Source organism: Phocoena phocoena, chromosome 3, assembly GCF_963924675.1.
Source record: "Phocoena phocoena chromosome 3, mPhoPho1.1, whole genome shotgun sequence".
Lineage (NCBI taxonomy): Eukaryota > Metazoa > Chordata > Mammalia > Artiodactyla > Phocoenidae > Phocoena > Phocoena phocoena.
In genome coordinates this window covers 125480591-125768948 of record NC_089221.1, presented here as the reverse complement: position 1 = coordinate 125768948, position 288358 = coordinate 125480591, and the positions used below count along the sequence as shown (strand labels likewise).

Below are 288358 nucleotides of genomic sequence, written 5' to 3'. Positions count from 1 at the left end.
AGAAGAGGAAGGATGTGAGAAGAAACCAGGAGATGAAAATAAAGATGGCAAAAACTTGAGCAAAGGCGGAAGCTATAAGAGAGAAGACAGAGCTTGTTAAAGCAGTTTCTGGGGCCTGTTTTCTATTTAGAGTGTACATGGGTGTGTATCTCTGCTGATGCGGCCCTTTTTGACAGTCCAGTGGATTAACAGGGTTGTGAATCATTCCACCTTGGAATTGGAGTGCTCTTAAGGATTGCCTAGCTCAGAAGGGCCCCCACTTCAGCAGAAGGCCCTCAGAGGCAGCCACAGACACAGGGAGGTGGGTGGAGGTCCTGGGTTCCCACTCCAACCAGAGCTGCTCCCCTTGTAGTTGCCTTTTTATATCCTGCCTCTGCATACAATTAGATTTGTGCAAATCTTCCATCGCTAAAAAGATACCCATTAAAAAGATATTCCAACCCTCTCACAGTAGGAATGGGGAAACTGAGGAAAAATGAGGAAGAAAGTTGAGAAATGTCGCAAAGATCATTGGAGGGATGTGTCAGAAGCCAGGGCTTCTGACTCTCAATCTTTCTTATGGCTTTTTATTCTTATGTTTTAGTTGAGACTGAACAGAAGAGGAACAGGCCTGCAGGCAAGCTTAAATTTCAGTGGCTTAAGTTGTAAAGGAATGTTCCTAGGGAAAAAATACTAGACTCACAAAGACCAAAAAGGAGGAAAAACAAATTAGATTGACAGAATGACAGAGGAGAGTAGACAAAGGAGGAAAGTTAAGCCTAAATATGTTTGAGGATGAAATGGACCATAAAGTGGAAACTTACAGAACTGGACAGCAGGGATTAAAATATATATTAGCTGGTGCAACCAACAAATATGTTTTGATTACCCGCTGTGGGCCAGACACTTTTTATAGCCGTTACAGTGATGAATAAATGAGCTGCAATTCCTGTCCTCAGTGGATTTGCTGTCTAGTGTACAGTTTGGCAGTTTGCACAAAACAGGACCATGGATTCATTTATACAAGCTCTCATTTGACATACCCTCATGACGTACTAATTATTTGCAAAGAGCTGCACAGCCTACTGTGCTGTTTGGCATAAAAAAGATGTTGGCCTCAGCCTTTTTAAAGCCCCTACTCAAGAATGAAACTAGCCTTCAAGGGCAGCTGTTGAGGGGGAGAGACGTAAGGCATTGCTTACTGGTTATGGTTACAGGAAAGTGGAGGAGAGGCTGGGTAAACAGAGCAGCCAGGGGAGCAAAGCAGAGTGTTGCTAAGAGGAAAGGGAAGGAGGGACAACAGAGGCTCCTGCCTGACAGTGGAGCTGACATGCTGTGATGTGCTAAGTGGGTGAAGGAGCCAGTTGGTGACCACCCAGCTCAGAGGATGCAGTATAGACTCTCAGACCCTTAGAATCCTAGAGCCACCCATCTCTCTCTGCGTAGTGGAGGAACCTGAGGCCTGCAGGTGGGAAGGAGCTTGCTCTGTCACACAGCAAGTCGGAGGCCGTGCTGGGAGCAGAACCCAGGATTTTTCTTATTGCTCCATCCTTCCCTGCTAAGAGACTATCACAGAGCTTAAATGCAGTGTATTTTGGAGTCACATAGACCGGGGTCTGCATCCTAGTTCTTCCACTTGTTGCTGGCTTTGTGATCTTAATAACTTTCTTTCTTAGCCTCTATTCCTTCATCTGTACGGTGGTACTGTGGTGGCTTATCTCCAACACAGTCATCATTGACTCCTTCCCTCCCGTATGCACATGCCATTGCCCCATCAAAAGATGGGCTTTATTCTTCCACCCCCTTGAATCTGGTCTGACTATGACTGCTGTGACCAATGGATACAACAGAAGTGACACTGTGGCATTTTGGGTGCTAGTCCTTATGAAGACTGGCAACCTCTGCCTATCTACCTGAATAACTTGCTCTGGAGGAAGACGTCTGCTATATAACTACCCAGAGACCTCATGTGAAGAGGCAACCCAAACTAGCCACGAGGTGGAGAAGCCCCTTGGAAAGAGATGCCCCCTGCTCTTCCAGCCACTCTAAATAGCTCAGCCCCAGCCACCATCTGGCTGAAAATGCACGACGAGCCCCAAGCAAACTCCACCCAGCTGAGCCCCTTTCACAATCAAGAGACAGGATAATGAAATGATTGTTGTTAAAGCCACTGAGTTTGGCAGGTGTTTGTTACACAGCAGTGGTAAAGGGAGCATGTACCTTCTGAGGCTATTGTGTAGACTCACGAGACAATTATTTAGAACAGGGCCTGGGACATGTGAAACTGAATAAATGATAGCTCTTTATTTTAACTAAAAGCAAATAACAAATCCTAAACACTCCCATCAGTCTCTTATGGAAAGTGTGTCTGTGGCACCCCTAATGGATACATTTGCAGACTGCACAGAACAAGCCTCAGGATAGCCTCCCAAGTCCCTCGTGGGGTGCTCCCACCACACTGGCCTTCTCAGTCCTTCCTGTGAGTCAGGTATTTGCACATGCTGTTCCTGATGCCTAAAAGCCTTTCCTTCCCCCTGTTTACATCATTAGTGCTCACTCATCTCTTAGCTCTCAGATGAATCATCATTTCCTATGGAAGTATAGGTCCCCACCTCTGGGACACACCCTCAGAGCACTATACCCCTCTCCTTCCCATCACTTATCTCAGTTTTGCACCTTTGCATTTGTTTTTGAGATTATTCAATCCGTATCTTTCCAGAAGACTCCCTCGGGGTAAGTACAACATCAGTTTTATTTGCTTTTGCTTATCACTATCGCCCCAAAACTCAGCACCAGCTGGAACCCTGCCACATGTAGATGCTCAATAAATATTTTTGCCAGCAAGCCAGCCAACTCCTGTTTCCTTTGTGCCTTTTCTTCAGGCTAAGCATCCCCAGTCCCTTCAAGGTATAGGACTTGGTTCTGACTTTATTCCTCCTCTCTTCTCTTGACCTCTGGTCCAGACTACTGAGCCCACATGCCCTTCCCTCCCTGCTACCTTCTTGGCTCTGACCTCAAACCCTGTAATGGGTGGCTTGTTTAGTCTTTTTGCTATTTTGGGAGGAGGGCTCTCTAATGCTAAGTGGTTCCTCCTCTCCAGTTGTCTGTTATCAAACAAGGCACTTCCTTTCTCAAACTTGAACAGTGGGTCCCCAGGGCTCTAGGCAAAGCTGTGACATTGGTACCCCTCTTGGGCTCCTGGCCCCTCCTTACATCATCAGTTCTCCCAGCACTCCCCCACCGCCCCGCTTCCCTCTTCACTGCCCCAGTTAAGGCACCAATCATTCCTCACCTGGAATATTATCTTTCCGCTACCTCTAGTTTCTTCCCACTTCAATCTCTCCTTCATACCAGATGCCTCAGAAATTTTCTCAGGAATTTTCTGCTCCTGTTACTTCCCTGCCTAAGACCTTCAATGAACACACCCCTACCCTCTTTGCCTTTAGCAGAGGTTGCATATTGATAGCTATAGGCCACGTTTGGCCTACAGATGTCTTCGGTTTGGCTTAGAGAGAGTTAAAACATTAATCAGGCACTAACATTTAAAAATTGGGGACTTTCACATATTTATATGCTCAGCTTGTCTTAGAAATATAAGCGATCCAGCCACACTGGAAAAATGGAAGAATGAGTTGGGGCTAAGTAGCCCTTGGAGCACATGGTCTTGAGTTTGCCACAGCCTGCACCGCTCCGCAGCAGTCCTCACCTTTCAGGCCAGCGTTCAGCTGCCATTTACATTGAACTTGCAGTGGTGCGTCTCAGGTGTTTCACTTGATATCCCACCTTCCTGTTTTCTGTAGGCCCTTGCGTTGCCACCTGGTCCTGGCTTATAAGAATTCTCAATTTCTGAATCTGTTAAGAAGTAGAAAAGAAGGAAAAGAATAAAGAACATTGTCACCAGTCAGACCCTAGTAGTCCAGTAGCATTTGTAATTCACAGAGGAATCTTAATTTTGTGTATGTGGCGGTGAAATTGTAGTTAATTTTTATTTTCTTCTCTGTGCTTTCCTATAGTTACCAAATTTTCTGCACTAAACATGCATCGTTTTTTGCAAAGCTAGAATTAAGTAGGGGATATACCTACAGAATTTCAGCTATGTCTATAAAATCTAGAGTACTTAGCTCTGCTTTATATAGTTATACTATTGGCTTTGTTATCTAAGTAGATCACTTCTTATCACATGATACTTTTTAGTCCATAAATTAAACTAAATTTAAATCGCCTTTTACTTCTTACAGTTTTACTTTTTTTGGGTAATTGTTTTATTGAAGTAAAAAGCATACATGTAAGTGTAAAAATCTTAAGCATATACTTAGTACATTTTTATAAATGCACTTTAATGCTTCATTTATTTTATTAAATGAATACACTTTTGTAAACAGCACCCAGAATGAGTAGGCACTTCCACACATATTAGCTCATTTGATCCTTATGATGTTGAGATGCAGGCAGAATTGCAGTCAAGGAAAATAAGGCTCATAGGAGGCAAAAATAAATACCTTGCCTTAGGTCTCCTGCCTGGCACGTGGTTGTGCTGAGACTTGAACTGAGTCTTCTACAGCATGGTTGGACTCCCAACAAGGCCACAGGGGGCAGAGAGCAAGGCCAGGCCAAGGGGACTGGAGAAAATATTGTTACTGTACATCAGACACACGGTAGATTTAGGCCATGTGTGCACACGAAACATTTTTTCTTTTCACTTGCCTCCTCCCGCTTGCTCCTGCCTCCCCTGACCCCCCCACCCTCTGCAGTTCAGTTATTCGGTCACTTAACTAAATGTGAAACATTACCCTTAATGGCTATTTTGGGATTGGTTTGTCTGAGACAGTCACCATATTGGAGAAACGCAGCCCTAGCTTCCTTCCTCTGCCTTCTTTGGAGCATGTAAACAGTAGCTGCAGAATGGGAAGAAGGAAATGTCTTATTTATATGATGGCTAAAGCCTGAGATTGGATCCTCTAGAGTGACATCATCATTCAGAAATCCCTAGCAACTCCCTGGTGCTTCTGCAGTCAAATTCCTGCTCATACATAGAAAGGCCCTAAGAAATCATCTAGTTCTTCTCCCCTGCCACGGATGGGGAAATTGAAGCTCAGAGGAGGGAAGCTCCTTGCCCAAGGACATAGTCAACCTGTGACAGAGCCAGGGTTTGAAACTCACTGGCAGGAATCTTTCATAATTATGTGAAATATATATACCTTTGTATCAGATTCTTGGTTTGTGCTAGTTATGTGTCCATTGCCTCTCAGCTTGTATCCCACCTTCCTATCCCTGCTCTGTGATTCTGGGGTTGGGAGTCTGCAAACTATTGTACATTGCCTAGACTTCCATGCTGGGTATCTTGAGGTTTCCCTCTGACAGTAGAGGACAGACATGGCTCCATCTCCAGCAACCTTCAGCACACCCTGAATCACCTATGGTGTTCTCCAAATCAGAGGTCTAAGCTACAGCCATGTGGTTTCTGCCTGTCTGAGATCTAAGCTTCAGCCATACCTGACACCCTCCTCTAACTCTTAGTTTTTGGTAACATTTCCATTTCCCTTCTATTCCCTCAGTCCTAGGAGTGGGAGCTGCTTCCTGTAGTCACTCATACCTGGATTTTCTCAGCATTCTCTGTTTGCCTTCCCTTCCTTCCAACAACTGTGTAACTAAGTCCCTGTATTAAATACCTTTTATTGGAAATAATTAGCATGGATACTGATCTTCAAACTAAACTCCGACTGATAACGCTGCTTAACAAAATTTTGCTTTCTAAGTTTTTTCTAAAAATTTTGCTTTCTACTTTTTTCTCCCTCTAACCATCCATAGAAACAAAATAGGTGATGCCAGAATCTGGAAAGAGATGTTAGCATTCATTAATTCAACAAACGTTTACTTAGAATCCATCTGGGTTCTGAGACATAATTTTAGGGAATCTTTGTTGAAAAGGTATTTGAAGTCTTGTGGGGAGACAAGCAGTAAACAGGCAAGTATGGTGCCAAGTGATAAGGGTTGTGGGAGGTGTAAGCACAGGGACACTAGAAGATATGAAAAAGGCTCTAATCTAATTGGTGGGTTTGCGAAATGTTAGGGAGGAATTATCCAAGAAAGCAATATCTAACTGAAACTTGAGGGATGAGTAAGAGTTTGCCAAACAAATTGGTGACTGTTAGTTTGTTGGAAGAGATACTATGGGCAAAGATGGTAAGACAACACGTCAGGGCCTGTTATCAGTCCCAGCACAGCAGAGTGGGTTAAGAACATGGACCTCAAAAACCAGACCTTGGTTTAAATCTAAACTCTACCATTTGCAGAGGTGTTGCTTTACATCTCTGGCTCTGTCTCGCTCACCTGTAAGTCAGGGATAAAATAAAACCTATCTAGTAGCATTGCTGTGAACCTTAAATTGATAATTCAGTCAAAGTACTTTGAGCAGGGGGCCTGGCACAAGATAAATTGCCCATAAATATTGGATATTGCTGTTCTTTCATGAGAACCACGAGTGGGCATTATATCTGTCCTAACTTCTAGTGGCTGAAATCATTATTTTTTTTTTTTAACATCTTTATTGGAGTATAATTGCTTTACACTGTTGTGTTAGTTTCTGCTGTATAACAAAGTGAATCAACTATATGCATACATATATCCCCATGTCCCCTCCCTCTTGTGTCTCCCTTCCACCCCTACTTATGCCATCCCTCTAGGTGGTTGCAAAGCACCAAGCTGATCTCCCTGTGCTATGCAGCTGCTTCCAACTAGCTATCTATTTTACATTTGGTAGTGTATATATGTCAGTGTTACTCTATCACTTCATCTCAGCTTACCCTTCCCCCTCCCCATGTCCTCAAGTCCATTCTCTACATCTGTGTCTTTATTCTTGTCCTGCCCCTAGGTTCATCAGAACCATTTTTTTTTTTTTAGATTCCATATGTATGTGTTAGCATACGGTATTTGTCTTTCTCTTTCTGACTTACTTTGTATGACAGACTCTAGGTCCATACACCTCACTACAAATAACTCAATTTTGTTTCCTTTTATGGCTGAGTAATATTCCATTGTATATATGTGCCACATCTTCTTTATCCATTCATCTGTCGATGGACACTTAGGTTGCTTCCATGTCCTGGCTATTGTAAATAATGCTGCAATGAGCATTGTGCTACATGACTCTTCTTGAATTATGGTTTTCTCGGGGTATATGCCCAGTAGTGGGATTGCTGGGTCATATGGTAATTCAATTTTTAGTTTTTTAAGGAACCTCCATACTGTTCTCCATAGTGGCTGTATCAATTTACATTCCCACCAGCAGTGCAAGAGGGTTCCCCTTTCTCCACACCCTCTCCAGCATTTATTGTTTGTAGATTTTCTGATGATAGCCATTCTGACCAGCGTGAGGTGATACCTCATTGTAGTTTTGATTTGCATTTCTCTAATGATTAGTGGTGTTGAGCATCCTTTCAGGTGTTTGTTGGCAATCTGTACATCTTCTTTGGAGAAATGTCTATTTAGGTCTTCTGCCCATTTTTGGACTCAGTTTGTTTTTTTGATATTGAGCTGCATGAGCTGCTTATATATTTTGGAGATTAATCCTTTGTCAGTTACTTCATTTGCAATATATTCTCCCATTCTGAGGGTCGTCTTTTCATCTTTTTTATGGTTTCCTTTGCTGTGCAAAAGCTTTGAAGTTTCATTAGGTCCCATTTGTGTATTTTTGTTTTTATTTCCATTTCTCCTGGAGGTGGGTGAAAAAGGATCTTGCAGTGATTTACGTCAAAGAGTGTTCTTCCTATGTTTTCCTCTAAGAGTTTTATAGTGTCTGGCCTTACATTTTGGTCTTTAATCCATTTTGAGTTTATTTTTGTGTGTGGTGTTAGGGAGTGTTCTACTTTCATTCTTTTACATGTAGCTGTCCAGTTTTCCCAGCACCACTTATAGAGGAGGTTGTCTTTTCTCCATTGTATATTCTTGCCTCCTTTATCAAAGATAAGGTGGCCATATGTGTGTGTGAGTTTATCTCTGGGCTTTCTATCCTGTTCCATTGATCTATATTTCTGTTTTTGTGCCAGTACCATACTGTCTTGATTACTGTAGCTTTGTAGTATAGTCTGAAGTCAGGGAGCCTGATTCCTCCAGCTCCATTTTTTGTTCTCAAGATTGCTTTGGCTGTTCGGGGTCTTTTGTGTTTCCATACAAATTGTGAAATTTTTTGTTCTAGTTCTGTGAAAAATGCCAGTGGTAGTTTGATAGAGATTGCATTGAATCTGTAGATTGCTTTGGGTAGTAGAGTCATTTTCACAATGTTGATTCTTCCAATCCAAGAACGTGGTACATCTCTCCATCTATTTGTATCATCTTTAAGTTCTTTCATCAGTGTCTTATAATTTTCTGCATGCAGGCCTTTTGTCTCCTTAGGTAGGTTTATTCCTAGATATTTTATTCTTTTTATTGCAATGGTAAATGGGAGTGTTTTCTTAATTTCACTTTCAGATTTTTCATCATTAGTGTATAGGAATGCCAGAGATTTCTGTGCATTAATTTTGTATCCTGCTACTTTCCCAAATTCATTGACTAGCTCTAGCAGTTTTCTGGTAGCATCTTTAGGATTCTCTATGTATAGTATCATGTCATCTGCAAAGAGTGACAGCTTTACTTCTTCTTTTCCAATTTGGATTCCTTTTATTTCTTTTTCTTCTCTAACTGCTGTGGCTAAAACTTCCAAAACTATGTTGAATAAGAGTGGTGAACCTTGTCTTATTCCTGATCTTAGTGGAAATGGTTTCAGTTTTTCACCATTGAGGACAATGTTGGCTGTGGGTTTGTCATATATGGCCTTTATTATGTTGAGGAAAGTTTCCTCTATGCCTACTTTCTGCAAGGTTTTTATCATAAAGCGGTGTTGAATTTTGTCGAAAGCTTTCTCTGCATCTGTTGAGATGATCATATGGTTTTTCTCCTTCAATTTGTTAATATGGTGTATCACATTGATTGATTTGCGTATATTGAAGTATCCTTACATTCCTGGGATAAACCCCACTTGATCATGGTGTATGATCCTTTTAATGTGCTGTTGGATTCTGTTTGCTAGTATTTTGTTGAGGAGATTTGCATCTTTGTTTATCAGTGATATTGGCCTGTAGTTTTCTTTCTTTGTGACATCTTTGTCTGGTTTTCATATCAGGGTGATGATGGCCTCGTAGAATGAGTTTGGGAGTGTTCCTCCCTCTGCTATATTTTGGAAGAGTTTGAGAAGGATAGGTGTTAGCTCTTCTCTAAATGTTGGATAGAATTTGCCCGTGAAGCCATCTGGTCCTGGCCTTTTATTTGTTGGAATATTTTTAATCACAGTTTCAATTTCAGTGCTTGTGATTGGTCTGTTCATATTTTCTATTTCTTCCTGATTCATCTTGGCAGGTTGTGCATTTCTAAGAATTTGTCCATTTCTTCCAGGTTGTCCATTTTATTGGCATAGAATTGCTTATAGTAATCTTCATGATCTTTTCTATTTCTGCAGTGTCAGTTGTTACTTCTCCTTTTTCATTTCTAATTCTGTTGATTTGAGTCTTCTCCCATTTTGTCTTGATGAGTCTCGCTAATGGTTTATCAATTTTGTTTATCTTCTCAAAGAACCAACTTTTAGTTTTATTGATCTTTGCTATCGTTGCCTTCATTTCTTTTTCATTTATTTCTGATCTGATCTTTATAATTTCTTTCCGTCTGCTAAATTTGGGTTTTTTTTGTTCTTTCTCTAATTGCTTTAGATGCAAGGTTAGGTTGTTTAACCGAGATGTTTCTTGTTTCTTAAGGTAGGATTGTATTCCTATAAACTTCCCTCTTAGAACTGCTTTTGCTGCATCCCATAGGTTTTGGGTCATTGTGTCTCCATTGTCATTTGTTTCTAGGTATTTTTGGATTTTCTCTTTGATTTCTTCAGTGATCACTTCGTTATTAAGTAGTGTATTGTTTAGCTTCCATGTGTTTGTATTTTTTACAGATCTTTCCTGTAATTCATATCTTGTCTCATAGCGTTGTGGTCAGAAGAGATACTTGATACAATTTCAATTTTCTTAAATTTACCAAGGCTTGATTTGTGGACCCAAGATATGATCTATCCTGGAGAATGTTCCATGAGCACTTGAGAAAAATGTGTATTCTGTTGTCTTTGGATGGAATGTCCTATAAATATCAATTAAGTCCATCTTCTTTAATGTATCATTTAAAGCTTGTGTTTCCTTATTTATTTTCATTTTGGATGATCTGTCAGTTGGTGAAAGTGGGGTATTAAAGTCCTCTACTATGAATGTGTTACTGTCGATTTCCCCTTTTATGGTTGTTAGTATTTGCCTTATGCATTGAGGTGCTCCTATGTTGGCTGCATAAAGATTTACAACTGTTATATCTTCTTCTTGGATCGATCCCTTGATCATTATGTAGTGTCCTTCTTTGTCTCTTGTAATAGTCTTTATTTTAACATCTATTTTGTCTGATATGAGAATTGCTACTCCAGCTTTCTTTTGATTTCCATTTGCATGGAATATCTTTTTCTATCCCCTAACTTTCAGTCTGAATGTGTCCCTAGGTCTGAAGTGGGTCTCTTGTAGACAGCATATATATGGGTCTTGTTTTTGTATCCATTCAGCCAGTCTGTGTCTTTTGGTGGGAGCATTTAATCCATTTACATTTAGCGTAATTATTGATACGTATGTTCCTATTCCCATTTTCTTAATTGTTTTGGGTTAGTTATTGTAGGTCTTTTCCTTCTCTTGTGTTTCCTGCCTAGAGAAGTTCCTTTAGCATTTGTTGTAAAGCTGGTTTGGTGGTGCTGAACTCTCTCAGCTTTTGCTTGTCTGTGAAGGTTTTAATTTCTCCATCATATCTGAATGAGATCCTTGCTGGGTAGAGTAATCTTGGTTGTAGGTTTTTCTCCTTCATCACTTTAAATATACCCTGCCACTCCCTTCTGGCTTGCAGAGTTTCTGCTGAAAGATCATCTGTTAACCTTATGGGGATTCCCTTGTGTGTTATTTTTCCCTTGCTGCTTTTAATATGTTTTCTTTTTTTTTTTTTTTTTTTTTTGCGGTACGTGGGCCTCTCACTGTTGTGGCCTCTCCCATTGCAGAGCACAGGCTCCGGACGTGCAGGCCCAGTGGCCATGGCTCATGGGCCTAGCTGCTCCGCAGCATGTGGGATCTTCCCAGACCGGGGCACGGACCCGTGTCCCCTGCATCGGCAGGTGGACTCTCAACCACTGTGCCACCAGGGAAGCTGCTAATATGTTTTCTTTGTATTTTATTTTTGATAGTTTGATTAATATGTGTCTTGGCGTGTTTCTCCTTGGATTTATCCTGTATGGGACTCTGTGCTTCCTGGACTTGATTAACTATTTCCTTTCCCATATTAGGGAAGTTTTCAACTATAATCTCTTCAAATATTTTCTTAGTCCCTTTCTTGTTCTATTCTTCTTCTGGGACCCCTATAATTCGAATGTTGGTGTGTTTAATGTTGTCCCAGAGGTCTCTGAGACTGTTCTCAGTTCTTTTCATTCTTTTTTCTTTATTCTGCTCTGCAGTAGTTATTTCCACTATTTTATCTTCCAGGTCACTTATCCGTTCTTCTGCCACAGTTATTCTGCTATTGATCCCTTCTAGAGTAGTTTTAATTTCATTTATTGCATTGTTCATCATTGCTTGTTTCACCTTTAGTTCTTCTAGTTCCTTGTTAAATGTTTCTTGCATTTTCTCTATTCTATTTCCAAGATTTTGGATCATCTTTACTATCATTATTCTGAATTCTTTCTCAGGTAGACTGCCTATTTCCTCTTCATTTGTTAGGTCTGGTAGGTTTTTATCTTGCTCCTTCATCTGCTGTGTGTTTTTTTGTCTTCTCATTTTGTTTATCTTACTGTGTTTGGGGTCTCCTTTTTGCAGGCTGCAGGCTTGTAGTTCCCGTTGTTTTTGGTGTGTGTCCCCAGTGGCTAAAGTTGGTTCAGTGGGTTGTGTAGGCTTCCTGGTGGAGGGGACTAGTGCCTGTGTTCTTGGTGGTTGAGGCTGGATCTTGTTTTTCTGGTGGGCAGGTCCATATCTGGTGGTGTGTTTTGGGGTGTCTGTGGACTTATTATGATTTTAGGCAGCCTCTCTGCTAATGGGTGGGTTTGTGTTCCTGTCTTGCTAGTTGTTTGGCATAGGGTGTCCAGCACTGTAGCTTGCTGGTTGTTGAGTGAAGCTGGGTGTTGGTGTTGAGATGGAGATCTCTGGGAGATTTTCACCATTTGATATTACGTGGAGCTGGGAGGTCTCTTGTGGACCAGTGTCCTGAAGTTGGGTCTCCCACCTCAGAGGCACAGCACTGACTCCTGGCTGGAGCGCCAAGAGCCTTTCATCCACACAGCTCAGAATAAAAGGGAGAAAAAGAAGAGAGAGAGAGAGAGAGAGAGAGAGAGAGAGAGAGAGAGACAAAGAGAGAGAAAGGAAGAAAAGAGGATAAAATAAAATAAAGTAAAATGAAATAAAGTTATTAAAATAAAAAATAATTAAGAAAAAGTTTTTTTAAAAGAAAACGAACAAAAAATGGATGGACATAACCCTGGGACAAATGGTGAAAGCAAAGCTATACAGACAAAATCTCCCACAGAAGCATACACATAGACTCTCACAAAAAGAGGAAAATGGGAAAAAATAATATATCTTGCTCTCAAAGTCCACCTCCTCAATTTGGGATGATTCGTTATCTATTCTGGTATTCCACCGATGCAGGGTACATCAAGTTGATTGTGGAGATTTAATCCGCTGCTCCTGAGGCTGCCGGGAGAAATTTCCCTTTCTCTTCTTTGTTCGCACAGCTCCTGGGGCTCAGCTTTGGATCTGGCCCCGCCTCTGCGTGTAGGTCGCCTGAGGGCATCTGTTCTTCGCTGACAGGATGGGGTTAAAGGAGCAGCTGCTTCTGGGGCTCTGGCTCACTCAGACTGGGGGGAGGGAGGGGTGAGGATGCGGGGCGAGCCTGCGGAGGCAGAGGCCAGCGGCACGTTGCACCAGCCTGAGGCTGCCATGCCAGGGAAGTTGTCCCTGGATCACGGGACCCTGGCAGTGGCGGGCTGCACAGGCTCCTGGGAGGGGAGGTGTGGATAGTGACCTGTGCTCGCACACAGGCTTCTTGGTGGCGGCAGCAGCGGCCTTAGCGTCGCATGCCCATCTCTGGGGACTGCACTGATAGACGCAGCTCGCGCCCGTCTCTGGACTTCCTTTAAGCAGCGCTCTTAATCCCCTCTCCTCGCGCACCAGGAAACAAAGAGGGAAGAAAAAGTCTCTTGCCTCTTTGGCAGGTCCAGACTTTTTCCCGGACTCCCTCCCGGCCAGCCGTGGTGCACTAACCCCTTCAGGCCGTGTTCAGGCCACCAGTCGTCTCCCTGCACTCCTTCCGAAGACGGAGCCTCAGCTCCCAGACCCTGCCCGCCCCGGCGGGTGAGCAGACAAGCCTCTCGGGCTGGTGAGTGCTGGTCGGCACTGATCCTCTGTGCAGGAATCTCTCCGCTTTGCCCTCCGCACTCCTGTTGCTGTGCTCTCCTCTGTGGCTCCGAAGCTTCCCCCCTCCGCCAGCCACAGTCTCCGCCCTCGAAGGGGCTTCCTAGTGTGTGGAAACCTTTCCTCCTTCACAGCTCCCTCCCACTGGTGCCGGTCCCATCCCTATTCTTTTGTCTCTGTTTATTCTTTTTTGTTTTGCCCTACCCAGGTATGTGGGGGAGTTTCTTGCCTTTTGGGAGGTGTGAGGTCTTCTGCGAGCATTCAGTGGGTGTTCTGTAGGAGTTGTTCCACCTGTAGATGTATTTCTGATGTATCTCAACCGCAACGACATGGTCTTGCTTCACCCGGTTCTTCCTGTGCTGCTCCCACGAGCACAGCTGGTGGGCCCAGGGCCTGATGTGCCTGCAGAACTAGCGCGGGGGCTGCCTCAACTTCTAAGACATCAGGAAGCCAGTCAGTGACGAGTGGAAGAGCGGCCTCAAGGCCATGAAGTGTGCCTTGTTCCTGGAGAAGCGCATGACCTGGAGCCTGCTCCACCTGCCTCTATGTCTTTTAATTGAAACTTTTTCAAGTATTTTCAAGAATATGAAGTTTTATAAGATTGTCTTATAAAATTTTTTAGATAGAAGTCTTCACGTAGGATTAAAAACTTGCAATTACGGAGAAACATAAAGCGTTAACAGAAGCAGGTGTCTTCAAGGCTGTGCTTCCAGGCTTAAGGATCTTGGTAGGGGCCTTAAGCCCACTTGCTTTTAGCATAGTCGTTGTACTTAGTATGTCAGAGCTGTTTTTCTTTCGCCTGTTGCCACTATCTTTCCCCAGTTGTTGATACAACTGTGGGTGTTTCTATAGTGAAGTCAGTCTCTGGGTTAAATCTCTCGCTGCCACCTTGGTTGCCACCAGTCATCCCCACGTGCCCCACTGCAGCAGCAGGAGCAGCAGCAGCAGCAGCCGTGTGGCCATCGCCTCCTGCCTCCTCTTGGGATCATTTCTCATTTAAATTTTAAGCTGTTGATGACAGCAAAGTACTAGGAGATATGTTAATGTATGATGGAAAAAAAGGGGAAAGGGTTCCCCTGCATGGGAGGGAGATACGCGTATGGAAAGAACTAGTCCCTTCCTCATTAAATCTGATTTTACTCATCTGTAGAGTGGAAGGCTGAGCTCCATAATCTCTATGATACTGTCTGTCTGGCATCTGATGATTCATCCCCTGAAAATAGAATGAAGTTAAAATGGTTCATGCTGAGTATGAGTTTAGAAGTTGAAGGAAGGTAATCTTGTGTGTCAACCTCTTTTTTTACCCCCCTAACAATAGTGGATTGCTTTGAAATTCATTTCTTTCTTAATGAATAGGTCAACACATGTCTATTATATGCTGGACCCTGTGATGAACCTGGGAATGGCTTTGTCTATGAGAATCTGAATGGAGGGGTTTTCCCAACTTCCTTCAGGTCAAGGGTGCTCCTGGGCCAAATGCTCTGTAGATCACTGTGTTAGTTTCCCTGGGCTGTCATAAACAGGGTGGCTTAAAATAACAAAAATTCAGTGTCTCACAGTCTGGAGGCTAGAAGTCCAAGATCAAAATGCCAGTGGGTTAATTCCTTCTGAGGACTTTGAGGGAGAATCTGCTTCTCTCTCCTCTCAGCTTGGTGGTTTTCCAGCAGTCTTTGGCATTCCTTGGCTTATAGATACTTCACCCCGATCTCTGCCTTCATCATCATATGATGTTCCCCCTGCGTGTCTGTTCCTGTGTCCAAATTTCATTTTTCATAAGGATGCCAGTCCTACTGGATTAGGATATACCTCATTACCTTAACTTGCTCATTGGCAAAGACCCTGTTTCCAGATAAGGTCACATTCACAGCTACTGCGGGTTAGGACTTCAACTTCTTTTGTTGGGGACACAATTCAAACCATAACAAGCACCCTTCCAGCCTTAAATAGCAACCCTGAGCCTTCCCTACAGAGAGTCCAAAATGTGTTCTCTTGGCTTTGACTTCCCATGGAATTAGGCTCAGAGCTCCTGAATACCATGAGACCATTAGTACAACCCAAGATTCCATTTGTGTTTCTGGCAGTCACCTCCCATCATGGGCTCATTAAGCTTGTGGTCAATTAAAAGGCCCAGATTTCTTTCATATTAGTTGACAAACCAGTTCATCATACCCAGTGCTTGAACAGCTGATTTATGAAACTAAGTACCAAACTTTACACAGATTCCTAAACAATTAAATTTTGAATGGCTCAAGTTGGTATCATGAGAACTTAAGTTATTAACAACTTTAGGTCCAGAAATAATTTCTTTAGTTGCCATTTCTCCATGACCCCAGGATCCAGTTAGAGGGCTATTTTGTTCAAGCAATTGGTCCCATTAGTCACAGGCCTGTAGCTCCTTGTAAGCATTCTATCCCAGCACTGGAGACTTACTTGTAAGGTCTCCTCAGGCACTGGTGCTGGAGGTCCCCAGATATGGCTGGAATGAGGGTGAGGTGAGTGAGGCACTTGCCTCAGGCACAAATTAATGCAAATATATCCATGATGAGCAAAATACACAAATTTTAAATAAGGACCAGAATTAGAGTGAGGTGAGTGAGGTGAATCATGCAAAAGCAGGGTTAGATACTATCTTTATTTAGAATTTAAATATTTTGTTCATTATGGATGTTTTGTCTTCTGATTTTTAAAAATATTGTGTGAAAGTATTAGCTTAGCATCCCTTTAAAATTTGCATTTTAGGTAAGTGCCTCACTCAACACACCCTGGTCCTGGCTTTTGTCCAGGTGTGGATTCTTGTGGGTCAGAGTGGAGTCTGAGATCAGCCTCATAACTGGAAGTCAGGATACCTGGGTCTCATCGAGTTCTACTATTAATTACCTGTGTATTATTGAGTAAGTTACTTTCCCTTGGTGCGTCTCAGTTTCTCCAAATGCTAAATTATGTGGATAGAATATGATTTTAAGATACAAACTAATCACAAGATTCTGTGATGCTAACCAGAGTTCTGACTGGGGGTTGGGAGACTCCCCTCTTTGAGCCTATCTGTGCTATTCACTGACTCTGTGACTTTGGGCAAGTGACTTCCCAGTTAAGACAGACAGACTTTCTCCTCTCCACTAGCTAGGGTGCAATTGAAATGATCTGCAAGGCTCTTTTGAGTTCTGTACTTCTCTGATCCTTTTTCTGTTTAAATGTAAACAAGAATATCCAAACACCATAAAGTACTGGCAACTAGGAACCAGTTGCAAGCAACTATATTTTATCAAAGGGACTTTCTTAAGAGCAAAGTTAGTTATTTGGCAAGATGTCAGGAAGCCTTCTCTACAGGGAAAGAGAATTCAGTGTCAAACAGGCAATATCTAAGTATTGTTTAATTTTGAAACACCCTCATTAGAAACTTGAGTTAGCGTGTTTTGCTGTTGAAGACGAAAGTACGGATCAGGGTACTGTATTTTTCATTGACATGTTGACATTTCATCCAGTGATGTGGAGAGGGCCCTCATGGAAGCTCAGTGTGAGTGTAACCTTGAGAAAGGCTCATGACTTGTGTGGAATTCTTTTTCCACAGAAAATGATAGGGACAACAAGACCTGCTCGTGGGGTTGCTGCAGAAATCAAGTAAGGTCTGAGTATAGATGGAAGTGCAGTTTAAGCTAAAGAGTTCACGTAAGTTATGAAATCTCATTCAAAATTACCAGAGGGCAATTTGAAAATGCATATCAAAGACATTTAAAATGACTCAGTAATTCAGCCTCCAGGTATTATGTCTGGGGAACTAATAAAGAATACAGACAAAGATGTAGTTGCTGTGCATTTATTGCAGCACCTTTATAATGGAAACACACTAGCAAAAATGAGCTTTCTGGAATAATAATAGAAGATTGGTTGAACATGTTGTAATAGCTCCATTTGGCGGAATGTGTTGAAAATGACTTCGTAGAAGCATATTTATTGACATACATAGATGTTCAGAACATATTGTTGAGTGAAAATTACAAAGTAGTATATATAGTGTAAGCCTATTTTTGTAAAAATAGGCATGGGTTATCTCTGGGTGGTGATATGATAAGCTTTATCCCTCCCCCCTTTTTTTGGTTTTATCTAAGTTTCCTGATTTTTCTACAGTGAATATATATGACATAAAATTTTTAAAGGCTTTCTTAAAAACAGAGATACATTCAAGAGATTGTTCTGGAAATAGTGTTGATCACATGTTAAAAAAATTAAAAAATATCAGAGATTTTTATGATTTTTTTTTAGGAAATGTTAGCGTGGGATCTTGATCTAGAAAATTATATTCATTTTGCCCAAATTTTCCTGCTGTATATTCTTTTGCTGAGTCCTCTGCATATACTTATTCACTGATTCATTCACTGATTCATTCATTCATCTTGCCAACACGTGTTGAACACTTATCATGTCCTGGACAGTAGGCTAAATACTACAATCAGTGCTGCAATATGGTTGCATAATGATTGATTGGCCCCCTTGTTCTATTCTGTCTCAGTTTCCTCAACAGAAACTTCAGCCATCTCCAGAGCTCCTAGAGTTGGCATCACCATTCATTCCACTCCATATCAGTTGTGTCATAGTTGCTGCTGATGACTACCTCTAGCTCCCCAACACCCTCTCCTCCCTAATGCCACTCCCATCAAGTTCCTGATTTAATTCCTTCCTCTTTACTTTCACAACCATATCTTGATGCAAGCACTGTACATTTCCTTCTCCAGGTCATCTAATCTAGCAACCTCCAAGCTTTTTGTGATCAGACATACGTCCTTAACCATAACATTTTTGACCACCCAAACGCAATGTATATATTTATAAATCATATGTGCCACTTTCAATCCATTTAGTAAGTATTCATTTCTTCATGATTTTTTGAAACAATATAAACAGGTATGATATTTTCTTCCCATGCTCCAGTGGATCATCTTGTAAACTCCCTGGAATGTTTGGAGACCTTTGCTCTACCTATAGTTCTAAACAGGACACAAAAAGTGACCTTCTTATGTTTTTATTTGTTATAAACTTAGTTACGAACTTTGGTAAGTTTACACTGGCCTCATATTAACCCAAAATGCCTGATCCCTGGATTCAAGGGCTATTACTCATTACATCCCTCCAAATAGGTCTTAGCTGGTTTTAAGCTGAAGTTGTTACACTGGGGTTTCTCAAGGTGTGTTTTATGTGAAGAGTCCTGCAGTTGAATAAGGTTGAGGAGCCCTGCCAACTTCAGCCCTGTTGGAATCTACTTGCAAATGACCACCCTGAAGGTTCAGAGAAGGCCCTAGTAGAGAGGGAAAAGGAACATTTTCTAGGCTGACTCGACTCTTTATTGTGTAACATTTATTCACACACCTTGAAACTACTGTTAGCATAAGATTCTTTGGGAAATACTAAGTTACACAGCTTACTGACTTCTGCCTACATCACCACGTATATATTTGCCATCACCAAGAATGGCTTCCTCCTTCTTATGTCTTTTCCTCACTAGGATCCATGTTCATCCCTTAATGAAATCATCCCAGATGGACCATGACAAGCCACAAAACTTTATTTAAGAAATCACCTAGTCTTTCATGGACAGCCCTGTATAACAATCAGTTATACATTAGTCTTTTAGAAGTACAGATTGTATATGTTATTTCTCTGCTCAGAATCCTTCAGTGGTTTCCCAAAACATGCAGAAGAAAATACAGCTTCCCTAGAGCCCCATGATCTGCCCCATCTGCTTCTCCAACCTGATTTTCATCCCCTTCTTACATCTTTCCAGTCACACTGGCTTTCCTTCAACCGTGCCAGCTTACTCTTGTTTTGGGATCTTTGCACTTGCTCTCCCTTTCACCTGGGATGCTCTCAGTCCAGAACCCATGTGGATCACTCCCTCTCTTTGCTTAGGATTCTCTCACAGATCACCTTCACAGTGAGGTCATCCTGGACCTATGCACCTCAAGCCCCACTCCCCGCATGGGCTACTTTCTGACCCCATGCTCTGCTGCTTTTTCTTCATAGTCTTACTATTACCTCCCTTATGCCATACAATCATTAGTTTATTTATTTCTTGTCTTTATCTCCCACAAGAATGTAAGGCCCAAAAGGGAAGGGAATTTGGTTGCCTTCTTCATCACTCTATCCCCAGAGCCTGGAAGAATGGTTGGCACATAGTAGGAGTTCAAGAAATATTTGTGGAATAAGTGAATAAATAAAAATGCTTAGTCAAGGTTAAAATTCTGGTTGTTTGCATGATTTAGTGAAATAACTGGGCCTCTATTTATGTTTCTCTCCCATAGGGCTGTTTTAATAAATGGGACTGACTGACTATTTTTATTATTATACTCAGCTCAGTAACCCAACTACTAGACTATAAATTTGAGAAGAAAGGAATAGTATTTTATTTATCATTCCATAGCCCACTGACACAAGCACAGGACCTTAAGAATAAAAGGCACTGAAACTTGATTCCTTCTAGTTCTGATTAGCACAACTCGCTAAAACTCTGAGATACGTAGCTTTCTTTAGAGTATTTCAGTTTGACAGTAATGAAAGCTTTATTATGTTTTTTATTATTTTTCAAGGCGAAATGCAATTTTAACCTTCAGCATGCCAACTTTGTTCTTTATGAAGAATCTATACAGTCTGAATGGCTCCTAAATACAGTTGTAGGTGTTCTTTGTTGTTTGTATTGAATTTTAGGCATTTTCTGATTCGCAGGCAGTGGGTTAAAGGTACTGAGGCTGGAAAACCTTGGACTACACATTCACTTGACTTCCTTCGAAAAAAAAAGGAGATGAGAGGCCTTAATAAACATTGAGTTGAATTCGTTGGTAAACAGAAATGTGCCCAGCTCTAATATTCATTTCTGGTATGGCAGTGGGCAAGTCACTTGACCACTTTTGCAAAACGGGTATAATGATAGTACTTGCTGCATATGGCTATTATGAAAATTAAATGAACAATGCATGTAAGGTGTTGGGCACATAGATATTATTCTTTCATTTTATTGTTTTTCCTGCACTGACTCCATTGCCTAGCACATAATAAGGATGGAGAAAACGTTAGCTAATATAATTATTAACTCAGATACCTCCTTTTTCCTAAAGTTTGCAGACTGATCCTTTACCAAGCAATCGATGCATATTTTCAGAGGTTTTTCCTGTATTTGGTACTCTACAAGGCATTGTAAGAGGGTATGTATACATATGAGATATGTACTTGAGATGATTGTAAGTCAGGGAGAAAGCATAAATGTATAATATCATTTGAAAACTGGGAAGACTTGAAAATGGACTGTAAATGCTGAGACGCCTGGATAAGTTATGCTCTGAAGGATAAATACTACCTGACATACAGGGAGAGGAAAGGGCTCTCCAACGATGGAGAACATAGAGAGGAAAGGGGCAAGATCCAAAAGGGAGAGGTGTGGTGACAAAGGAAGAGGGATTGATAGCCAGGAGGATAGTGAGACAAGCAAGGAGAGATAAAGCCAGGGAGGCAGTATGGGAAGAATCATGGGTCTTGGTGACTATGAATGATTAAAGTAGAGGCAAAGGAAGAAGACGGACTATCAGGTTTTCAGCTTGGGCTACCAGAAGGGGTGGTGCTGTCTGTAACTAGATGGGGGTCCAAGAGGAGGAGTGAGTGTAGGGTAGAAGAGGAAGTAAATGGCACTGTGAAGACGGAGAGTAGCTCTGAGATTAAGTTCCTAGGGAAGGTTGGAAGGAATGAGGAAATGGAGGATTTGGCTTAAGGAAAAAAAGAGATGTTTCCCAGAGATTGGAGGAGGGATGGGGGGAAGGTAATACCAGTGATTAAATCAGATGTGCATAAAAGTACATTGATAATAGGTATCATGTAACATGCCCTTGTCAAGTATTATCTCATTTAATGCTCATGGTGGTTCTATGAGACAAATTCTTTGAGGATTACATAAAGGCCAAGTAATAAAGGTTGTTTGTCCAGGGTCACACAAAACCTAAGAGCAGAGATCAGATTTAGATTCAGAGTCAGACTCTAGAATCCACTCCCCAAACCTTTTGCTGCCAGTTGTCCAAGGACAGGGAGGGCTATGATGCATGCAGGAGTGAGGCTGGGGTTAACTCAGGAGTAAGTGATAAGCTGAGAGAAAAACTGGGAAGTGGCGTTGGAGAGAAAGGAGAGGCCAGAGTCCTGCGGGGTGAGTTGAGGATTGAAGGAAAGAAGTCATCCAGAAAAATCACTGTGGGAAAATATGTTGGGTAGAAAAATGAGAAGGAAAAAGGAGGCCTGACTCAGAACAGCATGGGGATCTGTTCACAGTGGGGCAGAGAAAGTCATTTGAGGTGAAGCCTGGAGACACATGGAAGGCTTTCGTCCTCATCACCAGGGCAGCCTTTTAGAGTTCAGGGAAGGAGTTTTCAGTATCTCTCCTGTAGGCTGAACATTGCTCTTTCCTGAGTGGGTAACTCTGAGATCTGGATCTGCTTAGGGTGCAGTGAAGTTGTGGCTCTCTGTGGGTCTGAGAGGCAGAACAGACCAAGATTCAAACTCAGCTCCTCCACCACTGGCTGTAGAGCCAGGGGCCAGGAATCCTTGTGCCTTGGTTTCCGTAACTACCCAGCACCCACTTCAGAAGAGTGTTGTTAGAATTAAGTAACGTTTCTAACATAGGCTGTTGTAACTTCCCTAATGTATACATTACATCCTGAGAACTATAAATGGCTATACCAAATAAAGGGAAAAAAAGATTCAAACCATGGCTATTGGTTATTGGTTTAAAGAGAATTATGTTCCAAAAACTCTATATAAGCTGTTGAACTTTAGGCATTATGCAGATATTATATATCACTATTATTACTTGCTGTAAGCCAAGTAATGATTTTTTTTCTAGACCCAGCTCATTGGGTTAGCCTTTTGCTTGTCCTTTTGCCATCTCTCTCATTCTGTTATTCACTTTTCACTGAATGACACCAGTTTACACAAAGTACTTTTCACTTATATTATCTCATTTCATTTTTAAAGCAAACCTATCAAGTAGATGCATTTATTACTCCCATCTTATAGATGAGGAAGACTGAGGCCCACATACAGAAGGTGACTTCCTCAAGGCCCCATGAATTTTCTACCTCCAAAATCTTTTTTTTTTTTAATGTGAAAACTACTCTGCCAACACCCCTCAAAAAACGGCTGTGTTGATAAAATAAGAGACGTGATTATGCCTTGACCACATAAAAAGTGCTATAGTAGGTTGTGGGGTTTGGGAAGCAAGGATGGAGGACAGAGGAAACCAGGATGACTTGGCTTGGAATCCTGGCTCTGCCTACTTGGGCAAGTCACCTAACCTCTTTGAAATTCCATTTCCAGTTACTTTTCATCTCTAATCCCTTAGCTTCTGAAAACATATAATAATCATTTTTACTAATGGAGTTGTTATGAGGATTAAAAGGCATAGTGCATCTGAGATTGATCCTAGCCTAAAATACACTGAGTTAATTATGAATTCCTTCATCTTTTATTTCATACAGTCTCTCATTGGTCCACAAACCACCTATTTATCTTTAATGCAAGGAGGGCCCCTCCCTTGCCAGCTTCTCATAGATGTAGTAAAATCCCCTAAAGATTTTAGGAGCTTGGTCTAGTGGTTAGAAAGCAGAGTCTGAGTCACAAAGTCTGTTTCCAAAGTGAGTCACTTTGTAGCTAGCGTTTTGCCTCAGCAAGAGTCAGCTGGGGAAGAAGGGAGACCCATCAGTGGAGTAGGGGTTAAGGATGGGACTTCTGCTTTCCATGGAGAGCAGCTCTGTGAAGACCAAGTGGTGTTTTACTGGATGAATTATTTCAGTTTATCATTGCTTCCATTGTTTACATGCTACCAGCTCCTTTCTTTTTACTCCTCAAAAACTTGCTCTTGGAAACATCAGTTGTACTTGCTGTGTGCCCCTGGCCAGGTCTCTTCCCCTCTCTGTGCCTCATTCTCATCTGTTAAGTGATGGGATTGTGTCTGACATCCTTAAGGTTCATTCTTCTTTGGCATTCAGACCCTCTGGGATGGGGAATGGAGACTCAGGTGTGTTCTTTCTGTGCCAAGGAAAAGAACATGACATGATCATCACACCCAGCTTTTCCTGGTCCCTGACACATCATCCTGTAATTTTTGACTGGCTCCCAGGGCACCTCATGCCAGAGAGTTATTTTCCATCCTCCCTACAGCTCTGCCATTCTCCTGGCATGAGGAAAATGGTGCTGGTGCTAGAGAGATTTAGAATTTTCAGGGGAACAAAATACCCCAAGGGCTGCTTGCTTCTTTAAGCCCCCAGGTGATGGCTCAGGAGCCAGAGGGATGGCTTCAGCCTGAAACAAAACCATTCATCAGGGGTCATTTCCCATTTATGGCTGGTTGTTGTGGTTACCAAACAGATGGACATATATGGAATTGTATTTTCCCCTCTCTCAAGTTTTTAATAGTGAGGTGGGGCCATTGTAGGATTAGCTTAGAGCTGTGAGTCACTGGGTACAGGGCATGTTCCTATTTGTCTTAGCATTTTATTATTATTATTGAAGTGTGTGAGGCCCTGTGGATACTGAGCCCTAGCTCCACCACTTCTTCTCCTCCAGATGGCCTCCGTGTTCCCATATGCATCACGAGCATGATGAGGAGCAGCTACGTAGACATTCAGTAATGAAAGACATGCCTGTTGAAGTTAGGCCAGATTTCTGCATACCCGACCAGTTTGCAGGCTTATAATAGTTGAAAAGATTGGAGAATTTTCAGAAGGGGGAAAATGGAGAGAACATTGAATTGGGAACCAGGAGTTTAAGCTCAATTATTAACCATTATATAAATTTGGGTCAATGATTTCACTACTTGAAGAGAGCAGGGTGATGGGGAGAGATAAAGAAAATAAAGTTCATCCAGTTTGCCAGAACCAATTAATTGGTAGTTGCTGTCTGATGTGGCATGCTGAGAATTATGGGGCATGATTTGGGCTCCAGGGAAGAAGACCCTCTAGGAAAGTGACAGCACTGGGACTCTGTGTGCAGAGCTGGGTTCAATTAGCAATGTCCACCACTGGCTCTAGGGGCAAGAGTGTCAGGGGGTGTCAGCCATTCAGGTATTAGATGATCTCTAAAGTCCCGTTTAGCTCCAAACATTTCATAATTAGAAATTAAAGAAATAAACTTGTCCCAAATCTGTCACCACTTCAATTTTGTCAGTGGGACTTGATCACCAGGGTATCTAATTGTCAAATATAGCTATATTCCTGGAAAAGTGAATGTTTCTGGGACTTTTGTTACATGCACAGCACACATTAGATCTGAATAAGATTCCAGTTAAGAACTATAAGGACTTCAAGTCATCATAAAAGAGATGTCCTCTACAATTTTCAAGGGTACTGAACGTAGGATGGATGAACAGCATGTGCAGTTTTAGAAACAAGTGTGTTCCTAATACTTACTGCTTTCATATTATAAACTTCAGAACACAACCTCCCCACCTCCGTTTCCCCGAAACCCCTTTCAAATCTTGACTCATGTATGGGGCATGTGTTTAGAAGGCATAAGAAATATTGCCAGTCATAAAGCTGAGGCAGCTTTTTGAGAAGAGTAAACGATGTTTGGATGCAGAGAAGGGTTGCTGGAGTGACAGAAAGTGAGGTAGGAGTCTTTGGTAAACACAAGCTCTAATACACCAACTAAATTTTTGGGCTGCTAAAAAGCTGAGCTAATCTTCGGCTAAATTAATAGACGTACAATAAGTGTAAAATTTCTCCATACTGTAACCTAGCAGATCTACATATGGGCAATTATATGCTTGTCTGAGCATCACGTGATCAGGATGGCGAGATATTTGGAACCACGTGTGATTGTGCACGATAGGAAAGTCAGGGAGAAGAGAACTGGGGAACCAGAGTTTTATTAGGGTTCCCTCTGGGTGTCTCCCATCTCAGCTGTCACCGCTCAGCCCCATTTCCTCCTTCTACAGTTGGGATTCCTCCACAGTGACATAGGCCGGGTTTTCTGGGAAAACAGACTGTAAGATGGAGATCTGTTTGGAGAGTTATTCAGAACATCAGCTGTGGAGAAGTGAAGGAAGTGGGGTGGGGTCGAGGGAAAAGTTAGGCTGCAGTGCTCTCACAACAATGGCCTTAGCCCACCCACCACGTGGGGGTCTGGAGCTGGGAGAGCTCTTCAGAATTGTCCTGGATGGAGGCACAGGAGCCAGGTGTTTCTACTCTATATTAGCCAGTCCCTGGATGTGGGCTGTCTGCACCTGGAGAGGGCATAATCATGCTCAAGACAGTCCCCTTAGCTCAGAGGAAAGACTCAGCTGTGAGCCTCCAGCAAGCAAAACTCATGGCATTTGGGGGAGTAAATGCAATGTATCAATCCTGAGTCTGGTGGCACGTCTGGTGGCACGTCTGGTGGCCCATCACAGCATCCACTGCAATGAGGCCAAAGACATGGCTACCAGTAGCCCTAGATCTGTACTTTCCTAGCCCTATGACTTCAGAGAAAAAAGAGTCTCAATTCTGGCTTTAGTTTTTAAAAGTCTTGGAGAAGACTGGGTTGGCTTGGGGCACGAACTCTGGCCAGATGTTGAGGAATTATGATTGACTGATTTTGAATGTGGTTGACCATTGTGGCAAAGTGGATGAAACTGGTTAGCAGAAGAAAGAGTGATAGCAGTACTGTGGGGAGCAGCCAGCTTTTGTCATGTTACCTGTCCTGAGAATGAGGGAGCTCATTGGCTCCTGCATAGCATTAGAAGGCAAAAAGAGAGTGAGTTCAGCTCCATGGAAAGTTAATTCTCTTTTAGTAATTAAAAATGCTTTCTAGGGAATTCCGTGGCTGTACAGTGGTTAAGACTCCATGCTTTCACTGCCAAGGGCCCAGGTTCAATCCCTGGTCAGGGAACTAAGATTCCACAAGCTGTGCAGCATGGCCAAAAAAAAAGCTTTCTGTGGGGAAGAAACTCCATAACTAGAAACATTCCGGCAAAGGCTATATGCCTCTCTTTCCAGTACTCCGTAGAGAGATTTTCTATATTTGGATCACATCAGAATTAAATGAAGAATTTTAAAACGATACTGATTGCTGGGCTCTGTTATGAGAAGTTCTGATTCAGTAGGTCCAGGGTGAAGAGTCCATTCCAGGACTCTTGTATGTTTCAAAATCCTCTTATTTGATTCTTATAAGCTACCAGGTTTGGAAATCCCAGAATATGAAGCAGATATTAACAAAACTGCTCTGTTGAATTGTTTGAAGCACCAGAGGGAAGTATAGGAGGCAGGTAGAGACAAAGGAACTGAGTTTGCTTGTCCACCCTGTCACCCCGTTCTCATAAAGGTGATATCTAAGCCATCTATATGGGACAGAATTTAAAATCCACTATACTAAAATTTTAGACTATCTACTAGCTCTAAAAACTCATTGACCCCATGGATATTCCAGGTAAAATAAAGCAATAACTGTGTTCATTGTTCTTTACTGTTTTGGATAATTTTGGGCATTTCTGAACTGAGACTTACTTGGTGAAAAGAGGTTTATTAGATCTATCTTATTTGTAAATGTTTCCTCAGACTTGCATAAGGCACAACTAATTGTGGGCCCAGGAGTAAAGAAAGAAAAGCGAGTTACCTTTGGAAACTTTAGAATTATGACCGGTCTCTTCTGATTCAGCAGAGGAGATAATTTGGGAGTGATCGAAGATATTTTTCCTTCTTTAAAAAAAATGCATGCTTGCATAATACTATGAGGCAATTAAAAAAAAAAAACTCTTTTGAAACTATTAAGCTGTTAACCCCTTGTCTTTGATATCTTCCTGTCATTATCAAGGTGCAAACAGATTTTATGCAGCTCTACATGGGTTTATGCAATCTGTTGTTTTATTTTTTCCAGTTGGCATTATTTTATATATGCATCTTTATGGCTCTTGTAGTTCTTTCTTTTATGGCTACGTAGTATTTCATTGCCTTAATATGCCATGGTAGACTTTTATCTTACTGTAATTTAGGGTATTTGGGTAGTTTCATTTTGTCAGTATACATTTGGGTGGTTTCCATTTTGTCACAGTGCATTGCGTTGCCATGTACCATCTGGTACCCGTCCTCACCTGTAACTGCCCCACTTGCAGAATTCCTAACTTTGAAGCTCCTTTCCCTGACTACAAATTCTCTCTGGTCACTATTGTCATGTAAGGTTTTTAGCTTTAGTACATAAGGATTGCTCAAGAAATATCAGCTATTATGATAATGACTGTGATGATAATCATCTTTATTGAATTCAGGGTCAGTGTCTTACTCATCGTTACCCAATTCACTACCCAAGAGTGTCTGACGCACAGACATCATCCCATCACAAAGTTATTTGCTCAATGAATGGATGATTTTAATATTATTTTTATCAAATGTTCTTTCTCATGTTAAATAATAATCCATTTTACCTTTTTAAATATAAAAATATCACAGTGAATTCCTGGAGGACAGAAAACATATCTTATTTTTCCTTTTATTCCCAATACCAGTCTGATTTCTGTCAAAATTTGATAGGGAATTTGATCAAAACTCTTTTTGATGGTTTCTGCTTTCCTTTACTGTGTTAGTTTTCTTTGAATTTTTCCAGTTTTGTTATGATAGGATAAACTATATTTAATCACAGATAATGAGAATAATTTTCTTACTATATGGATGAATTTTATTTGCACAGATTCAGTTTAGAATAGTCTCATAATAAAACTAATTGCTTATAACAATTTTCTTGTTATTTATGAACAGGGAGTTTTCTAAATGAAAATTTGAAAGAAAAATTTCCTTAACACCAATTATCTTTTTGTAATAACATTAAGAGTTCTTTAAAAAATTTTCCAATTTTCTCTTGGTTTTTTAGTAAGTTTACACCTCTTTATTTCTTTCTGGTCACTTTTGGTCATTTTTAGTTTTGTAAAGGCTCAACCATGTCACTGTAAGTTCAAATATATTAGCATGACACTGTGAATAATACAAACACTAACTTCTTAAGGCACTTTTCCTTTAATAATTAATTTCCTTAATAATTAAGGAAATAAGTAAAGTAGTAATGCATGCATATATTTAAATAATTCAATATATAGTTTTTAATGAAAAATAACCATTCTCTGCCCTACATATTCATATCTTAGCTCCAATTCCCAGAGCCAACCACTTTCAACTCTTCTAACTGTAACCTCTATTATCTACTTCAGTATTTCTGCATAACCTACTTATGCTGCCATTAGTTTTTCAGGTAATCTACATGTGTCTTAGTTCTGCTCTATTCTCACTCTCAGAAATCCTGGGACCCCAATTCCTGGGTGGTTGGTTCTGCAGCTGCCCCCTCCTTCCAAGATTTTGTGGGCATCCCATGTTGGAGACTGTCTTCTCTTCTTTTTGACTTACTACTTTAAAAAAATATCTTGTCTTATCTATTTAGTAGGTGTCAGGAGGATATAGAGATAAAGCATATTCACCACTTGCCATGCTTAACTACTAGTCTCTAATAACTTTTTAATGAATCCAGTTAATTAATCATGATAAATAAACTAATTTCCGTGCTCAAAATTCAGAAGGTATAAAAAGGTTTAGAGTGAAAACACTCCTTTTACCATGGCCCCTGGCCGAACAGTTCTCTGCAACTAATGTCAGTGGTTTCTTGGACAGCCTTCCAGAGATACATTATGCATGTATGTGCAAATATATGAATGTTATTTAGTCCCTCTAGACACAGAATTCTGCACACTGCTTTGTTCCCCTCACTTAGCAATACATCTTGGAGAACATTTTTTATCTTTATATAAAGAGTTTATTTTTTAGTGGCTACATAATATACCATGATTTATTTAAGCAGTTCCCTGTTAATGTTCACTCATATATTTTCTAATATTTTGCTCTCATGACCAGTGCTGCAGTAATTAACCTTGTTTTTTTGTCATTTTGTAAGTCTGTTAATTGATTTGTAGGATAAATTCCCAGAAGTGCAGTTGCTGGGTCAAAAGTACACCGATTTGTCATTTTGTTAGTCTGTTAAATTACCCTCCAGATAAGTTGTATAACTCACATTGTTCATTTTGGCAAAGTTTTGACGTGTATTTTTCTCATTACGAGTAACGTGGGTCATCTTTTCATATAATCAAAGCCACTTGAATTTCCTTTTCTGTGAATATTTCATCTATTCTTTCTTTGCCCACTTTTGTAATGAGTGTTGTCCTTTATCATTTTTCAGAGGCTCTTTATATGTTAAGGAAACAACATGTGGTTGATCATATGAGTTGCATTTTTCCCAGTGTGTCATTTGTCTTTTAATTTTGCTCATAGCTTATTTTGCTGTGTAGACATTTTAAATTTTTATGTAGTCAAACATCAAACCAAATTAATCAAACATCAAACCAGAGAGGATTTTTTACAGGCCTTGAAACCCAGTGGAATTTGCCTCTTGGGTTTCAGACTCACTTGGGACCAGAGACCACTTTATTCCTTCCCATTTCCCCCAGTGGGAATGGGAATGTCTATCCTATCCCCGTCCCTGCATTTTGGATCCAAGCATATAACCTATGTTCTAGTTTCACAAGACCACAGATAGAGAGAAATTTTGTCCCTGGATGGATGAAACCCAGAATCTCATTCAGGCTTGATTTGAATAATTTAGATCATGAGGTTTGGGACTTTTTGAATTGATGAGATTTGAGACTTAGAGTTGATGCTAGAATTGATTAAGACTTTAGGTGATGTTGGGGTGGAATGAATGTATCTTGCATGTGTGATGCACATGAATTTTGAGGGGCCAGAGGATAGACTGTGGTGGGTTGAATAGTGTCTCCCCCAAATTCATGTCCACCTGCAACCTCAGAATATGACCTTATTTGGAATAAAGATCTTTTAAGATGTAATTAAGGTGAAGGTTGAAATGAGATCGTACTGGATTAAGGTAAGCCCAAAGTCCAATGAGAGTTTCCTTATAAGAGACAGAAAAGGAGACACAGAGAAGAAAGTGATGTGAAGATGGAGGGAGAACTTGGAGTGATGCATTTATAAGTCATGGGACACCACAGATTGCTGACAATCACCAGCAGCTAGGAACGAGGTGTGAAACACTGCCCTTAGACCCCAGAAGAAATCAACCCTGCCAACACCTTGGTATTTTAGACTTCTGGCCTCCTGAACTGTGAGAGAATAAAGTTCTGTTACTTTAAGCCACCCAGTTTGTGGTAACTTGTTATGACAGCCCAAGGAAATGAATAAACACTAACCTGGAGTATAGGAAAAGGCAGAGAGCTGGCAGTGTGTGGGAATACTGAGGGATGATGGTTAAAATCATGGCAATTTATAGGTTCACTCATTTGACAAATATTTACCCCCCGAAACATCTGAACTCCTCTTTGGTGCATATCTTGTATATACTGGGATGAATCAGATATATTTATTACAATATGCTCACACCCTGGGATGCCTAGGTTGAGAAGGGCAAAAAGATGAGATGGTGAATCTTAGGAAATACCATAAGTAGAGCAAGCCTGAGGGAAGAGTTGAGGAAGGAAACAGAGAAGTGGTTGGGGACACAGATGGAAGACTGTGAAGGAGCTTTATCACTGAGGTCAAGAGGGGAATGGTTGGTGGTGGAAACTGCTGAGGGGGCCATTTGAGTTGGGAAGCCTTTTGAGGTTGGGTTGAGTTGGGAAGCCGTTGAGGTCACAGATGACTTATAAGAATGGTGAGAGCCTTGAGAATCAGAGTTAATGTGTTAAGGTACCATTTTTTCAGAATTTCAGAACTAATATCTTCCTCACAGGTTGCCTTTTATTATCTGTCAATTCATCCCTCGCAAAACATGGGCCAATACTGCACCAGGTACAGGTGTACAATGAGGAACAAGAGGGCATGGTCCCTGCCCTCTTGGAGATTAAAGTGCATTCAAAGAAACAATATTAACCGATACAATTATGGAAAGTATTATTTTATTTCACCTGCAACAAGTGTTATGAAGGAAAGTGCATTGGGAACATATGAAAGGCCAATCTTATCTAATTTTCTGGGAGAACTGAATGAAGTAGCTTGTCATGAGAGCATGCGGCATATCTTATGCTTAATATGTACCAACTGATGCTAAAAGAAGTCTTTTTGCTTTAAAGCTGAAGAAACTTAGGCCCAGAAAAGTTCGATGACTTGCAGTGTGTTGTTAGAAAAGCCAGGATTATAATTTAAATCTTAGTCCTCTTTCGTGTTCTTCTCTAAACTATACTAACTCCCATAATCACACAAACACACGCACACGCAAGTACGAATCTCTACCTATATCTATATCCACATCTATATCTATTTCTGTATACACATATATGATGTATCACTTATATTATTAAAAAGTATATTTTATGAAATATGAGTCAGTTTAAATTTTGGATTGCACCCATACATGAAGAAAACATTGTATATAATCCTGTCTCTTTACCTATATTGTCATTGGCCACCCAGGTTCTTTCTAGAAATGGATGATTTATACATCATTAATTATGGAGTGGTTATTTTATCTGTGGCCTGGGGATTCTCAGCTCCTGAGCCTTTAGGAAATACTCCAGTGATGCTGTTACCTTTGTTGGGGGTATCTGTGTCCCAGGCTTCCCTGCAGGGCTGGAGAGGATTTTCATGGTGAGAAAATTTTATTTACTTGCACAGCCCTCACCCCTGGTGACTCTCATGGCTCCATTGCCAGGATGTCAGTTATGACGCTCTCTGCAGGCCAGCCAGGGGCTCCTCATACTCAGTGAAGAGGTCTGCTCTCTAGCATTTACAGCCTCTCCTCTGAGTTGGGGCCACTCAGGAAATCCATGTTTACGTGTACAGGCAGTGCCTTCTCTTCACTGTAATGCTGTTCTGGAAAAAGCAGTTGAAAAGCAGATTGCCAAACAGCAGGTTTAATTTTCCCAATAATGTTATCATTGGTTCTTTGTTGGTAACCAAGGATTCTGCATCAAACCAGTCAAGAGGAGGACCAAAAGTAGGTCTGAAAAGCAAAGGTACAGCTATCAACCACCATTAAAATTTGAGGTTAATACGTTATGCTTACTTCTAAATCTGGAAAAACAATCATAAATAGATTGTGTCCATTGATTATTGCAAGGGGCATCTTATGCCGTAAATAATACATGCAGGACATGAAATTTAACCTATGTCATTAGGCTGACAGTATTTTTCTTACTGTGGAAAGGGAGAAAGCAAATGAATTTTGGGACCAGGTGCATCAAGTGTGAATCTTGGCTTTATTACTTCTAGCTAGATCACTTAAGAAAGTTAAATCTCTTCTGAGACTTTTTTTCTTCCTCTGTAAACTGGGAATGATTTCTACACTAAGGGCATATTATGAAGATTTAAAGAAAGTAAAGAATGTAAAATATCTAGCACAGTGCCTAAGTATTGTTTTTTGTTGTTTTTTTTTTTTTGTGGTACGCGGGCCTCTCACCGCTGTGGCCTCTCCCGTTACGGAGCGCAGGCTCCTGACGCGCAGGCTCAGCGGCCATGGCTCACGGGCCCAGCCGCTCCGCGGCATGTGGGATCTTCCCGGACCGGGGCACAAACCCATGTCCCCTGCATCGGCAGGCGGACTCTCAACCACTGCGCCACCAGGGAAGCCCCTAAGTATTGTTGACATTCAACAAATATTAATTTTCTTAACTCTGCATTTTCCCTTAATTTTTCAAATGTAGAATGTCTGGAGGATGGTTTGAATGAGTCAGATCTCTGACAAAAACTACTTTGATAATTTTGAATGTCTTGTGGGAAGAATATTTTTAAAAGTACTAAGCTAGTTTTTTTTTTTTTATCTCAAGTTACCCCTAACAGTTTCTACAGTTTTTATAGCCCATGGTTAAATAATACATAATCTGATAGGAAAACACTGTTAATTTGCAAAAAGAAAAAAAAAAAACATGAGAGGGAAAAATATTTTTTGAATCTGGATTTTACATGTAAAGAGCCAAGCCAGAAAAGTCCCAGCAAAGATTATTTATCGACCATGGATTAGAAGGATGGAAGTAAGAAATAAGAGCAACTCCTGCCATACCAGGGCAGGGGTGGGAGGCATGTGGAAATACCCCAAAAGGTTTAGGAGATAGCAGGTAATAGATGCTAGCAAGTGGCATGGGAAGGATGTAACTTCATATTTGGCAAGGTGCATAGCATTTATGTCCATGTGGCAGGACAGTGTAGAGAAGCAATGCCAAAGGGAGATGCCTGGGTGAGTGGGGTGGGTGCGGGAGGAACCCTGATCACTTCAGCTTGGTGAGAGTTTCCTGGGGCCCCAGAGAGAAGTGTGAAAGAGCTGAGTGTTTTGACAGACCAGAGGGACTGTGGTTGGGCTGAGAAGGTCCTAGACTACAGACATCTTATGATCAGAGTCCATAGTCAATGGACATCAATAGTGGAGGCCAGTGCCATGACCTCAAATCCAGTTTGGGGAATCATATCCAGCTGATACCAGTGGAGGGTGCCCAGAGTCTGGAGCTAAGAAGGTCAGTTAGGTTCTGGATTCCAGCCTCCAGATTTGATATTCCTCACTCCCTAACCCAAAGATGCCATGCTTGGGAGCTACCCCGCTTTCTCCCAGATGCCACTGCAGGACAGAAGGGGAGTGGAGAACCCTGAGTGGGGTAGAATAGTCCTGATACGGAAATTGAAATATGCATTGCTTCAACTTATACCTTGGTGGTAAAAAAAAAACTCCTAAGTTTAAAAAAAAAATTAAATTTCTGAAAAAAGTTTTTTGGAGGGGAGGAGCATTTAGAAAGAAAATTAAATTCTGTTAGAAAAATAGGGAATTCCCTGGTGGTCCAGTGGTTAAGACTCCAAGCTTCCACTGCAGCGGGTACGTGTTTGATCCCTGGTCGGGGAACTAAGATCCCACACACTGCACAGTGTGGCCAAAAAAAATCCATTCCTGGCCATTTGATTTTTTGAGTATAATTTTTATACCTGCTCCAAGCATAGGACTTCATTCCTCCTAAGCTGATCAGCAAGAGGAGGATATCCAAACCCTTCATGAGTATAGTGCATAGCATCTTTTAGTATGAATGCCTGTTTACTTGCCTGTCTCCCCCACTAACACGAAGGAACCTGAGGCCGTAACTGTATGCTGTTCACTTTCCCCAGTTTGGATAGGACTTGGCATATGGCAGGTGCTCAATAAATATTTAGAGAATCATTTAATGTCACTGGCTTTATGGCTGACGCATGAGATAGATGTGCCTTTTAAAAATAACTGGTAGGAATCTTTTGCATGACCAAACTGTACACAAATGCATCTATAAACATATATTAAAATTGAACCAGTCTCACATTAGGAAGGCTGAATTGAATGGAGCAAAGTGACCATCTTGTGTAAACAATGAAGTTCCTAGAAATCACAGTGCTTTTTACAGAACAAGACTGCATATTACTATGTTAAATTTAAAATTAAAAAAAGCATTCAAGCTGTGCTAAATCAGATGTCATCTTATACTTGATTCTAGTATAGACCAGAATTGTAGGAAACAACAAGTATAAAATAACTAATAAAATTCAGAAAGTTCTGTTTACTAAATATAAGTGCTTTGCAAAGTACAGTAGGCAAACTAGTGGTGGAATATGGATAATTTTAGAGGCACATAGATGAACATCTTAATAGTTATTTGTGTGTTTTAATGAGTATTAGAAAAAATATGACCAGCACAAAAGCCCCATGATATCACAAATCTTATTGCTTTGGGTGAAGCTAAAGTACATATCTGAGTATAAGAGGTGTGTTGATTTGAAGAACAATGTGAAGTAAAGAGTAGCACAGGAGGTACAGTTTTGGCAGAAAGCACAAAGGAGGCACTGAGATCACAGAGGTTTGGCATGCCCAACATTAACTGTTTTTATTAAAAAAACTTCAATTATTTCCCAGTTGGTTTATTTTGAAGTGGATTAGACAGAGTGGATGGATTGCCTGCTTTGTAGTTTCCTGGTTCTCATCAGGGGGTAATTTCCCCTGATGGAGCAAGTCAGGGGGCTAGAATCCTCATCTCTTACATGCAGAGGTTGGACTGAGCCAACAGTTTCGAGACTATATCCCTTAAAACTAGGGTTCCATACTTCCTGATTTGCCCAGGGCAGTCTCAGTTTACATTGGTTGTCACAGCATAGTTATTAATGGAGTCTCTTTTCATGCTCAAGTGTCCCGATTTGGCAATATATCATATGGCGCCTTTACTTGGAGCCAACTCAAAGCACTCCAAGCAGTGGGGTACAGGGCTGGGCATTAAGGAACATGAGCAGGCATTGCTCAGGAGCCCCTATTTCACATGGAGCAGTTATACTTTTATATGGTAGGGTTTTGCATAAGATCTCATTTGGGGGCCAAAAGAGGATTATAAAAATAACAAAAACAAAAACTAAAACTGCTTCACAAAATGAACTTCAAGTTCCTTTCTCTCTCCAGCTCGGTTTGACTGAATTCAGTGTACTCAGTCCCTGTGGGGCTGTCTGGAGATCTGAAAGTGAATGAGAGTGCAGTGATTTGCATCACTGTGTGCAAAGTCTCAGGAAACAGCAGGCGAACTTTCCAGTCCACTGTCAAGGAGGAGAAATAGCAGAGCATTGTAGTGTTGGCTTTTCTCTCCTAATCGCACTTCTTTTGATTCTAGGTGTCGCCAGCACCAATAGACTGAAGACGTCTGCAGAACATCAGGGTTCTTCCTTCACAGTTAAAACTCAGGTAACATGGCTTTGTGAGATTAAGATAATCTTAATCTCAGGACTGCTTTGATATTTCACATCTCTTTTTAAACATCAGTATATAAAGCTGTATTTCATAGGCCACAGGGGATAAAAATAGGGTCATGACAACACAAGGCAATGTGTCTCTGGCTCTGCCTTCTCTATGGAAACATCAGTTGCTCTCAGTTTTTTTCTGTACAGTTTTAGGAGTCCCCAAGAGGTGTCTCCCATGTAATTCAGAGACTGGCTCTCCAATTGGCCAAATGGGGTCTGCCATTTCTCTTGTTGTGTTGATGTCTGGTTGCTACTGTCCTTGCTGGTGGCAGCTATGCTACCAAGAGGGCCGGGGTGGAAAGAGCATCAGCATATGATATCAGATTCTGCTCACACAGAGTCATCATACACAAGTACAGAACTTGGGCTCTGGCTTCAGGTTGCCTAGAACAAAATCCTAGCTTTGCCAGTTGGTAGTTATCCAGCTCCTCAGACATCAGTTTCCATGGGGGAGACAATGATACCTGCTTGACTGGGCTGTTTAAGAGAGACGATTGTGTAGAGTTTAGTACTTTGCCTTCATTAAATGTTAGTTATTTCTCTTATTACTACTATTGTTTTGAGTCACTCCGTCCACCCTTCTCTGGATCACTTAGAATACTTTTTAGTGTCTCATGTAAATAAGTTTCTGACAGACCTGCCGCATAGTTCTTTCCCTTGACTCCTAAAGAAAACACAGCTTAGGCTTAAGCTGTGTGTCTGCAAATAATTGATTAAATTCCAATCATTTAGAAGTTGAGCTAAGTATTTAAAAAGGTACTTTATTACATTTATTATATAAATTAACTTGTTTATATTATTAAACAGATGATACAAGCACATGATATATTTAGGCAATACAAAAACATTTCCAATGAAAAATGTACCTCCTCCTCTCTCTATATCCTCAGCCTCACTGCCTTGAGGCAACTGACTTCAGCAGTTTCTTGCCTGTTCTCCCAGAAGATTTTATGCACATACGCTGATGTACATGTGTAATTGGAACAGGTCTGGGTTTGCTTCATCATTTTAGTGTAATAAATGTCTCAGTTGCCAAGTACGAAGATTGATAGTAAATGAAATCTGTCATGCTTGAGGGATTTGCCTTCCTTAGGGTAGTGTAAGACTCTTAGGAGGTTAAAGGCTATGGGAAGTGAGGAAAGCTGGGTCCTAATAACAGTGCCGGCGCCCACCATTATGACTCCTGCTGTGGCTGCTCCATGCTGTTGGCCATTACTGGTCCTCCAGATGGGCTCGGAGGTGGCTGTCATACCCTTTCTCTGCACTGAGCCAGGCTCAGCTACAGAGACCTTCCCTGCTTCTCTCAGGAACATATGGCTTAGGGTCTATGATCCATAGATATTTAGCAGTCAGTATTCCAGAAAGTTATCTGTAAAAACTTGTGAACCGCTACAATATTACTTAATCTCAGATAAGCTATCTCTCAGTTGGAGCTTTCCTTCTCTTTAAGGCAAAGCCTGAGCTTCCATCCCTTCTGGAAACACTCAGAAGTATCCCCTACATGCCTAGAAAGGGCTGGTGGGATTTGTCTTCCCTAATCCAACAACTTTTGATTTTGGCTGTAAAACCAAGAGCTCCTGACAATCCTGTAGAGCAAGAGTGCCATAAAATCCTGTCTGTGAGAAGAAAGATGTATTAGGAGCAAGGAATACAAACACAGAGACAGTTATTCCCTTCAAGTAGTTTACTGTCTAGAGTAGAAGAAAGACAAATGAAAGATTTTAAACAGTGTGCAAAGCATCAGCGTAAAAGGATGAACAGATACAACGAAACAGTGGAGATCTCTAAATTAGATTTGGGGAACATCCTGGAAGCTTCGTGGAAGAAGTGATGCATAGGTGCAAAATTTTTAAAACATCGTTTAAAAATAAGGCATTTTTGTGTAGCATGAAATGTTCAGACATCAGTTCTATAAACTTGAGCTGGAATTCTGGGCTGTACCATTTGTCAGTTGTGTGACACTGGGCAGGTGATACACACATTCTTTTAAAGTTTTGTTTCATCATCTATAAAATAGTGATGAAAATAGTACTGATTTCATTCTGTTATTGTGAAAATTAAATAACATAAAGCACATACAGTTCTTAATCTAGTGTCTGGAACATATTTATTATTCAGTAAATAACTATTCGTTATTACTTTTATTGTTATTATTTCACACATTAATCAGTATGTGATCTAATCAGGTTTTCTAAATATTTGGCCTTCTCTGTATTTTTAGAAATATTACAGAAACGCTTCATTCTTTTATCAGAGGAGATTTTGGGGTAGAGGTCACAAAATGCACTTGGGTGTATGAGGAATCTACGAGAAGGTGCCAGAGAGGAGGCTGTGTGGGACCCTGGGTGAATGCCAATCAATCGGGATTTTAATCTGGAAACCTCCCTGTAATTTGGAAATGACTCTGGAAGCCAAGGTGGGAAGGGGTGGGGCTGCTCTGGGATTTCAGCATCCCTAACTACTTCAAATCTCTTCCCAGCTTGAGTGCATTGCAACATCAACAATGAGGCAGGCGCCTACCCCACCTTCTCTGGACTATCTTCTCCATCTCCAGAAAAACACAAACAGAATGGAAGGAAGGAAAAGGCACAATGAGCAAAACATTAGGAAACACTTTCCTTTTAGAGTTTCTGGCAGCGAGCAAACTTTTCTGTTTTGGGGTACAGTTATTTGGACATTTAAAATATCATAGGGTCATAGAAGGAAAGCTTTATGGAGATCTGACAAGACTAGTCCATCTGTCGATTTTATAGATGAGAAAACTGAGACCCAGACAAGTCCACAGAGGAAATGAAAAGAATCAAAGTTGATGAGATCTGGAATCAATTATCTGAGGGGTTTCTAGAGGGAAATAGCAAAAGGCTGACTGAGGACCAATGGGTGGTAATGTCAGGGGACACATTTTGTTCAATAAAGAAGGTTAATAACTTTCAAAGCTGCTCAGAGATAAAAAAAAGGATACCCTGGGAGGCTAGGCCACCACCTAATAGGAGTGTTTCAAAAGTTGTAGGGTGGAAGTGGTGAAGAGAGAAGAGGAATAGTGGGTCTGATGACCCTCTAAGAATCCTTTCAACTCTGAGCTTCTAATGTGTTTAAAAGCAGCCAAAGAACGTTAGGATCCTTTTTACTTGGTGATCCAGTAATTTACATTTCAGTAAATTCAGTACATTTCAGGTACTTTCAGTAAATACAAATAAACTTACCTGTATTTCTGGCTAACCCATGTTCTAGAGGTGGGAAATAGTAAAGAAGGGCATTTGGAGTTGAAACACTTATTGTCTGTAAGCTTTTAGGAAAATCCCTGGCATAGTCTCTGTGTCCTCATCTGGAAAACAGGCAGTTGTGTTGACTGAATAACACAGCATATGTGAAAACGCTTTGCTAAATTGCTGAAATGATTAGTAATATTAAAGATGGAAAATAGCAGTGAAATATAGGACCACACAGGTTAAGACTTCTGTGTGCTGAAACTATTTATAAATATAATGATTTTCTTTCATAGCTAATTCAGGGCATAGCTGAAATTTCACATGATTCATGTCTTTTGTGTGTGTACAAACCAGAGATAATCCCCAGGTTTCCAGGTGAGAAGTTTTCTCTAGCTGGGAGGGAGCTAGGCAAGTAGGTCACCTTACAAGAGAGGAACCCTTGTAATCAGCTCCAGGATGACCAAAGTTTGTTGTGGCAGAAACTTCTTTAAAGTCTTTATAGTTAAGTTGGAATTTAGATTATCTTGTCCAACAGTCTGGAGCAAACACCCTAGCTCCACCACTTATTAGTTAGGATAACCTTGGCCAAGTTATTTCAACTCTTTGAAAGTAGGTATCCTCATTAGTAAAACATAATGGTTGTAGAATAGTGCCTGGAACATAGTAAAGTTTTAATAATTATAAGTGGTTGTTATTATTGTTGTTGTTTATTTTATTATTAGAAGTTAGTGCCCAGAAAGAAGTCAGGACTTGTCCAGGGCCACACAGTGAGGTGTACACTATGAATAGAATCCATTTTTTTCCCTTGCAGATTATTTCTTTTTTCAGTACAGCCCCTTTGCTTTCTAGCTAGCAATCTGTGTTCATAGATTCAGCTTGTAGAGGCCATTAAGCTACTGATCAAATTCCACAGCCCTAACCCAATTTCTACCAGCTTCCACTTGTACATCAACAGTCTCAAATCCTACTCAGACTTGTCAGTGCAGCTTAAGTCCGGCCACCTCCATGAAACCTTCCAGTATGTGGCCCAGAGAAATATTGACAACCCCCTACTTGGAAGCAGTGATCTTAAAGCAAGTCCAAGTCCTTTTGCAAGACCTGTCACTTCCCCTCTCTGGACTTTTATTTCCCCAGTTGTAAAATGAGAAGGATGTAAAAGAGTCAATAAACAGTTGATTGCTGACTGGGGGCTGGGCAATGTGCTAGACAACAGAACAAAAGATGATTTAGACCAGCTCCCTGTCCCCAAAGATTTTATAGTTTACTGCAAGAGACAGGAGAGGAAATGTGAGGTTATATGGACCGTTATAAAAGTCTCTGCTCCCCAAGCAGTAGACTCTTAACAGAGATTTGAATAAGTAGGTGGGGAAAAATGAATGTACCAAGAGTGTGGGGAGTTAGAAAAAGTGGTATTCAATTTAGGTCTTCTTAACAGGGAAGGAAAGAGGAAAGGAAAGAAGGGTAAACAGCATCTACAAAGGCTCAGAGGTATCAAGGAGTAAAATAAACTGGTTAATTATGGCAAAAAGTTTTGTGTGCTGGGGAAAATTTAGGGAGGGCAGTGATGGCAACAGAGGAAGTAGAGGAAGATGAAATTGAAACTGGTCTCTTGTCTCCCTCATTAGACTATTGGCGAGGGGAGGACAGAGATCTCAGTCACCACTCCTTCCTTTTTTGTTTTGTTTTGTTTTGTTTTTTTCCAGCAAATAGGATGTGAACAAAAACATTTGGTGAAAAAACCAAAGGAAAGAATCATATGCCATGAGAATTATATGCCATGCTATGGCATTTGGACTTTCTCTTGTCCAAACAGGGGCCCTGAGAGTTGTTAAACAGAAATAACATAATTAGATTGGGTCTGTGGAAAAGATGGGTAGAGGACAAAGCGGGGTAGAGGACAAATAAGAAAAGATTGAGACTGGAAGTAGGACAATGTGTCAGGAGACTATTTCGCTCATTTGGGAGAAGGATAAGGCTCTGAAATCAGTGGAGGTAGATGAAGAGAGGAAATTTTAAAAAAAAAGAATTGCTGGGACCTGGGAGCTCGCTGGTTGTGGAGAGTGAAGCAGGCACGAAGCCTCAGGAATTATTGAGATTTCTTTCATTGGAAGTTGGTGAATGGTATTCTGTTTGGCCTTTTGGGTAAAAGTTACTAGTGAGTCATCTAGGAAAATGTGGCCTCGTAGGCAGTTGATATCTAAGTCCCTTCCAGGTCTCACATTCCAACCTGTTCTACCTAATTTCAACTTTGCACTGCCATCTTTCTAGTAAATGTTAATAATGCATCTCGCCTGGACTACTGCAGCAGTCTCCCAGCTGTTTCACCCACATTAATTCCATTCTCCGTGCAGCGGCCAGAATACTTCTGAAACAAAAATATGATCATTTTTTCTTTCCTTAAAGCACTTCAGTGGCTCCTCATTACAATGTATCACTCACAATGTCCTAGATACAATCAAAATTACTAACATACAAAGAGCAGGAAACTGTTGACTCCTACTTGAGAAAAAAGGCAATCAAAGGAGACTGACTTTGAGATAACCCAAATGTTGGACTTGGCAGACAAAATTTTAAAGCAGCTATTATAACCATGCTCAGAGATGCAAAGTTAAATAATTATTGTAATTAATAGACAAATAAGAAATCTCAAAAAAAAATACTATAAAAACTGAAAATTCTAGAGCAGAAAAATGCAGTATCTGAAATAAAACATTTATGAATTGACTTAACAGTGATGAGAGATGACAGAAGGAAGAGTCAATGAACTTGAAGACAGAGCAATAGAAATAATTCAATCTGAAAAAAGAGAAAAAGACTAAAAATAATTTAATACAACCTTTGCAACTTTTAGGGATCATATTGAAAAGATGAATATATAAGTGGAATCCCAGAAGGAAAGGATTGAGAGAATAGAACAGAAAAAATCTTTGAAGAAATAAATGTACAGATAAATTTACAGATTCCAGAAGAACAGTAATCCCAAATAGAATAAATACAAATAAGACCATATCTAGGTACATCGTAGTCAAACTGCTGAAAACAAGAGATAAAATCTTGAAATCTGCCTGAGAAAAGTGGCACATTCCATAAGGGAATAACACTACATATCATCTCTGACTTCTTATTAGTAATGATGGATTCCAGAAGAGAGTGGAACTACATGTGAAAGTGCTGAAAGCAAGGGGAGGGGGGGTGGGGGAAACAGACAAACTTCTCAACTTGGAATCCTACATCACTAAAAACATCCTGCAAGAATTAAGGTGAGGGCTTCCCTGGTGGCGCAGTGGTTGAGAGTCTGCCTGCCAGTGCAGGGGACACGGGTTCATGCCCCGGTCCGGGAAGATCCCACATGCCGCGGAGTGGCTGGGCCCATGAGCCATGGCCGCTGGGCCTGCAGGTCCAGAGCCTGTGCTCCGCAACGGGAGAGGCCACAACAGTGAGAGGCCCGCGTACCGCAAAAAAAAAAAAAAAAAAAAAAAAAGAATTAAGTTGAAATAAAGATGTTTTCAGATAGAAGAAAACTAGAGAATTTATCACCAGCAGACCTACACTTCAAGGAAAACCAAAAGATGTTTTCCAGGCTAAAGGGAAATCATACCAGACTGAAACATGGTTCTTGCAGTAATAAAAGAAAATATCAGAAATGATAAACATGCGGGTAAATATTTTTTTAAAAAGTAATTTTTCTTCTTAACTTCCTTAAAATACATATGACTATTTAAAGCAAATATTGTAACTTTGAATTGTGGAGTTGCTAACATTTATATATGTAAAAACTATAATAACTATAGCATAAAGGACAGTGTTGGGGGTGGGTAAATAAATGTATATGGTTACAAGTTTCTTTCATTTAACATAAAGTAACACAATATTAACTCTAAGCAGACTGAAATGTTAAAAATATATGTTGCAACCCCCTAGAGCTACCACTTGAATAATGAAAATAAAATAATAATAATGCAAAGGCATATAGCTAAGAAGCCAATAGATAAAATGGAATTCTAAAAAAAAAAAAAATTAAATTATCCCTAAGAAAATCAGGAAGGGAAAAACAGAAGAACAAAAGACAAATGAAACAAATAGAAACTAAATAGTAAAACAGAAGGCCTAAATCTCCATTAGCATGTTGACTCCATAAAGACAAAGACCGTATTCATTTTTGTTCATGATTTATCTGAATGAGTAGGTGAGGGAGTGAGTGAATAAACGTATGCTCTGGGCAACAGCTCCTCCAGTCCTGGGGTCTCCTTGATGACTTCTTGTGATAAACAGGACATATTATACATTTGTTGATGTTCTGCTCGCCAGAAAGTTTTCAACAATTTGGGTTTGTAATTCTTTGGGTAACTCCTTGAAATGTATGGAAAGACATGGGAAAGTTGAATTGGATAATCCTTTATGTTGAAATTCTACAAATCCACTTGTCAAGAAAATCAGTCCCATTTCTCTACATGGAAACCTGGCTGTGGACAGAGTGTTGCCTAAGGAGGCCCCCCAGGATTTGGTGGGTTACTTTGGCTTTTACTGTGAGACATGACTGTTGAAAACTAATAACAAATAATTTGATTATATGATTGATTTTGATTTGGAGGGGATTCCAGCTGTAGGGAAAAGTAGAAAGTCTCGAGTCACGTTCAAGTATTTCATGGAGTGAGAATGAGAGGCAGAGGATTCCTCTGAGGACCAAAATAGTCTAAATTTTTCTGAAATGATGTTTAAATATTGATACTTGGAGACTTTTTTTTTTAGTACCCCAAGGACCTCTTCTTTGGAAGATAACTCCTAACTGATGAGTTCCCACTGAGGATACAGTTTTCCTATCAAAAGTGAGGGGTGGACTGAATGACTAATACATTTAGCAACTATTTGTCAAATATTGATTGTGACCACTCAAGATTTTAATTTTTTCTCAGCTGAAAAAAATTATGCTTAATGGGGGAACTCACTTTAACAGAAGCCAGATATAGTATAAAGAGAGCAGATTTGGAATGGGGGGATGGTCCTCACTCACCAGTTATTTTTATGATGTCTGCTTTCTCAAAGGAATTTTAGGATTCCGTGGGAGACCTGAGGTCAGAAAACCTCACTTTCACTCCCACTCTGCCACTTAGCAGCAGGTTACCCTAAAACAAACCACATGACTTCTCTGAGCCTCAGTTTCCTCCTCTGTAAAATGGAGAAGTAATAACATCTTTTCTACAGACCTAGGATGAAATGAGAAAATAGATGTGAAACAGTGGAGTGCTGGATGAGTATGAGAATAATCACAACCAAGAAGAAAAATTTTATATTTTTTTCTTTATGAAAAAAATTACATTTTAAATTTGTTTGCCTTTTTACTTTTATGGGACTTGAGACAATACTAAATACCTTGCATGTTCACTTTGATGTCTTCTGTAATGCTTTTATTAGTAATAGTGCCATGTTAAACAGCAAACCAGTCAGTAATATACCCAAACACACAGGCAACTAAATATACAATAAAGGGAGTATTTAAAATCAATAGAAAAAGAAGGATTATTCAGTGAACAGTTTGGGGAGGCATAAAGTTCAATTCTTACCCTTATAAATTCTATGAGAATACAAAATTTAAATGTAGAAATGAAATCATAAAAGTACTAAAAGAAAATATTGATATATATTTTAAAAAATCTTGCTTGGAGTGAGGAAATTCTTTCAAAGCAAGACACAGAAACCTAGCAGCTATAAAATGTGTGATTCATTTACCCATATAAATGCCTGCTAGGCAGAAAAATAAATTGCAACACATAAGAAAGATGGTATGCTATTTTTTTCTGTTAAAGAGCTATAACAAGTTTGGAAGAAAAACAATGAAACTGGTTAAATGATATGAACAGGAAATCCACAGCAAATAAATAAAATGACTTCTAAATTTATGAATGTGTTCAACCTCATTCATAATTAAAGAAATGTAAATGAAAACATTGAAATGCCATTTTGCCACTCATAAGGTTAACAGACACTGAAAAGAATGGCAGTATAGCAGAGATTCATCTTCATAAGCTGTGTGTGTGAGAGTACAGTTCGGTGCAGCTTCTTTGAACAACAGTTTGGCAAAATCTGCCAAACTTCTAAATGCCCTTCCTTTGGACAGCAAAGATGTACATACATGATCATTTATTATAATAGTTTTTTTTGTAGTAGCAAGAAGCTGAAAAAAAAAAACCTTTGTTGTTCATTAGTAGAAAACTATTAAAAATTTATGGAACATCTGTATAGTAGAAAAACATGACACCATAAAGAAAGAATGAAGTAGAACTTTATTATAGCTCTAAGGTATGTTGTTACGTGATTAGAGCAAAATCCTAAACAGCAGGTATGGTATGTGCCCTTTGGGTTATAAAGAAAAAAAAATTTTTTTTTGCATATTTATATTAGTAGTCCCAAAGGAATTAAAAGGCAACTGCTAAACAAATGTTCTTTAAATGGATTAATTCACTTGCTTTAATCCATGACATAATAGGCTCTGGCTGCCTGTGAGGAAGCCATACCTTTCAAGGCTGGAATCTCCTCTCAGCATTCCTCTTCATTAATTTTTAATGTGCTCAGAAGAAACATTCATACACACACACACACACACACATGTGCATGTGTGTATATATGACCCTTTAAATAATGAATAAGGAATAAAGGAAGGAAGGAAGGAGGGAAGGAAGGGAGGGAGGGAGAGAGGAAGGGACTTGGTCTAGCAACATACATGGTTAGAACCTTAAGATACCAGATGTAATTATGCCCAAGGAAAAACTTTTGACTCAAAACTTAAAGTTTTTGAAAAATTTTTAAGCAGAGATTGATAACAGTTAAGACCAAATAGAAATAAAAAGTGTGCCTCATGCGTTTATTTTATTTAACACTTTGTTTCTCAAGAACATTTATTTCCTTTTTAATGGTTATGACATTTTAGTAAACTCTATAAAACATGTTATTCTCATTCTTGGTTACCTACACCTTTAGGAACTCTCTCCATCTGGACAATGAAATTGAAGGTACTGCATCACCACTTACCTTGCTCATGGATAAAATACCCAAGAGAAATCCTGAGAATATTTTGGGCAGAGCTTTCCGTGGAAACAATTAGATAACATTAGCAGGCAGCACACAATTTGAAAACTATCAAGTATGGAAATATAGACAATTTTCAGTAGGTGTTATGAGTAGTAGGAATGGAGTTGGGATCGCTGTGGGCTGGAATCATTGGCTGGGTTTTCATAGAGGATTTGGCAATGAAAATAGGACTTGGAGTAGTTGGGAGGAATTTATAGAGAAAAATAACAATGGAAAGGTGGGTCAGGAGCACCAGCAAAGACAGAAGAAAGGCACAGGATGTGCTTGAGACCCAATAAGAGAATTCAAATGACTGGAGTACAGACTGTGAGTGAGGAAGGCAAAGCAGATATGATAGGCCAGGCTCAGGACTTGCATGCTGAGGAGAGATGTAGCCATGTGGAAGCTATTGGAAGTTCTTGTGTCTAGGACTGACATGAAGAAAGTGTGTAAGGAAGATTAGCTGTATGATGGGTAGATTAAGAAATGGAGGGACCAGAGGCAGGAAGAACTATTGCAAGGGTCTTGTAGGGCTACGACCACAAGGAGAGGGCCAGGAGTAGGCAGGTAGTTCTGGAATAGACACTACCACTATGATTTTCAAGCTTGGGATGCTGACCAAGCCCTGCAAAGGAAAAAACATTTTTTATGGTTCCCAGTGTTGACATGTTTCTTTTAGTATAATGTTATCTACATGTACACAAACATAAACGTAGGAATACCTTGTTCATTTTATAGCTTGTATACAACTAAAATGACAAAAATAAAGTTATAAACTAAATGCAAATAAAATGACAAAGTAACTACAATTTAAGTGGACAAATTTAATTACGTATGAAAGATAGTCCTGCTTGGCTGAAAGGAATTCTCTGCTTACCCCTGCTCTGACACGGTCCTTTGGAGTTTGATTTGTCTGTACTTACTTAAGCCTCAGATCTGCCATCACAGGTTTTCTATTTGCATTGTTGCAAAACTTTTGTTCCATGAAGTTCTGTGATGTCATTTGGCTTTCACTTGCTGTGAAGACATCACTTATTCATTAAGACTTCTTTTTTTTTTTTTTTTTATTACCCACGACAGCTAAGAAGTATTACTTGAGGCCAATGCCAATTTGCTTATAAACACAAGAAATACAGGCACTTAAATCTCATAAATAGTAGTGCAGGTGACCCAAGTATTAAAAGTGTTTGAATGGTTATAAAAGTCAAAGGAAAATTATAATATTATCATAGGATACCCAAGAATTTGTGGATCTCTGAGACTCCACTGAGAAGTAGAATACCTATAGAAAGGTTTCCTGGGCTTACAGCTTCTTTCTAAGGGAGCTGCCTTTTCTAAGCCTCTGCTACTTAAGTGACCATGTCCTGTGCCTTATCACCCATTGGCCTTTCCCCACCCCCACCCTCTCTGGCCACTGTGGGTTGGGTCAGGAAGGGAGGGTGCACTTGAGCCAACGATATGCAATCCACTGGCTAGTCAGTAGCCAGAAATTTTTAGACAGTAAAAAGAGAGTTGGCTGTATTTCGTCTCTCTCACTTCTCTCTCCCAAATATGGAGAGAAGTTGCCAATTGACAACACATATGAATGCAGAAAGGTGATGTCAAATGGGGGCTAGAGACCTATGTTGCCCATGAGCAAAGTGAAGTTATGGGGAAATGGACACTGAGCATTCTGAATCACTCCTCAGTTGCAAGTATCAACAGATCCAGCACAAGTTATGTTAATCAAAGGAAATGTCATTGCTCCAAGATGGGCAGGTCGATCATTTCACCTGGACCAAGTTTCTCTCCTTCCAGTGGTTCTACTTTCCTCTATGATTGCTTCATTTCCAGATACCACATGATGGTAAGAAGGAAAGTGGACACACCTCTCCACCAAACAATAAAAGTCTTCTTGTATCTCGTTAACTCTGACCAAGTCTATAGGCCCATCCCTGAAGAAATTTGTGGGACCTCAAAAGTCTAATACTGTTATTCACGTGCCCCATCCTGAGCGTGATAAATGGTGGTGTCAGATCTTCTTAAAGTACATGGACTGAAAACGGGAGTGTGTTCCCCAGAGGAGGACTAGGACAAGGATGGAGGGATGTTTGGCAGCATCATTACTTATCCACTACACATCTTTTCTCTGCACCCAGTTTCTTTGTAAAATGATAATAGTAATCCTGCTCTGCGCACCACTCAAGGTAGTTGTGAAAATGAAATGAGGCAGTGGGTATAAACACATTTCTAAACTATATAATACATACAATATGAAATAATATTGTTTCAGGGGCTTGCTATCCCCCCTTGTCAGGTACACAAGAGCATCATCGAGCTGCATGGGCACTTTTCACCCTACTGACTGCAGCTTCAAGTTTCCTGGGACCAGTTCCTCTTGCAGGATTCAAGGGTATTCCCCTTAGTTTATTTTGGGCAGCACATGTGGTTCACAAAATGCAAATATTGCTATTTTAATGGCAGCTGCTAGAGGTTTACGGAGTCATTAATTTTAATAGTCTGAAGGCTTTCTCATTATCCAAAGTCTTTCGCTTCACAGTTAGAAGGCATGTACAACTTGCATATTTACTGGAATCTGGACTGGCAGAGAACGATTATAGCTCAAAAGAGGAGGGGCACTCTAAGAAAGCTGACAGTTTCTGCATGTTAAAGGCTTCCTTGATTTTGAAATGTATGTGATTCAAAGAGCCAAAGAACACTATACTTTTTGCATGTCTTCTTTTGGACAGTGCACAGTTTGATGCAAGAGTTGTTAGGGTAGATTGGTGTTTAAATAAGCAACCCCTCAGGAGGGAGGGTCAGTGGTGAGAGGGGCAACAGACTTGGAGCCCAGAAAAAACTCTCATGTGGCAAAAATAATAGTTAATCAATAGGGCCTACTTGCTGGGTTTCTTTGATGTGAAAACTGAGCCCAGATATGCCTGAAAGAAGCTGGAAACTAAGGCATAGATGGAGCAATTCTGATTGGACTTTGTGTGCTAAATTGGAAAAATGTAGGTGAACTTCTTGGATTTATGTCACTGTGTTGAATACAAATCCCATCCTCAATACCAGGAAAGTTCAATATTCACTTTTGGCTGTATTTTCTGTATAACCTGTGTCAATGTAAGGGTTGTGGAATTTGTTATTAGATAACATTTGGAGGAAGATGGCTTGGAAATACAGCAATTACTGTACAGTCTGCAGGCCACTCTGGCAGAGAGTGCCTTTGTGTGAATAGCAAAATGGCATCTGCTCCAAAGGAACCAAGAACAGGAAAGCTCTTTCTCCTCTGGGCTAACACAGTGCTTTACCAAGGCCCATGGCTGGCCCTGGCAGCCCTCTTGGCTGGGGTCCTGTGTGCAGGCACAAGGGTATACACACTCCCAGGGAGAAAACCTGGCAAGGTATGTATCCTAGTTTGCTTGAATTAGGGGGAATAGGAGGGACAAAAGAGTCATATTTGTTGTTTTAATCAGCATTTTGGGGGCATCTCCTTGAAGCAGAGTTTCTTAAGGAGGGGACTTAATAAGAATTTACTGAAGATACATTTTTAAATTTGGGTGCATAATTCTCAACCCAAGAAATTCCTATTTAGGATGTCTGGGTTAAGGGCTAGACATGTGCATCTTGAAAATACTTTCTGGAATATGCTGATGCTCAGTCCTGATGTCATCAGTTATTTTCCTTTGGGGTTCACTGGATGTTCTCTTTCCCTTCCTCACTGAGTTCAGTGGCTCCTTGATATGTGGCCAGATATATCCTTGTGAGAAACCACTACTCCCCACTTAGGGCTTCACTATGATGTCATTCCTGCCTCTTCTGAATTCCTTCAGCACTTTGTGTTGCTCACACAATACTTATCTCCATGTTCTGTATTGGAGTTATTTATGAACGTGTCTTATCTCCTAGCACACAAGTCCCAAAAAGGCTGAGACTCTGTGACACCCAGAGGTCACCCACTGGGGCCCTTGGATTGCATCCTGTCTGTAGATATGTTTTCCTTGGCTGAGAGTATTTAAAACTTTTTTGAATTACTTGCCAGCTTTTAAATCATAGAGGTATTCCTCCCACCCCTGACTTTCCCCCTAAATATAATGACCATTGTGCAATGAGTTTTCTGTTGAAATATCTGAAGTCCTGTCAACACAGGCCCCACATTCCTGCATTGCTGCTATTGACTAGAGCTAAGTTTCCCATTTCAAATGGGGATTGCACTCTCCAGTTCACTACAGTCCCCACCACTCCCTATTGTCTTACACTAGACTGCTTCTTTCATTAACCTTTCTCTCCTGGCACCTGTTAGGCATTTGAATTTGTAACCCCATTAAGCATTTTTGATTTCTTCACAGTATCTGACTTTTTTAGGTGCTTCATAAATATTTGTCAAATGGCAAAATGAAAGTCTAAACTGCTCCAGGGGTATGGGTGCTTAAGTGGACTTTTTTCTCTAAGCTGCCAGATAGGAGTTCATAAGAAGAACAAAAGAGTATATTATATTAGATTTTGTATTGTGGTTTTCCCCAGTCAAGAATTATGAGCTTGTTCCTCATTTTCAGGAGCTTTATCTAAATCTCTTTACTTACCAGTTGCCAGGTAGCTAAGCAGTCCTCCTCAAGCTAGAGGAAATTGATACTAAACATGGGAATTTGAGTGAGCAGGTTGTTCTCACCCAGTCTCTCCCTGAATTTTTCTGTGTTAACCTGCTATTTGTCAGGGCTTTCAAAATTGGCTTTATGTAAATCTCCACTGGAAAGCCCCTTGGGCTGAGCAATTCTTGTCTAGGAATATCCTTTTTTATGGCTGCCAGGATCATCATCATGGTTTTTAGGAGATATAAATGGAATAGTGCTTTCAGTGCTGATTTCTGAAGTAGCAATCTCACCTCCTTAGCTCTCTAATTAAAATTTCTCAATGTCCTCCATTCCCACATCCTATATAGGATGTGAACCACTTGACAAAATTTTAGGAGGCATGTGAGAATTTTATTGGTCTTGTGCTCAATTTTCTGGTTACCGGTTCTTAATGGCAAATGATACTGTCTTTCTGTATATAGTACTGACAATATTATTAAGCTTTCCTTTAAAATATTTTACATAAAAGTTAAGTTTATTGAAAGAAAAATAAGGAAGTAACAGTTCTGTTGGAATGAGGCTGTGGCAGAAATGCAAAGTTTGCTATGGGTATGACACATGTTTGGGAAAGACTAAATTTAAGATAAAAGTCTGAGGCCCTCTGCAAACAGGCCTCAGCTCCCACCAATGTCTTTCCCCCTTTTCCACTGTACATCCTAATGTAACAGGAACATTTTACTGTTCCTCAAATATCCTGGGAGGTTTCCCCACCTTTCAGAAATGGTTTCACAACGGTTAAATGTCTTCTTCCTGGAGAGCTTTGGGTATTCTCTCTGCTAAAAGGATCCTCTGGGCCCCCACTCCCACCTTACCATCTTGTTCCTATGACTAATGGTTCTCATCCTTCATTTGCAGCTACAATGTATCGTCCTCCAGAGTCCTCGCTGGACCACCCTATATAATATAGGCCTTGCCTCCTGTTTCCTTCACAGCATCCTACCTTTTTCCTTCCCAGTTCTTCCAACAAACTGTATTTTTTAAAAAAATCTATTTCCTCTCTTGATTATTAAATGTCTCTCTCACTGCATTGTGAGTTCCTTGAGGACAGGGCCCTTGTATCCTGTTCACTGCTGCATCCCTAATGGCCAGGAGAGTGCCAGGCACACATAGTTGCTCAGTAGATATTTGACGAATGAGTGAATGTTCTTCCTGCCTTTGTACCTTGGTGAATTCCTTCTTATCTTCAAGGTCCATCCAACCCATGAACTACTCACCTGAGGACTTCCTGCACCTTCCTCAACCAAGACCGAATAGTCTCTCTCCTGTCTGGGTCCACAGGCATCATCTCCACATGACCATTATAGTATCAAATACATTGTATTATAGCCAAGTACATATAATCAAATACATTGTATTATACAGGTCTATTTATCCAAAAAGACTGTGTGCTTCTTGAATACACAACGCCTCCACCCTGGCCCCGCCATCTAGTATTCATCCTCTATTTCTAACCACGATGCTACTCACACCAAGGGAAACCATCTCCTTCTAATGACTTTGTATCCAGAGCTGACTGGGGTGGGAAGTGAGGAGGGACAGCAAAGACAATGAGAAAACATTCTTGGTATTTATGGGATGTTCAAGCTAAGTATGCATGGCTTGTGGAGGTGCCCATAAAACTATCTTAATAAAAGATGTTATTTCTTTAGAGAATTGTTTGGCTTAAGGTAAATCCTCCCACTCAGAAATCTCCAATGTGATGTTGTTTCCATCTGCAGAAAAAAACTGAACTTTGCCAACTAGTGGTAGAAATCATGAACTGCAGACATACATTCATTATTCATTTATTCTTTCTCCCATTCAGCGTCTATTTATTGACCACTTAGTATGTGCCAATAATTGATGCAGAGAAGTCTCTGTCCTTATTTAGTTATTCATATATTGATCACTTTCTATGGGTGGTGAATCATGTTGTTTGGAGCTTTAGTGTCTACAGGTTTAGATAAACAGACCCAAGCGAAGCCAGGTCTATTGGTGCAAAGGCCAAACACTGGCATCTTGGGGCTCATGCAAGTTGATTTTTAAAAATATAAACAAGTTGGAGAGACTTACACACACACACACACACACACACACACACACACACACACACACAGACAGACTACATGGACTTCTGGCTTCTCTGGCAAACAGTGCCCTGCATTCTTGCATTTCAACAGTTGGCTGGAGCTGAGAAGAAGCTTGTCCTTCTAGCTGGGGTGACTCTGTCAGCCCCGCATCAACTGTCTTGTCCACTTACTCATTTGCGTGTGATCTCTTTTTGGACATATCCAGACACTTGGATTTTGATTCTCTACCTTTATTCTTAAAGAAGGACATCTCCAAATCTCTCCAGTACTTCCAAGAAGGCCCCTCTTTCCAGTAAGGGCAATTATAACTGCACAATTATCAGTAATATGCTTCTTGATGACCCCTAGATTAAGGGCCATTTACTCCTCTGTGTTTCTGTCCTTAAGAAAAACCTCTTTGCTCAAATCCCGCCCCCTCCCCCCATACTTGTTTATTTCCCTTTCCTACCTTGCTTGGTGAGATAGAAGATTCTTATGGAGATGTTGAGTATTTCTCCCACTTATTTGTTCAACAGAGACTTAATGAACATCTCCTAAGGGCTAGGGCCTCTGGTTCATATGGGAGATGTAGCTGAGTATGCAACACACATACCCTCAATGGGGCTGGCTGTGTGGCCATCATAAAAGGTCTGTAATGCCATGGGAAAGTATACAAGGAATGCATAAAAGGAACGCTGGACTTAATATAGGGGTAGAAATGGATCGAAAAGTGTCCCTAGAGAAAGTAACATTGAAGCTCAACCCTCAGGATCAACAGGAATTAGCCAAGGGGGGATAAAACCTGCACAGATGCCCAGATTCAAGAACACTGTTGAGTGTGGAGAGAGAAAGTCAGTAGTGCCTGTGAACTCTTTGCAGAAGCACAGACTTCATTCTACAGGTGATGGGGAGCAAGAAGAACCCACAGTCAGCGGGTAAATGTAAATATTCACATCTTCGTTTTCAGAAGATCCCTCCACCCAGAAGTCCATTTTAAGAAATTTGGCTGAGAGCTAGGGCTGCTGGTTCCTTTGAACACCTAGTTCAGTTCTGTATGGGACAGTTTTGTGGTGAAGGACTCGGGAAGAAGCACCTTTGGCATCCTGAAGGCACGGTGCTGATGGCTATTGTCCCATCCCTCTAGCAGTTTTTGTTTTGCCCTTTAAATTCTTGTTTTTCTGTCTCCACTTTCCTGGGAGTTCTCTCTGTTTTCTCCGTAGTTCCTCGTCACTTTCCATGTAATTCAGGCATCTTCCTGGAGCTGCTGTGGGTTTGCGGTTGCCTAGAGAACCACAGCAACAAGGCCCTGAACTCCCCACCCACCCCAGGGAGCCCTTATATCAAAAAGTTAGCTTCAAAGCCTAGTTGGAAGTAGTCGATATGAAGCAAAAAGTCAACAAACATTTCCCTGGAGTCTTGGCACCAGAAGGTCTTTTTCTTTTTCCTTTTGCTCAATTCCCAGCTGGTTAGCAGCCTGAACTTCTGCCTACTCATCCGATCCCCATGGCAGCTACCAACTGGGCTGTAGTAGTGCCTGTTGTGGTAGGATGTGATCCTCCCCCCATCCAGGAGCCCTTTCCTTTTCAGACAGCAGGCCAGTCTCCTTTCAAAATGAACTGGTTTAGGTGCCTAACACACCCACATTCTGGTTTGAGCTGCTGTGATTGCTGGCTGTGTCATCTCAGGAAACTTATTCCACCACCTTGGGCTCGGGTTTCCTTGTCTGTAAAATGGAAATGATAGCCCCTGTTCTGCCTACTTCACAGGGTTATTTTGGAGAGGAGAAAATGACTCTACAGATTATTCAACCATTTACAAAACAGTTATTGATTACTCAGCCATGTGCCAGCTGTTGGGGGATGAAAGCCCTTGTTAAACTGTAGCGTGCTACACAAATATGACATTCTCAGGTGCAAATAATTCACTGCCGACTGGGTCAAATTGGGTGTGTTTGTTCTGCTTCCCTCACCTGTCTTGCCTCCAGGTAGAAGCAACCACTAGCTACCTGAGTACTGCCCGCCCATACGCATTCAAGGCAAAGCTTTAGTAAGAGAGTAATAAATAGAAGATACCAGCTAGCAATCGAAAGATCTATGGTGGCTGGGTTGTGTTTGGAAGCTTAATTAAGTCCTGCACCAGATGCTGTAAGAGGATGGTCAGCCATATTTTCTCTATTGCTCCAGCATTGAGAAGAAGGGCCCAAACAATGGACAAAGAGGAGTTAGTCCCTTATTCCAAAAAGAGTTTTCAACAGTTGGGGCCAGGACATCCCTCTCCCCACAAATCCTCAGGGCTTCCTAAAAGTCAAAACTGGCCTTACCACCGTGGGCCTTTCAGCTTCCTCCATCCTCTCCTCCAGGCTACATCATAGAAGTCTAGGAGAGGAGAGGAAAGGAGAGTCATTACAGGGTCATCTTTGTTGGGAGTGAAGTGCTCATGAGAAGGTGTGTAAGGGTTAGGGTCCCAGTGGGAAACAGATGGAACCTCACATTAGAACAATCTAGGGAACGTTTATCTACAGAGAGGAATCACAGAGGCTGGTCAAGCAGGGGTAGTAGCAGCAGAGCTCTCACCACTTCTAGGCACAAAGAAATGAGGGGAAGGAACTGAAACCAGAACCCAGATGGAGAGAACCCTCTTTAGACCAATCAGAAATCTTTTTCAGTGGTTGGCCAGGGTATTGATGAGCCCTATATAAAAGTGACAAGAGTATTGGAGAGAAAGGTGAAAACATGAGAGCTATTTGGAAGGCAGACTTCACGAGGCTTGCAGATGGAATGGATCGTGAAGGAAGAAGGAGAGCGAGGAAAGGGAAACTTACAGGTTTCAGGCTTGGGCAACTGGGTGATTGATGGTGCTGTTAATTCTAATTGGGAATGCAGGATGGAGGTTGGGAGGGTTGGAGGGTCTATGTTCAGTCTGGAACCTGAAGGTTGAGATGACTGTAAAGCATCTAGATGGAGGTGTCCAGTATTCAGTTGGATATGGCATCTGAGGCTCAGAAAAGAGACCCCAGCGAGAAATACAAAATTATACTATATGTGAACAATTATAATTCCATCTATTAAAGGCTGCTATGTAACATGTACATGAGGCTGTGAAATCTAATGCTTCATAGGTGAAGAAATCAGTCCTTGGCAGTTTGAAAAATTTTTTTTGCTACCACCCTGGAATTACAGCCACACCTGGAAAAGATAATACCATTATGCTGGCCCGTGCTAATTACTGTCCACAAAATAGCCATTTTGCGGTAGAGGAAATTGAGGCCCAGAGAGATGAAGTATAGTAGTTAGAATTATTATTCTTGCAAGTGACCAAAATCTCAGTTTAAACCAGCTTAAATGAACAAAGAAATTTATTGGCTCAGATCCAGGGGTGCTTTTTGGCTTCAGGCACAGTTTGATCCAGAGGCTCAGAAAATGTCATTAAGGCACAGTGTCTGTACTTTTCTATTTGTTCTGTTTTTCTTCATGCATTTGTTGACTTCATTCGGACTGGCTCAGATTCATGAAAGCAAGATGGCTACAGCAGCTCCAAGCCTCACATGCGCATGCCTTTAAATCTAGTGAACAGATACCAAACTTTTCTCTCACAGAAGCCCTTTTACAGGTGTCAAGTCTTCTCATTGCTCCAGTCAGGTCCTGTTCTTAGCCCTGATCCATCACTGTGGCCAGAGGGTTAGGATGTGCCAATTGGATTGAGACAGTAGAGCTTACTTGAGAACTGGAAGGAGTGTCAGTCCCACATAAACATTAGGATTTCATAATAGAAGAGGGGTGTATCCACAAGTGAAAAACAGTGCGGTCACCTGAGAAGAGATGCTGGAGAGGGGAATAAACAATAACCATGGGAAGAAGGGACCTGTTTGAGGTCACCCAGCTTGTCAGCATCAAATCTAGAGCTCAGGTATTCACCCCATCTTACTTTCTTCAAACCCTACTGCCTCCTGAAAGCTTTGTTTCCACCAGTGTTCCTAGAGACTTAAGGTGGTCAGAGGCCTGGAATGGGTTAATAAGAAAAGTAGTAGTACTAAAAAAAAGCATTAGAGAAGTCACAAGTCCTTCAGGATCTTCCTCTGGTCCAGGGTCACAAATTGGCCAAAGTTGTCTCCAGAGTAACAAAAGGAAAGGCACTGCCCCAAGTGGGCAGGCAGGAAAACAAGCTGGTCAGAAAAGCTGCTGCTGACCACTGCCCCAGCCCACACTCCCTCAGCCCGGAAGAAGTCAGACCATAAGCAGCCAGGGAACTTTCAAGACCTACAAAGAACCGGTTAGGACTCGGTTAGAACCAGTCCACAGTGGTTTCTGCAAGCATCTCCAGTTCATTATTCACTGTCAAGTTATTCCATGTGACTTTATCACTCTTTTCTCTCTGTCTTTTCCAGCCTCAAAAAGTTTTGCTGGTTCTGGTTATTTTTAGCTCAGTATGGCCCTTGGGGATCATCAAATCCAACTCTCTGGTTTTGCAGAAGAGAGAAATGAGACTCAGTGTTTCTAAGTGAGTTATTAAGGCCACACACTTCCTATCAGAGCTGGTCACCCTACTTGGGTCTCCGGGCTTCCAGCCCATGGATTCCATGGCACCTGGCTGCTTCCAACCACCTGTTTGTGGTCTCAGCAAGGTGACCAGCTGGGCTCTGCCTTATTAAAGAGCCAAATGTGGTCCCAGCACTGACAGACACAGGTCATTCTTATCTTAGAAACAGGGTGGATTCCCAAGGAAGATTTGCAAGTCGATTTTTGAGAGTTTAGGAACAGTTCCCGTAGAAAAAATGTTTTGTTTTATTAGGTTCTCAGTCTCACAAAGCCCACTGGACCTGAGATACCATAGACCAATAGTGAAAATTAGTTAATCCCTGTTTCTACTCTTAAGGGGTGGATACTAAACTTCACTTTGGGACTTCTTTACAGAAAAGCTTTAGGGGCCTCCACAGGATGCTTTTCTTTGGCATTTTGTTTGCAGCCTGGGGCCCACTTAATTTCTTTGCTCTTGAATGATGGCTTCTTTTTTTTCAGGGCTGGCTTCAAGGGTTTGCAGTCTGTGTAGTTAGTTGTCCAGGGACCCACACTCAGCATGTCCTGTGTTTAGTTTAATGCTCTGTTGTGACTATCTTGAAATTCTTAATAATTTTATCTTTGAACTTGTGTTTTGTAAGTAAAGTCCAATGGGACAATGGAGCATTCATGTGAGCAGAGGAGATGCATATGTAATATACATGTCCACTGCTGTTCCTCACAGACCCATTTGCATACAGCATTCACAATGTCCCATGAACATGGAATTCAGCTACACCCATGATGCATGGAAGTTCAGTGAAACTCACGTGAGTACCAGGCAAGTGTGTTATAGGTACCACTGAGAGGCCATGCTTCTGTTCAAGTCAGAACTTGCTCTGAAAACAGAAGGAAGACAGTAGCATCCTAAGAAACATGAGTGACCAAGGGTCCCCCCATCATATCCTTTCTTATTCATGTTACTTCTGTGTATTAGACAATACTTAGGGTGAAAATTAGGACACAGGAAGAAAGTATGTTTCTTTCCTATAGTTCCTTTCTTTTCAGTCCTTCCTTATAGGTAAGGTGAAGGTAGGCAGTGTTGGTAGAATGTACAGGTAACAAGAAGTGAAATAAAAGTTGAGTTAGTACTTTTGTAGCATTTCCATTGTTCTGGTAAGAAGGAAATATATATACATGTGTGAACTACAAAATACGTATTCAGCATATGAATTTGGGGGGACACAGTTCAGCCCATTACAAGGGCTTTTACACTATTTCTTTTTTTTTTTTTTTTTTTCGGTACACAGGCCTCTCACTGTTGTGGCCTCTCCCATTGCGGAGCAGAGGCTCCGGACGCGCAGGCCCAGCGGCCATGGCTCATGGGCCCAGCTGCTCCGTGGTATGTGGGATCTTCCCGGACCGGGGCACGAACCCGTGTCCCCTGCATCGGCAGGCGGACTCTCAACCACTGCGCCACCAGGGAAGCCCTACACTATTTCTTTTTATAATAACCTTGAGGGAGCAGCCAGTACACTTATTTTGTAAATCCATTCATTCACTAATTCAACAAATACTTAGGGGACTTACCAATTGCCAAGCACCAGCTAGCTGCTAATGATATAATGACCAAGAAGACAGGCAGGTTCCTGCTCTTGTGGAAATTAGGCTGTAGTGGGAGACAGGCAAAAAACAATTAAGCAAATAAAACAATTACAGACAGTGGTAAGTACAAGTAAGATCCTGCACACAGTGCAGTGATAGAAAATAAAGTGGGTTAGATTTTTGATAGGGTCATCAGGGAGGGCCTCTCTGAGAAGGTGACAGTTAACCACGTTTAAGCACTGAGGATTCCTTAATGCAAATGAGCTCAATAGAAGAAAGAGTCAGCAGGGGAAACAGTGAGTGTAAAGTCCCATAGGTGGGAAAGAGCTTAATATGTTCTAGGTATTGACAAAACGCCGGTGTGTGGGAGCATAGTGTGTGATGTGGTGGTGCAGTGAGATGGCAGGAGCAGGAAGAGGCAGGGCTCTGGCAGCCTTGGTTTAGGGCTTTAGGATTGATTCTGAATGCAGTGGGAAGTCACAGAAGGGTTGCTGGCAGGACAGTGGCCTGGTCTGCCCTGCAGTGTAGAGGATGACTTGGTGGTGGACAGGAGTGGGAGGTAGAGAAACTGAGTCCCGGAGGTGTTCAGTGACTGCCATTCACACCACTTCTAAAAGGCAGGGCCGGGCAGGTAGACACTGAAAGCTGGGATGTGCTTTCATGGAGGAAACATGGAGGAGGGTGCCCTCTGCTGTTCCAAGTATTCTTTAACCTTCCTTTGAAGGCAGGTCTTCTAGGAAGTGAAGAAAGGAACCTCCCAGCTCTTGATTGTGAAATTCTCCAATCACATTTCCAAAATAGACATATCAACATTTTGAAGTGAAGAAAAAGAGGGGGTGAAGACCTTACCAACCAGAATGTGCAACCTTTTCAGTAAAGCTGGGTTGGAAATGGAATAAGCTGGCCCTTTTATTTTTAGGAGTAATTAGTCATGTTACTTTTTTTTTAAATTGTACATGCTCATTACAAAAAAAAAAATCAGGCAATACACAAGCATAAAAAAGTAGAAAATTACTCCAGATCTTACCACTCAGATGTAACAAGTAATAACATTCAATGAACATTATTTTAGTCATGTGCATGCATATAGATATACAGGTTGGATAAAAATGTCCTCTATAAAGATCCCTCTACAGTTAAAACAATTAATATAGCAATTTGAAAGACACAGTCGTTTTTTTGTTACATATTTCAGTTGTAGTTATATGGATATATTTATGGATATATTTATATAGATATATAGATATATATATAAATATATATATCTATATATTTATATAGATATATCTGCAAACATTTTTTTGCAAAGGATCACAACCATTCTGCTCTGCCATTATAGCAAGAAAGCGGTCAGAGACAATACTTAATGACTGAGCGTGACAGTGCTCCAATAAATCTTTATTTACAAAAGCAGGTGGTGGGCTGGGTTTGGCCCGAGGCTGTAGTTGGCTAAACCCCTACTGCTAAAGAGAAGAGAATTACTGTGCTTATTTTCCTTCCACCTCACTTTTCCAGATTTTGCTTATAATATTTTCACTTTGTTAAGGCTCTGATATGTATATTCTTCTTTGCTTCCTTCATGTCCACACACGATTAGCTTTAGCTGTGAAATTAAGTAAACTTGATGTTTACCTTAGTCCATTTGGACTGTTACAACAAAAACACCCAAAGCTGGCTTATAAACGACAAGTATTTATTTCTAAGAGTTCTGGAGGCTATGAAGTTCAAGATGCTGACCTCAGTAGATTTGGTGTCTAATGAGGGCCCACTTCCTAGATGGTCATCTTTTTGCTGTATCCACACATAGTGGAAGGCGTAAGGGATCCCTCTGGGCTCTCTTTTATAAGGGCATTAATCCCATTCATGAGAGCACCACCCTCATGGCCTAATCACCTCCCAAAGGCCTTACCTTCTACTACCATCACCTTGGGCATTAGGATTTCAACATATGAATTTTGGGTGGACACAAGTATTCAGACTATAGCAGCATTTCACAGTACTTCTCTTTTTCATCGTTTTTTCACTCATGAGTTCTTTATTTTATTTTTATTTATTTATTTTTTTAAAACCCATGAAATATTAAGGGATAAATTTAATAAACTATACAATACACACAATGAATATCACAAAACATTGCTAAGTGAAATCAATCCTTAAATAACTGAAAGAATATAGCATGTTTGAGATTTAGAATACCCAATGTCTTTTTTTTTGAATTTTATTTTATTTATTTTTTTATACAGCAGGTTCTTATTAGTCATGTATTTTATACACATCAGTGTATACATGTCAATCCCAATCTCCCAGTTCATCACACCACCACCCCAACCCCCTGCCGCTTTCCCCCCTTGATGTCCATACGTTTGTTCTTTATTATTGAGTTCTTCATTATTATGAGTTCTTTATTATTGTTCGACTCTTGTTCAGCTGGGATTACAGTTGATTCTTGAACAATGTGGAGGTAAGGGGCACTGACCCCTGTGCAGTTGAAAATCCTTGTATAACTTTTGACTCCCCCCAAACTTAACTACTAATAGCCTACTGTTGACTGGAAGACTTACTGGTAATATAAGTAGTTGATTAACACGTTTTGTATGTCATATGTATTATATACTATATATATTCTTACAATAAAGTAAGCTAGGGAAAAGAAAATGTTATTAAGAAAATCGTAAGGAAGAGAAAATACATTTACTGTACTGTACTGTATTTATCAGTACTGTATTTACCATAAGTTTCCATCATCTGTTTACAAGATGAATTGTCTGTCAGTACCTACATTAATATTGTCTTATATGATACAAAACACTGTAGATGTTATACGTAATACTAAGACTAGACATCAAAAATGAAAAGATAATGTGCAAAAGCAATTCATATTTATTTACAAGTATAACAATCCGTGCATTGATAACAAAGAAGTAGCAATATAATTGCTTTATGGTAGCCTAGCTTATACACTAATTTATAATGTTGTTATAAAATTTTTATCGCATACAGTATTCCAGTCATATGCATAATACAGTATTGGAAACATTGTTAACCTTTTTTTAAAAAAACACTTACCTGGGATGGTAGACCAATACGCAGTTTCTCCACTTATGGGAGAAAGAGGGGCAAACTGTACAGTAATGTAATTCTTTGAAAGCAAAGTTATAAGACAGTAAGAAAACTAACATACTATTAATTTTATATTAAATATGCCTGTATAAAGATAGACTAGTATCTGCATATATTTTATGCATTCATGACATAACATTTCTTAATTGTTTTGATATTTCTAGAATACACAGTTTGTGACTATTTTTTTCAGATTTCCACAAAATTTTCCAGTGCATTTATAGAAAAAAATCTGCATGTTAAGTGAACCCCTGCAGTTCAAACTTGTATTGTTTAAGGGTCAACTGTATTTGTCAAATAGCTTTGCTTAGTTTGTTTTGTTTTAAAACGAGTTCATGGGTATTATATTTCCTGAACTCTTTCATATCAGAAATTATCTGTCTTTTATTCCCATACTTGGTAACACCCTGACTTGGTCTAATATTCTTGGGCACACTGCTCTCAGAAGTTTGTAGTCATTGCTCCACTGTCTCTGGGCATTGGAGTTGAAATGGAGGAGCCTTGAAACCCACCTGACTTCTTCCCCTCATGTGGCTGACTTGCCTTTATCTCCCTGAATGCCTGAAAGATTTTTTTCCCTTAACATTGAATAGTTTAACCAGGAAAGATCTCAATTTTGATCATTCTCTATCAAATTTTCTTAACCTAAGGTGTGCCCTTCTTATCTGTGAATACAGTTCTTCCTTTCAGGAAATTCTTCCTAGGTTATGTCTTTGAATTCATTTTTGTTTTTCTTTATACTCTAAGGATGTAATGTCTCCATGTTGGATGATTTTTTCTCTATATATCTTCTTTCATCTGTGCTTTAGTCACACTGTCTTTTCACTCTGCAGTTTCGATGATTATCCCCAGCCGCTTCTCTGTGATGTTTTCAACCCCACTTTTCTCTCTTTTGCCATTTATAACTTATTAAATCCGTAACAACGTTGTTTCATTTCTCTGTTTTTTTCTTAGCTCTACAATCACTTCTTTCATCTTAGTCAACTGTTTTATGATTTTTCTTTGAGGTCTTGTCTTATTGAATTTGTATCTAAATGAATTCTTCTCTATAATGAAGCATTGAAAGGGAATCAGCGTTTCTCCTTTGGGTTTTATTTTCTTCCTGAGGGTTTTTGTTTGTTTGTTTTATCTTTGTCTTGCCTGATATATTACTCATTTTCATTGTAGTAGATTTGTATAATTTCTGTACTACTTCTTTTCATTTTGCTCGCGTTTAACAATGAGTAACTTTGCCTTTAGCTTCTCTGAAGTGGTGTAGATGGATTCTCCTGAACACCTTTCCCACTTTAACTGGGACCAACTTGTCTACCCTGCATCACAGGATTGTTTAAGAGCTGAGTGCAGCTTTCTATTTACTTTTCAATTGACAACATCATTTTGAATTCCCAGTATTTTGTTGACTAACTCTGTTTTGGGAGATGGGTGTGACCTTAAGAGTTGTCCTCAGTCACATTGGAGTCTCTTTTCTTTTCATGGCTACCAAACCTAAAAGATAGTGGTTCAGGTGCTACTCTTTTCCTCTCTGGTTGCTGCTGATTAATTATTGGCCTCAAAGAAATAACAGCTTCATCAGATGTGGGAAGAAGTTTCTGTGATCTTGTTTTACTCTGCTATCTTTACGTGGAATTTGGGTGTTGAAGAAAGAGCCAAGTAAAGTTTTGGAAGGATTGAGTTATGAAATGGACTAGATGAATGGTTTTTTTTTTTTCAGACTTCAAGAAAGACTAGATGAATTTTAAAGTCGCATTTAGTTACGTCTTCTGAGACATGACTAATATAACAGTTGAGGTCATGCAACCACTAAAAATTGTCAGGGGCTTCCCTGGTGGCACAGTGGTTGAGAGTCCGCCTGCCGATGCAGGGGACACGGGTTCGTGCCCCGGTCTGGGAAGATCCCATGTGCTGCGGAGCGGCTGGGCCCGTGAGCCATGGCCGCTGAGCCTGCGCGTCCAGATCCTGTGCTCCGCGATGGGAGAGGCCACAGCAGTGAGAGGCCCGCGTACCACACACACACACACACACATAGAAAAATTCTCAGGAAGTGCAAAAACAATTTAATGATGAGGCATTGCAAGTTTTAGACCGCTAGAGGGCAGGACTTGGCCACAATTTGAAGTAGTTCCATAATACAATAACTATTGTCAAAAATATTATACTGGATTTCATTTAAACTATTGTAAAAAGTGCAAAAAGGAAAAACAGTGAGGGGCATGGAGCTAGAATTATCTGGGAGACAAGAGCTACTCACTGGTAAGATGGATCCCATGTTTCTTTCTCTGGGCATCTAAATCCAACCCCACTTAAGAGCTCATTTCTGTCAATCCCCCCAGTCTTCTATGTTTGCAAACTATTAAACCACACCCCAGTTCTCAGTCAACTGTGCTGTTTTCCAGCTAGAGTGCAGAAAGGTGAAATGACTTGCCCAGAGTTACAGCCACCTACCTTGTAAATGATAAAGACCTGAAATGGAGCACCCCTGTATTCTGGGCTCCTGGGCTTTCTACGGGTTTCTCCAGTAGAACAAGCTCTTGCTTCTGACACTCTGTGTTCAGGATTGCAGCCTAAAGAGAACCAATGCCAGCAAGAAATAAATCAAAGTCCTCCCTTCAGCCCTAGTTGTCTGCAGCTCCCTGTGGCATTCTGCGTTGTTACTCCTGACTGAGTCTTTTGTGGCCCAAGGATAAGCCTCTGTACAACAAAGATGATGGAAACCTGCCTTTGCTGGCAGCAGCGTAACATTTGTTTCTTCGACTAGATCTTATTGTTGTAAGTACCATTTGCCAATATGAACTTTCGGCTTCTTGCTCACCAAATTCCTCCTTATATCAATTGCAATGCTTCAACAGGGAATTTAAGGCTCAGTTTTTCCTTCTTGGGCTGCATTCTTAGCCTCAAGTCTTTAGTGAAATGTTTAATCATGTACATTTAAGATAAATGTCCACTCATCATTGTACTCAGGGAAGCTCTGAACCCACAAAATCACTCAAACCCTGCCAAAGATTTCAGGTTGGGGTATAAAGTACTCTGTCATAACAGAAATTGGGAGTATCTTCAACAGGACTGCATCCTTACAGAGAAGAGGCATTTTATTTATTTACTTTTTATGTAGATTTTATTTGGTCTGTCTCAGAAAATCATGTTGTTTTCCTTGGGAAATACGTTGGCTTAAATACTGTCGTTAGGTTTTCACAAAACCAGATCCCTCCCAACAGGAAGCAGGTAGGTTTGATCTTTCCTTCATGATGAGGTGTAAGCATGAGCTATAGCTGGTGTGGTGCAGTTCATTGTGGGTTAAAGTGTCCAGTACTCCCTCCCCAGCACCTCCCTCCTATCTTTTACGCTGGAAAAAGATGCAGAGAATTACGCTTTCTACCACTGGAGTTACTTTGTTTGGACTCCAGCATGGGGGCAATGATATATGCTTATTGTTATTTTCCATGGTGAAGAAATGAATAGAGCCTCGGATTAGGGTGGGGGATGACTCCGCTTCCTCCTTTCTCTGGGGCTGAAGGGAGTAAAAGCTTGGACTCGGGGCAAAAGAGAAAAACAACAAAGCTCTCTTGGAGGAGGTGACCCAGTCCTTGAATTATACCTCTGTGTAGTGGGGAAGGAAACCAGTTTCAGACCTATAGATCCTAGGAGCTGTGCTGCTTGTATCGAGTTCAAAAATTTCTTTTTCCTTGCATTATTCTCAAGATTTCAATAGTATTTTATCACTCATGTGCTGGATTATGGAGAATTAGGACAGGGCTTGTACCCTCCTGGTGTGGGCCATACCAAGACAGGGGGCATGTCCTTCAGGCTGTACCCTTTAACAAAGTCTTGTAGTGAGAGCCTGTAAAACAACGGTGAGATGGTGAGAGGTGACCAGCAGAGGGGTGCACAGCGGTGGTCCATAGTGAGAGATGGTAAATGATGATCAAAGTGGATTTGTTACAATGTGGAATTATGCCCTGAGGATTCTCAGGAATAATAAGGAGAAGCCCCCCCAATAAATATGGATATTTCATAATAAATAAATAAAATATAGGATAGGGTCCAGCAAAATTAGTTGGATATTAAGCAGAAGGGCCTCCCTTGAACACTAAAGAAACTTGAGAAATTGGGGGTACCTATTGTTAGGGCTTTCTTGTTCGATTGTCTGCAACTTTCCATTTCCTAAAATAAACTCAAATGAAGAAGGCTGGGACAGAGCTTCCCTGGTGGTACAGTGGTTAACAATCCACCTGTCAATGCCGGGGACATGGGTTCGATCCCTGGCCCGGGAAGATCCCACATGCCACGGAGCAACTAAGCCCATGTGCCACAACTACTGAGCCTGCGCTCTAGAGCCCATGTGACATAACTACTGAAGCCCGTGTGCCTAGAGCCTGTGCTCCGCAACAAGAGAAGCCACCGCAATGAGAAGCCCGCACACCACAACGAAGAGTAGCTCCCGCTCACTGCAACTAGAGAAAGCCCATGCACAGCAACGAAGACCCAATACAGCCAAAAATAAAAACAAATAAATAAATTAATTAAAAGAAAAAGAAGAAGGCTGGGATCACCTTTATGGAGAAGTTCAAAGAAGAAAATGTATATTATCTTATGATCAATGTCTGGCCGGAGGGTACCTAAGGGAAAAACAGAGTGGAGTTCATTGCTAAGCAAACATACAGTTTAGCCCTAGAGGGAAATGCAAGATAAACTTTACAATGCCAAGAACAAGAACGTTAAAACTAGGAGCATATCTGCAGAGAATGGAGCCATGTAGGTAGTGCAAAGAGCAGCCTATTTACTTACTTTATGGTTCTAAAAGGTGATGGGAAAATCCTGTGTCTTAAATAGGAGTGAGTTTGGTATTACAGAGAGTTATAGATCTATGGAGTGAAATGAGAATCTCAGTAAAGATGCGGCTAGGTGTAACAATGTATCCTATGTTTAAGTAAAGTATTCCATAGAAGGAAGATTGGAAAGATTGATGAATAATAAGTGATATTGGGAATAATTGGAGAACAATTTGGGGAAAAAATTATCTTAGAATGATACCTTATACCATGATATACTGGAAAATTGTTAAAATCATCTAGAATCTATTCCTCCTTCCTATGATAATAAACCTTAACTTTGCTTGGGGGAATAACCTCTTCTTTTGCATGTGCACTGTGGGTGGGACTATAAATCAAGGTTCATTGCCTTTTTCTGGTCAAGGGGTGGCTGTCACCCAAGTCAGAACAATCAGAGTCTGTCTCAAGAAACTGTGAACAGAGCAAAGGGGGAATATGTATTGAGTACCTACTGTGTGCCAGGTGGAGGTCCCTGCCCCCATGGAGCTTACGTTCTGGTGGGTGAGGAAGGGGGCAGAGGACCGTAAGTGCCCTTTCCTTTTGCTGCCATATTCCTTTTATGTCTGATGAGTGGTTTCTCCTGCCAAGATCCCCAGAGCTGCCTGGTTATTCCCTCTCCAAGCCAAGCTCATCAGCTTTCACTTCAATTCTGTAAATTCTCCCCAATCTTTCCAATAAATTCCTTTTTGGCTTAAATTATTCTGAGTCAATTTATTGCCTGCGAACATAAATGAAAAATAAATTTCATATGATTTAAATAAGTGATTTTCAAGCTTCAGGTGCAGAAGAATCACATAGAGGGTGGTCAAAAATACACATTTCTATGATCCTTCTAGAGAAATTTTGATTAATTAGGTTTGTCATGGATATTAGCGATGGGCATTAAAATAAACAAGCAAACAAAGGAGGTAATCTGGTGCAGATGATTCTCAGACCACCCTTTGAGAACCGTTAGGTTTAAGAGTCAATTATGGGCCTCCCTTGTGGCACAGTGGTTAAGAATCCGCCTGCCAATGCAGGGGACACGGGTTCGAGCCCTGGTCCTGGAAGATCCCACTACTGAGCCTGCGAGCCACAACTACTGAGCCCATGCACCACAACTACTGAAGCCCACACAGCTAGAGTCCGTGCTCTGCAACAAGAGAAGCCACTGCAAGGAGAAGCTCACGCACCACAATGAAGAGTATACCCTGCTCGCTGCAACTAGAGGAAGCCCGCATGCAGCAACGAAGACCCAATGCAGCCAAAAATAAATAAATTAAAAAAAAATTTTTTTTAATAAAATTTAAAAATTAAATTAATGACGACAAAAGATTCAAAGAAATGCCAATAATGCACTGGCTAGGGTAGGCTGCAATTGTCAGTCTCCTGCCCCACTGGTGGCAGTTTAATTGGGATTGAGGAAACTCTTGGAAAGCTATATTCCCAGAAATGACCAAGGTGTTCTTCTCTATTTTTGAGGTCCATGAAACCTTTAATATAAGACTTCTGCTTTTAGAATTTATTGCTATAAAGGAATAAGTCCCAGCTCATCCCAAAGTCCAGCTCCTTCAGTCCTTCTGGCCTAAGGCTTGTTGTCTGTTAAAGACATAAGGGCCCAAGTTCCAACACTGCTTTATGCTAGGGCTGCCAGATTTAGCAACAATTAATAATAATAAAATATAGAACATGCATTTAAATATTATGCAGGATATACTTAATACCAAAAAATTATTCATTGTTTATCTGAAATTCAAATTTAACTGGACACCCTGTATTTTATCTGACAGCTTTACCCTAAGCATACATATCCCATCCTTTCTCTCCTATGAAGCTTGCAAAAAGACCCCCATTGAACAGTCCAGGAAAACCTCCAGCTCCAGGCATTAGTGGTACCTTAGATGCTTGATTTCTTAGAACCATAGAGCAAGGGCATGACATTTTTCAAACTTTCAAATCTACTAACTCAACCAGGGACCTTTAATTCAGAAGCTAGGGTCACTTTTAGCGGGGTGCCTTGACTCTTGACCCTCAGACTCTTGACCCTCATATAGCCAACAGTGACCCTGGGAGTAGGTGGATTCTTGACCAGCCAGAGATCAGTCCAGAGGAAGACTCAGTCACCTTCTTCAAACTTTGCATTCCTTGTGTGTAAAGGAGTGTGAATAATACTATCTCCCTTCAGTGAAAATAAGAATATATATTTTCTTTTTTTGTGTTTGTCTGCAGAAACTAAGAAACCAGACAGATAAACGAGACAAATCAAAGTGGTTACCTATAAGGGGTGAGAGTGGGAATGGGATAGACGGCGATAAAGATGGGGGGTACTTCTCAGGTACAGCTTTTTGTATCATTTTAGTTAGGAGCCATGTGAGTGAATTATACACTTGAATAACCTCCCTTGCGAGGCTGTTCTGAGGATAAAATGTGGTCATGCAGGTACAGTGCCCAGCACACTCAGGGGTACTTGTAAAATGGTGCTAACATTATTTCCACCACAGCACCTTGAACCTGTAGGGGACCTGTTCCTTGTCTGGCACCTAATGGCGCATACACTAAGCAGTGACAAAAATCATCAACTTTGTTCTCAGGGAGCTCTTCTAATATTTATTTAAACCCTAAAGTTTGTGGTGACTCTTGCTTCCATGACTTCAGCATTCTTTCCTTCCTGCCTTCCTCCACCCATGTCTAGTCCAATTTGGTACTTCATGATTTCATTCTGGCTCACTACTACCCACCCCTTTTCCTTCCACCAGTTAAATGCTACCTCTTCTTGGACAGTGCAACCAGTAACTTGTTATGTCTTAGATGAAGCAACTCTAAAAGCAGGTGTCAAGAACTGTACCAAGGAAAGAGTTGGCTCTGAGTGGATGTGGTCATGTGGGAAAGCAATGAAGTGAGGAGATTTAGGAGGCATTTGATTAATACCAGTAATTTAGAGATTCATTTGCCATTACTGGATTCCAGAAACCCTTCAGGCTGACTTCATCCAGTTTCTGGGAGTGTCTCTCTGGGTCAGGATTTTTTTTTTTTTTTTTTTTTGCAGTACGCAGGCCTCTCACTGTTGTGGCCTCTCCCATTGCGGAGCACAGGCTCCGGACGCGCAGGCTCAGTGGCCATGGCTCACGGGCCCAGCCGCTCCATGGCATGTGGGATCTTCCCGGACCCGGGCACGAACCCGTGTCCCCTGCATCAGCAGGCGGACTCTCAGCCACTGCGCCACCAGGGAAGCCCCTGGGTCAGGATTTATTTGTGATAAGATTCACTTTCCAGCAATGAAAACAGAAGAAAGGAAGAACAATAGAAAAACTTGTATTCCAGATTTATGAGAGGTGGCTGGGAAAGGAAAGAGGTAAAGACTGAGGGGCTTTAGGGCAGGAGGTGTGGAAAATTCCTGGTGTGAGTAGCCCAGCCTCAGCATTCAAGATGGGGATACACATCTTCACTGTGCTGTTGCCATTTGTTTAATGGGTGATCCAAGTTCTTTCTGAACCTGTAAAATGAGGACACCAGAAGGCCCTGCATATCCTTGGCCAATCATGGAACCTCAAATGAGTCTACTTCATTTACTGTGAATTTGTCTTAGCAAGAGCTACTCCTAGGAGTTAAATGAAATCATGAGCCAGTGATTGGGACTCTAGATTCAGAAAGCCGGGGTTATAATCCCACTTCTGCCACTTGCTATCTTTGTGACCTGGGGACAAGGTATTCAATCAGTTATTTTTTCCAGTTTCTTTATGTAAGAAACAGGAATAAAATGTATTGAGCACATACAGTTGTTGTAAGGACAAATAAAATGATCTATGTAAAACATGGAGAACAATACTTGGTAGAAAATAAGTGTCCAGTGAGTGTTTCATGGAGCAGTGATGGTAATATTAGTAGTGAAAGGTAATGCATATAAAGATGGGTGCAAAGCCTGGCACATAGTAAGTCTTCCGTATGTGGTATCTGTTATTACTCCGGCTTCTCCTACCTTCAGGATCTCCTCACAACTGTGTCTGCCCCCAAGTTCTTCTCCAGCTCTAGCCCTTCCCTGAAACAGGAACTCCATCCCTACGAGCAGGTGTGGACTGAGAGTAGTTTGGTGCCCTGTGGTAAGGGGAGTGATGCAAATGGGCATTTCTTGTTTATCATGGCTATGATTTTCAAGTCCTAAGGACTGTACTTGTGCCTGGTTTTCTGAGGTTATTACTGTATCTCTGCCACATCCAGAACCTGGCAGTGAGTTCCAATCTGTCCAGTAAACTGATTCCTCCTTCCTTTGGCTTGTTTAACCCTACTCGGGTCCTATTTCAAAGCTACCTGGGACTGTGATACTACCACTCACATGATGCAGAATATTCTCTGGGCATTGACACTTGCTACAGTGCTCAGCTCTCTGTATGAGCTGCCTTGGATATCCAAGCCTGCTGAGGCTAGGTGGAACTGTCTATAAGCCTGCTGCCCTCCTTTGGGGGACCAACTGCTTATTTAGCCTAGGATGCTCCTCTTGAGCTCTTTGTCTTATGTTTCCTGTCTTCCTGGTCCCAGTTCAAAAATGTTCATGAAACTTTCAATCATGGGGTTCTACTACCCCTTGTTGAACTCGAGAAGCATATTATAACTTCAAAAATAAGTCTCTGTGTTGTAGAAAAGGAGCATATGTCAAAGATACGGCAGGAAAGGTCTTGGGTCAGAATTTCCTCTGAAGCTCAATAATGTAGAGGTATCTGGAGAAATAGACGTACATTTTTGTTCACTCCATTTTTCTTTTAAAAACATTTTTGGTAAGTATGTGCCGGCACCTAGCAAAATCTTGGGACTTCTCTCTGTCACAGTTTTTGTCTGTTTCTTTTGTTTGTTTGTTTTTTTACTTTTCTTGGGAAAAAATGCAGCAAGCTTAACTATCAATGGAAAGCCTTAGGACGTGGCATTTATTAAACAAATGTTGAAAACTAGTGCAAGTTATATTCATGATACTACTATATTATGTTTCAGCAAGAAATGTTGCTTGCTAATTCATCCTCCAAGTGACATTTTAGAAGGTTTCATTGAATTGAGGCATTAAATTAGGATCTGGACATGAAACCTCTGAAAGTTTTGGCTTCTGAGTGAGGAATGTAACACTTAGAATACAAATTTGATTTTATACCCTGAAATCACTCTATCTTTAGTTTGTGCATGAATACATTTTTGAATTGCTCAAGACTTTCATTGCTAGATATGGAAAAACTGACTATAATAAAAACTGGGTTATTTGGGTTAGAGCTATTATCTCTATTTAGGTATATGTTTGAAAATTATTAGCATAAAAAGTTAAACATGCATATTGCACAATGCCGTGAGTGATTCAGATTAATATTGCTCTTCTCTGCTCTCAACGAACATGCAGTTTGGTGAGGAGAGAAGCTAGGAATAAGACAATTATACTAATTCATGCAATTTGCGTTACCTACTAAAATAAGACACTTTTCAATAAGTAATGGAGATACAGAAATGAACAAAATAAAGTATCTACCTTTACAGAGTTTATATTATTACTTAATAGGATCTTACTTAATAGAATTTTGAATTACAGGTTTCAGAGGAAGACAATTTTTTTTTTCCACCTGCGAACTGGTGGTTGAGAAAGACTTTTTTTTTTTTTTTTTTGCGGTACGCGGGCCCCTCACTGTTGTGGCCTCTCCCGTTGCGGAGCACAGGCTCCGGACGCGCAGGCTCAGCGGCCATGGCTCACGGACCCAGCCGCTCTGCGGCATGTGGGATCTTCCCGGACCGGGGCACGAACCCGTGTCCCCTGCATCAGCAGGCGGACTCTCAACCACTGCGCCACCAGGGAAGCCCAGTTGAGAAAGATTTTGACATATGGTGTGGAAAGGTTCAAGACTTAAGGAGGAGTCTTAACAAAGGCACAATGGTGTAGATATGCAAGATGTACCCAGAAAGTTTGGCTATAGTAAAAATTTTACTGCAATAATAAGTGGAAGCATGGACAGATTATGAAGGAACACACTTCTAATTTTCCTTTCTATAATGTTAAATCTAATATTTTAAACAAATCACTGAGCATAGGCAACTCCTACATATAAGTTTTAAGGAACCCAAGGATCAAAATTTGGAAACATTGGCCAAAACATCTGATTGCATTGAGAATTTTTCAGGTAGAGAAGAAAGTGGAAATGTTAATAAGAAGAAAGTAACCGATTGGCTGGTCTTCCATTTGATGGGGTTAACTCACCCTGGGTTAAAATGACCTTGGCAAACACAATGGTACTGATTAAATTCCTACTTAAAACTGGCATAATGAGAATTTTTACCTAGCCATGTTCAATTGGAGTTCCACCAGTCAGGAAAAGTAACATGTGTCTTTGACATGGGGCATTGATTCTTGATGAAAGAGTAATTTCAGACAGAAGGTAGCTAGGTCAGTATAGAATTAAAATGAAAGGAAGCTGAAAATTTTAAGCACCAAGCTGGAACATTTGATAAATTGTCATCTTCTCTCTGGGAAAAACTCTACCTCACTTTCTGATGAATTACAAACCTTCCCAGTGGGCAATATTAGTCACACTGACCATTCTTAATCAGAATTTCTCATTTTTAAAGACCCATTTTCTTGGGCTATGAGAGAACTACATGTCAGGGATTATATTGCTTGAGTCATATTTTATCTCCTCCATCATATACGAGAGGCACCCTAGTTTAATCAGCAGCACATTCTTAGATCTTATTACTTCTGCAGATGGTCATCTCATCTGCTTCACATGGCTTCTCTTGGAGGGTGACTCATTAAAAAAAAAATTTCATTGCTTATTTTCTTAGTATAAAAGTAATACACGGAGGGCTTCCCTGGTGGCGCAGTGGTTGAGAATCTGCCTGCCAATGCAGGGGACACAGGTTCGAGCCCTGGTCTGGGAAGATCCCACATACCACAGAGCAACTGGGCCCATGAGCCACAATTACTGAGCCTGCACATCTGGAGCCTGTGCTCCACAGAGAACAAGAGAGGCAGCGACAGTGAGAGGCCCGCACACCACGATGAAGAGTGGCCCCCACTTGCCACAACTAGAGAAAGCCCTCGCACAGAAACGAAGACCCAACACAGGCATAAATAAATAAATTAAAAAAAAAAAAAAAAAAAAGTAATACACATTTGATGTAGGAAATTTGAATATAAACATAAACAAAAGGAAAAAAACCCAAATCTTCTATAATTCCATACATAGGAAAGGAAACATATTGTATATACCTTTTGATAATTTGCTTTTGCTACAATGATTTAAAAAATCTTTCTATGTAATTAAATATCCAGGTATGAGATTCTTTTCTTTTTATTGAAGTATAGTTAATTTACAATGCTGTGTTAGTTTCAAGTGTACAACAAAGTGATTCAGTTATAGGCATACACACACATACATATCCTTTTCCATTATATATTATTACAAGTTATTGAGTATAGTTCCCTGTGCTATACATGTAGTAGGTCCTTGTTGTTTACCTATTTTATATATAATAGTGTGTATATGTTAATCCCAGACTCCTAATTTCTCTCTCACCACACTCCCCCCTCCACGCTATCCCCTTTGGTAACTGTAAGTTTGTTTTCTATGTCTGTGGGTTTATTTCTGCTTTGTACGTAAGTTCATTTGTATCATTTTTTTAGATTCCACATATAAGTGATATCATATATTTGTCTTTGTCTGACTTACTTCACTTAATATGATAATCTATAGGTCCATCCCTGTTGCTGCAAACGGCATTATTTCATTCTTTTTTAAGGCTGAGTAATATTCCATTTTGTGTATATGTGTATATATATATATATATATATATACACACACACACAACACACACACATATATTTATATATATATATATATATATATATATATATATATGTGCCACATCTTCTTTATCCATTCATCTATTGATGGACATTTAGGTTGCTTCCATGTCTTGGCTATTGTAAATAGTGCTGCTGTGAACCCTGGGGTGCATGTATCTTTTCGAATTAGAATTTTCTCCAGATACATGCCCAAGAGTGGGATTACTGGATCAAATGGTAACTCTCTTTTTAGTTTTTTAAGGAACCTCCATACTGTTCTCCATAGTGGCTGTACCAATTTACATTCTCACCAACAGTGTAGGAAGATTTTTTCTCCACACCCTCTCCAGCAGTTAGTATTTGTATACTTCTTAATGATGACCATTCTGACTGATGTGAGGTGATACCTCATTTTAGTTTTGATTTGGATTTCTCTAAGAATTAGTGATATTGAGCATCTTTTCATGTGCCTTTTGGCCATCTATATGTCTTCTTTGGAGAAATGTCTGTATAGGTCTTCTGCCCATTTTTTGATTGGGTTGTTTGTTTTTTTGATATTAAGCTGTATGACTTGTTTGTATATTTTGGATATTAATCCCTTTTCAGTAGCATTGTTTGCAAATATTTTCTCCCAGTTCGTAGGTTGTCTTTTTGTTTTGTTTATGCTTTCTTTTGCTGTGCAAAAGCTTTTAAGTCTAATTAGATCCCATTTGTTTATGAGATTAAAAAAAATAGCTACACAGTATTTTATTGAGTGCATATTCCCTGGTTTACTTAACAAATCCCATGTTGTTGTATATTTAGGTTAAATATATTAGGTTAAACGTTTTGCTGCATTGGACATTCTTGTAGTTTATTTTTACTTTTGTTTAACTTTCCCACTCAGTCATGGTTATTTTCATGAGAAGTTTCTGTATGTAGAATTGCTTGGTCAGTCTACATCCACATCTTAAGGCTTTTGCTAAATATAGTCAAACTGATCTCTTAGAAGGTTGTATAATGTATATTCTGAACTGCATTGTTGGAGGATGCTTGTTTTCCTAGGTGAAGTGTGTTCTTTTTGACTTTGTCTCCAAATTATGGGGTTTTCAAATTTGGAACCTATGAATTATTTTATAGATGGTGACTGTATGGGAAGAATAGTGAAGTCCTGCCGATGATACCTGCCAATGTTTGTTACATTTGTTAATAAAATGAATAAATTAGGTAAGAAAGTTGTTTTTAGAAACAGTAGTACCAAATTCAAAGTCTTTAGTACAATGGAAAGGACTGAATATCAACGTAGGTGACATGGCTTGAATTCTGGCTATGTATTCTTAAAGAAGTAAAATTGCTATAAGCTTCAGTTTTCTCATCTGTACAAAGAGCCTCCAATCTGCCCTATCTATTGGTAAGTGAAATGAAGACCATGTGGTCTAGATTGATTGATTCCATTCCCACTTAGAGGGTAGGCTTTGACTGATATAAGCCCAAAAGTATAATCCTCTCTCCCTTACCTGGTAAGGTTCAGGGATGAACAACCCAATTTATCCCAATCAGCATATAGAATTTGCAGTAGATTATGCTATGTTCAAAGTATATCAAGCTCATCCCATCTACCGATGATCCTACCAAAAGATCTTACTCCCATCCCACTGACAACACACTTAGGCAATGATTTTCTTTGCCCCATGAAATGTGGGTGGTACTTTCATGTGCCACTTCCAAGTGGAAGTTTTAAGGGGCAGCATGTCGTTCTGCCATCACTCTTCCCTCTCCCACAAGAGTAATATGCTCTAGAAATGGGCTGCTCCTTCAGTCTTAGTCCCAGAATGAAGAGGACATGGTTGAAGTCTCAGCTATTCCATAACTGCCAATATGCAAGCTGAATGAGAAACAGACCTTTTATTGCTTTGTAAGCCATTGAGGTCTTAGGGTTATTTGTTACCACGGCACAACTTAGCCTAAGCTGACTGATATACCATTTCTTGGGCCAGAATGAACATTTTTCAAGAGTGGGTGCCTAACCTAATTTGGTCCTTTAGGGACAAAGCTCAGGGCATTTGTGTTACATCTGGGAGAAGAGTCTCTCTCTTTCTTCAGATGCTGTAATATATAGTGGTGTCACTAAGAACTGCTGTAGCATTTTGTTACTATACTAGAAGTCAGTCAGAGGAAAGAGCAGACACAGCAGATAACACCAAGAGAACTGCAGAGAAAAGGAACAGGAGCCCCAATCTTAAATCAGTACCTGAAGCTGACCTACCTTTGAACTCCTCAGTTAAATGAACCAGAAACAACAAATTTCTTTCACAGTTTGAGTTTTCTTTTATTTGCAGCCATAAGCATTGTGGCTGATTCAAATTTCTTTTGCAGTATGATTCAGAAGAACACAATTTGTGAAGCATAAAAATAGGACAGTACCATGGGATGATAATTTCTGATAAGTGCATGTGCTAATGGTGGTTGAAAGAGGACAAAGGTGAAACTCAGAAGGTTTCCAGAAGATGAGCAATTCTGAGATTAGGGTGCAATACAGTTGTTCCACTATGAGGTGGAAAGTGAAATGGATGGATGGAGGATAGGGTGAAGAAGAGATGGTCCATGGTTTCATACATGCTGATTTCTAGAAGTCCTCTGTACCTTCCTGTTCTTACAATGCTAGTAGTGCTTCTCTCTGCCTTAGTTGACCTATAGGACTTCAAACACTGCCTGCTTAGCTAGATGTCCATTTCCATCCCACCCTGTTTTGTCACAGTCCATATACTGTGGCCTCTTCCTGGATAGGGGGCTTAATTAATTAGCATTTGTAAGATGTTTTAGCGGATTAGGGGTAATTAGGAAAGCAGAGCCAAGAGCTTTTATTACCTTCCTCTCTGCTGTCTCTTTTCCTGCCTCTTCTGAGGAACTGGCATTGATGTTGACTTGAATGAATTTGAACTTGTTATACTGTATCATTTCATTTTTCATTAAATAGATTCAGAAGTCCTCCAGGTCCCATATGGGAAACGCTTTCTAAGGATCAGTCATTTCTCCTGTAGACGAGGCAAATTCAGTGTTGATAAATAATCCAGGTTTATAATCGCCATAAAGGGCAAAGTGTCTGAAAGCTACAGGTGGAATCTGCTGGATTCTTGCAGCTTTCTCTTACAAGAACCCCCCTCCACTACCCGGCTTGGACATCGCAGTTATCCCATTGCTTCCGTCTAGTCATTCCCTCCCCATTAATGCACCATGCTCTGAAAACTAGACAGTTTTAAAATGCTCTCTTTTGTTAACATCTTGATTAAATAATTTTTGCTGTGCCTTTCTTATTTTACCATACAGAAGATGAATCAGTTAGGAACTGTATTTGGGGGCTAGTAACAGAAACCTGAAATAACACGGTTTAACAAGATGGAGGTTTATTTTTCTCTCATATATAGGCAGTCTGGTGGCTGACTTTTTATAGTTATTACAGTTGTTCTATGACACAATGTGTGCCCTAAGCTTCTATCTTTTTGTTCTATCATCATTAGCATGTGACTTCCAATTTTAAGGTGCAAGATGGCCACTGCAGCTCCAGACATCAAGTCTATGTTCCAGACAGGAGGAAGGAAGAATGGGAAAAATGCAGAAGAGCCTCCTACCTAATTTAGCAGCCCTCCTGAAAGCCTTATCCCATACTTGCTTACCTGGCTACCCTTTTCATAATGTGATGCTGGATAAAGTAGTTTTGTATCAGTGCACGTTGATGCCACCAACAAGATCAGGTTTCTATTATTAAGGAAGAAGTGATGATGGGTAATTATCAGCTTCTATCACACCACATTCCTGAAGTATGTCTTAAATAATAATTCTTACCTGAATAATAATTACTAATATTTGTACAGTGTATTAGGATGTCAAAACCAAACCCTTCAATGGTCACGGCCTCTTGTGGTCCTGGGTGATTTAGAAGAACACAGAGACCATTTTATCCAGAAGAACATTAGGAAATTTTATTTGCTACAGGGTACCCAGCCATGACCCATCTGAAAGAGAGACAAAGGGAGAAACCTTCTCAAAGATTTTAATAAGTTCAAACATTATATTGACTTCCCTAGACACCTCCTAGTAGTTTCACCTGCAGTTACTCTGGAGCAAAAGGGACAGAATATGAGGTTCTGGTGCTTCCTTTGCAGAGGCCCTGTCTCATCTCTTGCTCTTCCGGTTGGATTTATGTCATTTCCAGTATCTTCAGTAGTGGGGTTTTTTTAAGGTGAGTTGCTTAATGTGTTAGTCATCAATTGGAGTGCATCCCAACTGGGGAATCAGGAGGTCATTGCAGAATTCTAGACCTGGGGCAACAGGAACAAAACAAAAGATATTCATTGTGCAACTATCTGGCCATTGACAATTTTCAAAATTGTTCTGCCTTGGGGAGATAATGACAGATGGTTGTGTGTGGCGTGAACGGTGTGGGCAGTGCAGGGAAGAGACAAATAGAAAAAGACTGGACAATCTTCTGAGTTTGATGTAAGGAAAATACCCAGTAGATAGCAGGTTAGCAGGTGCTCACTCAGTGTTAGTTCCCTGTGCCCTTTGTGGTTCTGGGACTAGGAAGTTTAAGAACTGTGAGGGAGATTATCTCACAAAGACATTTCATTTCAACTTATTTTTGTGCTATCACCTAGAAATAATGAGAGAAACTGAGGCAAACGTACTGAGACCTTTTTCCTACCAAGGGTTAGAAAATATTTCCTCCACCATCTTCTTGGAATCATGTAGTATTTGTGGGTTAGACCTTACCCAGAAGCTATTTCTGTCAGCAAAATGCAGCTTCCTTCTGTCCCACCACCCACTTCTTGCCCTGTTCTGTCTTTGTAAGCTGTTGTTTTCAGAGAGCAGAAAGCAGAACTCATACACCCTTTGATTCACTTATGGTGTCTACTAACGAAGTTGTAGTTCAGGTGTGGAAAGATGTCATTTTTCCTGTGAGGTCTCTTTGTCCTTGTCTTCTGCCGATGCTATCTTAGAACAGCCATCAGTATGCAAAGTTCAGAAGCAGTGTCATTGTTTGGGAAGAGCATATGGAACCTGAATTTCATTTCTGCCCTGGGACATATGCTGTAAAGGCAGATTCTAAAGATTGCAGTCAGAGTATGTATTGTCACACTGGAGAGAACTGAAAAATCCACTGAATGTATTTCAGCTTCATGTCAATCATTTTATATTTGAGTGAAAGTAGTGAGCTATTTGTTGTATATCACATTTAACAGAGGTGGTTAATACACTGCTTAATATCCTTCAGTGCATTCCCAACTCTTTGGAGAAAGTCTGAACTCCCTAATGTAGTCTCTAAGACCTTTTGTGACCTGATCTCTGGCCATTTACCTTTTCAGCCTCATGTTTTACCACCTTCTAATATATACTTTATTATCTAGCCATATCAAGCAAATAATAATAATAAAAGCCCACATTTGGGCGCCACCATCTATGCTGAACACTTAACATAAACCTCATATAGCTCAAAGTAAGAATCCCAGAAATAGGATTGCTGAGTAAATTAAGGTCTCAGGGGTATGCTCCTTATAGGCGCTTGTATACATTGTTCATTGCTGATTGCTGTTCTGTTCTTTTCACATTCCCTGAAACCATCATGTGTCTTTGATCACAGTTACTACCAGTGTCCCTTAGTTGGATTCCAAGTTGATGCGGCTGGGCTGCAGGGCCATTCTTCATACTGCGCCAGGTCTGCAGTCAACCCGATTGCTAGCTCATCTGCATCCTCTGAGCTGCAGCCATTTCCTTTTTTTTTTTTTTTACATCTTTATTGGAGTATAATTGCTTTACAATGTTGTGTTAGTTTCTGCTGTATAACAAAGTGAACCAGCTATATGTATACATATATGCCCGTATCCCCTCCCTCTTGTGTCTCCCTCCTATCCTCCCTATCCCACTCCTCTAAGTGGTCACAGAGCACAGAGCTGATGTCCCTGTGCTATGCAGCTGCTTCCCACTAGCTATCTATTTTACATTTGATAGTGGATATATGTCAATGCTAATCTCTCACTTCGTCCCAGCTTCCCATCCGCCCCCACATGTCCTCAAGTCCATTCTCTACGTCTGCATCTTTATTTCTGTCCTGCCTCTAGGTTCATCAGAACCACTTTTTCTTTTAGATTCCATATATATGTGTTAGCATACGGTACTTGCTTTTCTCTTTCAGACTTACTTCACTCTGTATGACAGTCTCTAGGTCCGTCCTCCTCACTACACATAACTCAATTTTGTTTCTTTTTATGGCTGAGCAATCTTCCATTGTATATATGTGCCACATCTTCCTTATCCAATCATCTGTCGATGGGCACTTAGGTTGCTTCCATGTCGTGGCTATTGTAAATAGAGCTGCAATGAACATTGTGGTACATGTCTCTTTTTGAATTATGGTTTTCTCAGGGTATATGCCCAGTAGTGGGATTGCTGGGTCATATGGTAGTTCAATTTTTAGTTTTTTAAGGAACCTCCATACTGTTCTCCATAGTGGCTGTACCAATTCACATTCCCACCAACAGTGCAAGAGGGTTCCCTTTTCTCCACATCCTCCCAGCATTTACTGTTTGTAGATTTTTTGATGATGGCCATTCTGACCAGTGTGAGGTGGTACCTCACTGTAGTTTTGATTTACAGTTCTCTAATGATTAGTGATGTTGAGCATCTTTTCATGTGTTTGTTGGTGATCTGTATATCTTCTTTGGAGAAATGTCTACTTAGGTCTTCCAACCATTTTTGGATTGGGTTGTTTCTTTTTTTGATATTGAGCTGCATGAGCTGCTTGTATATTTTAGAGATTAATCCTTTGTCATTTGCAAATATTTTCATTCTGTGGGTTGTCTTTTCATCTTGTTTATGGTTTCCTTTGCTGTGCAAAAGCTTTGAAGTTTCAGTAGGTCCCATTTGTTTATTTTTGTTTTTATTTCCATTTCTCTAGGAGGTGGGTCAAAAAGGATCTTGCTGTGATTTATGTCACAGAGTGTTCTGCCTATGTCTTTTCCTCTAACAGTTTTAGAGTGTGTGACCTTACATTTAGGTCTTTAATCCATTTTGAGTTTATTTTTGTGTATGGTGTTAGGAAGTGTTCTAATTTTATTCTTTTACATGTAGTTGTCCAGTTTTCCCAGCACCACTTATTGAAGAGGCTGTCTCTTCTCCATTGTATATTCTTGCCTCCTTTGTCAAAGATAAGGTTCCCGTATGTGCATGGATTTATCTCTTGGCTTTCTATCCTGTTCCATTGATCTATAGATTTGTTTTTGTGCTGGTACCACACTGTCTTGATTACTGTAGCTTTGTAGTATGAAGTCAAGGAGCCTGATTCCTTCAGCTCTGTTTTTCTTACTCAAGATTGCTTTGGCTATTAGGCATCTTTTGTGTTTCCATACAAACGGTAAAATTTTTTGTTTTAGTTCTGTGAAAAATGCCATTGGTAGTTTGATAAGGGATTACGTTGAATCTGTAGATTGCTTTGGGTAGTATAGTCATTTTCACAGTGTTGATTCTTCCAGTCCAAGAACATGGTATATCTCTCCATCTGTATGTATTGTCTTCGAATTCTTTCATCAGTGTCTTACAGTTTTCTGCATACAAGTCCTTTGTCTCCTTAGATAGGTTTATTCCTAGGTATTTTATTCTTTTTGTTGCAGTGGTAAATGGGAGTATTTCCTTAATTTCTCTTTAAGATTTTAAATTGTGAGTGTATAGGAATGCAAGAGATTTCTGTGCATTAATTTTGTATCCTGCTACTTTACCAAATTCATTGATTAGCTCTAGTAGTTTTCTGGTACCATCTTTAGGATTCTCTATGTATAGTATCATGTCATCTGCAGACAGTGACAGCTTTACTTCTTCTTTTCCAATCTGGATTCCTATTATTTCTTTTTCTTCTCTGATTGCTGTGGCTAAAACTTCCAAAACTATGTTGAATAATAGTGGTGAGAATGGGCATCCTTGTCTTGTTCTCGATCTTTGAGGAAATGGTTTCAGTTTTTCACCATTGAAAATGATGTTGGCTGTGGATTTGTCATATACGGCTTTTACTGTGTTGAGGTAGGTTCCCTCTATGCCTACTTTCTGGAGAGTTTTTATCATAAATTTTTGTTGAATTTTGTCAAAAGCTTTTTCTGCATCTATTGAGATGATCATATAGTTTTTATCCTTCAGTTTGTTAATATGGTGTATCACATTGATTGATTTGCGTATATTGAAGAATCCTTGCATTCCTGGGATAAACCCCACTTGATCATGGTGTATGATCCTTTTAATGTGCTGTTGGATTCTGTTTGCTAGTATTTTGTTGAGGATTTTTGCATCTATGTTCATCAGTGATATTGGCATGTAGTATTCTTTTGTTTGTAACATCTTTGTCTGGTTTTGGTATCAGGGTGATGGTGGCCTCATAGAATGAGTTTGGGAGTGTTCCACCCTCTGCTGTATTTTGGAAGAGTTTGAGAAGGATAGGTGTTTGCTCTTCTCTAAATGTTTGATAGAATTCGCCTGGGAAGCCATCTGATCCTAGGCTTTCATTTGTTGGAAGATTTTAAATTGCAGTTTCAATTTCATTACTTGTGATTGGTCTGTTTATATTTTCTATTTCTTCCTGGTTCAGTCTCAGAAAGTTGTGCTTTGCTAAGAATTTGTCCATTTCTTACAGGTTGTCCATTTTATTGGCATAGAGTTGCTTGTAGTAATCTGTCATGATCCTTTGTACTTCTGCAGTGTCAGTTGTTACTTCCCCTTTTTCATTTCTAATTCTGTTGATTTGAGTCTTCTCCCTTCTTTTCTTGATGAGTCTGGCTAATGGTTTATCAATTTTGTTTATCTTCTCAAAGAACCAACTTTTAGTTTTATTGATCTTTGCTATTGTTTCCTTCATTTCTTTTTCATTTATTTCTGATCTGATCTTTATGATTTCTTTCCTTCTGCTAAATTTGGGGTTTTTTGGTTCTTCTTTCTCTAATTGCTTTAGATGTAAGGTTAGGTTGTTTATTTGAGATGTTTCTTGTTTCTTGCAGTAGGATTGTAGTGCTATAAACTTCCCTCTTAGAACTGCTTTTGCTGCATCCCATAGGTTTTGGGTCATCATGTTTTCATTGTCATTTGTTTTTAGGTATTTTTTGATTTCCTCTTTGATTTCTTCAGTGATCTCTTGGTTATTAAGTAGTATATTTTTTATCCTCCAGGTTTCTGTATTTTTTACAGATTTTTTTCCTGTAATTGATATCTAGTCTCATGGCATTGTGGTCAGAAAAGATACTTGATACGATTTCAATTTTCTTAAATTTATCAAGGCTTGATTTGTGACCCAAGATATGGTCTGTCCTGGAGAATGCTGCATGAGCACTTGAGAAGAAAGTGTGTTCTGTTGTTTCGGATGGAATGTCCTATACATATCAATTAAGTCCATCTTGTTTAATGTGTCTGAAAGCTTGTGTTTCCTTATTTATTTTCATTGTGGATGATCTGTCCATTGGTGAAAGTGGGGTGTTAACATCCCCTACTATTATTGTGTTAGTGTCAATTTCCCCTTTTATGGCTGTTAGCATTTGCCTTATGTATTGAGGTGCTCCTATGTTGGGTGCATAAATATTTACACTTGTTATATCTTCTTCTTGGATTGATCCCTTTATCATTATGTAGTGTCCTTCTTTGTCTCTTGTAAGTCTTTATTTTAAAGTCTATTTTGTCTGATATGAGTATTGCTTCTCCAGCTTTCTTTCGATTTCCATTCCATGGAAAATCTTTTTCCATCCCCTCACTTTCAGTCTGTATGTGTCCTTGGTTTGAAGTGGGTCTCTTGTCGACAGCATATATATTGGTCTTGTTTTTGTATCCATTCAGCCAGTCTATGTCTTTTGGTTGGAGCATTTAATCCATTTACATTTAAGGTAATTCTCGATGAGTATGTTCTATTACCATTTTCTTAATTGTTTTCAGGGCGTTTTTGTAGGTCTTTTCCTTTTCTTGTGTTTCCCACCTAGAGAAGTTCCCTTAACATTTGTTGTAAAGCTGGTTTAGTGGTGCTGAATTCTCTTAGCTTTTGCTTGTCTGTAAAGCTTTTAATTTCTCCATTGAACCTGAGTGAGATCCTTGCTGGGTAGAGTAATCTTGGTTGTAGGTTTTTCTCTTTCATCTGTTTAAATGTGTCCTGCCGCTCCCTTCTGGCTTGTAGAGTTTCTGCTGAAAGATCAGCTGTCAACCTTATGGAGATTCCCTGGTAGGTTATTTGTTGATTTTCCCTTGCTGCTTTTAATATTTTTTCTTTGTATTTAATTTTTGATAGTTTGATTAATATGTGTCTTGGTGTGTTTCTCCTTGGATTTGTCCTGTATGGGACTCTCTGTGCTTCCTGGACTTGATTGACTATTTTCTTTCCCACGTCAGGGGAGTTTTCAACTGTAATCTCTTCAAATATTTTCTCACACCCTTTCTATTTTTTTAAATAAATTTATTTATTTTCACTTTTACTTTATTTTTGGCTGTGTTGGGTCTTCGATGCTGTGCACACGCTTTCTCTAGTTGCAGCGAGTGGGGGCTACTCTTCGTGTGGTACATGGGCTTCTCATTGCAATGGCTTCCCTTGTTGTGGAGCATGGGCTGTAGGCACGCAGGCTTCAGTAGTTGCGGTGCATGGGCTCAGTAGTTGTGGTTCGTGGACTCTAGGTCACCGGTTCAGTAGCTGTGGTGGATGGGCTTAGTTGCTCTTTGGCATGTGGGATCTTCCTGGACCAGGGCTTGAACCCATGTCCCCTGCATTGGCAGGTGGATTCTTTTTTTTTTTTTTTTTTTTTTGCGGTATACGGGCCTCTCACTGATGTGGCCTCTCCCGTTGCGGAGCACAGGCTCCGGACGCACAGGCTCAGCGGCCATGGCTCACAGGCCCAGCCACTCCGCAGCATGTGGGATCCTCCTGGACCGGGGCACGAACCCGTGTCCCCTGCATCGGCAGGTGGACTCTCAACCACTGTGCCACCAGGGAAGCCCGGCAGGTGGATTCTTAACCACTGCATCACCTGGGAAGCTCCTCTCAGACCCTTTCTTTTTCTCTTCTTCTTCTGGGACCCCTATAATTTGAATATTGGTACCTTTAATGTTGTCCCAGAGGTCTCTGAGACTGTCCTCAATCCTTTTCTTTCTTTTTTCTTTATTCTGCTCTGTGGCAGTTATTTCCACTATTCTATCTTCCAGGTCACTTTTCCGTTCTTCTGCCTCAGTTATTCTGCTATTGATTCCTTTTAGAGTATTTTTAATTTCATTTATTGTGTTGCTCATTATTGTTTGTTTGCTCTTTAGTTCTTCCAGGTCTTTGTTAAACGTTTCTTGTACTTTCTCCATTCTATTTCCGAGATTTTGGATCATCTTTACTATCATTACTCTGAATTCTTTTTCAGGTAGACTGCCTATTTCCTCTTCATTTGTTTGGTCTGTTGGGTTTTTTCCTTGCTCCTTCATCTGCTGCATATTTCTCTGTCTTCTCATTTTGTTGAACTTACTGTGTTTGGGGTCTCCTTTTTGCAGGCTGCAGGTTTGTAGTTTCTGTTTTTTCTGGTGTCTTCCCCCAGTGGGTGAGGTTGGTACAGTGGCTTATGTAAGCTTCCTGGAGGAGGGGACTGGTGCCTGTGTTCTGGTGGTTGAGGCTGCATCTTGTCATTCTGGTGGGCAGGGCCACATCTGGTGTTGTGTTTTGGGGTGTCTGTGAACTTAGTATCACTTTAGTCAGCCTGTCTGCTAATGGGTGGGGTTGTGTTCCTGTCTTGCTAGTTGTTTGGCATGGGGAGTCCAGCACAGGAGCTTGCTGGCTGTTGGGTGGAGCTGAGTCTTAGTGTTGAGAGAGAGAGATCTCTGGGAGAGCTCTCGCCGATTAATGTTACATGGGGTCAGGAGGTCTCTGGTGGTCCAACATCCTGCACTCGGCTTTCACACTTCGGAGGCTCAGGCCCGAAACCTGGACGGAGCACCAAGACCCTCCCAGCTGCATGGCATGGAAGAAAAGGAAGAAAACAAACAAACAAACAAAACGAACAGACAGAACCCCAAGACAAATGGTAAAAGCACAACTAAACACACAAATATCACACAAAGAAACATACACACACACACACTCACAAAAAGAGGAAAAAAGAACAAAAAAAGGAAGAGAACAGTGAAACCAATAAACAAACCCACAAATGAAAACAAGCATCAAAAACTAAACTAACATAAACATAAAACCAAAAAATCAAATGCAGAAAGCAAACCCTAAGTTTACAGTTGCTCCCAAAGTCCACAGCCTCAGTTTTGGGAACACTCATTGTCTATTCATGTATTCCACAGATGCAGGGTACATCAAGTTGATTGTGGGGATTTAATCCTCTGCTCCTGAGGCTGCTGGGAGAAATTTCCCTTTCTGTTCTTTGTTCGCACAGCTTCTGGGGTTCATCTTTGGTTTTGGCCCCACCTCTGTGTGTAGGTCTCCTGAAGGCGTCTCTCGCCCACCCAGACAGGAGGGGTTAAAGCAGCAGCTGATTAGGGCTCCCTTGCTCACTCAGGCTGAGGAGAGGAAGGGGGTACAGTAGTCAGAAGTGGGAGGGAGGGAGCGCCTGCGGCGGCAGAGTCTGCCATGTAGTTGCAACAGCTTGAGGTGTGCTGTGTTTTCTCCTGGGGAAGTTGGCCCTGGATCACAGGACCCTGGCAGTGGTGTGCTGCACAGGCTCCTTGGGGGTGTGGGTTGTGACCTGCATTTGCACAGAGGATCCTTGTTGGCAGCGGCGGCAGCAGTAGTGGTCCGTGCCTGTCTCTGAGGTCCAAGATGATAGTCATGGCTCGCAGCCATCTCTGGAGCTTGCTTAGGCGGTGCTCTGCCATCTGTGGGCACACAGAGCAGGGAGCCCCTCTCCTCACACACTCCGAGAGACCGCAATGGTCTTTTGCCCCCTAGGCAGTTCCAGACATTTTCCTGAACTCCCTCCCGGCTAGCTGTGGCGCACTAGCCCCCTTCAGGCTGTGTTCACACCGCCAACCCCAGTCCTCTCCCTGGGATCTGACCTCCGAAGTCTGAGCCTCAGCGCCCAGCCCTCACCCGCCCCAGCAGGTGAGCAGAGAAGCCTCTTGGGCTGGTGAGTGCTGGTTGGCTTTGATCCTCTGTGTGGGAGTCTCTCTGCTTTGCCCTCTGCACCCCTGTTGCTGTGTTCTCCTCCGTGGCTCCAAAGCTTCTCCCCTGCCCACCCCCCATCTCTGCCAGTGAAGGGGCTTCCTAGTGTGTGGAAACTTTTCCTCCTTCACAGCTCCCTCCCAGAGGTGCAGGACCCATCCTTATTCCTTTGTCTCTTTTTTTCTTTTGCCCTACCCAGGTATGTGGGGATTTTCTTGCCTTTTGGGAAGTCTGAGGTCTTCTGCCAGTGTTCAGTAGGTGTTCTGTAGGAGTTGTTCCACATTTAGATGTATTTCTGATGTGTTTGTGGGGAGGAACGTGATCTCCATGTCTTACTCCTCCGCCATCTTGAAGGTCTCTCTCTCCTGCAGCCATTTCCTTGAAGCCTCCTGGGGCTGCTGTTACACTTGCATTTCAGAATGTAGATTGACACCTGTCCTTTGTTACCCTTAGGGGTGCTCAGCCTTGTTACCTACGCAATCTTGGTCAGCTGTTATGGGTCAACATTGCTTGCCAGAATGCAAAATAAATGGCACAGAGGAAATTAACAGAGTAAACTATACATCTTGATCAATACTTTCCATGCAGCCTGTTCTTGAGCTCTCAATTGGTGGTGAACAAATGTGTGCATATAGAGTGCATTATAATGATCCAGTCTGTGTAACTTACTGTAATGATTTATATGGATATGCAGTATATTTTAATAAAAATACATCAAAGACAACTTTATTACAAAGCAGCATTTTCAGTAGGGTCTAGCTGTACATGTTTCCTCATTTAGTTCTTGCAAAACCTTTGATTTAAATAAATTAGATTAAGTACTGTTATTATTACAGATGTGGAAACTGAGGCTTAGAACAACCTCAGTGGTGTGTTTAATGTGGCATACAGCAGAACAACTCAGCCAGTATACCAGAGGGAGTGCACTAATAGCTCTCAGGTTGAAATCAGCCATAGATTTGGGGGTGGGGGGAGAGAAGAGGGCACAGTAGGTTTTGTTATTACAATTTTAGACATTCAAATTTACTAACAATTTCATACATGCATCTCAACACAGACTTACTAACAATTTCATACATGCATCTCAACACAGACTTGTATTTCTGTTGAAAAATGAAAATTTGTAGGAATACTAGGTCCTGCCTAGCATCAGTCACTGGAGCTGTGGGGGTTGATCTTTTTGAGTGCAGCATGCCCTCCGCAGTTTGCCACAGTCTCACTACTCTCTCTTGTCTTTCCCAGGACCTAACCGACTCCACTCATTCACATTACTTCTGGCTCCTACGGCCATTTGAGGTTAAGACCACTGAATAACACACACACACACACACACACACACACACACACACACACACACACACACACTCTCTCTCTCTCTCTCTCTCTCTCTCTCTCTCTCTCTCTCTCTCTCTCACTCTCTCTAGCTCCTCCAGAGCACTATAGTTTGCCCTTTCCCTCCTTTACAATTGCTCAACTGTCCTATCACTTTAACTCAACCAGTACAATTCACTTCCTTTCCTGCCTCTCTATCACTCCCTCTTCCCAACACTTTCCACCCCTGCTAACACATGCCTCTCTGAGCACTCTGGGCAAACCTCTCTTAGTCCTTCTGCAATGTACTGTAATTGTCCTTTAAATGTGTTGTTCACACAAGCCTACTGACAGCTGGGAGTAACATAAATCTCGAGGCCTAGCTTGCTCGTGTTCAGTAAGGATTTGAATGAGTAGATGAATGAATAAGTGGATGGATGGATAGGTGAATGCATGACTTGTTGACCAGAACTCAGGTGAAACCACTTTCTACTCTCTTTTCCAGAGTAGGGGAAGTGAATATTAAAAGCCATCAGTATTGATCTACCCTTGGCTTTTGTCTGGAGCATAGCATGTGCGTGAACTGCTTGCTGGTCTGCTCAGCTATTGTTTCTAAACCAAAAATATCCGGGAGGAGAGAATATGATGTCTTTTTCTTCCCAAAGGAACTCAGAGCAGCAAATACTATTAAACCACAGATAAAGCTGAATGGTCATTTAGTTTTTAAGAATTAAAAAGAGCCAATCTCTAGGATCTTAGTCGCTATAGTTGAGTGCTGAATTTAGCCTGAACTAGTAGTAAAGGCAATTCTAGTCCACTTAAGAGAAACAGTTATTAAACAAGACATTCTAGCCAGAAAGTTAAAAAAAAAAAGCCTCCTTATCTGATCACGTTACTGAAATATTTTAGTTCACTCTTATTTCAACTAGGCATTCTGCCATCTGCAAATAATGATATTTTACATATACTTTCCCAACAGTTAGATTTCTTTTCTTCCTTTCTAACCATTACAGTTGCACAATTCTCCAATCCAACATTAATTGTGAAGTTAAATGCCAACCTTGTTCTGGCCCCTTCTTAAAAAAATTATCAAAGTAATACATTCATAGGGTAAAAAAATGAAGCAGAAGGCTCACAATAAGAAACAGCTGTCCCTTATCCCTCCTCCCCAGTTTCTCTCTCTAGTAGCAATCATTTCAAACTATTTTTAGTTATCTCTTATTTTAACTAAATATTTCTAAATGCTCTACTGCTTTTCTATGGTTATTAATTTTAGATATTATGTACTTGACTCCTTGTTATAGAAGATGGTGATTCAACTCTCATACCATCCTTCTTCTACTCTATCCCCTCATCTTTCTCCATATGTACAGTAAACACTACTATTTAAAAAACAAAATCTATATCCAGTCATTGTTACTTTTGCATGCAGTAGCCCCTCAAAGTCCCCTTGTTTCTACTCTTGTCTCCTTACATTCTAGTCTTAATAGCAACCAGAGGGCTCCTTCTAAAACGCAAGGAAGGTCTTGTCTTTTCTCTGCTCACAACCTTGCAATGTTTCCTCAACTTACTTGGTGTAAAAGCTCAAGTCCTTACAACGCCCTTCAAGGCCCTGCACTATCTGACTCTCATTACCTTCTGATCTAGTCTCTTGCTACTCTTTGCTTTGTGTACATCTTTCTAGACGTGTTGGTCTTCTTGTTCTTTGTCAAGCATCTCAGACCCACTCTTACCTTAGGGTCTCCACTAGGGCTGTTGCATTGGAATGTAACACCCTTCTAAATATTTTTATGGTCAACACCCTTACCCTCCTCTCAACCTGCCTCCCTCCTGCCTCTTCTCATCATTTTTAGATCCCTTCATTCTGTTAATTGTAATTTTTCAATAGCCTTTTACTTTTTCAATAGCAGTTATAACCTTCTAACCTACTGAATTTATTTACTTATGTCTCAGTTTGTTGTCTGTATTCCTGCTCCTTGCTAGAAGCTCTGTGAAAACAGGGATCTTCATTTTGTTTACTAATGTATGCCACATACCTAGAAGAGTGCCTAGCACATAGTAGCTGCTGAAAGAATTGGATAAGTGAATGAATCAATATTATGATTAAATGTGACACACTGTAGGGCCAGGTATAGTGTCGTGGGGAAGCCATTGCCTTTCTTACAGTTTTCTTTTTCTCCAAGAGTTTATAACTATGCTTTTTTCTCTTATCCTATCTGTTATCCATTCATTCTGACTTTCATCCCAAATGTTCTGTAATATCAGGGTTTTGCTTTTAAGGAGAATGACTGATGTTTCTCTAATAAGTATAATTTTGGCTTTGTCAAAAGATTTTTTTATCATGTTAAGAGAGCATTCTTACAGTATTTTAAAACAGCTTTTTTTTTTTTTTTTTTTTTTTTTTTTGCGGTACGCGGGCCTCTCACTGTTGTGGCCTCTCCCGTTGCGGAGCACAGGCTCCGGACGTGCAGGCTCAGCGGCCATGGCTCACGGGCCCAGCCGCTCCGCGGCATGTGGGATCTTCCCGGACCGGGGCACGAACCCGTGTCCCCTGCATCGGCAGGCGGACTCTCAACCACTGTGCCACCAGGGAAGCCCAAAACAGCTTTTTAAAGATATAATTCACAAATCACACAATCATTCCTTTAAAGTGTACAGTTTGATATTGTAGAAGAATTATGTCCCTTCAAAATGTATATGTTGAAGTCCCAACTTGCAAGACCTCAGAATGTAACCATATTTGGAGATAAGGTCTTCAAAGAGACAGTAGTTTAAAATGAGGCCATTAGGGTAGGATCCTAATTCAGTATGGCTGGTGTCTTTATGAAAAAGAAGAGACGCCAGAAGTGCAGATGCACGGAAGGATGACCATATGAGGAAAATGAGCAGCAAGAGGGTGGCCATCTGCCAGCCAAAGAGAGAGGTCTGGGAGGAGACCAATCCTGCCAGCACCTTGTTTGTGAACGTATAGCCTCTAGACTGTGAGATAATACATGTTTAATTCATTCATTCTGTGATATTTTGTTATGGCAGCCCTAGAAGACTGATACAGATGTTCTTTTAGTATATTCACAAATATGTGCACACATCACCACAGTTAATTTTAGAACTATTTCATCACCTCATAAAGAATCCCCATACCCTTTAGCTACCAGCACCTTCTACCCTCTCTGTTCACCCCAGACTTGGGCAACCACTATTTTGTGTCTTCATAGATTTGCCAATTCCAGAAATTTCATATTAAAGACATCATATAATATGTGGTCTTTTGTGACTGACTTCTTTCACTCAGCAGGTTTTTAAGGTTCATCCATGTTGTAACATGTGTAAGTACTTCATTATTTTGTGTGTGGCCTAACACTATTCTTTGTGTGGGTATACATTTTAATTTATCCATTCACCAGTTGATGGATATTTGGGTTGTTTCCACCTTTTGGCTATTATGAATAGCCCTGCTACAAACTTTTGTGTACAAGCTTTTGTGTGGACATACGTTTTCACTCTCTCGGGTATATACCTAGGAGTAGAATTGCTGGGTCATAAGGTAACTCTATGATGAATTGTTTGAGGAACTATCAGACTGCTTTCCAAAATGGCACCATTATACACTCTCACCAGCAGTATATGAGGGTTCCAATTTCACCATATTCTCACCAACACTTGTTATTATCTGGCTTTTTTATTATAGCCGTTTTATTAGGGGTGAAGTGGAATTTCATTGTGGTTTTGATTTGCATTTCTCTGATGACTAATTCTGTCAAGTATCTTTTCATGTGGTTATTGGCCATTTGTATATCTTCCTTGGAGAAATGTCTGTTCAAGTCTTTTGCTCATTTTTAAATTGGGTTATTTGTCTTATTGTTATTAAGTTGAAAGACTTCTTTATATTTTCTAAATACAAGTTCCTAATCAGATATATGATTTGCAAATATTTTCTCCCATTCTATGGATTGTCTTTTCACTTTCTTGATAGTGTCTTTTGCAACACAAAAGCTTTTAATTTTGCAGAACTCCAGGTTACCTGTTTTTTCTTTTGTTGCTCATGATTTTGGTATCATATTTAAGAATCCGTTTCCAAATCTGAGTTTGTAAAGATTTACCCTTATATTTTTTTCTAAGAATTTTGTAGATTTAGCTTTTAGATTTAAGCCTTTAATCCATTTTGAGTTAATTTTTGTATGTGATGTGAGGTAGGGGTCCAACTTCATTCTTCTGCATGGTGCTATTCAGTTGTCCCAGCGCTATTTGTTAAAAAAAAAGACTAGTCTTTCCTGAATTGAATGGTCTTGGTATCCTTGCCTAAAATCAGTTGACCACAGGCACATGAATTATTTTTGGCTTTCAGTTTTATTCCACTGATCTATATGTCTATCCTTATGCTAGTACTATTCTGCCTTAATTATCATTGTTTTGTAGTAAGTTTTAAAATTGTGAAGTTTTAATTCCTCCTACTTTGTTCTTCTTTTTTAATATGGCTGTGAATATTCTGAGTCTATTGCAATTCGATAAGAATTTTAGAATCAGCATGCCAGTTTCTACAAAGAAGTCAAGCGGTATTCTGACAGGAATTGCATTCCATCTGTAGCTAAATTTGGGGAGTATCGCCAGCTTAAAATATTAAGTCTTCTGGGCTTCCCTGGTGGCACAGTGGTTGAGAGTCCGCCTGCCGATGCAGGGGACACAGGTTCGTGCCCCGGTCCGGGGAGATCCCACATGCCGCGGAGCAGCTGGGCCCGTGAGCCATGGCTGCTGAGCCTGCACGTCCGGAGCCTGTGCTCTGCGACGGGAGAGGCCCCAACAGTGAGAGGCCCGCGTACTGCAAAAAAAGAAAACAAACAAACAAATAAAATATTAAGTCTTCTGATAGTGAACATGTGATGTTTGCCATTTATTTAAACCCTTTAACATTTCTTTCAATAATGTTTTATAATTTTCAGAGTATAACTTTGCATGTCTTTTGTTAAACTTATTTTTAAGTATTTTATTCTTTTGGTGCTAGTGTAAGTGGAATTGTTTTCTTAATTTCATTTTTAGATTGTTCATTGCAAATGTACAGAAATACCATTGACATTATTCTTTTTTTTCTTTCATTATTTTGTCTCTGTGTTCTTTGGATTGTGTAATCTCTATAGATCTCTTCATGTATGCCAATTCTTTCTTCTGTCAGTTCAGATCTGCTGTTGAACATCTCTAGTGAATTTTTCACTTCCACTGTTACACTTTCAACTCCAGAATTTCCATTTAATTTTTTTTAATAATGTCTCTTTACTAATATTCTCTAGTCAATGCAACATTGTCATCATATTTTACTTCTCTAATCATGGTTTTCTTTAGCTCTTTGAACATATTTTTTTGATGGCTACTTTGAATGCCTTGTCTGTTAAATCTAACACTTGGTTGTCTCACAGGCAGTTTATTCTATCTGCTTTTTTCCTCAGTGTATATTTCATACTTGTCTGTTTCTTTGCATGTCTTTGCAGTTTTGTTGGAAACTGGATATTGTAGGTAGTATATTGTAGCAACTCAGTACTGCCTTCTCCCTTGTTGCTTTTCATTGCTGTTTGCTTAGTGACTGGATGGATTATTTTAGTGAAGTCTGTTTCCCTCCTGCATAGTGTTAAGCATCTGATTTTGCTTCTTAGGGGGTGCAGCCTTGTATATGTCTCCTGTCATTTGGGGCTGACAAAGGTTTTGGTAGTGCTCTCTTTGACCATCTTTTCCCTGTCCACAACCAACTGTTAAACTCCATTAACTGCAGGTTGATTACTCCATTAAAAAAAAAGGGGGGGGAGCTTCCCTGGTGGCGCAGTGGTTGAGAGTCCGCCTGCCGAGGCAGGGCACACGGGTTCGTGCCCCGGTCTGGGGAGATCCCACATGCCGCGGAGCGGCTAGGCCCGTGAGCCATGGCCGCTGAGCCTGTGCGTCCGGAGCCTGTGCTCCGCAACGGGAGAGGCCACAACAGTGAAAGGCCCGCGTACCAGTAAAAAAAAAAAAAAAAAAAAAAAAAAAATGCGCTGGAGTATAAATTGCTCCACAGATGAAAATTTAGTCTCTTTTGAAGGAATAGTACCCAAGGTCAGTGTTTGTGATTTGTTCTGACCCTAAATGTCTCCTCCCAGCTGTGCCTTTCCCTGGTTCTCTTGGATAACTAGCTGGTTTACAGTTCAGGCTATAAATCCAGTGAATCTACCAATCTCCTCCCAATTGCCTTTGACCACAACTTTCACTGTTCTTGAGAGTGTCCTTAGGCTTGAACTTCTCTACATTCTATTCCAAGTGAAGTCAGTTCCTTTGGGAAGAAATTAGGATCTACCTACTTTGTGGCCTGCTTCTTCCCTCAGGCAAAATATCTGAGAGGGTTCTGGAGCTGAGGGTGGGGATAATGAACCATTTCTCTCCAAGTGATACCACCACTTTAGGAGCTGAACTCCTGGTGGAGGTGGGAGCAGTAGCCCCAGTCTTCTCAGCTTGCCTGTCCTGCATGGCACCACCACCTTAGGGCAAGGGCTGTTGGGACTCCAGTATTCTCAGAGACAGCATACCCAAGGTAGAGCCTTCACACCACAAGTGGAGGGTGAGTGGAGGAAGAGAGCTCCCACCTCTCAGTGGCATTTGTCTGGAACTTAGCCTCACCAACAGGTAGCTAGGGGCAAGATGAAAAGTGCTAACGTTCTGCTCCTCCTGGGAAGATAGCCCCTTTGACTGGGAGCTGAGGGAGAGGGAGACCCGTTTTTCTATCTACACCAGTCTGGAGCAGAGTTTCCATCTCACTGATTTCAGAGGGAGAAGGACAGAGTATGTCTCAGTTGAAATACCAGACTTGCTATTATTACCAAACTTTAATAGATTTTCTTGAGTAAATTTCATTTGCTGTGTTTCCTTGGGACCATTTCCAGAGACTTTAAATGGTTGTTATTTTTGGTTTTTTTTGTTTTTATATAATCTTCACCAGTTTCATTGGAGAGCAAGTCTGTGGAGCTTGTCATGTTGTCATGCTGCCCTTTACTATTTTTAAACCATCCAAAAATCAGGAATGGGTCTTAGGTTCTGTCAAATGACTTATTGCTTCTATCAGTGTGATTTTTTTGTGTGTGATGAAGCTTTTGAAATGAAAATATTAAGTAGAGTATATTTCCCTTTTGTTGTATTCTTCTAGCATGCCTGTATTCTGCTGACATCTTCTAGCATGTAATAATTTATCACTTTATTCAATTTGCTTTTTTTATTGAAAAGTTTATGTCTATAAGGGGAAAGCTCACCATTGGTGTGTGTGTATGTGTATACCCTAATCACTATTAGGAATAAAACCAATTTTTTCTTTTATAGTAGTTTAGGTAGTTTGCTCTTATTTTCTTTTTTGGGGAATGAAATAGGTAGTTAGGTTACTATTTGCTATTTGAAAGTTTGGAGAAGTTTTGATCAAAACAAGTATATCCAGTTATGTGTGTGTAGTGTGTGAACAATTTTTCAACATATTTAGTTACTAGATATTCAAGCTTCCTCTTCCTTACTGTGACTATTTTGACGTTTTACATTATTAGGATGAAAACGTGGAAAAGTATAAATAGTATAGGCCTTACAGATCTGAATTTGAATTCCGACTGCATCTCTTAGTAGCTGGGTGACCTTGAGTATGCAGCTTCATCTCTCAAAGCTTCAGTTCTTTATCTCATGGGGTTATCACAGCAACAAAAGGAAAGAATGCACATAAAAAACTCAGTGCTGTGACTGGGTACCAAGTCAGTACTCAGTAAGTGATAATTCCCTTGCTTTTGAGAAAATAATTTATTTCAGATAGAATTTAAAATAATTAACATTTAACTGTGCAAAATGTTTCCTGATAATTTTTTCCTATTATCCTGGATGCTCTATTTCCTGCCCATTTCTAATTATATTAGATTTCAAATTAGACTTGCTGTTTTTTGGCCATTTGTTAGTCTTTTCCAACAAGTTATCTTTGGTTATATCAATCACTTCTTTATATTTTATTTATTATTAAACTAATTTGTTGTTCATTTTATCACATTCACAGTTTCTTATCCTCTTTTTTACTCATTTCCTCATCTTATATAATAAGGTGATAATTTAGTTGATTTTCCTTTATTTTTTAAAGAGTGAAGACAAAGTTATGAGCTCTCCTCTAAATATTTTTTCAACCACTTTCCATAGATTTTTGATTCATAATTATTATTCTCTTTATATTCTGCTGCTGGATTCTGAGCACATGATTAGAACCAGACTTTCAGGGATGGACTAGAAGTAGGGACTAGTTAAAGAAGCTATCACACTTGTGAGCTGAAAAGCTATACCCAACTATCTAGACTGAGAATACTGTTGAGTGCCAGAATATCTGGGGCTTAGTAATAAAATCAAACAGTACCAGCTGAATGCCTATTATGTGCTGAACACAGTTCTCCTGATAGCAATTTTGCATATGTATCTCCTTAATTCCCACATCAGTATTGTGACCCTTATCTCATTCCTTCTTTTCTGCAATTGAAGATATTGAAGTAGTCAAATGACTTGCCCAAGAGCACAGAGCAAGTATAATCCATTCATCAGGAATCCTGATTAGATGTTCTCTTCACTGCTATGTCCTGTCACCCCATTATACATCTCTCATAGGCTTCTTCTTAAGGCAAGTTGTATTCTCCAGACTGTCAATGGTGAGCATTGTTATCTTTTAATTAACTTTTTGGGGACAGAAATGGTTTGTGTTTACTTTGCAGTGTTACTTAAGATGAGTTACCCTAAGAGAAAACAAGGGTGTCACTGGGAACAGTTTTCAAAGATAGGAGAAAACTTACATGTGGAAGAGCTTACTGATCTATTTCACAAGCCTCCATAAGACCAAGCGAAGTAAGAACAAGGTGTAAAACACTAATAGTAGCTACGGTTAATTAAATAACTACGATTTGCCAAGCATTGTGCCATAAGAATATTACATGCATTATTTCAGTTAATCCTTATCACAGTCACAAGAGGTGGGTATTACTTTTTTTATTCTTCCTTATTTATAGATTGGGATATTGCCACTCCAAAGTATTAAGCAGTTCATCCCAAGTTGCAGAACCAGGAAGTGGCACAGCTGGCAATTAAATTTAGGTTATCTGACTTCAAAACCGGAGACTTTATCTTTTTTGCTTAATTGCCTCTCCTGGAAGCTATAAGAAGGCAGACTATTAATCAACACAAAGGAAAATATTAAGAATGTTCTACTTCAGGAGGTGGTGGACATTTTCGTCTCTGGAAGGATCCAAGCAGAGGCTTGTGATCCTCTGTCCACAAAAATAAGAGGAACTCTGTGACCTGCAGGCCACAGTGATACTGACCCTGAAAAATACTCTAGAATAATTGTAAGAAATAGGGTAGTATGTGGTAGAAAAATCAGACTGTCTGAGTGAGACAGTAGTGAGACTCCTGCCAGTGAGTCAGGTGCGGTAAATGGTATATCTTTTTGCAGATAGAGTCTAAATTTGGATGTGTAATTTAACTCAATGGCCATTTAATTTTTTCTGATGACATTTTAAGGATGTTTTACAATCGAATATCTTAAATATTAATTTTGATTTTTTCCAGAAATAGACGTTAGAACAGCAGTGTTCAGGTTTTTGTGTATGTGGCTTACATTCAAACACTAGAAGTGTAGAGCTTCCCTCAAGGGATCAAGAGATTCAAAGAGCTCTAAACAAGTCAGCAATAACTGCAGTGTAAACACTAATCCCAGGTACCGGTGCCTCAGATAGTCTGTAGAAGCATCCATAGTTTGTACTGTGTAAATTCATCACCCATCCGCATTGGGGAGCTCCTAGGGGAGAGCCTTTTATTGCTCTCTCCTGCTCCTCCTATACTCATGCAGCCATATGCCAGCAAGCATGCATCCTTTCTTAGATGCCAGCTGGGTACTGAGCTGGGTACCAATTATTCAAAGCATGTTCTACCAACTCTACGTTATTTCAGTAAACCATTCAATTCAGCGTTACACCTGACAAACTGCTGTAACAGTGTGAATCAACAGTGAAAGCAAAATTAAGTTTACACATCGAGTAACTGTAGGAGCACACCTGTGATGAGACCATAGTACAATTCTTACTATGTGATGAGCACTAAAGAAACTGTTGTATTTTGACCACTAATGCTGCCTGGGACACAAGCTGGTGGCTGAATTAAGAAGCCTTTTATCATTACTGTCCATGAACTAGACATTGTCAGTAAATCTGGAACATATCTTAATTCAGAGAAAAGATCTGCCCCTTATTTTATTGTGGGCTGGGATAACCCCTATCTGAAGTCTTCAGACTGCATGGGGAAATCTGACTGTGACTCAGTGACCACTGTGTTGCCCAAGGTGAACAAACTCCATGAGCCCCTGTTTCCAAGCCTTATACCCTTCTGTTGACTTATTGCTATGCAATCTAGGCAAGTCACTAAATTTTTGTGATCCTCGATTTCTTTACCTGTAAAATGGTTATATTAATATTTTCTCTGTAAGATTTTACTGTGGAGGCAAAATGAAGTAAAGACTATGAAAGATCTTTATAAACTATAAAGTGCCATGAAGGAAAAAGAGTAATTATTATTTTAAAAGTGATGTTCTGGCAGAGCCTGGACTGTAGCCGAAAGCAAGCTGACTCAGAAGCAGGTTTGTAGGGGAGCTGGAAGCCTGCTGGGGCATTTCTAAGGAAACCAGCAGAGAAATGTACGTCACTGAGCCCCATCCTTATCTGCCCACTGCAGAGTATCTACCAAGAGCACAAACAGTGCAAGGGACTGGTCATGGATAATTTGGGAAGGGAGAGAAAGTGGGAGCAGGCTCCAAAGAAGGAAAATATTTCTCTTGGTTACAAAGAGGAAAACACTTCCTGAATATTTCTAATCGACATGTATAATGCCATCTGGAAGGCAGAGGGAGAAAGCTGGCTCTTAGGTTTCCTTTCAGAAGGGGAAGCCTTTGTCCCCGGCATCATTTTTTTTTTTTTTTTTTTGCGGTACACGGGCCTCTCACTGCTGTGGCCCCTCCCGCCGCGGAGCACAGGCTCCGGACGCGCAGGCCCAGCAGCCATGGCTCATGCGCCCAGCCGCTCCGTGGCATGCGGGATCCCCCCGGACCGGGGCACGAACCCACGTCTCCCGTATCGGCAGGCGGACTCCCAACCACTGCGCCACCAGGGAAGCACCCCCCCGGCATCATTTTGATATTTGTAAGTAGATGAAGTTTAGTAGCATAAGCCCTGGGAGTCCCTGGGCTCAGCTGATGGGTTCCACTGTCAGCTTCTTTGTTGAGTATAACAAGTTCAAATAAAAATGAATCTTGTGACCCTGGGAATGAAATTGTGGAAAGTTCTCAACGTGTCCCTTTGAATCTCTGCAACATCTCTCATATGATCCCCTTCCTTGCCATGAATGCTTCTCCTACCGTTGTCGTGATTTCCATGATGGGTTATTTTCCTTGCTCACTTTATACCTGAAATGGAGGATACCTAATAAGCGTTCTAAATTCAACTTTCCTTAATGGAACTCCTTATTGCCCATTCTCACCCTTAAGAGTGCTTCTCCCCCAGCATTAGAATTCTACCCACTATTGGACCACTTAAGTTATGAACCTAGAGGTTATTTTGACCCTTTTTATTGTCTTACCTAGTATAATATCAAAAAATCCTACTGAATTTATCTTCCTGGATCTGCCTAGTCCACTGGGACTTTCCAGATTTGGGCCTTCACCATATCCTGCCTGGACCATGGATTTGGGCCTCACCTCTAGCTTTCAGTCACTTTAATACCTCTTCCTGAAGCAGCTAAATCCACCTTTTCAAAAGGCAGACCAGTGTGTGCCTTTCACTTACTTGAAAGCTTTTGCTGACTTCCTGTTACCTACAGAAGTGCACACTGTTGTCTATGGCATTTGAGTTCCTTTTAGGGACAATACTGGGAATTGTATGACCAAACAAATAACTGTAGTGTCAAGTGGGGCTTAATGCAGTGTGGTCTTGAGCTAAGTTCTTGGCATGGTCAAGATTCCTCTACAGACAAATCATTGTAGTGAATACAGAGAAGACTGGATACATAGTCAAAATTGTTTTTAAAATTGTATTTTCTGAAAATTCCATTGGTCATGAGCAGTATTTAGGTCCCTGAATTACTTTTGGCCTGGATAACTAGGACTAGCAGAGCTGTGATAAATGAGGGATGTGTTAAATAAACAGACTAGGAAGTCTTTTCCATTACAGGTTTGTAAGCATGAAAAATGGACTTGGGACCATCATTATTGAGAATAAGTATGTGGGGCTTGTTGAAGAAAGCCATTTATGGCTTGTTTTTAACGCTAGATCACACTCAAAATTATGTATATTTTTTAGTTGTCTGTATATTCTTGTTTTAATCACTGTCTATGATATATGGTTTAAAAAAGATTTAGAAAACATAATATCTAGTCCTATTAGAAATAGAAATTTATTTTTTAATTTTTAAATTTAATTTTATTTATTTTTTTATACAGCAGGTTCTTATTAGTTATCCATTTTATACATATTAGTGTATACATGTCAATCCCAATCTCCCAATTCATCACACAACCACCACCCCTGCAGCTGCTTTCCTCCCTTGGTGTCCATATGTTTAGAAATAGAAATTTTTTGCTGAGGTCCCTTTTTCTAATCATTCTTCCATTTAGGGACTGACTTAAAAATTAGACTATAGGATCTTCTGGGTGACAGACAGTTCAGATAGACACATGGAGAGAAGAAATTGGGACCATAATAACTGATCTTGGTTAAGACTAATTAAAAGCAAACATAAGATATACTCACATATGCTTAAAATATTCAAATAGATTACACATGGAATGATGAGCAGCGGTTACTTCTGCAACTGGGTGGGAGATTTTTACTTTGTATTTTATGCCTTCTACATAAGGAATTTGCTTAACCATGAACATGTAGTACTTCTACTAAAAAATAATTACACATATTTATATGTATTGCTATGGAAAGGATACAAAATATATTGTAAATTGAAAAAAGTAAGTGGTAAATGTATATTGCATAATTCCATTCTAATTAACAAATATATATTTTTTCCTGTAAGCAAATATTTATATATCTGTGTGTGTGTGTGTGTGTGTGTGTGTGTGTGTGTGTATATATATATATATTTGATGAGAAATGTCAAATTATTTTCTTTGAATCAAATGAAATCTGACTCTTGAGTCCCCATTTTGACAGGAGGACAAGAAATTCAATCCTCATGATTTTGGGGGAGTTTCTCTCCCTTCTTAGAGTCACATACAAATTATCTGGTCCCCCGAATAGCCAAAGCAATCTTGAGAACGAAAAATGGAGCTGGAGGAATCAGGCTTCCTGACTTCAGACTATACTACAAAGCTACAGTAATCAAGACAGTATGGTGCTGGCACAAAAACAGAAAGATAGATTAACGGAACAGGATAGAAAGCCCAGAGATAAACCCATGCACATATGGTCACCTTACTTTTGATAAAGGAGGCAGGAATATACAGTGGAGAAAGGACAGCCTCTTCAGTAGTGGTGCTGGGAAAACTGGACAGGTACATGTAAAAGTATGAGATTAGATCACTCCCTAACACCATACACAAGAATAAGCTCAAAATGGATTAAAGACCTAAACGTAAGGTCACACACTCTAAAACTGTTAGAGGAAAACATAGGCAGAACACTCTATGACATAGATCACAGCAAGATCCTTTTTGACCCACCTCCTAGAGAAATGGAAATAAAAACAAAAATAAACAAATGGGACCTAATGAAACTTAAAAGCTTTTTGCACAGCAAAGGAAACCACAAACAAGACCAAAAGACAGCCCTCAGAATGGGAGAAAATATTTGCAAATGAAGCAACTGACAAAGGATTAATCTCCAAAATTTATAAGCAGCTCATGCAGCTCAATATCAAAAAAACAAACAACCCAATCCAAAAATGGGCAGAAGACCTAAATAGACATTTCTCCAAAGAAGATATACAGACTGCCAACAAACACATGAAAGAATGCTCAACATCATTAATCATTAGAGAAATGCAAATCAAAACTACTATGAGATATCATCTCACACCAGTCAGAATGGCCATCATCAAAAAATCTAGAAACAATAAATGCTGGAGAGGGTGTGGAGAAAAGGGAACACTCTTGCACCGCTGGTGGGAATGTGAATTGGTACAGCCATTATGGAGAACAGTATGGAGGTTCCTTAAAAACCTGCAAATAGAACTACCATCTGACCTAGCAATCCCACTACTGGGCATATACCCTGAGAAAACCATAATTCAAAAAGAGTCATGTACCAAAATATTCATTGCAACTCTATTTACAATAGCCCGGAGATGGAAACAACCTAAGTGTCCATCATCGGATGAATGGATAAAGAAGATGTGGCACATATATACAATGGAATATTACTCAGCCATAAAAAGAAATGAAATTGAGCTATTTGTAATGAGGTGGGTAGACCTAGAGTCTGTCATACAAAGTGAAGTCAGAAAGAGAAAGACAAATACCGTATGCTGACACATATATATGGAATTTAAGAAAAGAAAAATGTCATGAAGAACCTAGGGGTAAGACAGGAATAAAGACACAGACCTACTAGAGAATGGACTTGAGGATGTGGGGAGCGGGAAGGGTAAGCTGTGACAAAGCGAGAGAGAGGCATGGACATATATACACTACCAAATGTAAGGTAGATAGCTAGTGGGAAGCAGCCACATAGCACAGGGAGATCAGCTTGGTGCTTTGTGATTGCCTGGAGGGGTGGGATGGGGGGTTGGGAGGGAGGGAGATGCAAGAGGGAAGAGATATGGGAACATATGTATATGTATAACTGATTCACTTTGTTATAAAGCAGAAACTAACACACCATTGTAAAGCAATTATACTCCAATAAAGATGTTAATTTATCTGGTCCCACTTTCTTATGGTGGCCACCAATACCTATTTTGTCCACATTTGCATGGGCAATAAGTTGTGTTACATGCTAAGCTTGGTGGAAAATCTTTGCTGAGACTAGACTTTCCCTCTGAGAGATCCCTCTCAGGTCCTGAATTCTCCTTGAGGGTGGCCCTGGGAATTGAAGCCCAGGTTCGTATTGCTTTTGGAATGCAAAATCTATGTCCTCTTGTCTGTCTTGAGGATTGTCTATCTCTAGTACCTTCTCTCTTAGCACAAATCACTCCACAAGTTCAAGGTCCGGAAGCAGGTTTTTTTTTTTGCAGTCATCTTTTTTGGGCTCTGAGTCAAAGAGACACAAAAGGCCTGGAATTCTTGGAATTCACATGTGTGTACTTGTGTGTGAGGATTTGTGCACATACATTTGTCTTAATGCGCATGCATATGTGCATGGGGGCTTGGTAAAAATAGAGTGAGAATAAAACACAATTTGCTATCTTAATACATCATTTTGCCACACTCATTTTACAGATAAGGAAACTGAGTTTCAGAGAGATGAAGCAACACATACAAGATTAAGCACTAATAAGTGGGAGTGATAATTTTAAATCCTGATCTCTCTAGCCCCAAAGCTCATTCTAATTTCCTCAGACTTAACCATAATCACATTTTACAGTAAATACAAAGACTGGAAATTTCAGGCAGACTTAACCAGATTTTCAGCTTTTTAGCTATTTGAAAACTTGTAGGGAAAATGCCAAACTGCTTGATTTTTTTCTTACTTTTCAGACTTCTTCTGAAGGGTGGATGCTCTGGTAGAGAAACAACTTTAAGTCCTAGGAAGACAGTAAGATAAAAACCATGAGGTGCTAGGACTGGAGGAGACTTTAGGGACCATCTAGGCTGTGGTTTTGACTTTTTTCTTCTAAGAAACACTGTGCTGCTAGGTTATTCGGTTTTAAACAACAGAAACCCACTCTGCCTAATGTATGCTAATGAGGAATTTATGGAGAGGATCTGGGATAAGTCACAGATTCCAAGGAAAGTCGACATACCAGACCTTAGAAAGAGCAGGTCTGGGCCTCCGAGGAGCAAAACTCTGGAGCCGTCTTTTCAGTCTTTTCCTGGGAATTAATATGTTCCAATTTTGTTCTTTCCTAGAATTCCATGTTTTAAACTTACATTCTCAGAGAATCTGATCACCCTGATATGGGCCATGGAACCACCCCTAAGTCCAGAGAGGTTAGGGGCCCTTGACTGACACCCCATGAGACCATGCGAAGTAGGGGTGGGGGTAGTTGACTTTGCCCCAAGTTACCCAAATCTGGACAGAACAGAAACCACAACCTAGACCTTCCGACTCGAATCCTGGGCGGCCCCTACTTTTGATCTTATGATTATTGTGCATTCCATTCTAAGTGAGTTCAAATTAGAAGCTACATTACATAGTCTACTGGGGGTAGTTTTAGGTGCTAAGCACCTTTTCAAGGATTTTTAAAAAAAACCATATCCAAACAGTCAAGAAGAAAAATTGCAGACATGGTGGGAAGTGATTATCATTCGTCAACTGAGATCAGACATCCCGCAAGACTGGTTTGCGTGGTTGATCTGCTGCCTGATTAGAACTGAATGAAATCTGGAAACCCTTATTTGTTGGTTCTCAAACCTGGCTTTGTGTCAGAATCCACTGTGGATTTCCAATAAGTGCTGGCTTTGGAGCTGTTTGACCTGGGTTGGATCCCAGCTTTGTCTCTATCCAGCTGTGTGATCACATGAAGGTTGCTTAAGCTCTCCAAGCCTCAGTTTCCTCAACTTAAAATACTGACAATTTTACTTTCAAATCATAAGGTTGTTGGGAGAATTAAGCAAAATCCTTTGTGGATTATATTTATCATTGTGGCCTGGCACCTAATATATGCTCAGAAATGTTAGTAGTACAGTCCACTGGATTCTTCTTCCTTTACCACGGCTTTTTAGGCTTTGCAAAACCCTTTCACACACACACACCTCATCAGTCTTCAGCAGCTCAATAAGTTCTCTTATAAAAGCCAGAATCACGTATGACCACAAAACAGGTTATTTCATGAAAGTAGAATTTCAGAAGTAAATTGGAATTGATCTGCTCTTAGAAATGAAAAGTATTCAATCCAGAAGGTTCACTATTATATTTAAGTCAAACAGTGCTTGAAAAAAGCAGCAGAAAATCCTATCAAAAGCAGAGTAAGTTTCTCTTCCCTTTGAAGATGATGACTCCTTTCTGGTGGAAAAACAGCAGTCACTGGGGGACCTACTATCTACTTGCTCCTCTTTGTGAATGAAGAGGCTGCTAAGCCAGGGGCCAGGAACCAGTGCAGACAGATGGATGGTTAATTACCTTCTTCTTCCTTTCTGTTAGCTAGAAGCCTCCTCCTTGTAGTATCAGGGCAAGAAGGATGGGCAGGTAGGTAGTGGGCAAGAAAGTGGCTGGCACAAGATACCCACAGAGCAGCAGTTCCCTGCCAGCACTTGGGGAAACCTGAGAGTTGACGTCAAACTTCCTGCAATCCTAGGAGGGATCTGTTTCCAAGAAAACAGGCTATGATGAGTAAGAAAGCAGTGTTCTGATCAAATCTGCATGCAGATTGAATAGTGAATCATGCCAAGTTTTGTGAGAAAGGTGACAGTTTGTGAGCAGGTGTTCATTTCACCCAAGTTTTTTTGCAGTTAGGTAAAACTAGATTTGCATATAATATTCATGCCTTTTCTAATCTTCGGTAGCTATTAACAGTGATTTTGGCTTACCAGGTTTCTTCCCCCCTTCAAGCACCCATACCTCTGAAGGGAAGAAAGATAAAATTGCAAATTCTGTTAAGATGTCTTTTTCAAATGCTCTCTCAGGTTATACTATGAGTTTTTAGGTTCTGAAAAAGAAGTGAACTTGTGAGCTGAAGCCATTGGAACAGAATTAATAGTGGCAGCCTTAGTTAAGGCCTGGAGAAAGTTCTATGTAGTCCTATGCAGTTAGGTTAAACACCAAAGGGGAATTATTACCAATAGATATTCTACAAACTAAAAAAGCAAGGGAATTTACAAGAGAGGTTTTTAAGAAGCCTAGACTTTAAGATTTTTAGTCTCTTGTTTTGGTTATCTGTTGATGTGTAACCTAGTTCCTGCCCCCTTGCAAGCTAGTGGCACAAAACACCACCGTTTTATTATGCTTCAGATTCTGGAAGTCAGGAAGTCAAGGGAAGTTTGCCTCTGCTTCACAATATCTAGGACTTGAGTTGGAAACACCAGAAGGCCTGAAGTGACTCAACAGCTGGGGGCTGGAATCATCTCAAGGCTTACTCACTTATATGTCTAGAGGTTAATGCTAGCTGTCTACTGGGGCCTCCGTGGGGCTGTTGGCTGGAACATCACACGTGGTCTTACCATGCGGTCTCCCTGCTTCCTCATAGCATGACAGCTGGGTTCTAAGAGGACCAGGTGGAAGCTGCAACCCTTTTTATGACCTAGCCTAGGAAGTCATGTGAGGTCACTTCTAGTCACAGTCTCACCCAGATTCAAGGGGAGGAAAGATAGACCTCATCACTCTCTGGAGGAGTATCTACTTCATATTGAAAGACGAGCATGTGGGATGGGGTATTTGCTGTGGCCACTTTTGGAAAATATAATAAGGCATACATTCCAATATCTTCAGTCAATTTCCAGAGCTTAAAACCCTTCCACGATTTCTGATGACACTTATGATGAGGTTCAATATCCTAAGATGGCCTCATATAATCTGACTCCAGCCTCTCTTTGACCTCATATCCTGTACTCTCTACCTTGCTCTTTGAGCTCCTGCCACACCAGCCTCTTTGCTGTTCTTCACCACATCAAGCTCCTTCTCACTTGGGAAACAACGAGCATGCTGTTCCCTCTGCCTGGTATACTCTTCCCCTCTTTATAATGTTCCTTCCCAAGCGGGGGACTAAAGCAGGATTATTTTCTGTTTTGAACTTCTTAGCCCTGTTTCTGCAAATTCTCAGATTCACACATGTATGCCTTTCTTTGCTCACACCCTTTACCTCAGAGCCACTGACCCTGACAGAGGGGTGTAGAGAATGTTAGCACTGCAAAAAATGCAACCTCCTTTTTACCCTTCCCGTGTCTGAGCAGCAGGATGAAGGAAGTGAGGATCCCAGGCCCTGGCAGCCTTGATGTCGCCAGATGCTGGCTGTCTGCTTCTGACATGGGAGATGACATGTTCCACATTGTTTTTGTTTTTGTTTTTTTCCCAGATGGGGCACTGCAAGTGGAACTCACATGTTCCTACCCCTACAAGTAACTGCCTCATCCTAGCAGGGGCAAAGTGGCTTATGATATGGGAGTGAAGGCTTCAACTGAGGCCTCAGTTATCTCTTAGGAACACCTGGGGCCAGAGAGCAGGCCAGTCGCCTTTACACATGTTGAAGGCACTTTTCCTGGAACCAATATAGTTCCACTACTTTAAACATTTAAATGCTTCCCTCAAGCAGCAACTTCAACACTGACAATTTAATCTTCTCAAAAGAAACACTTTCTTATAATCCAGAAAAAAATTTATGGCAAACTTTTTTTGTAAAGGGCCAGATAGCAAATACTTTAGGCTTTGCAGGCCATGTATTCTCTGTCACAACTACTCAGTTCTGCTGCTGTAGCATGAAAGGAGCCATAGACAACATGTAAAAGAAGGGGTGTGGCCATGTTGCAATGAAACTTTATTTATGGAACTGAAATTTACATTTCATATCATTTTCATATGTCATGAACTATTCTTCTTCTTTGGATTTTTTTCCAACCATTTAAAAAGTAAAAATCAATCTTATCTCATGAGCTGTACAAAAATAGGCAGTGGGGCCAGATTTGGCTCACTGGCCCTAGCAATTTAACTCATTACTTTGGAATACTCAGTTCTCTCCAATTTACAGTTTAAATCATTATGTCAAATGATTTGCCAGGAACAACCTGGCTTGATGATACTGTCTTTTCAGTATTTATAACATGGCATCACTCCTCTCTGCTTTGTTAACTATTACATATTCTTTGAATCTCAAATTTGTAATTCTGTTTTTAATTTTTTAAGGAACCTCCACACTGCTTTCCATGATGTCTGTACCAATTTACATTCCCACCAACAGTGCAGAAGGGTTCCCTTTTCTCTACATCCTTGCCAGCACTTGTTACCTCTCATCTTCTTGGTAATAGCCATTCTGGCAGGTGTGAGGTGATAGGTCATCAAGTTTTGATTTGCATTTCCCTGGTGATTAGTGATGTTGGCACCTTTTTGTATACCTGTTGGCCATCTGTATGTCTTCTTTGGAGAAATGCCTATTCAAGTCCTTTGTCCATTTTTAAGTCATGCTATTTTTTGATTTGCTGTTGAATTGCTTGAGTTCTTTATATATTTTGGTTATTAACCTCCTATTAGATATACAGCCTATATGTTATATGGCAAATATTTTCTCCTCTTCTGTAGGTTGCCTTTTTATTTTGTTGATGGTTTCCTTTGCTGTGCAGACACTTTTTAGTTTGATGTAGCCCCACTCGTATATTTTTGCTTTTGTTGTCTGTGCTTTTGGTGTCGAATCCAAAAGTTATTGCCAAGATTTATGTCAAGTTGCTAACTACCTGTGTTTTCTTCTAGGAGTTTTATGGTTGCAGGTCTTATGTTTTGGTTGATTTTGTGTATGGTGTGAGATAGTGGTCCAGTTTCATTCTTTAGCATGTGGCTATTTTTTAGCCTTAAAAAAGAAGGAAACCCTGCCATTTGCAACAAGCTGGATGGACCTGGAGGATATTATGCTAACTGAAATAAGCCGAACACAGAAGGACAAATACTTTATAATCTCTCGTACATGCAGAATCTAAAATAATCAAACTCGAAGAAGCAGAGAGTAGAATGGTTATTGTCAGGGGTTCTAGGAAGCGAGAAATGGGGAGGAGATGGTCAAAGGATACAAAGTTTCAGTTATGCAAGATAAGTAAGTTCTGGAGATCCACTATACAGTATGGTGCTTATAGCTAACATTACTGTATTGTACACTTTAAATTTGCTAAGAGGGTAGATATTTATGTTAAATGTTCTTACCACACACACACACAAAATAATACAGAGAACAGGAGGAAACTTTAAGAGATGATTGATATGTCTACGGTTATGGTGGTGGTGATGGTTTCAAGTGAGTTTTATAAACTCACTGAGTTGTATAGATTAAATAGGTACAGCTTTTTAGCATGCCAATCATACCTTAATAAAGTGGTTGAAAATCTCAATGTGAACTTCAGCTCTTAGAAAAGCCTTTCAAGAACCATAATTGGAATTAAAGTATGTTTTCTCATAGGTTCTTATACTTTTGGGCACTTATAATTTGTATTTATGTCTTTATTTGTGAGATCAGGTAATTACACCTGATCTCCTACAAAACTGCAAGCATCAGGAGAAGAGAAACCATGGTCGTCCTTTTCACCACCTGTTGTATCCTAAGCTCTAGCAAAGTGCTCGACACATAGCAGGGACTCCATAAATGTTTGATGAATGAATGAAATATAGTTTCCTTTTATCTGTTCCTCCTCCTGCTTTGAAGCGAAGCAGGGCCCCTAAAAAAATGGCACTTGAAAAGTCAGACTAACTGTGGAGGCAATAGGAGAATTTCTTGCTCAGGTCTTAAAATGAGGGCAGTTAGAACTAAACTCAGAACTCAAACATGGAGAAGAGTTTGAGTTGCAACAGAGAATCACTTCCCACATTCTGAAAGCTTGACCTCTGTTAATTAGGTCATTGTTGCTCCTAGCTCCCCCTATTTCATACTACTTACTGCAGTTGTAATTACACATTTATTTTTGTGATCATTTTATTTTTGTCTTCCCTCCATGAGTGGAGGGACTATGTACATTTTGTCTAAAAATTGTCAAAATAGGAAGACTTTTAAGACAAACACAGAACTGGGAAATTGCATTAGATCAGATAAATGAGCTAGAAAATGAGTCCATTAGGCACCTTTATTTGGAACACAGTTTTTGGTCAACTTTATTTTTCAGCTCTTAATTTTGTCTAGTTCTTACATTGTCAGGTTAATATAACTCTGACTGATGCTCTGACAGGTTTAGAATATGTTTAACATATTGTTTTAAGATAATGCCAGAGAAAGGCTGAGAATTTATTCATTCAATGAATATTGAGAAATGCAAGATTACAAAAATATGGTCCTTGCCTTAAAGAAGCACAGTGTGGAATATGCATACCACTTCCCTTCCCCATCCCTATCCCATCCTTGGCTTGCTCTTGATTCTGTAAATTGGCATTTGGTTTAGATCAAATCTGAATTAATCTAAGGAGCCCATGACCAACAAGAAAGTTTGCACTGGTTTCTGGCCCTCTCTCTTTTCCTGAGATGTTAGCATAAGTGAGGGGGGACTGTCGTGTCTTGGATCCTCCACAGACTGAGGATCCCCTTTCTCTGTCTCTGTGTGGAGTGAGACCCCAACAATAAGATTTGGCCGCAACTCTGTGTGAGGAATCTCCTGCCAGTGAAGGAAAGAAGTCTGAAGGGCACTGGATGGCAATTTGGAAACCTTGGTTTCATCCTGGCTCCTCCTCAAACTCACTACATAACCTTAGGCAAATAACTTTTCTCCTATAGGACTTTAATTTCCTCTAAGAACAAGAAAATGAAAAATTAGACAAATGACTTCTAAGATGTTATTCAGGGCTCACGTTCTCACTTTCTACTTATCACTGTACTCCTGTAGTTGAGAAAGCACAATTATAAGATACATTGTTCTTAGTTTACTAACCATCCTGTTTTGTTAAAATTAATTTTTCAGTGTCTCTAAGAAAACAAGTTCAACCCCTTTATTAGGTCTCTGGCTGAAAACAGATGAAGATTAACAGGCTTTATGGTATGAAGTGGCAATTGAAATTTTTTAAGGAAGGGGAAGGCTTCACCTTGATCTTGAAGATCCTTTTGGGGGACTTCTCTTTGGATGAGCCCCAATCTGATAACAGGCAGAGGGAGAAGGCTTTTATAATTCAGAACAGTTAACATCTATTGAGCACCTGTTAGACACCAGGCACAGACCTAATTGCTTTGTATGTATTATCCCCATTTAATCCTCTCTACAACAGTGTATCATTCAAACAGAAAACTGAAAGAGTTCTCTTCTAACAGGCCAGCAAGGAGCAGGATGCCTAACATCAAGATGAAAGTGTTAAGGGAGCAATTAAAAATGCATTTTTATGAGTTCATGGCTCTGCAATGAAATACCAGTGTTTATTTTATTCACCAAAGGCTTTCTAGCAGTCTTTTCGGTCCAAAGCCACTAGTTATCTCATGTCACTGCAGCTTAAATCCCATGCTTAATTGAAAAGGATAATGGAGAGGAATGAGGTGAGCCTACTAAAGAGAAAAAGACCTGAACAAGTAGGTGAAGGGGAGTATGTGTTTGCTCTAGATTTATTAGCCCAGAGGATAGTTCATGTAGTTTTAAGTGAGAGAGTAGTTTGGAAGGGTAAATTGAGGAAGATTACTAGAAGGATTTATTCTATGATAAAGTTACTGTGTTTGTTTGCAGGGGACTCAGAAGCCAGATTATGAATGCTTGGAAGTGACAGATATAAGCAATTGTAGGAAGTGCTAGTAGGCAACAAGGGGAAGAGTTAAGATGTAGGGCTCATTCTGGAAAAAGGTGGAGGCTACTTCAGGATGAGGAAGGCCCAAGAATGTGTGTAGGAAGGGAGCAAGTAGTGGAGGGAAGGAGGGAGAAGGGAGAGAGCTAGAGAAAGGGAGAATCAAACTCTCCCTTTAGCTGTTCTACTTGGATCTCTCAAAGTTTTTACAAAATCAGTATTTCCCACTTTGCGGAAGAAAACAAGTTCAAACCCATTTTGTTCTAAGCACTAACTTTATCATAGAATAAAATGGTGCTGAACTTGTTTTCATTCTATCATAGGATAAAAACAACCCCTTCCCGGGCTTCCCTGGTGGTGCAGTGGTTGAGAGTCCGCCTGCCGATGCAGGGGACGTGGGTTCGTGCCCCGGTCCAGGAAGATCCCACATGCCATGGAGCGGCTGGGCCCGTGAGCCATGGCCCCTGAGCTTGCGCGTCCGGAGCCTGTGCTCCGCAGCAGGAGAGGCCGCAGCAGTGAGAGGCCCGCGTACAGCAAAACAAAACAAAACAAAACAATCCCCTCCCTAGTTTTACCCATCTCATTAAAAAGCATAACCCAATTGTTTATACCTGAAACCTGGGAGTCATTCTTGATTCCTTCCCTGACCCCCTACATTTCTAAAACAAAATTTGTTGAGTCCCTATCATGTAGCACACTCTGTTCCACATTCTGGGTATCTCATGGAAGCTTCTCCCATTCCAGTGCAAAGAGTCGGACAGTGAAAAAAAAAAAAAAACGAAATAACACAACATGTTAGAAGGTGGAAAGTGCCAAGAAGAAGATTAAGGCAGGAAGGGTTATAAGGATTGCCAGCGTGGGGGCATGCAGTCTTAAAGAACATGGTCACGGAGGGCTTTAATGAGATTCATTTGCGCAAAGGGGAGAAGAGTTGAAGGGGTGAACCACGAGAGGAAGCTGGTGAAACATCCTGGGGAAAATTATTTCAGGCAGAGGGAAGAGAATAGCTGACAGCATGGCTTTAATGTTCAAGAAACAGCAAGGAGGTGAGTGTGGTTGGAATGAGAGGGAGATGAGAGCAGAGTGGTGAGGGGAGGGGCAGATCCTGCAGGATCCTTACCTTACACTGAGTCATAAGAGCCATCAATGGGTTTTGAACAGAGAAATGACACAAGAAGTCCTTTCAAAATATTCCTCAAGCGCTTTTACATCTCTCTGTCTCTACTGCCACTATCATTGTCTAAACCACCACTAGCTCTCATTGAAATTCTTGAAAATCTCATTCCTGGCTTTTACATTTTGTTACTCACCCTGTCAAAACTGTTGTCTGTGCAGCAACCACATGATCTTTGAAATGTATATTGGATTATAACACTCCTGGCTAATAGTGCTTCAGTGACTGAAATCCTCTCCACCACACATAGTCAGTTTCTTTCTTTTGTACTCTGCTAAGGGCCACATGAACCTTCTTTCCATTCCTCAGCCCCCTGAGTCTCTCTGCCTGCAGCTCTTTGTACCTGCCTGGAACAGTCCTCCCCCAGCTCTTCATAGACCAGACCCTTCTCATCTTAAATGCCTCATCCTAAGAGATGCCCATCCCCACTCTTCCTCTGTTAGTCTCCATCAGAGGTCCTTTCTAGTTCCTGCACCTCCCCTGTGCAGTTGGTAAGGATGTGTTTATTTGTTTGCTTGCTTTTTAAGTTGTCTATTTCTCCTGTTAGACTGTGAACTCTGTGAGGGAAGAACTCCTCTTACTCATGGTTGTGTCCCCAGAGCTGGCCATGGTGTCTGGCAGGTTGTTGTTTGTGCTTGTAAAAAAAAAAAAAAAAAAAAAGAATAAATGAAAAGAAGAGAGAGAGGGTCATAGATACAGACCCTGCAAGGACCTATATATTTTTTGTTCTGTCACAGTCAGAGTTTGGGCTGCTATAACAGAATATCGTAGACTGGGGGACTTAAACAACAGACATTTATTTCTTACGGTTCTTGGAGGCTGGGAAGTCCAAGATCAAGGTGCCTGCAGTTCTGGTGTCTGATGAGAGTCCTCTTCCTAGTTTTCAGACTGCCAGCTTCTCATTCATCCTCATATGGCTGAGAGAAAGATCATTTCTCTCCTGTCTGTTCTTACAAGGGCACAAGTCTCTTTCATGATGGCTCCATCCTTGTGACCTAATTACATCCCAAAGGCTCCACCATCATATTGGGAGTTAGGATTTCAACAAATGAATTTTGGGGGGACATAAACACTTGGTCCATAACACTATACAAATAAATTGTATTATTAGGATAAAGGAGGTAAGCTTTGTAAGTAATAAAAAGCTATCATTTTATAAGCTGTCTTAAACGTTTTCCTAAAAGAAAGGGCAGCAAATATAATGTGAATATTTAAAGAAGTGACATTCTTTTTACTTTGTAAAATGATATTTTTAGTATGTTCATTTCTCTTCTAATTGTTACTGCATTTATTTTGGTTCCCATGCGAACCTAGAGAGGGACTTTGCCTATTTTCCCCACCCCTTTGGGCTTCAGTAAAGGAAAATGGACATAAGGGATTCTTTAGGAACTGCTTCAAAATTCACTGTTCATCAGGTGGTTGATGATAACACGTACTTGCTGGGACTTGCTCAGTGCCAGATACTGTGCCTGGCATTGTGGAAAAGGAGGTGAATGAGATAGTGATTACCAGGGAGGTTGGTGGCCACTACCTGAGTCATTTCAAAACAGTGTAGTAAGTGATGTGATGGGCTTTGCACAAGGTGTCAAGTGCAAAGAGAGAAGTCAAAAGAGCTTCTGGAGAGACAGTGCCTAAACTGTGTTTGAATATTGTCCTGTAGCTACCCAAAAAACGGAAGGGAGAGAGAGTGGGAGGAACTCTCTCATCAATTGTTAATTATTTTCCAATTTCAATTTAAAATCATTAAGAAGAGTTGAAGCACACAAGGAAAAAAAAGAGAGGAATTAAACCTCCGAAAAGTAAAAAATACATCCTGCCCATTGCTTATGTCCTGTGCAAATGATTGATTGACATGAGTCTAGGTAAAGAAAATTATGAACTATGTAAGAAAAGGAAATAACTAGACTTTTGTCATCTTAGGTTTTCCCAGATCAAAAAGGTCGAATAGCTACCTTTGGGATGTATTCAATAATGTTATGTAAGAGAGTACCTTGGAGCAGGGGTCCCCAACCCCCGGACCTTGGCCTCTTAGGAACTGGGCTGCACAGCAGGAGGTGAGCAGCGGGCAAGCGAGCAAAGCTTCATCTGCCGCCCCCCATCGGTCCCCATCGTTCGCATAGCCTGAACCGTCGCCACACCCCCGCCCCCGAGGTCTGTGGAAAAATTGTCTTCCACGAAACCAGTCCCTGGTGCCAGAAAGGTTGGGGACAGCCGCCTTAGAGTACATGTGGGGTGGGGAGGGGTGTATCAATCTGAAAGGGGGTAAACCTGACCAAGGTGACTGTTGGACTCTCTGCAGCCAGTAGGAAGGCTGATAATGCCACAGGTGAGGGGTTGATAGAGGGGGGGGTGCCCTGGTTGGTCTAGGACTAGTGTTTTATCAAAACACATCCAGCTATGTACAGTCATTTAAAAATAAACCAAATCCTTTGTAAATATGTCTCAACAACTGAAGTGGAAACATAATCCCTAAGGACTTTCAAGTTCTCTCTTTTCCTGCTTTCTCCTAGCTACCTCTCAATCTGCAGATTCTCCCTTCCAGTTTCTCTGCCCTCTCTCTCCCCATATCCTCATGTTCCTTCTGTTACCCTCACACACATCATTTCCTTTTGATCCTGCATCCTATAATCCCAAGAATGATAGGGAGGATCTCCCTTCCCAGGCAAGGAAGGACCTTCAAAAGCTAATTATTTTCATTCTGTCAAATGCTCATTAATTGAATCTGCAGAACTCAATTCTGCTACAGACATAGAACCCTAAGATGTGAGAAGCAGAAGGAAATGCAGGGTCTCAGTACAGTGCTCTTGCTTTACAGGTGAGAAATCTGAGGTACATAGAGGGGAAGCCAGAGTAGTTTCTCAGGACTGGGAACTATCTGATAGGTGAGGCCATATGTTCATATTTTAATAGCTAAACTCCCTTGAATGAGGCTCAGAACTTAATTTCCTTATATTGAATTCGCATCCCCAGAAGATTCTATTGTGTCACAGTGGGAATCACAATGCTACCTTAAAGATTCTTCTCATGAAGCCAGAGTACATTTTCCCCTTCCACTTCTATGTTTGAACATGGTAATAATGTTTTTAAAAATTGCCTTCCTTGTTGGCATTTTTATTGATTCTTTCCTGGCAACTACCCAACATAATTAATTGCATAATATGGAGCAAAATGTATAGAATCATCCAAATGCTTATTCTTGGTTATGATCTGCCAAGTTAAAACCTTGTAGGGAGAGAGTTTAGAACAAATGATAATAACAACGAGATGCCTGGCACTGAGCCTAGAGGCTTGCATGCCTCGCTCAAGCCTTACAACACTCCTGTGAATGATGGGCCGTCATGTTTCCATTTCAGTAAGTCAAGGTTTAGAGAGATTAGGCTCCAGGTCAAATGGTAGAGCCAGACTCCAAGCCTACGTATGGTAGAATCAATGTCTGGGCGCTTAATCCGTCCATTTTACTCATCAAAAGACAAAATAAATCGATTCAAAGGTGTAATAACTTTACATTTCACAGTCTAGTTGTCATAGATGGATGCCATGAGAGTAGGCAGTTTCCACTGTGTGTAGAGCCCTGAAAATGATTGAATTTGGGGAGACTTTTTCCTATGGGCTGTGAGAAGGCTCATTAGATAGCCCCTTTGGGGTAGATCAACCAAAGTATCTGGTGACAGTTTCAATATCTTATCAATTCCTGCCCTGCAATTCTATCTCCTTGTTCCTCCCTGTTCTCCAGTGTGTGTCTCCTGGAAATCTTTTTGGATTTCTGAGTCAACAGCAAAGTCAGTCCTTCCTGAGCAGGTCATGTGGCCTCACTGGTCATACACATGCACACACACATACACACACACACACATATCATGATTGTCTCTTTTGCTTCACAATTCACTGTCAGTGTTTTTCTGGTTCAAGTACCAACATAAAACTATCTTTACATTCCTTTGATGATTATTACAACTCTGCTTGTCTATTAACTTTTTTTTTTTTTTTTTTTTGGGCCTCTCGCTGTTGTGGCCTCTCCCGTTGCAGAGCACAGGCTCCGGACGTGCAAGCTCAGCGGCCATGGCTCACGGGCCCAGCCACTCCATGGCACGTGGGATCTTCCCGGACCAGGGCACGAACCCGTGTCTCCTGCTCGGCAGGCAGACCCTCAACCACTGTGCCACCAGGGAAGCCCTGTCTATTAACTTTTAATTATTATTAAAAATAAATAGGGGGACTTCCCTGGTGGCACAGTGGTTAAAGAATCTGCCTGCCAGTGCAGGGGACATGGGTTCGTGCCCTGGTCCGGGAAGATCCTGCATGCTGCGGAGCAACTAAGCCCGTATGCCACAACTACTGAGCCTGTGCTCTAGAGCCCGCAAGGCACAACTACTGATCCTGCATGCCTAGAGCCGGTGCTCCGCAACAAGAGAAGCCACCTCAATGAGAAGCCCGTGCACCATAATGAAGAGTAGCCCCTGCTCACCGCAACTAGAGAAAGACTGTGTGCAGCAACAAAGACCCAACACAGCCAAAAATAAATAAATAAAATAAAATAAATTTACTTAAAAAGATTAGACAAGTTATCTGTAGCTAAGTAATTTTTAAAGAAAAAAACTTAAAAAAATAAATAAGTAAATAGGATACAGTCACTGTTAAGTAACTGGGCTTTAATCAGGAATGAAAGCATAATGTAATTTCTCTTCCTCTCTCATCAGCCCATGGAGAAATACAAATAGTGGTAGCAACTGTTCTTCAAGGTTAACATATTTTCTTGTAACTTTTTGTGGACCTAAGAATGCCTTAACCTAACAGATGACCCCCTAGGGAGGATTTTAGGCTTGGTAGTGGTCATCCATGCTTGTGGCATTAACAATGTGAATAGGTGCTTCATTTCCGTTTCTAGCCTAATCTCTCATCCAAGGTACCAATGCTTAACCTCAGATAACTTGGAGGCATTGCTTTCTACATGTCCTTCAGCCAAAACAAATTGAATAAGTTTAAAACTGGACTCATTGGTATTCTAGAACTGTACTCTTCAATATGCCATGTGTGGCTCTTGGGCACATGAAATGGAGCTAGTCTGAGTTGAGCTGTGCTCTAAGTGTCACCCACACTCAACTTCAAAGACTGAGTACAAGAAAAAGAATGCATAATATCTCATTAATGGTTTTTATATTGATTACATGCTGAAATGATCTTTCGTATGTATACAATTAAATAAAACATATTATTAAAATGTATTTCAACTGTTTCTTTTTACTTTGTAAAATGTGGCTATTAGAACATTTAAAATTATGTAGCTGATGTATATTTCTGTTGGACAGTGATATGCTAAAATATCAAAGCTGGGAGGGATTGTCTAATCTCATCCCTCATTTTATGATTGAGAGGGATAATAATAATAATAACTCATTATTGAGTAAATTTCACATGCCTGATAATGTACCTTAGCACTTACATGTATTATCTAATTTAATCTTTACTGCAATCCTATGGTAGGTACCATGGTTATGCTCATTTTAGAAATGAAGTCTATGGGGGTGAAGTAGCTTGTCCAGTGTTATACAGCTTGTAACTTGGATGCTCTCTGTGTAGCTTCAAATTCCTATGAATGATGAAATACACAAGTACTTTTCAAGACATAGATACCATGGGTATGCTTCCATGGTTCTCTCTCACTGAATCCACCTTTCTGTGGTAGCCACAGTACTATGGACTAACTCCTCAACTATCTTTGCCTCCAATTCTGATCTCATTTCTCTTTGAAAAGAACATATACCCAGTTTAAAGGAAAAAGTCATTCCCTTGGAGCAGGGACCTCTACGGTTACTGCAAAATTGATTTTATTAACTACCAAAGGCAAAGGAAAGTGACAAAATGTTAAGCTCTGTGATGGAAGGTGAGTTTCCATTCTTCCTAAAGCATCTTGCCTGTCACAGCAATGCATGCCCATGTGCCCGTGCAGACACACGCACACTCATACATGTGTTCACACACATCGCAAATCACTCTTCCCAGACTTAGTAGACATTTACAGTGTTTCATTTTCTCCCTAAAATCATGATGATTTTGCTTTGTGTTTAAAAGTCAATTGGCTAATTCATTTCAAAGGTGACTCTTCATATACATTTTATTATATATAAAATAGATAACCAACAAGGACCTACTGTATAGCACAGGGAGCTCTACTCAATATTCTGTAATAATCTAAATGGAAAAAGAATTTGAAAAAGAGTGGATATATGTATATGTTTAACTGAATCACTTTGCTGTACACCTGAACATTGTACAGCAAACATTAATACAACACAAACAACACAACATTGTAAATCAACTATACTCCAATATAAAATAAAAATTTTTTAAAAAGAAAAAAAAGGTGCCTCTTTGACTTTGTGTTCTTAATCTGGAGTTTGTTGTAATTACTGATGCCAACAAGAGATATCTATTTCAACTTTGTACCTTCTTTCCTTTTCTTTCCTCAAGGTACTTTGTGACCCAGGCTGCCTTCTGGATCAGAAAGATACTGGAAGCTGTAAAACACACAAAGCCAGGTTTTATCACCTATGTGTGCAGAAGGACACCAGCCCTGAATGTGTGCCACTTCATGCCCCTGTCACGTGATCCTCTGTTTACCTGACTCCACTTTTCCGGGTCCATCCCTGGAGAGAGGATGAAAGAAGCCACAGTAAAACCTGGGTGCCTGGGGCTAGCTGCCCATTCATGGAGGTGAGTTGCTGTGTTCCTATGTTCATGTCTGTTTAGAGTATGTGGAATGCACTCTCAGGCTACACCTGCTGCTCTTAGCCCTAAGAGTGTGGCCCTCAGCACGAATGTGAGGACAGCCCAGTTAGCCTTTGGGGCCAGGCTGCTTCATTTCTCATCACTCTCAGCCCAGGTGTAGTCATATCCCCTGCTCTAGTTTCCCTCAACACAGCTGATGCCAGCTGGTGTTCCAAAATAGCTGTGTTATAAATGCTCAGGACTCTTTTCAATTAAAAAATATTTTAAACACATTTGGAAAAAAAGTATATTGCCTTTTTCTGATCATTAAGTAAGATATGTAGAAAATTTGACAAATGCTGAAAAGTATAAGTAAAAAAAGCAAGCATGAACTATGATTCTGCCACCCAGAGACATCCACTGCTAATATTTGGGGAAATTCCTCAGGGAATTTCTCATAGATTTTTAGTCCTGTACCACAGGCATTTCTACAAGTAGGATGCTATTAAATGTGCTGTTAGGCATCCACTTTTTTCTCTTCATATTATTTTGTGAATATTTTTACATATCATTTAGTAGTCTATGAGACCTGTTTGAATATGTTTGTATGTGTGTATATACATGTACACAGTGCTTTCTAGTGATTTCTTCCATAATTTAAAATTTCTCTTAGATGGAGAATTATCCTGCATTCTGTATAACATTAATCTTCATGTGTGGTAGCCCTAGAGCTCCCCTAAATCATGTATTTTGGTGTTTTACTTCTTACTCTGTGGCCTCTCCATGACTTATTATATTGTCTTCATATTTTATTTTTTACATCAAAGTTTTAAAAAATCAAATAATGCAGTGCTTATAGGAAAGAGATAGTCATCTGTCTATTTTTTCAACTATCCAAGAATCATTTGTCTCCAGAGAAGAGAATTTTTCGTTTGAGTTCATCTATCAGGACTGTTCAATTTTGCAAATTACAGAAACATCAGCTGTATTGGTTAGGAATAGGTTTACTGAATATAATAGAAAATACAAATTAATAGTAGGTTAAACACTTTATCATTTATTTTCTTGGGTAAAAAGATGCCTGAAGATATGCACTCAGTCTTTGCTATGTAAGCTCCACATTGATCAGGGACCTGGGCGCTAATTTCCCCACTTCCTCATGGCTTCCATTTTCAAGGTTTCAAAATGCTTGCTTCTGGAGCTCCTCCGTCCACACAACAGGAAGGAGTAAGGAGCAAAAGAAAGATGGCATGCTCTAGCCATATTAAGAAACTTGAAAAAGTCTTCCTGGAAGTTCCATACAGAACATCTATTTAAATTTCATTGGCCAGAGCTCAGCCAAGTTCTGGGAGTTTGAGAATGTAGTCATTTATTTGGGATCAGTGCAGCACTGAATAAAATTGGGGTTTTATTACCCATAGAAGTAGATGAAGGATACTGTGTAGGCAATCAGGAAATATATTGCTTTACATAACTAAATAATTCAAGGTTTATGGCTTCAGGTACAGTTTGATCCAGCTGATGATAACATCATCGGACTTTCGTTCCATTTCTCAGAGATCCTCTGGCTCATCCTCCTCATGCATTGTTTTTACCCACAGATGGGCTCTGCCTAGAATGACAGAGTTGACTGGAGTATTTCATGATATTGTATCCTACACCTCACTGCCCAGAGAAGGACATTTTTTCTTTCTTCATTTGTGGTTGTTCATTGACCTCCCAATTTCATATTCTCAATTCCTTCTCTGGTCACCTCTACAACTTTAAATAGCACAATTAAACCGTCATTTCTTATTCCATTAATCACAGGGATGGACATCTCTTGACTCCCACGTTGTATGATAAGGACATTTACCACACGTTTAACCATTTACCACACCTTCTCACTTTTACCTGTCAAACTTTGCCAGTTTTACCTTTATTTATATAATGTTGAGATTGAGAAATATATGTTCTGGGCATCCTAGTTAAGTCTTCTTAAATGTCCCTAGGCTGATTCTAGAAGCTTAAAACAGAAAATAACATTTAAATCATTATGATATTATAAATATTGTCCTTGAGCATCCAAATGGTATGCTAGGTGGTCAAAGAAGCAAGTCTGTGCCACTCTAGTTAAAATCCTTCTAGTTTTGTTGTTGCTGCTGCTGCTGTTGTTTGGTCACGCCACACGGCACACGGGATCTCAGTTCCCCGACCCGGGATCAAACCCGTGCCCCCTGCAGTGGAAGCGTGGAGTCTTAACCACTGGACTGCCAGGGAAGTCCCCCAATCCTTCTGTTTTTAAACACCACCAAACACCTTTACCATTTCTATAAGTTTTCTAAGATCCTGTTTAAACTGATTCACCTTTTTGTGTTTTTCCATAGAGAGGTCTTTTCCATGGTCATCTAGGCCAAATTAGACCAAGTGCTCCCAAGACCAGCAGCTTGGATATCTTATATCCAAGATGTAGGTCTGGAGCTCTGAAAAGAATTCTGGGCTAGAATGTAAAATTTGGGACCTGTTAGCATACAAATGATAAAGCAAGCACAGTGGATGAAATAGTATAGGGGCCTATAGAGAGTAAAAGAAGAGGAAGGGCTTTGACATTTAAGTGTTAGCCAGAGAAGGAGCTGGCAAAAGAGACTGAGCTTTTCAAATTTCAGCATGAGAGAATCAGTGAGCTGGGGGAGTAGCAGAGGTGATGTTGAACCTCGCACCTGGAACAGGGGTTCTTGCTTCAGCATTCCTGGCAGATGGCACCCAGCCTGTGCTTTGATACCTACAGTGCTAGACGGCTCCAAATGTTGAGACAGTCTTACACCAAGCTGAATTGTTTCTCCATAATATCCTGGCCCCTGTTTCGCTTTCTCATGCATGAAAAATCCAGCCCGATTTTATTGTGTCTCTCTGCATAATAGCTCTTGAAATAGTATGAGATAGTTAAGCGCCCAATACATATAATATCATCAACCATTAATGTTGCTTATATATTGTTATTATTATGATTTTTATTTCATGGTTGCTCTCAGCAAAGTCTTTAAAGTCAGACAGCCTGAATTCTAACCTTGACTCTGACCCTTTCTAGCCATGTCATATCATCTCAATACCAAGTTCCTTAACCTTTTTTAGCGATGTGATTAGCAAATCATATGCACTCAATAAATGTTTGTTACATAATAATAACAATAATACATACCATGAGCTCCATTTACCACTTGTGCTACCTTATTAACTTTTACAATGTGTTGAAATGATCTGTGTCCAACCCTATCTCCTGTAATTGGCTCTGGGTGCTTTGAAAAGAGGGATCCATCTTCTTATCTTATTCATCATATCCCCATGGTTGAGCACAGGGTCTGCCACAGAGGAAACTAGTAAAACTTTTGTGGGACAGATACTTGCCAACCCCCTAGCTACCCAGGTTGCCCTTCTTTAAACATAAAATGATAGCTCAAATCATCCACTAACCATCCTATTGTAAGTGCCCCCTTATTATCTGTGGGAGACCCCAAAGGGATTCTACACATGTACCTGGAATCCAAAGATGTCAGCCATACTCACCTTGTCCCTCTTTGCTCTGACCACCTCTGTTGCCTTCAGTGCTTCTTGGTGACAGGTCACTGCTGCCTCTGCGCTTCGTGGGACTGTTGGTGTCTGTGCCAAGGAGTCTGGCTCTGAATGACCTGCTTCTCCAGGTGCAAGGACGGGCTTCCTCCCTGGGTCTGAGCTCTGCTTCATTAGCTGGGCCCTGAACACAGAGTATTGACTTGTGCCCAGCCTCTCACAAATCCTTCCTGAAGGGTCCTATTGGTTTTTGCTTCTAATCCCTTCTTGCTACAACTTAAACTAGTCCAAAGAATCTGGTGGGGTGAGAGGCCACTCCATATCCCCAACTTTTCTCTTCTTCCCACTGTAGCTTCTGCCCTCATTAGAGCCCCATCTTCTAGTTCCAGGGAAAAAGCTTCCAAATTTATGAATGGGACAAACTGATATAAGGCAGGGGAGGATGGGCAGTGTGGAGGGAGAAGAGACTTGTTCATATTAGGCAAAGCTAGTCAAAAGTATCCCACTAAATAGAATATCCCCAAATACCCTGGTCCATGTTAAAATTAGTTTTGCCATATCCTGAATGTGGTGGTGGTTACATAACTCTATACATCTGTTAAAACTCACGGAACTGCACACCAAAAAATACAGTTAATTTTTACTATGTACAAATTTTAAAATAAGTTGTACAGTTTCAGTTGTGCCAGAGTTTTACCTGGCAGATCACACTCATGATGTTTTTCTTATGACTTGGCTGTTCTTGGAAGATTTGATTTTTATTGATAATAAAACATGGATTAGTTAACGGCCTTTTCAAACATAAATAGATTAAACCCAACAATATCAGGATGACTAGAGGACAAAGAACAACAAGCACAAAAAAGGGCTAGGAGCCTCTTATCTGGACAGTGATAACTCTGCTTGGCTGCCCTTTATTTGCCTCTATTCTCTGCTAATTCAGGCATCCGGCTCTTCAGTGTTCAAAGCAGGTTCATACAGACTTTGCCACATAGCAAGTTACTAAAAAGAGCTTATCTTTGAATTCTTGTGGTCTCATACTCTCTTGCTTAATACTGTTAATCCCCTTTGGAATAGACTGACTTCTGGACAGCTCTTTTCTGGCCAGAGGCAACCTGAAGCTTCTCTCCTCCTTCTCTGGATCCTCATCCACTTTTCATTTGCAGACATAATGTCACAGCATCTGGACCACCTGTTCCATTTCACAGCCCCTCCTGCACACTAGTCTATATCTCCCAAAGCCACATCCTCTCACAGAAGTGCATGATCATCCTTTCATTCACAGGGTTGTGGGTTCCTTTGGCCTCCAAGGGCCCTTGGTTCTTGGGCAACTCTGACCGACTGGAAAGCACAAATGCAAATCCAACTGTCCGTTTGTATTTCTATCCATTCAACTCTTACCAAGGAGTATCCACTCTAAGCCAGGCTCTTCCTGAAGTTCAGAGTCTCTTACCTCTAGTAGCTTATGTTTTACTGGAGAGGCAGAGAGTAAGCAAGTAAAAAAAATACATCAATGAATTAGTTACAGAGTGAGATGAGGACTGTAGGTGACATAAACGGAGTGCTAGAACAAAAAATAATGGGATGAGGGATAGCTGGTCAAGGGGAATCCTCTCTGTACAAGAGATACTTAGGCCCAACCAGAGGAGAAGCATTTCAGGTTTATGAAACAATAAACGCAAAGGTCCTGAGGCCAGAGAGCCGTGCGTGACTGAAAACCTATAGACCAGGATGGTTAGAACTCAGTGGGAGAGCAGAGTGTGTGAGCTGGGGTAGAAGAGGTAGCAGAGTTCAGGACAAAAGCTCCCTGGAGGCTGAATTGAGTCTGAGCAAGAAGCCTCGCTCATCAGGTCTGATTTGGGTTTGGGGGAGTGGGAGATAATCATACACTCCAGGATGTGTAGCAAAGTAAGAATAAACACGACCCTCTGTGGGAAATTTGATTCTTACAAACAACAAATTGCAAATGTTTCTCCATTTTCAACTTTAGAGGAGGCTTTGTTAGAAGTTGTTTCCTGACATAGAATGATTGTCTACAACAGGGTTCCCCAACCCCCGGGCCGCAGACTGGTACCGGTCTGCGGCCTGTTAGGAACTGGGCCACACAGCAGGAGGGGAGCGGCGAGGGAGCAAAGCTTCATCTGCTGCTCCCCATCGCTCGCATTACCGCCTGAACCATTCCCCTCGGCCATCCCGACCATGGAAAAATTGTCTTCCACGAAACCGGTCCCTGGTGCCAAAAAGGTTGGGGACTGCTGCTCTACAAGGTAAACTGAGGACTCCAGTGAATGAATCATGTGAATGACATGTGCCCAGGGATGCCACAGTGTCTTGTTCTAGGGTCTTATTTATTCTGTGGTGTCTATTGAAATGAAGCCAGCCACTCTGGCTTCATTATAGGAAAGGTATTCACAGTTTGGTTTCCGTTATTTTGCAGCTGCATTAAAACTCTTTGTCCAGCTGTTTAAATTTTTAGCAGCTCTTAGTGGATGGAAGGTATGCAGACTTCAGGTTTGTGAGTTCAAGAGAAGTTTTGATTTATTTCAGCAGTTTGGATTTGATTTCCACCTTCTTTGTTCCTTCCTCTTTGTCTCTGCCTACTTTCTTTCTCTCCCTCTCCCTCTCTTTCTCTCTCTCTCATACACACTCTGTCTTGCAGCTAAGGCACCCAGAGTCAAATAAACTTAAAACAAGCTTTGAAACTTTTAAGATAACCCCCATGGTGTGTTGCTGATAAGGTGCTTCAGTCCGTGGCAGGCTGCTATGCAGTAAATATATAACAGGACATTTGTACCAGTTGAGCAAAGTGTGGACAACCAGAAGAGAAAAAATAGTATTTTTTTTCTGTAGACTAGAAGAAATTAACAATATAAAACCTTAACATTTTCAAGTTTATAAATGAAATAATAGAATCAAATCTTTCTTAATCTCCTCTGAATGGTGTTTCTGGCCTGGTAGCTCCACTGAGCTGTTTGTACCAGAGGCTTCCTGGCAGGGAAACTTGGCCTGGAAGGCAGAACAGCCTGATGCCTGGCACATCTCAGGGGCTCGTAGTGGCCATTTATTATTTTCAGGCTGTCAGCTTCCATTTTGCCTTCCTAACAGCACCCCAAATTTACTGGGGAAGTAAAATCTCCCCTACTGTGTGTAGTCTTGGTGAAAGGACTAGATCTTTCCTTCCTCACTCTCTGATTCAGAACAGGGGAAGGAGGAGATACAAAGTTAACTTCAGCCTGTCTGGCGTGTTCTCCAGTGACTTTGGACTTGGTTGAGTGACCCAGGGATGGAGAACTGGTAGAGGCCATTCACCATATCAGGAGGTATGGCACACGGTCCTGATGGAGTTCCTTTGTGAACCAGGTGCTTCACTTTCTGCTTCTTGGTTCTCTGGAACTCTTCCTGGTACCTGATGCTCCAGGCTTGGCTTCCAGTAGCTCAGCAATGCTGTATGTCCCCAAATAACATTCCAATAATTTCCCTTTTGCTTAGGTTATCTAGAGTTCTTTTCTGTTGCTTGCTGTTGAAGGCCTTAATTGAGATGGTGCAATAAATGTTCCCAGACTGAATGAATTAATGGAATGAATTATATTTCAAGCCTTTTGTGATTTTCCCCTTCTTTTGTCATAGTCAGAGAATTAAATCTCATCTGTAGATGAATTTTCTTGGAATTTGGAAAAATATCAAAGTTTTATACAATTTTCCTTTTGGAGGCAAAGCTATTTTAAAAAAACAATTAAACCTAAGTTTTAAATATAGGCTTATTATATGGTAGTTAGGAAAGAAAGATAAACATAAAAAAGAATATAAAAAATTCATAAACATCTTTCTATATAATAAATATCAGTTGACAAAACAATGTTTGATAACTGAATGGTATCTCATGGTAGAGATAATATATTTAGAGAACCCCCCATTACATTTGGGCTATTTCCAATGATTCATTCTTATAAAAGATCCTGCATTGAACATGCTCTTAGATAAACCTCTGTAAACATAGGCTTATTATCCTTATGATACATTTTAAGTAGTAGAATTGTTGGGCCAAAGAGTTTGCATGATTATAATCATTTTACTTATAATAGTAGCCCCTTTTAAATGAAGTGGATAAAAAGGAACTTTTATTGTGGGAGTCTTCTTCAGCAAAAGCAAAACAAAAACAAACATAAAACAAAGAAAAGGAAAGAAAAGTCTATGATTTAAGCTATGAATCAAAGCAGTCCCATTTAAAACCTCATTGCATTAACTGAGGTGCTTCAATTGACCAGCCCAATTAAATAGAGCCAGACGGTACAATAGCCCTGTCTGTTCAACACAACCAGACATTGCACTTGCTCTCTTCATCCATTCATTCAAGAAATGGTTATTGAATCCCTACTGTGTACCTGGCATGGATCTAGGGGCTGGGATGTAGAAAGGGAGGTAAGACCTGTTGTCCACCTTGGAGGCACTCACTACCCGGTGTCCAAGCAGACCTTTAAATAACTCACAGTCACACAGTGTGGTGGTAACTGCTGCAGTAGAGAGAGGAAAACAGCATTGTGGGAACAGAGAACCTGGAGCAGTTTCAACCTGTGCATGTAAAGTCCCTTCTTCTCTCTCGTTCCCTTCTCTCCCATTAGAAAGCACCAATTGAAATGGAATATACCTTGAAAAATACAAAGTTCTTTGTATTTGAGAAATCAAGGAAGGGAGAGATCACGGACAGCTCCATGGAATCCATGAGCGTTGAAGAGAGGTAGGACAGGCAGCATCTGGAGAGGACATTGTGAGCACTGGTACAGACAAAAGAAAAGCAAGTGTTCAGGGAACAGATTGCTTGAAACACAAGGTTTGGGTACCAAGAAGGCTGAAAAGAGGGGCTGCCTTGGATTGCTGTTAATAATAAGACAAGGCATTCATGTGTACCTCCATAAGTAAAAGAGAGGCATTGTATTAGTTACCTATTCCTGGTGCAACAAATTACTTAGTGGCTTAAAACAACCCAAATTCATTATTGTACAGCTGTCTTGAGCAGAGGTCTGACGTGAGTCTTACGGCACTAAAATCAAGGTGTGTTCAAGGCTGCCTTCCTTTCTGGAGACTCTAGAGGAGAATCTGTTTCCTTGCCCCCACCTCAGCTTCTGTATTCCTTGGCTTGGGACCTTTCTTCTTCCTTGAAGGCCAGCAACAGCTGTTCAAGTCCTTCTCACACTGCATCACTCTTGACCTCCTCTCATGCCCATCACTTCTACTTTCAAGGACCCTTCTAAAGGCCCACCTGTGCAACCAGGATAATCTCTCATCTCAAGATCCTTAACTTAATCACATCTGATTCAGTCCAGTGGGAATAGGGAGGAGAGAACAGCTGCCTGTGGAAGAGTGGGGAGAGACTCCCTAGGAAATTGGAAGAGGTTGAGTGGAGACCGAGGAGAAGGGGAAGAGAGGTAGAGTTGTCAGAGATGATTCAGGCTTTGCACTCCCAGGAGGGTGAGGATAATGGTGTCATTCATCAGGAATATTTGGTTTAGGGAACTGGCATAGTGGTAAATTTAAGTTTCGATCCTTAGAGAAATAACTGACTTTTCCACTTTCAAATTTTGAATGGGGATATAAGATCAATAAAGATTCAAGACATCTACAATCCAGGGAGAGAAATAATGGGTGGGAACGGCTGAGAGTGAGGAGTGTTGAGACAGAGACAGGGCACAAAGAAAGTAAAGAAGAGATACCTAGGGTGGGGAGAGACTGAGATGGGAAGAGAGAGATAGAAGAGAGAAAAAGTGTACAAGTAAGATGGGGAAGAAACACAGACCATGAGGAAGACAGACCAGGCTGGCAAAAGAAGGAGGAAGAGAAAGGCAGGAATATCAACAGAGAGAATCTCAGAAAGGGACCAGCTCAGAGGTTTCTGGCATGAATACATTGGTCAATTTAAATTTCCAGTTCACTTGGGTTGTGCTCACAATTGTAAGTTAATCATTTTTAAGATTGTCTGGAAAGATTTATTTACTTTTGCAGGTTAATTACTGTCACAGCTCCTCTGTCAGGCTTCCACGCAGACTCTGTGGTCCTGGAGGGGGTGAATTATCCTACCTATAGGACCTTTGGCCCCTCACCTGTCTCATCAAAGGAAGACTTCTTTCCTCTTCCCTTCCCCAAATGGCCTAACTCTTGAATTGTTTTGTCCCTGGAATCTGAGGCCTTGGAAAGATGTGTTGAGGAAAAATGTTTTTCATTCTTTCACAGTTCTTCACAGATATTACAATGCACTAGTGACACACAGGCAGGAGCTTTGGTAAGTCTCAACACAACTGGGAGTTCATGGTCCCCGTTTTACAGATGGGAGCAGTGGGTCTGGGCTTTCGTCTAACCACATGCTCAAGGTCACAAGTGGAAAAAGCTGGGAGAATAGGCTTCCTGCAGATGGGGGAAGCAAAACAAGTATTGGCAGGATCACTTAGGAAGACCAGTGGATTGAAACACTGACCCTGGAAAACCTGGAAGCCTTGTATCTAAGGGACTACGGATCTCACTCTGAACCCTGCTCCCAAACTAACTGTGCCCAGGCAGAGTCAGAGGCATGAGAAGGAAGTAGGCTGTAGATTTCCCTTAGCACGGACACCACAGGCACTTTCCGTGTTCACGTTTATTATCTTTCAGTAGAGGAATGAGTACTCAGAGAGGTTAACCAAGTTGCCCAGGGTTACCAAGGAGCCAGCAGTGAGCCCAGGGCTAGCTTCCTCTGTTGGGCAGCGCTCCCCGGGGAAGGCGCCCTGCTGGCCCGCCCCGAGGGGTGAGGTCCCTCCGTCACCCCTGCGCCCACTGCCTTGCGCGCCCGGACGCGCCACAGCCACCCTCGGCGTCCCCGTAGGGGGCGGCCGCGAGGACCACGCGGGCTGGGGGCTGCTGAGCCTGAGGAGCCAGTCTCGGCCGGCGGGGAGGAGGACGATGCTCGGCCAACCCCGGTGAGCCTGCGCTGGGGTCCCTCCGCCCGCAGACCCGGGCGGGCCCGCGCCTCGCGCTCGCCAGCCTCCCAGTGCGGGGGATGAAGCCCGCACCCGAGGGGGCGGCGGTGAGGGCGCAGGCAGCGGCTGGGAGCGCGGCGACAGAAGCTCGGCTCCGCGGCGAGAGGTGGCGGGTCCGGTCCGCCAGGGCGCCTCGCTCCCTCGCCTCAGGCGGTGGGTAAGGTGCGGCGAGGGCGCAGGGGTCACGACCCTGCGAGTCCTCGTGTTTGCGGGGACGCGGCGGGGGCGGGGCGGCGCGACGGCGACGCGCTGGGGGCTCTGGACTTATGGGACCCGGGTTTATCTCAGGGATGGGCTGCATGGCGGCTCAGGCTGTAGGTGGGCTGGCTGGTCGTGTAGGACATGCCTCCAGCGTGGGACTACTAGGGTTGGGACTAGTGCCCTACGCTTGTGTACGTAAGTACTTGTGAAACTGTGTTCGCTGGCTCTGTGAGGTAGTGTGTGTAAAGGGTGTGTGTGAGAGAGAGACATAACATAGGCTGTGCATATATAACCGTGTGTGTGTGTGCGTGTGCGTGTGTGTGTGTGAGAGAGAGAGAGAGACAGGGTACATGTGTGGACAGTATGGATGATCCTGGATGTGTAACGGAGTGTACTACTCTAACTCTGTGTGTGTGTGTGTGTGTGTGTGTGTGTGTGTGTGAGTGAGACAAGATATGCATACCCGGAGTGTATACCTGGCTGTGTGTGTAAGTGACCGTGAGTGTGTGGCCATGCTGTGCTGCATGAAAGGTTCTCTGTGGCTGCCAGGGCTAGCTTCCTGCGGTTGTCTTTCACAGAATCCCAATCCCAATTTAAGATGCATTTCTTCTCAGCTTGCTACCCAGTGTGTGGCACTGTGCTGTTAGTTGCCTTTGGAAGAAGTGGCTGTTGATACAGGGAAGTGATGGTTGGCAGAGGTGGAGAAGTCATGGCATGAGCTTGTCTTCCTAGAAGACATTGGCTTGATTTCCCATTGGTTCATTAAAATACACAAAAAATGTTTCTTAGGGTACAGGTTTGGCATGAACCAAATGGTGGCTTTTGATGGAAGGACACTGAGGCTAGTTTGCTCTCCTGTCTTAATATTGCTGGGACGGAGTCCCCAGGTCAATAGCTGTGGGTGACCCTGGCGGTGGTGGGTGGTGTTTGCCTAGTACCCTGTGTGAAACTTCAGCATCGGTGATGAGGGAGGAGAAGTTGCTGCGTGCTGCTGGTGAGCCCAGATGATGAAGGGAAAGGACACTGGTGATGGATGCAGTTCCCTAGAAACAAGGAAGAAGTCAGGACATAGGATGAGACTCGTGGAGCTCTGAGGAGCAGCTCTCAAGAAACGATGAGTGCGGAAAAAATTAGTATAAAGTAAAGAGGATTTGCATCATCCTCAAGTCATTTTTCTGTCTTACGTTTATTTTTTCCACGCCACCCTTACTTAGCCTACACTCACTCCTGTGTTTTGGGAAATGTCTTTGTTATTATTGTGCAGTTCTGTGGGTCATCATTTAAACTCCAGGAGAACTGTAGCACGTCAGGCTAGCAGGAGCTTCAGGGAGTGTTCAGTTCAGCACATGTTGAGCAGACAGAGGTCCTAGGGCTCAGAGGACAGTGATGCTCTTGGTTCCTCTGAGTTATCTGGGTTTCACTCCTGAAGCGGCTCCTTCTAGGGGCCACAGTGGCCTTGTAACCTCCAAACTGAATGTGTTTTCTTCCATTCGACTTCTCCCGGACCTCCCTGACACTGTTCCTCCCCTCATCTCTTTCCTTAACTTCACAGACTGAAGAACAGCACCTGAAACCCAGCATAAGTACCTGCTACCCAGATCACCTCCTGACTATCCCATCTATTACTGAACCACCTCCTGACTATCCCATCTATTACTGAACCATCCTCCAAGTCACCCTGGCTGGGAACTGAAGTCACCTCTTTATTTCTCCTCTTTCTTTGTCAGTAGCGACCACAGCTTAATCAATAGGCGGGTCTTACCCATTTTTGCTCAATATCTCTTGAACCTAATTTTTTTGTTTGTTTGTTTTTTATTCCCACTTCCAGCACCTAATCAGGTGAGACCCATATTCAGGGATTTCCAGAGATAGGAACAGATGTAGACTGTGATCATTGAAAAATGCAAAATAAAGGCACATAGAGAAGTCCCTTGATATTATCAGTGAGTAATAAATAAGTTCTTTGGAAGAATCTGGACCTTCTGATGGTTGTAGTATTATGTGACCTAGATCAAGTCTCTTGGCCTTTCTAAATCTCAGTTTCTTCATCTGTGAAATGAAATGGAAGGCTTCAACTAGAATCTATTTGCTAAATCATATCCAAGGTTTTTTCCAGCTCTAAAGTTATCTGATTATCATTGATGTTCTTTGTTTTAGTGAGAAAATTTTATCCTAATGTCTTATGATTACCTTCCAATATCTAACCGTCTTTTTTAAAAAAGAAATTCAGTTTCTCTTCAGGGAAAGGAATTAGGCAAAGGGAAAAGGGTGAAAATGCACTATTGACTTAGTTTTGTGGTTGAGCATTAACTGCACACATCAAGCCTTAGAGCTGAAAAGGTCTTATAGGTCACCCATTCTCACCTCCATCAAGTGCCAAAATCTTCCATACTATTGCCTTTTTGAAAATTAAAAAAAAAATCTGTCAAGCCTTCTTAAGATAACTTCAAACAACATTGTAATTCAGGGTTTCTCAGACCTCTTGTACCATTAATGTTTTGGGCTAGATAATTTTTTGTTGTGAGGGCCTAGCTTGTCCATAGTAGTATGTTTAGCAGCATCTCTGGCACCCATTAGATGCCAGTAGCAACTCCCTGTTGTGATAACCAAAAATATCTCCAGATATTACCAGTATCTCCTTGGGGGACAAAGTACCCCCCAAACACCTGTTGAGAATGACTGTTGTAATTCAAACACAAGTCTTGGGGTCTTGAACAGACCTTACAACAAAGTATTTTAGTAGATAGATGAACTGCTGTGTTGCTTGCTGCTTTTCCACCCCCTTCCAAATTAGCCACCCTCACACGTTTACCTTCCTCCCTCCTGGTTTCTCACTGCCTTGTTGCTATGTCTGGAAATGCTCAAGATGCTGCTGAAGGCTGAGGAGTGTTTTAGAGACAACATAGTAATGATCCTAATAGCTTACATTAATCCAGCCCTTATTATGTGCTAGACACAGTTCTAAATGCTTTACATGGATAATCTCATTTAATCTGCATTAAGAATCCTATAAGAGAGATACTTTATTCTCTCTGTCTTAGAGATGGGGTAACTCATACTTAAGAGAGGTGGAATAATATGTCCAAGTTCATTTAGCTGTGAAGTGGTGGAGCTGGGGTTGGGTTGTGTGCTCCGGAGTCTTTGTTCTGAAACTTTGTTCCCCACATTAAACTGCCTCTGAGAATGGGATCTTGATGTTACAGGGTAGAAATGATCTTAAACATTGTCTGTTTCAGTTGTAGAATCAAGTCTGCTTCTTGGAAGATTAGAGACTGTGAGGTTGATAGTTGTGTTCAGTTGACATATTGTGACTTCTTACCTTTTTTGTCTTCTCTCTCTTTGTAATTCAGGTTATTCAGAAATAGCTCTAAGGCATATGCAGAGTGAGAGAGGTGGTGGCAGGGTTGGTTAAATTGGGGGAGAAGGTCTCAAGGGAAAGGAAGAATGGCAGAAAGAAGCAAACAATGGATGAGACATTTTTTTTTCCATTAAATCCTCACTATTATCTAAACTTTTGATATCTCTTTTATCACCCAAACTAAAGTTGCCGTATTTTTATCAATTCCCTCCTTCTGTATTCTTCTTGGCCTGCCCTTTCATTCTTCCATTCTGCTTGCTGTTTTTATACTTTGGGGCAGTAGAAAGTAGTACACATTTGGACAGAGGGAAATATAAGTGTGATATAAATAGCCACCAAACAGGCTTATCGGTGGGGCTAACCTTAAGTATAGTCAGAGTAAGAATGACTACTTTACCAATTACCATTAATATTGAAGATCCAAGGCAAGCCTTAAGAAGGTTGACTTTAAGACCCTATATCAACACACAGATTGCTGATCCCCACTCCTAGAGTTTCTGATTCAGCGCTTCTGGGTTTGGGGTCTGAGGATTTGCATTTCTAACCGATTCTCAGATGATGCTGATGCTGCTGGTCCAGGGACCACAATTTGAAAACCACATGGTTGAGACCTAATAACCAAATCAAGCTCACAACTCACCCACTTGAAATTTTTTAAATAAAAAGATATCTTATTTTTAAGATAACTAAATATTTGGATTTAGGAGAATCAATAAATAAAGCAAGATTGAAAGACAGTAACTGCTAGGAGCTAATTGACATCTCTCACGAAGCGTCTAAGCTTTGCCTCTCGTTTTGAATTTCAGAAAAATGTATTCTTTTTCTCAGCTGTGATACTTCTGAGTTAATAGTTATGATCTTAGATCTTTTCTTGTTCCTTCCTTCCACCTACCACTCAATTTGGGTGATAAAAGTCCTCATTAGTCACAGAATAATCCCAATAAAAAGTACATTAATATCTTGTCTACTGTCAGATAAATTCTGACCAGTCCTTCTGAGATTAAGAAATATATGTTATCTGTGCATCCAGCTTTTGCTTCCTGTTGCTTTGTACATTTTTCCCTTTCGAATCATCGGCAGCACAATGAAGAAACCCAACAGAAACTCCAGTCAAAACATTAATATGTCACTGATTAATTTTTTTAAAATTTCAATCAGAAAAGTTTCTTTTAAAACAAATTTCAAACTCAGTCAACTCCTTCCTTCTTCTTGACTGCCAGCATCGGTCTGGTTTTGCATGACCACACATCCTCCATCTAAACAAGGTGTCTCCGAGTACTTAGAAAGATTTAGTTATTGTGAAACTCAGATGCAATTAAAATAATGTTTATTGGATATTTACTCTGTACTGTGGAGTTGTTATACCTAGTCTTTTTAAATTTTTCAATCAGTCACTGAGAGATGAGGGGTTTTTGTTGTTGTTGTTTAGAGATGAGGAAACCAGGGCCTGGAAATTTAAATAAACTCTTATATTATTAGAAAGCTAATTGTATTAGTAAATATATATTTTTCCTCATGCATAATAAAAGCCAACTTTAGCTTGCTTAAACAGAAAGTGAAATTTATTGGAAGGATAATGGAGCTTCTCATAGATCAAGGAACTAGGCCCCAGGAAGGACAGAAACCAGGTCATCTCTGGAGAACTCAGTTGTAGGCATTCACAATCTTCTCCCCATTGCTCTTCAGTTAATATGACATATTCCCACAAGTGTGTCTCTTGGTTCAAACTCTCAAGAGAAAGGATCTGATGGCCCAAGGTCATAGCAGAAGAGTAGTTGCCATGGGCTCACGCTTGTATTGTGGTAGGTATTCCTAGTAAAAGTGGTCTAGAAGATGCTTGAATGAATATCTCCTGTTGTCACATACCTAGTTGGCAGAGACAGAATTTGAACTCAGGTTTGACTCTAAATCTGATGCATGTCTCCTACCAAAGGGATAGTTGAGAGAGAAACACATTAATTTGGCATGTAATAATGGCCATTTGCCTTTGTTTTCAAGGTCCTCCCCATGTTAACCATTCCCTGTGTAGGGTCCTGCACCTTTTGTTTGTGCATACCTCTTGGTTTCTCATACTTCTGTGACTGCATCCTGGCTCCTCCCTGTCAATCTGGTCTCTATGCCACGTGGCCTGGCTTCTCACTCTGCTTATGCATGTCATGCCTCTGGCTCACCTAGCACAGCTCTGACTCACAGATTGTACGAGCTGAAGGGATCTATCATCTTGTCCCATCTTCCACCTCTATAGTAAATAATCATTTCTAAAATATGACAAGCACTTACCATGAGCATTGCTGAGAGCTCTATATCTGATCCAACTCTTCTAACAAACCTGTTGTTGCCTTTTTGGGGGTTTATTTCCCAATATTTTATTGTAAAAAAACTACTTAAAAGTTGAAAGACTTGTATAGTGAATACCCATATACTTACCACATAGGTTCTACAATTAACATTATACTAACTTGCTCTATCATATTACTGTCTATTCACTCCTCTATCCATTCAGCAGTTCATTTTTTGGATGATTTCAAAGTAAGCTGTTGTTCCTTTTTTTAAAAATTTTTAAATTTTTTATTTTTATTTTTTTAAACATCTTTATTGGAGTATAATTGCTTTACAACAGTGTGTTAGTTTCTGCTTTATAACAAAGTGAATCAGTTATACATATACATATATCCCCGTATCTCCTCCCTCTTGCGTCTCCCTCCCACCCTCCCTATCCCACCCCTCTAGGTGGTCACAAAGCACCGAGCTGATCTCCCTGTTGCTATGTGGCTGCTTTCCACTAGCTCTGTATTTTACATTTGGTAGTGTATATATGTCCATGCCACTCTCTCACTTCGTCCCAGCTTACCCTTCCCCCTCCCCGTGTCCTCAAGTCCATTCTCTATGTCTGCGTCTTTATTCCTATCCCTCTCCTAGGTTCTTGAGAACCTTTTTTTTACATTCCATATATATGTGTATATGTGTTAGCATACAGTATTTGCTTTTCCCTTTCTGACTTACTTCATTCTGTATGACAGACTCTAGGTCCAGCCACCTCACTACAAATAACTCAATTTCATTTCTTTTTATGGCTGAGTAATATTCCAATGTATATATGTGCCACATCTTCTTTATCCATTCATCTGTCGATGGACACTTAAGTTGCTTCCATGTCCTGGCTATTGTAAATAGAGCTGCAATGAACATTGCGGTACATGACTCTTTTTTTTTTTTTTTTTTTAATTTATTTTTGGCTGTGTTGGGTCTTCGTTTCTGTGCGAGGGCTTTCTCTAGTTGCGGCAAGTGGGGGCCACTCTTCATTGCGGTGTGCGGGCCTCTCGCTGTCATGGCCTCTCTTGTTGCAGAGCACAGGCTCCAGATGCGTAGGCTCAGTAGTTGTGGCTCACGGGCCTAGTTGCTCCGCGGCATGTGGGATCTTCCCAGACCAGAGCTCAAACCCGTGTCCCCTGCATTGGCAGGCATATTCTCAACCACTGCGCCCCCAGGGAAGCCCCATGCCTCTTTGAATTATGATTTTCTCAGGGTATATGCCCAGTAGTAGGAATGCTGAGTCGTATGGTAGTTCTATTTTTAGTTTTTAAAGGAAGCTCCATACTGTTCTCCATCAGTTTACATTCCCACCAAAAGTGCAAGAGGGTTCCCTTTTCTCCAAATCGTCTCCAGCATTTATTGTTTGTAGATTTTTTGATGATGGCTATTCTGACCGGTGTGAGGTGGTACCTCATAGTAGTTTTGATTTGCATTTCTCTAATGATTAGTGATGTTGAGCATCTTTTCATGTATTTGTTGGTAATCTGTATGTCTTCTTTGGTCTTCTGCCCATTTTTGGATTGGGTTGTTTGTTTTTTTGAGCTGCATGAGCTGCTTGTAAATTTTAGAGATTAATCCTTTGTCAGTTACTTCATTTGCAAATACTTTCTCCCATTCTGAGGGTTGTCTTTTCAACTTGTTTATGGTTTCCTTTGCTGTGCAAAAGCTTTGAAGTTTCATTAAGTCCCATTTGTTTATTTTTGTTTTTATTTCCATTTCTTCAGGAGGTGGGTCAGAAAAGATCTTGCTGTGATTTATGTCATAGAGTATTCTGCCTATGTTTTCCTCTAAGAGTTTTACAGTGTCTGGCCTTACATTTAGGTCTTTATTCCATTTTGAGTTTACTTTTGTGTATGGTGTTAGGGAGTGTTCTAATTTCATTCTTTTTACATGTGGCTGTCCAGTTTTCCCAGCACCACTTACTGAAGAGGCTTACAATGGAGCACCATATACTCCATTGTATATTCTTGCATCCTTTATCAAAAATAAGATGACCATAGGTGCATGGGTTTATCTCTGGGCTTTCTATTCTGGGCTTTCTATTCTGTTCCATTGATCTATATTTCTCTTTTTGTGCCAGTACCATACTGTCTTGATTACTGTAGCTTTATAATATAGTCTGAAGTCAGGGAGCCTGATTCCTCCAGCTCTGTTTTTCTTTCTCAGGATTGCTTTGGCTATTCAGGGTCTTTTGTGTTTCTATACAAACTGTGAAATTTTTTTGTTCTAGTTCTGTGAAAAATGCCATTGGTAGTTTGATGGGGAATGCATTGAATCTGTAGATTGCTTTGGGTAGTATAGTCCTTTTCATAGTGTTGATTCTTCCAATCCAAGAATATGATATATCTCTCCATCTGTTTGTATCATCTCTAATTTCTTTCATGAGTGTCTTATAGTTTTCTGCATACAGGTCTTTTCTCTCAGGTAGATTTATTCCTAGGTATTTTATTCTTCTTGTTGCAGTGGTAAATGGGAGTGTTTCCATAATTTCTCTTTCAGATTTTTCATCATTAGTGTATAGGAATGCAAGAAATTTCTGTGCATTAATTTTGTGTCCTGCTACTTTACCAGATTCATTGATTAGCTCTAGTAGTTTTCTGGTAGCATCTTTAGGGTTCTCTGTGTATACTATCTTGTTATCTGCAAACAGTGACAGCTTTACTTCTTCTTTTCCAATTTGGATTGCTTTTATTTCCTTTTCTTCTCTGATTGCTGTGGTTAAAACTTCCAAAACTATGTTGAATAATAGTGGTGATAGTGGGCAACCTTGTCTTGTTCCTGATCTTAGAGGAAAAGGTTTCAGTTTTTCAATATTGAGAACGATGTTGGCTGTGGGTTTGTTATATATGGCCTTTATTATGTTGAGGTAAGTTCCCTCTGTGCCTACTTTCTGGAGGGTTTTTATCATAAATGGGGTTGAATTTTGTCGAAAGCTTTTTCTGCATCTATTGAGATGATCATATGGTTTTTCTCCTTCAATTTGTTAATATGTTTTATCACATTGATTGATTTGCATATATTGAAGAAACCTTGCATTCCTGGAATAAATCCCACTTGATCATGGTGTATGATCTTTTTAGTGTGCTGTTGGATTCTGTTTGTATTTTGCTAGTATTCTGCTAATATTTTGTTGAGGATTTTTGCATCTGTGTTCATCAGTGATATTGGCCTGTAGTTTTCTTTCTTTGTGAGATCTTTGTCTGGTTTTGGTATCAGGGTGATGGTGGCCTTGTAGAATGAGTTTTGGAGTGTTCCTCCCTCTGCTGTATTTTGGACGAGTTTGAGAAGGATATGTATCAGTTCTTCTCTAAATGTTGATAGATATCACCTGTGAAGCCATCCAGTCCTGGGCTGTTGTTTGTTGGAATATGTTTAATCACAGTTTCAATTTCAGTGCTTGTGATTGGTCTATTTTATTTCCTATTTCTTCCTGGTTCAGTCTCAGAAGGTTGTGCTTTTCTAAGAATTTGTCCATTTTTTCCAGGTTTGTTCATTTTAATGGCATATGGTTGCTTTTAGTAATCTCTCATGATCCTTTGTACTTCTGCAGTGTCAGTTGTTACTTCTCCTTTTTCATTTCTAATTCTGTTTATTTGAGTCTTCTCCCTTTTTTTCTTGATGAGTCTGGCTAATGGTTTAATAATTTTGTTTATCTTCTCAAAGAACCAGCTTTTAGTTTTATTGATCTCTGCTATTGTTTCCTTCATTTCTTTTTCATTTATTTTTGATCTGATCTTTATGATTTCTTTCCTTCTGCTAACTTTGGGGGTTTTTTTTTCTTCTTTCTATGATTGCTTTAGGTGTAAGGTTAGGTTGTTTATTTGAGATTTTTCTTGCTTCTTGAGGTAAGATTTTATTGCTATAAACTTCCCTCTTACAACTGCTTTTGCTGCATCCATAGGTTTTGGGTCATTGTGTTTTCATTGTGATTTGTTTCTAGGTACTTTCTGATTTCCCTTTGATTTCTTCAGTGATCTCTTCGTTATTTAGTAGTGTACTGTTTAGCCTCCATGTGTTTGTATTTTTTACAGATTATTTTCTGTAATTGATATCTAGTCTCATAGCATTGTGGTCAGAAAAAAAAACTTGATATGATTTCAATTTAAGAAAATTTACCGTGGCTTGATTTGTGACCCAAGGTATGATCTATCCTGGAGAATGTTCCATGAGCACTTGAGAAGAAAGTGTATTCTAGGGCTTCCCTGGTGGTGCAGTGGTTGATAGTCGGCCTGCCAATGCAGGGGACACGGGTTCGTGCCCTGGTCTGGGAAGATCCCACATGCCGCGGAGCGGCTACTCCCATGAGCGATGGCCACTGAGCCTGCGCGTCCGGAGCCTGTGCTTCACAACGGGAGAGGACACAACAGTGAGAGGCCCGTGTACCACAAAAAAAAAAAAAAAAAGTGTATTCTGTTGTTTTTGGATTGAATATCCTATAAATATCAATTAAATTCATCTTGTTTTATGTATCATTTAAAGCTTGTGTTTCCTTATTTATTTTTATTTTGGATCATCTTTCCTTGGTGAAAGTGGGGTGTTAAAAGTCCCCTACGATTGTGTTACTGTCGATTTCCCCTTTTATAGCTGTTAGCATTTGCCTTATGAATTGAGGTGCTCCTATGTTGGCTGAATAAATGTTTACAGTTGTTATATCTTCTTCTTGGATTGATCCCTTGATCATTATGTAGTGTCCTTCTTTGTCTCTTGTAATAGTCTTTATTTTATTTTTTATTTATTTTTTTTGCAGTATGCGGGCCTCTCACTGTTGTGGCCTCTCCCGTTGCAGAGCACAGGCTCCAGGCACGCAGGCTCAGTGGCCCTGGCTCATGGGCCCAGCCACTCCGTGGCATGTGGGATCTTCCTGGACTGGGGCACGAACCCGTGTCCCCTGCATCGGCAGGCGGACTCTCAACCACTGTGCCACCAGGGAAGCCCTGTAATAGTCTTTATTTTAAAGTGTATTTTGTGTGATATGAGAATTGCTACTGCAGCTTTCTTTTGATTTCCATTTGCATGGAATATATTTTTCCATCCCCTCACTTTCAGTATGTATGTGTCCTTAGGTCTGAAGTGGGTCTCTTGTAGACAGCGTATATATGGGTCTTGTTTTTGTATCCATTCAGCTAGTATATATCATTTAGTTGGAGCATTTAATCCATTTACATTTAAGGTAATTATCAATATGTATGTTCCTATTACCATTTTCTTAATTGTTTTGGGTTTGTTATTGTAGGTCTTTTTCTTCTCCTGTGTTTCCTGCCTAGAGAAGTTCCTTTAGCATTTGTTGTAAAGCTCATTTGGTGGTGCTGAATTCTCTTAGCTTTTGCTTGTCTGTAAAGGTTTTAATTTCTCCATCGAATCTGAAGGAGACCCTTGCTGGGTAGAGTAAACTTGATTGTAGATTTTTCCCTTTCATCACTTTAAATATGTCCTACCACTCCCTTCTGGCTTGCAGAGTTTCTGCTGAAAGATGAGCTGTTAACCTTATGGGGATTCACTTGTATGGTATTGGTTGCTTTTCCCTTGCTGCTTTTAATATTTTTTCTTTTTTTTAAATTTTTGATAGTTTGATTAATATGTGTCTTGGCATGTTTTTCCTTGGATTTATCCTGTATGGGACTCTCTGCGCTTCCTGGACTTGATTGACTATTTCCTTTCCCATATTAGGGAAGTGTTCAACTATAATCTCTTCAAATAATTTCTCAGTCCCTTCCTTTTTCTCTTCTTCTGGGACGCCTATAATTTGAATGTTGGTGTTTTCAATGTTGTCCCAGAGGTCTCTGAGTCTGTCCTCAATTCTTTTCATTCTTTTACTTTATTCTGCTCTGTGGTAGTTTTTTCCACTATTTTATCTTCCAGGTCACTTACCCGATCTTCTGCCTCGGTTATTCCACTCTTGATTCCATCTAGAGAATTTTTAATTTCATTTATTGTGTTGTTCATCATTGTTTGGTCTTTAGTTCTTCTAGGTCCTTGTTAAATGTTTCTTGTATTTTCTCCATTCTATTTCTGAGATTTTGGATCATTTTTACTATCATTACTCTGAATTCTGTTTCAGGTGGACTGCCTATTTCCTCTTCATTTGTTTGGTTGGGTGGGTTTTTACATTGCTCCTTCGTCTGATGTGTGTTTCTCTTTTAATTTTGCTTAATTTATTGTGTTTGGGGTCTCCTTTTCAAAGGCTGCAGGTTCGTAGTTCCCGTTTTTTTTTGGTGTCTGCCTCCAGTGGCTAAGGTTGGTTCAGTGGGTTGTGTAGGTTTCCTGCTGTAGGGGACTGGTGCCTGTGTTCCGGTGGATGAGGCTGGATCTTGCCTTTCTGGTGGGCAGGACTATGTCCGGTGGTGTGTTTTGGGGTGTCTGTGACCTTATTATGATTTTAGGCAGCCTCTCTACTAATGGGTGGGGTTGTGTACCTGTCTTGCTAGTTGTTTGGCATAGGGTGTCCAGCACTGTAGTTTATGGGTTGTTGAGTGGAGCTTGGTCTCAGCTTTGAGATGGAGATCTCTGGGAGCTTTTGCTGTTTGATATTATGTGGGGCCAGGAGGTCTCTGGTGGACCAATGTCTTGAACTCAGCTCTCCCACCTCAGAGACACAGGCCTGACACCCGGCCAGAGCACCAAGACCCTGTCAGCTACACGGCTCAGAAGAAAAGGATAATAAAAGAAAGAAAGAATGCAAATAAATAAAATAGAAAATTTAAATAAATTATTAGAAATAAAAAAATTAAAAAGTAATAAAAAAAAGAAAGAAAAAAGAGAGCAACCAAACCAAAAAACAAATCCACCAATGATAACAAGTGCTAAAAACTATACTAAAAAAACAAAAAGCAAAAAACAAAAAAATGGATAGACAGAACCCTAGGGCAAATGGTAAAAGCAAAGCTATATAGAGAAAATCACACAAAGAAGCACACACATGCACACGCACAAAAAGAGAAAAAGAAAAAAAATATATATATGTCTATATATGAAAAAAAGGAAGAGAGCAACCAAATCAATAAAGAAATCTACCAATGATAATAAGCTCTAAATACTAAACTAAGATAAACATAAAACCAGAAACCAGTCAGGCACATACAGCAAACCCCAAGTCTACAGTTGCTCCCAAAGTCCACCACCTCAATTTTGGGATGTTTCGTTATCTATTCAGGTATTCCACAGATGCAGGGTACCTCAAGTTGATTGTGGAGATTTCATCCTCTGCTCCTGAGGCTGCTGGAGGAAATTTCCCTTTCTCTTCTTTGTTCGCACAGCTCCTGGGTTTCACCTTTGGATTTGCCCCTGCCTTTGCGTGTAGGTCGCCTGAGGGCATCTGTTACCTGCCCAGACAGGACGGGGTTAAAGTAGCAGCTGATTAGGGGGCTCTGGTTCACTCAGGCCAGGGGGAAGGAGGGGTACGGATGCTGGGTGAGCCTCCAGCTGTAGAGGCTGGCGTGACATTGCATCAGCCTGAGGTGTGCCTTGCGTTCTCCCGGGGAAGTTGTCCCTGGATCACGGGACCCTGGCAGTGGCGGGCTGCACAGGCTCCCGGGAGGGAAGGTGTGGAGAGTGACCTGTGCTCTCACACAGGGTTCTTGGTGGTTGCAGCAGCAGCCTTAGTGTCCCATGCCTGTCTCTGGTGTCTGCGCTGATAGACATGGCTCGTGCCCATCTCTGGAGCTCATTTAGGTGGTGCTCTGAATCACCTCTCCTCGTGCACCCCGAAACAATGGTCTCTTGCCTGTTAGGCAGGTCCAGACTTTTTCCTGGACTACCTCCCGGTTAGCTGTGGCTCACTAGCCCCCTTCAGGCTGTGTTCACGCAGCCAACCCCAGTCCTCTCCCTGGGATCTGACCTCCGAAGTCCAAGTCTCAGCTCCCAGCCCCAGCCCGCCCTGGCAGGTGAGCAGACAAGCCTCTCAGGCTGGTGAGGGCTGGTCGGCACCGATCCTCTGTGTGGGACTCTCTCCGCTTTGCGCTCTGCACTCCTGTTGCTGCACTGTCCTCTATGGCTCCAAAGCTTCCTCCTCCTCCCCCTCCCACCCCTGTCTCCACCAGTGAAGGGGCTTCCTAGTGTGTGGAAACTTCTCCTCCTTTACAGCTCCTTCTCTGAGGTTCAGGTCCCATCCCTATTCTTTTGTCTCTGTTTATCCTTTTTTGTTTTGCCCTACCCAGGTATGTGGGGAGTTTCTTGCCGTTTGGGAAGTCTGAGGTCTTCTGCCAGCGTTCAGTAGGTGTTCTGTAGGAGCTCTTCCTCATTTTTGATGTATTTGTGGGGAGGAAGGTGATCTCCATGTCTTACTCCTCTGCCATCTTGAAGGTCTCTCTTAAGCTGTTGTTTCTAATTCTCGTTTTTATCACTGGGAAACTGAGACCAAGACAGGTGACATGACTTGCCTAACGTCATTCCTGAGGAGGTAGTGGATTTAATGCTGTTGCTCTGACTCCCCCAAACCATTTTCTTAACCGCCAAGCAGCATTGTGTCTCCTGGAAGGGGAGAAAGAAAGACTCACTCAGGGTCACTTAGTGGCAGGGCAATGACCAGCACCCAGGTCATCTGATTCTCAAGCTCCTGAAATTTCCATTGCATTGAGCCATGATAGTCTACTTTCCACGTAGAAGCAGTGTTTCTTCTGCTTCACAAATATAGGTACTTTACAACCTACCAAATCTCTGGAAAACCTGAGTTTTGACACAGATGATTTTGCAAAATACTCTTCCTTCTCAACATTTTAAAATAATTTGTGGAAAGGATAGGCTGGGAGATTATCATTCTAAATAACTTTTTACGGTGTTCAGAGAACTTTCACATGTGTTATCTTATTTGAACTTCATGAGTTATAGCAGATATGCAAGACAGGTGGCCTGGATATCTTAAACATGTTGAACAGCTGGAGACCTTGTGCTTATGGAAGCAAAATGAGGAACTCAGTGTCACATACTGCTATGAACAAAGTTGGGCTTTCGTAAAATAAAATTATTCTCTTTCAGGTGGCAGTAGACATTCTGTAAGTTTTGATGAGCTACATAAATATCTAATTAATAAAACTGAACTGGAAAAGTTGATCTGGATCCTTTATGGTATAACTTAATGGTTGAAAGGTCTGGGCTCTGGTGTGGCCTTGGATGACATCTTCTTTCTATGCCTCAGTTTCCTTGTCTGTGAAATGGTATAATTGTAGTACTCCTTTGTAGCATGATGTGAAGATGAAATGAGGCAATGCATGTGAAGAATTTGATACTTAGTATGTGTTAAACAAATATCAGTTATAGAAACATGTCATTACTCCTCTCCTCCTTCTTCCCCAGGAGTCTTCTCTTCTGTGTTAAGTGGGCCCCTTTAAAATCTATGGTTTGGTTTTATATTTTCCAAGAGGTTTTTTGGGGAACTATTGGTAGGAAACTGTGGGCAGCAGCCTTTTGGGAGGTAACATCTTATTAGTCCAGTAAAGATGCAGCTTCTGCCCAAGAATTTACATCTAAGCTCTAAATAGCACACGTCCTTTGAGATTGCACTGGCGTCCTTAATTGTATATGATAATCAGCACATGATATCTGAAGTAGAGAGTTCTGTATGCACTGTTTTCTACTCCAGGAGGTTCAGGAGAAATAGAAAAGAGTGAGGACAGAAGAGGTATATATGCTGGCGGAGACTTTTCTTTTGGCATGCATAGCAAATACTGTAATCCTGGTCTCTCAACTGATGAGGCATTTAAACGGATACAGGAAAACAAAGAGGATTTCAGAAGGGCGTGCTCACCTGGTGGATTGCAGTCCAGCCTTGATGTATTTTCCAAACTGCTGTCCATGAATCATCTGCACCGGAATCACTGAGACATTTGTTAAAATGCAGATTCCTGGACCTGGTGATTCAGATATTCTTTGAGTGAGGCACCTGAATCTGCAGTTTTGCAAGTGATTTTTAGGTATTCGAATGTTTGAGAACCACTACTGTCAGCAGCATAATTCTGCGAGATACAAAACACTAATTTGGAAGCTTAATTTAGATGGAATGCAGATTTTGGCTTGACCTGCTCCCAGTTCCAGGCCTCTGAAATCGGTGGTGACAAAACCCTTTGGGTATTTTCAGGTTCAGCTTTCAGGGGCCTATTCTGTAGAGAAGAAGAAGAATTTCTGTAACCACATCCCAAAGTAGGGGAGATCAGCCCCCAGGTGCCTAGCTGCCTTTGTGGAGAAGTAGAGTATGAAACATATAGACTCCAATGACTGAGGCACTGCCAAACTGGAGACCACCTTGATACGATAGCTGGCTAACATTATATTGTGAACTTTCTGGGCACCTGCTTTGTAAGTATTCATTTTCATTTATTTTTTGCAGTAACCTTGTAATATTGGTATTATGCTTACCCCTGTTATACAAATGAGGCCACTGAGGCTAAGAAAAGTAAGTAATTTGTCCAAGGGCATACTGGTAATTGATGCCTTGAATCAGGGGCTGGCAAACTATCTGATTGGCTGCCTGTTTTTGACTGGCCTGCGAGCTCAGAATGGTTTTTACATTTTGTAATTGTTGAAAAAAATCTAAAGAAGTATACTATTTTGTGACAAGTGAAAATTATATGAGATTCAAATTCAGTGTCCACAAATAAATTTTATTGGAAAACAGTCATGCTCATTCATTTATGTATTGTCTATGGCTGTTTTCATACTATAACACCAGAGTTGAGTAGCTGTGATAATGATCTGATGCTTGAAAAAGCCTAAAACATTTGCTAAATGGCCCTTTACAGAAAACAAAAAAACAAAAAAACAACTGCCAATCTCTGCTTTAAACCACTATGCTAGCATTTCCCAAACTTCAGTCATTTGAGTATTACCCTTGTGATTCTTGCCACCTTCTCATGCAAGTATCTGGAGCATTATCTACATAGCACTTTTCTTTAGATCAATTAGTTTTCCTTAAATAAATTTATTTTACAGAGAAAGAAAATTATAAGTGGAAACCAGTACCAATTGCAAGAAATGGAAGGTAACTGTAAAAAACAAATGCAAAAACCACAATGTATCAGATTTCAGTTAAATAGTTGGAGCAGATACTATCAACTGTTCCTCCCATTTTCCCCACAGATCCCCTTACCATTTCTGTGTATGCCATCCTGACTTCCAATGATGAACCAACATAATTTTTGGAGGGCTGCCCTCAGTCTGCTGAAATCAACCTTTCTCACAAGCAGAATGAACTGGAGATGCCTGGGAATCCATGTCCCCCTGTGGACAGCTCTTAAGCAATACATAATGGCTGTGGGAGTATCAGTACCCCAGTTCCCTCCCCATTTGTCCAGGATAATTCTGAGGCATACGTTTTACACTGTTTCCCAGAAGTTCCCTGTGGGATTAAGCTTCAGTGTCTTATAAGCTGCCTTTCATCCTCTTTCCTGTATCATTACTTCCCTGCCAGTGTACCTGCACCTGCCAAATCAACTATGTGCATCTATTTAATCCTCACCACAAGATCTGCTTCTTAGGGGGACCCCAGTAAGACAGTAGTGTTTCTAACAAAAGACAGTGAACCTTGGACCTGTTCTTTATTATAAAAGAGAGATTACCAAATATCAGGAAGGACTCGAAGATAAGCTAACACGTATGTGAATCCTTTTCTTCAGTGTAAACAACAGTGATTATAAAAGAAAATGAATAAACACATTTTTTTACCATACGATCCAATGGTACTTCTATCCACCTATTGCCTAATATCATGTGCTTTCTCCAGGAGACATGAGAAAACATGGGGAGATCTATGTTTTACCTTAAGGAATCATCCCAAGAACAGCAGCATCAGCAATACCTGGGCATTCGTTAGAAATGCAGATTTTTCATTCTAAACTTACTGAATCAGAAACTTGGGGGTAGGACTCAGCCATTGTGTTTTAACAAGCCTCCAGGTGATTCTCATGCATGCTTAAACTTGAGAACCATTGCTCGACAGTAAACAGTCTCTTATTTAGTTCTGCTCTTGCTGCATTCCTGGATTTCATCAGAATTCAGAATCATCCAAGACTTGCTTCGTCCCCTCAAACGTGACTGACGGATGGTTTTCTGGCTTCTGTTTGAGCCTCCCACTGAGGTGGACCTTGTTACTTGCCAAGGCACACAGGTCAACAATTGGACAGCTCTGATGTCAGATGATTTACCTCATAATGCGGTTCAAACTTCTCTTGAGACTCCCACCATCTCCCCTTTGGCAACACAAAGACAAGGCTAATTGCTTCTCTAACTATCAAGTTGAACTTTCATATCATGTCATGCCATTCATTCAAAAATACTGATCGCGTACTGTGTCTCTTTCCATGTAGAACCTGTGGCCATATTGGGAGTGGGACATTAATCAGAAAAGTAAATATATAAATAAATGACTTGAATCTTCTTTTTTTCTTCAGGAAATATCCAGATCCACATTTAATTGGATCTGATTTCTTGTAACCTCACAGTCCTCATCACGTTATTGGGGGGTGGTGGGGGATCTATGTCTTAAAAAATATGATTTCTAGAAATGCTCTAGATATACTCCATTCAGTTCTACATGAAATGGAAGTTCATATTCCTCCTTTACATTTCCTGTAATCCATTTTTTCCCCAGAGGTAGAATGGGTATGCCTCTTAAATATTCTTTCATTGGTTAAGGGCTGTTTTCAATATCAGTTTTTTAATAAAGGGACTATAACTGAGAAATGTTTTCTTACCTAGAAAGAATATTCTTAATTATTTTGAAAACAATTAAAAGCCATTTTGCATGCTCATTGTATATATTAGCATGGTGGTCCCTTAAGTGTAACTGAGTTGGCATCTGTTTGGATTTTCAGTTATGGAAATGAAACAGCTAGAAGGTTTTTATTTAGACTAAATCTTTCTAGATGACTTAGCACAAATGGCATTTTGACTACCAGCCCTAGAAAGAGACACTTGCAATGAAGATCCAGCTCCTGGAATACAGACTCTTTTTTTTTCATGGTTTACATGCATTTGCACTGGTGAACTACCATCACTTACATGTCTCGATAAACAAATAATGTAAATTTTTTCAGGACTAATTTACAGAGAGAAATTCTTTTAGAGGGTATGATCAGCTGATTGAATTAAAAATAAAAAGGTGAAATAACATCCTATAAATTCCAAATATTTTCCAGAAAACAAAGTCATAGTAAATAGCTAAGAAGAGGGCTCTTTTTCTTCCATTTAGTGAGAATTTGCACAGTTGCAGTTTTTCAGATGATCCAAGAGTTTTTATCACAGTGAAGGTTACTAGGAAATCATGATCACCATGCGATGCAGAAGACTATTTGGGGGAATGCTTGTGTGTTTGATCCTGGTGAGATTGGCTGTTTTGGTACATATGGCTGGTAGTGAGTTAGGGTAATGAGGTGATGAGGCCAACAACAGGCATTTGACAGCTAACGCGTAGTGAATATCTGGCTTTAGTTAATTGTGCATTACGTTGCTCTTCTTTTAGTCCCACCTGTTCCGAAATGTCTGTGATCATGCTCAGGAGATGGGGCCTGTTTGGGACAGTCTATGTGAATTGATCATACATTTTTCTAATTTGGAAAATCATTCAAAACACTTGGTCTTTTGCTGGGGATTTGAGCAGAACTAACACAGACTATCACGGTCCTACAGTTTTAGCATTGGAAGAAACCTTATCAGTCACCAGAATCACATTTCTTGTTTAGACATCCTTAAATAATTACCCACAAGCTGCCTAAATGCCTCTAATGACAAGCAACTCACCTTTTCAAAATTTCCTTTAACTTCCAAGAAGTTCTGATTCCTTGAAATTTCTCCCTTTGTTCACCCTGTCCAGTACTCTCTGGCCTAGTTGATTCTACAGTTGGGACAGTTGAGACCTAGACTGATGAACAGACTTGCTTAAGAATAGGAACAGTGAGTTAGTTAGTAGCGGGTCAAGCTGAGTGACTCCTGGTCCAGTGTTCCTTCCATTGTGCCAAGCTCCCACCCTCAATTTGGCAATTAAGATAAATAATGTTTTACTTACTCCTGACACTTGTCCAAAACAAAGGTTTTGGAATATGCCCTTTGATGTAGAAGTTTAACCCATGTAGGCATACTCTATAAAGAAACGTGGTCAATCCATGCACAGTTATGCATGAATATCCGCCCATGTGGCCAAAACCAAAGTGCAGCAAAGCAAACTGAGGTTATGACATAGCTCCAGGTTGGCAGGTGTTGGCACTATACCAAACTACATCAACGTTTCACTCAAATAGGTGGGGACTATTTACAGGTGAGCCCTGTGCTCACACTTCTCATAATAGAGATGCAACTACACACCTTCTGTTAACCATTAACAGCTGTTCCACAGCAATCTTTCAGAGTATTCTGAGTAAAAGAACAAGGGTAAAGATGGGGTGTGCTTACCTTCGGGGTTTGCCCTTTAGTTTTTTAAAATTTGTAAGCCAGAAAACTAAGGGTTGGAATCAGCATTTGGTGGCATAAAGAATTTCACCTCTTCCTCCTCCTTCTCCTCCCGTTCTGAGGAAAGATCAGTCTCAATGTATCCAACAAGGAAAAGAAGCTCCAAGGAATCTGATGGAGTTGTATGTTGCTGTAGCTTTACTTTTGTGACAGATAAAGTGTTTTGAGTAATTAGTGACCTGATGTCCTATTGCTGAGATAATACTGAGACCTTCATTTGTACCTCACATGGTAGAAGGGTTTATTTGGCTCCCTCTTCCACCCCTTTCCCAGGACTTGCTGTGCTTTTTTTCTGATTATGATGATCTAGGAGTGTTTCTCTGAAGGAGATAAGGATACAGCATGACTATCATTAAAACACACACATACACACACATGCACGTGTACCATATGCACACGAGGTCTAATTGAATTTCAAATTAAAACTTTTAGAAGGGATATTATGTAGCTTATATCTGAGCATGGGAGATGCTCTCAGTTGATTGTACTTTTAATTAACTGGGTAGTATTTTGTTAAGGAGTCAGAAATATAAGTATGCAACATAAAAGCATGGTTCCTTGCACACACCTGTCACTCTGAGCAGTCTTCCCAGCAAGTGGTGTCCCTATAATCACAGCTCAGATTAGATATCCCTGGTGAGCACGGCAGAAAATAGCGGACTATAATCGATGAATCAACTAAGGATAAGTACTAATCACCAGCTTCTCTTTTGTTACTCTTCCTTTATCTCTAACAAAATGCATGTTCTCACTGGCTTGTTAAATGGCAGTCATTTTAAATTTGCTCATTGAGTTTCCATGATCAAAATATAACAATGTACATTGCTATGAATATATGATTTTCCCCATGTTGTAACATTTTCAAATGCAGTTTCAATGAATGAACTTTAGCTAGCTTTTAACTGTTTTCCTTACTTCCAGCTTTTCTTCCTTCTCATCTGTATACAAATACAATGTGGATTTTCTTGTATATAACTAAGGATTTTTTTGTTTGTTTCAAATAATGGTTGGAACCCAACTCAGATTGGCTTACAGAGGAAAAAAGAGAATTTTTGGACTCAATATAATTGGGAAGTTTAAGTATAAAACTGTCTTAAGACACTGCTAGACCTTAAGCCTCAAATTATCTCTCATCAAGGCTCGGCATTCTCAGTGTTGCAACTCTGTTTTCCTTTGGATGTTAGCTTCGTTCTCAGAAAAGCTCTCCCCACAAAGTGGCACTGATGGCCACCAGCAGCTTTAAATTGAAAGTCTATCAGTTTAGCTACAGCAGGGGAAAGACAGGCTCTTTCTAGCAAAAATCCCAGGGCTGGCTTTACAGTCTAGCTGGTGAGTTAATGAATCCTTGTGGCTAGAGAATGGACTATTCTGATTGGCCAGTCCTGGTCATGTGCTCATCAGTGGGATTGAGGCAGGGGAGGCATTCCACAAAGGAAAATCAAGACACTGTTCTCAGAGAAAGAGGAAATAAATGGTCAGCAGAAAATTAAAGCAAATATTCACTTTCATGAGGAGTTTCCCTTGTTAACAGTGGGAGGAAGTGTGATAGGATGACAAAAGCTATGCAAGATAAAGCTTGAGTTTCAGAATTCACAACCCTGGATTGAATTCTCAGTTTGGTTAAGTGCTAGCTGTGTGACTTTGGCAAGTCAGTTAACCTCTTTGACCCTTAGTCTCTTCATCTAACAATAGACATAAAGTCTCAGAGGTTGGAGGAGAACGAAAAGGACAGTATTTGGCACTTGTTAATACTTAGTAAAGAGTAAATAAATAAGATGAACTGGTTTTTGTTACTTTTAAAAATTACAGTATTTATTCTGGAGTGGTTCATATACTACCTCCCAGAGGGAAAGTCACAAGCTCTCAAGTCTCAGTTTCCTCATTTGCAAAACGAATTAACTACTTAGTTGACTCAAGAAATATCTATGAAGAGAATACTTTAGGCATTTTTCTAGGCACTGAGGTTATAATAGTGATCAAGATATAACTATGCCCTGTTGAAACTTATATTTTAGTAAGGGAGATAGATCACTACTAAAGAAGCAATGGTGTATATATAAGGTGTGTACTAAGAAGAAAAACATAGAGTGGATACAGAGGACGGAAACTTTCAGAAAATGAGGTCTGAAATTTTATTTAAATGGTCAGGGAAGTGACAGCCTTATTTCCTGTGTCCCTAAGGAAGTAAGGGAGTGATCTACATGGTAGCATTCCAGGGAGAGGAAACAAGTGAAAAGGCTCTGAGGTGAGAGCCTACTGTGATGGTCAAGGAAAGACACAAAACCAAAGAGTTCAGAGGTGGTGAGGGGGTGGGGCATGGCTAACGTTGAGTTGGAGAGGAGCTGGGACCAGATCATGATAAGGAGTTTGGATTTTATTTTAAGCATGACAGAAAGCCACTAGAATTTTATATAGGCAAGAAATGATCTGACTTCCATTTAAAAAATATTCTGGCTACCATGGGGAGAAGAGATGATAGTGGAGCTAGCAGGAGACCAGTTAGGAAAGTTAGGAGAGTAGTTAGGACACCAGTTGGGAAAGGAGATGGTGGCTTGGACTAGTGCTGGTTTTGGAGGTAATGAAAGTAAGTCAGATTGAGGAATCATTTTCAAAGCAGAGGGAGTGAGTTTGCTGATAGTTTGATTGTAGGGTGTGAAAAAATGTGTTTTATCTGTGCAACTGGATAAATAGTGGAGCCATTTACTGAGATGGAGAATACTAGGGGAGGAGTAGGTTTTTGTGCTGGAGTGGGAAGTGAAGGGTTTAGTTTGAAATGCTTTTTAATCATACAAGTTGAGATGTCAGGTAGGTGATATGAGTGTGGGAAAGGCCTAGACTTTATAACTTTGGAAATCTCTAGTGAACAGACCGTCTTTTAAGCCATGGGAATGGATGTTAATCTGTTATTTTTTGCTCTTTCCAGAAACATAGGTTATTTATACGATCTGCATTAGGACACTAGCTAGTGAAAATAGGTAACTGTATTGTTATGATTAAAATAGTATGAGTATTTTCAGTTTTTTTAACCGTTTTTGAGGGTGGGTAATCGTATCCCTTTGAGAATCTAGTAAACTCTTGATCATCATCTGCCTAGAAGAAAAATAGATGTGCACACACATCATCTCACTTCAGGAATGATTTTAGATAGAGGAGTACAAAGGATGGAACCCTGCCACTTCAGTAGTTAGGGCTTTGTACTTATGTACTTCAAATAAAAGATTATTCCAGATTCAAAATGTAAAAGAGATATAAGTAGACAGAAGTGCTTTGCTTGAGGTCAGAGTAGGGGATTGAGTCCTGTAGGCTGAGCCTTCCTCATACCTGTCACAAACCCAGAAATGCCCTTGGGAGCCCTTGTTAATCTTAGAGGCTTTAAAGAATAAACTTTGAAAAACACAGAGAAATCCATGTCCTTTCCAGCTCTGGTGGCCTGCCATTCTTTTCCTGGCTGCCAGGCATATATGTTTGGTTCACCCTGACCGAGGAATCCAAGGGCCCAGGCTGAGTTTCATGGTTTTGTTATGTAGATAAACAGATTTACAGTTTCTTCCCTGTAAAATTTTATTGGAAAACCAGCAGATGGAATTATAGAATGTCAGAGCTTGAAGTAAACCCAGAGATCATCTCTTCCAATCCCTTCTGTTTATTGAGAAGTAGAGGATGAAGTTAGAAGGAGAAAGCGTTTTGCTTAGGGTAACCCCAAAAGAAACAGACTGAGATCCACCCCTACATTCTCTGATTCACCATGTTTTAGAGCAAATGTGGTGAAAAATATAGGAATTCTTCTGAAAACTGAAACTACACAGCCAGTTCAGAGAGCTGACTTGGTGGAGATCAGTGAGTGTCCATCCGTTAAAGGGTGTAAGGTCTTCTGAGGGTCTATGCTAGAGGAACTTACAGTAGTTTGAAAGTTGATTCCTCTTCAATTGTGAGTTCTTAGCCTGGGGTTCATGGAGGAGCCTCAAGGAATTACGGGCTCCCCAGAAAGTGTGTATGTATGTACATGCACATCTATTTTTTTTTTTTCTAGGAAGAGGGTTCTCAGGAGTTTACTAGATTCTCAAAGAGATTTATCCATCCTCAAAAAGGGTTTTTTAAAAAAACAATCTGAAAAATCCTCATAGGAAACAAGATGGCTGACCATTTTAGGCAGTGTACTATTTTAATCATAACAATGCAGTTGCCTGTTTTCACCAACTAGTGTCCTAATGCAGATCATATAAACAAGCTATGTATCTGGGAAGAGCAAAAAACAACAGATTAAACATGGAGTAAAAAGAAATACTTCTACGTTTTAATCTCTAAGAGATTAGTCAAATGTAAAGGAACTTTTTGCAGTACTCAGCTGTGCCATACCTCAGTATGCCAATAGCTTTTTGCTGTAGTGTTGTTTATTAAATACTTTTCTGACACATTACAAAAGTCCTAATAATTAGGAAGCAATGATTATTTGGCATTTTTTCCCTTCATGACTTTTATTTTCCTACATAGCTTTCTTATCTAATCTCTTTTTTATTTCCCCATTATAGTACCCTGTGCACACTGAAATCCAACTCACCCATGCCTATTTCCTGTAATGGACGAACTTGATGCTAATGTGAGGTATGTTACATTTCTGTATATATTGTGCTGTAAATTGCGGTCATTTGAACTCTAAGGTCTCTGAAAAGTCTGTTGCCGTAGAGTTACAAAGCTAATAGATGTGGATTTTCTTCAATATTTCATATATAATCGTGAGTGTGGTACTGTTTGATTATTAATGTTTTTTCATTTCTGCTTAAATGATAAATATAATACGACTATAAATGATTCCAGATGCCTATACTAAAAGTCTGCATTACGGGAGATGCTCCTCCATGAAAATAGATATTCATCTCTGTAATAGGAAGAAAGAAGATGTATTTAAATGGGGGTAAAAATAGCTTAAGAATATTTTTCTGTACATCTAAACTTTAGATATGCGTTTAAATAGCTTTTTGTGACAAGTGCTAGTTTGCCAGTTCTTTTATCAACCAGGTCATTAGATTATGTGACATGATGGTTGCATGGTATAGTTACATAAAGCTAAATGATTTTTGTTTTGTTTTTCTGTAATTTCCTGCAACCCTTGGAGATCAAATAATAGGATGGCTTCTAGGGATTTTTTTTTTTTTTCTTTAAAGGCTTGCTGCATTTCATTCGGTACAACCAAATATTGTGGAGAAAATTGTATTCAATAAGGCTTAAATGTTATGAATTGGCATTTGAGGCTGAAGATATCATCGATATCAATAGCTGGAAGACATGCTCAAAAAATACATTCTTGGTGCAATCACAGGAGCAGTTTTTCTTTCATTTGAGATCTGTAGGAAAGCACATTTCAGGTATAGGTCAGGGGCACTACGCCTCTGTGTTTGATGTAGGAGAATGCTGTGACAAAATGGAGCTGTCAAATATCTTGACGGAAACTCACACAGAAACTCTAGTGTAATGTGACTGGAGCTGCAAAGATGTACTATCACCCCAATGCAGGGGTTCCTTAAAGATAGAATATGTCTCATGAATAATCCCTGGCACATGGTGGGTACTTAATAAAGAGTTATTGATCAGCCAGTAATTGAGCTACATATATTTCAAATAGGGTGATGTTCTAGTACACTTAGGTATGCACAGAGAGTCTATATTCAGCAGTAAACCATTTTACACTCCCAATGGAAGCATCGTGGACTTTGATATTTACCAAACACACTGACTTGGAGCAGTCTTAGGACTTTAACAGAGATTTTTAGGCTAGTACCACATACTTAATTTTCCTCTGAAAATTTGTGGCATTATTTGCACAGAGAAAGCATAGTGGAATCTAGAGAGTCTCCATTTTATTTTTATTAATTAAAAGGCCGAAGTGAGCAGTGTCAATGGTGATGTTTATCAAATTATTTTAAGTTTCAGACATTGTATTAAACTGGATCAGTTGGTTAAAATCAGTACTTCTTTTTGGATGATTCAGATAGTATGATCCCTAACATTTCCAGCTTTTCAACATTTATTTATAGCAGCATTGGATTCTAATAGCAGAATACAATTCAATTAAATGAACATTAGCCATTCTCCTGGGTGCTGTAGATCTGCAATGCAGGATACAAGATGATATCACCCCTCCGAATCTTGTCTCTGGACTATCCTCTCTGTTTGATTTCTAACCTGATCCCATCAACATATGCTCATCCTCACCTACTCCCCATCTCTACCCACAATGTTAGTAACATGCAAGTGCCACAGACTTTCCAGCCATTTCCTTCTCAGTCCACCCTCTGGGTGTCCCTACATAGTAAAGGACCTTTATTTACCAAATTGTGATGCATGGATCAATAGTAGTGCATGATGATTTTAGGTGGTACATGAATATCTGTTTTATTTTTTTAAAAATATTTATTTTAAGGTAACCTTATGGTGGTAATACTATTTTGCCACTGATAGTAGTGAAATAGAGTTTTCTTTTAAAATACATTTACTTAAAATTTGAAAGTTTTTAAGTAGTCTTTAAGTAGTCTTTAAGTTTTACTTAAAGAAAAAAATTATTAGCAGTGTTTTTTCATTATTATTATTGGCCATTTTGGGTTTTTGTTGCTGTACGCGGGCTTTCTCTAGTTGTGACGAGCGGGGGCTACTTTTTTTTTTTTTTTGCGGTACGCGGGCCTCTCACTGTTGCGGCCTCTCCCGTTGCGGAGCACAGACTCCGGACACGCAGGCTCAGCGGCCATGGCTCACGGGCCCAGCCGCTCCGTGGCATGTGGGATCTTCCCGGACCGGGGCATGAACCTGTGTCCCCTGCATCGGCAGGTGGACTCTCAACCACTGTGCCACCAGGGAAGTCCGGGGGCTACTCTTTGTTGCAGTGCGTGGGCTTCTCATTGCGGTGGGCTTCCTGTTGCAGAGCACGGGCTCTAGGTACGCGGGCTTCAGTAGTTGCAGCACGTAGGCTCAGTAGTTGCAGCACGTGGGTCCTAGAGCGCAGGCTCAGCAGTTGTGGTGCACAGGCTTAGTCGCTCTGTGGCATGTGGGATCTTCCCAGACCAGGGCTTGAACCCATGTCCCCTGCATTGGCAGGCGGATTCTTAACCACTGTGCCACCAGGGAAGTCCCTATACAGCAGTGTTAATTATATTTATCACGTTGTACTTAGGCGTTTGCATCTTTTACCTGCCTTCATCCTTGTTAAGAGAGTAAATCCTAAGAGCTCTCATCGCAAGAAAACGTATTTTTTTCTATTTCTTTAATTATGTATCTGTGTGAGATCATGGATGTTCACTAAACTTACTGTGGTACTCATTCCATGATATATGTAAGTCAGCATTATGCTGTACACCTTAAACTTATACAGTGCTGTAAGTCAATTATATCTCCATAATGCTGGAAAAAAAGAAAAATAATATGTACTTTTAGAATATTCATTAATAAATGAATGTGAAAAAAATCACAAGGGTACTATGCAGATGACTAGGGTCCAGAAACCCATGTTCTAGGTGTAACTAGATAGAGTAAATTTTATCATTTGAAGAATAGGAACCAGAAATTTTTTTTGGTAAGGAAATGTCTTCACTTGGTAAAGTGCCTGTATAGAGTGAAAGCCAAAGGGTCTGGGTCCCTGGCACAGGAGAGGAATTTTTTAACTTGCTCTGAAGACAGGAAAATGAGTGACCAGAGGAGGGAGAAGGTAGGAAAAGAGAAGATTCAGAGAAGAAGGAGAGTCTGGATCCTGCTTAGCAGAAGGTGGGATTTCTAGCTGCGTGGTGGCTGTAAGACGTTGAGAGGAGTTAGGTTGCATCTTTTTGTTTGTTTGTTTAAAAATGCATGATGTGTGCTGACCCCTCCCAGCACTGAGTTCTTCAGCAAAATTTTCTACCTTGGCTAGGAAAAGAGTGTGGAATGTGTGAGGTCATCATGAGCTATAAACTTAACGTGTATTATCCTTCTCATTTTTAAAACGATCCTCTGAGGCACATCATTATTATCCCCATTTTACAATGTGTGATAACTAAGGTACAAAGAGGTTAAGTAAACTGCTCAAGGTCATAAAACCACACTGCCTCCTACTATACTACAGGTATTTTATATGAGTGTGTGTGTGTGTGTGTGTGTGTGTGTGTGTGTGTGTGTGTGCGTGCATGCATGTGTAAATTGGTGAGATGCCTGACATCCCCGTCTGGGTAAACGTAGTTTGGAAGAGAGAATGCATGTGTGAGAATGAACAACCCAAAGGCACAGGATGAGTGTGAATCAGAAATCTGAGAGAAAGATTTCTACGGGCTATAGAATTGAGAGTCTCCAGCCAATTTTCCCCAGATATCAGGAACAGAGAAGTCCTAGTTGACACTTAGGGCTAAATAAAAGGTCTAGCATTTAAGTATTTTGTCAGGTCATACTGTTTACTTAATTTTTGGTTTGTTTGGTTTCATTTCATTGAGTTTGCTATTTCACCATGATCCTTGCTATTGTATATGTACCAGTGTTATTGACTGTAAACATCAGAAACTAACTTGCTGGGCTTCCCTGGTGGCACAGTGGTTAAGAATCCGCCTGCCAATGCAGGGGACATGGTTCGAGCCCTGGTCCGGGAAGATCCCACATGCCGCAGAGCAGCTAAGCCTGTGCACCCACAACTACTGAGCCTGCGCTCTAGAGCCTGCGAGCCACAACTACTTAGCCTGCATGCCACAACTACTGAAGCCTGTGCACCTAAAGCCCATGCCCCGCAACAAGAGAAGCCGCCGCAGTGAGAAGCCCGCGCACCACAGTGAAGAGTAGCACCTGCTCGCCGCACCTAGAGAAAGCCCGGACATAGCAATGAAGACCCAACCCAGCCATAAATAAATTTATAAAAAAGAAAGAAAGAAAGAAACTAACTTGCTAACATATTCAAAGGTAATTTTTGGGAAGCTACAATGTATATGTTCCAAGAATTAAGATGAAAATTCTGGGGGACCAGGTTTGTAAATAAACAAGAACTTTGAGAATTCTAGTAGAGCTAGGAAGTGGAACAGTGGCCAACCATGGGAAGAAGTGGTCAGTACATTTCTGCATCATGGATAATGTCCAACCATTTCCTCTTTCTATATGCTACTCAAGAGTCAGAGTCAGACATCTGATTGACCAAGCTAAGTCATGTGACCACTTGTTGTCCATTTCATAATGGGAGGCAGGTATCACTCAAGATGACATGCAGTGGAGGAAAGTTAAATCCTCCAAAGTAATTGGTGCTTTTTAGGAAGGGGGAATTGAGGCTTCGTAGCCAAAATATGTTAATGTCCAGCTCCATTCGTTTTGTAGCGGTTGGATTTATTTATGGTATTTCAATAATGCTGCTCCATTGGTAAATAAAAATATGTGAGGGTTCCTTCATTAGTTTGATATAATTAGTTAAGCACCTAAACGATGTGCGAGGAAGAGTTAACATAAGTGCCTGTTCTTAAGGATCTCAAGCAAGAAGACAGTTGCACAAATAGCATTTAATACAATGACAAAAGAACCCAAATAGTGGGCTATACAATGAGCTGTATTCTCTGTGAACTAACTATAAGGGAGGACTAAAAAAAAAAAAAGAAAGAAATGCTAGGTTTGGATTTTAGAAATAGGAGAAGCATTACAAGCATTTTTACTCTTAAGAGCTTTCACTGCAGAGAACAGTCGATATAGGATGGATTGACTCAGGATGAAAAGCTAGCAGTGAATCAGGCCCTGGTTGGAGCGGCAAGTTCCCGATGAGTCTTGTCCCTTGGTAAATACTGTAGTGTCTCACAAACTTAGTAGTCACCCCTTTCCAGGCAGTCTGACACCCACCTGATGTCAGTTTTTGGTCTGTTTGCTTCTTGTTGGGGCTCTAGAGGAGACAGCTGCATTCTTTTTGAAGGGTTGAAGAAAGGAAAATGGAAACAGTGGCTTCAGTGATTTTGTAGCAGATACTCTTTGAGGATATCATTGGCCTGTGTTTGGGCAGCGAGCCTGGTGGTGCCTTACCCCAGTGCTATCCCTAAGCCCCTGAGGCTGCTTAATGCAGCCCTGAAACACTGCCTGACTTCAGAGATAACCCATGCCTTCTGTTTTGTTTTAACTACCAGATTCTTCCCACTGACATGTGGTTTTCCTCAGCTCAAGTGTGATCCCTAAAGGCCACCTAGGTCTCTGTTCTTTTCTTCCTGCTGTTTATTACACTTATACAGTTTCTGCTTTCTAAGAATTTTTTTTTTCTATCAATTTCTAGTTCCAGAAAGTACAGGGTTCAGGCAGACGTAAGGGGAGGAAAAGTCCAAATATACACACAGTTGCTCTTAGGAGATTTCTCAAGATAAAGACCTCAGACTTTGAGTGGAGAGAAAGTTTATTTTTTAATCTTGATTCTTTTTAGCTGTGGCTTCTTCCTAGCCTTGACTCATCACCCTGCCCCAGTACACTTTCCTGCTGCACTGCCTCTCTTTAGTAAGAATACCTTGGTTTAATACTGTTTCTCCTCTACAGAAAAGCTGTTGTGCTTTCTCATTAATGTTTCTCATTAGCAACCAAAAAAGCATCGTATAGGAATGATTAATCATATAAATGGTAGCATTTCCCTCCTTTTGCTACGGTTTCTAGCAAAGTCAGAACCAAATTTATAACTACCACTGGCAACTATAGAAGATCTCCAGGCACTTATTATGGTTATGGCTCTAACATGCCCTTATTTTATTTTTCCAGCCCTTTTTGTCACTTCATCTTACTTTGTTTGCTTTCTTAACTACATCTTATATTGTTTATTTTTGTAAGCCACTTTAAGGAAAGAAGGAAGAAAGATAGGGAGAAAGGAATCCAAGAAGAAACCTTTTTTCCAGGGGAGAATCTTTCTTCCTTCTTTGGTAGGGCTTGATGCCATGTGCTGGGGAGCCACTAATCATTGAACAGAAGATCAAGATGGCAAGCTTTTGTATAAAACACAAAAAATCTGAATAAATGCCAAAAGCTGAATACTCTAAAATATAAAATACATACACGATGTAAGTACAACCACCTACTGTACACACATCACAACATTAATTAAAAGCCGTGACAAAGAAGAGTATCTGGCTTCGAGTTACAGTTAAACTTTGAACAACATGGGTTTGAACTGCTTGGGTCCACTTACATGCAGACTTTTTTCAAAAGTAAATGCTACAGTACTGCATGGTCCGAGATTGGTTGAATCCATGGATGTGGAACTATGGGTACTGAGGGCCAAGTATAAGTTATACACAGATTTTTCAACTGCTCAGAGGGTTTGTGCCCTTAACCCCCGAGTTGTTCAAAGGTCAACTGTAATTACCCAGTTGCTTTAATTCTGTCATGGCACTAATTTGCAATTCATTACTTCAAATCAAGAAATAAAATTAATTGTAAATCAATGTGACTACGAGAATTAATTGAAATGATCCAATTTTAGCAAAGAGAAAAAAGAACAATTTTTAAAATAAGAGAGTTGATTTCTGGTTTGATTATTAGTACTGGTGACAATACTTATATTTCACTAGTCTCAGGATGAAGTTGGAATTTTTAATGCTAAATATTCTAAAGTCTTGAAATAACTCCTAGAGTTTAAAATCAATGTGTGCAAGTTGTCAGCCCTAAAGACTTATCAACATGTAATTGATTTGAAAGCAGAGTTAATTCATGTTTGTAACCTGGCAGTTGCAACTGTGAACATGTGCAACTTTAAGTCAGTGAAACGTTTTGCAGGAAATCTCTCTTCAGACTTTGAAATTGTGACATGTATTAGCATATAAGGAGAAAGTGAGTGGGTACCATTTAAAAGGGGTTATTTTTATGTTGCTTTAGAAATGTAAATGAGAATCATACTCAACTTTATTGCTTGACTGATACAATGGTGATTATTCAGTTAGTCTTCTAATTAGATCATGAGCATGGTGACTATGAACTGGAACTTACCCTGTAGTGGAAACCCCTGTTCCTCATGGGGTCACAGGGGACCTTAAGGGGGAGAGTGACATTTATGTTCCTAAAACAATGGTCTCTTGCAATGGGTGAAATTCGCTGGTTGTGGCACAAAGCTAGCAGTCCTCTACATCAGGGGGTCCCCAACCCCCGGGCCTTGGACTGGTAGCGGTCCACGGCCTGTTAAGAGCCGGGCGGCCCAGGGCAAGCAAGCGAAGCTTCATCTGCCACTCCCCATCACTCACATTACCACCTGAAGCATCCCCCCCCACCTCCCACCCCCGCACCCCCCCACCTCCCACCCCCCCACCCCCCCCACCCCCCGCCTCCGTGGAAAAATTGTCTTCCGTGAAACCGGTCCCTGTTGCCAAAAAGGTTGGGAACCACTGCTCTACGTGATGTCACACTATACAGCTTCTGAATTACATATATCACAGTGATTTCAACTGGCAGCATCACAGGAAGCTGGAAGAGTGGGATTTTGGGAAACAAAATGATGTGGGTTCAAGTCTTGGCTTTCTCATTCACTAGCTATATGACCTTGAGCTAATTATTTCATTTTCAGAGCCTTTAGTTTTGGCATCTGAAGATGTTTTTTGGTAAGGATTATAATGTAGGTAATACTCTTAGCATAGTATCTCACACAGACATGGATCGAACAAATGGTAAGTGTTGTCTTTAGTGCTCACAGTAACCATGAGATATTGGCTTTATTACCCCTAGGACTGATAATTAACTACTCTGTAAGTTTCTTGATTGCTTAAATTTGGTGTCCATTTAATTGGCTGACCTTATTAATCAGTTGTTAACTTTTTTTGACGATTTGTCCCGGATTGTGCCCATTCTCTGTTGAGGAAACTGAGGCTCCCAGAGGTGATAGAAATAAGGGGCATAATTGGGATGAGACCACGGCTCTTCTCTGCCCTATTTGGCACTGTTTTCTCTTTACTCTGCAGCTTCCATGAATGTGGATCCATTCCTTTTTGGGAATTGGAGGATCTAGGGTTCAATCCTGTGTCTCTTTGACTCTTAGTCTTGTGTTCTGTTCAATAAAGACAGCTCTCCATTATATGCAATGCATCCCTAGATTGAAGATCTTTGTTTAGAGGAAAACACCTCTGACTTGTTTCTTCTTCTATATTTATCAGTGTCCAGTTGGGAAAATAGAGGCTGTTTAATAAATTTCAAGAAAAGGAGGTTTAATGCAGGGCATTGGTCACAAAGCTCCCTGGAAGGGCAAGAAGAAGGGGATGTTAACCAGAGGTCATGAAGCTTCACGGATCTGCTGCAAGCCCTGCTCCCATCACATCTGTTGCTTAAGGAGTCATCATTTGCTGCTGCTCTCACTGCTAATGGCACCTCCAGATATTGGAGAAAAAGGTTCTTTTTCCTTCTCAAAGTCCAGTTTCCCATTCTGAACCTCCTGTGGAGAACATAACCAGAAGCTAGCTGGCAAGGAAGTATGGAAAATGTAGTTTTTAGGCTTCTACCCTTTCTGATTGAGATAAGTGCCATCATCCAGAGTCACATTTCTAGTAAGAGGTGAAGCCAGTGTTTTCACCCAGTTTGTTTGATGTCAGAGCCTAAGTTTCAGTTTGCTTGTGCAAAAATTTCTGTGTTGTAGAGTATCTGTTCTATACATTTTTAGACTTGGGTTCCCAAACTAAAGGCCTGGCACATGTTTTTCTGGCCTGTCTCAGTTTTTTAAAATTGACTTAAGCACCTGTGGGGAGGCTGGGCACTCTCCAGTTTACCAGAGAAACAGTGAATCCTGTTGCCTTCAAAGAACCATTACGTTACCTTCCGTAGCTACAGTGTCCAGTTGGTCAGGGAGTTCGATCTACCTACCACACCCTTGAAGGCTTTTTATTTTATCACTTAAATTTTGAAAACAGTGGTAAGAATCATTTCTAATTTTATAGATCATATTATGACTCTTAGTACCTGCTATTTTTTCCCTGGAAATTTGTCTTATTATCATTTAGCAAATAGGGTTGTACTGAATTAAAGAACTTTTTTCAATTAAAGAATTGGAACAGGTTTCTAAGTAAATATCTGTTAAGCGATTACCACTTTATCAGTCAGGTAATGATGTTCAGGCAATGTTCTTATTTGCATTTCTAAAGAACTCTAAGAATAATTTTTTTTTTTTCCACTCTCCTCCGCCTACTCACTTGCTCCTGAGCTTATAATGGCTTTATTAATTTAAGTGCTTGCAAAAAGTATTATACAAAGTACTCATCCTTGAATGTTCAATACTATCTTGCCCTTTGCATAACAGATACAGATGCATATTTATTGTAAGGTCTCACTGTCGACAGTGTAACTGACGTTTTTAGCCTTACCTTATCTCAAATGCCAGCATTGTTCATTATGTATAATTATTGCAATCCAAACCGTCAAAAGTTGAATTCTAGAAAAAGTGTATGTGTAGATAGTATAGAACTCTGAAGTTGCTTTTTAAATATGAATAAAAGACAATTTCTCAGCATTCAAAAAATATTGGTAATAGTAAATGAAGAAAACTAGATATGGAAGGTTCAGAAATGTGACCAGTCTGCACAAAAGAGGGAAAAGTCATGTCAGGTATTGTGGGAGGATGACTCTGAGTACAGGCTGAATTACAGTGGATGACAGGAGTTACGGGCTCAGGGACTCAGGCGACTGTTATACTTGTCCAAGGGATGGTGGATAAGGACCGGAACTAGGAATGAGGGAGTAGGGATAGAGGAAGAAGACACAGATTCTAGAGGAATTTAAGAAGTAGAATTCATGGTAGAAGGTGACCAATTGAACGAGAAAGAAGAGGAAGACATTTTGAAGGTGACCATGGAGCAGTAGGGTGTCTGAAGAAATAGAGCATAGTTCGGAGCTGGTGGAGATGGAGGAAACTGTGAGACATTCTGGTGATAAACATCTAATAGAAAGTTGGCTAAATTGGTGTGGGGCTCAGAGGGGAAATGTTTGGGGAAAGATTCTGATCCCATCTGATGCATGATGGATCGAATGGAATAGAAATTGATCCCCAAAGCTCTAATTATCTTCTAGACAAGAGAAAAATGAATGTAGCTCTCTAAATATTAATATCAAAGAGACTGCCTGTATATGAAACTTCTTCCTTCTTGAGACTTCAGGGGTTATTTCATTCTCTAACTTGCAAGTAATAAGGAAGTTTTGCACAATTAGGATGTGTGTAAGAGTTACAACTATGACCCTACTGAATTCCTAACCTCAGAAAACTTACACGAGCAAGCCACCTCCTGTACATCTGGAAATACTAAATTATTTCCTTTGTACTTTCATTTCTAGTCAGTGTGATTGTGGGAATTGAGTCTAATATTTTTCATGGTAAATAAATGATTTATGACTCATGGGGTTATGATGTAAGAAATGCACAAGTATTTGGAAAATAAATAGTGCATTGATTTACTGTGAGTTTTAGACAGGCTATGTTAATTAAGGATTTCAACCAATGTAGTACTTTAGTAAAGGATAGGATAGAATTCCCTCTGTAAAAGGGAATGTTTTCATGGCTTGTCCTGGGATTGAATTTTATCATTGCATCACTGACAGAAGTTTTGAAAACAAACTGAGTTGCCTCAAAGAATCCTGAGAATCAGAAAAACGTGGCAGATTTCTGTTTGCAACTACAAACATGTTATTTTCTACGGTTGTGTTACTGATGGGCTATCCAGTTTGACACTCCTAATTGACAGGAAGAAGTACCAGCCAACCAGTCTTCTAACTTGTTGAGAGATTTTATAGGCCTCTCAGACCAGTTCTCTGGTGAGTCAGCCTGAGGTTGGGGTTATGACTTTTTTATACTAGTGAAAGAGGAGTTGGCTCTGAGTAAAGATCAGCTTTGGAATCTGGGAAGCGCATTTGTGGGAACAAAAGCAGAAGAGAGAAACATTCAATCCACTTCAGAAAAAAACTTTGCTTCTAAGAACCTCCACTTTAATTGTTTTCAGGAACGTTGATGCTGCTAATTAAAAGTAGCAAAGTAGAAAGGTATTTAAAATATCTCATCTAGTCAAAAAGCCCTAAGCAGTTAGTCATATTTTTTAAAAATTTGTAATTCATATTTGATTAATTGTGACATGCTTCTATGCAAGTTATGCTGAACTGATGAGGTTTTACTCTGGAAAAAAAAAATAACTAGTAACCTTTTTACACCAGCTTAATTTTAGGACTGTTTTATTTAGAATTATGTAACCTTGACTCTGCAACCCTCTCCTCCTCTTCCTGTCATTTCTGTCGTTAGACCTCACCATTTCTTTTCTGAGCGATTGGCGTCATTGCCAAACTCCTTTCTTGACTATGGCTGTCCCACCTCCAGTTCATTTAGAAGTCACATGACTGGCCATCTTTCTATAGCTTATGATTAATCATGCCCATCCCCTGTCTTTTGTCAACTTCCTATTTACGCTTTGAATTCAAACTTATCTTCTACAGACCCACAAGCCTTCCCAACCTCCCCAGATCTCTGTATACAAATTGCTGTTATCAATTGTTTGTAATTGTCAGAGTTGATTGTAGTTATTTGTTTAATATGTCTACCTCCTCTGCTGGATTTCATGTGGCCAGTATTTATCACACTGTCTGGCATATTACAGTGTTGGAGGAATTTAACTAAAATTGAGAAAGCCTTTATATTTCACTTTACAACTCTTTAGACAAGATCTCATCATCACTCCAGGCCTGTCATAGACAGGTTTGTGCCCAGTAGATATTAGCAGCCACCACCTCTTCCTCCCACCCCCCATACACCAAATTTCACTTGGAGTTATGGATTCGGAGGCTATGAGATTCGGAGGGGAGACAGGAGGATGGAAAGAACACCTGTTCTCTATTTGAAGTTGAGAAAGCCTCTCCAGTGGGGCTGTTTACAGATTCGCAGCATGACCTCTAGTGACAGGCTCGGTGCTCCCTTTATTTTGCGTCCTTTACCTGGGATGGACTCTTTTGCAGTGCTGCCACCACCATTCCTGCTGTGTCTCACTAACAGGTATCGAGCACTCAATAATGTAGGTGCTGTGCTAAACCCTATATCACTACTTTTTCATTCACTCCATATAACAATTCTGTGAAGGGGGTGATCTTATCACCTGCATTTTATAGGTAGTAACACTGAGACATAGAAAGATTAATTAACTTGCCCAAGTTCATACAGCTAACACATGGTAGAGTCAAGGATCCAAACTTAACGAGGTCTGACTCCTGAGCTCTGTCTCCTGACTCCTGTACTGCAGCTTCCTCTGTACCACGGTACCACGGTGGTGCATTACTGATGCTGGTATTATTATGCCAAGCTCTCAGACCACCATTACTCATTTACTTCTATAACGTCTGCTACTACTTCAACTATTATTATTAATTCTCTTATTTCTACTGTCTTTAGTACCACAACTTTGAGTTCCTAATACTTTCTTTGTTCCAAATACTATGCTAAGTGCTTTATCAACAGTGTCACTGGGGAACAATACAGGTGGCCAACTCTGAGAAAGAAAGCCTGTGTCATCCCAGAGAGAGGAGCCCGTGTGCTCTGTGATCAGAGGAGATTGTGCCCTTTTCAATAGGCTTTCTGTTTCTCTTTGTCTCATTCTCCAGGAATTCTTCCTCACCTCTAATAAGAAATCCATTAGTTGTATCACTTCTGTTTTTTTTTTCCCCCATATTCAGAGGAGACTGAGATTGGCTGGGGACCTAGAATGTTAGCATAATTATGGTCCTTCAGAGACCTTAAGAGAGTTGAAGGCTCTCCCATATCAGAATTCCCACTGTGGTATCCTAGAAAGTAGATACCTGCTTCTGCTTGAAAATTCCACTCCTCTTTTTAAGTATGTCCAGATAATTGGTTAAATTAGACTTAATCATCAGTTCAATCCAGATTATTATGTATTTCAGTGAAGAAAAGCAACCATGGTGAGACTGTCAAATTATGTAATATTTTAATAGTCAGGTCTGGCAATAGGTTTTATTTTACAGACTATTAAGTTTGCCCTCTGCGCCTTTACTCTTTCTCTCATTTTCTGTGCTGTTGTTTAACATGCTACTTTGTCCAGTTGCTGCCCCTGTCTCTTCCCACAGAGCAGGCATCATCTGCATCTGCCTCCAGGGAACAGGTTCACTGGGCTGGACGGCTTTCCTTAAGGCAACTTCAGGGGGCTAGTTCTTTCCTATCTACTTGAAAGCCAGGAGCCCATTTCCATCTCAGCCCCTCCTGGGTTTCCCAGGCAGATAACTCTAGTTTAAGAATGACTGATGCCTTTTCTCTTCTGTCACCTTTTCCTGTTCCCTGCTGTCTTTTCCTCTCCTCCTCTTCCTCTTCTACATTGTGTTCCTGGCATGTCACCTTGTATCCCTCTCTCCCTGTCTCCCCTAGTTCTCTTTTTCTCTTGCATTTCCACTCTGCTTGGCACTTCTACTCTCATTTACAACCCATCGTTTTCATCCTCTTCTTTTTTCTCAATATTTTTATCTCCCCTAACCCCTTACTTAGTTCATTTTCAAACATTTTTCTTTTGTTTTACAAATGGATTTTTAGGAATACTTGCATACAAACTTGACAGGTATTCACCAGCTATCTACAATATGTATGGGTGTTTGTGGTTGAAAAGAAGTGTGAGATAACAGTCCTGGCTAGTGATAAGACCTCATATTAATAGTTTATTTACAAGGTATTTCAGAGTTTACAGTGTGCTTTATTTTAAAATTTTTATTGGAGTATAGTTGATTTACAGTGTTGTGTTAGTTTCTGCTGTACAGCAAAGTGAATCAGTTGTATGTATACATATATCTACTCTTTTTTAGATTCTCTGCCCATATAGGTCATTACAGAGTCTTGAGTAGAGTTCCTTCTGCTATACAATAGGTCCTTATTAGTTGTCATTTTTTTTTTGGCCGCATCACATGGCTTGGGGGATCTTAGTTCTCTGACCAGGGATCGAACCCATGCTCCCTGCAGTGGAAGTGCAGAGTCTTAACAACTGGACCACCAGGGAAGTCCCTAGTTACCTATTTTATATACAGTAGTGTGTATGTGTTAATCCCAATTTCCCAACTTATCCTCCTCTCCCCCTTTCCCCTTGGTAGCCATAAGTTTGTTTTCTACATCTGTGACTCTATTTCTGTTTTGTAAATAAGTTCATTTGTACCATTTTTTTTAGATTCTACATATAAGTGATATCATATGATACTCATCTTTCTCTCTCTGACTAACTTCATTCAATATGACAATCTCTAGGTCCATCCATGTTGCTGCAAATGGCAATATTTCATTCTTTTTTATGGCTGAGTAATATTCCATTGTCTATATGTACCACATGTATATCCATTCTTCTGTCAGTGGATATTTAGGTTGCTTCCATGTCCTGTCCACGTCCATTGTTACCTAATTCTCACAACATGCAGCAAAATAGGGCAAGTATTATTAACCTAACTTACAGATAAAGGAAATGAAATTTTTTTTTTTTTTTTTTTTGCGGTACGCGGTCCCCTCACTGCTGCGGCCTCTCCCGTTGTGGAGCACAGGCTCTGGACGCACAGGCCCAGTGGCCATGGCTCATGGGCCCAGCTGCTCCGTGGCATGCGGGATCCTCCCGGACCGGGGCACGAACCTGCGTCCCCTACATCAGCAGGTGGACTCCCAACCACTGTGCCACCAGGGAAACCCAGGAAATGAAAATTTGACAGGTTATGAAAAAGATTTTTTGTGCTTAAGGTCACACCACTGGTATATGACAGAACCAAGATTAGAATGCAGGTGTTTTGATTCTGAGTCCAGTGTTATTTTTACTATATATTGGGCAGTAAGTACACACAACAGTATCATAAGTATATCAGCATGGTAACAGTGGTGTTATATGGTGCTAAAATGTAAGTAGAGAGACATGATGTAACTAGGTGTTTGTTCTACGTTGGGATATGTGGAACTGTTAACTGAAGTCTGGTGAGAAGTGGTGGAGACCTAAAGACAAATTATCCATCAGGATAGGTTTGTTTACAAAGAAATATAACAGGTACATGATGGAATGATTAGTCCATGAAGTGATGTTATAACAAGCAGCTGGCATCAGGCAAATCCAGCAAATGGTAATATTCCTACCCAGCAGTGGGGTATCTGGAAGTTGACCATTTAAAATCATATAGATCATTGTCCTTAAGGAAGTTTCTCAAGATGTACTAGGGACCAGTGGGAAGAATGGTGAGGGAGACCTCTGATGCTGAAGTGACTGGGGTATGGGAGGTTATTACAAGAGGAAGTCAGAAACATAGGGGTGCATTTGGATACCAGTCAAAGCTGGAATGCAAATTGGCAGGTGGGTCTCAGGCTCCATACTGAAACCAAGAGCCCAGAGCTGGGATGTAACTCAAATGAGCAGTAAGGATGACTTGATGTCGAGGATTGTCAGTAACTCAGCATGAAATATTGAGGTGACCTTTGAATTCTCTTGATTATGGATGGACCAGATTTCCAAGGCAGGTTCTAATAAAGAAAATGTGCCCTACAGACCATTTGTTGAAAAGGACAAAATAAAGGGAAAATTCAGGGTGAGCTTACATCAACAGGGGAGACTTCATGAGAAGTTACCTTTGAAATACAGGAAAAATATAGATTATCCATGTAGTGGCTAAATATTGGAAGAGTGCTGTTAGTCAGAATTCTTCCAGTCTCAGGCCAATTCAAAGTAGCTTAAGCAACAGTGAGAATTCATTAGCTCACCAAACTGAAAAGTTCAGGAGTGCAACTTGCTGGACCAGGGTCTCAAACAAGATCCTTGGAATTGGTCTCTCTCTCTCTCTCGACTCTGCCATCCTCTTAAAGCAGGGCCTTTCAATGTAGCAGTGCCTTGAAGTTCCAGGCTTACAACCTATCAGCTTCTAATATGGATATTACAAAGGTCTTCCTTCCTAACAGAGTCCCACAATTAAGTCCATTGGATCAGTTTACATCCATGTAACCATCTCTAAACCATTGTGGTTTGCATTATATTTCTATTGAAATGTCTAGGGGAATTAAATATGGTAATTGGCAAGGCCTAGATTCTGTGCTGTCCCTGGAGATGAGATGGGAGAGAATAGGCTCAGTCCCACCCAAACTGCAAGATGGTTCCCCGAAGAAAAATGGAATTCTTTTACCAAATGAAGAGGGGATGCATGCTTGACAGCTTAAAATTGCAGATGTTCAATACAGGGGCCAAAATCCTTGCTTAGAGGAGACTAACCTCAGAGATCTTTGAGGTTGAGTTGTGAAGGAAATCCTTTGTTCACTGACGTAAGAGTGTATCATTTTGCAAATTTTTGTATAATTGTATCATTATGTAAAATTATTGTATCACCATGGTGGACCAGACAGAGTTTAGATCAGGAGTTTGATGTAGTTGGCACGTACTGAGAGATAGGTATGCCAGGTGATAGGTTCCAGTGAAATTGACAAGACCATAAGGATCAGGTGGCTCTTAGGATTCAGAGAGAGCAAAAGTCCAGAGAAGATGACTAAGAGAGCTGGCAATTGTGCTGGTTGGTAAATCACACTACAGTTTTTCATTCCAAGGTACAAGCTTGGTTTTCATGCTCAGTTATGTATGAGCAGCCCTGGAACTCTTGATAACAGGTAAAAGACTTATGCTAGAAATACCTCTCAGTGAACTGGCTTCTTGTTAGAAAATGGGAGACACAAAGTTCAAACACTTCTTTTGAATTTCAAAGCATTTCTTCTTGTTAACAAGCATTAATGACTCTCCCTCATTCAAATAAATGATTGCAGTTGACAGTAGAAATGTAAATCTCACTGTAACTAATGATGCTGCTGATATTCCTTACCTATTTATGGATATTATTCTGACATATACGAATATGATTGTATACATATATGGTAAGTGGTTGTACACGTGAGGAGGTGATGGTGACTGTTCTTCTAAGTAAGTGTATATTCCTGAGTGGGTGTGAGTTGTGGTGTGGATACAGCAGCTGTTGAGTCTCAATGTGGTTTTCTTTTTTTTTTTCTTTTTTAACATCTTTATTGGAGTATTATTGCTTTACAATGGTGTGTTAGTTTCTGCTGTATAACAAAGTGAATCAGCTATACGTACACATATATCCCCATATCCCCTCCCTCTTGTGTCTCCCTCCCACCCTGCCTATGCCACCCCTCTAGGTGGTCACAAAGCACCAAGCTGATCTCCTTGTGCTATGCAGCTGCTTCCCACTAGCTATCTATTTTACATTTGGTAGTGTATATATGTCTGTGCCACTCTCTCACTTCGTCCCAGCTTACCCTTCCCCGTCCTCTCAAGTCCATTCTCTATGTCTGTGTCTTTATTCCTGCCCTTCCACTAGGTTCTTCAGAACCATTTTTTTTTTAAGATTCCATATATATGTGTTAGCATACAGTATTTGTTTTTCTCTTTCTGACTTACTTCACTCTGTAGACAGACTCTAGGTCCATCCATCTCACTACAGATAACTCAATTTCATTTCTTTTTATGACTGAGTAATATTCCATTGTATATATGTGCCACATCTTCTTTATCCATTCATCTGTCAAAGGACACTTAGGTTGCTTCCATGTCCTGGCTATTGTAAATGGTGCTGCATTGAACATTGTGGTACATGACTCTTTTTGAATTATGGTTTTCTCAGGGTATATGCCCAGTAGTGGGATTGCTGTGTCGTATGGTAGTTCTATTTTAATTTTCCACTTACAGCACATCTGAATTTGGACCAGTCACATTTCAAATGTTAAATAACTACATGTGGCTAGTGGCTACCATAATGGACAGTGCAGTCCTAGAACCAAGTTCCAAGATCAGCAAATTACTGATCAGCAAATGAGCCACCACTCTCCATTCTTATCCCACCCCTCATCCCAACTGCAGATGATACTAGTCTGTTACTCTGTATTCCCATGTCCTGGTTCTGTGACCTTACCATCCTTCTGGACAGTTTTTGAGGCTGTCACTACCAAGTGACTAGTTACTGGACAAGTGACTTAAAGCCATTTTGCCAATGCAGATAGTTCAACCTCTGATTCTTCCTCCGTATTCTTCTCACTGGGTTCTGCTACAGGTGTCCTGTCCTTGCCTGACCTTGTCCTGAGTAAACATCTAAGTCTTTCTCTCATTTTCCCCCAATATACCAACAAGTTTAATTTCCCACACTCAGTTTGTCTATTGCCTGTTCTTGTACCTGGCTGTTTATTTATTTTTTTTAGGGGATTCTTTTTTATATATGTCCATGCCACTCTCTCACTTCGTCCCAGCTTACCCTTCCCCCTCCCCGTGTCCTCAAGTCCATTCTCTGCATCTTTATTCCTGTCCTGTCCCTAGGTTCTTTAGAACCATTTTTTTTTTTTAGATTCCATATATATGTGTTAGCATACAATATTTGTTTTTCCCTTTCTGATTTACTTCACTCTGTATGACAGTCTCTAAGTCCATCCACCTCCCTACAAATAGTTCAATTTCACTTCTTTTTATGGCTGAGTAATATTCCATTGTATATATGTGCCACATCTTCTTTATCCATTCATCCGATGATGGACACTTAGTACCTGGCTCTTTATAATGGATATTTTTAGCATGAAATACCTCAGAGCTTAAAAGGTTTTTTTTAATCCTTTTTAATAATATCAACTGCCTCATTTCTGAATAAACAGGCTACATTTTCCAAGCTCCTTCTTTTCAACTGATATGTTTCATGTTTTTCTGTTTTATTTTGTGACTCTGTCAAGTTACAGCTCATTTCCTGCTTCGACCTTTTTCTGATCTTCCTCCTACAGCTTCCACAGTCTTGGCTGGACCAGGCAACCTACACAAAGTAGTGCAGGGACTCCCTCCTCTGCAGACTTTCAGCTGTATTTCTAATCTTGCATTGCATCCGTGGCCAGGCTGTGTGGGCTCCTGCTGGCTTCAGTAGTGCTTTTCTTGGGCTTCACTGAAGATCCCTATTGATAGCCCATGTTGTCTCTACATAAAATTTGGTCTGAGGCAAGAAGCCGAACAAAAACAATTTTGTTTTGAATTGAGGTCAGTGCCTTAGGTTTCCATTCCATTTTTTTTTTCTTTTCTTTTTTTTTTTTTTTTTTTGTGGTACGTGGGCCTCTCACTGTCATGGCCTCTCCCATTGCGGAGCACAGGCTCTGGATGCGCAGGCTCAGCGGCCATGGCTTATGGGCCCAGCCGCTCCGCGGCATGTGGGATCTTCCCGGACCGGGGCACGAACCCGTGTCCCCTGCATCAGCAGGCGGACTCTCAACCACTGTGCCACCAGGGAAGACCCCATTCCATTATTAAATGATTGCCTAGTTTTCAAAAATAATTTACTTTCTTGGTCAAGAGAGGCATTTTTATCCAACTTAGTAAAATATCTTTATTTTCTTTGAACTGGCCGTGTTTGTGAGTGCATTTGTTTTGCAGGCATCATTAATTGTAGTTCATTAGGACTAAACATATTATTCAAATCCCAGTATTTGACAGATCAGATCAATGAGACCCAGTGAAAGACCCAGTGGTCCTAAGTCCACGTACAATGAGTTATAGGCAAAGCTGGGGTGAGTTTCCAGGTTTACTGACTCCAAAGTCAGAACTCTTTATCACTATGTTCTTTTTGTTTTTGAAATTCCCTCCCTCCCTTCCTTCCTTCTTTCAGTTTTTTCTAGGGAAGCTAGAGCAACTGCATTAAAGTATAACCTTCGCAAGGTATATTCCAGATACACACTACTAAATCAAACGAATATGAAAGCAGTTGGAATCACTAGTATGTGTTACAATCTTCAGTGATTTCTGTGGTTGCCAAAGTTCAGATAACAGTGACAGGTAACTTGTATTAAGTTGACTAGCCCTTAGCCTTGAACTTTCAGTGTTCCCGTTTATTTCTTGAACGAGGATTTTAACGGTTAACCAGATTTGTGGTTGATCTGAAGGAGCGCTGATAAGTTGAGCAACCTGATAGGAGGCTGCACCTGGCAAGGTCCCCTGGAAAGAGAATATGAATGGGGTAAAGGTGTGTGCAAGGTTAAAAGAACAAGGGGTGGTGGAGTACCCTCCGACTCACACAGCATGGAGCTGTTACCACCCCTGTGTCTGAGGAGCAAAGGGAGAGAATTATTAACAGAACTGAAAGAGGATCTGTAGTTGGTTGTAGAAGTTTATCCACGAGGAGCTGTCTTCATTACAGCGATACAGCTACTGCCAACTGGTGGACCAGCAAGGAGGGAGATGGAGATGTTCTCTGACTTGACTCTCTTGCTGATGCCTCCTGTTGACTAAACCCAACCAGAAACCAGAGGAAAGGGAGCTGATTGATATGATTCCTGCACAGAGCCCAGGTGGAGAAGGGTGGCGAGCGGATCTGAAGGAGCAAACGGAGCACAGAGGATAATGGTACCCTCTTTCCCTGGTAACAGCTCCCTGATTATGCTTTAGGGAATGACCCCTCCTTGACTCTTGTGCTTATTGGGTATGGTAGACTTTGTCCCCAGACTCCAGAGTGAGCATGTCCTCTAGGCCTGGCCCCCCTCAGAGCACCTGGCCTCTGGCCACAGTGCTTGGTCATCAAAGTGACTCCTAGGATTAAATCAGAGGAATGCTTTTTCCTCTGGAATTCCTGAGAACATAGAAGCCTAGAGTTGCTGACTAGCCATCTGGTCACTATTAGGGGAAAGCCTTCCCAAGAATTAAGCCATTACAGAAGAAGGAATTGCTGGGAGGTAGAGAGAGTGAGGCCTTTTCCCAGTGACCTTATTTGAGTCCATGGATCCTACTATGCATTCAGCTAGCCCCTGCTAATGAAACTTCCAACCATATAGCTATACATTTACTTTTGCTTCAGCCACTTTGAGTTAGGGTTTCTGTTGTGTAAGACTGAAATTCATTAATGTAAGAAGCCAGGTTAAGAGACTTGTACTAGGTTCATGCTAATAGAAATGGAAAGGAAATAATGGTATGCGACTGGGGAATTAATAAAGCTAGCTGTGGTTATGTTCAGGAGATGAACAGGAAGATGCAATAAGATTAGTAAAATTATCTGTAACTGGTCATTTATTCTGTTAATTATCCCAAGTTTTATGGCAGTGCTTATTAAATAATTATGGCATAGTATAGAAGCCATTAAATACTATGTTGGCTATAGTTGAGTTTATAAGACATGTTATGACTTCATGTATACAGGTGATGCAATTCTGTAAGAAAAAAATCTGTCTGCATATGCACAGAAAATAATCTAGAGTGATATGCACCAAGATATTTACATTGGTTTTTCTTGTGAATAGGATAATGGATAGTGATGTTCATTTACGTGTCTGTATTTTTCTGCTTTTTTGTTAATGATTATGCATTGCTTTGTAATAAGAACAAAATAAAACAGACTTAATTATAGTCAACAGCATTATATTTTTCACCACAACTGAATAGGGTAAATGCTGATCACAGGGGATGGGAGTTGCTGCTAAGGAGATAGAAAATGCCCTTGTAATTAATCAGTTAGGTGAGGTGAACTGGTGTGGATGGGGAGGAAACAAGCAGAGATCAGGCTGAAGGCTGTTGAAATAGCCCGAGTTATAGGTAATGCAGGCTTGAACTTGGCAAATAGAAATAAAGGCCATTTTTATCTAATTTCGCCATTCGAGCTGATAATCATTACAACATACTGTGCCAACTTTGCATCAAGGAGAATTTTCAACACATCTTGGAAAAATAAACCACCAGAAAGGTTTAAAATAAGTGTGCCTTGTTCCTTCTCGGGCAAATCCAGGAGTATGTGAGTCAAAAAGTACTAACTCCTGTGGTTATCAAGACAGTTCACTCACAGGCTCCTATTTCTCCTTCGTGCAGATGCTCAGGATCCATTCATTGAGCTCATGTGTGGCCCTTGTTGCCTAGCAACATGAGTGGAATTGCTATGTTTGCTTCTTAATCACTGTGAAGTCTTGTCCTTTATTTTATATCAAAAAATAGAAAGGGGAGAGGGAAAGAAAGACTATGGAAAACAAAGTGAAAAAGAAAATGCCCAGACAGTATCTTCCAGCTGAAAATTAATTCATAGCATCTGAATAAATTTAGGCAGGGGCAATATTTTTTTAAAATATTTTTGGTTTCACCTGAGGGATTGATTGACAAATGAAAGTCCTGAGTCAGCATTTTACCTGAGCAGTTGGCAAAAAAGGAAGTCACAGAAAGCCATCATTTCTTTAGGAACATTCATCTGCAAGGTCATGAGGGCTGGAAAAAGCCCCCACTCATTCTTTTTCGTGGATAGTTGTGATGAGCAATGTTTTTTTCGGAAAGATAACATCATACTAGGGTTGTTCTGAAACCCCTCTAGTTTCTTTCATAACCCTCCTGGAACTTATAAAATTGGTATAAATTGGGATTTTTAGGTTCTACAACTCTTAGGGTAGTGAATTCCATTATTTACTTTTCCTTGAAGTGGAATTTCACTCAAGGGTTCTCAAGGTCAGTGCCTAAGGTATATTTTCACATAGTAAAAAATCATCCTTAAAAATTTCTTAAGCTGTAAGCATTAAAGTACGCTATACAAAAGTGGAGACCAGAATGCCCTCTTTCAGTGAATCCACATCACCACTTTTCTTCTCTTGAGAACAATATTAAGTAATTGTCTTATATTTTGCGGAAGCATGTTTTTGGAAATTCAAAAATGCCTTTCTTTGATTACCAGAATTACAACCAGAGTAGCAAGGATTGTACCCAGTGAGGGACAATGGGAACCAAGTTGACTGAATGAACAGCTGATACCCAGTTCCCTTCTCATGCTTATTTGGGGGCATGTGGTCATTCAGTAGAACAGTGAGCAGAATGCCTGTAGTATTCAATTGGTCCCTCCCTTTCTCTCAAAGTTAAATGAATGCACAGTGCAACTTCATTATAAATAGTGTGCTTTATTTTTATGTCTAATATCTTACCAATTTTTAGGCAACAAGGGGATCCCTACTTCTATTATTCAAGAAATCAGTGAATAAATAATTATTTACTCTTAATCCCTATCGCCAGCACAGAATCAAAGTACTGCAGACTTGAAAGGGATCCTGAGTGAAGTGAACCAGTCCCCTACCTGACATAAGAATGCCTTCTGTATTAATATCCCTAGTAGAATATATCATTTTGATTAACCACCTAGGAGTGATGGTTGCAGATCGGGCAAGCTCAAAAACTAATAAAATATTAAGTCCTACTGCTTCTATCTCTTAGAACATTGTCATCTCTTCTTCTGGCTTATTGCAACAGCCTCTTCCCTGGTCACACTGAGGGACTGATGGAAATATTCTCCTCTTGTCTCCCTTCAATCCATTCTGCACACTGCATCTGGAGTGACATTTCTAAAACGTGAATCTTGTTATGCTGCTTCCCTACTTAAAAGCCTTTAGCAGTTTCCTGTTGTTCTCAGATTAAAATCCAAATTTCTTAACATGGCTTTTAAGAATTTCTGCAATTTGGCTCCTGCTCTGTCTCTTTTGTATCATACCACTCTCCCCTTTACTACTTGCATCCAGTCCTAGTGCAGTACTTCCATTTTTCCATCTATTGCATTCGCTTACTACTGAGAGCATTCTTCCCTGTTTCTTCACCTGGTTAGTTATATCACATCCTCCAGGTCTCAGATGTTGGTTTCACCAGGAAGCTTTTGTGGACCACCCAAGCCTGTATTACCTGCCCTTCCAAGCTGTCCCCCTAATATTTCATTATAGCACTTACGATTTTGTATGATAATTGCCTATTTATTTGTTTCTTCTACAAGGTCTTAAGGTATATGAAGGCAGAAACTGTCTTGTTTTATCCAAATTCTTAGCACAGTATATGCTCAATAAATATTAGTTGAGTAAGTGCAAAGGTAAACCAGGTTTACACTTTGGGCTCTGACATAGCCATAGTTGCTTCTTGATAAGATAGCTCTTCATCCAGACAAGACTATATAGACTATATTTTTGGATGGACTTCAGATCTTGTGGTGTGGTCCAGACTACCTAAGTTTCCAGTTGTAGTTAGACAGTACAGAGTAAGTGTCTAGGCTTCTGAACTATTCTTAATCTTAGCTGTCTCCAGTGTTCTGACTGGAATCCACTAGGGATCACGGACTTGGCAGTATAAAACTTTGCCAAGTTAACTTTGAAAGTCTAAAGAAATAAGTTTCATGTTTTTTTCATTTCTACATTAACTCACCTAAAAACTAGTCACTGAGTGAGGTGGGGCTTAAACCATGGAACTTAATTATGTTTTAGATTCTAAGTATTCAAATATAGTAGGAAGGAAATAATAGAGAATCTTCTCTTGGTAATTCCTACACATGTCTCATTATTCTTAGGAATGGACCAACTTGGGTCATGTGCACAGTGATGAACCAATCACTGTTGCCAGAGAAATTTGGTTCTCTGATTGGCTGGGCCTGTGTCACATGCTTCATCTCTGGAGGCAAGTGGTGACTCTCCCCCCAGGCCACTTGGACTGTGAGTGGGAGTGGAGAGGTTTGTCAAAGATGATTTAGGGCCCTGTTAGGAAAAGAATGGGGAAAGGATGCTAGAGAGAGGGGTATAAAAACAACAAAGATCCATAAAAAAATGACTAATTTTATTTCCTTCAACTATCTTCAGTCAATTATGGCCCTTCTATAACATGCATTATTGCTGCCTATGGTAGAGAATTGGACAGGCCAGGTCAGTGTTGGAACTATCTCAGATTGTCTGGTCCAGTCTGTGCCCACTGCTTTTTTCAGTGTTTATGTGGTGTTCTGAGAAAATGGAAAGGAAGTAAATATGTGCCTAGGCACTGTGTTAAGAGCACAGGTATTTTATTTCAGTACTTTATAAATGAGGGATTGGATACCTGAGAGACGAAGCAACTTCCCTGAAGAGGAAGGAATGCTATTAGACTCCAGTCCAGATCAAGCTGATTCCAAAGTCAGTGCTTTTTCCCCACAATACATTTTACTTCTCCGATGATGAGTAAGGTTTAACTGAGACAGGATCAGCTTTATTCTTCAGAAATGGTTTACTGTAGTATTGGTCAAGTGAGAGGGGTATAGAGACATTACCAGGTAGGCTTTATGTCTACAGAGTATCCACATCCTTCAATCAAATGTTGCATACTTCCAACATGCTATTATTTTTTATATGAGGCTAATCCATGGAAGTTAACTGAGTTATAGACCCCTTTTATACATATATAAAAAGATAGGTTCCCATCACTAAGTTCTTTTTACAGACTTGAGCCATAGCATCACAAACACAAATTGTAATAAAATTTACAGTACCTCAAAAGCTGATTTTTAACCATCATTACGTACAGGCTTGAGTATATATGTTACTCTCCTTCATAGTGGTAGCTGTGGAGTATGAGGATCAGGAGCTGTCAGATACTTGTTTTCCCCATGTAGGGAAATCTAATTTGCAGTAGCAGAGAAAGACTCAAACATGTGGAGAAAAGCAGAGACCTCAAGAGAACACACAGGAACGTGTCCTGGCCACATTAGATTCCCTAGGTCCAGTTGGTCCTAATACCCAGCTCAGCCAACACCCTTTATTGTGGTTATGTGAGATGTTTCAGTGAGTTTCTATATTGCCTGAGCTATGAAATAGAATGGGTATAGTGATATCTTACTTTACATCACAATTTACAGTTTGCAAAATGCTTTCCTTCCCTCATCTCATTTAATACACTAGGTAGCCAGCCATCTTCTCCATCTTTTTACCCAGCTGGCCCTGGGAAGTGGTAGACAAAAATGTTATTCATGGAACAGCTGTGCCTGTGATTTTACTGTTTTTACAACAGTTGCAGCTATATGAGGGATGAAGTATTCTGTATTTGTAACCTTCTATATTATGTAAGTGGCATTATTATCTTGTTAAGATGTCAGTTTTGATAAAGGTGTATCTGGAATCCTTTCAAATGAAAATTGGATTATAAAATCAAAGGAAGGGCTTCCCTGGTGGCGCAGTGGTTGAGAGTCCGCCTGCCGATGCAGGGGACGCGGGTTCGTGCCCCGGTCTGGGAGGATCCCACATGCCGCGGAGCAGCTGGGCCCGTGAGCCATGGCCGCTGAGCCTGCGCGTCCGGAGCCTGTCCTCCGCAACGGGAGAGGCCACAACGGTGAGAGGCCCGCGTAACGCATAAAAAAAAAAAAAAATCAAAGGAAGACATCAGGAAGACTAGGAAATAACTTACGTAAGAGAAAACAGATAGAGGAAGAGCCTGATGAGAAAAGCAAATGTGATTAATTAATTATTTTTAAGTAAAATTTTTATTGAAGTAGAAAACGTACCTAGAAGTGTGCCGAGATAAGGATACACCTTGATAAATTTTCTCAAATGAGAAGACTTATGTAACCAACACCCAGACCAAGAAATATGTTTCCTACACCAGAATGCTCAGTCACAACCCCTCCCCATCAAAGGTAACCATTATCCCACCATCTAACATCATAAATTAGTTTTGAATTTCATTTAAATGGAATCATAGATTCTGTGTTCTTTCACTCATCATTATATCTTTGAGATATCTTTATATCTTTTTTCATTCTGTTGCTTGTAGAAGTTGTTAGTCCATTCTCAAGACCATTAAGTATTACACTGTAATGAGTGTACCACAAATTATTTATTCATTTTACTGTTGAGTCTTTGAGTTGTTTACAGTTTTAGGCCATTATGATTAATGCTGTACAGACTTTAAAAAATTTTTTTTTTAGTGGATATGTACACCCATTTCTTCTGTACCTGAGTTAGCATTGAGATTGCTTGGGCCACAGGATATGAGTGTGTTCAGCCTTAGAAGAAACTATCAGTTTCCTATCAAAAGTATATGAGAGTTCTAATTGCTCCATATCCTTGCCAATGCTGGTATTTCTTTTCTTTTTTTTCAATGCTGGTATTTCTAATGAGACATTTGTTCAAGTCTTTTGCCCATTTTACTATTGAATTTAATGCCTTTTCTTTATTGATTGTTAGGAACTCTTTCTACAATTCTGGATTAAACTCCTTTTTTCTGCCTATATATGTATTGTAAATATCTTCTGCCACTCTCTTAAAGGTGATTTCCTTTTCTTTTTGGGCATCGGGTCTTTGTTGCTTCACGCGGGCTTTCTCTAGTTGCAGTGAGAGGGTACTCTTCGTTGCGGTGTGCGGGCTTCTTATTGCGGTGGCTTCTCTTGTTGACAAGCACGGGCTCTAGGCGCATGGGCTTCAGTAGTTGTGGCTTGTGGGTTCTAGAGTGCAGGCTCAGTAGTTGTGGCGCATGGGCTTAGTTGCTCTGCGGCATGTGGGATCTTCCCAGACCAAGGCTCAAACCCGTGTCCCCTGCATTAACAGGCAGATTCTTAACCTCTGCACCACCAGGGAAGCCCCAAAGGTGATTTTCAATGAACAGAAGTTCTTAAAAATGCAATCCAGTTTATCAATAGCATTTTTTATGGTTAGTACTTTTTTTTTATATCCTTTTTAAGAAATCAGGTTACCTCAAGGTCAAGAAGATATACTTGGAAGATTTCTTCAAGAAAATTTATTACTTTATCACTCATTCAGAGTTATAATCCATTTGAGATTGAGTTTTTATATAGTATGTGGCAAAAATTGAAATGAATTTTTTCAATATAGATATTTAATTGACTCAGCACTGTTCATTAAAAAAGGCATTTTCCCCCATTGCACTCAGTATTCTAAGTCAGTGATGATTATGTGAGGGTTTGTTTCTGGACTCTGTTCTGTTCTTTTGGTTTGTTAATTTCTTCTTATGCCAATACCACACTGTCTTAATTACTGTAGTTTAAGACATTTGATGTACGACTATGCATCTATAAACAGCATCATTTAAAATTTCATTTGCTAATTATTTTGTTGCTGTTATGTAGAAATAAAATTTACTTTTAAATCGACCTTGTATCTAGCAAATTTGCTAAATTCTTTAATTCTAACAGTTTTCATATTATTTGGGATTTTCTATATATATAACCATATTTCTTTGCAAATAATGACAGTTTTGCTTCTTTCATTCCTACTTTTGTACCTTATTTTCTTGCCTTTATTACCCTGGCTAGGATCTCCAGCACACTGTGTCTCCAGACATAGTGAAAATCTTTGCCTTCTTCTTGATCTTATAGAAAAACTTTCACTATTTCTCTATTAAGTATGATATTTGGTACACAGTATCTTTATTGATATTCTTTTATATTAAGGAAGTTTCCCTCTATCCCTAAGTTTGCTAAGAGTTTTTTTCTTTTTAAATTACAAATGGAGGTCAAATTTTCTCAAATGCTTTTTCTGAGGTGATAATATGAGTATTCTTTATTTTTTTAATGGGAGAATTGCATTGATTCGTGTTTGAATGTTAAACTAACCTTACATTACTATAATAACTCTAATTTATTGTTTTAGATATTGTTGCATCCAATTTGTTAATGTTTTGTTTAGGATTTTTAATCTATATTTAGGAGATACGTTTGCTATAATAATTCTTCTTGTAATGTCCTTTCAGATTTTGGTACCAAGGTCATTCTGGCCTTTATTTTCTAGAAGTTTTTGTGTAAGATTAGTGTTACTCATTTCTTAAATGTTTGGAAGAATTCACCAGTGAAGTTATCTGGTCCTGGAAACTTTGTGGAAAGGTTTTTGGTTAGAGATTCAATTTTCTTTGATAGACGTGGGGTATTTAGATTGTTAAAATTTCTTATTGAGTCAATTCGGTAAATTGTGATTTTCTAGGAATTTGTCCATTTAACCTAAATTTTAAATTTATTAACATTAAATTGTTCATATTCTCCTTTTATTACCATTGTAATGCATATAGAATCTCTGCTATGTTCCATATTTTATTTCTATGCTAGTAACTTGTGCCTTATGTCTCTTTCTAAAATTTCTTTAATAATATCTGTCTCGGGTCAATTTTATTAGTCTTTTCAAAGAAGGAAGTTGGGGTTTATAATTTTCTGCACCGTTTGTTTTAATTTCTGCTTTAGCTTTTTCTGTTTCCTTCATTCTGCTTTCTTTGGGATTCTACTTTCTTGAACTTGCTCTTGTTTTTCTAACTTCTTAGGTGAATATTTAAATAATTTTAAAAGTTTTTATTTTTTATTATATTCTCAGTAAATGCTTTTTTACAATATATGCATTTAAGGTTATAACTTTACCTCTAAGCCCTGCTTTATTTACATCCCACACCACAGATATAATCTATATAAAATATATCATATTTTAATTTTTATTCAGTTCAAAATACTTTCCATTCACATTTTGATTTCTTCTGTGACCCATGGTTTATTTAGAGACATACTGCTTGATTTCCAAATATTTTTTAAAAATATTCTAATTTTACTGCTGATTTCTAGCTCAGTTCCACTGTGATCAGTGGATTACTCTGAATGTTTTAATTTTTCAAAAAATTTCTTGAGATATGCTTCTGATCAGCATATGGTCAGGTTTGATAAATTTCTGTGTGTACTTGGAAAAAAAAATTCTGTCATTGTTGGGTACAGTGTTCCATGTGTCAGTTAGGCCACATCTGTTAACCCAGATCCTCTGTCCTTACTGATTTGTGTGTGGGGGGGGGGGTTTGCTACCAGTTCATGAGAAGAGAGTGTTAATGTCTCCCACTCTGATTGTAGATGTGTCTATTTTGCCTTTTAGTTTTGTCTCTTTTTTTTCTTTATATGTTTTGAAGATATGATATTAAATACATAAAATTTTGGAATAAATATATCTTCTTGACGAATTGATACATTTGCCATTTTGAAACATTCCTTTTTACCTCTGAAATACTTCTAGCTTTAAGTTTACCTGTTCTGATATTACAATAACTATACCAGTTTTCTCTTAGTTAATGTCATATATATGTGCATGTGTATATGTATATACATACATGCATATTTTTATATGTATATATATATATTTGACCCTTGAACAATGTGAGGATTAGGAGTGCTGACCCTCCCTGCAGTCGAAAATCTGTATATAATTTATAGTTGGCCCTTGGTATACACAGTTTATCTGCATCCCCCATTCCACATTTGTGGATTGAACCAACTCTGGATCCTATAGTATTTACTATTAAAAAAAATTCACATATAAGTGGAACCACACAGTTCAGTCTCTGTCATTCAAGGGTCAAGTGTATTTATATTTATGTTTATATTTTAGTTGTGTCCTTATACTTAAGCTGTATTATAAGCAGCCTATATTTTTTAATCCAGTCTATCTTTTCCTTTTTATTGGTGTATTTAAACTGTTTACATTCCAATATATTTGAGTTTGTGTCTATTATTTTAATTTTCTAGTTGTCCTACCTGCTTTGTGGTTATTTTCTTTGCTTTCCTGACTTATTTTGGACTAATAATTTATTTTTTTATTATTGTATTAACTTCTTTATTAGCTTGTTAGATGTACATCCTTTTAGTCATTACTCTAGATATTAAAATGTGCACTAATGTGTTATTAGAGTTTTAAACTAATTTGTACTTTTACCACTTCTCAGACAATCCTAAATTCTTAAATACTTTTTCATTTATCTTCTTCCCTTCTTTGTTTTGCATGTTAAGTCTGCATAGATGTTGAACACCACACTATGTATTGTTTGTACAGTTAGAAATAATTTAGATTTATGCATATATTTAACCTTCCCATTGTTCCTCATTCCTATCTGTATTCCCATGTTCTTCTTTGGGGTCATTTTCCTTCATAAGGAGAACTCTCTTTAAGATTGCCATGGGAGACTTCCCTCGTGGCTCAGTGGTTAAGAATCTGCCTGCCAATGCAGGGGACACGAGTTCGATCCCTGGTCTGGGAAGATCCCATATTCGTCAGAGCAATTAAGCCCGTGTGCCACAACTACTGAGCCTGCATTCTAGAGCGTACAAGCCACAATTACTGAGCCCATGAACTACAGCTACTGAGCCTGCAAGCCACAGCTACTGAGACCACGTGCTTCAACTACTGAAGCCCACACTCTCTAGGGCCCGCATACCACAACTGCTGAGCCCGTGTGCTGCAGCTACTGAAGCCCATGCCTATAGCCTGTACTCAGCAACAAGAGAAGCCACTGCAATGAGAGAGAAGCCTGTGCACTGCAGCGAAGAGTAGCCCTCGCTCACCGCAACTAGAGAAAGCCTGCATGCAGCAACGAAGACCCAAAGCAGCCAAAAAAAACCCAGATTGCCTTTAGTGCAGGACTAATGATGGCAAATTCTCTTAGTTTTACTTGGGTGAAAGTGTTTTTATTTTTCTTTCACTTTTTAAGGATATTTTCACTGGATATGGACTTTCTAGGTTGACACTTTTGTTTTCTTTCAGCACGGCAAAAATATCATTACATTGTCATTTGACTTCCATACTTCCTGTTGAGAAGTCTGCTGTAAATCTTTTTGCTTCTTTGAAGGAATGTCTTCTCCTCTGGCTGCTTTACAATTTTTCTATTTGTATTTGAGTTTAAAGCAGTTTTTATTTTTTATTTTGTGCCTAGATGTGCCTTTACTTTGTACTTATCTTGGTTGGGTTCATTGTATTTCTTGAATCTGGAGTTTGACGTATTTTAGTAGTTTTAAAAATGTCTTCAAATAATGCCTTTGCCTCTTTCTTCTTTTCACCTTTTCTTGAATATTGTGTCTACATTAGATCTTTTCAATGTGTCCTATCTACCATGCTATTTTTTTCCATTTGAGTTTTAGCTCCAAGATTCAATCAGCATTTTTCTACTTACCTATCTTCCTATTTTTTAATGTTCTCTTAATCTGTATCCAATCTGCTATTAAATCCATCTATTACATTCTTAATTTCAATAATTGTATTTTAATGTTATAGAACTTCCATTTGAGTTTTTAAACAATATTTAAAGTTTTTTATTGTGAAATTCTATCTTGTCATCTATTTTCTTGGACATATTAATTACAGTTATTTTAAAGTCCATGTCTTTTTTAAAGTTCAAGGTCTGGATCCCCCACCAGTGATTCTACCAGTGATTCATTCTATCATTCAACATGAATTTTGTTACCAGAAGGAAAGCTACTAGGCAGGCAAGCCCAAGGACGTTAGCCACACTGCTAAAGGAGTAGGTTTAAGTAAAAGTAGGTTTAGTTAGAATCTATTAAGCAAATGTTTATTTAATACCTGCCATGTGCCAAGGCACTTTAAAAAATGCTAAATTATGTGGCTTGAAGATCTCACTGACCACTAACTTTCACTTATTTCACTTATTCTGATTTCATCTCCTGGCTTTCTGAGCATCACCTTCCTATTCCATTTCTTCACCCCCCTTCCTACCCCACTGCAATGTATCCTTCCCTCACTTTCTCCTTATTCCTTCTGACTGTCCTATTCTACTTGCACTTTTCCTGGTCTACTGTTTCCTCTTAATCTCAGAATCTTCACTTAGAGTTCTCTGGAGTCAAGCTTGATGGATCCTTAAGTAATCTCAGATGAACCTTTCTCTGCCTCCAACATTTAGTCAAGAGCTTTGAATGCCTGGCTAAGAACTGGACTTTGAACAGTACACAGTGAGACCCAATCTAGGGTTGACATTAGGGAGTGACTGAATTTGAGGTTTGTTTCAGAAAGATGAGTTAGGATTATTTGTCAATGAGTTAGGGATAATTGTACCATTTCAATGAAAACAACAAAAAAAGAGTTTACTGGGACACATTCAGAGACTAGTAGTAGGGCATTATCATCAAGCCCTAATGTTTTTATAAGCACATTTTCACACACGTGTTTGTCACTTAAAATGGGTGTCAGATAGCTACAGTCTATACATTTTGGGGTTGTGAGACTTCTCATTAGCATTTGCTTAATTACCGTGTCTTCATCTGCTGCTTTAGGTTTAATAGAAGCACAAATGCCATATGCTGTGATTGATTTCCAGCCACAGTCTTTGATCGGAAGTCTGTGGGCTGCAGATTGCTGTCTGAAGCAACTGATCTTCTGCATGATATTTTTAACTAACTTGGAAAGATAAAAACATGACGTTGCAATGATTATTAGTCATAGCAGTAAATAAGTGTGTCACTACTGTAACTCATGCAGCTCACAGTTTTATGGATTTCATCCCTGTAAATGGGTGGTATCATTTTTAGAATTTATATCATTTAAATTGGAAAAAGATTTTTAAAACAATCTTTTGAGGATGCTGGAGGGTGGAGTGAGTAGGGGGCCATAGAAAATTTAGAAATTATCTCTCACATCTAGCATAAAGGACTAGAAAAGGACAAACTGAGTTATTTATTACATTTGGAATCAATATTAATTGCTTTCAGCAAGGTGATTTATATAGAATGGTCAATGTGTCAGTCTCAGCAGGCTAATAATTAATATAATGATGTCATATAAGTTAAAGCAACAAATATATATGAAGATTTCTCCTGCTACAAATGTTCTATCACTGTATTGTAAGATCTCTAAAACAGGTCTCCGGTGTTTGGGGCATTTTTCCTTCTTTGTGGGTAGAGTATGTCCTGTGTCCTGGGTGCTGTCAGTCAAATCCACTTCAGTGAATTATTTGGAAGAGGAGAATGTGAGGATGCAGATGCCGTGGGAAATCCATTTTCTGGCTTTGGGAGGCAGTGGAGGATCTGGCTTTGGCAGGAGATCAGTACAGGTGGTGTTGGCTCTGATGCCTACCCAAATCCAGAATGTGAGCTGTGCCTTCTGTGCCCAGGGGTGGTAGCAGCACTGAAATTTTCCCTGGAGTACTCCCATAATGTTGTTTGTGTTTTTTCTGATTGAGTGGCTCCAACGCCAACTCTTTTGTCTTCCTAGAGATTCTGGAACTTTCTAATGTCTTTTAATAAATGGCTTTTCTATCTAAGTTAGCTAAAGAGTATTTTGCTGTTTGCAACTAGAAATGCTGACTAATAACTCATGTATGGTCCTACATTTGGTTAAAAGAGATTATGTTTCCATAGAAAAAAAAAGTCGCAGTGGTTATTTCTGCCAGATGGAATTTCTAGAGGTTTCAATCTTTTATGTGTTTGCTTTTCTTTAGTTTTGAAAATTTCTACAATGAGTAGAAAGTATTTCTTATGTCAAAGCTTCTGGGTAGTAAATACATGGGAAAACTTGTTACTTTATAGCATTAATCCATTAGTGGAAGATGAGAAATGAGAAATCCTATTGATTTTCTGAAATTAGGTTGAAATTATTGTAAAAAAAATTATAAGTCATAGCCTTAGCTCTTTGTGAAGATTTATGAGATCGGGTTTGTTGCCAGCTTTGCCTCTGACTAATTGTGTGACCTTGAGTACCTCGTCACCTCTTTGGGCTTATGTACTTTCATTTGCACAGTGACTGGGTTGGGGTAGATGAATGATTTTTAAATTTGGCTCTGTGTAGCCTCTGTGTTTCTGGCAAGAGAGAGATAGATTACATGTGCCTAGGGCCGCAGTATCCTATACTGTAAATTAAACCAGAAGAGACTGACGTGTCTGTCTTGCATGTTGGATTTCAAAAGTTTTTATTTTTTTAAAAAACAGTTTCCTGGCTAGTAACAGATCAGAGAAACTATGGACCTAAATTATCTCTAAGGTCACTTTTTGTCCTAATATTCTATGATTTCATTACTTTTCACACTGAATTGCCCTTATTATAATACTAGGTAGCTTTACATACACACACTCCTAATGCAAAAGTACAGAATGTTGAACATCAACTTTTTACTGTTATAATTTCTAATCATATCTAAGAAACTAGTTCGCCTTTAAGAGCTTACTTGCCTTAAGAGAAGCATTTATGTTTATGAGGAGTCTATTTTTATACTTGCCATTGAAAGTATGTTTATAGGACATAAAATATCTTATTATTAGGAATATATATTATGCCGTGACTGAATATGAACAGATGAAAGTAATTCCACTAGAATTACCAAAAAAGTAGAATATTGTTGCTGACTACAACAATTTAATATGCTTTCACTACTAAGCATAATGAAGAATAACAATTTCATCATCAGGAAAGATATAATAATTCATGCTGAGAAGCTTACTCATGGATTTTATGGATCAGCTCATTGATTTTTTGTAGCATATTCAAAATACATTCTGGGGAATTGAAGTAGATTGAAAATCTACTGTGGTTAAGGCATTGGTCATTTGGAGGCACTGAGGGGAAATTAGTAAGAGATAAAAGCTTAAAAGAGAGATCAGATTGTCTATGGTCTGAATTTCACCTTAGATTTTGAGTTTTATTTTGAAGGCAATGGAGGGGGGCCATAAAGGTTTTTAAGCAGAAGAGTGATGTAATTCAATTTGAATTTTACAAAGATCAGTCTGGCTGCAATGCAGATAATGAAGTAGAGGAAGTCAAGTCTTGTGGCAGAGGGAGTAACTAGGAGGCATATTTCAGATATGAGATTAAAAAACTAAATTAGTTACATTAGAGATGGAGGAAAGTAGATGCATTCCATTAAAGAGATAGAAGCTGTAAGACTCACATATTCCAATGTGGGAGTAAAGAAATATGAGGCCTATGAAGGATGATGTGTTATTTTCTCAGTTTTCTTTTTTAACATCTTTATTGGAGTATAATTGCTTTAAAATGTTGTGTTAGTTTCTGCTGTATAACAAAGTGAATCAGCTATACGTATACATATATCCCCACGTCCCCTCCACTTGCGTCTCCCTCCCTCGCACCCTCCCTACCCCACCCCTCTAGGTGGTCACAAAGCACGGAGCTGATCTCCCTGTACTTTGGGGCTGCTTCCCACTAGCAATCTGATTTACATTTGGTAGTGTATATATGTCCATGCCACTCTCTCACTTCGTCCCAGCTTATCCTTACCCCTCCCCATGTCCTCAAGTCCATTCTTTACATCTGTGTCTTTTTTCCTGTCCTGCCCCTAGGTTCATCAGGACGATTTTTTTTTTTTTAGAATCCATATATATGTGTTAGCATATGGTATTTGTTTTTCTCTTTCGAACTTACTTCACTCTGTATGACAGGACTCTAGGTCCATCCACCTCACTACAAATAATTCAATTTCATTTCTTTTTATGGCTGAGTAATATTCCATTGTATATATGTGCCACATCTTCTTTATCCATTCATCTGTTGATGGACACTTAGGTTGCTTCCATATACTGGACGTTTTAATAGTGGTGCAATGAACATTGTGGTGCATGACTTTTTGAACTATGGTTTACTCAGGGTATATGCCCAATAGTGAGATTGCTGAGTCATATGGTAGTTCTATTTTTAGTTTTTTAAGAAACCTCCATACTGTTCTCCATAGTGGCTATATCAATTTACATTCCTACCAACAGTGCAAGAGGGTTCCCTTTTCTCCACACCCTCTCCAGCATTTATTGTTTGTAGATTTTTTGATGATATGCATTCTGACCAGTGTGATGTGATACTTCATTGTAGTTTTGATTTGCATTTATCTAATGATTAGTGATGTTGAGCATCTTTTCATGTGTTTGTTGGCAATCTGTATGTCTTCTTTGGAGAAATGTCTGTTTATGTCTTCTGCCCATTTTTGGTTTGAGTTGTTTGTTTTTTTTGATATTGAGCTACATGAGCTCCTTGTATATTTCAGAGATTAATCTTTTGTCAGTTGCTTCATTTGCAAATGTTTTCTCCCATTCTGAGGGTTGTCTTTTTGTCTTGTTTGTGGTTTCCTCTGCTGTGCAAAAGCTTTTAAGTTTCATTAGGTCCCATTTGTGTATTTTTGTTTTTATTTCCATTTCTTGAGGAGGTGGGTCAAAAAGGATCTTGCAGTGATTTACGTCAAAGAGTGTTCTTCCTATGTTTTCCTCTAAGAGTTTTATAGTGTCTGGCCTTACATTTTGGTCTTTAATCCATTTTGAGTTTATTTTTGTGTGTGGTGTAAGGAAGTGTTCCACTTTCATTCTTTTACATGTAGCTGTCCAGTTTTCCCAGCACCACTTATTGAAGAGGCTGTCTTTTCTCCATTGTATATTCTTGCGTCCTTTATCAAAGATAAGGTGACCACATGTGAGTGGGTTTCTCTCTGGGCTTTCTATCTTGTTACGTTGATCTGTATTTCTGGTTTTTGTACCAGTACCATACTGTCTTGATTACTGTAGCTTTGTAGTATAGTCTGACGTTCGGGAGCCCGATTCCTCCGCTCCGTTTTTCTTTCCCAAGATTGCTTTGGCTATTCGGGGTCTTTTGTGTTTCCATACAAATTGTAAAATTTTTTCTTCTACTTTTGTGAGAAATGCCATTGGTAGTTTCATGGGGATTGCACTGAATCTGTAGATTGCTTTGGGTAGTATAGTCCTTTTCATAATGTTGATTCTTCCAATCCAAGAACATGGTGTATCTCTCCATCTGTTTGTATCATCTTTAATTTCTTTCATCAGTGTCATAGTTTTCTGCATACATGTCTTTTTTCTCTTTGGTAGGTTTATTCCTAGCTATTTTGTTCTTTTTGTTACAGTGGTCAATTGAAGTGTTACCTTAATTTCTCTTTCAGATTTTTCATCATTAGTGTATAGGAATACAAGAGATTTCTGTGCATTAATTTTGTATCCTGCAACTTTACCAAATTCATTGATAAGCTCTAGAGTTTTCTGGTAGCATCTTTAGGATTCTCTATGTATAGTATCATGTCATCTGCAAACAGTGACAGTTTTACTTCTTTTCCAGTTTGGATTCTTTTTATTTCTTTTTCTTTTCTGATTGCTGTCACTAAAACTTCCAAAACTATGTTGAATAATAGTGGTGAAAGTGGGCAACCTTGTCTTTTTCCTGATCTTGGTAGAAAATGTTTCAGTTTTTCACCATTGAGAATGATGTTGGCTGTGCGTTTGTCATATATGGCCTTTATTATGTTGAGGTAACTTCCCTCTATGCCTACTTTCTGGAGGGTTTTTTTTATCATAAATGGGTGTTGAATTTTGTCGAAAGCCTTTTCTGCATCTGTTGAGATGATCATATGGTTTTTCTCCTTCAGTTTGTTAATATAGTTTATCACATTGATAGATTTGCGTATATTAAAGAATCCTTGCATTCCTGGGATAAACCCCACTTGATCGTGGTGTATGATCTTTTTAATGTGCTGTTGGATTCTGCTTGCTAGTATTTTGTTGAGGATTTTTGCATCTATGTTCATCAGTGATATTGGCCTGTAGTTTTCTTTGTTTGTGACATCTTTGTCTGGTTTTGGTATCCGTGTGATGGTGGCTTTATAGAATGAGTTTGGGAGTGTTTCTCCCTCTGCTATATTTTGGAAGAGTTTGAGAAGGATAGGTGTTAGCTCTTCTCTAAATGTTTGATAGAATTCGCCTGGGAAGCCATCTGGTCCTGGGCTTTTGTTTGTTGGAAGATTTTTAATTGAGTTTCAATTTCATTACTTGTGATTGGTCTGTTTATATTTTCTATTTCTTCTTGGTTCAGTCTCAGAAGGTTGTGCTTTTCTAAGAATTGTCCATTTCTTCCATGTTGTCCATTTTATTGGCATATGGTTGCTTGTAGTAATCTCTCATGATCCTTTGTATTTCTGCATTGTCAGTTGTTACTTCCCCTTTTTCATTTCTAATTCTGTTGATTTGAGTCTTCTCCCTTTGTTTCTTGATGAGTCTGGCCAGTGGTTTATCAATTTTGTTTATCTTCTCAAAGAATCAGCTTTTAGTTTTATTGATCTTTGCTATCATTTCCTTCATTTCTTTTTCATTTTTTTCTGATCTGATCTTTGTGATTTATTTCCTTCTGCTAACTTTGGGGAGTTTTTTTGTTCTTCTTTCTCTAACTACTTTAGGTGTAAGGTTAGGTTGTTTATTTGAGCTATTTCTTGCGGTACGATTGTAGTGCTATAAACTTCCCTCTTAGAACTGCTTTTGCTGTCTCCCATAGGTTTTGGGTCATCATGTTTTCATTGTCATTTGTTTTTAGGTATTTTTTGATTTCCTCTTTGATTTCTTCAGTGATCTCTTGGTTATTAGGTAGTGTATTGTTTAGCCTCCATGTGTTTGTAGTTTTTACAGGTTTTTTCCTATAATTGATATCTAGTCTCATAGTGTTGTGGTCAGAAAGGATACTTGGTATGATTTCAGTTCTCTTAAGTTTACCAAGGCTTGATTTGTGACCCAAGATATGATCTATCCTGGAGAATGTTCCATGAGCGCTTGAGAAGAAAGTGTATTCTGTTGTTTTGGATGGTATGTCCTATAAATATCAATTAAGTCCATCTTGTTTAATGTATCATATAAAGCTTGTGTTTCCTTATTTATTTTCATTTTGGATGATCTGCCCATTGGTGAAAGTGGGGTGTTAATGTCCCCTACTATTATTGTGTTAGTGTTGATTTCCCCTTTTATGGCTGTTAGTATTTGCCTTATGTATTGAGGTGCTCCTATGTTGAGTGCATAAATACTTACACTTGTTATATCTTCTTCCTGGGTTGATCCCTTGATCATTCTGTAGTGTTCTTCTTTGTCTCTTGTAATAGTCTTTATTTTAAAGTCTATTTTGTCTGATATGGGAATTGGTACTCCAGCTTTATTTTGATTTCCATTTGCATGGAATATCTTTTTCCATCCCCTCACTTTTAGTCTGTATGTGTCTCTAGGTCTGAGGTGGCTCTCCTGTAGACAACATATATTCAGGTCTTGTTTTTGTATCCATTCAGCCAGTGTGTGTCTTTTGGTTGGAGCATTTAATCCATTTACATTTAAGGTAATTATCAATATGTATGTTCCTAATCCCATTTTCTTAGTTATTTTGGGTTTGTTATTGTAGGTCTTTTCCTTCCCATGTGTTTCCTGCTTAGAGAAGTTCCTTTAGCATTTGCTCTAAAGCTGGTTTTGTGGTGCTGAATTCTCTTAGCTTTTGCTTTCTGTAAAGGTTGTAATTTCTCTGTCAAATCTGAAGGAGACGCTTGCTGGGTAGAGTAATCTTGGTTGTAGGTTTTTCCCTTTCATCACTTTAAATATGTCCTGCCACTCCCTTCTGGCTTGCAGTTTCTGCTGAAAGATCAGCTGTTAACCTTATGGGGATTCCCTTGTACATTATTTGTTGCTTTTCCTTTGCTGCTTTTAATATTTTTTCTTTGTATTTAATTTTTGACAGTTTGATTAATATGTGTCTTGGTATATTTTTCCTTGGATTTATCCTGTATGGGACTCTGCACTTCCTGAACTCAATTATTTCCTTTCCCATATTAGTGAAGTTTTCAACTATAATCTCTTCAAATATTTTCTCAGACCCTTTCTTTTTCTCTTCTTTTGGGACCCCTATAATTCAAATGTTGGTGCATTTAATGTTGTCCCAGAGGTCTCTGAGACTGTCCTCAATTCTTTTCGGTCTTATTTCTTTATTCTGCTCTGCGGTAGTTATTTCCGCTGTTTTTTCTTCCAGGTTACTTGTCTGTTCTTCTGCCTTAGTTATTCTGCTATTGATTCTTTCTAAAGAATTTTTAATTTCATTTATTGTGTTGTTCATCATTGTTTGTTTGCTCTTTAGTTCTTATAGGTCCTTGTTAAATGTTTCTTGTATTTTCTCCATTCTATTTCTGAGATTTTGGATTATCTTTACTATCATTACTCTGAATTCCTTTTCAGGTAGACTACCTATTTCCTCTTCATTTTTTTGGTCTGGTGGGTTTTTACCTTACTCCTCCATCTCCTGTGTGTTTCTCTGTCTTCCCATTTTTGCTTAACTTACTATGTTTGGGGTCTCCTTTTCTCAAGCTACAGCTTTGTAGTTCCCGTTGTTCTTTTTTGTTGTTGTTGTTTGTTTGTTTTTTTGCAGTACGTGGGCCTTTCACTGCTGCGGCCTTTCCCGTTGTGAAGCACAGGCTCCGGACGCGCAGGCTCAGCGGCCATGGCTCACAGGCCCAGCCGCTCTGCAACACGTGGGATCCTCCCAGACTGGGGCACAAACCCACGCCCCCTGCATCGGCAGGCAGACTCTCAACCACTGCGCCACCAGGAAACCCTTCCCGTTGTTTTTGATGTCTGCCCCCAGTGGCTAAGTTTGGTTCAGTGAGTTGTGTAGGCTTCCTCGTGGAGGGGACTTGGGCCTGTGTTCTGTTGGTTGAGGCTGGATGTTGTCTTTCTGGTGGACAAGGCCACATCCAGTGGTGTGTTTTGTGGTGTATGTGAATTTATTATGATTTTAGGCAGCCTCTCTGCTAATGGGTGTGGTTGTATTCCTGTGTTGCTAATCGTTTGGCTTGGGGTGTCCAGCACTGCAGCTTGCTGGCCATTGAGTGGAGCTGGGTCTTAGCACTTAGATGGAGATCTCTGGAAGAGCTCTTGCTGGTTGATGTTACATGTGGCTGGGAGGTCTCAGGTCCAGTGTCCTGAACTTGGCTGTCCCACCTCAGAGGCTCAGGCCTGACAGTAGGGCAGAGCACCAAGGCCCTGTCAGCCACATGGCTCAGAAGAAAAGGGAGAAAAAAAGAAAGAAAAGTTAATTAATTAAAAGATAAAATTATTAAAAATTACTAGAAGAAAATTTTTTTAAAAAAATTATAAAAAAAAGAAGAGAGCAACCAAATCAATCAATAAATCCACCAGTTATATGAAGCACTAAAATCTATACTATGATAAACATAAAAATCAGAAAGAAGTCAGTCGCATACAGCAAACCCCAAGTCTCCAGTTGCTCCCAAAGTCCACTGCCTCAATTTTGGGATGATTCACCGTCTATTCAGGTATTGCACAGATGTAGGGTACATCAGGTTGATTGCGGGGATTTAATCCAGTGCTCCTGAGACTGCATGGAGAAATTTCCCTTTCTCTTCTTTGTTCACACAGCTCCCGGGGTTCATCTTTGGTTTTGGCCCTGCCTCTGTGTGTAGGTCACCTGAGGGCGTCTGTTCCCTTCCCAGCGAGGATGGGGTTAAAGTAGCAGCTGATTAGGGGGCTCTGGCTCACTCAGGCTGGGTGGAGGGAGCAGTACAGAATGCGGGGCAAGTCTGCGGTGGCAGAGACCGGAATGACATTGCAACAGCCTGAGGCGCGCCTTGTGTTCTCCTGGGGAAGTTGTCCCTGGATCACGGGACCCTGGCAGTGGCGGGCTGCACAGCCTCCTGGGAGGGGATATGTGGATAGTGACCTGTGTTTGCACACAGGCTTCTTGGTGGCTGCAGCAGCAGTCTTAGCGTCTCATGCCCGTCTCTGGTGTCCGCGCTTATAGCCGCAGCTTGTGCCCCTCTCTGAAGCTTGTTTAGGCAGTGCTCTGAATCCCTTCTCCTCGTGCACCCCGATACGATGGTCTCTTGCCTCTTAGGCAGTTCCAGAACTTTTCCTGAACTCCCTCCTGGCTAGCTGTGGCACACTAGCCCCCTTCAGGCTGTGTTCACGCAGCCAACCCCAGTCCTCTCCCTGGGATCTGACCTCCGAAACCTGAGCCTCAGCTCCCAGCCCCCAGCCACCCTGGTGGGTGAGCAGACAAGCCTCTCAGGCTGGTGAGGGCTGGTGAGCACTGATCCTCTCTGCGGTATTCTCTCCGCTTTGCCCTCTGCACCCCTGTTGCTGCACTCTCCTCTGTGGCTCCGAAGCTACACCCCCTCCCACACCCCGTCTCCGCCTGTGAAGGGCCTTCCTAGTGTGTGGAAACTTTTCCTCCTTCACAGATCCCTCCCAGAGGTGCAGGTCCTGTCCCTATTCTTTTGTCTCTAATTTTTCTTTTTTCCTTTGCCCTACCCAGGTACGTGGGGAGTTTCTTGCTTTTGGGGAAGTCAGAGGTCTTCTGCCAGCATTCAGTAGGTGTTCTGTAGGAGTTGCTCCACCTCCAGATGTATTTTTGTTGTATTTGTGGGGAGGAAGGTGATCTCCATGTCTTACTCCTCCGCCATCTTGAAGGTACCCCCTTAGACAGTTTAATGGAATAAAATCAGAAGAAAGAGTAATTTGGGAGCAAATGATGAAAAGTTGTATTTTGTAAAGGAGATGTGAGGTGCGAATTTCTGCTACTTTACTAGTCCGGGAACTGGCAAGCCAAGAAAATATCGTAAAATTGGACCTGACAGGTCTCCTACCTGAAGAAAGTTCAGGTATCTTCTGGAGAGAAACATGCCGAACCTAGGTTGTCTAGAATTCTCACAAAGTCCCACCAAAGAAGAACTGAGTCCAAAATTGCAAAGTATATGAGAGAAAAGGTTGCTTTCAATAAGAGTCAGCAGACCCCCATATCAACAGGATTTTAACTTAGAGAACTTGAAATAGTAGACCAATTTAATAGAAACTACAAAATAATTGTTTACAGTGAATAAAGCTATAAAAGAAGGAATCAAAACCATAGGACAGTCATCAGAGGCAATATTCAAAGAAATTATGGCTGAAATTTTTCCAGAATTGATGAAGGAGATGAGTAATAATGTATAGGAATCACAGTGAGTCCTAACTAGAAAAAATGAAGAGTAAATCCATTTATAAACACCTTTTAGTGAACCTGTGCAACATTAAAGACAGAGAGAAGACTAAAAGTTACCAGAGGAAAGAACACGTTTATCTGCAGAGCAGCGGCAGACTTTCAGCAACAATAGAGGCCCGAAGATGGCCTCTGTCAAGGGACTATTACCTTCAAAGAGCTGAGAGGAAATAATTATTAGTTTAAGTACCTGTATCCAATCAAAAGTCTTTCAGTATTAATTCTGAAACAACCACATCTCAGACAAGACTGAGAGCAATTATATATCAGTCCCTGACTTAAGTATTAAGGGTGGAATTTAGGAGGAAGGAAACTGAACCAGAAAGTAGAAATACAATGCAAAAAGCAATATTAAGCGAAGAATTTGATGAACATATGCATAATACTAAGCAAGTATTTGTTATGCTGTTCTATAAAAACAAAATAAAAATAATGGTAGTGATTTGGTGAAATAAAAACAAGGTAGACCTGAAATCCTGGGGAAATAGCATTTTAGATTGGATGCGTATTACAAAGACCTAGTATGGTATTAGAGTAGGAAAAACATCTTTAATGAGACACAAAAATCATAACCTAATAGTAAAAGATTGCTATGTTTGACTACACTAAAATTAGAGCTTCTACCTGGCAAATATACCAAAACAAAATTTAAAAAACAAACCAAACTAGAGAAGTTATTTGTGAACCATATAACTACTGCTTCCCACTAGCTATCTGTTTTACCTTTGGTAGTGTATATATGTCAATGCTACTCTCTCACTTTGTCCCAGCTTCCCCTTCCCCTTCCCTGTGTCCTCAAGTCTATTCTCTACGTCTGCGTCTTTACTCCTGTCCTGCCTATAGGTTCGTCAAAACCATTTTTTTTTTTAGATTCCATATATACGTGTTAGCATACGGTATTTGTTTTTCTGTTTCTGACTTCCTTCACTCTCGTACACTGAATTTTAGTGTACTGGTAATTTCTGGGGAGGAAGGGTGAAGGAATCAAGGCTTATAGCTATACCTAGTTTTTCCCCATCGTCAAAGTCCAACACTGTCCTAGAGTTTAACCTGTAGTCAGCTGTGATAGAACCCTGCCACCACACTTGCTCCTGGACCTCAGAGATTTTCTCCGGTAAATATTGCTCAGGCCTGGGTGTCTGGTCTTTTCATCCTTGTTTTCTGAACTCAGTGTATTATTTTCCTTACTTTTTGCAATGTTTGCAATGTTTCATAATTTATAATTGTTCTAGAATTTTAAAAGAGGCTCTTAATCAATAATGCCAGGTGGTGCCGCAATTAAATCAGACAGATGCTGAGAAGAGTCTATTGGTCCTGTAGTCACAGAGATGATTAATGGTTTAGCAGGGGAGACCCAGAGCTGGTTGGTGGCAGAGAAGGAACTAGCTTTGAGTCTTGTTTTTTGAAATTTCTTCCGTCTGATCACAGTGCTTTCTGTTTTGGTTAAAATTACTTCCAATGTCCCTAAATCTAGTTAGAAGGGAGCAGGGAAAGGCTGATAGTAAAAGGAGTGAGGTAGGAAAGGCCCAGGGTAGTTACACCCCCTGCCCCATGCAGAGGCTGTCATGGCCAGCAGAGGAAGTGTAAGGGTGTGGGGGCTGCCAGTACAGCTAGCAAGGCGCCTTCCAGGCACAGCTTTGATACCTGCTGTGAGGTGCTGAGTCTGATTTACTGACTCTCCCTTCTTGGTGGGACTTTCTCTGGAGCCCAGGTGGGAGGATGTACAAGAAAAGAGAAGAGAATTCTCCAACTGGAGTTTCCCTCTGTTAGGACTGTCTTGTTTCTTCAGAGGTTTGGTTAAAGGAACATTATCCTCTTCTAGAGTAAACAGTAATTAGTTATATAAAGTGACAGAAAAGGTACAGATACAAATTAGTGAAGGAGGATGAAGGCACAGATGTATCATTATGTGGGAGGAGCAAGCATCCTACCTTTCAGAGTGCTGCTGGGAGGAAAAGCCTGAAAAAGGTGGGCTCAGCCCAGACAGAAACTTGATGATGTTCTGAACACCTGCCCCGTACCACCCAGCCTCCTCCCACCTCCAGGACCTCAAAGCATCCCTACCCTGTACCAGACCAGTTTGGTGTGATATAAGCAAGTTGAGTTCCATCCCAAATCTACCACTACCTTACTCAGTGATTTAAACATGCCATCTGCCTTTCTAAGCTTCACTTTCCTCATTCTCAAATGAAAGAAGTGGAATCAGACCACTTCTACATTTTTTCTACCTCTGATATCCTATACAGCTATAAATATCTTTAAAATATTGCTCTCCATGCCACAAAATTAGTCCTGGATCCTTTACTCATGGTCATGTTTTATCTAGTGCTAAGAGCTGGGGAAATTATATTTTAGCCCTGATACCAAGATGGTAAACTCAGATATCTTCCGCGACCAGGGAGGTAATATAAATTTCTGAAGCAGGCAGGTGTGACATAGTAGGGGGCTGTGTGGGTGTTGGGGAACTGGAGAGTGTCTGCTTACCCAAAGGCATTCAGGTGCAAATGTTTCATAAACACCATGCTGAAAAAACAAAGATTTTCTGGGGCTGGGTTTGGGCCAGGAGCCACTAGTGCACAGCCTCTGATAAAAAAAAAGGAAAATCTGTGATGGGATTTCAGTCATTGATCACGGGAGGTTTAGGAGGATTGGGGCAGCAGGGAGTGAAGAAATGCGAGGTGTAAGGGCATATTGCAGTCAATCATCATTTCCTATCTCATCCAGCATCTATCTAACATTTTAGACAGGTAGCCTGTGATAGATTTATCCCCAACCTCACCCCCTATTACACATTAGTTGAATTCAGTCAGTTGGATCTTGAGGCAGGTCCTGGGCTTCACTTTCCTCCTGTTTCACATGAAAGGGTTGGAGTAGCTTTGTTCCAAGATCTCTTCTGCATCATATGTTCTACAAAGCTAAATATGAAATGCCTTCAGGATTCATTGATTCAACATAAATTGCCAAGCATAGCTCACGATTATTTACCAGATGAAGATTGCTTCAGGAACCTAGAATTCTAGAACTGAAATTCAGTGTTCATATGACATATATTTATTGGGTACCAATTTTGGTTTCAGGCATTGTTCTGGTCTCTGAAATGCAGTCGTGAGCAAGGTAGACAAGATTTCTATTCTTATTCAGACCAGCAACAAGCATGTTGGAAAAAATTAGTAAGATAATTTCAGCTGGTTACATGAGCTAAAAAGAAAATGGTTGAGTAGAGATGATAATCTTTCAGGGGGTGGTCCAAAAAAGTGGCATTCAAGTTGAGACCTAAATAATGAAAGAATGCCATCCAAATAAAACGAAGGAGGAAGAGCAATCAGATGGAGGGGACAGAGAGTGTGAAAGTCCTAAAACAAGAACAAGTTGACAAGTTTGAGGAAATACAACCAAGACCACACTTAATGGTGCATAGAGAGAATGAGAGGTTAGAAAATGAAAGGACCACAGGAATCAGATTTTGTTTCTCAGTCATGACAGTAGACAGCAAGGCATGCCTTGTGATGGTATACAAACATTTAAATTCAGGAGTATTCAGATATAGACAAAAAATAATGCAAGAGGCATCAGCAGGCTGGAGTTCTACTCTGACACCTGCCACTGGCTGCTGTGTGATCTAGGAAAGTCTGCAAGTCACTTCACCTCTCTGGGATGCAGTTTCCTCATCTGTAGAATGAGTTGATCATGGCAAATACACTTTGAGGAGTGCCCCCACTAGAATATAAGGACTATGAGAACAGTGGTCTTATTTCAGTTATTTACTGGTGTATCTGCAATGACAGTGCTGCACATACATTTGGCACTCGATAAATACATGTTGGGTAAACCTTGAATGATCTTTCTAGCTTTAGCATTCAGGATTCTGAGGCAATCTTCAATGAATATTCATTAGTCTTGTTTTGGTAATTTGTGCCTTCCACAGCCAGTCTAGATATGAAGTTGTGTGGGTAATACATATTGTTTGCTGAGCAATTAGATTGACTCTGCATATATCCCCTGGTTATACATTGGATAATAATAAAATAATTTGAGTGAGATTCCTGGATTTAACCAGGCTACCACATACTGAGGGCTTGCAGTGTGCTGGGCACCATTATAAGCACTTTATATACATTTTATTTAATCTTAAAATAATCCTGTGTGTTGGGAAGTCTGACACTCAGAGAAGTTCGGTAACTTTCTCAATGTCAGGCAGCTATCCAGGACTCAAACCCAGGTCTGTTTTGGGCAGTGTCTTTATCCACTATAACACATCGCTTTCTGAATTGTTGTTTCTCATCCTGAATAAAAATACAAGTAGTTCAGGGCTGGTGAAGGAGGTCAGGGGTATCAAGAATCCACGCTCCTTCTATCTTTCCATCTTATTGTCCCTTATGTAAGGCATCAAATTTAAGTTCAGAGGGAAGAAAGGGGAAGGGATGATGCTCAGGAGAGCAAAAGCTTTCCTCCCTAGCCAACTTCTGCTCATTGGCTAAAATTTTATCTTGTCACCCCTGGCAGCAGGGGAGATTGGAAAAGAGAGTAGCTTGATGGAGCTGGGCATAATGGTGCCCCCAAACAAAATTGAGGTTCTGTCACCCAGGAAGAAGGAGAGGATGGCTACTGAGAAGGTAGCTGTCAGTGTTTTCATTATGTGTGTAGAACAGCCTGGCCATTCAATCATCACAGAGAATCTCTGCTTGCTCACTAGTGCTTTTAAGCTCTAGTGAGCTATTTTCACTTTAAAATCATTTATTTGGGTTTTTATATGTAAACACACACACAGAATGAAAGAAGCTAATTACTAAGCAGAGCCTTGTTGGGGGTGGGGAGGTATACACCAGTTGCCTGGTGGGGCCATGTAATTGGAGAGGATACAGCCCTGAGCGAGTGAATTCCTGCTGCCCATCTAGTCTTGGTTCTGCCTCTACCTCATGATTTTAAGAAAATCCTTTCTTCAGTTTTTCCATCAGTAAAATGAAGAGTTTGAACCGGATGAAATCTAAAGTGTCTTTGAGTATCACCCTTTGCTGACCTTATTTATGTTGATTATGGATTGACATTTGAAGAGAATGAAGGGCGTTAGTTTAATAGGAACAAAATGTTTTATATGCTTTTATAAGATGTGAGAGAGCTTTTGAATACCACGTGTCTCCACTAAAGTTGGGTAAGAGGGGGTGAAAAGCTTTAAAATAAATAACAGGTAAAATTAGGTAAAGGAAGTTGTATAACCAGGAAACAAAGATCAAATGTAAAGGCCAAGACGGCTGCATTTTGCACTTGGCAATGCATATTCCACCATCAAGTTGGTGTTAAGAGACTGGAAGCTTCTGGATTCTGGTGTGGTCGGTTCCAGGACTAGAGTTTCAACAATAGCTCTCTCTAGGATATTAAAGAAGCAGCCAATAAAATGACCAAGCATCTTCCCAGGGAACAGCGGCTCCTTAGAAATGCCTTGCAAAGTGCTCACCATCTCCACGGTCTTTTCCTGGCTTGTGTGAGGAGTGGGTGTGTGGAAGGTGCTACTGTAGGCTTTTGGGGTTCTCCTTTCTAATGTAAAAGTGATGATGATGGTGGTGGTGGTAGTGGTGGCAGCTGATATACATTTGTGAGTGTTCATAGTATGTGCCAGATCCTGTGATAACTGCTTTATAGATATTATCTCTCAGCCTCAATTTATTCATCTATAAAATGTGGGTATATTAGTCTCTGCCTCATTCTATTGTAGAATGCATAATTTTAGAGACCTAATCAGCAGCAGTCACCCAAGGAGCTTCTGTACTAGGCTTATTTCAAAAGGTCTGTTCAGAAAATGAAATAATGAAAACAGAGAGACTAATCCTGAGTATACTGAGTACCTGGAAGTGATTGTCTTTGTTTCTTTGTATCCAAATGACTTTTTCGGTGTAGTGAGCACCATTGTCTCCACTGTATGCCCAAAGCTTATGGGGCCAAAGTGGCTCACTGCTGAGTGTCAGAACTTGGAGATGCCCCCAAGATTTCCTGCTCCCTGGAGTACATGTTCCTTCTCCTAAGTCCTTAATGGAATACTAATCTAGGTGCTGCTGTGAAGGGATTTTGCAGATGAAATTAAGGCTCCAAGTCAGCTGACCTTTAAATAGGGAGATTATCCAGGTAGGCCTGAGCCAATCACATGAACCTTTTAAATCTAAGTCTAGAAGTAAAGCCAGGTAAGTCAGAGAGGGAGTTGATGTGAGGGAAAATCCTACTGGCTTTAAAGATGGAGGAAGCCCCATGGCATGGAATGTGAGCAATCCGTAGGAGCTAAGAGTGGCCCCAGCTGACAGCAGCAAGGAATGGGGTCCTCAGTCCTTCAACTGCAAGGATCTGAATTCTGGCAACAACTATGTGCACTCAAAAGAGGACCCAGAGCTCCACATGAGACCCTGATCTGCCTACGTCTTGATTTCAGCCTGTGAGATCCTGAGAAGAGAACTCAGTCGTACTGTGCTCAGACTTTTGACCTATAAAACTATGAGCTAAAGAACGGATGTTGTTTTAGGCTGTTATCTAGCTATAGAAAACTGATGTGCTTACCATGAGGCACGTGACTACCCCGTGACAGAGCTAGGATTTGAATTCAGGCCTGGCTAACTCTAAAGCTTTTGTTCTGAATCTCTCTTACACTGGGGAATGAGGCAAATTCCAAATTTTACGTTAGATATTTTATTAATTTATTTATTTATTATTATTTTTTTACACAGCAGGCTCTTATTAGTTATCTATTTATACATATTAGTGTATATATGTCAATTCCAATCTCCCAATTCATCCCACTACCAGCATCCCCCGCTACATTCCCCCTTTGGTGTCTGTACGTTTGTTCTCTACATCTGTGTCTCGATTTCTGCTTTGCAAATCGCTTCATCTGTACCATTTTTCTAGGTTCCACATATATGTGTTAATATACGATATTTGTTTTTCTCTTTCTGACTTCACACTGTATGACAGTCTCCAGGTTCATCCACGTCTCTACAAATGACCCAATTTTGTTCCTTTTATGGCTGAGTAATATTTAATTATATATATGTACCACATCTTCTTTATCCATTCATCTGTCGATGGGCATTTAAGTACTTCTGTGACCTGGCTACTGTAAATAGTGCTGAAATGAACATTGGGGTGCATGTGTCTTTTTGAATTATGGCTTTCTCAGGGTATATGCCCAGTAATGGGATGCTGGGTCATATGGTAATTCTATTTTTACTTTTTTAAGGAACCTCCATACTCTTCTCCATAGTGGCTGTATCAATTTACATTCCCACCAACAGTGCAAGAGGGTTCCCTTTTCTCCACACCCTCTCCAGCATTTGTTGTTTGTAGATTTTCTGATGATGCGCATTCTGACCGGTGTGAGGTAATACCTCACTATAGTTTTGATTTGCATTTCTCTAATGATTAGTGATGTTACGAAGCTTTTCATTTGCCTCTTGGCCATCTGTATGTCTTTGGAGAAATGTGTATTTAGGTCTTCTGCCCATTTTTTGATAAGGTTGTTTGTGTTTTTAATATTGAGCTGCATGAGCTGTTTATATATTTTGGAGATTAAACATTTGTCCGTTGATTCATTTGCAAATATTTTCTCCCATTCTGAGGGTTGTTTTTTCGTCTTGTTTATAGTTTCCTTTGCTCTGCAAAAGCTTTTAAGTTTCATTAGGTCCTATTTGTTTATTTTTCTTTTTATTTCCATTACTGTAGGAGGTGGGTCAAAAAAGATCTTGCTCTGATTTATGTAAAAGAGTGTTCTTCCTATGTTTTCCTCTAAGAGTTTATTAGTGTCTAGTTTTATATTTAGGTCTTTAATCCATTTGGAGTTTATTTTTGTGTATGGTGTTAGGGAGTGTTCTAATTTCATTCTTTTACATGTAGCTGTCTGGTTTTCCCAGCACCACTTATTGAAGGGACTGTCTTTTCTCCCATTGTATATCCTTGCTTCCTTTGTCATAGATTAGTTGACCATAGGTGCATGGGTTTATCTCTGGGCTTTCTATCCTGTTCCATTGATCTATACTTCTGTTTTTGTGCTAGTACCATATTTTCTTGATTACTGTAGCTTTGTAGTGTAGTCTGAAGTCAGGGAATCTGACTCCTTCAGCTCCGTTTTCTTCCCTCAAGATAGTTTTGGCTATTCGGAGTCTTTTGTGTCTCCATACAAATTTTAAGATTTTTTTTTTCTAGTTCTGTAAAAACTGCCATTGGTAATTTGATAGGGATTGCACTGAACCTGTAGATTGCTTTGGGTAGTATAGTCATTTTCACAGTATTGATTCTTCCAATCCAAGAACATGGTATATCTCTCCATCTGTTTGTGTCATCTTTGGTTTCTTTCATCAGTGTCTTATAGTTTTCTGCATGCTGCAAGTCTTTTGTCTCCTTAGGTAGGTTTATTCCTAGGTATTTTTTTTTTTTTATTGCAGTGGTGAATGGGATTGTTTCCTTAATTTCTCTTTCTGATCTTTTGTTGTTAGTGTATAAGAATGCAAGAGTTTTCTGTGCTTTAATTTTGTATCCTGCTACTTTACCAAATTCATTGATTAGCTCTAGTAGTTTTCTGGTGGCATCTTTAGGATTCTCTATGTATAACATCATGTCATCTGCGAACAGTGACAGTTTTACTACTTCTTTTCCAATTTGGATTCCTTTTATTTCTTTTTCTTCTCTGATTGCTGTGGCTAGGACTTCCATAACTATGTTGAGTAAGAGTGGCAAGAGTGGACATCCTCCTCTTGTTCCTGATCTTAGAGGAAATGCTTTCAGTTTTTCACCATTGGGAATGAAGTTTGCTGTGGGTTTGCTGTGGGTTCCTCTTTGATTTTTTCAGTGATCTCTTGGTTGTTTAGTAACGTATTGTTTAGCCTCCATGTGTTTGTGTTTTTTATGTTTTTTTCCCTGTAATTGATTTCTAATCTCATAGTGTTGTGGTCAGAAAAGTTGCTTGATATGATTTCAATTTTCTTAAAGTTACTGAGGCCTGATTTGTGACCCACGATGTGATCTTTCTTGGAGAATGTTCTGTGCGCACTTGAGAAGAAAGTGTAATCTCCTGTTTTCAGTTGGAATGTTCTATAAATATCAAATCTGTCTGGTCTGTTGTGTCATTTAAAGCTGTGTTTCCTTATTTTCTGTCTGGATGATCTGTCTATTGGTGTCAGTGAGGTATTAAGGTCCCCCACTATTACTGTGCTACTGTTGATGTCTTCTTTTATAGTTGTTAGCATTTGCCTTATGTATTGAGGTGCTCCTCTGTTGGGTGCATATATATTTATAATTGTTATATCTTCGTCTTGGACTGATCCCTTGATCATTATATAGTGTCCTTCCTTGTCTCTTGTAACATTCTTTATTTTAAAGTCTATTTTATCTGATGAGTATTGCTACTCCAGCTTTCTTTTGAATTCCATTTGCATGGAATATCTTTTTCCATCCCCTCATTTTCACTCTGTACATGTCCCTAGTTCTCAAGTGGGTCTCTTGTAGACAGCATATATATGGGTCTTGTTTTTGTATCCATTCAGCAAGCCTGTGTCTTTTGGTTGGAGTATTTAATCCATTCACGTTTAAGGTGATTATTGATATGTATGTTCCTGTTACCATTTTCTTAATTGTTTGGGGTTTGTTTTTGTAAGTCCTTTTCTTCTCTTGTGTTTCCCACTTAGAGAAGTTCCTTTAGCATTTGTTGTAAAGCTGGTTTGTTGGTGCTGAATTCTCTTAGCTTTTGCTTGTTTGTAAAGCTTTTGATTTCTCTGTCAAATCTGAATGAGATCCTTGCCAGGTAGAGTAATCTTGATTGTAGGTTCTTCCCTTTCATGTCTTTAAATATATCTTGCCACTCCCTTCTGGCTCGTAGAGTTTCTGCTGAGAAATCAGCTGTTGACCTTATGGGAGTTCCCTTGTATGTTATTTGTCGTTTTTCCCTTGCTGCTTTCAATAATTCTTCTTTGTCTGTAATTTTTGCCAATTTGATTACTATGTGTCTTGGTGTGTTTCTCCTTGGGTTTATCCCGTATGGGACTCTCTGTGCTTCCTGGACTTGGGTGGCTATTTCCTTTCCCATGTTAGGGAAGTTTTCGACTATAATCTCTTCAAGCATTTTCTCAGGTCCTTTCTCTCTTCTTCTTCTCGGACCTCTATAATGTGAATGTTGGTGCGTTTAATATTGTCCCAGAGGTGTCTTAGGCTGTCTTCATTTCTTTTCATTCTTTTTTCTTTATTCTGTTCTGTGGCAGTGAATTCCACCATTCTGTCTTCCTGGTCACTTATCTGTTCTTTGGCCTCAGTTATTCTGCTGTTGATTCCTTCTAGGGTAATTCATTTCAGTTATTGTATTGTTCATCACTGTTTGTTTGTTCTTTAATTCTTCTAGGTGTTTGTTCTTTAATTCTTCTAGGTCTTTGTTGCACATTTCTTGCATCTTCTCGACCTTTGCCTCCATTCTTTTTCCGAGGTCCTGGATCATCTTCACTATCATTATTCTGAATTCTTTTTCAGGAAGGTTGCCTATCTCCACTTCATTTAGTTGTTTTTCTGGGTTTTATCTTGTTCCTTCTTCTGGTGCATAGTCCTCTGCCTTTTCATTTTGTCTGTCTTTCTGTGAATGTGTTTTCGTTCCACAGTCTGCAGAATTGTAGTTCTTCTTGCTTCTGCTGTCTGTCCTCTGGTGGATGAGGCTAAGAGGCTTGTATATATTAGGTATTTTAAATTGCTAAGTGCAAGTTTAAAATGCAAGTAAATGATGTGGTTCATTTGGAGTAAATACTGAGAACTATGAGGAAAATAAATTACCTGGAAGTTATACATTCTATGCATAACTCAAACTAAAATATTATTAAAATGAATGTGAAAAAGGATGGTTGGCCATGCCACCAGCCCTAGTTTAAAGAAAGAATGGTGACTTATAAATACTTAAGTGTAGTTATCTAGTTGCCAGATTAGCCTGACAGGATCTGACAGCTATGCGTGAGCTGAAGAAATTCTCCTGTAAAAAATGAATGCCTGGAATTTGGACAAATAGAACTTGGTGTGCAGGAACCCAAAGACTGGACATTGCCATGGGTTCTACAGTGTTTTGAAGTGCAGCTGATTTCCAGAGGCTCACACAAGTAGCAGAGGTGGGCAGAGGAACATCATAATTCTCCTGTGGAGTGACCATGAATTGGGCTTGGGGTAAGGATGCCATCATAAGAACCCTTCCCCATAAGGCATAGACAGTAGCTATAAATAATAATAATAATAATAATAATAATAGTATTTGTCAAGGACTCCCTGTGTGCCAGACATTTCTCTAAATGCTTTACCTGAATTTCCTCATCTAATCCTTAAGCAGTCCTGTGTGGTTGGTACTTGTGATTATCTCCGTTTTAAAGATGAGAAGCCTAAAACACAGAAAACCTGAATAACTTGCCCTAGGTAAATATTAAGCATTAAGCAGAACTCAGGCATGTCTCCAAAGGCTATTTTCTTAGTTGCTGTACCCATCTCCCTGGGAAAAAAAGCTAAAGTTCTAGGAAAACGTATTTTTGTTAGTGAGGAAAGTATATTTATATGATCAAGAGATAATGTTAAATGAATGTATACGTGTTACATTATCACTTACATAAAAAGGAAAGGCACACATGTTCAAACAATGCTAGATATATTGAGTAGAAAAGAACTAATATATAAAGCAGAAACTAACACACCATTGTAAAGCAATTATACTCCAATAAAGATGTTTAAAAAATAAGAAAAAAAAAGAAGCTGCTCAAGCCAGTATAAACTGAATCATAAAAAAGAAAAAAAAAGAAAAGAACTAATAATATCGGTAGATATCCCTGGAGTGTGCCTAGAATGAGGCTTTGGGTAATAGTCAAAGTGAGGTTTAAGGTTATTTGAAATGTTTGAACTTTTTCTCTAGAGTATTTACAATTTATTATGATGTAGGTCAAACTAACAAAATGGCACATAGTATAATGGAAAAAATTCCCACATACCGTTATCCAGGTTAGGAAATAAGGCATGACAAATACAGTTCAGTCCCTCATGTTTGCATCTCCTTGCTTCCCTCAACAGAGGCGATTGCCCCCGAGAATTTAGAGTCTATTGTTCTGTTGCATTTCTTTATACTTTTTAGTATGTAAGCATGTATTCCAAAAATATATATTAATAGGTTAATAAAATATTCATGTTTCATGTTTTTAACTTTACATAAATAATATACTGTAAGTATTATTCTACAACTTACTTTTTTAAACTCAGCATTGTATGTGCAAAATGTATTGACATTGGGGCTTCCCTGGTGGTACAGTGGTTGAGAGTCTGCCTGTCGATGCAGGGGACACGGGTTCGTGCCCCGGTCCGGGAGGATCCCACATGCCACAGAGCGGCTGGGCCCGTGAGCCATGGCTGCGGAGCCTGTGGTCTGCAACGGGAGAGGCCACAGTGGTCAGAGGCCCGCGTACTGCAAAAAAAAAAAAAAAATTTATTGATATTGATGTTTATCTAGTTTAATTTTTTTCACTCCTGGGTAGTAGGCCATAATTTATTTTTTGGTTCTCTTGTTGATGAGCATTTAGATAATTCCCAGTGTTTTGCAGTTATAGAAAATTATTTCATAAATTATCATGTCACTTTGGGTGTATGTGTGCATTTCTGTAGGTTCTATGCCTAAGAGTGGTTTTTAGGGTATATACATCTCAACGTTACTAGGCAGTGCCACAATCCTCTCCAGTGTGGTTGTACTCCTACCAGCAGTTCATAAGAAGCTCCATTGTTCCAGATCTCTGTCAACACATGGCCACGTCAGATATTAATGATTACTAATCCAATTTTGTTAACTGAAGAATGTGTTCATGTTTTACCCATGTAATTACAAAGAAAGGGAAGGGGGAGGAGAGAGAGAGGCAGAGAGATAGAGAAAAAGAGAGAAAGGGAAAGAGAGAAAGAAGGAGGAAATCAGGCATAAAGCATAGGAAAGAAAGGAATCCTGTTGCTAAACTAGAGTGTGGCTTTGGTGTTTGGTTAGGGCCAAACTGGAGCCCCAGGCAGGCTGAGTTGAGGTGTAGACCTCTAGGTAATTGACCAGGGCTGCTTGCCTCTCCTTTTATTAAAGGCTATAGTAGCCCCAGAACTGGAGGTTGAGAGGAGCCTGTAGTGACCTCAAGCTGGTGAGAAGAGACAGGTAGAAATAGGTAGACAGAGAGGAGATGCACTCAGAAGCTCTTCTCTTGACTGGACCATCAGCCAGTCAGCCCTTTTATCTACAGATGTTTTGGCTCATTTTCAGGATGCTTGGTGGTTAACTCTCATGCGGACCTAGTCATTAGTTATCCTGTAATGCTGGCTTCCTCTTGGGATATAGTAATCAGCTCCACTATGAGGACATTTTAACAGCATAAACCAGAGAAAATTATTTTATGTCACTTGGCGATTTATGAAAAGTAAAATGAATTCCATGGTGGGTAAAAATTTGACTTAATGCAGAATATCAAAGATAAATAATTTACCTGAGAACGTAAGAACTGCCCTATGTTATAGGACTCATGGTCCCTCAAGCCCAACCTTCCATCACTGACTCTGGCAATGGGGAGGCATTGGCGGGGTGATGAGGTGCCCCTTTCTCTGCTATGTCAGCTTTGACAGGTTAGCAAGTCCGTTTTTGGCATATACCCGTTCAGGGGCTTTCCTGCACACCACATATATAGACTTAACAGTATTTAGTTAAGAGTGAGTGAATGAAATTAATCTTTTTGAACCTGAGTTTCCTTGTCCAAAAGTATCAATTATAATAATCCTAACTGCTCTGAAAAATGTACATTAAATAAGAATAACAAGGAAAGCTTTTGCTAACTGAAGGCTGAATTCAGATGTTAATTTTAAAAATCTATTGTGTGTGTGTGAGTGAGACAGGCTTTAATGCAATTTCTCACGTGTTTTATCCATTGTTGCTTAGTCTGACTGGCTGCTAATGGGCTTGGGTGAACAACAGATCATTTCCTCACCTAACCATTTGCTGTCCTATCTGTTGCTGAATAGACTGCTAGTCAGGTTCTGGTTTTTATAAAGAATCCTGATAGCACTAAAAAGCTTACTATTGGGGTTTCTCCCAGTGGAAATCTTTTGCCTTGCTTTCTGTTTGATTTTTTCGATCATTATCTCTCCTTGGGGAGAGAGGTAATGTGATTGACTCTTGTGGAGAAGAGAAGCAACGATGCAATGATGATGGTCAGCCCATGTTTTCGTCTGCTTTAGCTGAGTAAGATTCACTCCAATGCTTGGCCATTTAGTTGGTTTGAGAACTAGTTATTTCTCTCTAAAGATCTGGCTGCATTTAGTACAAGGTTCTACAATGCCTAATTCTTTTTATATCATTGTGATAAAGGACTCATGTAGAAACTTAGAACTATGGGCTTCCTCATGTAGAAACTTAGAACTATGGGCTTCCTTATTGTTCCGTTAGTCTATTAGATAGAGGATAGACATTATGGTGTTATTTGACTTACCGTCCTCTAACCTTTTCTCGCACCCGTCTGATGTTGGGGAGCTCACTGCATTGGGAAGCTTTGTAGGGCAGCTCTGGTGATTAGGGTAGGAATGAAAAGTACCAGACTGAAATGCCAGAATGTCTTATCTGGACCCGTGAGGTACACCACTGCTCACTGTGCATTATGCTACTCACTGTTCTCTCCTTCTGGGCACATTGTAGGTTTGAATATCCTACCTTCCTTATGGCTGTATGGGGCCATGTGTCTAGTTCTGTCCAGTTGTTGAGTGGAAATGACACGAACCACTTTCAGGCGGGAGCATTTCATTACCAGTTTGTGATACACACACGCACCCACCCACTGCCTGAGTTCTCTTTCCCTCTAGAATGGCAACTGGCAGCATTTAAGATGGTGGCTACTCCATCAGTCTGGGTCCCTGAGTGAACGTGATGAGCAGAGGCTCCTTGACCACCCACCATGGACACATACGTTGAGTGAAAAATAAACTTTGTTCTTTGAAAGTACTGAAGATTGAGGGTTGCTTGTAACCAGAGAAAAATCTAGCCCATTCAGACTGACACAGTGATGATTGAAGGCCCATTCTCAGTAACCTTCTCAATATAGCATTTCAGCTATACAAGTGGATTAAACTTGTAATATGAGAAAAAAAAGTATTTGTCATTTTGTCTTTGGATGAGTTGAATTCTACCATCCAGTGTTTTCCCTCACTGGTCCCAGTCACACTTTTTAGAGCTACTTGACAGTATTTCAGAGACTAGAGTTAGGTACCCCAGCACCTCTGAGTCTTTTGGTCCTTAGGCTGAAATCCCCATTTCCTCAGCTGCTCTGCTTGTAATGCTGGGAATAATTCGAAGGGCTTTTTAAAATTCTGGTAAACTTTGTCTAGATATTTTTGTATCTATGAATAATTATTATCCAGGACAGTTCTCAGGGTAGCCTTAGACTTCTAGCAACTTTAGCATGCATATCTTTAAGATCCCATAACCTGCCTGGGGTGTGTCAAGTTCTAAGGTAAGAAGGGTGAGGGCTAGTGAAAAAGTGTTAGGATCAGTGGATTGACTATCCTGAGAGACTGAAAGAATTGATAGAGTCAGACTGCTGAAGGAATGAGTTCTAAAGATAGGAAATGATGGTTGCAGAGTGAGATATTTGAAATAGAGATTGTTGGGAGTTACAGCTATTGGTAATGACAAGTTCAAGGTTTGAACATTGGAGTGAGTAACTGAGGAAGTATAGAACACAGCTTACTGAAGAACAGGTTTAGAAACTTGTAGTTCTCAAAGGAGTTTCCAAAACATTATTTAAGAGGTAGCATTTATATTCATCTGTATTCCAGATTATGTATTTTAACTTTTAGATTATCTTCATAAATTTTACCACTGATTATGAAATTTTCTCTAACATGTTGGAACATTTATCCTAGTACATCATAGGTTCTGAAGTTAGGGAGATCTACATTCAAATCTTGAATTTACTGTTTACTGGTTGTATGACTTTGGGCACATCAATTCAAATCCTTGAGCTTCAGCTTCTTCATCTGAAAATTGGATAGAGTAGTAATACCCATCTCTGTAGACTTGTTGTGACAATAGAATGAGTTAATGCATGAAAAAGAGCATTCTTGCTGGCACGTGGTGGCACTCAGGTAATGATAATAACTATTCTTTACCCCATTATTATTAAAGCAGAGAGGCCAAAGAGGCCTGAAGGATTGGAAAGCTGCCACAGTCAACCATAAGGGAATATCCTAATTATATTACATTATATTATGTTACATTACATAATACAGCCTAGCATTTATTTTCAAGCTAACCAAAAAATTAATTTTTCTATCTAAGCAGTTTCTAGCATGGAAGCGTTTCTACCCCATAAATTATCGAGAATGAATAACACACACACACACACACACACACACACACACACACACACACACACCAGAATTCCACAAACTTGATTTGCAAATATTGTCAAATTAGATATTTATAAGATAATGAAATACAGCTTTTTACAGAAGATGTGTATTACAGCTGTTAAAAATCCTTCAGGACTATGAATGAGAAAAGCTTGAAGCTAGAACTTTCTAATTTTCTTGATAGACAAGTAGTATGCTGCCTCTGCCCCTGCTCTTTTATTTCCAACCTTTGACATTCACTGATCTTCTTTAACTGCATATTTCCAGGATTGATAAATCAGGAATACTTGAGTGCTTTCATTTTAGACAAGACACCTGAAGTTCAAGAGAACAAAACAGCCAAGCTCTTGAAAGTCATTACGCTTTGCTAGACCAGTGATCCTTGACCATATCAGGTCAGGCACTACTCTGCCCTTTTTTAAACAAATATTTTGTAATACCCCTTGACTATACTGAAATGAGATCCATGAGTAATATAACCTGTCTAATCACAATTAAATTATGCACATACTTCCTTAACTGCAATACAAAATAGCAACAAAGCAAAAGTTATTTATAATATAGTATTTGTTTCATTATAAATGCTCAGACTTGTCTACAGTAGAAAACATAGTAAAGTAGTCAGGTATGTATGGCTTGTACGTTAAAACACTGTGAATACAACAACTACTAATGAAGTCCAGCGCAGGTGTGTTGGGTTGTCAACTCTAATACCACGAGTGGCATCACTGTTGGTGACATTTAGAGAATCCCTGTTCTGAACAAAATGAAAGTGTAATTCCCCTTCATTTAGTGTATATAAATTACCATGCAAAAAAGTATTTGTGTTTATATGTAAAAGGAGTTAAGTGCTAAATTGGGTAACTATAAACAAATTTTTCACTTATACAGATGGCTGATAGGACATTCTAAAATCATGGAGAATGTGGGATGTGATTTTTTAAATGAGAGATTGTCCTTCATATTGTAATGTCACCTGTCCTCTCGCTAAATGCCTATAGTGTTCCCCAATCATAACCACAACCCACAGCCCCACAAGTATCTCAGAGAACCTCTGGGGGTGTTACCACTTCTACTGAGAATCATGTTCTAGATATGTTGACTGGAGTACGTATAACTAAAAGGTTTTAAAATTACTAAGGCCGAAGTCCATCCAAATAAAACTCACAGTTGTCCCTTTACACTCTAGACATGTCAAAATGTAAATCTGATCATGTCATCCTTAATGCCAACCTTCTTTAAACAATTTGTGACTCCCCACTGAACTCATAATGAAGACCTAAATACTTAGCGCAGCCTGTGATCCCCTCCTGATCTGACCCTTGTTGGCCCCAAGTGCTGGTGGCTCTCCTGGCTCCCAGCACTACAGTTATGTTGGTCTTCTTTCAGCTGCTGGAATAAATCACATCAATTTCACCACTGCACTTTCAGCCCTGGCCCCTGACATTTCATACTTTTTTCAGTCAACTCCTGCGCTTCCTTGAAATTGCAGCTCAATGATCACACCCTCAGAAGAGTGTTTGCTGATCTCAAAACAGGGTTAGCACCACCACGTATACCTCTTCTCATAGCCTCCACAGCAGGGGTAATTTTACGTATATGTATGGTTGGATTCATGTCTGTCTGCTCTGGTAGCCTTTGAGCTTACTGAGGGAAGGAACCATGCCTGCTGTCTCTTCTCAGTGACTGAAATAGCTTAGCCCCTCACATATTCCATTGAGTGCATACACAGATGACTGAGTAGACAAAGGGATGGTTGAATGAAAAAATGAGCAAACATATGCCTGTAGCTAAGCTGACATTCCTGGGCCAAGCCTAGTTGAGTCCGTGAGTTTGTTTTCTAATCACAGCAGAGCTCACGCCCAACTGCTTAGAGAAAGTAATGCTCTCATGTATGACTTATTTGGCAAGAACAATATGTTAACCTTCTAGTGTGAAGTGAGAAGGGGTGTGGTTGAGAAGTGCAAGGGAAGATGAGATTCACAGCAGAGGGAGTAGTACTTCCGTATTCTTCAGTTGAACAAGTAATAAATAAATTTATTCTTGTCATTTCAAATTCTGATAATACCCTGAATGAAAAAGTTTCCCATTACCTTCTAGTCCTCTGCCCAAAACATTTATGATTAACAATTGGTTGTACATTCTAATGGCCATAGCCTCTGAATTTAATTATATATATATGCATAGATGCAGACATAGCTCTCCTTCTCTCCCTGTTTTAATTTTCCTTCAAATATAATTTTATTTGGATATAAAATATGTAAAGTCTTGTGGAAAAGATAGCATGTTCGATTTGTAAGTAGATGACTAAAGTACCTGAAAGCAGTACTTTGGTCAAAATAAATAACGACATGTTATTTGTTATAGATGAATTGTGCCTCCTCCCACTCATATGTTGAGCCCTAACCCCCAGTGTAGTGGCATTTGGAGATGAGACCTTTGGGAACTAATGATAATTGGATTTAGAAGAGGCCCTCATGGTGGGATTAGTGCCCTTATAAGAAGAGATACCAGAGCGCTTGCTCTCCCTCCACTGTGTAAAGACACAGAGAGAAGGCAGCCTTTTGCAAGTTAGTAAGAGAGCTTTCACCAGGAACTGATCTGCCAGCATCTGGGTCTTGCACTTTCCAGCCTCCAGAACTATGAGAGAATAAATTTTTGTTGTTTAAGTCACCCAGCCTATGGTATTTTGTTATGGCAGCCTGAGTGGACTAAAGCATTATTGTAGCAGGTGATATAAGCATAATTTCCAGGATAATCTAATGGCATCATTTATTCCTTAATTTAAACAAATATTTGTTGAGTACCTACTATGTGCCAAGAAAACAAAGGCTCTGCTTTCATGATGCTAACAATCTATTGGAGAGTGGGGGTGAAGGGGTTGGGAGATGCATTCAGTAGACACTAAAAAGCAAAGAAACATGCTGGATAAATGCCATGAAGAAAAATAAAGCACTGGAAGGAATTTTACAAAATTCAGATGTAAGAAATGCCAGATTTCTTTTAATCTCTAAATTAGTAAACTTTTTAATGAACCTTCAAATGGGTTTCAAGGGGAAATTTAATCTCAGACATTTTGTGGACTTCTTCTAGTTTCCGGGACAAGCTGGACCTTTTGCTTTTTAGTCCACTCTGATTACCACACCAGGCTAGTTGTCCACTTTTACCTGGTCCCAGGAAGAAAGGAGGTTTTGCTGCTTCCATATCAAGCTTGACACTGGGGCCTTTGATTATAGTGGTTGGTCTCTATGGGTGCCGAGAGGGAGTGTGGTGTTCCCTTTTGCTGTTCTTGGAATCTGCAAACCCCTGCTTTCTCCTTGTTATAGCTCTACAAATCTCCCTCCCTCCTTAGTTAGCTACTTCTGCCTTTAGGTCAGGTGACTATGCTCTGGTGCCAGAAACCGCTGCCTTCAGCTCTGCAACTTGAAAAACCCATAACCAATGTTGCTGATAACTCAAAACACAAATTTTAGTTATCTTCTTGCAAGAGAGAAGAAAGATAACCACTCATTCCTCCTAGTCTTTTTTTTGTGTGTGGTTTTAATAAAACGGTCACAAGTTAATCTCTCAACAGTTATTTTCCTGGACCTTTATGTAAATACACATTTTTATAAAACGTTGAACTTGTGATTTACTGTTTCATACCTGCTTTTAGCACTGAGCCATACTTATGAGAACTTTCCCCTGCTGTTAAATATTCTTTTCAAACCTGGATTTCAGTGGCTGTGTAAATATTAAATAAATATGAAATTGTTGATGTAACTGATACCCAAATTTAGACAATTAGGTTATCTCCAGTTTTCCTAATTAGAAGCAATATGATTATGAGTCATAATATATATATATATATATAAATCTTTAAGAGCAGCTCTAATAATTTATTTCTTTAGGATAAATTCTTAGAAGTGGAATTATTGGAGCATGAATGTTTTTAAGATTGTTTTTACATTTGTCACAAGCATAGTCTGGACATGCATTTATGAACTGTAATACAATACAGTTCTTAGATTTGCCAGGTGGGAATGCTCCAGCAGTCATTTTTGTTTGTTTGATTTTTTTGTTTTTGTTTTTGTTTGCTTTAACATCTTTATCGGAGGATAATTGCTTTACAATGTTGTGTTAGTTTCTGCTGTATAACAAAGTGAATCAGCTATACATATACATATATCCCCATATCCCCTTCCTCTCGCGTCTCCCTCCCACCCTCCCTATCCCATCCCTCTAGGTGTTCACAGAGCACAAAGCTGATCTCCCTGTGCGATGCAGCTGCTTCTCACTAGCTATCTGTTTTACATTTGATAGTGTATATATGTCCATGCCACTCTCTCACTTCGTCCCAGCTTACCCTTCCCCCTCCCCGTGTCCTCAAGTCCATTCTCTACGTCTGTGTCTTTATTGCTTTCCTGCCCCTAGGTTCTTCAGAACCATTTTTTTTTTAAGATTCCATATATATGTGCCATATAGTAGGAGCTTAATTAATATCACAGTCTCCCCACTTCCAAGGAGGAAGTTTTAAACCTAGAAGCAAAGAAAGTAATTTGCAATGGAGAAATGAGGGTTAGGGTAAAGGGCATCTTTCAAAATGCTGTAGGTCAACTGGTCTTCAAAATTGTGGTCCCAGACCAGCTGCATCAGCGTCACCTAGAAACTTGTTAGAAATGCAGATTTGGGGACTCACTCCAGATGTACTGAATCAGAAACTGTTGGCGGGTCCAGTGCTCTGTGTTTTAATCAAGCTTTCAAGGTAATTTTGGTGCTCCCTTGTGATTCTGGAACACCACTGCTTTGAAGCTCTTATTATGAAAGTGTTTTATATGAATTATTTAATTTAGTCCTTCTGTTTTTTAAAAAAAACATTTTTAAGAAGAGAAGCATACTGTTAAAAAAAAACAGCTAACTGGGCCACCTGAAAAGTTATTAAAAACCCAACGTAACATAAGCCAAATAATAAGAAATTCTTTCTCCCTCAGAAAAGACTTCTACCCAATTTGAAAATATAGGATTCCAGGTAATTGTACATCTAGAGCATATCTGGAATGTGGAAACAAAGGTCACACGAATCAGAACAGAGGCTATTTATCCAGAGCTTGCTATAGCAAGTCAGCCATCATCACTTGCATTTAGCAAAGACTCAAAGTCAGGAGGCAGAGTAGAAAAGATTATAGTGAAAAAAACAGGGCTTCAGCTGTGCTCTAATCAGAGGTTGTTGACCTAGGAAAGCAGGAGGTGCACAAACAAGAAGTGGGACATCTAATGTAGTTGCTTTGGGGAGCATATTTGGCTTTCTGTGGTTAGTCTTGAGCTGGAAGCAGGTAGGAGGAGAAAAATAAGAAAGCTAGCAGTCATTGAACAAGTCCTGACCTTCCTGGGCTGGTTGCCACAGAGATTGTCAGCGTTTTATTGTTATTTATAGGGTCTGGCTATTGTTTGTATGTCAGTCTCTCAAGAAATCTAGAAAGAAAGGGCACATATATAAAGGAATGATGTATGCTTTAAAAAGGTTACAGTTACATTATTTATCAAGTTTTTTGGTTATAGGGAAAAACAGTTAACATACTCATGGACCCTACTATTTCTATTTTGATTAAAAAGGCATTTTGAACATTAATTTATATAAGAAATATTGCCAATCCAAATATTATGTGAATTTAACTTTCCTACGTGTATTCCAACTGTCACGGATTTTGTTCATGGGGAGTAATAGAGGTAATGAAGACAATACATGCATGACATAATTAGTGGTAAAAAAACAACATCTTCTGTCAAAGTAAAAATTGCACTGGACAAAGTTAACAGGTAAGGATGACTTCTTTCAAAGCTATTGCAATAGAGAGAGAGCCCAGAATATAGTCTGAACTCAGTTTCACTGAAATGACAGTCAGGAGAGGCTTTCAGAAATGGAGTGGGGGGCAGGGACCCTAAGCCATCTGTGTTTGCTAATTGACCTTTCCCAAAGGAAAGAGGAGGTAGTTTTACAACTTGGAGCAATGTGCCCACAGAAGGTAGGAAGATAGGCTTCTACCCTTTTATAGAGACTGGGGATGGGGGCTTTCTCTTCCTTGATGATTACATTTCAAAGAGATGGTTACCAGGCCCTTGCAGAAGAAGACATCCTAGCTTGGAAAACTGGCAAGAGGCTTTTAAAAAGATTTACATCCCAAAGGGCCAGAGAAAGAATTTACAATTACAAGTTTTCTGAAGTAAAACGCTCTAAGAAAAGGGAGGCTAGAGCCTAGAGTCAGGAAGAAGTCTATCTAAAGTTCAGTCAAGCTGAGTGAAAAGTTAAGGCCCTCTTGTTCAACACCCAGTCTTTTATCATTATAGAAAACACCAGGGACCTTACACTTAAGGTTAATAAAATTCACACTGAGAAGAAAACATCCAGTTTTAGTCAGGCTCTCATTTAATTTAGAGTGCTTTTGCATTCTTTGTGCTGACTGTTGATTGGTAAGAAAATGAACACTGTTTGCTGTAACTTAAATGCAATTATTTCATAAAGGATTGTGCAGTGGTGGGCAGGATGGGTGATGAAAGCCCTCAGATAGGGAGTATTTTGAACTGCTTGGAATCCTTAATGGATGTACTGTGTGTATTTTCAAGAAGAGTGTTTCCTGTGTGGTTGACACAACGGTGGCAGAGGAGAAACATTCTGCAGAGATCATTGGTCCAGTGATGGAGCTCTGTTGTCAAACGTAATTTTATTGCAAAGCTCAATACATAAAAAGAAAAGGAAGAACTACTATAGTTATGCTGCCTCCTTGCTTCACTTCGTTCCCAGAAGTGGCCCTGCGGTATTCCCAGGGAACTATCAAGAAACACATTTTTTTCTCACTTGACACTTTCTTTGCACTTGGCTTCCACAGCAACACACTCACCTGGTGCTCCTCAGGCACCCCAGTGATGTCTGCTCTGCTTTCTTTCTCAGTTTCCTCGGCTGGTTCCTCCTTCTCTACTGCATATCTCAGTATCAGAGTTCATCAAGACTCTGGCCCTCTTCTTGAGTGATTGCATCCTTCCCCAAGGCTCTAAATTCCATTAAAATGCTGGAAATCCCAGTGTGTATCTCTGGCCCCATCACCCTTTCTGAGCTCCAATGTGAGTATCCATTTGCCTACTTGACATCTACACCTGAATGTTTTATACATATCTCACACTTAACATGTTTTCCCATCTCATTAAATTGTACCATCGTTTACTCAGATGAGCAAATCAGAATTATAATTTTCATTTCTGCTTTCTATCCACTCATGGAATCTTTTATTCTTACCTATCCCTTTACTTCTCAAATATACCCACTTCTCTCCATCTCCACAGCCGCCACCCTATTCCAAGCCATTGTCTTCCCTTACCTGAACCCTGGCAAGGGCCCCTGACAAGTTTACTTACTTTCTCTCACATTTACATCCCCACTGTCACCTTTCTCCTTAAATCACTTTATTGTATTCTCATTTGTTGTCTAATAAAACATGAACGTCTCACCAGCACATCCAAAGCCCTCTGGATCCAACTTCTGACTACCTTTTGGAGCTCATTTCAGGTTCTTTATTCCGTGTTCATTCTTCTCTGATAGTACACACCAGATGTCTTTCCTGTCTCAGGGCCTTTGCACTTGCTCTTCTCCTGGTTCCTCTAACTCATGGATCCTTCATGTGTATCAGAAGAGCTATATCCACTGTCCTCTGATTGCTTGTTTTCCCTTTAACCTAGTTATTCTCTATCACCACCATGTCAATGTCCTTGATAGTCTTACTGCCCCAAGTGTGATTCACGAACCAGTGGCAAGAGCGTCACTGATGCTCTTCATGAGCCTATGTACGGGCTTGTGAGGAATGCAGAACCCCAGACCCCACATCAGACCAAATAATCAGAATCTGCGTTTTAATAATATCCCCAAAAGATGCATATAAACATTAAGGTTTAAGAGTGTAACTTTGAAACACTGATCACAAACTGTATTTCTTTGTTAGTTGTATACTTGCTTATTGTCTGTTTCCATCAGTGGTGTGAATTCCATGAAGGTAGGGACCTTGTCAAGCTTTACTGTTGTATTCCAGTACTTAGCATAGGTCTTGGCATATGGTTGGTAATAAATACATATCTGATAAATGAGAGATTTATTCTAACTTCCTCAATTGATCCAGGATAAAACTGAGGCTCAGAAAATGGAAGTGACTTTTTTGAAATTACATAGCTATTGTTAACAAAGCCAGTGCAAAAAAAAAAAAAAAGAGAGAGAAAAGTATTCTTGACTACTAACAAAGTTTATTGTGTGTGTGTGTGTGTGTGTGTGTGTGTGAGACCTTGAAACCAATTATTCTGGATGATATAACAAGGCATAACCTAAAACTTCCTTAGCTATTGTCCCTAATGGGCTTCTGATATTAATAACAGTGATTACTTATTTATACTATACTTTGTCATTTACAGAGTGTTTTCACGTATACTAACCTATGTAAAAATTTACCCAGAATTACTGTCATGTTTTCATTTATTAAGAACGGAGAAAGTGGTAAACAGAGCAAGTTTGTAGAATTTCTTTATTCATGGATCAAGAGATCACTGGAAAAGGAAAAAAGAAGAGAAAGTAAAATTTCTCATAAGAATAACTGTCAAAGAACTGATCTAGTGGAGTGGATAGCTCTTTGGACAGATAAGAATTGTCTGGTGGTGGTTGACAGTAGTCTTGGAGGGTATCAGAGGTAATCCAAGGATCTAACATAGAGTCAGTAGAAGTGGTTCCTAATTTATTTTAATTATCATTACTGGACTTCCATTTAGTTCAATGGACAGTTCCACCTAATTAAAAATGCTATGGTTACATTTTGCTCTTCACTCACAGTTTAAAGTTTAGCTATTTCTAGCTCCTAATTGGCATGCCACAGATAAATCATAACATTGAACTTGCAGTTCTCTGAGCCTGACATTCCCACCTAATTTGAAATATACATTCTCTGGAGCCAGAGGTGTTCACCTCAGACTCTGAATCTGTTCTTTTCTCTTACAAGAGGAAAGGCAGTGCAGGGGAGATTGTTCTCATGGTGAGGGTGTGGTTGATGGACAATTCATGTTATGAGGATATGTTAGGATCACTGTCCATAGACAAGAAAGGGACCTAAAATCATCCAGTCCCACCTGCCTCCAGTACAAGAAACCTATACAGCATCCTGATACAGGGTCATCCATGTATTCTTTTTTATTGTGATAAAATATATATAACATAAAATTTACCATTAATACATAAAGTAACCATTTAACATGTACAATTCAGTGACAATAAGTTCATTCACAGTGGTGTGCAACCATCACCAATATCCATTTCCAGAATTTTTTCGTCACCCCAAATAGAAATTCTGTACTCATTAAAATAATTCACTATTCCCCTCTCATACTACTTTGCTTCTCTATGTATTTGCCTATTCTAGGAATCTCATATAAATGGAATTATACCATATTTGTCTTTTTGTGTCTGGTTTATTTCACATAGTATAATGTTTTCAGGGTTTATTAATGTTGTAGTATGGATCAGAACTTCATTTTTTTTTATGACTGAATAAAATTCCATAGTATGTATATACTACATTCTTTCTGTCCTTTCACCTGTTGATGGACACTCGAGTTCTTTCTACCTTTTGGATATTGTGAATAATGCTGCTATGAACATTGGGGTGAATGTATCTATTCATGTCCCTGCTTTTGATTCTTTGGGGTGTATACCTAGGACTGTTACTGCTGGATCATATGGTCATTCTATATTTAGCTTTTTGAGAAACCACCAAACTGGTTTCCACAGCAGTTCACCATTTTACATTTCTACCAGGAATGCACAAAGGTTCTAGTTTCTCCACATTCTCAACAACATTTGTTATTTTTCAGTTGTGTTTTGTTTTTATAATAACCATCCTAATGGGTGTGAAGTGGTATCTAATTGACACCTAGGTATTCGTAAACACTTCCTGAGCCAGGGCACTCAAAACAACACCAGGAAGCTATTGGGGATCATCCATTACTAAATCTTGCCTCCCTCTAGCAGTGATTCTCAACCTTGTTGCACATCAGAATCACTTGGGAGCTTTTAAAAATTCTAATATTCAGGCTGCAAACAAGACTAATTAAATCAGCGTCTTTGAGGATGGGGGCCTAACATCAGGATTTTCTAAGGCTCTTCAGGTGATTTCCGTATGTAGCCAAAGTTGAGAACTACTGCTTACAGCCTGCTCACTGGTCCTACGTAGTCACACAACCTCAGGTCATAAAGTGTGACAACCCTATCACTGAGCCTTCACTGACAACCCCCATAAAATAGCCATTTCTTCACCCCCCCACACTGAGAGTTCTCTCTTCCTTTCTCTCCTTGATTTCTTGCCATAGTTCATATTATTAGCTCACTTCACATATTTTCTTGCTTATCTATTTATTGCTATCTGTTTTGCTTATTTTTGCTTCCCTAAGACTACAACAATGCTTAATGCAGGGTAGGTGCTCAGAAAGTATTGTTGAATGTGCACGTCCACCAGAGGGCAGACAGCAGAAGCAAGAAGAACTACAGTCCTGCAGTCTGTGAAACAAAAACCACCTTCACAGAAAGATAGACAAGATGAAAAAGCAGAGGGCTATGTACCAGATGAAGGAACAAGATGAACCCCCCGAAAAACAACTAAATGAAGTGGAGATAGGCAACCTTCCAGAAAAAGAATTCAGAATAATGATAGTGAAGATGATCCGGGACCTCGGAAAAAGAATGGAGGCAAAGATCGAGAGGATGCAGGAAATGTTTAACAAAGACCTAGAAGAAGTAAAGAATAAACAAACAGAGATGAACAATACAATAACTGAAATGAAAACTACACTAGAAGGAATCAATAGCAGAATAACTGAGGCAGAAGAGCGGATAAGTAACCTGGAAGACAGAATGGTGGAATTCACTGCTGCGGAAAAGAATAAAGAAAAAAGAATGAAAAGAAATGAAAACAGCCTAAGACACCTCTGGGACAACATTAAACGCACCAACATTTGCATTATAGGGGTCCCAGAAGGAGAAGAGAGAGAGAAAGGACCTGAGAAAATATTTGAAGAGATTATAGTAAAAAACTTCCCTAACATGGGAAAGGAAATAGCCACCCAAGTCCAGGAAGCACAGAGTCCCATACAGGATAAACCCAAGGAGAAACACGCTGAGACACATAGTAATCAAATTGGCAAAAATTACAAAGAAGAATTATTGAAAGCAGCAAGGGAAAAATGACAAATAACATACAAGGGAACTCCCATAAGGTCAACAGCTGATTTCTCAGCAGCAACTCTGCAAGCCAGAAGGGAGTGGCATGATGTACTTAAAGTGATGGAAGGGAAGAACCTACAACCAAGATTACTCTACTTGGCAAGGATCTCATTCAGATTTGATGGAGAAATCAAAAGCTTTACAGACAAGCAAAAGCTAAGAGAATTTAGCAGCACCAAACCAGCTCTACAACAAATGCTAAAGGAACTTCTCTAAGTGGGAAACACAAGAGAAGAAAAAGACCTACAAAAACGAACCCAAAACAATTAAGAAAATGGTCATAGGAACATACATATCAATAATTACCTTAAACGTAAATGGATTAAATGCTCCAACCAAAGGACATAGGCTTGCTGAATGGATACAAAACCAAGACCCATATATATGCTGTCTACAAGAGACCCACGTCAGAGCTAGGGACACATACAGACTGAAAGTGAGGGGGTGTAAAAAGATATTCCACACAAATGGAAATCAAAAGAAAGCTGGAGTAGCAATACTCATATCAGATAAAATAAACCTTAAAATAAAGAAGATTACAAGAGACAAGGAAGAACACTACATAATGATCAAGGGATCAATCCAAGAAGAAGATATAACAATTATAAATATATATGCACTCAACATAGGATCACTTCAATACATAAGGCAAATGCTAACAGCTATAAAAGAGGAAATCGACAGTAACACAATAATAGTGGGGGACTTTAACACCTCACTTACACCAATGGACAGATCATCAAAAATGAAAATAAAGAAGGAAACAGAAGCTTTAAATGACACAATAGACCAGATAGATTTAATTGATATTTGTAGGACATTCCATTCAAAAACAGCAGATTACACTTTCTTCTCAAGTGCGCACAGAACATTCTCCGGGATAGATCACATCTTGGGTCACAAATCAAGCCTCAGTAAGTTTAAGAAAATTGACATCATATCAAGCATCTTTTCTGACCACACACTATGATATTAGAAATGAATTACAGGGAAAAAACCATAAAAAACACAAACACATGGAGGCTAAACAATACATTGCTAAATAACCAAGAGATCACTGACAAAATCAAAGAGGAAATCAGAAAGTACCTAGAGGCAAATGACAATGAAAACACGATGATCCAAAACCTATGAGACGCAGCAAAAGCAGTTCTAAAAGCCTACCTCAAGAAACAAGAAAAATCTCAAATAAACTATCTAACCTTACACCTAAAGGAACTAGAGAAAGAAGAACAAACAAACAAAACCCAAAGTTAGCAGAAGGAAATAAATCATAAAGATCAGAGCAGAAATAAATGAAATAGAAACAAAGAAAACAATAGCAAAGATAATAAAATTAAAAGCTGGTTCTTTGAGAAGATAAACAAAATTTATAAACTGTTAGCCAGACTCATCAAGAAAAAGAAAAAGAGAGAGAGGACTCAAATCAATAAAGTTAGAAATGAAAAAGGAGAAGTTGGAACAGACACCGCAGAAATACAAAGCATCCTAAGAGACTACTACAAGCAACTCTATGCCAATAAAATGGACAACCTGGAAGAAATGGACAAATTCTTAGAAAGGTATAACCTTCCAAGACTGAACCAGGAAGAAATAGAAAGTATGAACAGACAAATCACAAGTAATGGAATTAAAACGGTGATTAAAAATCTTCCAACAAACAAAAGTCAAGGACCAGATGGCTTCACAGGTAAATTCTATCAAACATTTAGAGAAGAGCTAACACCCATCCTTCTCAAACTCTTCCAAAAAGTTGCAGAGGAAGGAACACTCCCAAACTCATTCTATGAGGCCACCATCACCCTGATACCAAAACCAGAAAAAGACACTACAAAAAAAAAAATTATAAACCAATATCACTGATGAATATAGATGCAAAACTCCTCAACAAAATACCAACAAACAGAATCCAATAACACATTAAAAGGATCATACACCATGATCAAGTGGGATTTATCCCAGGGATGCAAGGATCCTTCAGTATATGCAAATCAATCAATGTGATACAACATATTAACAAACTGAAGGATAAAACCATATGATCGATCATCTCAATAGATGCAGAAAAAGCTTTTGACAAAATTCAACACCCATTTATGATAAAAACTCTCCAGAAAGTGGGCATAGAGGGAACCTACCTCAACATAATAAAGGCCATATACGACAAACCCACAGCAAACATCATTCTCAATGGTGAAAAACTGAAAGCATTTCCTCTAAGATCAGGAACAAGACAAGGATGTCTACTCTCACCACTGTTATTCAGCATAGTTTTGGAAGTCCTAGCCATGGCAGTCAGAGAAGAAAAAGAAATAAAAGGAATCCAAATCGGACAAGAAGAAGTAAAGCTGTCACTGTTTGCAGATGACATGATACTATACATAGAGAATCCTAAAGATGCCACCAGAAAACTACTAGAGCTAATCAATGAATCTGGTAAAGTTGCAGGATACAAAATTAATGCGCAGAAACCTCTTGCATTCCTATACACTAATGATGAAAAATCTAAAAGAGAAATTAAGGAAACACTCCCATTTACCACTGCAACAAAAAGAATAAAATACCTAGGAATAAACCTACCTAGGGAGACAAAAGACCTGTATACAGAACACTATAAGACACTGATGAAAGAAATTAAAGATGATACCAACAGATGGAGAGATATATCATGTACTTGGATTGGAAGAATCAATATTCTGAAAATGACTATACTACCCAAAGCAATCTACGGATTCAGTGCAATCCCTATGAAATTACCAATGGCATTTTTTTACAGAACTAGAACAAAAAATCTTAAAATGTGTATGGATACACAAAAGATCCCAAATAGCTAAAGCAGTCTTGAGGGAAACAAATGGAGCTGGAGGAGTCAGACTCCATGACTTCAGACTACAGTACAAAGCTACGGTAATCAAGACAGTATGGTTCTGGCGCAAAAACAGAAACATAGATCAATGGAACAAGATAGAAAGCCCAGAGATAAACCCATGCACCTATGGTCAACTAATATCTGACAAAGGAGGCAAGGATATACAATGGAGAAAAGACAGTCTCTTCAATAAGTGATGCTGGGAAAACTGGACAGCTACATGTAAAAGAATGAAATTGGAACACTCCCTAACACCATACAAAAAACCCAACTCAAAATGGATTAGAGACCTAACTGTAAGACCGGACACTACAAAACTCTTTGAGGAAAACATAGGAAGAACACTCTTTGACATAAATCACAGCAAGATCTTTTTTGATCCACCTCCTAGAGTAATGGAAATAAAAACAAAAATAAACAAATGGAACCCAATGAAACTTAAAGTCTTTTGCACAGTAAAGGAAACCATAAACAAGATGAAAAGACAACCCTCAGAATGGGAGAAAATATTTACAAACAAATCAACGGACAAAGGATTAATCTCCAAAATATATAAACAGCTCATGCAGCTCAATATTGAAAAAACAAACAACCCAATCCAAAAATGGGCAGAAGACCTAAATAGACATTTCTCCAAAGAAGGTATACAGATTGCCAACAAACACATGAAAGAATGCTCAACATCATTAATCATTAGAGAAATGCAAATCAAAACTACAATGAGATATCATCTCACACCAGTCAGAATGGCCATCCTCAAGAAATCTAGAAATAATAAATGCTGCAGAGGGTGTGGAGAAAAGGGAACCCTCTTGCACTGTTGGTGGGAATGTAAATTGATACAGCCACTATGGAGAACAGTATGGAGGGTCCTTAAAAACTAAAAATAGCATTACCATATGACCCAGCAATCCCACGACTGGGCATATAACCAGAGAAAACCATAATTCAAAAAGACACATGCACCCCAGTGTTCATTGTGGCACTATTTACAATAGCCAGGTCATGGAAGCAACCTAAATGCCTATCGACAGATGACTCGATAAAGAAGATGTGGCACATATATACAATGGAATATTACTCAGCCATAAAAAGGAACAAAATTGGGTCATTTGTTGAGATGTGGATGGATCTTGAGACTGTCATACAGAGTGAAGTAAGTCAGAAAGATAAAAACAAATATCGTATATTAACGCATGTATGTGGAACCTAGAAAAATGGTACAGGTGAACTGGTTTACAGGGCAGAAAGTGAGACACAGATGTAGAGAACAAACGTATGGACACCAAGGGGGAAGTGGTGGGGTGGTGGGTGTGGTGTGATGAACTGGGAGATTGGGATTGACATGTATACACTGATGTGTATAAAATGGATGACTAATAAGAACCTGCTGTATAAGAAAATAAATAAAATAAAATTCAAAAAAAAAAACTTTTGGGTTACTTAATGAAGCATTCAGAGAACCTCTTTAATTTTTTTCCTATTTATTTTAACAAAATTTTCTAAGGAAAATTTATCATAAACATATAAGTAATTTTTAAAGCATGTTTTAAAGAGAATATTCTATATACTTAAAGCATCATCTCTTGGTTAATTAGCTGTTTTAGCAAAGAGGGTATATTTTGCTTTAAGAAGTTTTCTTTATAATATGTAACTCTTATACAGTTAAGAGTTGTATGTTAAACGCAGCAAAAAAATAAAAACCAACAAAGTATTGTGGAATGAATGAATGAATGCATAAATCTACTCTTATTTCAAAGGACCATCCTCAGATAGTTAAAAATAGCTTTTATGTCTCATCCTTGGGTCTTCTCTTGTCTAGGTAAAAGCTTTTCTATACCTGCAGCCTGTCTTCAAAGACATTGAAGAATAAACCTCACCATTATGAACACAGTGTCTTTCACTCAGCGAGTAATTGTGCACTTCCTATATACTGCATCCACCTTTACACTACATATGCTGTAGATTAGACACCGTGCCAGGTGCTGGGAATTGTGGTGAAAAAGATAACCAAAAGTGAGTCTGTGGGGGTAGGGCACAGACAATAACAGAAGTAATTTCAGATAACAATAAATGTTATAAAGAAAATGAAAGATGTTTGTTGGCTGTGGCACATTAAATGGGAGTTAATTTTAATCTGAGACCTGAATATTGAGAAGAAGCATTCCAGGAAGAAGGCACAAGTGTAGAGACCTTGAGGGGGGAACAAGTTTCAGAGGGACTCTGAGTCAGAGCCTCTGAGAAGGACAAGGGAAAGAGCATTATCACCTCCTTTATTAGACACTTTACCTCAATTAACATGGCCTAAAATCAAAATAGTTTTGGATAGCCAAAGCATGCTACTGAATTCTTTTTCCTCATTGAGTTAAATCTTACTTGTCCATTATTTGTACTGTCGATAGTTGGAATTTAGGTGTGTAAGGGTGATTTAGATGGACGTACCTCAAATTTCTTTTCATCTGAACCCTAGCCATAAGGACTTCAGTGAAGCAATAAAACCGCTTGTGAGCAGAGTGGAACTTTCTGACTCCTTATTCCAGTTGTCACCTTGTCTTCTATGCCAGGCCTAATGGAAAAAGTTTTGGACAAAGCCAGAGCCCAGACTTCATGGGCTGCTGCGATTTGGGACCAGCAGCCATCTTGGTTTTCAGTCAGAAGAGCTCAGTAAAGACAGATCTTTCTTGGTTCAATGGGACCTGTGTTCCTAGTGGTGGCCTACAGAACAAGCAGCTTCTCCCAGACTAGCCACTAACATAGTCTGACAACTCAGTTCCCCTCTCTGGGCCTTAGTTTCTCTGTATTGAAATGTGCGTTTGGGTCTAAGAGTTTTAAGATCCTTTGAAACTTCATTTAAAAAGATCATTTTACTACTCTATTAAAAATGAAACTTTTCCTGTAGCTTCTGAATAACCTGCATTCATTATGCTTTTATTGATAGGGGACACTCACTTCCAAGTTAGTAAGACAAAATGCTGAGTTGACAGTAGGAGGGCAGGGTTTATAGAATCAAATCAGTTGCTGAAATTTACAAGAACACAAATTTGAACTGTTATATTGGGCACCAAAAGAAATGTAGTTCAGGGCAGTGAAAGGAGTCCCTGAGTTTATTGATTGTCTGCTGTCTTTCCAATGGGCTTTGCAGAATACGGGATCAGTTTGTCCAGGTCAGCCATATAAGAACAGCCTTCAGCCATGACCTACTCCTTGGACAGCCCACGTGCACACAGCAGCTTCTGCGTGGGCTGGGATGCGGTACTGAAAACAGGGTGGTCCTTGTATTCACACAGTGGTTCAAGTTACTGTCATTAACTCATTCAAAGTCATCTTTCCTACATTTGATAAATGTGAGTGATACATTGAAATTGAATTTGTCAGTGGATAAAACAGACGACGTCCCTGCCCCATGGAGCTTACAACCTAGCTGAGTAGGTGTGCCAAACAAGAATCAACCAAAAAACATTTCTGAGCACAAGCTGAGGTCGGTGCTCTGAAGGAAAGCCTCAAGTTCTCTGGTGGAGAATCACTGTGCAGTCTCAAGAGAGTTAATCCACCTCTCTGAGCCTCCTCATTATGTAGGAGTTAACCAGGATAACATGTAAAGTGACAAGTGCAGACATTGGCATATATTAGGTGCACAGTACATGTGTGTTACAGCTTTGATAGTGAAGTTACCTTCCTGAAGATGAATGAGGAAAAGACTAATTTTCTTTCCTGTGTTTCAGAGTTTCCTTCAATTCTTCGTGTTTGTGTGTCTTCCAGTTCTAAGGAGGGTTTCGGGTCAGTGGAGAAAGTTGTGCTGCTCACATTTCTGTCGGCTGTTATCCTGATGGCAGTCTTGGGGAACCTGCTGGTGATGGTGGCTGTGTGCAGGGACAGGCAGCTCAGGTGAGTCACGTGAGGCAACCTCATGAGGAAACCTGGGTGGAGTTCTGGGCTGTCCCTGGAAAACTGAGGTCTGAATTTATAATTTCCATTCTAATTTGTAATTATGAAGGGAAAAAGATTCATGGGAATGATGTTTGGAAAATAGAGCATGGAAAAAAATCACATATAATCCCACAGTTCTAACATAACCAGTAGTACAAGCACATAAGTGAATTTCTATCCTGTCTTTTTTCCTGTTTCCTATGTTGTTTTTTCTGTAATAGTTGTGATCACTCTATATATAATTGCTGAGAGGACATCTAATCTAACCTCCCCACTTTATTAATTGGTTCAGAGAAAGGGTTTTAAACATGGGTCTTCTGCTCTTTCTGCTTCATCCTTGGCTGCATTTAGAATCACTTGAAGACCCTTTTAAAATTACTAATATGTGGCATGAGTATGTCCCATGCAATATTTGTGGTATACTTATATTAGAAAATTATTCGTTGTTTATCTGAAATTCAAATTTAACTGGGTGCCCTATATTTTATCTGGCAAACTTGGGGGTGGGTAAGTGGGTTCATCACACAGAGTCCCTGGACTAACTGATCTGGGGTGAGACCTGGGCATCAATACTTAGAAAAATTTACTAGGTGATTCTAGTGTGCAGGCTAGATCAAGAGCCACCAAGCCGTAAAGGGGGGTAAAAGATGCAGTGCTATCTCATCTGCTGCTTCCTCTTTAAGCAAGACATGCTCTAATCAAGGAAGTGTAAAAACTAAATTCTAACAAGTGTGGCAAATGTGAGGCACATGGTAGTCAAAGAGTGGAAGACGGTGGAATTTGACACTTTTTTTTAAGGGGGCCCCTTGGGAGGGTGTTCTGAGAATGACTAAACCGAGGCCTACAGGGTAGATGGGGTGTAGCTAGGCCAACGGTGGGGAGAGAGAGCACCCTGTAAAAACCCTTGAGACTCAGGGACTTTGTGCATCGGGGGCTCAAGTCAGGCCATTGTGGTCACAGGGGAGGGCAAGAGAGGGCTTCTGGAAAAGTCTGAAGTGACTGGACCACGCATGTGACAGAAGGGGAAACTGAATCTCACAGAATATGTTGCACATCTGACTTTTCTTTCCTTTTTTTCCCTCCCTTCTTTCCTTCTTTCTTTGCTTCCTTTCCCCCCTCTTTTCTCTCCTGCTCCTTTCCCCCTAACCTCCTTCCTTCATCCTTCCCACTGCTTCCTCCCTTATACTTTTCCACCCACAGGAAAATAAAAACCAATTATTTCATTGTGTCTCTTGCCTTTGCGGATCTGCTGGTGTCAGTGCTGGTGATGCCCTTTGGTGCCATTGAGCTGGTTCAAGACGTCTGGATTTATGGGGAGATGTTTTGCCTCGTCCGGACATCTCTAGATGTCCTACTCACAACGGCATCGATTTTTCACCTGTGCTGCATTTCTCTGGATAGGTAAGGCCAGAGCCATTTGCGTAGTGGAGATCCGTGCTGGAGACAACAGCCGGATGGCTATCGGGCTGTGTCTTTCTTTCTTCCCTAATTCATTAGAGGAAATGAATCTCAGAGAGGTAAATCTGGCTATTCACGTATTCATTCACTCTCCAGCTTTAGCACAGCACCCTTTTTAGTCAGGCAGTCTCTAAGGCGCTGCAGACGTAGAGATTAATAAGGCCAAGAACCTGCCTGCAAGGAGCTTACAGTCTAAGCTGCAATCATGTTTCCCACAGATAGAGCCCTAAGTTGTATACTGATGGCACGAAGAAAATTCTGAGGATGCTGAGAAGCAAGAATTAATCTCTCTGCCCAGTAGGCAGCAGGGTGGTTCAGAATGATAGTATTCTGTTTGAACATGACCTTCTGAAAATGTGTCTGTATCATCATTTTGTGTGCATATTTAGGTTTGTGCCTGTGACTGGGGAGCCTCTTTTCCAGAAAGTCAAAGGTGATTATAAAATCTCCAATAATTGTTTGCTTTTTGGACCCAAGCTAGCATTTAATTCTTGTTGCATAAATGTGTTCTTCTTCTTCACGTTTGACTTCAGGAGGCCTAATGATTTCTATCTTTGCCTCATTTGTTGGAGGTGCATGTTTACCATTTGTATCAGCACTTTTCATTTTCCAATTCCTGCTTATTTATATTCAATAATAAAGTCAGAATGCAGTTGAAAAGTCATACTATTGCACTAACATATGCTGCCATCACTGTAGTCATATCTTAAGGGTAGTTCCCAAAAGAAAGTGTGGTGTGAAATATCTCAGGTTAGCAGAATTGCCAGGGACAATCTCTTACTGTCTCTTGATTAGTCCAGAAGACCCAGCTTTCCACTTAGTCTTTCACTGTTTCTTTAATAGAGGAATAGGAAGAATAGTTGACTTAAAATTAGAGATTGTGCTATATCTAAAATACATACCTTTTACTGATGAACCTAGTGGCAGGGCAGGAATAAAGATGCAGATGTAGAGAACAGACTTGAGGAAGGGGAAGAGGTGGGGGGGGGGAAGGGGAAACTGGGACGAAGTGAGACAGTAGCATTGACATATATACACTACCAAATGTATAATGGATAGCTAGTGGGAAGCTGCTGCATAGCACAGGGGGATCAGCTTGATGCTTTGTGACGACCTAGAGGGGTGGGATAGGGAGGTTGGGAGGGAGGCTCAAGAGGGAGGGGATATGGGGACATATGTATATGTGTAGCTGATTCACTTTGTTGTACAGCAGAAACGAACACAACATTGTAAAGCAATTATCCTCCAATAAAGATATAAACATTTTTTTAAATAAAACAAAAAATGTACCTTTATACACTAAAATCAGAGTTTTCCCAGGTAATTACTCATGCTGTGAAAGATCCTTAGGGACTGAAACCAGCTGAGGGAACAGCAAATTCATCTCCTATTTTATGGAACAAGTGCTTATTGATTAGAATGGCATGTGTAATGGCCTGATCTATTTAAATTGTACATGTTCTCTCTCTCTTGCTCTGCCAAGAACGTATAGATGAATGTACATAATTTAAATGCCATGTATAATGAGATTCCACTCTACAACTAGAGATGGTAACATGGGTAAAACAGAACTGTTGGTTGGCAGGCAGAACTTTGATAGTGGACATCAAAATTCTAATAGTGTCACAATTTGAAATTTGTGTTTATTAGCTTATTTACAACAATCTGATTTCAGTGCATGAAAGACTTTTTAAGACAGTCAGTATATACTGTAAAAAAAGTTCACATTAGAAAAAATAAAATGTGAGGAAGCAGAAAATATATGGACATCCTGCAGGGTAGCCTGCATGTGATCATTGCCAAAATAAGTGGTGAGACTAAAAGTATTATAGGAACTTGGAGAAGGCAAAGTTGAGGAGATCAGGTTACCTGGAGGTAACCTTGAGGTTTGGGCAAAAAGCCTGAGTGGGTGGAGAGTGAAGAATGGGAGAAAACGTAGAATCATCTTCCTGATGTGGATGGTTTTCTCTGGGCAGCCTTGAGAGAAGAATTGAAGGTTTCCTAGGAAGATTTGGCTTCAGAGTTCCAGGTTGACTATCACCTTTTGAAACCATGAAATTTTCCCTGAGTAGGCCTCAGTTGTCATGAAGCAGTATGGGCTGGTAATTAAGAACCATCGGCTTTAGAACGGAGGTAATCCAGGTTCAAATCCCAGCTCAGCCAGTTTTTAGCTCTGAGAATGGTGATAAGTTACTAAGCCTTGCTGAGCCTCGGTTTTCTTACCTCTGAAAATGCGGGGCAGTAGCACCTATTTTATCAGATGGCAGTTAGGGTGAAGTTAGATGATCCATTTAAGGCATAGCATTGGCCCAGCTTGGTGCAGCCCTCCATGTTAGTGGATGTTAGTTCCAGTTTCTTGTAACTATCCATACAACTCATGATCTTTCTTACAAAACTTGGACCTCCTCCTCAATGAATGGCTTTTCCAGCAGCTGCCACATCCAGAAACCAGGTAGTTACTCTTAACGCGGTCTTCCCTTATCCCCTACATTTAAATAATGACAAGTCCTACTGATTTTTCTTCCTGCACAGATCCTAGTCTATTTCTTCCCATTTCTGTCATCCTAGTGCAAACTAATATCATCTCTTGTATGTCGCTGCAACAATCTCCCATTTTATCCCCACTAATTTATCCTCTATTTCATCCCTGCTAATCCGCTTGATACTTACAAGATCTCAGCGATCTTTTAATACTGCAGCTGTTATCTCATTGTTCCTTTGCTTAAAACTCTTCAATGGCTGTTCATTGCACTGAGGATAAGACCAAACTCCTTGACCTGTAGGGTTTTGCACCATCTATTTCCTGTCTATGTTCCCATCCCCACGTCACGCCCTTCATGCCCTTCACCAGCTTCACTCGACATTTTTTCTCTTTTTCCAGTGCTCTGTGCTCAGCCACTTCAGCCTTGGCTCCTCCCTCTGCCCAGAAAGCTCCTTTGCTCCCTCCTCTCTTGAATGTCTTTCACATTTTAGCTCAATCCTCTCTTCCTTGCAGAAGTCCCCTCTGAGCCAATCAAAACCATCCTTCTCCTTTGAAAACTTAGTGCAATTGTGATTAAAACCACAATTGATTTTTCTTTAATTTTTTCTTAAATGTCTCTATCTCCCCCAATGGGAAAAAGATCAAGGACATGAATAAGGACAAGGTTCCTCCCCTCACAGAACTTACCTTTTAATTGGGAGATTGATAGTTTACTAGTAATTACATAAACACTGATTTAGGTATTTTGTAAACACCATTGAACAAATGGACCGTTCAGCACATTCTCTTTTTTTAATAGTTCTGCCAATAATTCCATTTCCTTCTCTGATAGTGGACATCAAAATTCTAATACTGTAAGTTAAATGGAGTCAAATGGTTTTGTTTTCTTCTGGGAGTCTTGGAAACTTGCCATTTATCTCCCATCATTTCCTGTCCCAAGAGTGACATTCTCATTGAGGTAGAAGGTTCACTCTGGATGTTACAGGACATTTTAGCCTGAAAGAGTATGATTTATTTACATCTAGCTTCTATTTTGCTGTATTCCTCCCAGCATGACAACTGGGCTGCCATGAGACAGCCTGAAGTACAGAGTGAATGTCTCAGAGAGGTGTGATGTTGCTGCTCGCCAAGTGACTCCTAGCAAGGTATCTTGTCCTTCTCTCTAAAGCTGCCCTCAGTCTTTGGGGGTGACTGACATAGGGTAGTGCCTCTCGAGCAAGAATGCTCACCTTGATTCCTAATTCCACCCAGATGACAGACTTCTGTAGCAAAGTAAAATGCACAACTTCATTAATATATTATTGAATGCATTTCTCCAACCACCATCTTCTATCCACTGTGCTTCCTGGTGCTTTGAGAACCGAGACCTATTAATGAAAGTTTATTGACTCATGAGAAGTATTTCCCAAAATATGATTTAAATACATGCATCATATAGTATGGGTCACGGGAGGTCAAAAACTGCATTAAAGCTTTACATACAGTTGATTCTTTTAAATCTGAAGTTACTGTGAAAATTAAAACCAACCAAGTATTTGTAACAGAGTACTGGTTTTTAAGTGGAATATAATGCAGCCATTAAAAACCATGAGAAATAGCTCATGTGTTGTCCTAGAAAGATATCACTGGTTTATTATGTGGGGAAGAAAAGCAAGTTTCAGACTTTAATGTTTAGAATAATTCCACTTTTTTTTTTTTTTTTTTTTTTGCGGTACGCGGGCCTCTCACCGCTGTGGCCTCTCCCGTTGCGGAGCACAGGCTCCAGACACACAGGCTCAGCGGCCATGGCTCCCGGGCCCAGCCGCTCCGCAGCATGTTGGATCTTCCCGGACCGGGGCACGAACCCATGTCCCCTGCATTGGCAGGTGGACTCTCAACCACTGCGCCACCAGGGAAGCCCTAATTCCACTTTTATAAAGTAAATATATAGATGTTTGTATCTGGGTGTACATGAATGAGTGAGTGTGAGAGAGAGTAGGAATGAAATTGTACCAAACTATTAACAATGGTTATATGGGCACAGTAGTGGGTAGTGTTGGCTAGGCTGGATGGTCATTTGGATTTTTGTTGGGAGCCTTCATTTTTACTAATTTCTGAAATATGTATTCAGTTTTCTCTTTGCTAGAAGTTAATACTTCTTGAATGTAAGCATGTCCACAATAGCCTTTTAGCTGAAAGTGCTCCTGGAGCAGCACATTCCTCAAATCGCTGAGGACATTCTGACTTTAGTGTTAGAAGTTCCCTGTGAGGTCAGAACAAGGTGGGGAGCATGGATATCTTTCTGACCAGTGAGTTCTCTCTGCCTCCTCACAAAATGCCCTAGGATCTCCCCCCAAGGGAGCCTTCACCATCTCCTGTTGGCAGATTCTTCCTCGTGAGGACCCTCACCGTCATCTTTGATCACCCCACCCCAGTTCATGACCTTGTGTTTGATCTATTCCGACAAGATCTTTTATAATCATCACAGTTTTTAAAAAATCATAATAATAATACCTGAGCATTTTTTTTAAAAAAAGTTATCATTTCACAAGTAAAAATGTCCCCATTTCTTCCTCTCCACTTCCACCACTGTACACCCTAGAGTTAACAGCTGTAAATAACAGCCCCCTCTAAATCCCAATCATTTCACATACAATAAGCAGACTTGTTATGAACATGTTTTTAGTTTATTCAAATGGGTTTATTAAATAAGACTTTGAAGAGGGCTTTCTCTGTATATATCCTAATGAATTGCCTGAGTATAGTGTTTTTACCAACTTGCTTCTCGGATGATGTATTACTGAGGTCTTTTTCAGAATCATGTAACAGAAAATAAACTGATTGGTTCATAGCTGAAAAGTCAGGCTTCAGACATGGCTCTGCACGGCTTGAACATTATCATCTAGTCTAGCTCTCTCCCTGTGTCTCTGTCTCCCTCTCCTTTTTGTCTCCTTCTTTCCTTCTCTTTCTCTCTGTGTCTCCCTCTCTGTCTCTATTTCTCTATGTCTGTACCCAAATTTATATCTCTCTCTTTGTCCCTATGCTGTTTTGTTGTTGGATTCATTCTCAGGCTGTGTTCAGAAAAATAGCTATAGGCAAACATGTGTCTTAAACCATCCTTAACTCATGAGTCCAAAGAAGAGAAACAAATGCTATTTCTCATTGAAGAACTTTGGTTGGCTTTGCTTGAGTCAGACACTCTCCTCATGACTAACCATCGTGGGGTGGGGATGACACATCAGGTTGCTGGTCAGAGGTGAGGCACTGTGACTGCCAGCTTTACCAGAAGCATATGTTGCAGGAAAATGGCATTTCCTTCTGGAAAGAGGGATGTTGGGCAGATGAGGATAGCAGATATCAACTTCTCTTAAGCTGACCAAAGGACTTACAGGTATCTTTATGGAGCCTCTACAACATGACAGAGGTGTGTCATCCCCACGTCTTCTTTATATTATGCCACATATTGCTAGATCCTTCCACTGGCTTCATATGCCATACTTCTCAGACTTTTAACCATTCCTATCCTCTTTCTCTGATCATGCTGTATTTTGCCCTGCATTTGGCTCAAATATAGTTCCCTTTAAAAAAGCTATTTCACTTCATTGAGGATACCATCATCTATAGCATTGCAAGATTTTCTCTTTGATATGTCCATCTGAATTGTCACCCTTCCGCTTGGCAGCCCAGGAATTTGATGTGTTTTATCTGCAAAAATCCTCCAACAGTTTCTCAGTCACAGATTTTCTTTTAAAACAATTTAGCTTGTACAGTAAAACATACAATTCTGACTTAAAGATTGCATATTTCATCCTGTGCTGGAGATAAGTGTGCCTGCATTTCTTAACGATCTCCCTGGAGCATAACTCAATTTTGCAATGTATAAATGAAAAGTGTCTGTCACTGTGAACTTGTGTCACACAATTACATTTGTTTTCCCAATAGGATTGAAATACATTTCTGCAAGGAGTGGGGATTATAAGTTTCCCCTTCTCACATACTCTTTGAGGTTCATGCTTTGTATGTAATAATAATATTTGTTGAGTTTCATGCTAGAGGATATGAAATCTTATTTTTATATTAATTTCATCAAATACTTATTGAGTGCTTACTAATTGCCACAAGGTGAGTAGAGCACTGGAGGTGCAGTGGTGAACAATCAGAAAAGCTCTGAATCACAGAGATTTTAGTCTAGTGGAGAATACGGATAGTGAATAGGTAATTATAGTAAAATTGGTGGTCATTGAAATAGAATAAGGGGAAGTCAAGGAAGTTGTTGGAGCATGTGACCTCCAGTGCAGGGAAAGCTTTCAGAAAAAGTGATGCTGAAGCTGGGATCTGTAGATGATGTAGATGCCAGTAGGGGAAGGGGGAGAGGGTGAGGTATGGGGAGCGACAGTTCTAGAAATCAGCATGTGCAAAGCCCCAGAGGTTTTTCAGTTTCACATTATCAAATATAGGCTAAATTCTTAGCTTATCTTTCAGTCCTTTTCCCAGAATTATCCTCAGTCTTTGTCTTTCCTATCTCTACTCCCACCCATGAGTGGTCTGTTATCATTTCCTGAGTATGGTGTGTTTCCTCGTAATTCCATGTTGCACCTGTGTCTTGAGTTTCTTTTCTTTTCCTGGTGTACCATCCACCCTTCTTCAATACTCACCTTCTCCACTAACTGGCTGAGCTTCATTCCCAAAGAAAATTTGTTATTTCTTTCTCTGAGCTCCCATAGAATGTTAAATATTAACATAGCAGTTATCACCCATTTTAATAATTGGTTTATTTATCTGTCTCACCCTAGACTACCAGCTCCTTGAGAGTCAGCCTTTATCTCATCTGTTTCTTCTTACAGATCCCCGGTAGCTGCTCCAGGCATGTTTAGCTGAGCATAGAATGCTCTCAGATGTGACTTGTGGTTTGATGTGACTTTAGTGTTAGCTTTTCTCCCCTTTTAGAAATCTTGATATATAGATACATAAGAACGAGGCCTGGGGTGCTAGGTTTCCTGGATTCGATCCCAGATTGACCAGTTACTAACTGTATGATCTTAAGGAAGTTATTGAAATTCTCTGAGTTTAATCTTCTCATCGGCAAAATTGTATTAATTATAGTATATTCCATTTGGAGTTTGTGAAGACTAAATTACTGATTATATGCAAAGAACGTAAACTAGGATGTGGCAACTAGTAAGCATTCAATAAATGTTAACTACAGTTATTATTCCATTATTGTTTCCCTTTCCCAATGCAAATTCCTGGTGACTCTTGTGGGTGCCTTCCTAGACACTGATACTTGTCTTTTTCTTCCTATTTGCATAGCTGAGTGTCCTTCAAGGTTAGACCCTCAGCCTTCCAGCCCTGGGTATCTCCCTTCTCTTTTTTGGAGACCTCACCCATCCTGTGGCTTTGCTTGCCTGCCCTCATCTCTCCTGCAGTCTTGTCCCATGCTAGGTCCTCTGCCTCTGTTGAACAGCTAGCTGCCTGTTCGACATCTTGCCTTAAGCATCTTTCTGTCTTCTCAAACCCAGTTGCTCAGAATGGAAATTTCCATTGTAAACAGATATCCTCTTCCACTTTGTACATTAAAGGTGCATTTATTAGTCAACTTTTAGTCATTTAAAGGTAATTCTCTGAGGACATCTTTAATTTATTTACCATGACTAGCTGGATGCCAAGTCATAGCTATATTTTCATAAATATCTTTCAAATCCATCTTCCTCCTCTTTATACATTTTTTCATCCCAATTCGGATTATTGCAGTAGCTTTTAGTTATTATTCCTGTGTATTATCTTATCTATCAGGTTAATCTTTAAATGTCTTTTTTCTTGTGTCCTCAGCTAAAAAAGCTTAAAGGGCACTGCATACTTTCCTTCCTCTTCCTAGTCAGGGTTACTTTTGTCTAGCCTTGCTTTTTGTCAGCATTACTACGGCATGGACTTCGGCAAATGTAGGTTTAAGTCCCAGTTTTACCATATCCTGGCTGTGTGATGTTGGGCAAATGGATTAAATTCTGTGGGCCTCAGTTTCCTTATATTTAAAATGTGGATGTTGAATGTTGCCTTGCAGAGTTGCTGTAGGAATTAGATACAATGTAGAATATACTTGTGACACAGAGTATGTTCTCAAAAAATAGGTGGTGTGTATAGTAGGAATAGTAGTAATTGTAACAGAGAAGGAAGTGGATAATTATTACAGTTAGAAAAATGCTATGTCACAGATATCTCCGAGGTACTGTAAAAAACGAGGATGGAGTTCCCTGGCAGTCCAGTGGTTAGGACTTGGCTCTTTCACAGCTGGGGCCTGGGTTCACTCCCTGGTTGGGGAACTAAGATCCTGCAAGTCACGTGGCATGGCCAACAAAACCCCCCCCCAAAAACAAAAAAGCCAGGACAGAGATGGAGAACCAATCCATATCTCTGACAGAAGGGAGTCTCTCCCCTTTGGTCCCTATTCATGATCTCATGTTGATGCATGCTAGATTTTTTATGTGACAGCTCCTGGATCTGAGAAACCAAGGGTCCTCTTAACAGTTGAGCCTTGAACTGGCATACAACACTTCCAATGTACTCTGTTGGTCAAACAAGTCACAGGGCAGTCCTGTGGGAAGGGGGCAGATGCCTTACCTCTGGATGAGAGAAGTGGCCATCCTTTTTTTTTTTTTTTTTTTCTTATTTAACATCTTTATTGGAGTATAATTGCTTTACAATGGTGTGTTAGTTTCTGTTTTATAAGAAAGTGAATCAGTTATACATATACATATATCCCCATATCTCTTCCCTCTTGCGTCTTCCTCCCTCCCACCCTCCCTATCCCACCCCTCTAAGTGTTCACAAAGCACCAAGCTGATCTCCCTGTGCTATGCAGCTGCTTCCCTCTAGCTATCTATTTTACATTTGGTAGTGTATATATGTCCATGCCACTCTCTCACTTCGTCCCAGCTTACCCTTCTCCCTCCCTGTGTCCACAAGTCCATTCTCTACGTCTTTATTCCTGTCCTGCCCCTAGGTTCTTCAGAACCATTTTTTTTTTCAGATTCCATATATATGTGTTAGCATACAGTATTTGTTTTTCTCTTTCTGACTTACTTCACTCTGTATGACAGTCTCTAGGTCCATCCACCTTGCTACAAAAAACTCAATTTCACTTCTTTTTATGGCTGAATAATATTCCATTGTATATATGTGCCACATCTTCTTTATCCATTCATCTGTCGATGGACACTTAGGTTGCTTCCATGTCCTGGCTATTGTAAATAGAGCTGCAATGAACATTTTGGTACATGACTCTTTTTGAATTATGGTTTTCTCAGGGTATATGCCCAGTAGTGGGATTGCTGAGTCATATGGTTGTTCTATTTGTAGTTTTTTAAGGAACTTCCATACTGTTCTCCATAGTGGCTGTATCAATTTACATACCCACCTACAGTGCAAGATGGTTCCCTTTTCTCCACACCCACTCCGGCATTTATTGTTTGTAGATCTTTTGATGATGGCCATTCTGACCTGTGTGAGATGATACCTCATTATAGTTTTGATTTGCATTTCTCTAATGATTAATGATGTTGAGCATTCTTTCATGTGTTTGTTGGCATGGCCATTCTGACCTGTGTGAGATGATACCTCATTGTAGTTTTGATTTGCATTTCTCTAATGATTAATGCTGTTGAGCATTCTTTCATGTGTTTGTTGGCAATCTGTATATCTTCTTTGGAGAAATGTCTGTTTAGGTCTTCTGCCTATTTTTGGATTGGGTTGTTTGCTTTTTTGATATTGAGCTGCATGAGTTGCTTGTATGTGTTGGAGATTAATACTTTGTCAGCTGCTTCATTTGCAAATATTTTCTCCCATTCTGAGGGTTGTCTTTTGGTCTTGTTTATGGTTTCCTTTGCTGTGCAAAAGCTTTGAAGTTTCATTAGGTCCCATTTGTTTATTTTTGTTTTTATTTCCATTTCTCTAGGAGGTGGGTCAAAAAGGATCTTGCTGTGATTTATGTCATAGAGTGTTCTACCTATGTTTTACTCTAAGAGTTTGATGGTGTCTGGCCTTACTTTTAGGTCTTTAATCCGTTTTGAGTTTAATTTTGTGTATGGTATTAGGGAGTGTTCTAATTTCATTCTTTTACATGTAGCTGTCCAGTTTTCTCACCACCACTTATTGAAGAGGCTTTCTTTTCTCCACTATATATTCTTGACTTCTTTATCAAAGATAAGGTGACCGGTCATATGTGCGTGGGTTTATCTCTGGGCTTTCTATCCTGTTCCATTGATCTGTATTTCTGTTTTTGTGCCAGTACCATACTGTCTTGATTACTGTAGCTTTGTAGTATAGTCTGAAGTCAGGGACCCTGATTCCTCCAGCTCCATTTTTCTTTCTCAAGATTGTTTTGGCTATTCAGAATCTTTTGTGTTTCATAGAAATTGTGAAATTTTTTCTTCTAGTTCTCTGAAAAATGCCATTGGTAGTTTGACAGGGACTGCGTTGAATCTATAGATTGCTTTGGGTAGTACAGTAGTTTTCACAATGTTGATTCTTCCAATCCAAGAACATGGTATATCTCTCCATCTGCTTGTATCATCTTTAATTTCTTTCATCAGTGTCTTTTAGTTTTCTGCATATAGGTCTTTTGTCTCCTTAGGTAGGTTTATTCCTAGATATTTTATTCTTTTTGTTGCAGTGGTAAATGGGAGTGTTTCCTTAATTTCTCTTTCAGATTTTTCATCATTAGTGTATAGGAATGCAAGAGATTTCCATGCATTAATTCTGTATCCTGCTGCTTTACCAAATTCATTGATTAGCTCTAGTAATTTTCTGGTAACATCTTTCGGATTCTCTATGTATAACATCATGCCATCTGCAAACAGTGACAGCTTAACTTCTTCTTTTCCAATTTGGATTACTTTTATTTCTTTATCTTCTCTGATTGCCGTGGCTAGAGCTTCCAAAACTGTGTTGAATAATAGCGGTGAGAGTGGACAACCTTGTCTTGTTCCTGATCTTAGAGGAAATGCTTTCCGTTTTTCACTATTGAGAACGATGTTGGCTTGTAGGGTTGTCATATGTGGCCTTTATTATGTTGAGGTAAGTTCCCTCTATGCCTACTTTCTGGAGGGTTTTTATCATAAATGGGTGTTGAAATTTGTCGAAAGCCTTTTCTGCATCAATTGAGATGATCATATGGTTTTTCTCCTTCAATTTGTTAATATGGTTTATCACATTGATTGATTTGCATACATTGAAGAATCCTTGCATTCCTGGAATAAACCCCACTTGATCATGGTTTTAGCTCTTCTCTAAATGAGCTCTTCTCTAAATGTTTGATAGAATTTGCCTGTGAAGCGATCTGGTCCTGGGCTTTTGTTTCTTGGAAGATTTTTAATCACAGTTTCAATTTCAGTGCTTGTGATTGGTCTGTTTATATTTTCTATTTCTTCCTGCTTCAGTCTTCGAAGGTTGTGCTTTTCTAAGAATTTGTACATTTCTTCCAGGTTTTCCATTTTATTGGTATATAGTTACTTGTAATAATCTCTCATGATCCTTTGTATTTCTGCAGTGTCTGTTTTTACTTCTCCTTTATCATTTCTAATTCAATTGATTTGAGTCTTCTCCCTTTTTTTCTTGATGAGTCTGGCTAATGGTTTATCAATTTTGTTTATCTTAAAGAACCAGCTTTTAGTTTTATTGATTGTTGCTATCATTTCCTTCATTTCCTTTACATTTATTTCTGATCTGATCTTTATGGTTTCTTTCCTTCTGCTATCTTTGGGATTTTTTTGTTCTTGTTTCTCTAATTGCTTTAGGTGTAAGGTTAGGTTGTTTATTTGAGGTGTTTCTTGTTTCTTGAGGTAGGATCGTATTGCTATAAACAATACAATGGAATTGCTTTTGCTGCATTCCATAAGTTTTGGGTCATCGGGTTTTCACTGTCATTTGTTTCTAGGTATTTTTTGATTTCCTCTTTGATTTCTTCAGTGTTCTCTTGGTTATTTATTAGTGTATTATTTAGCCTCCACGTGTTTGTATTTTTTACAGATTTTTTTCCTGTAATTGATATCTAGTCTCATAGCGTTGTGGTCAGAAAAGATAGTTGATATGATTTCAAGTTTCTTATATTTACCAAGGCTTGATTTGTGACCCAAGATATGATCTGTCCTAGAGAATTCCATGAGCACTTGAGAAGAAAGTATATTCTGTTGTTTTTGGACAGAATGTCCTATAAATATCATGTCCATCTTGTTTAATGTATCATTTAAAGCTTGTGTTTCCTTATTTATTTTTATTTTGGATAGTCTATCCATTGGTTAAAGTGGGGTGTTAAAGTCCTCTACTATGATTGTGTTTCTGTCGATTTCCCCTTTTATGGATGTTAGCATTTGCCTTATGAATTGAAGTGCTCCTATGTTGGGTGCATAAATGTTTACAGTTGTTATATCTTCTTCTTCTTGGATTGATCCCTTGATCATTCTGTAGTGTTCTTCTTTGTCTCTTGTAATAGTCTTTATTTTAAAAAGTGTATTTTGTGTGATATGAGAATTGCTACTCTAGCATTCTTTTGATTTGCATTTGCATGGAATATCTTTTTCCATCCCCTTCACTTTCAGTGTATATGTGTCCCTAGGTCTGAGTTGGGTCTCTTGTAGACAGCATATATATGGGTCTTGTGTTTGTATCCATTCAGCCAGTATATATCATTTGGTTGGAGCATTTAATCCATTTACATTTAAGGTAGTTATCAATATGTATGTTCTTTTTCACATTTTCTTAATTGCTTTGGGTTTGTTATTGTAGGTCTTTTCCTTCCCTTGTGTTTCTTGCTTAGAGAAGTTCATTTACCATTTGTTGTAAACCTGGTTTGGTGGTGCTGAATTCGCTTAGCTTTTGCTTGTCTGTAAAGGTTTTAATTTCTCCATCGAATCCGAAGGAGACCCTTGCTGAGTAGAATAAACTTGGTTGTAGACTTTTCCCTTTCATCACTTTAAATATGTCCTGCCACTCCCTTCTGGCTTGCAGAGTTTCTGCTGAAAGATCAGCTGTTAACCTTATGGGGATTCCCTTGTATGTTATTTGTTATTTTTCCCTTGCTGCTTTTAATATTTTTTCTTTGTATTTAATTTTTGATAGTTTGATTAATATGTGTCTTGGCATGTTTCTCCTTGGATTTATCCTGTATGGGACTCTCTGCACTTCATGGACTTGGTTGACTATTCCCTTTCCCCCATATTAGGGAAGTTTTTAAATATAATTTCTTCAAATATTTTCTCAGTCCCTTTCTTTTTCTCTTCTTCTTCTGGGACCCCTATAATTCAAATGTTGGTGCATTTAATGTTGTCCCAGAGGTCTCTGAGACTTTCCTGAATTCTTTTCATTCTTTTTTCTTTATTCTTCTCTGCAGTAGCTATTTCCACTGTTTTATCTTCCAGGTCACTTATCTGTCCTTCTGTCTCAGTTATTCCGCTATTGATTCCTTCTAGAGAATTTGTAATTTCAATTATTGTTTTGTTCATCATTGTTTGTTTGCTGTTTAGTTCTTCTAGGTCCTTGTTAAACGTTTCTTGTATTTTCTCCATTCTATTTCCAAGATTTTGGATATCTTTACTATCATTACTCTGAATTCTTTTTCAGGTAGACTTCCTGTTTCCTCTTCATTTGTTTGGCCTGGTTGGTTTTTACCATGCTTCTTCATCTGCTCTGTATTTCTCTGTCTTCTCATTTTGCTTAATTTATTGCATTTGGGGTCTCCTTTTCACAGGCTGCAGGTTCGTAGTTCCTGTTGTTTTTGGTGTCTGCCCCCAGTGGGTAAGGTAGGTTCAGTGGGTTGTGTAGGCTTCCTGGTGGAAGGGACTGGTGCCTGTGTTCTGATGGATGAGGCTGGATCTTGTCTTTCTTATGGGGAGGACCACATCCGGTGGTGTGTTTTGGGGTGTCTGTGGACTTATTATGATTTTAGGCAGTCTCTCTGCAAATGGGTCGGGTTTTGTTCCTGTCTTGTAGTTGTTTGGCATGGGGTGTCCAGCACTGCAGCTTGCTGGCTGTTGAGTAGAGCCAGGTCTTAGCGTTTAGATGGAGATCTCTGGGAGAGCTCTCGCCGATTGATATTACATGGGGCTGGGAGGTCTCTGGTGGACCAATGTCATGAACTCGGCTCTCCCACCTCAGAGGCTCAGGCCTGACAGCTGACCGGAGCGCCAAGGCCCTGTCAGCCACATGGCTCATAAGAAAAGGGAGAAAAAAAGAGAATGAAAGATAAATAAATAAATAAATCAAATAATGTTATTAAAATAAAAGAATATTATTAAAACTAAAAAAAATAGGGCTTCCCGGTGGCACAGTGGTTGGGAGTCCACCTGCCGATGTAGGGGGCGCGGGTTCATGCCCCGGTCCGGGAGGATCCTGCATGTCACAGAGCGGCTGGGCCCGTTGGCCATGGCCGCTGGGCCTACGCATCCAGAGCCTGTGTTCCGCAACAGGGGAGGCCGCAGCAGTAAGAGGCCCGCGTACCACAAAAAAATAATAATAATAAAAAAAAAAAAGAGTAATAAAAAGAAAGAAGAGAGCAGCCAAGCCAATAAACAAATCCACCAATGATAGCAAGTGCTAAAACTATACTTAAAAAAAAAAAAAAAGGACAGACAGAACCCTAGGATAAGTGGTAAAAGCAAAGCTATAGTGAGAAAAATCACACAAAGAAGCATACACATACACACTCACAAAAAGAGAAAAAGGAAAAAAAAAATATATATATATAAAAAGGAAGAGAGCAACCAAATCAGTAAACAAATCTACCAATGATAATAAGCTCTAAATACTAAACTAAGATAAACATAAAATCAGAAACAAATTAGATGCAGAAAGCAAACCCTAAGTCTACAGTTGCTCCCAAAGTGCACCGACTCTATTTTGGGATGATTTGTTGTCTATTCAGGTATTCTAGAGATGCAGCGTATATCAGGTTGATTGTGGAGATTTAATCCACTGCTTCTGAGCCTTCTGCGAGAAATATCCCTTTCTCTTCTTTGTTCGCAGAGCTCCTGGGGTTCAGCTTTGGATTTGGCCCTGCCTTTACATCTAGGTCACCTGAGGGTGTCTGTTCCCCACCCAGACAGGACTGGGTTAAAGTAGCAGCTGATCAGGGGGCTCTGGCTCACTCAGGCCTGGCGGGTGGGAGGGGTCTTTAGCTGATCTTGATTGGAAATTTGGGCTCAGTGATCACCCAAGATGCTGTCTTCAGCCATCTCAGTTAGAAGAACTGGGCCTGGATTAAGTCTATGAGAGGATACTACATCTAATCAACCCTATTGATTGTAGCCAGTATGGTCTTACCGTTTCCATTCACCTTTAGGGACCAACTCATTTACCTTTTGTTTCTTAGAATCAACTACTAAGAGAGATGTTGAACCCAGTGGCTTCTATTTTATTTGTTAAATAATTTAGGGTCCCTGGTTCCAAAATGTATTTAACTTTGTTTACAGTAACATGCATGAAATAAGTATATGTATACATATAAGACCAGAGGGTCTGAGAATAAAAATAGTAACTGCTATTTATTAAGCTTTATGTGCCAGGAACTTCCTAAGTTTTAAACGTATTATTTCATCAATTCCCACAGCCAGTCAATGAGCTGGACATAATGATCTCCACTTTACAGATGAGGAAACTGAATCTTGGAGAGGTTAAGTAACTGATCCCAAGACCACAGAGTTGGTACCCAGATGCAAAAACGTATGATGACTGCTAAAATCTCCTCTGATTCTGAGAGTCTAGGGTTCCAGGTTGTTCTGTTTGCTCTTTCTGCCTTCAGTGTGCTTGGGAGGGCAGGAAGTGAGGAGGAAGAATTTTCCTTAATTGCAGGAAGAGTGGGGAAGAGATTAGCATGGAACTTAAAATACATGACTGCCTTCTAAGAGTTGTCAAAGTAAATTGTGTCCCCAGAGACATTTAAAAGCAATTTGCTCACACATTTACACATGGCTGTGGTTGGGGAAGCTGATGGCTGGTCTACCAAAGTGGGTTTTAATGGAGTTTTGTGAGCAATACTTAGAAATGTTTTGCATAAGATATTACTTTGTAAATATCCTTGCTACATTTTAGTTAATCCTGACCATCTGGAACCTCACTTGTCATTTGAACATTTACTTAACCACTGTGTAAAAGTTTTCTAGTTAAAAAAGAATGCCAATTGTCCAATGGAAGTCTAGAGAACAGACCTAATAGATTAGTCCTGAGATGAGACAGAATTGGTTTTTCTGATGAATACTATCCACCTAGCCTGTGAACCAACCACTCTGTCTCTTGAGTTTGTTGTAATTCAGCTCCTTTGGTAGAGCAGTGTTGATTGTGATGGACATTTTCCAGTTTAAAAAGAACTTTTGGTGATTCCTCCGAGTATAGCACTCAAAAACCTCTAAGACAGTAGTTCTCAAAGTGTGATCTCCAAACCACCAGCAGCAACATCACTTGAGAACGTATCAGAAATGCAAATTCTTGGGCCCCATTCAAGATCTACCTACAGTCGGTGTTTCAACAAGCTCTCTAGGTGATTCTGAAGCACACTATGTTGGAGAACCATTGCTCTGAAATCTGCCCTTCAGCCAGTTTTCTAGGCTTACTTCTTCTACTTCCATATAAACACTCTACCATCCAGCTAACTTGTACTCTGTTATATTTATATGGGTATGTGGATGCATGCATGTATATTTATATATATACAATTTCTGTATCCGGGTCTTTGTCCATTCTCTTTATAGCAACTGGATTATACTTTCTCCTCCACTGTCCTTGCCCAGTCTCTGAAATCCAACTTAAAAGACACTTATTGGAGATAGCCTTTCCCCATCCCTCTACTAGATATGACCTTTCACATCCCAAAAACCTGGTTCCACGTTTTAATGCAATTTATTTTAATTGGTAGTTATTCAGGGTTTACTATTTATTCAGCCCTTTTGTGAGCATAACTCTATATCTAGCATTGTACTAGACATTGAGGATACAATTGTGAACAGGCAAACATCTCTGGAACTTATAAATCAGTTAGGGGTAGACTTTTCTCACCTCCTGTCCTAGATCATAGCTCTGAGAAGGTGCAGGTGTCTCGTACTGCTGGGTGTCCCACAGGTTGTATTAAGTTATGGCAGGCAGGGTAGAAGGTGACGTTCTTTCTTTTCTGGTCTGTATAGGATACACCAGAGTATTATGCTCTCCTTGTGGCTCCCACTCTTCAGAAGGAATGGCACACTGTAACATACAGAGGACACAGAGCCCCTGCTGTTGGTGAAAATCACCTCCTCTAAACCGAAGTTTCTCAAATGTGGCACTACTGTCCTTGTAGACCAAATGATTCTTTGTTGTAGGGGGCTGTCTTGTACCTTGTAAGACATTTGGCAACATCCCTGATCTTTACCCACTGGTTGCCAGTAGCATCACCCTTTCCAGTTATGGCAACAAAATATGTCTCCATACATTACCAAATATCCTTTGGCATGCAGAATCAACCCTGGTTGAATACAACTGTGAATATTTTTACCTGCAGAAAATAAAACTTAAGAGGATTGTAGACGCTCTCTTCAGATATCTGTAGGAGTACTGTGCAGAAGAAGAATTAGAAATAGAAATTTTAAATTGAGACAGAGGGTAAAACTGGAAGTTACAGAAAATCCATTTTGGAGGAGACCTTTTTAACTTCAGGAGAGCCTTGAGTTTAGAATGTACTGTTGTAGGACTTGGTGAATTCCCAGTCCTTAGTGCATTCATGCAGGCTTGGATATACCTCATTTTAGAGGGGACTTGGGGATTTCAGGATTTTGAGGATCCTTCAAGATTTGAGATTCAATGTTTTTATGTTTCCAAAGTGGCTTGTAAAGAATTAGAATAATCCCTTGGGGATTTTGGGAAGGTGGCAGAGTGAACTGATAGTAGTGAAATTAACCTTCTGACCCTTGTGTCAGGCTGCCTGGGCCAGATCCCAGCTTGGTTCTTACCACCAGTGGGACCTTGGACAAATCTTAGCACTTCTGTGTTTCTGTTTCCTCATCTGTGAAAGGGGTGCATTTATAGTTCCTATTTCAGAAGTAGTTGTGAGGACCAAATGAGATAATACAGGTAGACCTCTTGGTAAGTAAATGAAAAGTAACTCTTATTATTAACTCAGCAAGTGTGCTTTGCCTAAACTCCAAATAGCTTGCAAATTTAACTAGCTACTTCTGTGTATTTGTCTTGTACATGTGTTTGGGAGGCAGTTCATAATAGGACAAATATATTTGTTATTAGCACTGGTAATATAATATAAATATTAAAAAGCAACCATGGGGCTTCCCTGGTGGTGCAGTGGTTGAGAGTCCGCCTGCTGATGCAGGGGACACGGGTTCGTGCCCTGGTCCGGGAAGATCCCACATGCCGCGGAGCGACTGGGCCCGTGCGCCATGGCTGCTGAGCCTGCGCGTCCGGAGCCTGTGCTCCGCAACGGGAGAGGCCACAGCAGTGAGAGGCCCGCGTACCGCAAAAAAAAAAAAAAAAAAAAAAAAAGCAACCATGATAGGTAGAGATCAAGTTTTCTGATTTGTATCTGGTCCTTGATCTGTAGACAAAAGTTAGCATTTTAAGGGTCAGTTAACACTAGAACTCAATTTTATTATTATTTTTTTTTTGCGGTACACAGGCCTCTCACTGTTGTGGCCTCTCCTGTTGCAGAGCACAAGCTCCGGGCGCGCAGGCTCAGCGGCCATGGCTCACGGGCCCAGCCGCTCCGCGGCATGTGGGATCTTCCCGGACCGGGGCACGAACCCATGTTCCCCTGCGTCGGCAGGCGGACTCTCAACCACTGCGCCACCAGGGAAGCCCTAGAACTCAATTTTTATTAATCATTTTATTTAGTGATGTTTGTTTTCACATACTTAATTTACACTCTTGAATGCAGCCTTCAAAAGGATGTTTATTTTTCAGATCCTTAGCTAGAAAGCAAAGATTGGAAAGATATGAGGAAAGAAATTAGAAGAATATGAGGTGGCTTATTTATGGCAGCTGTCTCAAGGATGCCAAGGCCTTGGTAAGAATCTTGAGCCCATAAAATCGAGTGCTCTAATTTGAGCTCTAGATAAAAACCTTATATTCTCTACTCCGTGCCACTTAAAAATCATATTATTTTTACTGTAAGATATAGCACCAGATTGAAGATGTAGAGGAGAAGATTTAAGTAAAACACATACATAGACAGAATTTGGTATTTTTCTTATTCATCCTTACTATTATTCACAATTCAATCGGTATAATTTGAAGAAAATGAAATCCTTTTTTCCTTTTACTTATTGCTAATTTTTAAAGTAGGAAATGAAGGATTTTCCCGAGGCTTGCCCAGCCACCTCACATCATGCAAGAGTAACTTTCTACAGCTCTCTGTGCAAGAAACCATGGCTGTGTCCCACCTTAGCCCCCTGGGAAAGGAGCTGTCCAAGGAACTTTATTGCAAGCACTCATTGTCCAGGGCACTGACTATGTATGTAAATGCATAAGGGATTGGTAGCATGTGTACTACATCCACAGGATTCCCCTTGAAGTTGAATTTCAAAAGGAAACCCGTCACCATTATTTATTTCTCTGTAGCAGCAGCTCTTAATAGCCTAGGGTAATGCAAATTAAAGCATAGAACATTTGGACAGCAGAACTTGGGGATTTCTTATTGTTGACAGGATATTCATCATGCCATGGGAATCAGACAGTCACCCTGCCAAGTTAGACTTAGAAAGAAAGGCTTTCATAAAAATGTTATGAGCACCAATATAGCCATGTATTCAAACACTTTGAATATAATTTACATGTTCTTCTGTAAATTCTATTGTCTTCCCAACATAATCCTCTAAACATCCATATCTACTTATGGAGGTCAGAAGAACATCTTGCTTCCTCAAATATACCTTTTGTCCTGCAAGGTGTTTAATTTGACTTTGTCTTTTTGAATTTTTAGATTTATATGACAATGGAGATCCAACCCAAATTCCTAAAGTCTTAACTTTACCCAATATCTTGACATCTGTTCCAAACCTCAAAAATTATAAATTATACAGCAAAGGTAGGGGGGATATCTTTTGGGTTAGCCAAAAAGTTCCTTTGGGTTTTTCTGTAAGATGTTATGGAAAAACCCAAACTAACTTTTTGGCCAACCCAATATTTTTCACTTATCCCTTGATTGCCTTCTTTGGGTTGGTAGATGAAGGGATGCTATAATTTGAGCTATGATCTGGAGGTATATTGAATAAAAACAAAGGTATTCTTACTTAGAACAAGGCATCTATGAAGGACATATCTGGCATTCAAAACCATTTTTATTGAGGCAAGGTACTTTGGTTGCAAGTAACAGAGGCTGCCTTTAGCCAACTTTGTTAGCTTTTGCTAGGGCTATCATAACAAAGTACCATAAACTGGGTGGTCTGGAACAACAGGATATTTATTGTCTTACAGTTCTAGAGGCTAGAAGTCTGAAATCAAGGTGTTAGCAGGGCCCTGCTCTCTCTGAACCTGTAGGGAAAAGATTCTTCCTTGTCTCTTCTAGCTTCAGTTGTTTTGCTGGCAATCTTTGGTGTTCTTTGGCTTGTAGAAGCATCATTTCGATCCTCTGTCTTCACAATGCCATCTTCTCACTGAGCATATCTGTCTGTGTCTAACTTTCCCTTTTTGAAAGGACTTCAGTCATGTTGGATTAAGGCCCACCCTAATGGCCTCATTTTAATTTTATTACCTCTCTAAAGATCCTATTTCCAAATAAGGCCATATTCCAAGGCACTGAGGGTTTGGATTTCAACATATCTTTTGGGAGATGGGGACACACTTGCACACATAAGATCACCTTAAGCAAAGAGGGAATTTTGTGGGAAAATATGAGGTGACTTATTTAATTGAAGGAAGAGCTAAAGAATGAGGACCCAAAGGGGCAAGAGCATGACTGCCCAAAGATCCAAGGAGCAGGAGCTACTCTCAGCCCCACCAGGAAGCTGCTGTGGGAATAGAGGAATCTTCTCTGACTTTGCCATTTTTGCATCACTCTGCATGACATTCAGAGTCCCAGGAAAATGTCTGATTGGGTCACCCCCCGGCTGGAAAAGTCAGTCCCATCATTTTTTTCCCCAGCTACATGACAGCAACAGAGAAGAGAATTCCCAAAGGATTTGGGATGCTATTACCAAGAAAAAGGAGGAAAAATGGTAAATGTACAAAACCAATATCTAATCTAGGCCCTCTAGCAGGAAATAAGGAAGGGAGCAAAATTTGAAGAAAAAAGTATATTTTTATGTACTCCAAATTCATCAGCTCTATGTCAGTAAACCTCTGATGATTGTTAATACAACCATTCAAGGAAAACTTGCCACTGTGATATAATTTGCCTTTCTTAAATAAGTGATGAGTGTGGAGAGAATTCCAGCTAATCATGGTTCTTTCCGTTACGGAGTTAGCTTTAGTTAGATTTGGCTACCATGTCAGTTTTACAGGTAGAGAAAGTTAGTTCCTGAGTAATTCCCTCTCCCATTGTTTGGTCTGTTGTTCTATACTCTGGTCCAGATCAGGATACCCCACTGTCTTGCTGGCCACAGGGAGCTCCCTGGTACAATGTGGTTAGCTACTCTTTGATGCCCTGTAGGGAAGGGTATAATCCCCTTGCAGCGCCTGAGGCACGCTCTTCTCATGCTTTAACACTAGGCTCTCCTTCTCATTGCACCCCCTCTCCCAACTCATCCTACTAGCACCTTTTCAAAGAATATAGCCATTGTTCTATTAGTTATGCTTTGAATTAAGAAAAGAAAGGAAGAGGTTGTAAAAATTAACAAAGTGAGCTGCATAAAATGAGGGATATAAGGGGGTGGCTCATCATTAAATGGTGAAAAATCTTAAAGAACAGACTTAGCCCCCAGGCTGTCTCTTTGCATTTTTTCTTTGACTCTTCCAAAGACAAATGGCTGATAGAACTACCATGGTATTTTGCCTGTTGCCAGTTCAGTGAACTTCCTGGGCATGGAAGTAGTGATCTCCATGACTGGAACAACATACAAGGAGCAGTCTGGGAGTTAAAGACCAGATCATTGAGTTTGGCAAGCTGCACCTCTCTCTGGAGATAAGAAGAAAGTTAGTACTGTAGGCAGAATCTGGGCTCAGGAAAGCGTGAGCAGAGAGTCCCATGAGAAGATCAGACCCTGATAAATGGGGATGAGATGGTCTCTACCAGTAGGTAGGAAATGATGGAGCAGGAAATATTTGGAACTTGACATTCTTGGCATCAGAGAAACAGTTAAATGGTTCAGCCCAGAAGTAACACATGTCAATTCTGTTCATGACTCATAGGCCAAGTCACTCGGCCCCACTTAACCACAAGGAGGTCAGGAAGTGCATGTGCCCAAAAGGGGGAACTGGACATACCTAGCAAACAGCAGTAATGACTTCCACTTGTCAAAATGCAAACTCCAGATTCCTCCCTAACAGGCTCTAATTCAGGAGACCCTTGGAATCTGCATTTTAAGTAGGTCTCCTGAGGTGAGTCTGATGCAGGGGAGAAGGGCAGAATCTTTGGACCACAATTTAAAGAACACTGACTTAGAGCATCACCTCAGTATAGGTAGGTGATCAAGAGGATGGAGACAAGTTTGAGATACTGTTCTTAGAGCTCAGATATAGGGCCAACCCTGGGTCACCTCAAGTTGTTATCAAAGAGGACTGCATACGTCTAGACACTGAGGCCCAGAGAGCTGGACAGAAGCTCTTAAAATGCCCAGGCATGAGGGTAGTGTTGGATCTGTGCCTGAGACTGAGCAGACCCTCAGGTATATGTTGAGCTTCTCAGATATTGGGAGAGGAAGAGGGATATGGGACCAATGCCTGGTTCTCATATGCATGATCTAAAGTTTATAATAGTAGAAACTCTTTGACCAATATAACATTTTATTGTACCATTACTTTTTTCTTTCCTCTGTTCTTTTCCCACTTCTCTCTCCTTCTCCTTCCCTTCCTCTACTACCCACTCACCCCATTATTTTCTCTTCCTTCCTTATTTTTTTTCTCTACCTCCCCCTCTAATTTTCCTCTTTCCCAATATCTCCTCTGCTTATCGCCCTTCTCCTCCATCCTTCTCCCCTCTTCTCTCTCATCAATTATGCTCCCTCCTTCTCCCTCTCATCCATCCTTTCCCTTGGCACCCCCCCATCCCCTCTCCAGGTATTATGCCATCTGCTGCCAGCCTTTGGTCTATAGGAACAAGATGACCCCTCTGCACATCGCATTAATGCTGGGAGGCTGCTGGGTCATCCCCTTGTTTATCTCTTTTCTCCCTATAATGCAAGGCTGGAATAACGTTGGCATAATTGATTTGGTAAGTACTCATGCAGACCCCACTGGTTTACTGTCTGACTAACTTAGTTTGCTTGGGATTCTAAATAAACAATGTCAGGTTAGGTGGATATTCTAAGAAAGATCCTGATAGCGGTCTGAGTAACAACAATAACAAACAAAAAAAGCAGGCTAACATTTTCAAAAGCTTACTGCATGCCAGAAAGTACACAACGTACATGTAATCCTGACAGCATCCCTTTGGGAAAATTACAATACTTTCCCCCCATTTCACAGATGAGAAAACTCAGGGTCAAAAAAGTGAAGTAACATGCCCAGTGTCACACAGCTATTGAATAGCAAAACAGGTGTTCAAAGCTTAGCAGACATACTCCAGAGCCTGAGGGAAGTGATGTGCCCCAAGAGGCCTTCATCTCATTTCATGCTGAGATCCTATGAGGCTTACAGTGACCCACGGAAAACCTGTCAAGGAGGTGGGGGCTTCTGGAGAATGTTTGGGCCAGAAGTCGAGAGAACTGGACCCTGAGCTCAGCTCCGTCCCTGACCCACTTCCTGAAAGTCTGTGATGAGAAAATTCATGGGTCCTCAGTGGGAACAGTGTCTTCCAGTGGTGCAGGAGAACAACACGTGGCACAGGTCCCAGGCATCTGCCAAGCCCTGTCTAGACGCTCATGAAGAGTTTCCAGCTCTGACATACTATGTTTTTAACATCAAACTTGTAATGAAGATCGAAAGCTATGGTCTGGATCCATTAGCAGGTATATTCCCTAAGGAAGTTGTCAGGCAATCACTTTAAAATGGATCCCAGGACCGTGTTGTGATAGGGAGGGGAATGGGGAGGAGAGATTGAGAGTGAGCTCTGGCCCAAGAGGACCAGTCAGAGTAGGAGCTGCCCCTTCCTCTCTCCATCCCATTCCTAGCCCCTAATCTTGCCTTATTCTTTGTCCAGGAAAGGATATCCAAACCAAGGCTGGGCCAGGATTTGCATGTGGTATGTCAGAACGAGAGTTCCTTGGGCTTCTGAAAGAAATGCTGGGCACAGAGGAGTGGAGAAGTGAAAGGGGATCCATACAAGGGAGACTGTATGGATATTTTCTTAAATCCTGTCCCTCTTCTTTCAAACTTTCATTTTTATCATTCTTGGGGGAAATGAGATTCAAATTTCCAATAACCAGTAGAATAATAATTATAATGGCCAACAAATGTTGAACACTTACTGTGTGCCTAGCCCCATGTTAATTTAATCATTATTATCTCGCTCAGGCCTCACAGTAATGGTATATGTAAATCCTGTCATTGTCCTCAGGAAACTGAGGGTCAGAGAGGTTAAGTCACATTGGTAGGGAGTGGTGGTGACGATATCTAAGCCCAGACTTACTGGACTCCAGAGTCTGTGTTCTTATGTTTGTGCTAAACTTAATCCCTAATGGAGAAGCCTTTGGAAGCATAATCTTCTGTGCATTAAAACTTGTAACAAGGGTACAGCACTCTTACCTTCTGACGTAGAACTTTCAAGGAGAATAACCTAGGGAATTTTGTTCATTTGTGAGAGTGAGATAGAAGCATCCCCTGTTTACTTCATGTAACTGAATGGGGCATCTGCTTACTGTTAACGTGCCTAGTATTTGCTCTATGGTATTATGATTGCATTTCATATCTTTTTACTCATTTGCACATTGAATCTGCCTAGAGAGAAACTAGCATAACCCAGATGTTCATAACACATGTACAGTTGATCCTTGTTATTCATGGTAATTAGGGTCTATAAAGTTGCTGCAAATACTGAGTTAGCAAATCATGAATCTTTGTTCCTAGGTGAAATATATAGAGTTAGATTCCTGTGACTTAAGGCAAGTAATACTTAGATAAAAAGAGATTTTGTAATGATTAAAAATGTCAGTTCAATAGGAGGATATACTATAACCTTACAATATATCAATACTATAGGACAAGATACTAAATGTGTACACAATGAATGAAATAGTGTGTTATGTATCAAAATATATATGATACATATCTCTGTTCATGTGTATCTTCACACTGCATGCATGCTGACCTCCAGAAGGGAAGAGTCATTGGGTTACACAGCTCTCTTCAGCCAAGGACTATTTCTAGAGAAGGCTGGTAACTAAGAGCTGTCAGCAGGCAGAGTTTATAGGTGGAAAAAAAAGTCTCAATTCTTAAGAGGGATCTAGTATGTCACAGTATCCAATACAAATGAGGTTTATGCCAGGAATTTAACACAATCAGTGTAATTCACTGTGAATAAAAGAAGGGAAAACCCACATGATCATCTCATTACTGCCAAAAATGCATTGACAAAATTCAATATACAATCATTTTTTTTATGATGATGAATGTGTAAGTATACACAGAAATTTTATTTATTCTTTTTTTTAACATCTTTATTGGAGTATAATTGCTTTATAATGGTGTGTTAGTCTCTGCTTTATACCAAAGTGAATCAGCTATACATATACATATATCCCCATATCTCCTCCCTCTTGCGTCTCCCTCCCACCCTCCCTATCCCACCCCTCTAGGTGGTCACAAAGCACTGAGCTGATCTCCCTGTGCTATGCAGCTGCTTCCCACTAGCTATCTATTTTACATTTGGTAGTATATATAAGTTCATCAAACTAAGAATAGAAGGGAACTTTCTCAAATAGAGCGCATTGACAAAAAACTTACAGCAATTGTCATACTTAATAGTAAAATATTGAAAGCTCCTCTCCTGAAACCAGGACTGTAACAATGGTGTCCACTATTACCCCTTTTATTCAGTATTGTACTGTTGATCTTATCAAGTTCAATATGCAAGGAAAATGGTATTAAGACTGGAAAGGAAGAAGTGAAATTGTCATTATTTGCAGATCACATGAGTATTCATGGAAAAAATTCAGAAGAATCTAAAGATGAAATATTAGTTACTAATTTAACAAAGTTCCTGGATACATAGCCAATATATAAAAAATTTTCACTGAGTTCTGTGTATTAGCAGCAGACAATTACGAATAAGAATTTTAATGTAGCACTATTTGCAATGGAATAAAAATAGAAATACTTAGGATTAATCTAATAAAAGATGTGTAAGATATTTACACAAAAATGTAAAATATTACTGAAATTCTAGAAGACTTAGGTAAAGGGAAAGAATTATCATGTTTGTGAATTGGAAGACTTAACATTGAAAAACTATTATTTTTCCTCAGTCATTCTATTCTAACTCCAATCAAAATTCTAAAAGATTTTTATGGAAATTGATAACCTGATTCTAAATTTTATATGGGAAATACTGAGATATAAGAATACCCAAAGCAGCCAAAAGTATATTCCTTTTCTGCCATCATGGTTCTATGTGCTGTAGGCTTATTAGAAGAAAAAGAAAAGCTTTGCTGATAAACCTTCTTTTTTATTTCCTTTCCCTTCACCTTTTTCTTTTATTCATCCCTCCCTTTCCTTCACTATTCTTCTCCCCTTCTTTCTACCTTCCAAACCCTCCTTTTCTCTTCTTTTTTATCCTTTTCCTTTTCTTACAATTTTTCTCATTCCCCTCCTGCTTCTTCCTGTTCACTTTTTCCTTCCCTTTCTCCCTTCCTTCCTCATTTCCTCTCTCTCTCTAACTCTCAGATAGAAAACAGGAAGTTCAACAAGAACTCTAACTCTACGTACTGCATCTTCATGGTCAACAAGCCCTATGCCATCACCTGCTCTGTGGTGGCATTCTACATCCCGTTTCTCCTCATGGTGCTGGCCTATTATCGCATCTATGTCACAGCTAAGGGGCATGCCCACCAGATCCAGATGTTACAACGGGCAGGAGCCCCCTCAGAGGGCAGGCCCCAGCCAGCAGACCAACATAGCACTCATCGCATGAGGACAGAGACCAAAGCAGCCAAGACCCTGTGCATCATCATGGGTTGCTTCTGCCTCTGCTGGGCTCCATTCTTTGTCACCAATATTGTGGATCCATTCGTAGACTACACTGTCCCTGGGCAGGTGTGGACCGCTTTCCTCTGGCTTGGCTACATCAATTCTGGGTTGAACCCCTTTCTCTACGCCTTCTTGAATAAGTCTTTTAGACATGCCTTCCTCATCATCCTCTGCTGTGACAATGAACGCTACCGAAGACCTTCCATTCTGGGCCAGACTGTCCCCTGTTCAACCACAACCATTAATGGATCCACACATGTGCTAAGGTGAGTGCTTCAGGGCTTGTTAGATTTTGCTCATTTGCAGGACTCAGAAGAGGTAACTTTCCAGTTTTCTGTTTCCAGATAGATTATTCTTGAAAACTTGTGCAGTACTTTCAAAGGTTAAAAAAAAAAATTCTACCATCTGTTAATGGAATAGAGTAAGGGCTCAGGGTAAGGGCTCAGGCACTGGGGGTGAATGACCTACATTCAAATCCAGCCTCCATAGTTCTTTGATTTGGGGAAGTCATTTAACCATTCTGAACCTTAAATTCATTAAAAAAAATGAAAAGCATAATCACGATTTCTACATCCCAGGCTTTTTTGAGGGTCAAATTAGCTAATATATGTAGAGCACATAGTACAGAGTCTGACACATAGTAAGAACTTAGTAAATATTATCTACTCCTACTTATAGGTAGTATTTTAGGGTAGTGATTAAAAGCATGGTAAAATAGTCTTTATTTTGACTCTCAGTGCCACTGCTAATCATTTGTATAATCCCTTTTGATTTTTATTTTCTTCAACTGTAAAAAATGGTAATAATAATGATACCCATCTTATAGGGCTTTTATGACAGGGATAATGTATTCATATAGAGCCTGATACATAGTAAGTGTTCATAATACTACTAATGTGAATAGTAGCATATAACCTGATACCCTAAGATGACCATAAAATAACATGATAAACTAAACTGAAATAAATAGAATGATAAATATGCAATAGTAATGTTATGTGATATATGATATATTGGAAGTATGGACAATGTAGAGTGGGGATATGAGTAGGAAAGAAGCTGACTTGGTTAAGGGAATCAGGGAAAACGTCACAGAACAGCATTTTATAAGAATTTGAGACTTGGAGGAGATGTCAAGGAAGGCATTCCAGACAGAGAACAGCATGAGGAAGGAAATGGAATATGAAGGAGTGTGGAAATGTCAGGTGGTTTACCCAAGGTCACATAGGTTGACGGAGGTGGGAGTAACTTTGAAGTTCAGTGACTAGGCATGATGCCTCTTTCCAAACTGAGAATTTTCTTGCTACCCTGGCTTAGAGTTGTTCTCAGCTGTGTAAAGCTATGTGTGATAAATACATTCATCCTGTAGCAAAGATGAATTGTCAACGACAGTTTTTTCCTTTGCCCTGAGATGCACAGGAATTTCCAAAGAGCAGTTCCTTCTTTGAGACAAGCATTTAATTTCTCTGATGATGACAATATTTAGCTGTTCTGGCAGCTGAAAACTGGGGACTTTTCATCTGCATGTGTAAGAAAAGAAGAAAAAAATAGGAATTGCTATGAAATATCAATGCTTTGCCTCAGAGACTGCTCAGGAGCATGAATTCAATTTTCTGCTACCAGTGTGGGCAGCCTTGTAGCTAAAGCCTAGTATGACGTGGAGATTCCAGCTGTTGGAAAGGCCTCAAAGGATACTCCTATAGGCTGTCATTCTTTCTTAATTATTGTGCCTTCATCAGTGTCATAGAAAGGATCCAACAGTGAAGTGTATGTACAAGAACTTCTGTGCGGGTGCCAGCGAGTTTTTAGCTATTTAAGCTTAGCAGTTGCCCGAGTACAGGCTGCCGACTACGTACAGAGTATGCTCCAGCAGTGCATTTACTAAGTCAGTTGTTTAGAACTGGTGCCTTTTCCCGTAGAAACAGTCATAGAAAGAATTTAGGGTTTCTAGGGCATCCCAAGAAACCTATTTTACTAATACTATATTATTTTATCCCTGCTGCTTTTGGAAATCTGCAGCATGATTGTTAAGCAGAGATGGCAGTTTAGAGATGGCTTATGTGTATATTCTTCACACTTTATTCCTTACATTTATTTCTTCCTGAGGTCATGAGAAGTACAGAAAGTTGGTCTGAGGTGTTTTTCTGTGGGGGTGAGGAATCTTACAAGAGTGGGGGTGGCCTATACATAGAAAACTATTTGAAACTTGAATCCGCTAGAGTGTAAGCCTTGCAAGGACAGGAATCCTGCCTGTTTTATTTCCTGCTACATAACAAATAACCCCATATGTTTCTTCATGGGTAAATTACCAAACCATAAAATTAATTCTCCAGATCAGCTGTTTTAACTTAACACAATCTAAGGAAAATGTGTGTTTTTCTTAAAAGTCCCACAAGTAGGACATCAACAAATTCACATGAGTTCATGAAATATAAAACCAAAACAATGAAAAGTAAAATCAGCTTTTATCCTGCTAATCCTACCCCTAGCCTCAGAGATAAGAATTACCACTAGTCTGGTACTCTTTTCAGTGCATTTACAAACATTCATAAAAACATACAAATTCATAGATTTTTCTCCCTTCATTTTACATAAATAGAGCCATTCTGTGTGTATTTTTCTGCACCTTGCTTTTTATCCATTAACAATATATTTCAGAGATCATTCCACATCAGAACATATAAATCTCATTCTATTTAACTGTTCCATAATCTTCTGTACTAAAAATACATATTAAATTTTATTTAATTATTTCCCATTAGTAGATATGTAGGTGTCTCCAGTCTTTTGCTGTTACGAACTGTACTATTTTTAATGCCCTGGAACACATTTCTTTGTGCATATGCCATTATTTCTCTCAGATAACTACCAAAAGTGAAATTGCACTGTTGACATGTATGTGCATTTAAAACTGTTATGCTTACCATGAAATTGACCTCCCAGAGCACCATAGTGCTTTGCATTTTCATCAGCAGGGTGTGAGAGTATCTGCTACTCCTTCCCCTCACCAACACTGGATACTAAGCATCTTTTATTAATATACTAATTTAAAATATGCTCTTTCGTTTAATTTGCATTTCCCAGATGACTTGATAGATTGAGCCTCTTTTAAATTAGTTATTGACTGCACCTTCGTATGTTTGGTACTTTATCTGACAACTTTGTTCTGTTTTTCTGATTAATTTCTGGATGCTCTTTATTATATTCCAAATATTAATCCTTTGTTATATAATTTTCAAATACATCCTCCCATCTTCTGCTTGGTTTTGAACTTTGATTAACTTTTGTCTTAGAGAAGTTTCAGATTTTGAAAAAACTATTCTTATTTGACCTCTTACAGTTGACTCACTTCCTTCTTGAAAAATTTTCCACATTAATTTTCCTAAACACCATACTTGTCTGGTTTTCCTCCTAACTCACTAGCAACTCTTTCTTAGAATCCTTAACAGGTTCTTCCTTCTCTATCTGGCCTCTCAATGTTGGAGTTCTTCAGGGCTTGCTTCCTGATACTCTCCTCAAACTACATTCTCACTTGGTGTGATTTAACCATACACATAGCTTTAAATACAATTGTCATGCTGTCAGCCCTCTCTTTAATTAATATCTCCAGGTCATAGCTGCCCTCTAAACTCCAGACCACAAGATCCAATTTGCTTCCTTGACAACCCCAGTTATGTGCTTCTTTGGAATATCAAATTTCATGCATCCAAAACAGAATCCTCCTATATCTCGTACCCCAACTGCAAATTTCCTGAGTCTTCCCTATCTCCATAAGTAGAGCTATCATCTACCGTGTTACTAAATCCAGACACTTTTTTTTGTAGTTCTGATAGGAAACTAACATGTTATAAGGCAGACTTAAAGATTTTAGAAAGGAGAACCAATCAGCCAGTATTGGAAATATGGAGTTAAATTGAAATAAATGTAAAATTCAACCATAGGAGCAAAATAGAAATCACAGAAATGTAAGATGATGCCTGAACAAGTTTATTATATAAAATTTGGAACTTGATAAGTGTGCCTTCAATTTCCTCATCCAAGGCATCTGTTGACAAAGTACTGGGCAGGCCACCAGAGACCTCCTTCCATATTAATGATAATGATTATGATTCCTAACATAATTCCAGAAAAGACTGTGCCAGTTACTGTATTTAAGAACTCTGAATGCATCATTGCATTTAATTTTTACAACACTCAAAGAATTTGATATTATAATTATCATCATTTTAAAGATGAGAAAACCAAGGTTTAGAGAGGATAAGTAACTGGCCCAAACTCACACAAGTAGTAAATGATGAAACTGGAATTCAGACGTAGGTCTTTCTGATTCCAGAGTTCAGTTTTGTCCAGCCCACTTAAGAGTTAGGAATAGGGTTACCACTTCTCATGTTTATCTTGACTCTTAGGATAAACTTGGTGAAACATTTATCAATAGGTCAACTCTACCATCCTGCTTATATTTCTCTCTCTTGTCTGCAAACCGTGAAGATTAGTAACTTGTTCAAATCCAGGCATTTTTCAGTCTCTTTTCTAAAAAGGAACTAAGGTTAGATCAGATGGCCTTATTCTTAGTAATCTCAGATTGAGTCCTGTCCCTGGGTACATGTTGACTATTCAAAGAAATAATCAATTTAATACAAGCTCACCTCAGGGTAGAGACTAAACTCTACTCTAGAAATCACCCTTTTCACATTTTTTCAATTGGATCATTTGTTCTTTTCTTCTACTTCTGAATGGCAGTGGCCTGTTTACAGTACTCTTTTTCATGGCATTTGTGCTGCTTTTGATTATAGAGTTCCTTATTTGACTCCTATAAGGCCAATTATTCCTTGAGGGTAGAAACTATGGCTTTCTTTTCTCCATGTACATATAGCCCCTCACACAGTATCTGCCAAATAGTATATAGTCAAATGATCAGTACATTTTTACTGATGAAATATCTTCATGATTATCTTCAGGTTTATGAAGGATTCACATGCTCAAAATTGAAACTTATCTGTTTTTTCTTTTTTTAATTTTCCCTGAGGCTCTAAAAAGTATAGAGGACTTAGTCTACAACCCAAGACTCACATTGAGGAAAGCCAGTTCATGGCAGCACTATGAGACTATGAACTTTTTTCTCTTAAAATCTTTTTGAGAGAATGGAATTGTACTTTTCCAGGTTGAATTAAAAATGAGCTAGTCTGGCCTCAGTGGTTTAGAATAGTAAGTTTCCCATGCTTGGCCCTATCCTCATAGCCCTTTGACTTACATGACATTTTATTATTAAACAAGCAGTTGGGTAGCCAGTGAAATAAAATATGCTTTTGCAAGACATTTTTAGAGGACTCTGATCACTCAGATTGTACTAATTACACACAGTAGCAGAGATGTCTGCAGTTGTGTTTGGTTGTTTTCTGTTGGATAATTGTCTTCTTTGGGAATATCCAGCCCACAATCAAAATAGAAGTGAAGATACCACTTGGTTGGCTGATGAAATAGTTTGTCCTATAGATATGTACATTACATTACATAGTCTTTTTTTAAAATTCATTTTTGGCTGCGTTGGGTCTTGTTGCTATGCGTGGGCTTTCTCTAGTTGCGGCAAACTGGGACCATTCTTCATTGCGGTGCACAGGCTTCTCATTGCGGTGGCTTCTCTTGTTGCGGAGCGTGGGCTTCAGGCGCACGGGCTTCAGTAGTTGTGGCACGCGGGCTCAGTAGTTGTGTCTTGTGGCCTCTAGAGTGCAGGCTCAGTAGTTGCGGCGCACGGGCTTAGTTGCTCCACGGCATGTGGGATCTTCCTGGACCAGGGCTCAAACCCGTGTCCCCTGCATTGGCAGGCGGATTCTTAACCACTGTGCCACCAGGGAAGTCCCGGGTACATAGTCTTTTTAAAAAATAGCTTCCAAACATGAATTAGTGTCATAAGAATGTTTCTTGGGGCTATTTTAATTTGTATGCACACATATATAAGAAAGAGGCATAATGCCAGCATGTGAGCAATGGATTCTAACAGGTTCATCCTGTGTATGAACTGATTCTTAGTGAATTTGGAGCCAGCGTCTGTCTCCTTGTCACATCTTTAACCTGATTCTGTAACTGTGTTTTCCCCATCTGCCAACATCTCTCCTAGTCTCATAGAAGTTACTTTTGCCACTCTAGGAAACTCACATCAAACATAACAGCAGAGAAAGGAAGAAATATCCTAATGAGAAAACATTGGCTGCTTTCCTACTCAAGTCAGGAATAAGACAAGGATGCCTTGTCATCTCTGCTGTTCAACATTGTGTGTACAAAATCCAAATGACAGAAGGAAGAAACATGATAATTTTATCTGATGTTAACCAGTAAAATATGGGAGAATATTCCTTTGGAAGCCTGGCCTCAGCTCAGTCATTCTTCAAGCCAAGTGATACTCCCTTCTTGGGAGGCATAGTGTGAACATATAGACTGTGACTACACAGAGTCACGTGGGTGACAGGTGTTAGGAATAAGCCATATTGATTTGATTTGAGGTTAAATAGGGATTTGATTCTGGAATTCTTTGTTCATTGGATAAATGCCAAGGATTTTGCCAGTCTTGTTCACTGCTGTATCCTCTGAGCCTAGTAAAGTACCTGGAACATCATGAGACTTGACAAGGGAATGAAGGAATGCTTCTGTTCCTTCTCCCCTGGCCTAGCTTCTCTTCCATTTAGCTGTCTCTATGCTGAATAGCTCTGAGGGTCCATGGCAGAGTAGGGACTCAGGGTGCTGACAGTAACTTTAGACAGAGATTTTTCTGTACGTGAAATCCACTGAGGATTCCAGCTTTGGCTTCTTGGGTAAATAATTCCTATCCTGCCTATCTCACTACCTCACTGTGAAAATCAAACAAGATAATAGATGTGCAATTGCTTTCCTAACTGCAAAGCTCTGTCCTCATGGGAGAGATAAGTATGCTGTAAGAGCAGACTATTTATAAGTTAGGTAACACAAGCAGAGTTTACATGCAAAGTTTAGCTTTGTGGATGGGTTTCTCTGCTCATGCCAGGCTTCAGCATCTTCCCTGGTTCTCCAAGTTTAGATCTTGCTCAAACTTAGGTCACTCACCTGATTCCTACGAAGGCGGAACATTTCTTCAAGCACTTCCCAAAGAAATTCTTACATATCTAACTTGGCTCTTGGCTGTCATCCTCCGTTCCCCACCCTCAATCCCCCGATGAAAAGGTTTTCCATTGACCTGGAGGTCTCTAGACCTGCCCTGTCCAATAGGGTAACCACTAGCCACATTCGAAGAGCTCAGTGGTTACATATTGTAAGTGGCTACTGGATTAGACAGTACAAATGTAGACTATTTCATTTATCGTAAAAAGTTCCAATGGACAAAACAGCTCTAAAGCAATTTGAACCTTCTCTCTCGAAGGAAACAGTGTATATTTTCCCTCATACTTATTAACTCCTGTTATCCACCAGAGCTTAATAATAAATAAACTGATTCTAGTGGATGGGCTATATTAAGTCTTTGACATTTCCATGCATAAGATTAGTATATTCAGATTTATATGTGGAATCAATAAAGAAAAATATGAAGATAGGGAAAAAGTGAAAGTAAGAAAGAGGCAAAGAGAATGAAGTTCCCCCAAAAAACAGGAGAAGGAAAAAAAATTCTTTCAGGTCATTATTGCCTCTTGTTATCAGAATTTATAATTGTATTCATGTCTTGTTTACTTCTTTATTATCTATCTCCCAGTCAGACTGTCAGTCCCTGAGGGCAGATAACATCCATTTTATTCCCAAAAGTTCCCCCAGGGTGTAGCACATTGCTCAGTTAATACATTTGCTGAATGAATGAATGGATGCCCTTATCAGACCCTATCTAGACCCTGTTGTTCACATGGACAGTGTATACTCAAATAAATTTTCACCACTTAAAAATTTTTTTTTGTTAATTCCTTAACTGGAATAGTTTTTTGTTTGTTTTGTTTTTCCACTATGTAGACACTTGCCAACTTTCTAATTCACCCAATCAGAATTCCCCATTTAAATAAAGGTTTTCACGTAGTAGATTGGATGAGGAAATAATTTAGGTTTGATTTACTTTGGATCCTTAGAGGTTTCTGCTTAGAGGTTTTTGGCCTTTGCCTTGAACTTTGGAGGCTACAATTGGACTCAACCTTTGCCTCGTTGTTTTGAGCCAAAGCAGACTTAATCTGGGTAAACCAAGGCTGGGTGAGCATGACCTTGCCTTCTCTCCCCCAGTCTCCCCCAGGGATGGCTGCATAATTCGCAGCCCCAATGCAAAATGAAAATGTGGGGCCCCTGGTTCAAAGGGCAGGAACACATTTCTGTTAAAAGTATTAAAATGGAAATCCTTTTTCTTTCCTCCTCAGTCTTTCTCTCAACTTGTCATATGTGTTTTATTTGCTATTTACCTTTTCTCTAGTAGAAAAACAAAATGCAATTTTAAAGTATTAGCAGAAAATTTACCATCTGTCTTTATATTGTGCACTGACAGTTTTAAATGCAAAAATAAGAGCATTTAACCTGTGTGTGGAGTCACCAAAATTATACAGATTACACAAATTGTATTCTGTAGTTCAGACATGCTTATGTATTTTATTTTTACCAGACAGTGCACAAAACTAACGCAACTGTTTTTATTTCACTTCTTGATACACACACATTCTACTAACATTCTCCCTTCAGCTTACTGAGGAGTAAAGAAGGACTGAAGAGAAAAGAACCATGATTTGCTCTTATCATATCCTTTCTTTCTATGTCAGTATTTTCAACATTAAGTGCTTGGCTAATAGAGGAAGGCAATGCATGTGGAAAAGACATGGTAGGGTTCCTTGACGGTTCCTTTTTCTTAGAAAGTCACTGCCTCCTTTCTGCATCTGGCAAGTTCTGGTTCAAATGGAAAACATGGGCTCTCAGGGCCACCAGCCATCTGCTTACTCAGTCATAGATGTGTTGATAGGAAACATGAGTGCAGAATTGTAGTGGACCCATGATCTGTGGGAATTCAGCAAGACTCAGCAAATACAAGGTAAGCATGTTACGGAAGCTGCTGACAGAAAGACGATGGGAGAAAGGAAGATGCTTTATATACATTATGTGTTCACGTTGTGTTTGCTTTGAGTCTTAGTAACTCTTTATGTATGGTTGGCCTACCAGAATTCTGTGCTCACAGGGCATCACTAACGTGAGAGGCAGCAAGGAACTATGGTGTACACACATACTGCACGTGTCATCTCTGCTCACATGCGTGCTTCATTGTCCCTCAGAGATCACAAGTTCAAAGATAAAGTTATTGAGAATTCCAAGATGAGGACAAGCAGAACATTACACCAAGCTCTGGGTTCCTGTGTGACTGCTTTGGTCACACAGCCATGAAGCTGGCCCTGTCCTCAGTCCTTCCCCAATCCCAACCTGAAGCAGCTCTCACAAAACATTGTTCTTGTTGAGATCACACCGAGAAAACAGTGAGAATAACATCAGAAGAGCTCCACTTGCCTCATCAAATACTCAGGGTTAGAAAAGTTAGTGCTGTTTGCAGAGTGTACTTGCAAAAGTTCGGTAATCAAGTGGCTTAAGCTGCCCTCCAGGATGCCCACTGCTGGACTAAAGTGCTGAGGCCTAAAACATCATCCTTTCCACTGTCCCTGACTCAGAGGAAGGTGAACTTTGGTAAGTAAACAAAGGGGCATTGGACCCAGTGTAGCATAATGGCTATAGGGGCTGGAGTCTCTCACATCTGGATGTCAGTCCTGTCTGAGATCTGTCACTTACTATTTATATAATCTTCAGCATGTGACCAGACATCTCTAGGCCTCTGTTTCCTCACCTGTAAAATGGGAATAATATTAGAACCCATCTCCTAGGGCTTTTGTTAAGGTTAAATATGATAACGTATGTGCAGAGCTGAGCCCAGCTTCTGTTACACAGAAAGTGCTCCATGCACGGAAGCTGCTGTAACTGTTGTTATTATAATTGTAGATATAACATTGTTCATATCTTGGTTAAAACAAACAACTTCTCCGGTTATTTTCTCAGCCTCCTGATAAGCATCTCTTAAGAAATGAGTCAATAGAAATCTCTGTGTTCTAAACACTGCTCCTTAAACAAGGAACGCAGAGCTCCCTCTGTTAGAAGAAAAGCCAGAAATGAATGGAATGAAATTAATTACACTGTTTATAAATAAGTGTTTAAACATGAGACAAGACCTGTTTCCTGGGTACATCATGCCCTGTGCTGAACAGTTGGGACTCTTATTTTGAATATGCCTTCTGGCTTTTAAATTACCTGTAGGCATTTCCTTGATCCAACAAAAAACATGCTAACTTGTTGAACAGGTTGGTTACAGTCTGTGTGTATTTGTTTTCCCCCTTTGGCTCTGCAGCTGCTCTTGTTGCTAGGTTGTTAGGGTTCCATGTACCAGCCCTCTGAGATTGGTGCCCACTGTGCATGTCATACTTCAGGGCAAACCCCAAACCACACCCAGCTGCAGTGGTACTCAAGGTGGTTTATCAGAGGTCAAGAATAGAGGCAGTGTGATGTGGGTCTCTGACCCTTGACCCTGGCTGCACACTAGAGTCACCTGGGAGCTCCTGGGTTCCACATGTAGAAATTCTATTTTAATTGGTCTGGTTGGGGACCAGAAATGCGTATGTTTTAGGAGCTCTAACGTACAGCAGGATTGAGAACCATCAGTGTTCTCAATGGACACTGGAAAGAGCAGGAAGCCTGTCTTGTAATTCCTTACTGATTGCTGTCATTTCTCTCAGCACCAATAAAATGAGAAAGTCCACATAGATAATGCTTCAAGTTTAGGTCTGGCTTCATGTCTTAAACTATTGAGATAGTCTGGATTTAAACTGGTAGTTCTCAACTGGGGACAGTTTTGTTTACCAGGGGACATTTAACAATGCCTGAAGGCATTTTTGGTTTTCACAACTGGTGGATGCTGCTGGCATCCAGTGGACGGAGACCAGAGATGCTACTAAACATTCAAGAATGCATGGGACACCCCTCCCCAGAGAATTGTCTGGTCCCAAATTTCAAAATAAATCTGTGGTTGAAAAACCTTGCTTTAAACCAATCCTCTGGGATTTGTAACAAAGAACCTCCTTACGTCTGCCAGGGGACAGCAGGAGGAGAGGTCTTTGATCAATGCCAGGAGTTGTGTGTGCTTTTATCTGCCTACTACAGTGCAGCCCCTGCATCCCTTGGCTCCTCTTAATCCACATCCACTCCCAAGACAAGACAAGGGGGAAAAAACCCTGTAAAAGGCAATTATTTCTCAGAGGAAGGGCCCTGAATGTCTGTGGTTAGAGTGCCAGTAGTAACCTTGCAGATAAGCCCTTTCTCCGAGGCAGGCTCTGTGAGCTTGTTCCCTTACAGCATGCACTTGCCAGAGACACAGTCCTCCCAATTTAGTCGGAGCAGCTGTTCAGGAAGGAATTGCCTCCAAAGCACACTTAAGAGACCTACTAGGAAACCATATCCCTGTGTAAATGTGTGCTTAGTCCACACTGTAATGATACCTGACTCTGGCCCATAGAAGTGGTAAAGCTGCTTCTTACTCTGGGTGTCGACAAACCAGAGTGTCTCCAGGAGAGGAAAAGCATCATGATTTTCTTTGCAGAATTCATGAAATTGTTTGAGCAATGTAAGGAATGGGGCATGATGAGTTTAGGGCTCAAAGAAGATTCAGGTCATGAGCGTTGTTTTTAATATCTCTGAAGGCTGTTTGGGGAAAGAGGGATCCGATTTGTTCTGCGTGGTCTCAAGGGAAAGAGGTAGGTACAAAGGATTGAAGTTTTAAGAATGCATGTTTCAGCACAAAATGGAACGGATCCTCTTACTAAGATGTTTCTAATAAAGTAGGAGAAAACTGGATGATCACCAGTCACTTAGAAGTGTTGATGGACCATCAGTCACTGGAAGCATTGACTGATCATTTGTCAACATGGCCAAGGAAGGGGTGGGAGGTCAAAGGAGATATTCTCAGACCCTTTCTTTGTGATTGTGTGAGTTACAGAACCACGCAAGTCCTCCCACAGTGCAGTTAAACACAAGAGAGAGCAAAACCTACTTTAGCCAGTGTAGCACTTTGTTTGGTTGAAGCTGGAGACCTTCTGGAAAGGTTACCAGTGGGAAGAGATGTGCCAGAGGTGATATTGTCAATTGCAGGGACCATTTTCTTTTCCTGTATGATTCTTCTAGCAATCTGGCTAGTAGGAAATTTAGACACATCTAAGGAAGGAATCCATTCCTGGGTTCTGTAGATGCCTGCTTAGTGGTTAAGCAGTTGATTTTATTCCTGAGATCCTGTTTGAGAAAGATGTTGTCATATCCACCTATCCAGATAAATTTCTGTTCTTTGAGGCTTTAATATGAAAGGAATTGCTGTTTAAAGATTTGTAAGGAGAAGGACTGAGATTAAAGAAACATCCCCTCAACCTGGTTTTCATGTTCTTCCTTTTTCACATGGGGACAGTTAAGACCTGGACTTCTCTGGTCTGAAGGTAGTTAAGGCAGGGTCCCAACCTAGAGGAAATCAGAGTACTGATGAAGCAGTTTAGTGTTACGGCTAGAAGCATAGGACTTGGCATTTGATGGACCTCAGTCTGAATTCAGGTCCTGCCGCTTTGAACCTGCATGATCCTGGGCAGGTTACTTGACCTCTTGCTGCCTCAGTTTCTTCCTGTGCAAAAGTGGAAGTAAAGGTGGTTCTTGCCTCATAACACTGTTACGAGGCTGGTGTGAGATACTGTACATATAGAGCCTGGGATAAGTAACTTATTGATATATTGTGTTCTCCTTATCATAATCATCATCTTAGTAGGCAAAAAAGCAGGAACACTAGGTTGGGAAGACAAGGCTTCTTTTTCTGGAACACTGGTGCGTTGTCAGAACTGGGTCTGAGGGGAAATGGTTTGGGGTCAAAATCATCATAATATCCTCCTCATAAGGTACAGGATAGTTCCTGAGCAATAAGTTCAGAAGAAGAAGGAAAATTACTTCAACGGCAAGGATAGGGGAACTGTGGGGAAGGCAGTGAGGCAGAAAGTTCTAGCTTCTGTGCTCCAAGAAATGCTGTGAAATCATCTCCAACCCTTGAGCAAGGAAACCTGGTGGATGGCTTCTGGTTATATAAACAAATATCTGAGTGTGCTCTGGGTTATATTCAACCAAAGAGCCAAGAACCTGCTTTTTACCAAGTGATTTCTGAATTATTTTCTCATTCTCATTTTTTACAAGGTTCTTGGAAACATTTCACAGTTAGAATTGTCCTTGGAGAGCTTTTTGTTCTCTAAGAAATGGGTGAATCTATATTTTGATAAACCTGACAAACAAATATATTTGGTGCCTACTCATGTTCCTTTTATTCTTTTCAAACTTTTATTTCCTTTGCTGGCTTGTATAATGGAATTTTTCTTCTATTTGTGAATTTTCATTGCCTGCTTAGAGTTTCTGACTTTGGCAAAAGGAGTGTGTGTGTGTGTGTGTGTGTGTGTGTGTGTGTGTGTGTGTATGATTGTCATGTATAATAACTAGTTGCCTAAGAATAACTTGGTTTCTTGGTCCAGACGTCACCATCTTTATTATCGTCATCTTAGCATCTACCATTTACTGAACACTGGTTTTATATGCCAGCCATTGTGCTAAGTGCATTACATGTGTCATCTCATGGAATCCTTAATATAATCCATGGAGCAGGTATTAAAATCTCCATTTTACTGATGGGGAAATTGAGACTCAGATTAAATAACTTGGCTACTGTCCTATAGCTGGTGAGTGGTGGGCCAGGATTCTAACACATGTTCACCTAATTTCAGAGCCCTTGCTGTTAACCACTAAGCTGTGCTCCTTGCTAGTTAATTAAAAACTCTTGAAATAATGCAGAACTTTTGATTCTTAGACATGGAAAGGGCTTCAGAAGTGGTCTGGTCAAGTATCCCAACCAATGCAGTGAGCTCTTCTACAACTTATCTAGTAGGTAGTTGTCTGTCTCTCCTCCCAATGAGGGGTAACTTATTATCCAAGGCAAGACATAGGCTGGGTTGCAAATTATAATTTTTTTTGCCTCTGGTTTTCTTTTGGGACCATGTGTATAATATAACCATAGAGAGAGAAGCTATTTCATGTGTATCGTTTAAGAGAATGTTAAGGCCATTCAAACATGTGGGATTTTAAACTGTCAGTGCCAGCTGGATTGAGCTGTAATAGAATAGCCTTGAGCAATATAGTGTGACTTGCAGTGGGCAGATAGTGAAGGGCATATAAAGCCCTTCTTGCCTGACCCAGTCTGGTTTTCCAACTCATTTCCCTCAACTCTCCCCCGACCTAACTCCCTATGCAATAAGCATGCAAGATTGATCAGTTTTCCCTAGATAAATAGTGACTTCTCCAGCCTCTGGATTACTTCTGCTGTCTCAAATGCTCTTTCTCACTTTGCTGCCTGGCACAAGCCTACTCATTCCTTGAGGCACAGTTCCAATATGAGCTCTCTCAACTTTCCTGATCCCTACCCCCTGAATATTGGAGCTAACCACTTCCTCCTCTGGGCTCTCACACCTGCTTCTCTTTTTCTTGGAGGCTCAGCTCATCCTGTGGGATCTTAAGTAATTTTATGCACTTAAAACACCCTCTGCTCACCTGGACAGCTTCTCGAGAGCAGGACCTTTCCTACCTGCAGTGTGTAAGAGTCGAGGGTGCCTGTCCAGTGAAGGTGCACATTTAGTGAAGCTGGTACGATAAGACTCTGTGTTGGATTTGCCTGGTTCAGCTGGTGGCTCCACCTCTCCCTAGATGATTTGACTTGGGCAAGTTACTACGCCTCATTCCACACAACTTGAGGCTGTAAATAATAAAACCTATGTGATAGGATTGTTGTGAAAATTATATGAGATAATCCATGATTAGTTTAGCACAATCACTGACACATAATAAACGCTCAATTAATATTGGCTGATATTATCACGGATCCATACTTTTCTCCTACATATTTTTAGGTTCTGTCATATCAAAATAGTTCAGCAGAAGAAGCAGGCAGACAGTCTGATCCCCCAGACTCAAAGTTCCAGTCTTTTATTTGTCCTTTAGGAACTGTGGTAGACAGTGGAAAAAAGCCACACAAGGAAATTGGTTTGACCTTAATTATATGTGCACATTGAGAAATAGAGGTGCATTCGGATTAGAATAAGTCATGCGTACTGACTTGATCTTGCACTTGAGCGTGTTGAAACATGGACATATCTGAGGCTGGTGGTGCAATTAAAGAGCCCCTGAGAATATGTTTTGTCCAGAGCTACAAGGTTAGGCATTCCAAACTGTGCAAAGTTAGCTATCTGGGGTTCTTTCTGCAAGCAGTACAAAATAATAGAAAGATCCCAGAGTTCCCACCTGAGGATGCATTGCTTTATGTCCTTTATGTCCTTGTCAAGACACTGTCCTCCCTGCAATTAAGTTTTCTCATCTGCCTGCTATTTTCACAATTTTTACCCATATCAACATTCCGCCCATGCTATTATTTATTTACTATTTATCTTTAAATACATTTTTAATTTAAATAAATCTGTTTGTAAATGAAACTCTCTATTATGACCTTAAGTGAAAAATCATATAGAGAAGATGATTTTAAAATTAAATACAATGGGGCTTCCCTGGTGGCGCAGTGGTTGAGAGTCCGCCTGCCGATGTAGAGGACGCGGGTTCGTGCCCCGGTCCGGGAGGATCCCGCATGCCGCGGAGCGGCTGGGCCCGTGAGCCATGGCCGCTGAGCCTGCGCGTCCGGAGCCCGTGCTCCGCGACGGGAGAGGCCACAACAGTGAGAGGCCCGCGTACCGCAAAAAAAAAATTAAATACAATGAAAACAAAACAAATTATTATTATTTGCATAACTTTTTTACTATTAAAATTTAATAATATTGTTTGCCAAAGTCTCTGAGTCAAAGGCCTGCTCTCCATTTTATTAGGTAGTAGAGAATTGTTAAAGGCCTGCTCTCCATTTTATTAGGTAGTAGAGAATTGTTAAAGTCAGAGTGGGGCCAAACTGAGTACGTCTCTTTGAAATGAGCAGAATGAGTGAAAGAAGTATTGGATCTCCTTACTGTGATTCAGATTGTTTAACGTTGTGCCTTTTTGTTTGGCATATCACCTGTGGAAAACATCCCATGTTTGGGAAATCCTAGATCTTCCAGAGTCAATATTCTGTTCTGGTTGATAGTGATCTAAAGACAAATGAAGAAATTGGCCTAGGCCATCACCTTTTGAGCCATTGAATTTACTGATAAATTAGTACAAGTTTATGTGCTTACTGTTTCTAAACAGTTCAGTTAGTTTTTATCAGCTAATTGTAACCAAGCATTCTATTTTTTTCATCACATGAAAAACACCTTAAAAAAATATTGCTTTGTGCATCTCTTTACATTTTTTGCCACCTCATTTTCATGATTCATCACCAAGTCTGTTCTCTTTTCATCATCAGTGTCATAAAAGCCAACAAATACCCCTTGTCCACTTTGCTAAAATGGACTCTTTGCATGCTTGTCAGTGCTTCCTTTCTGATCCCTTGTGCAGAATCGCTGAATGTCTCATACTGCTAGCTCTGGCCCTTCCCACTCACTTGTCCTTTCTCTTACTGCCCCCTGTCTCCAGTGCTAAACTGTGCCTCAGGTGTGAGTAGAATAACTGGACATTCACCTCCTCAGGGAATCTTATACTCCCATGTGCCTAAGAATTATGTGAGAGCACTTTTTAAAAATGCAGATTTCTGCCCTCCCCATCCCACCCCTGCCCTCTCCCCACTCCCCACTCCCCACTCCCACTCTCTTGTCAGAGGTCTGATGTGGACCCTGGGAATCTGTATTTGCCATAAGTACCCAAGATAATTCTCATGCACACAGTCTCTGAACAATTTTGTGAAAGATGACTTAGCTAGTGATCTCTCTCATCTTTTCCTCTTTTTCCTTCTCCTCCTCCTCCTCCCTCTTCTTCTGGAACAAAGGAAATTGTAACTCTGTTTCATCAACCGTTGATATTAAACTTCATCACAAAACTCTTCCCACTGTACAAATGATTTCCATGTTTCCCAACGGACAGAATTCCTGATTTGGGAGGCAGAACACCTGATTTATAGCACTAGATCCACTGTTACCTAGCAATCAATCTATGCCCCTACATTGTACCTACTTTCCTTCCTTACAGGTTTGTGTTGAAGATTAAATGTGGAAAATGATACAAAAATGCTTCATAAATTGTAGAGGATTTTACTAAAACTATTAAAACAGGAAGCTGCATCTTAAGTCTGTTAAAATATCAGAGATTCTTTTTTAATGATGTTTTGCATCAGAAATTTTGAGCGGCTCTGCCAGTGTTTCTGATCAAGCATGTGTTTAAGGAAGGACGGTTGTGGTCTCGCTGCATTTTAAGTTGTGGCATCTCAGGTCTTCCCTATCCTATCCTAACGAGATACATTTAACAGCTTTGCAGTGTAACTTCACAGATTCAGAAATTGAGGTCTTTCAGATTCTTTAATCCAAATCCAAAAATTATCCTCCCTGTTTCCAGCAAAACCTCTTCCCTCCACACAGAATATAAAGTATCAGATACTAACAAAAGAATATTAAAGCCAAATTTGAAGCAATTACCCACAGCTTTGGAGAACAGTCCCACACACAGCTGGTACCCAATAAGAAGGTCTGTGTTTGTCACCCACCATCTCTGCTCCTCATAGAATCAGAATGTCAGAGCTGCAAGGGATCTTACAGATAATCCTCCTTGTTTAAAGAATGGGGAAAATGAGGCACAGGAAAGGGACTAAGTCCTCAGAGGCATGCATGGATGGAGGCTAAAAAGGCATTGGAATCCAGGTTCCTGTCTTCTGGTTTATTGTTCACATTGCTGAGTTAGTAGGGTGGCCTTGTGGTTGAAAGTGAAAGGGGCTCACTGAGTGTTACGGCCGTGCCTCCTGACTGTGATTCATTGTATGGGTTGAGGTCTCTTGGGGTGCAGCATATTGCACCATGACTTTGTATCCTGAATGAAGACCTAAAAGGCAGATGATATTAAATTGTTAACTGTGAGCAATTAGACTAGTACAGGAGTGTAAACTGAGGCTGACACAGGCCAACCAGGACACAAGATCACCCTAGCATTATTCTCAAGTCTCCTTTTTCCCTACTTAAAGGGAGTTGGTTGTGAGTCCTTCATGGAGTTAAGAGGCTGGGCCATTTTCCTTTATTCATGACTTCTCTCCTTGGCAAGGGCTATATTGATGTTGTCTGAATAAAAAGGAGTGGTACCAGGCACCCAATAGCAATTCTGCAGAAATCTCAGTCTTTATTTGAATATTTGGAAGGATTATATGAGATAACCAATATAACATTTTGGAAACACTTCCCAAAGAGCCTCCTCCTTGATCCCCAACTGCTCTGGAGCCTTCCACTTACCCAACTCAATGCTTCACTTTAGCCCAGGTCTTCCTGCTTTGTCTTCCATCCTCTCTCCTCATTCTTCATTATGTTTATTCACTTAGCCCCTTCCTCTGCTCGCTCTACTTTCCTCCTGACTCTGCAGGTTCTTTTTCCTTTTCCACCTAGTCTCCCTGGTTCTGAATCACAGAAAATATATACACCTCTTGGCAAAGATGTTCTTTTAGTGAGTGAGAGGGGTTAGCAGGAAAGAGTCCCATATTAACGTCCCAGTTACATTGTGTTTCAGCAAGAGGAGGAGACACATCATACTGTAGGCTTCCCACGGGAAGAATAGATATAATATACACCCACATACATATTCCTTTTACCCTGAGTCCATCATAGTGGGACAAAAAGATGCTAGAGACAGCAGAACATGAACACTGGACTTAGTGGTGGTTCTCAAGATGATGAGTGACAGTGTATCAGGACAATTCAGAGCCCAGACTTTGGAATCAAAATTGACTGGAATGTAAGTCTGATTCTCCCATTTATTAACTGAGTAAATTTGAGCAAATTATTTAAACTGAAACTCAGTTTCCTTGTCTGTTAAATGGGTTTAAAATACATGAATTAATGGATATAACACACTTAGCCCAGTGCCTGGCACACAGGTGCTGCCCTAATGGGTGATGGTTTTTATTCTTGCTAATAATGATAATAATAAGTATGATACAAAGGGAATTTGGCCAGTGAGAAATGAGAAACCCTTCCTCTCTCCCTCCCTCCCTCCCTCCCTCCCTCCCTCCGTCCCTCCCTCCCTTCCTTCCTTCCTTCCTTCTCTCCTTCTCTCCTTCCTTTCTTCCTTTCTATTCATTCATTCTTTCTTTTACTAGATATGTTCAGTGAATAAAACGGATAAAAATGTGGGGCATATGTAAAGACATTAGGCCACATCTTGAGTTTTCTAGAGAGCTTATACTTGAAGAATGTCATGTGGAAAATCTGGCAGAAGGAATGTATAACCAAAGATGAATCAAAAGGTATGTTTAGAGCAAGTAGAAAACCCAGAAATAGCTCTCATTATTTAGGGACGAAATCTTGCATATTCTGCTTTAGTAAGAATAATCTTGCAACTGGAAAGAAGAGAACATCACAGGGAAAAAGTTGTTGCCTGGGATTGATGGAAAACTTTTAACTGTCTCTGAGCCAAGATGTATTATTTCTCACGGGATTAAAGGAACTGGTTGATAAGACCTCTGACTGGAGCTCTTTTGTGGACTCAGGATATGATGGCAGCCTGGAGACCAGTAAATATTGTCCCAGTTCTTAAAGAAAGATTAAAGCTCGACTGCAGAAACTATAGACTCATAGCTTGAAATAGACCTTATCAAAATTCAAAGACAGTTATTATACAAATGATTTGTATGCAAGAGTCAGTGTTGTTTCATTAAAAAATAATTCATGCCAACTAATTTCATTATCTATTAGGACAGATTTACTGCTTGACAGAGACATTTCAGCAAAGCATTACACAAAATCTTCCATGGGTGGGTCCATTCTCAGGCACACGGATTGTTACCTGTCTGCTGGGAAGGCAGTCTGTGGTGAGGTACCACAATTCTCTGGTTTAGCCCTCTTCAATCAGTAGTTTTTTCTCTTGACTGAAGATTGAAGATCTAAGAAGCAAATGATACTAAACTGAAAAATCTAGGTAGCAATAGATTATCTGATCTTCCTATGTGTTGGTAAAATCCTTAAAGTCTAGCTTGAGTCAGTGCTAGATAATCCTATCTTGAATGTTGAAATTGTTATGATTTAGAATGATCTCAATTGATTAAAATGATACCAAATCAATAAAGTGAAATTAAACTGAGAAACATGTCCTATATTTTGGCTAAATGAATGAATGAGTGAATAAATAAATAAAATAAACTGTACCAATGTAATAAAGAACCACAAGAATTGACAGCTCTTTGTATCAAAAAGATAAAAGTTGGCAATGAGTTTAACATATAAGCCAATAGCATATTACCATTGTCAGAAACGAACTTAATGTTGACTGCATTCATAGAAGTAAACTAAATTGATGATGAAAAGTATGTGACATAAATAGGCTCACTGTGTAAATTTGGGCTCTTTCCTGGTACTATATTTCAAGAGAGATAATTACAATAAGGATTGTGTTTAGAGGACAGTGCCCATTATGGGCAATAATCTGGAAACCATAATATATAATGAACTATTAAAGAAAATGGAAATGTGTAGCCTGGAGAAGAGAAAACTTGGAGGATATAATTAGTGGAGGGAAGAATTTTGAGTGGGCCTGGAGGGCATAGTAGTTCCACAGGGTAGAAGCTGTAGGAAGGCTGATTTTGGCAGAACATTAATAAGCTCTTGCCAGGAACTAAAGTTGCTCAAAAATAATATGTCCTGGCTGGTCAGTGGAGATTCCTAAGCAGGGGCTAAACAACCACCCATCTGCATGGCACAAGGGGCTTTCCTGCAGTGGGTGGGCTCTTTCACCAGCCTATCTGTCCATTCCAACTCTGAGGTTCTGTGATCTTCTCCCCTCTCTAGGGATGCAGTGGAGTGTGGTGGCCAATGGGAGAGTCAGTCCCACCCCCCAACAACTTCTTCTTTGGTGGCTGCTCAGCCCAGTGACACTTAGGCCCCTGGGGCAGTGACCCTGAAGACAGCCATCCCTCCAAGAGAGGGCCAGGTCCTAAGCTGCTGCTCGTGCCTGACTGCACCCGGTATTCTCTTCACCCAGCATTCCATCCATTGGTGCAGGCACCCCATGCCCATTGGGCTTTTCCTCCAGGATTCCAGCAGGTGTCAGGGGACAGGAGGGCTCCCTTGTTCACTGGGGATTCTCCTCCAGAGATCCCCCTTGAAGGGATCTTTTTATTTCCTAGCACTCCCTCTTCCTGGCTTCATAGTCACCCTGGCCTCATAGTCTCTGTTGTCCCCAGTATATCCCCTTACTGTGCCTGGTTTGTCTCACTCATGTTTCAAACACAATCACTCACTGTGTCCTATCTCAGTCATAGATGTCTGCAAATATTCCTTCTTTGCTGTGCCTGCTCACATAACACTGTCAAAACACATCCTCCCTGCACCTGCCTTGGTCAGAGTTGCGTTCCAAAAGCGTGCATCTCTTGCTTGTTTGTGTCTGTCACAGCCATGTTCAAACTACTCACCAGCTCATCTGTGTCCTGCTCTGTGCCAGACACTAATACACGTTCCTCCCAGAATGTGGGTCCAAATGTGCATCCTCCTGGCCAGCCCCCCATACCAGTCACAGACTTCCACTTGCTTTACCTTATGTCCATATCAGTCCTTCTCTTCAGGACATGCTCCATTTATTCACCACGGAAGAAACAGGGCAAAGACCCTTCAGAGGAAAACAGTCTCTGCAGCAACCTCGGAGGGAAGCTGAAGCCAGCTCCCTACCAGTGCCATGGCCTCAGGCCCTCCTGCTGTGAAATGCTAGCTTTCCTGGAACAAATCCTCTCCTAAAGCGCCTTGGGCAGGGCTGGCAGCATCATAGTGTTTATTGAAAGACTTTGGAATCTTTCGCACGAGCTTGTAGCAAAGCCCATGGTACCAATTTATAACCCTTGAATCTGGCCTTGCTGCTCCCAAAGGAGAGAACAATTGGAGGCGCACACTGCCGAGACTTGTCACTCACTGCAGTTTCCCCAGGTGGAGGAGGCAGAACCAAGCAGCGCTTGGGGTGGAAAGCAGTGCTTGACTTCAAGTCAGAGGACCTGAATTCCAGCCCTGGCTCCACTCCTAACGTGGGAGATCATGACCTATGCCCTTCCATCCCTGGACCTCACTTTCTGCATCTGTCAACTGAAGTTTGGACCAGAGGATCTCTAAGATTCCGTTCTGTTTCTGTGACAACAGGATGCTGCCATAGCCATCAGCTACCTCAGAAAGGTGTGACCTGCCTGCCTTTTGACTTTGTTTCAGAGGAACTAGCCACGTCATTTGGGCCTTCTAGACCCTTGACCTTGCCAGCTTTGCCCTTCAGATAAACCTGGATGTCTTTCATTCAAAGCTAAGTTCATGGCTCTTGCCACCTGCCCCAGAGTGAAGGTCCCAGGGAGGTAAACGCCACCACATCCTAGAGCCATGTGAGGTTTCAACTTTGGTCTTGGCTGTGATTTGATAGCATCTCATGACTTCATCATACTGTCCTTGTTCCTGCTGCTTAAGAAGTCAGGTGTCATTGCCATTGATGTTTATTTTAGTTCTGGAATTGCACCAGACTGGAAAGAGACTTGGAATGAGGAAGAGAAGATTGACCCAAACAATCCAAATACAAAAAAAAAAAAAAAAAAAAATTATGTGCCCTGCAAAGGCTTACAATTTTGTTGTGGAGAAAGTCATTCCTTAGGGAAGGGGAAAAGCCTCTAATGAGAAATGTGACTCGGAACTCCCAAATGCTGTTGAGAAAGACTGCGCCACGCTGAAATGCTCCTGGTGTAGGCTGGGGCTCTCTCTGGTCAGTGGAGCAGATTCATCTGGGGACCTATTCTCGTCATATATGAAGAAAGTTTATTTAAGTCCTTACTTGCACATTGACTCTGGATGGACCGATCCCCTGTGCTTTTTTAAGTCACTGTTCCTCTGCCGTTAATGAGATTGGGGCATAGGAGGCAACCACCTTTTTGAGGATGATGCTTCTCTAATACAAAGGAGGGAGCAGCAAGGCATTGAGCCCCAAGGCCCTGAACCTGGCAGTGAGACTCACACTATCTGTCTGGCGGCTGCACACGCTGTTCACAACCTCTGTGAGCACACAGTAAGGATGGGTGTAGCAGAGAAGCCGCACGGGCACTAAATCAATTGCTGACTTACTGTGTGACCCTGAACTAATAACTGGACCTCTCTGGCCTCAGAAACAATCTCTCCTGCCTACTTCACGAAGTTGCTGTGGAGAAAAATAAGATAATTTTTGTGAAGATGTTCTGTAAATCATAAAATGACATTCTGTTTATTATGACTTTGGGTTACTGTGGATGCTCCTGGGCGCTCAAGGACTAAGAATTTCTTCACCAAGGGGTGGACCAATTTAGAGAGTGAGCTTTCTATGTTGAAAAATAATACCAAGGGATCATCTTTTTGGGGTCCATTCTTCCAAATTCACCTCTCTGCATTTAGTTATTCTAGGTTACCCAAAACACACAAACATTGAAAATTTATACATCACAAACACTCTTATTTGAGGAGATTTTGTTGTTCTCAAAGTAAAGAGGTGGATGGAGAGAGATGGGGACTACAGACTAACTTTGGTGAGAATGAGTATAATTTTTCATGTAACTTCAAAGTCACATGGAATAAATTCAAATGCCTTTTGGCCATGAAAACATTTATTTAGAGGAAAAAGACTTGGTTCATTGAAATTATCCCCACCCTCTCTCTCTCTCTCTCTGTAGAATCCCCTGTGAAAAGAACCCTCCAACATAAATCAGATCATGAATGACCAGCTAACAAGAATGTTACATGAAGAGTCTACTAAGATACTGAACCAGATAATTTTGAGATTTTTTTTTCCTAATCTGATAGTCTATGTAAATTATTGTTAATTATCGTTTAGTGTTATTTAGCTAACACTTTAATTTTGTTTACAGTTTTAATAAAGCAGAATTACAAGTGGGGCCCCTCATACAGTTTCTAGCAAACTGAGTCCCTTTGTGTAATCAACATATAAAGTACATGTGTGCCCATTATACAGAACATGGAACTTAATTATATAACTCAAAGGCTTACAAGTTTTAATGATGGTTGTAGTTTTGGTTTTATGAAATTGTTAGTTATGCTTCTGATTTATTTGAAGCTAAAGCTTTGAAGTACTAGGACCCCTGATTCTAATTTGTTTCTATGGAAAACACCCTTGGCTTTACAATAATCCACTTTTTGATGCGGTTTCCCAGAATGTGTTCTAGGAAAAACAGGAGCCTACAAAGACTTGTTTTTTTCATTGATAAAGTCTCTCTATTTATTGATAAACGTTAATAAATTATACATGTTTATATTTGTGCATTCTGTGCGTGTTTAAGAAATTATATATGGAGGGAAATATAAAGTCTTAAAACTATTAAGGGAATTTTGAGTACACAATAAAATGCCAAAGTCAATTCCATGCCTCAGTTCTGTGCAGCTTCTCTGTAATCTCTGTAGCCCAACTCATCCCTCAGAAGCTTTGGGCGTTTGAAGCTGGAGAATTTTTCGTCTCCAGTATCAGGTTCTCCTCAAGGTAAAGAAAGAAGTCCAGGACTCCTAGATAATGTAATTCTACCTGTCTGTCTGTCTGCCACCTTCGTCAGCCTCAAGTGCTAGGACAGATCTCTTACATGGGTGATC

The 288358-nt window shown here is 40.1% G+C and overlaps 1 protein-coding gene across 1 annotated transcript; it reads left to right on the top strand.

The window, feature by feature from the left end:
* Nucleotides 1-156243: 156243 nt before the first annotated feature.
* On the top strand, nucleotides 156244-286312 carry HTR4 (5-hydroxytryptamine receptor 4). The gene is made up of 7 exons (XM_065873948.1): nucleotides 156244-156316; nucleotides 234269-234394; nucleotides 235637-235837; nucleotides 259530-259683; nucleotides 260611-260652; nucleotides 263292-263860; nucleotides 284561-286312. The coding sequence occupies exons 1-7, from the start codon at nucleotides 156291-156293 to the stop codon at nucleotides 284649-284651; spliced, it is 1209 nt and encodes a 402-aa protein (XP_065730020.1). The 5' UTR covers nucleotides 156244-156290; the 3' UTR covers nucleotides 284652-286312.
* Nucleotides 286313-288358: the final 2046 nt, after the last annotated feature.

Excerpts from the sequence above, each read along its gene's own strand:
- HTR4 (XM_065873948.1), top strand. The coding sequence starts at position 156,291 with ATGGACGAACTTGATGCTAATGTGAG. Across the intron at positions 259,684-260,610 it reads ACGTTGGCATAATTGATTTG|GAAAGGATATCCAAACCAAG; the intron begins GTAAGTACTCAT and ends TTCTTTGTCCAG. Across the intron at positions 260,653-263,291 it reads TGGGCCAGGATTTGCATGTG|ATAGAAAACAGGAAGTTCAA; the intron begins GTATGTCAGAAC and ends TCTAACTCTCAG.